The 288,358-nt window shown below is 37.5% G+C and overlaps 1 protein-coding gene across 7 annotated transcripts; it reads left to right on the forward strand.

The window, feature by feature from the left end:
- The first annotated feature begins 4,643 nt into the window (after positions 1 to 4,643).
- LOC131027394 (uncharacterized) lies at positions 4,644 to 191,438 on the forward strand. 7 transcript variants are annotated; one of them, XM_059220393.1, is made up of 12 exons: positions 5,129 to 5,151; positions 5,273 to 5,390; positions 6,326 to 6,409; positions 41,808 to 41,983; positions 127,634 to 127,765; positions 127,871 to 127,921; positions 128,560 to 128,656; positions 129,966 to 130,012; positions 130,834 to 131,050; positions 189,790 to 189,919; positions 190,031 to 190,073; positions 190,433 to 190,514. In XM_059220393.1, the coding sequence occupies exons 3-12, from the start codon at positions 6,391 to 6,393 to the stop codon at positions 190,460 to 190,462; spliced, it is 942 nt and encodes a 313-aa protein (XP_059076376.1). In that variant the 5' UTR covers positions 5,129 to 5,151; positions 5,273 to 5,390; positions 6,326 to 6,390; the 3' UTR covers positions 190,463 to 190,514. The 7 variants fall into 7 exon arrangements, with proteins under 7 accessions (XP_059076299.1, XP_059076351.1, XP_057813419.2 ...); XM_059220288.1 differs by lacking the exon at positions 190,433 to 190,514 and adding an exon at positions 190,961 to 191,438 and having other exon boundaries at positions 5,130 to 5,151; XM_059220316.1 differs by lacking the exons at positions 5,129 to 5,151; positions 6,326 to 6,409; positions 190,433 to 190,514 and adding exons at positions 4,644 to 4,811; positions 190,961 to 191,438.
- The last annotated feature ends 96,920 nt before the right edge of the window (positions 191,439 to 288,358 follow it).

Raw genomic sequence — 288,358 nt, forward strand, 5'->3', positions numbered from 1 at the left:
TGAGAATACCCCTTCACAACCAACCTTGCTTTATACTTCTCAACGTTGCATGTAAACCAAATTTCTTTTTGAATACCCATTTGCATCCAACAAGTTTACATCCTCCAGGTAAAGGTACCATATCCCATTCATTATTTTTCTTTAATATGATTATCTCTTCTTCCATTACCACTTTCCAAAAATCTGCATCTTTCATACCCTTAGTGTCCTTCATAGTTTGAGACTCATTATTGTTAGCAATCAAAGCAAAAATGTAGCTATAATCTTGTAATGAATAACCAAACCTTTTAGGTTTCCACCTAACATGTGTGGACCTCCTCATTGGTTGAGGTTGAGGTTCCTCTTTTTCTTTTTAATTTTTAGAGCTTCTCGAACTCTCCTCACTATTAGGTCCAAATAGTATTTTTGATTCCTCTTTGTTAGGGGTAAGAGGAAGATGCACCAAATCATTTCTATTATCTTCTTTATTTTGCTACAAAAAAATAGGAGAAGGCATCATTTCTTTGACAACAATACTCCTTCAATAGAAGAATTAATTTGCCACTTCGTCCCAAAGTTTGTACCCATTCACAACATTATCATAATGATTGAAGATACACTTCACTACCTTGTTCCCCAACTCTTGTTCTCTTTCTCCTGGCATATGTGCATATTCCTTACAACCAAATACTTGAAGATGTCTCAATGAGGGATTTTTTATTGACCACACCTTCATAGGTGTCTTCTCAGCAAGAGCTAATGAAGGAGATATGTTAACAAGATAGCCAAAAGTGGCAACAACTTCAACCTAAAACCTTTTCCTAGACTATCTCCACTTAGCATACTCCTAGCCCTCTCCACAAATGTTATGTTTATCCTCTTTGCAACTCCATTTTGAGGGCTATATGGATTTTTTTATACCTCTCAATCTAATGTTCTTAATATAACTTATCGAAATATGTGGCACAAAACTCACTACCATTGTCAATATTCAAACACTTAAATTTTTTATCAGTTTGAATTAAAAAAAAATCTTTAAACTCTTTATATTGACTAAATACTTCATATTTGTTCTCGAGGAAATAGACTCATGTCCTTCTATTATATTCATCAATGAATGATACAAACTAAATAGATTTAGAGATTCAAGGAACATTAACAAGATAAAAATATCAAAATGTACCAAGTTCAACTTCCCAAATCAAACTCAAAATTACAATCATCAAGCCCATTAATAAGGTATTTATTTTTCAAGGCTCTAATACCCGTTTCACCAATATGAACAAGTGTTTGGTAACACAATAGTGTCTTCTTAGCAGGAAGTTTCATTTACAAAGTATTGGCATCCTTAGGTACCAAAAAGAATGACCATCAGAAGATGATGCAACCAATGGCGAGGATGAATACTTGGTAGTAACAAAATAACTATTTCATCATATTGTGCATGCATACAACTTGAAAAAAGTTCCAATATGAAAATCATTCACCCATTCCATAACTCCTCTAGTCATCTCGCATCATCCAATCGAGAAAACAACCTACACACCGACATGATTAAATTTTCTTATAGATAAGAGATTTTGTGCGAAACCAAGGATATATAAAACACCATTGGTCCTCTTGACTAATCCTTTAGGGAATCAAATCAAGACTCTTCCACAAGCAATGATCCTAGGATGAGGATCATCACCCAAGTACACCTTCCCATTGTCAAACTCTTTATACTTTGCAAACCAACCCCTATGCGAGGTCATGTGAAAAGATGAATCCAAATCTATCAACCACACATCTTTGGATGCATGTGTTTCCTAGGCTACAATAAAATTTTCATCATCGTCCTAAAATAATTTTATTGAATATTAATTAATCTTAGCACCAACATGTAATGTAATATTCATTAATTTTACATTCATGCATACTAAACCATTGCAAAGTTGTATCCATAGAATTTTGAATAGATCTAGTGAACAAAATTTTACATTCATTCTAATATAACCAAATTATATTAACAACGAGATACCTAATTACAGAATACCCAACAAAGCATAAGAAAAAAAATAAAATCCTTAACAAGCTTTAAAACATTCAAATTGGTAGACCATAGTTATTAATCAATCAATTTAAAACCTAATTTTTTTTTATCGAAATAACTCAGAGCATTAATGTTGTTTACTTGTATTCGTGTGTTGTAAACATACAAACACTTTTTTTTTTTGGACTACAATCCAACACCTCGTAAAAAAAAACATGCTCAAGAAATATTTCAATAAAATAAATAATAACTAACAAATCCATAATAGAAAACTATTTAAAATTAAATGATAATAATAATTGTTACAAAAAAGTTGAGATGAAGGATCGTTTCGTTGAGCATGCCAAATATTAATACAAGAATTATAATAAAAATAAGAATTAAAAATAATATTAAAGTTATTATATTAATTTCTTGTAAACATTTGACAAAGCATAAAAGAATATGTTGTTTTCTTTTGATACTTGAATGTCTTTTGCTCATTCAGTTAGCATCTACTTGTTCAAATCAAGATAACAAGTTTTTTGGAATGAGGGATTTGATTTCTATTTATGGGATCAAATCAAGATAATGAGTTTTTTGAAATGAGGGTTTTGATTTCTATTTATGGAATCAAATCAAGATAATGAGTTTTTTGAAACGAGGGATTTGATTTCTATTTGTGGGATTTTGATGAGATAGATGGATCATTAGGATTTGATCTGATATCAAAAGTTTATCTATTAAATACGTAGTGGATGTGAAGGCGTGGCAATTATTATTAGTTACTTGACTCATTTATGTTAATTGATTTATTTAATTGTTTTGAGCAAAGATTTAATTGGTTGAGTTTGATTTGTTAAGTGATTTTTTTTTTCTTTTAGAGATTTTTTTTTTTTGCTCAGTAAAAGGCCGAAGCCATATTTTATTTGATAAATAAAATTACAATCTCCGCTCAGTGCGGGCATTGGTAGGAAAGAGCGAAGAGGAGAAAACCTCCGGCCTTGCCTAGGACCTTAGGTCCAATCAGTAGCTATTTTTCTCTTTCAAAGATTGACTTAATTATATAAAGATTATTTAATCAATATAATTTTGATAAAGTGGGTTAACTGATTCAAGATGAATTATTATAATAAATGAATGTTTGTTAGGTACGACGGTATATGAATGAGCATATGCAATATTTTAGGGTCTACAACTATTTTTGTCAAATTAATAAAGATTTGAAGCAAACATTTGTGTAGTAAGGGCCATGTCTTGCCTATCCACATGTGCAAAATGAGTATCATGGTAAAAATCTTCCTCAAAATTAGTAGCAATGTTTAGATCCTTAATTATAGCTTGCTCAATTTGATTTGACACCATTATAGGATTGGGTCTCAGATTTCTTTTTCTTAGTAGAATGTAGACTATAGGTCAATACTTTGACATACAATCACAAAGATAAAGCAATGAAAATACAATACAAGATAAGATAAGTTTTAAATCTAATAAGAAACATAATAAAATAAGAAAAATAGATCTAATGTAAAATTAGAACATAAAACCCTAATGAGAACTATGTTCAAGAGACTAGGTTTGCTAATTTATATAGAGGAAATAAAACACTTCATATATTAAATGTTTAGGCTAATATATTAATTAAGGAAGTCAATATTAAAATTAACATAGATAAAAGAGTCAAATCGAGACAAGTATTCAAAATATGTTAAAATTGGCAAAGAAAGATATTAATGCTCTTAACTTAGTGTATGATGAAGAATGATATATTGAAACACACACTTTGCCGTTTGATTCTATAATTTGATATCTATTTTGGTATGTTTTTGATTGGTCGAAACATGAATTGTCCTATATTTGGGGTCTAAATTGATTAGATTTCCTAATCTTCAAATTTGTGGCTTTAAATTTATGCATAACCTTGACCCTTTAATTCATGGCCATGAACTTTTTGTGTCCCTACACTTTGGAAATCTATTTGTTTATGTATATTTGACTTGTAAGACCTGCACTCAAGTGAGAGAATCTACAACATATCTTGATTGTACTCATACCCTATTCAACAAATCTTTGAACAAGAATGAAGACACACAATGTGTAATGTAAATACAAGTGCAATACAAATTTATAAACATTTTGCATATTTGAATGTTGATGCAATGATTGATCTAGATATTTAAAAATGATATACAACTAATGCTTACAAATATTTTTTTATCCAAATGTTTTATAAATTATAACTTTCTCCTTTTTATACACCACCTTTCCATTACATTTAAAAATTTTATACACAAATTAACAAATAATAATGAACTAAAATCTGATTAATATAAAATTATATCTAATTTTGAATTTAAAAACCACCCTAACAATTTGATCTAAAATTTAAGTTATCTCAACAAAAGCAAAGAATTGAAGACTAGATCTCAATTCAAATTAAAAAGGTCTCAAGAAAAAAACTTAACAAAACACTTCACTTTAAAAAACATCATAACCAATAAAAAACTTTTCAATTTGCAAGTAACGATCTAAGCTTTTGTCCTCTTGAAAGTCACAAGGTAAGGGTCGATAATAAAGAAGAAAATAATTTTGTCCTTTTTATATTTAAAAGATTTAGTCGGGAAGTAATTAAATTCAAGTTCATAACTTTTGTTACATTAATTATAAAGAAAGATACAAACTGACTGTAACGCATGTTCTGATCGCCTTTTTATCATGTTTCGCTTTGGTCGCAGTTCAAATCTCCAACTTATTAAATCTCTTTGAAACAATTCAATTCAATTTAGTTAACAGGAGACCAGTTGGGGAGCACAAGTGCCAGGCAATTCTAATCCTCTCTGTCAATTCTTTTCTTGCACTTCAATTTTTTCACAAATTTAATTCAAAAGATTTCCTGTAATCAAAAGATCCCCTGCTTTTTATTTTTAACCTTTTACTGCAAGCGTGAACTGCAAGATTTTAATTATGTTAACCTAATTCATACAAACACTTAATTGAATATGTTTTCCAAACGAAAGAAATAGTTGTACGCCCATGCTTAAGATGCCAGTATAAATAAACTAGGTTTTGTGCATAATAATTGGCTGCGCTGTAACGATTTTTTAATTCACCTTGGCCTTCTATGGCTACGTGTCTGGCTTTAAATATAGCTTTCCTTAGCTGTAACTTGTTTTGATTTAGTTCCGCAAGGGTTTTGTACATATCCATTTTAGATTTATTTTTATTTGTGCTGTTGTTTCGGTTTGAGTGATCTTATGCATGCACTAAAACTGTTTGACACAGAACCGAAGATCATTTACTCCTCTGTGCTCCTGTAGTGGTGCGTTTTGGTAGAAATTTACGGCCTAGATCATATGCGAATGTCTCACACTTCAAATTGGTGTCTCGCTTGACAGGCTAGGTGAGCACTTAAGAAACTATGTTTATTATAAGAGTTAATTTTGACTAGCCAGTAGAGTAGAAAATGGCCTTCGTAGCTTTACTTTTTATGATGGTACAACATACATGTGCTTGAGTTTCAAGGGCCATGCTTTTCTGATTTGTCATCATTAAGTATTTTAGCAAAGGCTACACTGAGACTTTCAAAGATATACCTGCACGAGTAGATTGGCACCTGCAAAGGTGATGTTAACATCACTATTTCGATCGTAATAATTGAACACATTTGTTTTGATATTTTGCTTATTTATATGAATCCAAACTTGAAATTCTCATTGTCAATGGCATTTTGTTTGCTCACATTAGTATTTAATACATTCTTCTTTGCCTAGGCTAATGATTACTTACTTAAAATAGATACTGATGATTCCCATGCCTTCAAGGCATAAATTGAAAGTAATTCGCATATCATGCATGCTTAATAAACAGAAACACGTGTATATTAAAATGAAAAAAATCCAGAAGTGGAATCTGCAAGGCATAGTCGTTTTGATGGAATTTGTCAGCAAGCCTATAAATTTAACAAATTTTGAGGACAGAGCGTCAATTAGTTGCATAGCTCTGCTTAGAAAATGAAAATACGAATTTAAGCTTTACGTCTGAAAAATTGTATGTCATGGTAAGAAGGGCACGGGCAATTTGCAACATCAAATTGATATCGCAAGACTTAGAGGGAGGCACAAGTGTGTGCTATGCAGAACAATACTGGAGACATGACATGAAATTAAGATCAAGCATATCAAGATTAGATATTTATCTGTATAAATTATTTCCAGGCATACCATGCTTTTCCTAGAAAGGTAGCCGCATCTCTTTTAAGTTTTAACTAGTCTTCTACATAAGTTGTATTGTGGAGGCTGTTGATAACTTGATAAGATGATATCAACATGTTTGCAGATGGATGTACACAGTTAATAAGTTCGTTTGCCTAAGAAGGCTGGCTTAATCTGTTCATTAGCGCCATGAACTTGATGATGCCTAGTGAGTTTCTCATGTTTTTCTTGATAACCAGGCTTATTAGATAAAGGCTACTATTCCTTATCTTTCATAATCTTAACTATTTTAGCATGTTTGATGTTGGAAGATGTAATTTTAATGTGAGATTTTGACCTAAATGACTTCAATGTAATGCACTTCCTATACTTGGTTGGACAGTTCGAGAGTTGGTCTCGATGGTTATTAACCTGTTTCTTCATGGTAATGATATGGGTTTTGTTGATTTTGACTAAATGGATATTTTTTCATTGCATAATTTTTTTTTATTGAAAGAGGGTTGAGGGGATGGCTTGCATCTAATGTATCCAAGGCTAATCTCGAAGCATATTGCAAGAAAGGATTCTATCTAAAATGTGAAATTTAGCTGCCAGAATCTTAGGTCCTAATATGATAGAGAGCATAATGTAAAAGGAGAGCAGTTGTACTGTTGACACCAATTTTGGTATGCCAAGGTCTTGAGAGAGCTTTGACCAATCCTATTTTAAAAGTTTAGTGATAATGATGTTAAGGGCTGATCCTTTGTCCACCATGGCTCTTTTTATTAGGAATTTCTCTTTGAAACTAGCTCCATAAGCAGCATGAGATCCTCTTGATCCAATAAGTCATGGTCTAAAGGCATATTGTTGACGTTCAAGAAGAAATTGGTATATTGAGAGGTTTGAGTCGCATGTTTTAGAGATTGATTAGGCTGAATGGGCCTAATAAAGGTGGTTTGGATGATGAGATCCACATAAACTATCATTTTGAGGTTCTCGTAAGGGTCACCTATAGGCTGGCTGATTTTGTGAAGTGCAAGACTAATATTGATTATTGAAGATGTACAATCATCTATTTGGGGTTTCCTCTATTTGTATTTATTTTAAATAGTGAGAATGGTATCTAACATAGCTTGTCTTGGGTTGTTAGGAAGGTAGGTGTCATGACTATAGTTTTGGTAGAAACAACATCATTTGTGTGCTTCTAACTACTGTCATGCGCTGATCTGATTTTTTACTCCAGTGACGAAATTGTCTTACAAGTTGTAAGACTTCACAATTTCAAAATCGAACAATTCGCACCAACCATGAAGAATGGAAGATGTTATAATGAATTGTTTCCACTTTGTAAAAGTATTGAAATTTATGTTCAAAAGTGGAATGTTAAGGATTTTGTCTTTCTTTTAATTCCTTAGACAATATTCAATGCTATTAATGTATGCTCTCTAGTTATTTCTGATTATGAACTGAAACTTCTTTGTTTGCAGGTGGCTGTAGATAATATTTTTGATTTCGATATTTCTCCAGCATTCTTCACAGCACATATATATAGGCATTGCCTTGTAAGATCAAGGCATGCCTTGACCGGACATGTCTCATGACATGTCCGATCAAGACATGTCTTGAACAAGGGTGGTGCGTCTTCATAATGCAAACCGATAACTATCGGTTAATATAAATGCCGATACATAACAAATGATAATCGATGCCAATCGGTTTGTGATTTAATGCGGTTTGATTATCATTGTAACCGATAATGAATCTGTTAGTTTCTAATGCAATTTTAGTTATCATTAACTGACCACTAATCGGTTTATTCTTAATGCTATTTCATGGTAATCGATGGTAAATGCAACCCGATTATGGATCGGTATAAGAGCAAAAATATGTTAATACGATAACTATTGTAGTTATCATATGACAACACTAATTAGTGTTGTCATATGACAACTAGAATAGATATGCAGAACCGATTACAATCACATCATATAAATGAAATCACTGCATAGCAAATACGATCGAGATTAGTGTTGTCATATGACAACTAGAATAGATATGCAAAACCGATTACAATCACATCATATAAATGAAATCACTGCATAGCAAATATGATCATATCTCGATCGATGATAGAAATGCTTATAAAGATGATTATGATGTCTACCATAGCATGTAGATTTATCGATAGGATAGATGATTGAATGAGAGACTTCATTTATCTCTCATTCAATCATTTATCTTACCGAAGCTATTGTTTCAACACTCCCTCTTAGCTAGGGAAGATAAATGGAGATCTGTGTAAACATTGAAATAATCATCTAATTATATAGCATCACATTTCTCATAATAGAATGTATTACATGACCTCGTAATACAAAAGATCAAGTCACATATGCGCGTGACATGATGTATCACATAACACGTGATACATAAATATATCACATCATCTCATGATATAGAGATATCACTTAGCACGTGATATTAGTATCGCATAACACGCGATACCTTGGATATAAAATAATTTGAGAATATTGAATTCTCTTATATCCAGGTTATGGTATGTGCACTGACATTACGTCACATAATGTCTACCATAACATATCATGGCACATCCATGAGTCAAGATGATATCAAGTCAACATGATATCAACATTACAAGATCGTCACTTTGTAATGTTCAGTACAAGTGTTCATTATCAAAAAAATCGTCACCTCTTAGAAATGGACACAGGGGGAGGAGCCCATAAAGTCATAACACGACAAAAGAAATTTACACATTAAACATCTTATATATTAGTACAGATTATAAAGCAAATTACAATTCAATCATAGCAAGTCCTTTCCTGAAGTGTTCAACTTTTACTCTGGATAGAGGCTTGGTCAGTATGTCTGTTGTCTGGTCTCCTGTACTGATATACTGCAACTGAATCACATTCCTATCCACCATATCTCACATAGTGGTAAGGAATCTCTTTGTGTTTGGATCTATCATGAAATATAGGGTTCACGGAGAGTTTTATACAACTCTGGTTATCACAATGAATTATAGTAGGCTTCAGTGGCTCATTGAATAATCCCACAAATAGTTTTCTAAGCCATACAACTTCTTGTGCAGCCATGGAAGCTGCGATATATTCGGCCTCTGTAGAACTCTGAGCTATTGAAGACTGTTTCCTGCTAATCCAAGATATCATGGCTGAACCCAAACTGAAGCAGCATCCTAAGGTTCTTTTCCTGTCAGTCACACTTCCAGCCCAATCTGAATCAGTGAACCCATGAAGATCCAAATCAAATTTCTCATACTTGAGTCCATAGTTAAGAGTACCTTGAAGGTATCTCATAATATGTTTCACAGCCATAAGATGTATCTCCTTAGGTTCACACATGAACTGGCTCAAGGCATTTACTAGATAACAGATATCAGGTCTAGTATTGACCAAGTACATTAACGATCATTCATAAGGGATCTGATTTGGAGAGGTCATTCATAAGGGCTACATAGCTAGAAAATCCATGTTTGATTTTGAACAACCACTTGGATGAAACAACAAATTTCCCTTTTTGGCTTAGGAACAATTTCCCACACATCATTGTTAAGTATGGATGTATATTCTTCAGACATTGCATCTTTCCAAACTTGATGTTTAAGAGCTTCTGGTACACTAGAGGGTTCTGATTTGGAGAGATCATTCATAAGGGCTACATAGCTAGAAAATCTTAGGGGCCTCTTACTTTCTCTAAATGTCCTCGAAGGAGCTGAAAAGTCCCTTGCATCCTCCATTGTTTTGTGAGCCCATAGAGGTATTTTCTTAGGGATTTCTTGAGGAGGAATCTATACTTCATTTTCTTCTGAACACTCCCTCTGAATCTCAGGAGTGGGATCCTCTTCTAGGTCTGAAGATGGAGCATAGATTTCAGACTCGATAGAGTATTTAGCCCTTTTGAAGGCTATGTCTTCTTCAAATATAACATCTCTACTAAGTTCAATATTGCTATGTCCAGGTACAAAAATTCTGTAAGCTTTAGAGGTTTCACTATATCCAACAAAGATTCCTTTTCTTCCAGAGGGTTCTAGTTTTGTCCTTTTCTCTTTAGGTATGTGAAAGTAAACAGGGCAGCCAAATATTCTAAAGTGGATGATATCTGGCTTTATCCCGGTGAAGACTTCTTCAGGGGTCTTGTCTTCAATGTGGGAATGAGGACATCTATTTTGTATGTAAACAATAGTGTTGGAGGCTTCTGCCCAAAGGTGAGTTTCTAAGTTCTGATCAAGTGTTGGTAAACAGATTTGTCCTTCTTAAATACCTTTTAAAAATGACTCCCAAATGCCCAAATTGAAAGACAAAACAAGAACCAACAATTGAGTCACTTGCAATGGTGCACTCTCTGAATTTTGATATGAAAGTACAACTCCCTTTGTTGGATAAAAATATATATTTTCTGAATATGCTTTTAACCAGAAAGCAATAAAGGGATACTAACATCTACCCATAACCATGAAAGTAGATGTGAATAACAGATTTATAATGAAGTGAATGAAGGTAAGTAAAACACAGTTTAATTATCCACACCCACAAAAATACCCTTTCCAATAGATCAAAATGCTCTGGATGCTGATCGAGTCTCTCTCATGTCTCAAAGGACAAGGGGGATCAGAATACCTAGACAAAGGGTTAACAACAGATTTCTTTCCAAATACAAATTATCTTTGAAATCAAAGTTTCAGAATCAAATGCATATACATAGTTTGATGTAACAGAAAAGGCAATGAAAGGAAATTACAAAAGAGACATAGCTCATTGTAATCAAAAGAAAATATTGACAAATACACAGATCAACAAAATCTTCTTCATTCTATCAATGCCAAAATGTGAGCTCACAGATTCAACCCTTCTGAAAAACAAAACTGTACAGTCCAAAAAACAATGCTGCCCCCTTCTTTTTACAGCATAAAGATCCAACCAAAAAAAGAACCCTTGCCCTTTTCTTTAATTACATATATATAGCCTCTGAGACTTTTAGTTATCAATAACTGATTCTTGAAAAGATTATTAATTAATCTTTTCCTTTATCTTTTATCTTCTTCCCGACAATTCTTCTTTTTTTTTGCTTCAAATCTTTTATCCTCGATTCCCTTTTGAAAAATGTTTGAAGATAATTTAAATTAAACACATCTAATTATGTGTTGACAGGTGGACATATTTTTTTATATCTCCAGGGTAAGTTTATTATCTGGATCTCCATTTCAAAACAAAGTCTCCACCGCGAGTTTCTCATAATAATATTTTTCTCAGAAATTTGTATAGACCCATACTCAGAGATTAATAACTTTTGAACGGAATAACATTTTTCCAATCGCTTCGGTGAGAATTTCGAAAACTAGGTTTTCTAAAACATATCAAAAGTTCAGCGCAATCCAACGGTTAAGTCAATAGTTATGCCCCCCACACCGAGACTGATTTTTTTGTCTCAGAAAATCCGTGGTTACAGGTTGCATTGAAAACTATAAACAATATACATGCCAAAACTTGAACATGGATCACGACTTTGAGCTGTCATTTGAAAGAATGAGCTTTATTTTATGACAAAGCTCTCTTTATAATAGAGGAGGATTGTAACTCTTTAGATTTTTATAATACTGTGTGCTGCTGAACCAATTCTTTGAAAATGTTATCAACTGCTATCCTTTGTTATCAACATATGAATTAATAATTAAATCCATCTTTCAAAAAGCTGAATCTTCCTTTGTAACATGAAAATTGGACTTTGTATGTGTTAGTGTGGCTATCTCAAAAGTCATCCAAACACTTTTACTCTCAGCTCAATGATCATTTTAAAAAAAAAATATCCACACTCTAAACCTACAAATTTTGAACTTGCGAACCTTGAACCTTGAACCTGCGAGGTTCAAGCAAATGGTTCAAAAACACAAACTGTACCCACAGTATAATTCATTGATTTTTTTTTTTCCATTCCATTTTCCTGCACGTTAACCTTGAACCTGAACCAAAGAAGGTTCAATAGTTCAAGTTCAATGACCAAAAATTACAAAGCCCGCTCTAGTTGAATTCGAACTTTGAACTTGAACCCAAACTTTGAACTTTGAAAAGGTTCAAGGTTCAAGGTTCAAGCTCAATGACAATTGTTCTTTTGGGCTGCCATAGAAAAACCTGCATAACTTTTTACTGAGAGCTCCGTTTCTTATGAAATTTTAACTGTAGAATAAATGGGCCTATTAGAGCATAACCCAGAAATCATTTTTGCATAGGAGACATAAGACTTGAGATTTAATTGTTTGGGTATATGGGTAAGCAAAAATAAAACAATTAAAATCTATCAGCCGACATGGAGTTTGGCCATAAAAACTTCAGCATTAAAACATTAACAATATCTTATTTTTAGTTGATTATGAGGCTTTAGGTACGAGCAAAAATATAGGGGTAACATCAAGGAGCATGGCTTTGGCCGCTTCTACAATGGTTCTATTTTTCCTTTCAGCAACCCCATTTTGTTGGGGGTTGTGAGAAACAATGAACTCCCTTTTAATCCTAGCTTGTTTACAAAATTCCCTAAAGATGTCTTGAGGTATATTCCCTCCCATTATCAGTTCTTAGGACTTCTATTTTCTTTCCGGAAGAGTTTTCAGAGAGGGATTTGAATTCCTTAAATCTCTTGAGAATCTCTTCAGATTCTTTACGTTTAAGGAAGTAGATCCAGGTCTTCCTGGAGAAGTCATCAATGAATATTAGATAATAAAGGAACCCTCCTAATGATGGTACAAACATTGGCCCACATAGGTCAGAATGAACTAGTTTCAAAACATTGCTCGTTTTCCTAGAACTATTCTGAAAGGAACTCTTAGTATTTTTGCCTAGGGCACACCCCTTGCATGTACCAGAATGGTATTGTTTTAACTTAGGCAAACCAAATACTAATTTTTCCATTGAACATAAAGCACAAAAGTTTAAATGACCTAATCTTGTATGCCAAATTTCATTAGAATCTGCAATCTCATGAAGTAGGTTTAGGTTAGATTCAGTACATACCTTGTACAAATAGCCTTTTCTATGTCCTAGGGTTATAGCCTTCTTGATGGAAGAGTTTTGTGGCCATACTAGAACTTTACCATTCATGAAGTTTATTCTGTACCCATAGTCTTCAAGTGCAGATATGTAGATTAAGTTCCTCTTGATGCCAGGAACGAATAGGACTCCAGTGAGTTGGAGAGACATGCCTGTCTTCAGCTTAATGGTGCAGGTACCGATGCCTTTCACTGGATGTGCAGAGTCATCACCAATGGTTACTTCTTCATCAGTTTCTTCTAACATGGAATCCAATAATTCTCTATACCCAGTGATGTGTCTTGAAGACCCACTGTCAATGATCCAGGTGTTAGATTTATTGGATACTTGGCTAGAGAGGGCGGAGTGGAATACATGCTTCTCGAAGTCATATTCTTCCCTTTTCACTTTTGCAAATGTAGCTTGTTGTTTGATTCTATCGGAACATCTTGCTGCATAGTGTTCATATTGATCACACCTAAAGCACTGAATGTGAGAGTTGTCTTTCTTAGATGACCTTTTCTCATGTCGGTTCTTTCTCTTCTTGAAATGTTTCTTCTTGTTAGAGTTGGTATTTAGAACATGGAGATCTTCATCTATGTTCTTTTGCTTGATCCCCTTCTTATTTAACCTTGACTCCTCTTGAAGACAATCTGCTCTTAGCCTATCAAATTTCGGATAATTAGCCCTTGCACTAATGCCTTGGACGAATGTTTCCCATGTACTAGGCAACCCATCTAGAGCAATGAGCTGCTCATTGCTCTAGATCTCATATCCAAGCGTTGCCAGTTCATCCCTTAGTGCTGATATCCGCATAAAGTATGCATTGATTGACTCTCCTTTGTTCATACTTATATGATTTATTTCCCTCTTTAGAGCCAGGGTTCTACTTGCGTTGTTTATCTCGAATGCACTTTCGAGTGCTTTGAACATATGGTAGGCAGTCTCATGCTTTGTTATTTTTGGCATAATGTGATTTCTCACTCCATCGACTATGATCTTCATGTCTTATTCATTTCCCTCGATCCATGCTGATTTGTCAGGTTCATTCTCAGGTTCTTTAGATTCAACTCTTACAAATGATTCAACTTTATTCTCTTTTAGAATCATCTTAATTCTGAATTTCCATGCTGAGAAATTGTCGCCTCCAAGTCTATCCTCAAATTTGATAGCGTTAGCCATGGAAATGTGATGTCTATATCCTCGATTTGAACTTCTCAAATTTGAATGCCTTAGGTTCGATCAACCTTGCTCTGATACCATGTAAAAGTGTTCAAATTTATGTTCAAAAGTGGAATGTTAAGGATTTTGTCTTTCGTTTAATTCCTTACAATATTCAATGCTATTAATGTATGCTCTCTAGTTATTTCTGATTATGAACTGAAACTTCTTTGTTTGCAGGTGGCTGTAGATAATATTTTTCATTTCGATATTTCTCCAGCATTCTTCACGGCACATATATATAGGCATTGCCTTGTAAGATCAAGGCATGCCTTGACCGGACATGTCTCATGACATGTCCGATCAAGACATGTCTTGATCAAGGGTGGTGCCTCTTCATAATGCAAACCGATAACTATCGGTTAATATAAATGCCGATACATAACAAATGATAATCAATGCCAATCGGTTTGTGATTTAATGCGGTTTGATTATCATTGTAACCGATAATGAATCGGTTAGTTTCTAACAAAGAAACGGGACTCGGACTCGGCTCGGACTCGACAAGGCCGACTCGAACTCGGACTCGGGACTCGGCGTCAGACTTGGCTCCAGACTCGGCTGGACTCGGGAAAGTGAAAAACTCAAGAAATTTAGAGATTTTTAATGATTTAAAACTTGTTTCAGGCACCCTTTATTGAATACACCTTAAAGACACAATAACATCATCAAACTCGGCTCATTTGATTACATACACAAGTATACATCAATCACATAAGCATAAACGCAAATTGTAGCTGAAGGAAATAACAAACATAGATATATAAATATTGTCAAATGTATACAATATTACAAAACTCATGGAATAAAAAATCCATGTCATCATATGATCATCATCAAATGTTTCATACAAATACCAAAGGTAAATACAACTACAAGCCTATGGCTCAGAGGAGCCTGCACCCTCCGGCCCCGGCCCCCTGCGAAGGCGTCTAAGGTAGGTCCTGGATGATTCGACAGCCATAGCTGCTCCCCGTGACACCATGCCATGCTCACCAACATTAGGAACATCTGTGTCACTATCTGCCTCTGAATCTCCTGTCTGTGCTCGTGCTCTTCGCTCCTCCTCTACCATGGCTATAGTCTCAGCCTCTATATCTACCTGGTCGATCCAATCAGTGTCAGACTCGGAGCTTAAATTTTCCCTACTTCTATCAACGCAGTTTCCCCCCATATTTTTCAACGGGGGTTTGGGGGCAGTGCCCCTTGCACGCTCCCCCTTATTATTTAATAAAGGTGTCGGGTGTTATTTTTCTATTGGCTGACATGTTGTAATCCTAATTTTTCTCATTCTCAGGGGAAGGTTGTAGTGAACAAAGACGATACCATTCATTTAAAAAAAACTTTTTAAAAATGTATTTTTTTTGTAATTTTACTAACCCAGCCAGTAGCCGAGTTTGGGGCTCGGGACTCACTGAGTTTGGCGAGTTTGAGCCAAACTCGCCAACTCGGCGAGTCTGGCGAGTTTGCTCACCAGACTCGGACTCGCCGAGTTTAGGCGAGTCCGGGCGAGTCCCGTTTCTATGGTTTCTAATGCAATTTTAGTTATCATTAAGCAATCACTAATCGGTTTATTCTTAATGCTATTTCATGGTAATCGATGGTAAATGCAACCCGATTATGGATTGGTATAAGAGCAAAAATATGTTAATACGATAACTATTGTAGTTATCAAATGACAACACTAATTAGTGTTGTCATATGATAACTAGAATAGATATGCAGAACCAATTACAATCACAGCATATAAATGAAATCACTGCATAGCAAATACGATCATATCTCGATTGATGATAGAAATGCTTATAAAGATGATTATGATGTCTACCATTAGCATGTAGATTTATCGGTAGGATAGATGATTGAATGAGAGACTTCATTTATCTCTCATTCAATCATTTATCTTACCGAAGCTACATTGTTTCAACACACTTTCCAAGGTCAGCAATTTCACACTTGGTGACCAGCGACTTGCTAAGTATAAGGAATATTATCAAAAGGTGGTTTGGTTAACTTATGATATATTGTTAGGGAATGATTCATTAAGATTAGACAATGCGATTAATTAACTATGGGAAAGGTAGTGATTGAAGAAGGAAAGGGCACCTCTCGCAAACAATGCAACCGCTGAAAGGGTCATGACTGCCCACAATCAATCAAAGGATATAAAGGACCATTCTTGCATTCCAGAATGGGGCATCAAACCATTGAATCTTATCCTACAAAACACTTCATTCTGCAGATCGGTCACTTACTACAGTTGGGTCGCAATCAAAGTTACAGATCATTACAAACACAAGGATATATTAACAAGGAAATCATACCAATATAAGAGTCAGAAGTTCTATTATATCATATCGTGATAATTGGAAAGAATTCACTGCTCAGTTAACCGGAACAGATTTGTCTATTTTCTAAGGGTCATATCAGGTCTACCATCAGATACCCACAGTTATATCAGACTTCATATAAGGAGAGTTATATTAATGATATTAACATGTTGATGATACACCCCAGAAGTCTTCAGTATTTCAAAATATAAACTTAAGTATTCATTACGGAAATGTGGCTTAATTATTATTGACATAATATCTTCTTCTTTATATATGTGATCAACAACCAAAACTATTGTTAAATTAGACTGATTCTTTGAGTAAATCGAAGGTGACATAATAAATCCAAAAGGTTTACTGGTTATGTGCCCTGGTTGATACCTTAATCTATCAGTTTGGAAACAAAAACTAAGTGGTTGAAGAACGGGACATTACAACCACATTAATGAGCCTTATTGTGCCAACTACATTGTTGGTTGTGATTTTAATTGGATGTACGAATTTCTAGGGATCACTTATGATATTGTTGTTATTGTCATTGTTAATAGAGCTAGAAAGTGTGGCTGTATTTGAAATTTGATCATTGTTCTTATTTGTGTTGCTCTTCTTAGGATTGTTTGTTTATGAGATTGGGATTTAGTTCTTTCTTAGCATATTTCTCTTGCCATTTTCTTTTCAATCTTGATTAGTTTAAAGGGTTGATGCCATGCATTCTCAAGAGAGTAACAAAGAGCTTCCTATAATCTTAATTTGTTCCACCCCTATGAAACTTTCATATGTTATGTTTGTCTAGTCGTCTTGTTGTCCTTTTTGATTCTTAGCAAGATCATGGAATGAGGCTCTTGAAGACATTGATCTTTGTGGAAGAAAGGAAGCAACTCCAAAATTTGGCTAAGTTGTGAAGACAAAGTATGGGTGCTTGTATGGGAACATCAAAACCTTGGTGTTAGATATGTTGACAATGTTTAGATGTGCACATAAGAGAAGACACACGCCTCATTGTAGAGCAAGAAATGTTAGAAAATTTGAAGCTAGTGTTCCGACATGAACCAATAGAAAGGTGCTCACTTTAGTCAAATTGTCCTTGAAGACTTAGGCGTACACCATGGGATCAAGATACACTTGGGCAAAGGATCCAATATTTTTCAATATTTAGTTGTGTCTAGGAGATCAAGTATGCATTGTTGTAAAGGAGGAGATATTTTTGAAAATCTCAAGTCTAGTGCATGCATGTGCTCACTTAAGTAGCATTTCACACCTTGTAAAGAAACATGTATTCTCATTTAGGTTGCCTCTTAGAGGATTGGCTAGTGCTAAGAAAAGAAAAAGGCGCCACAATAGATAAATAGAGTGCAAGACAACTACAAAGTGTGCTTTAGAGAAACGACGGTCTTGTTAGTTTATAGGTGCAAGAGGAACATTTTAAGAAGTTCAAGTATAGGTACACGAGGGAGTATCAAGCCACAAGAGTGCGCCTCGTAATAAAAAGGGTTTAAAAACAAACCAATATATATTCTTGTATAAGTGCATCTTGGGAATTAGGTGCATGCCTATATATAGAGGTTGTTTTATGTGTTTGAATAACTTACACTTCAGATTATACACATGCCTATACAAAGAGATTAATACATGAACCAATTTGAGGGCGTGCATACCGGTTTAGTGTGCGTGAAACAACTTACATGCATGTGGGAGTAGAAAAAAGATAGATTCTAGGCTCATTAAACTTGTGCCTAGGGGGAATGGTATGCCTCGATATAGCACAATTAATTGCCACTTTTTGAATCTACAGGTGCATTTGAAGGCATGGATGCACACCAATATGACAAAACTTCTTTTTTCTTAGACACATGTAGAACCTTTGGTCTGCACTAATGTAAGCAAATATTTGATGTTAAATTTTTTATTGCCTAGTACTCAAAGGTGTTTACAAATAATGACGTGTGTCTCAATATGGATGTTCTTCTGAAAAAAATGGTTTTTAGGTGTGAACTTCATGAGAAGTGCACCCCCCAATAAGACTATAATATATTTAAAAAAAAAAATTCAATCTTCTAAGGATACTGAAGGATTTTCATATTGTAAATATTCACCCAAATACCCAATGTTGGTGCAATCCAAATGAACATCCACAATCAAACTATTGCCAAAATGAGGTTCAAACTAACCATACACTACAATTTGCAATTCACAAACTACAAATGGTATGTGTTAGGGGTCAATAACACATGTTAGTTTATAGGGGGGTTGGGTGTTTATGTTTTGTTATGTTTGAGTCGCCGAAAGGTTCCCGTGGGGTAGTTGGTAGTTAGTGACGGTTGGCAACTTGGCCACCGTTGAGCCTATAGATAGTATGGATGGAACTTGGGCAAGGTGGTATTGTATTGGCATATTTGAGAATTCAATAAAGATATCATTATTCTGTCATAGCTGTTTTATCATTGTTATTTATGCTTTGATATATATTAATGTTCTGTTACATGAATTGTTGGTACGTGTGTGATATCTCTGTTTATCTGTGAGTTTACCAACCTCACCGTAAGGACTAAACATTTTGGCGCCGTTGCCTGTATGAACCTAGAGATAACTATGGCCGTAGGCGGAAGGAATTAATGGGCCGGCCATTCAACCAACAATTAACTGTCATAGACAGTGACACACACGAAGAAAGTACCACGGAAGAGGCACGAGAGGATCAGTTGACGACAGACTTGGTAGAGTTGTGGGACGTGTCAGTCATGCAGTACGTGCAGAGGGAGGCTTAGGAAAGAGTCGTCTCTGAAGGCACGGTACATGGTGAACTCACTGTCAACACTCCCGTCTTTGATTTGCTCGGAAGTATTCCGAGGTTGCTCACTAGAAATCTGATTGCACACCAAGACTGAAGAGAAGAAACTGCACGGGAACTTTGTCGGCAACAAGTACTCGAAAGGTATGAAGAGTGGAACCGGAGGAAAGGGAGACAAGTCGACATTGTACCCCTGACACTTAATGCCCCTACGGCCAAACAAAGACAAACATACCACTACCACCGAAGGAGTAGACAATGGAACTGTACGAAGATCCCTTCGCATAAAAGAACAGGCCGAGCGTAGACAACGGCTAAGGGAAGTTTCTGACTCAAAGAGCCCTGAGGAACATAGCAGAAGTCAGAGTTTGAGTCGGAGTCGTAGCCGAGAGAGACAAAGACCGTGTACGTGGAAGGAGTTGGAGGAGGTCGCTAGAAACCTGCCACTTCTAGATGTAGTGGAGGAAGATCTCGCCGACCAAGGCCCACACTCGACGTCAAGTGAAGAAGACTCTGGAGGCGAGTCGTAGAGCAGCCCGTCAGAGTATTCTGAACAAGGAGAGGAGGCGGTATGGGATCTGCACGAAGAGATCGGCAATATTTTTGAAACGATATTATCCGGCATCAAGAATTCATCCTTGTTAGAGGAAACTAAAATAGAAGGGTCAGACCCAAAAACCCCGGGAAGGAGGGACTATAGGAATGAGGTTGACCAAAGCCCTGCGGACAGGGGTCCAACCAGGTCAAATGCGTACGGTACCTTCCAGACACATAATACCTTCCAGGCATATAATAACGTCCAAGTGCTACATAAAACCCTCCAGACAAAAACAATGGCACACACTCCAAAGAAACAAAAGCTTTCGAAATTACTGGGCGATGGGTCAGAGGATCCCGTACAACATTGTAAGACATGCGTGACCATTTGGGAGGCAAATGGCCAAGACGACCAGGATTACTCGTTGAAGGCATTCTCGGCCACCCTGCGAGGAATAGCAATTGACTGGTATACGGACCTGGATGCCTATTATAAAACATCATGGAACAATCTGAAGAAGGCTTTCCAAGAGGAGTTTAAACTCCTACTGGATGACAATGAAATAGTGGCGGAAATTTACAATACCAAGAAGGGATAAGGTGAAAGTGTGCGGGCCTATAACAAAAGGCTGAGGGAACTGCTCAACAAAATGGAGAACCAGTCGACTGATGGCTTGAAGAAGAGATGGTTTGTGGAAGGACTGTACTGTCTCTCAGACGGAAGATGAAGGTGGTCCCTCCGCCCTTGTATGACGAAGCATAGAACCGCGCAATGGATATTGAGACTGAAAATAAGACATCCTGAGGGAAGTGTTGGGTGAGCGATGGTGATAGTTCAGATGAAGATAGCGACGAGGAATCCAAGATCGTACAAGCTCTCCGAAGGGATATGATGAGGATGATGAAAGAACTAAAGGCTGACAAAGAAAATGGCAAGAAAGGGAAGGAACTATGGTGCACTGACTGTAAGACAGAAGGGCACACTAAGGGGAGTTGCCCTCGAAAAGCCTTCTGTGACATCTACTAAGTAATGGGACATTCCATTAAGGAATGCCCGTACAACTTGAAAGCACGGAGCACACAAGTGCTCTACACCCAACCTGACCAAGTCACACCGCCAGCGACACCTTTGAAGCCGGTAGCAAACTCGGACGCCTCTCCTGGAGGGTACCGAAACAACCGATGGGGTAACAACAGGTCCAACAATAACACACCGAGGAGTAGAATCTAGTACGACGCAAAAGGACGACCCATGATCCAATGCCGAAAATGCAACGAATGGGGTCACTTTGCCTGGGAATGCCAAAATGGAGATGACGCAGGGAGTTTGCTGTGCAAATGGTGCGGTCCGAGGAATCACGAGGACACATAGTGCCCAAAGCAAAAAGGGGTGAATATGCTAGAGGTAGAAGAACCAGAGGAAGGTGTATTGGCAATCACAAGATTGCAAAAAAAGAAAGCCATGTATCTTGACCCTCGCACGGAGAAGGAAAGACTCCAGGAAGCCAAGGCAGACATTGAAGGTGCGATGGCAGAAGAATGGAGGGCCTCACATCTGGCTGCTAGTACCCCACTCCGGTCGGGACCGGAAAAAAACTATCATTAAGCAGATGTTACAGACCACTATACCCGTACGGGTATCTGACCTCCTACAGACCATGCCGCAGTTGAGGATGGCCCTGACAAATGCAACTAGTGACACCACCGTCGACCAGGAACACCGAACGACGACATGCCCACCTAGTACGGCTTCGGTGAAGGAACCTGGTACGGATGCCATAGACCCTATGTTGCTCACCGTAAGCATTGGACGAAAACCTGCCGTGGTGGAGATGGAGATAATGGGATAGAAGCTCACAAACACCATTGTGGATGGCGAGTGTGGAGTCAACGTGCTACCACAAGAAACTTGGAGAGGTCTTGGCAAGCCTACCCTTTGGCCACCAACATTCCACCTCGTCGGTGCGGATCAGCACAATATCAAACCCCTTGGGACTCATGGCACAAAAGGTGGTGATTGGGACACAACAATTCCTTCTGGACTTCTTAGTCATTCCATTGGAGGGAAAAGTGTACGACGCCCTCCTGGGAAGGGGATGGCTGATCATGGCTAGAGCCAATCATAATTGGAAGAAGAATACACTCTCAGTCAAGAGTGAAGGTCATAAGTATGTGATTGACTTGAGGAACCAGTCCGTTAGTGAAGAGCTTGCGTCGTCTGACTCTGACTCGGAGGACTCAAATAGATGGGAGTGGGGTTTCGAAGGAGACAGAGGAGGGAGGGAACCCAACGAGGAAGGAGTGCTGGAACTGGATGAATGCTCTGAAGATGGAACTAGTTCATTGGCCGAACTCTTCCATTGGTAGATGGAGGACTACGAGGTCTTCCACCCAGAGTGCCACATGCTGCAAATATGCGAGATTGGGGAATGAAGTGGCGGTACGGAAGAGCAGTCATTTCCCCTAGAGTACAATAGGTACCAGGAAGGGATGGCACGGGTGGATGACACACCAATCCACCGGTTTGAACGAGACAAACCCATCAAGTACGAGGAAAGGGATGTGAAAAAAGTCAATCTAGGCAAGGACGAGGACCCGCAGGTGATACTCGTAGGGGATGATTGGAACCCCGTATTGAAGGCAACGACCTTTAGGATATTCCTGGAATACAAGGAACTCTTTTCCTGGACCTACAAGGACTTGAAGGGGGTACCTCCGAAACTATGCGTACATCGCATATCCCTCGTACCAGGATCCCAACCCGTACGGAGGAGACCGTACAAAATGAACAAGAACTACGTGGCCAAGGTGAATGAGGAAATCAACAAAATGTTGGAGGTTGGGATCATATTTAAGGTGGGAACAAGTGACTGGGTCTCCCCAATAGTCATTTCTCTCAAGAAGGAGGCTAATCAGATAAGGATATGCGTGGACTTCAGGTACCTTAACGCAGTAACAATCAAAGATCCATTTCCAATCCCATTCACGGACAACATTCTGGAAGAAGTAGCTAGGCACAAGACATACACATTTCTGGATGGGTTCTCGGGATACAATCAGATAAGTATTGCGGAAGAAGATAAGCTAAAGAACACATACGTGGTGGAAGAGGGGGTGTATGCCTACAATCGCATGCCCTTCGGGTTATGTAATGCATCGGCAACCTTCCAGAGAATAATTTTACACATCTTTGACAAAATGTCCGTAGGTAACTTCAGGGCGTTCTTGGATGACTGGTCTATATTCAGTGATCAGGACACTCATCTAAATGCACTCGGAGAATGTATGGAGAGGTGTCGGAAAGCTAGGCTAGCTCTTAACCCGAAGAAGTGTAAGTTTATGGTACTGCAGGGAAAACTCCTTGGCCACATTGTTTGTAAAGAAGGTCTAAAGACAAACCCAGATAAGATAGGAGTGATCATCAACATGGAGAATCCGATGAATGTAATAGTGGTGAAGTCATTCTTAGGCCACGTTGGCTACTACTGGAGATTTATCAAAGGCTTTGCACAAGTCTCCTGGCCCCTAGACAAGCTGACAAGGAAGGGAGAGCCGTTCATATGGGGTACGGAGCAGGAAGGAGCCTTCAAGGAATTGAAGATCAGCTGGTGAGTGCACCGATACTGGTGTACTCGGATTGGAATAAAGAGTTTCACATACACGTCGATGCCTCCAACTTCGCCATTGGTGCTACCCTTGCACAAGTAGGGATGCAAGGACTGGATCACCCCGTTTTTTTCGCTAGCCGACTTTTGTCAAGGGCCGAATGAAACTACAACACAACGGAGAGGGAGGCACTCGGGATGGTGTGCGTGGTACAAAAGTTTTGCCACTACCTATTGGCTACTCCGTTCACGTTTTACGTGGACCATTAGGCACTAATGTACTTGGTAAATAAACCGATCATCCAAGGTCGGGTATGTAGATGGCTGCCGCTCTTGCAAGAATTCACCTTCACCATTATTGTGCGGCCAGGGAAGTCCCATGTGATAGCCGATCAACTGTCAAGGATCAGGTCAGGAGAGTCGACCGAAGGGGGTAACGAGGACTTTCCAGATGCACACTTGTTCCAGATTGCAGTACTACCATCGTGGTACGAGAAGATCGGTTAGTACCTCTCTACTTCCACATTTGCAAAGGAGATGCTTCCGTGGGAACGACGGAAGCTGGCATTGAAGAGTAAGACTTTCCAATTGATCAACGACCTGTTGTATAAAATGGGACCCGATCAAATCCTGAGAAGATGTGTTATGGAGGAGGAAATCCCTAGTGTCTTGAAGGAAGTACATGATAGGTTAGCAGGCAGACACATGGGACCAGATGCAACTGCGCAGAAAGTACTTCTGGCCGGTGTGTGGTGGCCAACTCTACACACTGACGCTCAGGAGTGGGTGATCGGGTGTGACACTTGCCAACGTGCAGGAAAACCACTCAAGCGGGACTTCATGCCCCTCTTTCCCTCTCAGCCACAGGAGCTATTTGAACGGTGGGGTTTGGACTTTGTGGGACCCTTGAAGCCGAGTAGCATGCACAGGTGCAAATATATTGTAGTGGCTACAAAATACCTCACTTAGTGGGCAGAAGCCAAAGCCTTACCAGATAACACGACTCTAAGTACGACACGGTTCTTGTATGAACAAATTGTCATTAGGTATTGGATACCCCTTCAAATCACAAGTGACCGGGGAGTGGACTTTGTCAACCAAGTAATCTGTGCCATGACCCTAGAGTTTAAAATCTTTCACAATCTCTCTAGTCCGTACTACCCCTGAGCTAACGGACAAGCAGAAGCAACCAACAAGGTATTGGTGTCAATAATTTATAAGTCGTGTGGGGTGGGGCAGGAGGATTGGGAGGAAAGGCTACCAGCCGTATTGTGGGCTTACCGCACAACCTACAAGGTCACTGGGCATACCCCGTTCCAGCTCATGTACGAACAAGAGGCAGTGGTACCTGCCGAGCACATCGTACCAAGCCTACGGGTGGCGGTGGATAATAGACTTGGTGATAAAGAGAGCTTGAGTGCAAGGCTTGACAGCCTAGTGAAACTGGACGAACGAAGGTTGATGGCACAATGGGCAATGGAGGTAGCTCAACGACGGTGGAAGTGCTGGCATGACAAGCACCTACGGCGGGTCAACTTCCTATCGAGGTAGTTGGTTTTGAAGTATAATGGCCGGAACGAACTCCGATCGGGGAAGTTTAAAGTTCGTTGTCTCAAACCTTATAAGATCAGAGAGGTTGGCAAGAACGAGGCGGTGAAGCTATCCACCTTGGATAACAATCCAATCAGGGACCTAGTGAATGGTTCGTTACTGAAAGTCTACAGAGAACGAAACAAACCTGTGATCGGGATCAACATGTTGGGATACGCTACAAAAGGGAACTGGACCATTGGCCAGAGCAGGGAAGTGGACAAAGACCCAGTGGTGAAAGCAGAGCCCTACCAGAGAGATGAAGATTGGGCGAAGCCTCTTACAGACATGGAAGATAGCTTGTGCCGAAGCGGGTGGAAGGTGTTGCAGTTCCCAGGATCCACAATCACCTGACAAACGCGTATTTTGGGGACCCAGCTGTGTGGGTACGGATTTCAGAACATTGGAAGAAGCGGGCCGCATATGAGGGTCTTCGAGAAGGGTACGTAGCATACGATATTGATGAAGAAGCCGAAGCTAGAAGGAAAGCCAAGAATGCAAATAAAGAGGAGGAACTTGTAGAGCTGGAGGAAGAACTGGACCTAGAAGAGTATGGGGCAACTCTAGGTCCTTGTTTAAAGATGGTGTTGAAAACGGAAGACTTATTTATCATCGCCTCGCAGCCAGGCGAATTGGAAGTCGGACCAAATTCATTATACCGGGTGATCCCTAACCCTGCAGGACTTTCGGAGGTTGATGGAGAAAAAGTAAAATGGTACCAACAGTACGGAGGCCACTACATTGACGGGCGGTATGATGGGGTGGAACCCGCTCCGTTAGTTGACAAGATATGGGACCTGTAGTACGTGCGGACGTGTTGTGCACAAGAATGCTACAGGAGGATGCCAGAGGTATGTATGTGGTTGCACGATTCGGAGATAAAGCTAAGGATTCGGGATGACCCCTCAGGAGTGAAGAGGAACATATAAGACGAGGACGTTGACCAAGGATCAAACAAAGGGTGGAAGGAAATCAGGACGAGTGGCAAGGGAAGAGCAAGGAAAAAATCAAGTACCCGAACAAAAAGGAGGAAACTAAGGGGGCGAAAAGATCATTCAACAGTGTTCGCAGAGGTAATAAGCTACCCTGTGGATCACCAAGGGCCATTTGAACGACGTAACCTAACCCCGGGATACCTTGGTAAATTGAAGGTACGAAGAGTTGCATTTGAAAAATGTTAAGTAAAAAGTTTAAAACAATTGATAAGAGGGGATATTAAAAGTTGAAAAAGAAAAGTATATGGAAGAGATAAAAAGTCCAGGGTTAGCGAGTATTAAAAAATTAAAGTGCAAGGCAAAAGTAATGGAAATAAGTAAGGGAAAAATACAATTGATAAGAAGGCAATTATTTTATAAAAAGTTAATAAAATACTTATGCCTAACCCTAACCTTGACAAAAGATTATAAAAACCCCCAAGAAGGCCATTTGTACACATCTCAGGAAAGAAGTCAGAGCAGGAGAAGTAGACTCGACAGCAGGACAAAATCGAGAGAGGGAAGGCAAAATCCTGTACAGCCACAGGAGAAGTCAAATCTGTACAGTGCATGTACGGGTGAAGAAGCAAAGACACCGTACAGTGTACGGATTACGCGTACGGTCGACACACAGGCGCAAAGCAAGCAAGCGAATCCGTACATAGCATGGATTGTCTATACGAAGGGGGAAGAAAGTGCAGGTAGGGTACACTGAAGCAATCCGTATGGTGTACGTATTGTTCGTACGGACGACGACATGGAGGCACAACCAACACTTAATTCGTACGACATACGGTTTGCACGTACGGACAAAGGAGGAGGGACACATAAGGTGAATCCGTATGGTGTATGGCCAGACCAAGCAGACATCGGACGACGTTCGAATTGAAGCAATAAAGGCGTGTACAAAATTACCGTACGTTGTGCAACACGCGGGGCAAGTAATTTGTACGGGGATCGTACCGTACGACACAGGAGAAGACACATCACGTCACAAGGTCAGTGAACCGTACGATCCCGTACGGATATCAACAACGGAAGGAACTAGATCGCCTGACGTTCGTACAAGTAGAGAAGAGTTGCATAAAAAAATTGAAGGTATCAGTGTAGAAATTCGTGCCACCCGTATAGCTCTGCGTGCAAAGTTTGCACGAGTTGAAGAGGCCGCATGGTCAGGGAAGGGAAGTGTATCGACCAATCCGTACAATGTCGAGGCAACAATTGGTACAATGGTTCGTACAACCGCTTTTAAAGGGCTTTCAACATTCAGTTGCAGGGCTACACAGCACGGGTTTCTTTCAAGCCGAAGACTTCAGGAGGGTATTTGGTATACCCGAGAAGGGAGCATCTGCAACGAAACTGGCCAAGAAGCTCACCAAAGAGAAAAAGAAGTGGTTGATGGACATGGTATGCAGAGATGACCTGACAGAAGAGCAATGGAAGAGCGCTTGGTCTGACAGTAGGGGATTGAAGTGTGCTTTTATCGCACCAGGAGAATGGAGGATGCTGATGGACTTGGTAAAAAGTCGACTCACAGGGGCCAGCCGTGCATCCGATATAGCCATCTGGATGATAGGGTTGATGAATGGCATTAAGTGTGGCAAAGTTTACAACTGGGGGCAGCTTTTAGCTGAGAGGATTTGTGATTTCCTTGAGTTGGAACACAAAACATTTTATATGTGCCACCACGCCATCAATCTATTCTTGGATGCCGTACGTTTGCAAGTACCTCCAGAAATGTAGGGTACTTTTGAACCACGCGGAAGGATGGAACTCAATAAACCGTCCATGTACTATTATGACCATTTGGACAGTCTTGGTGACACCACACAACCGGCAAAGAGGAGGAAGCTGGACGTGTCCATCGAGGTTGAAGATGTTAGAAATTAGGATCTTAGGATACTAATCATTATAAACAAGATTATAAAGTAAATGAAATATGAAACATACATGCAAAATGTACACATTACACAAGATATACATGGGGAAAACCCTTTCGGGTAAAAAACCCCATAAAGCATCATTTAATTAAAACACTTACAAATATAGTCTATCATAAAATAGACATGAATCTGGGGACGCTCCTCCAATACTTCCACATGGCCAATAATACCTCATATGCATAGTGATACAACTCACCATAAAGCTCCAAATTCACACACCTCTCAAATGAGAGAGAACCTCCTTAAATATAGGAGGAAGGGTGACTTCACTAGTCACACGTTTTCAATAACCCCCACTCATAAATAATTAATAATCTAATAGTTATTAGATTATAATTATTTCAAATGGGATATGCTTATAAAGCATATAATATATATAAGGTTTATAACCTTATATTAGAACATTATATATAAATTTATAATGATGTGATCCGTAATAACATTATGTTCTAACAGAAGAGGACAGCAACACGGAGGATTCCGAGGAGGCCGAAGAAATTGAGGAGCAGGAGAGTGGAGATGAAGGATTCCATATGGCACCACACACGGCAGGAGAGGAAGAAGGGGAAGCAAAATCACAACAACAGGAAGGGGAGGAGGAAGATTGGAGGACTGCGAGCACAGTGGAAAAGCACGCGGGTAAAATTTACACCCTCCAAATTGCCCCCTTCAGCGCACTTGGTACTGCAGGAAGCACTTACAGTGGCTAGTCTCGTAGGCGACGTAAGACCAGTAGGGGTGCTGTTCAGGACAACCATCGGCACAACGACGGGTGTCACTGCCGCATATCAATCTGGTTCTACTCGAGTCATAAGTTGTACCAGCAGCAGAGTGTACCAGTAGGCCAAACCGTACAGGTAGTGACCTAGGCGGTGGGGGAATGGAAGACCGTACTGTGGCAGAGGAGGCCGTACAACATAGTCCGGATGTAGCAGTACAGGAGACAACCGTACCAGAGGAAGCTACGAAGACAACAGTACAGGAAGCAGTCGTACATGAGATAGGTACTGGTACGACATGTACTAGTACTGTACCAGCAGGGGGAAATGAGTCTGGGGATGTACCGATGGCAGGAGGAGATGGTGTGGAGGAGTTGGCGGTACTGGACACACTGACGGACGAGGACATAGATGCATCTTTGGACGGGTGGTTGGGGCAGTTTGCACTCATACCTCACCCTCCTACCTCACCTTCACTACACGCTATGGCAGTTGGATGGAGCCAGACACAACATAGGACCACCCTTATCATAGATCAGGATGAGAGGATGTCTGCAGAGGAGCAGAACAAAGCAACTGAAGGTGGTGGACATGGCCCGAAGATCATCAATGTTGAGGAGAGCGGGTCCGGAGGACTACTGGCACGTCTTCACCTCACTCCGCCAGACCCTAGTGATCCAGCAGGCTCGCTCCAGCGGTTCGTTGGGGAGCTACAGGGGATTTTTGATATAGCATGCGGAATGGCACAGTTGACTGTACAGATGGATGCCGATAGCTCAATTGACGCTGAGAAGCTGTGCCACTTCATGACCATTGGAGCAGCAGGGGTGGCCAGAGTAGTACATCGGAGATGGTACAAGAGTGGACGCACATGCGACTGTTGGAGGGAGTGAGCACCATGGGCGCCACCTTGAGCAGTATGGAAGGATCTTTCCGGAATGTCTACCTACAGATGCGACAGAGTCAGATAGAGCAATAGACCCAGCGACTGTACGTAGCAAAATTGGAGAAGGAAGGGGAGAAGCGTGCAAAGTTTGCCACAGTAGAGAAGAACCCGAGGATTGAGCTAGAGACAAAGGTGACTACTTATGAGGCCCGTTGCAACATGCAGAAGGAGGTATAGGTGCTGGCAGCATAGGTGGCTGAGCTTACTCTACAGATGGAACAAAAGGACAAAAAACTATTGGAGGCCACACACATGGTCAAGGAGGCACGGGAGCGACAGTTGATTGTGGAGAACCTCAGACTCCACATAGGGCAACAACCTTCTTCTTCGACCACGACAGGGACCCCTCCTTCCCCTCCTCAGTCTTAGTCTTTTTTTTTGTTATTCTATCTCCTATTGTCTTGGTCGTCTGGAAGACGACTACTTTTTGGGGGGGCTGATGTTAGGGGTCAATAACACATGTTAGTTTATAGGGGGGTCGGGTGTTTAAGTTTTGTTATGTTTGAGTCGCCGAAAGGTTCCTGTGGGGTAGTTGGTAGTTAGTGACGGTTAGCAACTTGGCCAATCGTCGAGTCTATATATGGTATGGATGGAACCTGGGCAAGGTGGTATTGTATTGGCATATTTGAGAATTCAATAAAGATATCATTATTCTGTCATAGCTGTTCTATCATTGTTATTTATGCTTTGATATATATTAATGTTCTGTTACATGAATTGTTGGTACGTGTGGGATATCTCTGTTTATCCGTGAGTTTACCAACCTCACCATAAGGACTAAACAATATGAACCAAGGAATTCATTACATATCTTTAGATTTCTCCATTAAAATCAATGAACTTCAACTAAAACTTGAGAAGTAGAAACCATGCAAAATGTTGAAACAACACAAAGATCCATTGTATCTTCAATGAACATTATGTATTTATTCCAACATAGTCTTGGCAACAATTTCTGATCTCCTCCTCCTCCTACTACTTCTACTTGCTAAAGAACTAGAACTATTAACCTTTATAAATGAGAAGGGAAAACCCTTTATAGACCTTGAGTTACAAAATGAAGGGGCTAAATTGATTCTAAATCAACGGCCAAGATAATTCAATGAAACCCTAAGTGGAGTTGGTTATAACTATCACCTCATACATTTAATGTCAACCAATGAGGAAATTACACAACTTTGAATGCACGTCTTTTTAGAGAAAGGATCAATGAGAAAATGAGTTGTAACATTGCATTTAATGCCTTCTACACATCTAGCTGTTCTTTTTTAGATGAGTTAGGGTCAACGAATCCGGACAGGTTGACCTTGAATTTTTTGATCAGTGAAGATGAGTAGGCACCACCTCAGCTTGCAAATCTTGTAAACTTTCTCCTTTCTTCATCTAGCTCTTTGCTTCTTTGTTTCAACTTCACTTCTATATCATCATAAAGAAGTTTCTACATCTCTAGCAATATCTCTTGATACTCAACATCATCCGGTCCTTTGATTGATCATGATGATTCATATTCCCAAATTGCATCATCTTTATCATTCTTTGTATCTCCAACAGATTAGTCTCTAACTTGGAAACTCACGAAAATTGTTAGTTCTTTAACTTAGCAATAAATTTTTTGGTTGTCCATAAGACATTAACCCCTATTTACGAATTTTAATGTTGAACACAAATAGGATTGAATTGCACGATATAATTTAATGTGAGAATTCTAGCACATAAAATATTGATGCAGGAATTATCCTCGTTTGAAAGGAGTAGTGATACAGCTCAAGGTATGCTACCCCCAATAAAAACAAAAATACAAATTGCAAGACATTTTAGCATTGGCATGGCCTGCAATTTTCTGTGCGGTAGTGCGGCATGGCGCTTCTTTCACTTCACTCAAGTTTGAGAAGAGCTTCGCAATAAACACGGACACCCTTACCACCTAAATATACACAAGCGACAACCTCATCATCATCCACATCGTTAGCCCATGAAGACAATGCAGACTCGCAGCTACACAATGGAGAAGGTCAGGCGTTCGAATCTCGGAAGAAATCTTATTTTCTAAAAAAGAATGAGGTGGCGGAGTTGGTGTGTGAGAGCTTGGCATTTAAGGGGAAGGGCGTTTGCAAATTAGTAGAGTTAGGATTTGTTGTGATGTGCAACAAAGCTTTGCCCGAGGAAAGATTTATCGGCCATATCACAAGAATTAAGAAAGGCCTTTTTGCCGAGGTTTCTACTGTTCTTTGCTGTCTTTTAGAATTTGGAAAAATATTTTTCACTACCAATTATCTCTAGATATTGCATAAAATGATTTTATTCATGTCAATCAAAATGGTCTTAGGGAAAATCAGGAGCCTTTTACAATCAGGCGGTCTCATGGATTTTATTTTCAAGTAGTAGGTAATGTTGAAAAAATCAATTGATAATTTGAAGAAGTGACAATAAGTGAGAGAGGTGAAACCATACAATTTTTGAAAATAACCTATGTTACTTCGAGTTACCGGGATGGGTGGACGGGGAAACGGGTTTTCGGCTTTTTTTTTCCTGGAACAAGGGACGACTATATATATTTATAATCTAGATTCCATATGAAATTTCATATTCATATATATGAAATTTATATAACATTGTAAGACAGTAAACATTCATCATAGCAACATAATAACATTTATAAATCAGAATCTAGATTCTAAATCTAATATCATTGAATCAATGATCATTGATCGAATCATCATAGAACTAAGAACATAGCATCAAATGAATCAAATTGAATCATCATAGAATAAGATTAAGAACATAGGATAGCTTTAATATGATAGCGATATTGCTTTCATGATTAAAGTTTTAATTGCTTTCAACCTAAGTTACTGGTTCGGGTTCGGATTTGGGAAAAAAAAAAATCCTGGGTACGGGTTCGTCCGTACATATATATATATATACCCATATATTATATATATGTTCAATATATACAATCCATACAAAAATAAAATATACAATGTGACTTTCCATACATAAATGATAAATGATAAATGATAAATCCATAATTATTAATTGCCAATGCCAATAAATATTCATATATCGCAAATGTAATCAGTAAACTAATAACTAAGTCTAATATCATATTCATAATTTGCAAAAAAGATAATGTTCAAGTTTCAAGTTTTTTTTAAAAAGTCATAAAGGGGCGAATTAGAGTTCTATTATAAAAAAACTATTTTAAGGAGTCTTTTTTTATTGTTTTTTTGACCTGTGGCCTTGTTTTTTGGAAACCATGGGCTTGGGTTCACGCGGGTTCTCCTGGGTTCGACCTGGGTTCCACTTGGGTCCTTCCCAGATGGCCGGGTGCAGGACCCACAGGGAACCCGGCCACCTGGGAAGGACCCGGGAGGAACCCAAGGAGAACTCGGGGAGAACCAGGACCGGGCAAGAACCAGAACCCGAACCCAGACCAAAAGGGGAAGAACCGGTAACTTAGCTTTCAACCTTTCATTATATATTTAAAATAAAAAATTTGCATATATTTTATATTTATTATTAAATTTATGATCGCTTTCATTAAAATAAAAAATTTAATAATAAATAATAATATTGTTTCAATAATTTTTTTTTTTTTTTAAAATGCCCTTGCCCTCGGAAACGATCGATTGTCCTTGAGACGATCAACGGTTTGTGACGAAAATGTTGACCGTTTCCAAGTTTCTGGGACAGTTTCCGAAAATTTTATTAGATCAGGGATGGCTTGGAAACGTTTTCAGCCGTTCAACCGTCCTCAAAACTGTTTCCGTTTCCAAAACGTTTGCCTTTAGGGTGGAAACGCGTTTCTGGGTAACTTTGAAAATAACTTAAGTGAACACCAAAAGCCAATGTTTCACTATTATCATTTCAGAAACTTATTGAAACAATTTTATACAATCTCCCTCTCTTACAAATGAAGGGGTGAACCCCTTTTATAGGCCTCCAGGAGTAAAATGGACGACCTAGATTACAAACCAATCAATGGCTAAGATTGACATGCAAAACCCTAATTAGGGTGTGACAAATAAATTCCCAAATACATGACATTAAGTAGTGGGGAGAGTCATAAATGAAGAATCTCATCCACTTTACATTAATTATCCTTTGCTGAAAATGGTGCCCATGATGCATTAATTACCCACTACATCCAAACTCCCATCATGCAATAAATACACCATCATCTCCTCAAATATGATGGCTGCTATGCATTGAATCAACCGCCACTTGGTCAAATATTCCCTAGCAATAAATGTGCTACCATGCCGTCTTGCAGTCAAAAGATTCTCGTCAAAAAATGGACGACCATTATCTCATTCATTTATGGCGAATGCAACGAATCTGGCAATGACGGCCTCTAGCTCCCCAACGGAGACACTTGGCACAATTTCCATTTTGAATTCCATTAACGAAATATCCTCTTCATGCTTGGAGAAAATCTTCTGCATCTTAATGCCGCTTTGGAAGAATTTTAACAATTTTGTCCACTTCTGAAGAATTCTTGTACGTCTGGAATTCCAAGAGAGAAAATCTTTCTAGAGAGATTTTTGTCTTGAAGGAAAATCTCCATGTTCTCGTGCACACCGTGTCTTGTAGGGAGATTTTCAACCGACCACTTTTTCCATGCCTGGGGAATATTATCTTGATTTGAGTCCTGGAGAGAGAAAATTCTCACAGATCCAATTTTTCGTGTGCTTTGAAATTCTTCACCTTTTGGAAGGAATTTTTTGGTGAGGAAGAAAATTTCTCCTTGTCCTGTTTTCCACGGTTCTCTCCAACCTTGGGCATAATTTTGATGAAGTGAAGGAATTTTTGAAATTTTGAAATTTTCCCTCAACGTTGATTTCCATGCTCTATTCTATCCTTGGGCGTAGTTTGAGTAAAGGAGAGGAATTTTCTGAACTTTGAATTTTCCTCCTTGATGTCATTTTGGCGCCTATACTTGGCTTGGAGCGCATTTTCTCCACGGTGAAAGATTTTTTGATGTAGAGGAAAATTCCTCAACCTCATTTTGGCGCCCAACCTTGACCTTGATTTTACATTGCCTAGGAAGAAGGAATTTCTTCATGCCTTAGCCAAATTTCATGTTTTTTCTCTGTCCAATTTCTTCCTTGGCCATATTTTCATCTTTTAAAGAGGAATTCCTCCTTGATGCCATGCTAGCGCTATCCTTCTTGCCTGAGCGCTATCCTTCTTGCCTGGGCGCTATTTCACTATGAAGGAGGACTTTTTGAAAAACTTGGAAATTCTCCTTCCTAATCATGTTTTCCACGTCCTCTCTCTCTAACCTTGGGCATGTTTTTTGAATTGAAGAAGAAATTTTGATTGGAGGGAAAAATTCCTCCTTGAGCTTACTTTAGCACCATACCTGTGCCTTTGAGTGCATTTCTTGAGTTTTTCACTTTGCCGAGTCCAGCCGAGATTGAGCACGAGTCGAGTCGGCCTCGTCGAGTCCGAGTTCCGTTTCTATGGTTTAAACACAAAATTTAGCCAATCCGGGACATAGTGAAACTTACTAAAAAAAGACTTAACTAAAAATTGTAAGTGCTCAAAATTCGCTCAAATTTCACTGGTAGCTTCCTTGAAGGGTTTTGACTTCATTGCAGCGTTTTCCTAAACCCTAAGAAAATGACATTAAATCTAAGTTAGAAGGGAAAAAACCCTAAAATAGACAAAACAAGCTCCAAACTTTGTCAAATTCGCTCAAAACACCAGATTTGATCGGAATTTACCAAAACACTTGCAAACCTGGGGAGACCAAAGGGATTGGTGCGAAAAGACCCAAAGAACCACAACCAAAAGACCAAGAGGATCAAAAAAGCAAGGGGTCCCGATTTGCAATGGGGCGATGTGTGAAAATGTCACAATAGGTCCTTCTTAGGTTGTAAAAGGTGTTTCAATAATTTTGATTTATTTATCATTACATATCTGAATTAATGTATTTATTGGTTTTTGTTTAGACATTATTTCTTTTTTTTTCCATATTTTTGGATGCAAAATTACTCCATTTAGGTCCCATTGTAAACATTTGTAGTGATTGTGGCCTTTTGTTACAGTTATTTTTCTAAAGCATATCCTTTTGTTAGTAAGAATTAAAGACAAATAGATAATACACAAAGAGATGATGCTTTTGTGTTCCATGAACTTTACTTTGTTTAACCTAGAAACTTTTCAATAGTATGCATATTAGATTGTTCTATTATTTGAAGTATATATCTAACAAATGATAAATACTTGTTTCCTTAGTTTGTAATACAAAACATTTTATGCAATCTTTTTAATTTGGAATGTATGTGCTCACTTTATTCTTGTGAGGAATGGGGAAAAGGAAGAGAAATGACATAATTGCAGCGTCTCCATAGATTAAATAATTTTATACGACTCTTGAATGCTTCGCTAAGCTTCATTTGGTGCTAGAGGTTTTATAAGGTTTTAGAAGAGCGATATCTTACTTTGTTTTTCTCTTTTATTAATGCATTTATATATTAATGATGCACCTCTCTCTTGTTTGGATAATGTATGCGTATATCTAGGATATGGGCTTTGCGTTTGAACTTAGAATTTTGAATAAAAAAATGTTTTCTTTGATTAATTAGTGGGATGTTTATGGGGGACCAAAGAAAAAATGGTTTTATTTAAAAAATGACCTTAATAGTCAACAACGAAAATCAACCAAAAGAGACAAAAAACAAAAATGATTGGACTAAAAAAAATCAATGAAAACTTGTTAACAAAAGGCATAGAGTATGAACAAGGATGCCAAGTCACTCAAAACACAAACAGCTCATCACGCTAACCTCTAACAAACCATCAAAGCTTCAAATGCATATCTCCAACCTCCTACACTACTAGAGGGCATAACACCCTAGCCACCTAGTCTTCCACTGCTACTCCGATCTTTCCCTTTGCATTAGCATTACCATTGTGAGCAAAACTATAGCACAAAGACTCTAGGCTTGAAAATTTTGCACTGTGAAAGACTTTGGCCCTCTAATTTTCTCTAACCACCTTCACCTAACGCAGTACATACAAGGATAACAAACTTGACGCTCTAGGCACCACACTTAGATTTTCCAAAACTTAATTAGGGTTCAAGTAGGAATATTTAACATCTTTTCTTCCTTGTACACCACGATTATCATCTTTCTAGCTAGGTTAAGCACATTCATATATGCTACTGATTTCAAGCTCATAGCTAGTAGTGGATTCAGCCCTAGTCATTTTGTAGTCACCTCCATATCCAAGAACACCGGTAGGAACAAATGGAGGAGCCATTGTCTATGGCCCACTATAGCCATCTCTGCCTCTACTTGTTGAGAAAGTCTTTTTGGATGGATGCCTTTGCTTGAGGAGGTCATCCCCTACCATAGTAGCGTCATCCAACATAGTCTTGACAAAGATGTGGGTCACACAATCCTTATAGTTGAAAATTGCACACAAATGAAGTTTTGAGACTCCTATAAGATGGGGTTAGTCTTTGGTAGAGCTACAATACTTGGCGATGATTGCACATATGAATTGGCATGGAGAGCCTAGAGTAAACCACCCAACACCACCCAAAGAAGAACCAATATATACCTGCCTCCCACAACAAAGATACACGACATTAGTCGCTTGCAGCCTTCTTAAGCCAAGTTAGCACTGTTAAATGTAAAATATTGACCACATAGAAGGCTTGAAACGATCCAATATTGATGCCTAAGTGTATTAGTTGCATATCACTCGTATGCCTCTTGATCCACTATCTTATAGCCTAAGTGTGAAATCCACCAAGCCATGCATAACAATAACATAATTACCAAAATTAAAGCATACCTCACCCATGAGGCCGGGTAAACAATAAAAGACAAAGATCTAAGGAGGCTTAAAGACGAAATGGTCACTTAGACCAGTCCACGAGTTAGGATGGGACAATATAAGGCCATAAGCGGCGCTTTATCCATATCTAAGTTGGCTAAAAATTCAACTACCACAACAATGCAAAACACAACTTTGACAAAGGAGGAGCAAAGAGGCTTGGCCTTATCTAAAAAAATCTAAAGTTTTTAATGAGGACAATGACTTTTGTGGAGACCTTTAATAGCATTTAATAACATTTAGCGAATCTCCTTTAACTACAACCTTCTTTAAACCTAGAGTGGAGGCCAAATGAATTCCAGCAATCATTGCATCCATTTCAATTCATTTTTAGAACAGCTCAAGATACATAGAGCCTCTATATACAAAACACCTTTCATTATTTCTAAGCACAACACTGACACTGGCAAAACTTGGGTTACCCTCGAAGCCCCGTCAAAATTGATCTTAAAAAAATTGCTTGGGGGTCTCAACTGAATCGGATTTTTTTTGCACTGTTTATTTCTTACACTATTTACGGGGGTTGAGTAAAATAATGTTAATGCAGCATTTTCAAAAGCAATTCAATGCAGGTTTTCTAGAAACAATTTATAAGATACTTCCCTGTTCACCAGCTTTTTTATTCAATGCCATATTATTTAATAATGATGTGCAAACCTAGCATTCCATGTTGTTGTGTTCTGGATGTTATAATAGCCATTTACAATATATTCTTTACAAACAATAGCAAGAGGACAATAGTCATAAAATCGTGTAAGGAATTGCCTATAATGGCAGTACACATTCACAAAACCCTAGGCAATAAATTGTACTCCCACTGTAGACGATCGTGTCAAACTTATGATATTAAGACTATGATCGTGTGGCAAATACTCTAACAGCTTTCCAAAGGAAGTCATGGTAGAATAGAGTTGAATATAACCAAGATACTGAAAGAAACTTCGTTAGTGTAGAATCTTCAATTCATAAGTTATATTAGAGTAATGCAGCAGAAGCTGATTTCAAGGAGGAATTAAGGATCACAAAATCCAAAGGTTGATTTGATAAAATTAAAACCGACGTTGCTTGAGGACAAGCAATCTTGGGCGGGGTGGACTGTAATGCCCCCATTTTATAGGATATAATAATAATAATAATAATAATAATGGTCAAAAGGCTATGAAATAGAGATTTCTGAATTTGACATATTCAGATTTATCAGGGCTGCTGTGTGGAGTTGCTTTTGCCGATATAATATTGTATCCCATGAATATTCCATTATATCTTCTAATGATTTATTTTGAGAACATTATATCCTAAGACATCGCTGCAGTTTAACTATTAATGCAAATGATCAAATGAATGAGTGGTGTTTTATATTACCAGCCGTACACCTCTAAAAGGGAAAGAGGTGACAACTTCTGACAATATCTGACACAAACTTGTTTGTCTGATGTAATACCCCTACATGAATACTTATTCGAATTAATAGTGTTCTTATATTAATGATAAATTGTATTATATATGTAACCATCATATAATTAGTCATTTGCGTTAAAAATATGAAAGTAATCACTGCCGTCAAAATCATACAACTAAACATTACTATTAGAATACAACGGCACCGTTTTATGATGAAAAGGCATCGTTCCAACAGCAAATCGAATAATTATGTAAAGGCACTTAAACAATGATTAGTTCGAGTTATAAAGAAACATTATAATTGTGGTGTAAGGGTGTGACCCCCTCTGAAGGGATAGCCACATCTAAAGTATCATCTCTCCTCAAAAGGGACATCTAGGTATAAAATAGAGAAGAGAGATTACCAGGCAGGGGGAGTAGTTTTAAAAAGAGAGAATTTTCAGAACTGTTATTAAGTTTACAGACAGCAACATCCTTATCCTTGGTGGAATGCACGGAGATGCGTTCAATATGTATGTTTAATATATGAAGCCTGATGATATTCTTATACAGAATTTTAATAATTATATAAATATTAATAATAATATAATTATAATTATTATAATATTTTCTGGAAACTGCTCTGCAGTAATATATAATAAACCATATAATAGGTAATTAATAAATAGGTAACTAATAAGTATATAAATGATTTATAATATAATATAATTCATTTATTTGTTTATTTATATGTTCAAGAATAAGGATAATATATTTATAATTTTATATATATAATAATGATGTAATATCAATAAGATCACACACACACACACACTGTAATGTCTCCACTTTGAAATAGAATTTAATAATAAATGATAATAATAAAATTAAAACATTAAAAATTAAATTAAAATATAAATATAAAATAATATAATTAAATATGATTAATTAAAAATTAATTAAGTTAATGAAAAGTCATAAGACATGAAAGGAAAAGTTGTGACTCCCTCAACAATGAGATATAAAAGGGAGAAGAGAACCTCATTTGAGAGGGGGGATAATTAGGAAATGAGAAGTGCAGATCTGATTTAAATAATAAGTGCACATCTGATTATGAAAGGCTGTGTCCCTTTCAAAGGGTAGAAATAATGAAGAGTTGCACTCTTTCAAAGGGTGCTAATGGTGAAAGGGTATGTCTCTTGCCAAAGGGCATACATGATGAAGAGGTGTGACCTCTCCCTCAAATTGAGAGATATAAAGCGGAGGAAATCGCTGAGGAAAAATCACGTCTGGACTTCAGTCTGAATATACACTACTCTAATCACTAGCCATTGGTTGACATCCACTGCATACGATTTCCTTAGGCTGGGAATACGCATCTGGGATCAGTTTACAGGAATTCCGCTGCGATCCTGCCAAGGTACACATAATTTACACAGAAATATATATTTAATGCAAGTCATCCATAATACAACAAAATACAACATCAGTAATTTAATTCATGATTACTAGAATAAATCGTAAAGGGGATGTCAAATATATCACTGTTTTAATAAAATCGCAATAATTCAATAATTAATTTCTTATCTGTAACACATGTATGAATCCAAAACTATGTATTCTTTATCATACAAACTCTTATCCGTAACTAGCAAATGAACAAGTTAGAACAATTAAACAAGACATAAACAAATTGTTAATCCTTAATATGAATGTAGTTGGAAGGTTGTATGAATGAATAGGGAAAGGCTTGTGTAAAACCATCGGGCGTCTATCCCAAGATCGGTAGAGATCAGCGACCCATGTAAGACCTTGAGGGTGTCGTCCCAAAATTAGGCCTGGGCTTGGATCCAAAACCCTGAGGGATTCGTCACGCTAAGGTATCAAAGCGTCCTATTCAAGATCATAATCCTTTCCAAACTTACATTGGTAGTAAGGTTTTTAAGTTGAGCTCCATCGTGATGTTAATTTCTATTTCTATTTCTATTTGCTTTGAGAATGTTGGAATTATGATGTCTTAAGTGGTTAAACTTACTTGGGGACATTACACATACACACACATAGTAATTTGAATGAACAAGGAAGGCTGAGATTATAAATTAGATTGGATTATCTATTCAATATTAGAAAGAAGATTATGTTATCACTGATTGGATTTGTTTCAAGATAGTTTTGTCTCCTAATCAACTTAGTTTAAGTCATAAATATGTTGAGATGGATTAATTATGGTTAGAACAGGCCAAAAATTAGTAAGGGACATTGCACTGTTCTATGCCAGATTTAGAAATATTGTATCAACATCATCAATTTTTTTGATAGGTCTAATTTGCAGTTAGTCGTCTATTGCTACTTATTATTGGTGAGTTTTGTGCTTAGTTTGTTTCACATGTTTCTAGAGTAGTTGTGATACTTCTATCTTTATTGGGTAATTTAACATCATGTTTGTTTTATATGCTTCCTGTTTAATGTGTTATTTGGGGTTATCATATGCCATGCATATGTTTGTTCTGTTTGCATTTTTTATTATTTTGCTATCAAATGTGTTGATTTTAATGAGAGTACCATTATGTTCGATCTCGTATCTTCTCGTGCTGTTAAATTATTTAGGAAGATTATTTTACGCAGAACTTTTATTGGCACTTACCTAATGATAGATGACATGACTTGTAATCACAGAGCCTAATATGGGAGAATCGGAAGGTCATTTGGCACCTGTGCCTATATATATTGTCACTGAGGCATCACAACTTCCATGTTCGTTTCTCGAACCGTCACCTCTGAACGAATTGGTCATTGGTTTTGATTGTGAGGGTGTTGACCTAGCTCGATATGGACGTCTTTGCATCATGCAGGTGACATAAATCTTAAGATGATAACTATGAATGATTAAGAATCCTTATGTGTTCAGTGGGAAACAAATCCCATTGATAATTTCATAGCATATGGAACTGAATAAGGAATTTGAAGTTAATCGACCTTCTGGCTTGATTAGAGATAGCTTACAATCTAAAACATATTTGGGCTGATTTTTAAGTATTATTTTGTTGTTAATATGATTTTCAGGCTTACTTCATTCTTTTGTAGTGTTTATTGTCATCAACGTTTTTCAGACATGATGAAATCAAAACATTGTGAATTACAGATAAATGGCCTAATATCTTGGATGTTATTCCCATTAAATTTATTCTTACTTGACAATCTTAAATCGTTTACCTATATTTGTGTTGGTAAAACTAGAAACACATCATGGTTACAATTTGAGAACTATTAGATAGATAACTGTCCTTGAGGTTGAGGTTAAAAAAGAAATTGTTTTTCAAAATTTTAGATCTTGCAATACTATTTTTAACAAAAAAATCACCAGAAAGCATAACTGTTAGTAAATTATCATTTATTTAGTATTAACAGAATTGGCCTTTGGAAACTGGGCCATGTCGCTTACAGTATAAGTGAAAAAAAACTATCTTAAAGTGATTTGTATTTAGTGTGAATATTCCATCACATAATTCATCAACACCATCGACACAAATATAACAATTGGAATTGTATTATGATTGATTTAGTTGTTGATTCTTATGCAAAAGTGCAGAAAAAACAGTCCTTATGAGACTAAGTTCATGTTTTTTTAAGTGCAACATACCGAAAGGGAGAATAAATCTGAATTTCATTTTGTATAATTCTATGTTAAATAAATAAATTACATAAGCTTTCAGAATCTAGACTAGAATAAAAGAGCTGGGCAATGCAATAAATGTGCTAAACTAAATGCTTCAGAAATAAAATAATAAAATCAATCATTGTTTGACAGATGACAGAATACGATTCACTAACAATGCATGGATATTAATGATTGTCAGATGAATGCTTCAGAATCAATTAATGTTCTACCTATCGCCTTGGGGTATTTACATGACTACAGAATCAATCCAGTGAGTGCAGATTTGACATATATCATACAGATCTGATTTTTGACCGTGGATCCAATCTTGCAAACTTTTTTAATGCTGCTTTCTGTTTGCCTTGATGTCCCTAGTCTGCCTGCACATAAAAAATTCTTTTTTATGTTTTCTGGTTTGCACTCGCAAGGATAATTGCTTCCATTGTGCCAAATCCTGTTAAGGATACAAATTCAATGACTGGATAAAAGATTGAGGACAATTCTCTCAAACATGCACAATACCTTGTTTACTTCTGCAATGCAGATTCTTGAAAAATTAATTGCTGAAATAATCGAATGACTTTATTCATGAATATACAACGTATATATAGAGAATTACATGATGGTGCTCTAGAAAGAACAAACCGTTTAACTGAAGCTAAAAAGCAAAATACACTTAAAAAGCTACAAACTAAAAAGTTAACTATGCCTTCTAATAAAAGCAGTAGTTACACTAAACGAACTAAAAAAAAGACAACTAAGATGACCATTATAGAATAAATATAAAATTATTTTAATACCCTCCCTAATGGTCTTCATACTCAATACCCTATAGAAGACACCGCAGGTCTTTTGATCACAAATGCAAAGAAGGCTGTGAAGAACACACAGGCAATACTGAGAGGGGGGTGAGTCAATATTGCAGCTTATAATGATTTAAAACTTGTAAAAACATAAAACATGAAATGAGCAACCATCAAGACATATGCACCAGATTTCTCGTGGAAAACCCTTTCGGGTAAAAAACCACGACATCAAAAAGCTTTCATTTACAAAAAATGTGTACTAACCCAGATTACAAATGTGAGCACCAACCCATAGAGAGAATCAACTCGTAGAGAGCACCAACCCTCCATTCTGCTAAAGCACCCACTCCAAAACTTCTGGATTTCTAGTACAAGTGATATGAATGAGCAGTAGATAAAAAAACTTTTGATTTAGTAGTAACACAACCCCCAAAACAACCACCTTCAAAACCAAGTAACTTCACACATAAAAAATCTCAATCCATATACTCAAGATGCTGCAAACACAATTCTGTTAACACAATCATTGATATCATACCACAGCCACATAGAACACAAAACCATCATATTTCAACTATAGCTAACAAAAATTATAACCATTATCATTAACAACTCCTTGAAAACACAAAGCTTCATTTCTGCTTGAACTGCATATCATCTAACACCACTTGTCTCCAATTTTGATTGCTCTGCACTGAAAAAAATTCTCGGCATGGGAGTCATATGTTTCAAAATCATAGTTCACCTCATCTCTTAGCAAAGAAAACACGTCAAAATCCAGTCACATCCACTTTCCAGAAAATCAAAGATTAATATTTCATTGCATTAAAATGTCTCCCATCCACCTCTTTACAGGAGCACACTTCATACACAGAAAGAAAGATTTTTATTGAATTTGTTCAACTCCTTTTTACATTCAGAAAAAATGCTCCACACGTAAAAAATGTCTACAAAATTAAAACCACGATATCCTCTACACTTCACAAAAAACAAACCTCAAACAAACATCACTCAGAAAAACGTCTTCCTTTGATTCACATTTTTTCAACTATTCCCCAATGAAGCTTCAACATCCAATCTTATTTTTCTGAAAAGAAATCATACGAGCATCATATCATAAAAAACATTTTTTAATCCCTTCCATTCGATAAATATGCTTTCAAGAAAACGAGTTCTGACTCAACCTTTTCGAACCAAAAAAATAAAAATGCAGCATCTTCTATTTTCGGATACTCTTATTCAATTCCCCCAAAAAATCTTCACGGTGATATCTTCTGCCCGATAACTTCCAGATCATGACACCTTTTCAACGTAATGAACAGTTTTTTATAAAACGCCTTAAGAAAAACTTTAGAGTTGATACACAGAAAACGGTTAAAGAGAATCATATTCTCTGTCTGTAAAGGCTTAGACATTTCCACACATCTTTCAACAGCAAAACAAAAAAAATGTCTCAACTTTTAGAAGACGTGTAAAATTAAAAACGTTTTCTCAGCAGTTGTTTGAACAAAAATAAACACTCTCCACATATCTATTCAAAAACACAATTCTAATCTATCACTGTGCCATTCGAACTCTTAATGATAAAAGCAATATGCTACAAATAGCTGTCCTTTTATACTTTGAATATTTAATTCTGAAGCTGTCCATCTCATAACACTTTAATTTACTTGTCCTATTTAAAATCTATCGCAGCTTATATATAAAGAAGTTGACCCTTTGAATATCATAACTGAGGGTGTATCACAAAAATCTGATTTGGCAAACAAGTAAGCAAACATCCAGGACAGGTAGACACGGACACACAGGTAGCAGAAGTAGACACACATGCAGCAGAAGTAGACATCCACATAGGTCAAGCAGCCAAGCACCTCAAGCTCGTCAAGCACCTCAAACTCGTCAAACAACTCAATTCTCTGACACTTAAATGATCTTGACATAATGACAATATGCTCAACAAGCCAAAACATGGGCGTGAAAAATGCAAACTAGACCCTAAGTCATGCAAAGCCCATAAAACCAGAAAATTGCAGAAAAATTGTAGGGAATACCTTTGCATCGGCGTGAAAGAAACAAATCTGAAACCTTGCACGTGTTTGTAAACCCTAGGTTGGGTAAGAAACATCTGGGCCGTCACACAAACCCCAGCAAACCTACAATTTTCAGAAAATCATGAATATAAATCATGCAAACAGACAGTGTCGCAGTTATAGAAAATGCAAGAAACCCACAAAATCCGCAGAAAAAAAAACTGCCATCAGGAATTCGTGCCACCAAAAAGAATTCTTGCTCAGTCACAGATCGAGCCCCGAGAAAAACACGACGAACACAGTTGCATCCTAGAAAAAATAGCGTAAAAAAAAGATGCTCGAAAATTGTAGTGCTGTCGAACAAAAAAAACTAGCGCCTAGAAAATCGCAACCTGTGGGAAAATCGCAACCTGTGGGAAAATCGCTTAAGAAACCCATAGGTTAAAAAAATTTAGACACCAAAATCCGCCTTAGACCAAAACCTTCAAAAAATACAGAAGAAGGCTCCAACAATTTTACAAAACCTCCAATGATTTTTTTATAAAAAATCGAAAAACAAATTTTTGGAAAAATTCCATATCAGAAGAGGCTACAAATTTTTTTTATTAAAAAATTCGCCAAAGTCTGGAAAACCCCATCAACCCGCTCTGATACCATGAAAAATTAATTGCTCAAATAATCGAATAACTTTATTCATGAATATACAACTCATATATAGAGAATTACATGATGGTGTTCTAAAAAGAACAAACCGTTCAACTGAAGCTAAAAACTAAAAAGCTAACTATGCCTTCTAATAAAAGAAGCAGTAGTTACACTAAACTAACTAAAAAGAAGACAAATAAGTTGACAACTAAGATGACCATTATAGAATAAATATAATATTATTTTAATAATTCTCTAATAAGTGCTTCTTGATAATGTGTGTAAATAACAATTGATAGGTCCAAGGACGAAGTTTAATATGTAACAATCAGATATAGTTGATGATAATTTGAAGATCTAAAATGAATTAAGGTTATCCCTTGAAATAAATTGCCTCTATTTTTTTTTTTTTAATTTCTAAAGAAATTGAGCTAAATCAATACAGAATTGTTGACAACATTCACAACAGTAAACTTAGAAATGTGATATTTCATACCCAGATTCAAACCTTATACAAAAAACTCAATTTTGTAAGTATAAATTTCTCAAGAAATTGAGCTAAATCAATACAGAATTGTTGACAACATTCACAACACTAAACTTAGAAATGTGATATTCATAACTAGATTTGAACCTTATACAAAAAACTCAATTTTGTAATTTCAAGTATAAATTTCTCTTTTCAAGACACAGATTGATACAAATTCAGATCTTTTTCAAGAACCTGGTAGACAACTAGGCAGAGTCTATACTGGACAAGATGTTGACAAGGTTGATTATAGGTGCCTTAAAAGGAGCACCTCCATCAAGCTCGATATGGATCTTTCCCTGGTTATGAGGCCTATAACAATTACCAAATGGCTTCTGAATGGTCTCGCTGTATGATGCAATTGCTCCATCATATATTTGTTGCTCCCCATCTATCTATCTGGATGGTCTGCATTGAATATGCCCATATCGTATTACCTCGTTCGACTGGCATCGGTCTTCAGTTCTGGTGACCATGTTTAGTAGTTCATCCCAAGGTATGAGTAGGGATATAAACATCTACTCATGACAAGCAATGGTAGGACTAGCCTCACCATTCTTACTACACTTTCATCCAAAGATAGGGACAAACACATCTACCCATGGAACCAAGGATAGGGACTAACGCATTTACCTATGGTACTACAACTAGTTTGGATAGGGACAAACACATCTATCCAACATTAAGGTGAAGAACACGGACATACACTTTTGCTTACAACAATTATGAGTGGGGACACACTTCCAATCATAATTACAATCTCATTTGACTGGGGACAAACACTTCCAATCACTTACACCATCTTGTGAATGGGGACAAACACATCCATTCAGATTGTGATTGGGACAAACACATGCAATCACAAATACAAATTTTTGATCGGATTTAGAAAATATATTCCTTATGACTATTTTCCGTGTGGAGGGTCTTTAGTAGCCACTTTAAAAAAGACATCTTCATCATCATCTGCAACCAATGCCTTATCTGTATTTAGCTTTCCTTCAAGTAGATCCCTGGCACGTTGAATACAATTTATGATAATGTGCCCCTTTTCCTTGCAATAGTAGCACAAAATTCTATCCTTGAAAAACAATTTCCCTTTGATGTAGAAGAATTGTATTTGAAGTAATGGTTGGGCTTGTTTTTCCAAAACATTGAAGTTTCCTCTATAATTGAGTCCATTTTCTTAGCTCCATCAATTAAAGTAGGTATTGTATCTTCTATGCTAGCATCCACTTTGTTCAATGTCAATACAATATGATCATAACTAGAAGACATGCTATTTAATAAAATAGCTTTTGCATCATCAATATGGAACAAAACTTACTAATATTTTTGTGCTGCTGAAAAATTAGGGTTTCCACCATAAGAAGGATGAAAACCGCTAATTTTTACTTAGGGACACCAATACATCAGGGAAAAATAGGAATTTGATAGATCTAAACCTAATAGATCTAGATATTGATCACATTTTAGGGGTCTTGCATGAGCCTCTTCTTTCCTTTGAGTTGAATTGAATTATTGCAGATGCTGAAATTAGGGTAAATGGGTTGAAATTGAAGTAATTATGCGTGAACAGTGAACTATAGTTGTCGGATCGAGCCACGAACCTGGATCTGGAGATTATAAGAGTTGGACTTGTTCCTAGAAGGAGCTCCTGATTTGTTGGGACCATGGTGGTGGTCGCCCTGGTCCTCCACACTTTTCACACTCCAATGGGGGATTGATTTGTCACTGTAAATAAAGTCAATTTTGAAGATCACAGCTCTGTACCTGTTCCTGCACACACTAGAGAAGGGAAATAGGTTGGGAATAGGGGTTTGCCTAAGTCAAACAACGATTTAGGAATTAACCTTGAATGAAATATTGCAAATACTGAAATAAACAATGGAAAGATATATTTTAGATCTGCAATGACTGATAATGATGTTTAGCTTCTTGAATGTAATCACAAATGTTGTATGAAATGGCATGAACATGACAAAACCCTAATCATACACACATGCTTGCATATGAATGATGTTACTTGCTCCACAATGTTTGAATGAAGAAAATGCTACCTTGAAGATCTCTGGAAATGCTTGATGATGAACACTTCAATGTTTGAATGAAATTGCTAGGATGAAATTAGGTTGATCGCCTTTATATATGAGATCCTAGGTCAATTTACCGATTAGGCCGACCTCCAACGGTCACATAGAGTCCCCAATTTCATTTCTCGTCGAAATGATAGGTGACATCTTCCACTTGAAAAATAGGCCCCATTGAGAGGGACCGGGGCGTTAGTGCCTTGGTCCTCCTCAGTTAGGGGTCTCAACTTAGCCCCAAAGAGGACATAGCTCCAGAGGATCAATTGGTAGGTGTATATTGCATAAAAACTGGAGTTAAGATACTGAACGGACCCAGTTAGGAGATGAGGAGGAGACACGCTAAAGTAGGGGCACAAACATGAGGTGTGAATTGGCACAGTGACAATTTACGACGTTACATTTAGCCCCCACTTTAATAGGAGTATGAGCCTACTTAAATAGTCGCGGTAAAGTAACACAAAAGAGAGATGAAGGAGAGGAGGAAAGGAGCATAATCATAAGGAGTATAAGACATCACTAATTTGAGGAACTAAGCCTCCAATCTTAGTATCTTAACTCACTCAAACGCATGCAAGGGCACAAAAAACAAGACAAAAAACAAAAACACAAACAATGAAAACAAAAGACACAACACACAAAAGCTAGAAACAAAAACAACACCTCTAAGAGTCAACTAGCCGAAGAGACCTCGATATCAAATTGTCTCAACCACTAAAATCATTCTTGAAAAATGCCATCTCAAGAATACAAGTGATCACATAAAAGAGCAAAAGCACACATCATCCTTGAACTACTAATAGCAAAGCTATGAGCTCATGAGAAGAAAAAGAAAGAGAGCATGTATACACACTAGATGTGTTTTTCTAGGTGATCTATGAGAAGAATGATGAGAAAGGACATGGATATACACTCTAGATGTGTTTTTCTAGGTGATCCATGTTGGGGAGGAGCGTAGGAATAGTCTAGCTGTGTTTTGCTAGTTCCACTCGTTCTCGTGCATGTGTGCAAGTGATGTCTTGTTCAAGTATATAGCACCCCGTATAAGAGTTTGTTTCCTTTTGTTTCAAGCGTGCATTAACTTGTGTAAGACATATAATGCAAATGCAAATGCCAAGGGGCGAATGTATGGTTTCGGGAACATCTCGTATAAGAGTTTGTTTTCTCTGGTTTCAAGAATGTTTAACTTCGTTTAAGACAGATACATGCTTGGTTTTGAGGACATCCTATGTAAGAGTTTGTTTTCTCTTGTTTCGGTTATGTGCACCCCATCTAAGACATATATCAAATGCTGCGTCTGGTTTCGGGCGTGAAGCATCTTGTATAAGAGTTTGTTTTCTCTGTTTCCGTGTTTGAACACCCCGTTTAAGACATGCAAAGATATGGTACAATATGGTACAAAGAGAGCAATATGTATGCCCCACCTCCCCCTTAAGATGTCAACATAGCCCTATGTTGATGTCTTAAGGAAGCTAAGAACAAGGATACCCACCTTCAACACCAAGGAGATATCCTTTAGGCAACAATGCCATAAGTCCATGTTAAAGAGGGAATACTCTTACAAGCAAGGATAAGATAGTTGAAAAGAGAGGGAATACTCTTACAAGCAAGGATAAGATAGTTGAAAAAGAGATATGTTGCAAAACGTGTAAAGAGGATCGTTGGAGGAGAAGAGATCTTTGCTCAAAAGACATCTATCTCCAAGAGGAGTTTCTTGAACAAACATAGCATCTTCTACCAAAAGAAGGGAAGGAGAACAAGAATGCATACCTATCCCCTATTGCTAGGTGAAAGGGATTTGTTGATGAAGGATGACACACTTTTGACCCAATGTGAGGGGTAAGTTTATAATAGATATACATTGCCAAGTGAAGAAGAGGTTGTATCCAAGGACATACACCTCTTGCATAAGAGAGAATCCTTGAGCAAACAACAACTTCATACACGGAATGACATCAAATCATAAACAAACACCACTCAACAAAGGAAAAGTAGATACTTAGAATGATTAAAAGGGAGAGAAATCATTGCCCCCCAAGCGTAAGAAGAATGAGAAGATTCACACAACATAAGCAAATGCACGATGTACTCACATGAAGGAATTTTCAATGCAAGAAAAGACATTAGTATATGTAAAATCCAACTCTAAAGAAGAGGTAATTTTCAAAGAGAGAGAAAATTAGAATGAAGGATCACATACTCCCCGAAGGAGAGATTAATCATAAGAGACATACCATTCTATGCAAGAAAGGACATCATAACATGAAAAATGCAACCCCTAAAGGGAATAGTGAAAAGCTTAGAGAGAAGAAATACGATAAGAGGCAAAAATGAATTATGTTGCTGCCCCAAGTTTATTATTTTTGAAATGGCCTCACCTCTTATGACAAAGAGCCCCCAATTAAGTTAACTACAAGTGTCATAGGGTGAGGAGCAACATGGAGAGTGAGTGGAGTGCTAAGGCACTACTATCTCACTAAGAAAGAGAGCAATATCAATTGAAATATCTATGCAAGCCCTATCAAATTGTTCTTGAACAAATTCCTTGAATGCTTTACACTTTCCAAGAGCATGAGAACCACCATGATGAAAAAGACAATGCTCACTACCTTCTTTATGCTTTTTGCTAAACTTTACGAAAGGAAAAACAACCTTTTTATCATACTTTAACTTCTAAAAGATTCTAGTTGCTTATCTTTCCTGATCATCAATAAGATTAGGCCTTGTCTCTTGTGATGTAGGACAAGGGTTGTTAGAAGAACAAGGATTGTCATCTCTGATTTTAACTATACCTCTATCAATGAGTCTTTTGGTTCCTTCAATTGACTTCTCAGATTTACCTAAGAATTAGCCTTCTTCTATCATAAGAATCTGATATCATTGACCAATTAACTAGAATTACTAATAAGACAGGCAATTCTCCTACTCTTCGGGCTCTACAAGATCCAGGCGAGTAAACCTTAGCAATGCCGTTAAATTAAGAAATACTAATGATAGGTATTGCTTTATAACAGATGAATCTCATCGTAATTGCTTAAAATATACCCAGACTCTATTTAGAATAGGCTCTCTTCTGAGTTTGTATCATGATGTTCACTCTTGAGAGAAAAGTTTTCTTCTAAAAACTTATCTACTAAAAAAATTAAAATAAAGGAAAGCCGATATGATTTTTGAATTGGTTATTGCAAATGCATTAACATGACTATTGCATATTCCATTGAAACAGAGTCACATATCTGATAAACTTGACACTTGTTGTGCATATGTTCCTGGGTACACATGCCTTACAAATGCACCCTATTTGCCATTAACACGAATCATACTTACGAAATGACTTAATTCTCCCTAAGCCACTATTTTCACTCAGTGAATGTTTAATTTCTTCCTGTTAAGTTTAGGTGATCAGATTATGTAGACAATAATTTCACAATTGAGGATCTACGAACTGCTTAATATAGCTGATTCTCTGCGTGCTGTAGATAGTGTTCAATCTGCTATGGATGAATGCACACTGACTGCTGTAAAACCTCCTTACTGCTGAAGATGAAGGTCTACACACTTGCTATGAATCGATGAAGAAGATATACCAGTCTGCTGAGGATTCAAACTCCTTGTGTGATCAATTCGAATTGTTGAAGATGAACAAAGAACACGATCTGCCAGATAATGCACTATCTGCTGAAGTGAATGTATTCGATCTGCTTGATAGTTAGATGATTCAATTACGTTTGGAAGAGAGGAGAAATCGAATCATATACGTAGATGGAGGAAGCCAATCAACTCATCTCTTCCAAGATCGGTTCCTCATCAACAATCACGTCTCCTTAATAATAAAGTCTCCTCATTAAGTAATAGTTATATTTTTGATTAATATCCTTTGGTAACAATATTAAATAATAGGTCTTTATGACAAGGAGTGGCGGGTTTGCAATTACGTGTTGCAAGGTCAGTAATTAATCAATATCATTTATTGACTGTGAAAGGCCGATAGGCCACTCAAACGTTGAATGGTTAAGTTGATCCTGAAGAATCCGATCGAAGCTACACATCAACACTTCGTCTTAGCTAGGGACGGTCCTCTTAGATGTCTACAAGACACATCACCTCATCGTGATGGTGACCACAATGGTTACACTCATATGTGGAAGGGAAAGATATCACCTCTCTGTGATATCAACCATCATGGCTTATCCATAGATATCACCTCATGTGATATCCACCATTATGGCTTATATATAGATATCTCCTAGCGTGATATCCACCATTATGGCTTATCCATAGATATCACCTCACATGATATCCTCCATTATGGCTTATCCATAGATATCACCTCACAAGATATCAACCATTATTGTGAGATCGTCACCTCACAATGATGGTAAGATGCACAAGTGTTCATCATTGTGAGATCGTCACCTCACAATGATATTCACCATGGCTCATCCAGAGGGTTAACAAGAGTTTACACTTTAAACATCTTTTGAAGATAAGAATACATTAGTATATATATAAACAAATATAAACAAATCAATGAAGCTAAGACTCAATCTCAACTAGGGCTTCATTCTCCACCATACCAAGCTTACCTCGAAAGTACACAAACTTTACTCTGGAGAGAGGCTTGGTGAGAATATCTGTTGTTTGCTCATCAGTACTAATGTATCTTAATTGAATAGCATTCCTTTCCACCATGTCTCTAACATAGTGATACTTGATCTCCACATGCTTCGTTCTGTCATGAAATACAGGATTGACAGAAAGCTTTACACAACTTTGATTATCACAATGGATAATTGTAGGTTCTAAGGATTGTCCAAACAATCCTGCAAGAAGCTTCCGAAGCCATGCTGCTTCTCGTGCTCCCACACGTGCTGTAATATACTCCGCTTCTGTGGAGCTCAGTACTACTGAAGACTGTTTCCTGTTGCACCAAGAAATCATAGCTGAACCCAAACTGAAACAACAACCAGAGGTGCTCTTTCGATCAGTGACACATCCTGCCCAATTGGAATTAGTATATCCATGCAACTTCAAGTTCATATCAGAAGAATATCTTAAGCCATATCCAACTGTGCCTCGCAAGTATCTCAGAATATGTTTTGCTGCAACTAGATGTATTTGCTTTGGTTCACACATGAATTGGCTAAGTGTACTTACTGCATAGCAAATATCTGGTCTAGTATTGACTAGGTACATTAAAGACCCAATCATCTGTCTGTATAGTGTAGAATCCACCAGATCCGAAATAGCTGCAGCTTTTCTTAACTTATGCAAGTTGGTCTCCATAGGTGTGGCCATTGATTTACAATCCATCATAGAAAATCTCTTTAGAATGTCTATGGTGTACTTCCCTTGACTCAGAATGATCCCATCAGATTTCTGCCAAACTTCTAACCCAAGGAAGTAGTGCAATAAACCAAGATCCTTCATTTCAAATTCGGAAGCTAACTCCTTGCATTTGATAATAAGATGATCTTCTCTAGTGATAAGTAAGTGATCAACATAAAGAATTAGATTTAATGCTTCCCCATTAATTACCTTGAAGTACAAGTTTGAATTTGCATTATTCTTGGTTGAAACCCAAGTCCATCAGGTAATGATCAATCCTTTCGTACCAAGCACGTGGAGCTTGCTTTAGGCCATACAATGCCTTCTTCAACTTGCAGACATGAGATTCCTTCCCATGTACCACAAATCCTTCAGGTTGTTCAATATACACTTCTTCCTTGATTATACCATTTAGAAAATCCGTCTTTACTTCCGTTTGATGAATCTTCCATCTTTTAGATGCTGCAATTGCTATAATGGTTCTGACTGAAGTGTATCGGGCAACCGGAGTGAAGGTTTCCTCATAGTCAATTCCCTCCTTTTGAGAGAATCCTCTAGCTACAAACCTGGCCTTGTATTTTTCAATACTACCATCAGCAACATGTTTGATCTTAAAGAGCCATTTAGAAGAAACAACAAATTTTCCTTCTGGTCTAGGTACAATGTTCCAAACATCATTCTTTAGAATTGATTGATACTCTTCTGCCATAGCATCTTTCCAAACTTGTTGACTAGTGGCTTCCTCAACACTGGAAGGTTCTGATTCAATGATTTGACTCATCAATGCAACATAGCTAGAGAACTTATGAGGTCTCTTACTTTCTCTAAATTTTCCTCTTGGGGCTACAAAACCTTCAACCTCTTGCATCATTTTCCTTGCCGAAAGAGGTCTTTTCTTACCAATCACAATGTCAGTAGGCCCATTAGTAGGAGTCAAGGGCACATTTTGATCATCATCTTCTTCAGGTTCATGAGTCTCCCTCTGAATCTCAGGAGTATGTCTTCTTCCATAATTTGAGGAGGCTCTTGATCTTCACTGTCCATCTCGTGGATGCCCTTGGATTTTTTGAATGCAAATCCTCTTCAAATGTCACATCCCCAATCAATTTCTGCCCTGGAATGTAGATTCTGTAGGCTTTTGATGTTTCGCCATAGCCTACAAATATTCCCTTCTTGCCAGAAGGCTCCAACTTTGTCCTTTTATCTTTGGGTATATGTATGTACAGTGGACAACCAAAGATCCTGAAATGACTTACATTCGGCTTCACCCTTGTGAATGCTTCTTCGAGAGTCTTATTCTCCAAAATGCGGTGAGGATATCTATTTTGAACATAGATAGTAGTTCTAGAAGCCTCAACGCAAAAAGAGGTTTGAAGATTTTGATCATGGATCATGGCTTTGTCTGCTTCCACAATATTTCCATTTTTCCTTTCTGCCACACCATTCTGTTGAGGATTATAGGGAACACAAAACTCTCTCTTAATCCCAGCTTCAATGCAAAAATTATGGAAGTTATTGGAGGTATACTCTCCTCCATTATCGGATCTCAAGACTTTGATCCTCTTCCCTGATATGTTCTCTACTAGAGCTTTGAATTCCTTTAGATCTTAAAAGTACTTCATTAGATTCTTTACTTTTTAAAAAATAGATCCAAGTCTTCCTAGAGTAGTCATCAATAAAAATAACATAATACAAGAAACCACTCAAGGAAGTAACAGACATAGGACCACATAAATTTGAATGAATGAGCTCTAAAATACATTTGGATTTACTTTCACTACTACGAAATCTACCTTTAGTGTTCTTACCCAATGCGCAACCTTTGCAAGTTCCTTCATGCTCCTGGTTGAGTTTTGGAAGGCTAGTAACCATCTTTTCCATTGTAGGTAGTGTACGGAAGTGAAGGTGATCCAATCTTCTATGCCAAATCTCACAAGTGCTTGAAGAATCATGAAGTAAGGCTTGAGGAGGAAGAGTGCAAAGTCTATAAAGACACCCATGACGAACTCCAATGACTTGGGCTGTCTTGATATTTGATTTCTTTGGCCATGCAAGGACTTTGCCATCCATGAATGCGATTTGATATCCTTTGTCTTCCAAGGCTGATATGGAGACAAGATTTCGCTTAATTACTGGAACGAATAGTACATCATTCAATTTCAAGGAAATGCCTGAATTTAGGTGAAGAGAGGAGGTCCCAACTCCTTTCACGGAGTAACTAGTATCATCTCCAATGGTGACTTGTTCATTTGTAGTTTTCTCCACCAAATCATTTAGATGTTCTCTAAATTCGGTAATGTGGCGAGATGCACCACTGTCAATTATCCAAGTATTGTTATCAGTAGGCACATTACTTGAAAGGGCTGAATAAAATATAAATCCATCTGAATCCTTTTGTGTAAGAGTCTCACCAACATCCACAATGGAAGCTTGAGGCATAGTCCTAGTTGGACATTTCATTGCATAGTGACATATTTGTCACATCTAAAGCATTGGATTTTTGAAATATCCTTCCTTCTTTTGAATGTAGAACAATCATTGTATTCCTTATCTTTCTTCCATTTGAAATGTCCTTTCTTACCCTTCTTCTTTGAGGAGTGAGAGGCAAGAACATGAATATCTTCATTTGTAGAACTTTGACCATTGTCTTTTGTGACCAATCTTGACTGTTCTTGAATGCAGTCAATCTTCAATCGATCAAACTTAGGAAGTTTTGATCTTGCGCTTATCCCTTGAATAAATGACTCCCATGATGAAAGGAGGACATTGAGTGCCAACATGGTTAAGTCTTTGCCCTCTATAGTGTGTCCAATGGTAGAGAGTTGATCTCTCAATTCGGTAATCCTCATGAAGTATGAGGTGATGGATTCTCCTTTTGTCATTTTGATGTGGTGAAGTTGTTGCTTTAATGCAAGGGCTCGGCTTGTGTTGTTGATCTCATACATTTCCTCTAATGCTTTGAACATGTCATATGCCATTTCCAACTTGGAGATAATTGGCACAATGTGATCTTTCACAGAGTCAACCAACATCTTCATTGCTTTGTGGTTCTTTCTCTTCCATTGAAGCTTCTCATCCTCTTCGGTTGGTTCTGGTATGGCTTTCTTCATGAATTTGTCTATTTCGTTTTCACCCAAGGCAAGCATAATTCTAAACTTCCAAGATATGAAGTTTGGTGCTCCCTCAAGTCTGTCTTCAACTCTAATTCCATTCACCATCTTGATGTTTGATAGGAGTAGTCGAACTTGAAGACAATAGTGGAAGATAACCTTGCTTCTATAAATCTGATCTGATCTTTCCTTAAGCCTGCTCTGATACCATGTTAAGTTTAGGTGATCAGATTATGTAGACAATAATTTCAGAATTCAGGATCTACGAACTGCTTAATATAGTTGATTCTCCACCTGATGTAGATAGTCTTCTATCTGTTGTGGATGAATGCACACTGACTGCTGTAAAACCTCCTTACTGCTGAAGATGATGGTCTACACACTTGCTATGAATCGTTGAAGAAGATATACCAGTCTGTTGAGGATTCGAACTGCTTGTGTGATCAATTCGAATTGTTGAAGATGAACAAAGAACACGATCTGTCAATTAATGCACGATCTGTTGAAGTGAATGTATTCGATCTGCTTGATAGTTAGATGATTGGATTACCTTTGGAAGAGAGGAGAAATCGAATCATATACGTGGATGGAGGAAGCCAATCAACACGTCTTTTCCAAGATCGGTTCCTCATCAACAATCACGTCTCCTTAATAATTACGTTTTCTCATTAACTATTAGTTATATTTGATTAATATCCTTTGGTGCCAATATCAACAAATAGGTCTTTATGACAAGGAGTGGCGGGTTTGCAATTACGTGTTGCAAGGTCAGTAATTAATCAATATCATTTATTAACTGTGAAAGGCCGATAGGCCACTTAAACGTTGAATGGTTAAGTCTATCCTGAAGAATCCGACCGAAGATACACATAAATACTTCCTTGAAGAAAAGCTAATTGATGTATCACACATTTATGAGAAATTCATAAAGACAACCCCATTTATCCTTAAAAAATGAAATCATGTAGCTAAAAGAATACAGAATGTGAGACAATTTACTAGAAAAGAACTCTATCTGAATTCAATACATAAAGAACATTCTATATTATCAGTAAGTCTATGAACAACATATATCAATAGCAACCTTTTGCAGACGACCCTAAATTCCCTTTTATAGAAACAAGGGAGCAACAAAGCTTCAGGTCGACCTGCTACTTGTCAAAATTTGATCTCAACACAAAAGAATATGCCAAGGACATTACGCGAAACAAAAAGCATAGAAAATGAGAAATCACTTCATCCACAATTGATTATGATTGCAATGGAACCGCTTTCTCTAGTTGTTACACTTTTGCTGAGTCAGAAAAGAAGACAAAGGTGATGCTAAGATGGCGCTAATGAGTCACATGAGGTTGAGGTGTAAAACAAACAAAATAGCATTGAAGATTCACCTCATCCATAAATTATCTTTCCTTAAGAAATGATGACAAGCATCCAAGTGAGCACTATATGTCGGGCTTACTTGAAAGATGCCAACTGAGAATCCGATCCAGTGTGAAGTTTTTTGATTGCTTTCAAATCTTTGACAAGTGAATTGTTTTTTTGGTTTGAGGTGAATTTTGATGTTTTTTTAAGTTTTTGAGGTTTTGCTTGCTTATGCCAATGAAAATTTGTCAAAAGAATGCAATACATAAAAGAAACAATTGACTGAAATAAAATTTTAGAACTCAGATTTTATTGCAGCAAATTATAAATTCAAGAGAATGACTATTTAAGACAAGTAGAGCTAAAACTGGCCTACCAGGTGTCTAACGCCCTGCCTGGATGAGCTTATTTTGATGCTGGAGGTGGTGCACAAAGTAATACATGAGCCTCCAGGTGGTGCAAATTCTTTCAATGTGTTTTATTCTCCTTATATATAATTATCAAAAACAATTTAAGGAAGAAATAGCAGACAAGGTGCTTATTCCGAATTCTTGCTAGGAGAAACCTCCATAATTGACCCTTTTTCCCCAATAAAATGCTGATGTAGCCAAAATCTATGAAAATTTCCTTGAAAGAACCACTGATTTGTCTTTATTTGCTGCCAACAATGAATTTACACACAAATTTCTGAATCAAAACCCTCTAATTTATTTTATTGGCTTCACAGGAGAAGCAAAGAGGGTACAGCCAGCCTGGGAGTGGTATGGCGAGCATTAGAAGCACAATAACTGCTGGAAAATGTTCCCCAATCTGTTCCAATCTGCTCAAATGTGCTGTAGATGATCTATTCTTGCTGAAAGTATGAATTTTCCTTCAGGTATTGGCCCCAAATGACCTGAAAGAGGATTCCTTCAATGCAAAGGTGAATGGGTTTTCGTCCACACACTGAATAAGGGTCAGAGTTTTCGTTCTCAACCTGAAACTCCAATCAAGGTTGCTGCTGTAGAGCTCTCTAAGGAATAAATTGTCAAATATCCAATGAATAATGAATAAAATGCTGCCTCCATAAAACATGTTAAAATGTTTCTTTTTATTAAAAATTAATTTCCCCCAAGTGGTTTGACCCATTGAGGGTCTAATTCCTCATTAAAAGTGGCCATATTATTAAGTTATAACCTTTAAGTTATAACTTCTAGGGAAATGTGCCAAGGGGCCATTTTATAATTCATCATTAACTTTTATTAATCTCCTTTTTAATAAAGTTACTTTATGATTATTCTAATTATAGAAAAAGTAATTTTATAATTAATTATTATAAACTCTATGTAACTTAAGTTCACCAAGGCCAAAAAGTGACTTAGTATAGATTCCTCTTGGTAAAGCCAATCATCCCCTAGCCTTTGTAATTGCTTGCGGAGATGGCTAACTGGCAAAACTATGCAACTGAGTGATCATGGGAAAAATGGGGACATTACATTATTAAAGAAGCATTCCATCTATTCAAAATTCTGATAGTGAATTCCAGCCGGTATAAACCATCAGTTGCATCTGCAGATTTTCTTCTAACTTGTCTGCATCATCTGTGACCTTATCAATTATGTTGTGGAAAAGATATTTCCCAATCTCCATCCTCCACTCATGCTTTGTTTTGCATTCTCCATTGCCCTTTGTAAATAGAGGGGGAGGAGTACCCTACAATTGAGTGAACTTGCGTAGAGCTTGGGCGATCTGTCCATGAAACTTACATTGCCTACTTAGTAGTGCATCAGCTTCAGATATTGCAGGTTCCAATTTGCTCAATATATCAGCCCATGGACCCTTATCTTCATCATTAATAGATCCAGAAAACTTGTAAAGACAATAAACCAATTGTTGTTTCTTTGACAAATATTTCATTGTAAGCTTTAGATGGATTTCCATTACTCGTTCTCTTGGAATAACCTGAAGTATCTCTTGATGTGTGGTCCACATGACTTGCAAAAACAAATTCAAATCTGTATCTAATGAGATTTTGTGGCAGCATAAACTTATTCATTTTGAGCTCTCTTTTCAAGGATACAATTTCTTGTTTCAACTTGACCAATTGCCTATCTACTTCTTCTCTTTTATTCTTCTCAAATATAAGATCTGTTTGTAATTTTGAAGTTGTATTTTCTGCTTCCAACAAAAGACCTATTCCTGTAGACACTCCTAGTGCTTCTCTCAAGTCATTATTTGCCTTGATAAATTGTGTAATCATCTCATTTTGCTCCTCAACCTTTGCCTTGTTGAAAAGAGCTGTGTTTACATTTACTTCTGCTACCTCAGTAGCAGAAACATCTTTAAGTCTATAAACCATAAATTGGCCCAAAATCTGCTGTGGGTCAGTGATTGTTGCTGGCTTTTTGCCTTCTGGATACAGGCACCACGTTGATAAAGTTTGATTTGAAGGCTTGAACTCTGATCCAAAGCACAACTTATCAAGTCCTTCATCAGTGAGGGGACATTCTTAAATTGTCAAAGACAATGCAAGATGAAATATCCATTCCCGGTATTATCAAGCAACCAGCTTCCTTCACCAATTTTCTTCCCTTCTCAGGTGTCATTCTCAAATTCCTCTTTCACACCATCATTGAATTTTTTGTTGTATTCTTCATATTGGTCATTGGGGATGTCAAGTTGTTTACCAATCAAATTTTGTCCCTTCCATTTATATAAAAACAATTCGAATTCCCGGAAATATATAAATTGATCATCAGATAAAAAAGTTTCAGAAGCCTTCCTCCTTACATCTTCAGTCAAATTGTTACCGTTGATGTGTTTTTTATGCATATGTGAACACAGAATAAAATACCAAAAAGTATCTTATGCTCTCTTGAACAAAATCTCTCAAATGCTGAAGATTAGCTTAAGGATCACTTGAGAAGACTCCAAGGTTCATGAATGTAGGGTCACTACATGTGGATATGCTTTGTTGGTTTGATGTTATTATGCTGGAATCACAACGAGACTTACATTTGAATGCCTGAATGCTTGATTTGCTGGAACTTGATCATCTAATGTTGCTATATGGTGATGCTGTTTGTCCTAAACTAGCTTGAGTTTGAAAAAATCGCAAAAGGAAAGTGTTGAGAGAGTCTATTCTAAGACCTAGAATGTAACAAGATAGTTGAATGATTAGTCGGAATCCTACTCAGCAAGGTCTCACCATCAAACTGAACAATTTGACACGAGCTCAGTTCAATCTTCTAAAGACGTTTCAAAGATGTTCGAATCAATACCATCAAACATTGATCACCATTCAAGTTAATGCATAAGCAATGAGTGTAGAACGATTCGAAGTTAAGCTCATATCATTCCAGTTGACCACGTAGGGCACGCTTACAATCAACAAGAGGCTAGTGGTATGGACAAAACGAATTCCACGCAAATGCATTCAAGAAGTTCTTCCATTCAATCTAATCAACATGAACATAAATTGAGAAGTAGAACCATGAGGCTTGTTGAAATAACAAATTTCACCATAACTTCAATGAAAAGAGTATCTCATTTACAAGTCATACCAACAATTCTTCCCTCTCCTAATTGTTGTGACCATCTCACACATCACACCATCAAAATGGGGACCCCTCTCTCTTTTTTGGGTCTTGCTTTCTCTTTGCTCGGCTTTTTTCTGCTTGTTAGGTGTTTTGAAAGAGTTAGTGATGGCCTAGGTGAAGTTAATTGGGGTTTGTTTTGAAGAGCTTGCCTCATAATTGTCCCTAGGGTTCCTTTTAGGGCCGAGTCTGGCCTAAGAATGGGGAAGTCATAGTTCTATGCCTAGAATCCTGATGTAAGTTTTAGCAAGACCTTTCCTTGGAGAATCGAAGAATGTATATTTTGTAAAGGAAGTCTTGAGAGTTTGAATCTAAATGAATCAAGGATGTGGGTCAATTTGTAGTTTGCTAGGCCAGAGTATTGTCTTCTGTGGAGTTTGAGTTGGTATGATGAAGCAATAATAGAAGTGTAGGCATGAACGATGAAGGCTAGCAAGGGCAAGTTGATTGAAAGACTGTCAAAATCCCTCCTGATCCTTCCAAAGGTACAACAATTAATCTCTTCAGAAAGAGATGATTACCCTCATTTGGGATGGATTCTTGCACTTCAAGACCTTGTTTGGTGCTAATACACTTGCCTATCTTTTTGGAGGAGTGTAATTGTGAGAAATAGATTTGAAAATTTGAGAGAGAGTTAAGAATTTGGACTTTAATGTCAAATTCGCTCCTGACCCTTCCATAGGTACAGTAGAGAATTCTCCTAAAACACATATTTGTTCCTTGTTTAGGTCAAAGTCTTTGTTCGTATGGCATGGTTGAGAGAGGATTGATTTATACTTGCCTTGAGAAGTGAATTGAAGCATTGGAAATGATGAATTTGAGACTAAATGACAAAACTCGCTCCTGACCCTCTCAAGGGTACCAGAGCGAAGTTTCCTAAGACCCTCCCTTTTGCTTCAAATATGGACTAATTTCATGCCTTGGAACCTCAACTAGGACGTTATCATGCCTTGGAAACAATTGAAGTAAAGAAAAATGATGAGAAAGTGAAGGATTTGAGCTTAAAGGAGCAAATTTGTTCCTGACCCTCTCAAAGGTTCTAGAGCGAATTTCACCTAAGTTCCTGACCCTTCCAAAGGGTCGAGAGCGAAATACTTAGAAATGCCTAATTTCTTACCAAAAGCATTGAGTGGACATCGCTTTGAGGGCAAATGGACTTGATTGAGATGGAGGAAGGACCCAAAAGCTAAGTCTAAGATCAAAGTTGAAGGAAATGATGAGAGTTTGATGTGCAAATAGCTATTTCGCTCCCGACCCTTCCAAAGGGTCCAGAGTGAATTCTCTTGAAACCTCCTTTTGCTCCCAATTTACATCAAGCCTAGCATTGATTGAGGTTGATTGAACTTAGAGGCATCCTTAATAATGCGTTTGAGTGAGTTGTGGTCACAAAGTGTGAAGAATTTGTGCAATGCAAAATTTGCTACTGACCCTCTCAAAGGGTCCAAAGCGAATTTTCTTGGAGGGTCCTGACCCTTCCAAAGGATCCAAAGCGAAATTCCTAGGTCGTCTTGTACCTTGCCTAAGCCTTTGAGCGAAACCTAGTCCTAAGCATTTTTGAAGGCAAATGACTTGTTTTTGATAAGAAAAGGATGAGAAATGGATTTTTATAAAGGAAAATTGAGCATGAAAGCCAATTTCGCTCCTAACCCTCTCAAAGGGTCCAGAGCGAATTTCACCTAAGCTCTTGACCCTTGGGTCCAGAGCGAAATCCTTAGAAGGACTCCCTATTTCGCCTAATGCACTAAGAGGATCTTGTTTTAAGATAAATTGAGGGCGAATTGACTTGATGGTGATAGAAGGAGGTTGGAAAAGACAAGTCCTAGGCAAGTTGAGTATGAATGGCATCAAAAGGAAGAATTTTGCTACTGAGCCTTCCAAACGTACAGGAGCGAACTTCTTGAAAGGACATAATACTCCACCTAAGACATTGAATGGATCCCGCTTGGAGTAGATTTTGAGGGCAAAATAACATGATCTTGATGGGAAAAGATTTCAAAGGTCAAGTCTAGGACGAAATCATGAGAAATGGAAGAAGAATCAGGCAAAAGGCTAAATTCACTCAGGACCCTTCCCAAGGTACCAAAGCGAAATGCATTGAAGAAGGGAATTTTGCTCATGTCCCTCTCTAAGGTACACAAGTGATGTTGTTTTTAGACACATATACCTCTTAAGGAAAAAGGGGAAAAGCGTATGGTAAAGACTAAATGGATAAGAGGCTAGATGCAAGTCGGCCTAGGAGCAAACAAATTGCCTAAGGAACATTGATGCATTGATAAACCAATTTCACCTTTTTGGCACCAAAACAAGTTTGAAATTCTAATTAGAAATTCGGCCAAGTTAAAGGAAATGCGATGAGTTTTATTCATGTCGACTTTCATCTAGAAAGCACATCTCCCCATGAAGGCGCCTATAAAGGAGGATTGATCATTGACCATTTATCATTCATTCAAACAAATTTTCTTTAAGGCGAATTTAAGAGTAGATTGAGGGGGTGATACTCAGCAGTTGGAAGGAGAATTCCAGACTTGACAAGTGCAAAGGCCGAATTTTATATATTGATGAAAGCGAATTCCAAAGTCATGATAGCGATCTTTTCTTAGCCTATACCTGGTGTAATAAAAGCAGATTAATGAGAGGAATCTTTCAACAGTAAAGAAGCAAATTCCAGACCTATCAGCAGTCTTCATATTTTTTTTTATTCACCAAGGCATCTTCTTAAAGACAGATTTAGTAGCTAAATTGGTGAGTGGAGAGGTAAGCTTCAGATTTGAGAGGGTAAGTTTAGAGAATACCGACCGTTATAAAGAGACTCTGATATATTTAAGGTGCAGGTCTGAATTGTTTAAGGAAGCTATCTTGTGAAAGCATCACTTGGAAGGAAGGTGAATTCAACAGCAACTTACCATTTACCCATCTTTTTCAGGTCAATATCTTTGAAATCAAGATTAAGGTATGTGCGATCTGATTTATTTGAGGGAGTTTTAATGAAGATCTGATTCAGTTCAATATCAATTATTTTTGAGAAGTTAAGTCTTTATGATATAGCTTGATTCATATGTGATGTCGATTTGAAAATTCATAATTTTAAAGCTTATTATTTTAATTTTCAAATTGAAGTTCATAGTATAGGCATAGCTGCTATTTTTAGGTCTTGAATTAATCATCTTTGTGACCTATCCTTTTAAAACCCTAACTTAAGGTATCTATATAGGTGATAAATGGTAAACCCCAAGGCAAGCGGATCCTCTACTCGGCAAGCCCTCATTAAGGAAGATCAAAGGAGTGACGACTTGGAGACGAGGATCACGTCCAAGTGGAGCAATGTCAGAGACACCAACTTAGGAAACTTCAATGTGAAGAATTTTTCGAGAAGCACCTTACATCGGCAAGCCATCACCCATAGCCAAGAAGATAATTGAGAGTGGAATCATCAAGGCGGTAGGTTTCCCTCTCGCAGTCAGGTGTCATGAGCTAATGATCAAATGTGCCAGGCACTATGATTCGCATTCAAGGACAATATTGGGCAAGGATGGGACTGTCCTCGCCTATCTCTCATAGGGAGCTATAAGTGAAGCTTTTCATCTTCCAGAGCAAAGGGATATGATCTACAAGAGCCTAGAAGGAGCCAAGTCTATCTACGAAGATGATCCTGATATTTGTTTGGATTTCGTCAATAAGAATTGGCTGCTCAAATGTAGGCCTCGCCTAAATAAGATACCCAATACACCTCAAAGAATTGATTGCCAAGAAGAATTCAGAGACTTGATAACCATGCTTAATCGAGTTGTAGGTGCCTCTGAAGCATTCTTTTTCGACAAGTAAATGTTCTTCTTTATAAAAGTGATCGTTCAAGGGAAGGGGATGTTCAATTGGGCCAAGATTATTAGTAATAACCTAGACGTGCAGTTGAGAAGGTTAGCCCCTACCAAATCATTCCACATGAGCTCATATGTTATATATTCTCTAGCAAGATGTTATGAGTATGCGGGACTACCACACAAAGGCATTGTTGGAAGAGGGCTCAGAGAGATAAGAGTATGTGATTCCTATGCCCAATTATATCATCCACCTAAGAAGTTCTACAAGCTAGTCAACGATACTTTCACAATGCATATCACCAGGACGCTACAAGGAGAAATTCATCAACGACTGTCTCTAGAAGCACAAGAGCTCATGAAGAAACATGGTGTGTGGTTCATTCAATTTCCTTAATTCACCTACATCATAATTCATGGATGTCCCTCACCTCCTTATATGTTGCCAAGTTATCCTACAGACAGGGTAATACTACTTGAAGTGACTAGACAGTTGGCAGCGTGTGCTAAGGCATCAAGACATAAGCATGGGAATGGTATTCCTATACCTATTTCACCTGCAAATTCAATTGAACTTTGTTCTAACTTTCAAGCAGCTGAAGATGCTGAAAAGGAACTCTCTCTCTATTCATTCGCATCTTTTGCTTCGAGAGATAATTTTGATCCTCATGGTCATGTGGAAGAAACTGCAGGGAAGAAGTACAAGCATGTATTTCAAGTAGAAGACTTTTGGATGAATGTTCAGGATGATGTAGAGGTAAAGAGAAAGATGCACTTTCGATTATCCCTTGATCTCATTAGGAAATGTAAGATTTATAGAGTAGCCGATCAAGCACAGGATAGTGGCAGATATCTTCAATCTTCCTATGAGAAAGAAGACAAAGAAGTGATGATCGATTGGGATGAACAAGAGGTCGCGGACTTGAGAGCATTGATGGATCTAGTTTTGAGTTGCACTCGCAGATGGGTGGATGTCTAGCATCAAAAGTTGAAGGAACAAAACATAGCTATGACAATCAACTTGGAAACAAGAACGGAAGAAGGAGAGGCGAGTGCAAATGAGAACACTTCTCATGCTAAGGGGTCGAAGAGAAAGGAGGGATTTGAAAAGAGAGAATTGTAATGGGCACCCCCTGTTCGGCACTAAATCTATGTCCTTTTTACTTAGTGTAATTTTGTCAAACAGTTGGCTTGCAAGCTGACTACTGGATTTTTGGTTCTTGATTTGCAATAGGATAAATTGGATAAACTGTTATTTTTTGTAAAGCTTTCAAAGTTTATTCAATATAATAACAACCAGACATATCAAATACCAAAAACAAGAAGAATAATGCTGATGGTATTTATTTAATTCCAACTCCAAGCATACAAATCAGATTTGAAGAATATTACAGACCATATGATAATAAACAAATTCAAACCTGAACTCCACAAGTATAGACCTGCTGAAAACACTGTCCACACACTGTAGCTGCACTATTCACGGCACTGTAGCATTTTACTATTCACGTGGCGCTGTAGCAAAACACTATTCACATGGTACTGTAGCAAAACACTATTCATGTGGTACTGTAGCAAAAACACTATTCACGCAGTACTGTAGCAAATCACTATTCACGCGGTACTGTAGCAAAAACACTATTCACGCGGTACTGTAGCAAAAACACTATTTTCAAATCTGCACTTTCAAACCCCTGTAAAAACTTCATGCGAGAGCACCAGATGAAGCCCAATGTGTTTCCTGAATGAAAACACCATTAATCCTCCTGATTGTGTCTTTCAACAGCGAAGAGAATGCTAGCAAAGAGGGATTCCGTCCTCCAAGCCCAATAATCAGATCTCTACGAAATCCAACAGCATAACATTAATCTCATCCCAGCCTACCCCAAAAGAGAGCTCTCAACCTCCATTTATATCTTCTTCCTGGATGCAAAACACTTCATTTCCTAAATGTGGGATAATACATTTTAGAATAAAATATTATTTCCCACAATGTACACATTAAAGGGAACTTTTAATATTTTAAACATTACTTTATATTCCCAACCTTATAATATAACGATAAAGTTAAATATTTAATTTAACTTTACACTTTATCGTTAAATATTAAAACATTGTTGATAATCTCTTTAAATCATTGTCGCCTTCAAACATTTTTACTGATAATTATGCCAACCAGGGAAACACTAAAAATTTCAAGTCACTGCTTGGGGACTAACTTACTATAAATAGTAAGTGTCTAGAAACCCTGTCAGAGCAACACCGATTGGCCTGAAACTGAAAACACCTAGGCCAAAACACCTTAGGATCCCACCAATGTCCTTGTTAGCCTTCGGGACCATGTCAGAATAGGCTAACGACACCCCATATCATGTTGCGCTAAAAAGGGGACATTACAAGAATCGTCCAAGAAGAAACAAAAAGTGAATCCTGATCATCCCTCTAGTGCTTCTTTTAGACATGAAAAGGAGATAGGTCAAGATGAGGATCGAAGGGAGAAAGAATATGAGATAGATGAATCTATGGAGTCCACAGTACAAAATGATAAGCAAGACAAAGGAAGGACACTTCAACAATCATCAAGTCTGTCTCTTCCTCTCCAAGTTTGTGATAATGATCAGCAAGAAGAAAGAAATGATGATGAAGGGACATCTCCTTTTAGTGGTGAGCGGCCATTGCCTGAGGAAATGCAAGTAAACGAAGAAAAATCTTCCATTCTAGATTGGTTCAGAGAAAGACTTACAAGAGAGGTTGTAGTTGAAGAAGAGGAGCAAGTATTTGATTTGGAGAGTCTTCTAAGCAAGTCTCAAGAAGGGATTGAAAAGAGGAAAGCTACAAAGATGTCCAAGGTGATAAGAGATGATACAGGCTCCCGGAAGATACAGATAGTGACACCAGCGGTTGACAAGTATGATGATGAGATCGTGGCAGAAGAATATGATTCGGAGACATTTGATGTTGGTCCACTTACCTTTGAGCAAGCCATGGAAGATGCGACTGATTCAAGAGGGCAGTCAATGATAAGCTAAAGGAAGAGATAGAAAAGAATAAAAGGCTGGAAAAGGAGATTAATGCTTGGAGGAATTATTTTAGCCCGCTTAATGAGCCATTGGGGCGACAGGATCTTGTAGTCTCACCCTTGCAGGCACTCCCTCTTGAGTCAATAAATCAGGTAGAAAAGATGAAGAACTTAGCCCAACTCATGGAGACATGGATTGATAGATCCTACATGGTAGCCAAGGAATTTGTCGGAAGAATGATGAAAACAATCCATAGGGCCATCCAAGTCCTTGAGATCATTCATAATCTAGTGGTAACTGTCGATGCATTCACTCGCACTAGAGATATTACCATCCCAATGTTGCAAATAGTAAGAAAGACATCAAGATAGGTTTTAGCACAAGAAAGGATAGTTGATGGTGGAACTCATAATCTCCTACAATGGTCAACTTTGCTCCAAATGAAGGAGGTTCTATTCAAGGACATCAATAGTAGGTGCAGCCAAGTTGAGGACACTATCCATTCTATTCAGGATAAAGTGTTTGATGTACTATGTGTGATCCTTGATAGAAGGATAAAGATTGAAACAGATGTGGATATCCAAGAGTTGGAGGACAGGATCAAGGTCATCTTTTGTAGAGAAGACAACATGATTACAGAAAAGCAGCAAGATCAGATGTATACTACTATGTTCCTGATTGAGAGAACAAAAGAGCTGGAGCATGGATGGGAGATGACTCTTCTTGTGCCCTTTGATGAGGTCCTTCACTTGGAGGAACGAATGAACAACCTGCTTGAGATTCCCATTGCAGAGATTGAAGGGATTACGTCCAGATTCATTGAATATGCCAGAAAGGAACAAGGAAAAGGGAACAAAATTCTAGATGAAAAGTTGTTATGAAATGATGTGGCAATTCAATCCCTATTGGAGGATGCTTCCTTGTTATTCGTGCCAATTTTTGTTGGCTGTGTTATGATAATGCTTATCTAAATAGGGTTATTTGTGTAACAAACTCTAATTAGGGTTTAGGTGTCAAAATCTCAGCCCTTGATCGTCTTTAAATTTGGGCCATTCATTGTATTTGAGAATGCTATATAAGCTCTCACTCATTTCATTTGTAAGGTTAATAAGGTTATTAGCAGAAGAGAAGTAGTAGTTATTCATAGAGAGTACAAATTTGGTGAAGAGAGAAAGTTGAGCAATTGTTGTTACATTTTGCTATGAGATTAATGAAACATTGAAGTTATGGTGTTTTATTGCAATGTTTGTGGCTTCTTACATGGTTGTTTATCTTCTTGAATCACTTTTATTGAAGATAGTATTTAGATGTAGAGTTAGATTGAGTGATAAATGCTGTGCTTGATCTTTTAGTGAAGCTCATAGTACAAACCACTAGCCTCTTACTGATTGTAAGTGCGCCTTGTGTGGTCAACTGGAGATATTGAAATTGTTTGAAGTTCAATCACTACATGAGTGTTGATATGCACCCTATTGATGGTATCTATGTTCATGAATGATTTGAAAATCTTTGAATTCCCTTCGAAGATCGCACTGATTCCAATAGAGTTGTTGTTCTATTGCAATACTGAGATTGGTAGAGTTTCACTAAGATTGCCCTCCATTACTCATTCATAGGCTTAGTTTAGCATAGTCCTCTCTAATCCCTTATCTTTTGTCCTTTTTTGAAACATCGGTTAGTTTTAGGAAAATCTTGTTCTGCATTGGTCAAGTAGTTGCAAGAACTAGCTGTCATAGAAAGTACGTAAGGCCCCTTGGTGAAACAGCAAACACAACGAACACTGGTGCTTATCCACACGTAGAGAACCTACATACCAGAACCTTGGAGTTGCCTCGATTGATTTTTAAGCGAAATCTTCAGCATTTGAGGAAACTTTGTTCAAGAGAGGATAAGGTACCTTTGGGTATTTTATTCTATGTTTGATTTTTTATAAAAGACACATCAACACTAATCTACTTCAATTCTATCCTCTATTCTATTCTTATAAAACTATCCATTGACTATTCACTACTGCTATTAACCTTTACAAATGAAGTGTTTGAGCTTTATATAGAGAACTCATTTACAATGAATGGCCAGGATTGAATTTTCATCAATGGCCAAGATTTTACAATGAAACTGTAATGTCCCTACTAGTTAGGGATCACTGTCCTACTAAAACAAATTGTTAGAATACAACATATACATCAATTTGTCACTAAATTATCTTGCAATTTAATTCTAAGATTACTTAATTAACATTAATCACAATTCTTATGTATAAAAAGGATACGATGCCATACAAGTATGTCCTTAGGCGGCTGTGAGGCTCGCCTTCTTGGAACCACTTTTGGTCCCAAGCCATCCAGGAAAACGAAGGTGAATTCGATTCCTGTCTTGGATGTAATTTCTTACATCCAAGCCATCCAGGAACCAAGGTTTTAATTTGATTCCTGTCTTGGGTGTAATTTCTTACACCCAAGACATCCAGGAAATCGAAGGTTAATTCGATCCCTGTCTTGAGTGTAATTTCTTACTCCCAAGCCATCCAAGGCAGACCATAAGTCAATTCCTTGCCTTGGGTGATGTACCTCATCACCCAAGTCCATTAGAGGGGACTGGCCAGATCCGTCTCTTCTTGGATGAACTTGTCAACCAAGCCATTCATATATGCATATAGATCATCAATATATATATATATATTTATATACTGCCAACCAGGGATTCGCGTATCCCTCCATTAGGCTTAAGGGAGTCCCCCCCCTATGGCCTTCATTATTTAGTCATATTTATATTGCATTTGACAATTTTATTATTATTTCCATTTCTTAATTCACATTATTAACACATATTCTTAACTATTTCTTAATACGTACTTGTTAACATATATTTAAAATATGCCTAATTATCACATATTGTTATTAATTTCATTAATAAAACATGTTCATTCCCTAATGTGTTAATCTGTATATTGTATTCATTAATGAAGTAAATAACATTAACATGCTAATTACCTACGTTTTTTGATATTAACATATTACTTATATTCATTATTAAAATAAAACAAATTGTAATAGCATGCTGACCCTTATATTCCATTTACATATATTAATATATTATTAATGTTATATACTTACGTTCTTTGATATTAACATATTACTTATATTCATTATTAAAATAAAACAAATTGTAATAGCATGCTGACCCTTATATTCCATTTACATTTAACATATTATTAACATTGCGTGAAAACACATTACACGTACCTGTTTGTACGCAGCCAATGTCTCTTTCTTTCCAACGCTGGTTGCTCCCCTCCTTGCCTTCTCCTTTCTCCATATTTATTTGCATCCCGTGAGGGGTTGTACCCCTTCACGGTGCCCTTCTGCATGGAGGGGTGTGGCGGTGATCACAGCCTAGGCTGTGATTACCGTCACACCTCTTGTGCGGAGGTAATTGGGGGGGGGGGGGGCGGGGGCATTAAGTGCTTAACTTACTTGTTTTATTTATTATTTGCTTTGCTTATTCGGTTTATTTTTTGTAAAAGATTTATTAAATATTAAATAATTCACTTTTGTCATATTTAAATGTATTAAATATTTGATTGACATTTATTATGTATTAAATATATTTTATTAATTTAATCATTTATTTATTTGGAACTTATTTAATTAATCTATAAATATATTGACATTATGTAAATACTTTTACATTATGTGATACCTTAGGGGTTATCACAGAAACCCTAATTAGGGTTTGTTACAACAAACTCTCCTTAGCCAATGAGAAAATTACATTCAACGAGTGTGGACCAATAAATATCAAGGGTAGGTTGTCATGTCCCCTCCTTGATCGTTATATGTCATGTCCCCTTTGTCATACCCCATCCTTGTTCATCATGATTTTTTCTAATCAAGGGATATAACCTAAATATAGCAATTAAAATTGTTTATTTATTAATTTAATATTTAATTTATTTATTATGTACAAATGAAATAAATGTAGCGACTACTACTAATTAATTAATATTTTATTATTACTAATTAAATAATATTTAGTAAAGTTTCCGATGTCCCCATATTATCAAATAATAGTGATTTATATCTATATATGCTTATACATCAATTATTTATTTACGAGTTTATTGTTCGTTCAAATGAAAGATATGAATGAACCTCTTTAGTATTAAATAATCAAATCCATCAATAAACAGATTACTAATATACCTTAATATTAGTATTATGTACAAGGCAACGGGACTCGGACTCGGCTTCGGCTCAGACTCGGTGTCAGACTCGGCTCCAGACTCGGCTAGACTCGGGAAAGTGAAAAACTCAAGAAATTTAGAGATTTTTAAGGATTTAAAACTTGTTTTAGGCACCCTTTATTGAATACACCTTAAAGACACAATAACATCATCAAACTCGGCTCATTTGATTACATATACATCAATCACATAAGCATAAATGCAAATTGTAGCTGAAGGAAATAACAAACATAGATATATAAATATTGTCAAATGTACACAATATTACGACACTCATGGAATAAAAAATCCATGTCATCATATGATCATCTTCAAATGTTTCATACAAATACCAAAGGTAAATACAACTACAAGCCTATGTCTCAGAGGAGCTTGCACGACAGCACCCTCCGGCCCCGGCCCCCTGCGAAGGCATCTAAGGTAGGTCCTGGATGATTCGACAGCCATAGCCGCTCCCCGTGACACCATGCCATGCTCACCAACATCAGGAACATCCGTGTCACTATTTGCCTCTGAATCTTCTGTCTGTGCTCGTGCTCTCCACTCCTACTCTGCCATGGCTACAGTCTCAGCCTCTATATCTACTTGGTCAATCCAATCAGTGTCAGACTTGGAGGTTAAATTTTCCCTACTTCTATCGACGCAGTTTCCCCCCATATTTTTTGCTGGGGGTTTGGGGGCAATGCCCCCAAGGTGGGGTCAAGGGGCAGTGCCCCTTGTGCGCTCCCTATCGCGATACAGGGCGGGGTTGAGGGGCAGCGCCCCGCGAGGCCAAAAAAACTTATTATTTAATAAAGGCGTCGGGTGTTATTTTTCTATTGGCTGACATGTTGTAACCCTAATTTTTCTCATTCTCAGGCAGAGGTTGTAGTGAACAAAGACGAGACCATTCATTTAAAAAAACTTTTTAAAATGTTTTTTTTTGTCATTTTACTTGACCCAGGCACTCGCCGAGTTTGGGGCTCGGGACTCGCCGAGTTTGGCGAGTTTGAGCCAAACTCGCCAACTCGGCGAGTCTGGCTAGTTTGCTCGCCAAATTCGGACGAGTCCAAGTCCGAGTCCCAGAGACTCGACGAGCATGACTCGGACTCGGACTCGCCGAGTTTAGGCGATTCATGGCGATGCCTGTTTCTTTGATTATGTATCACATATTAATCATCTTATTAATATCAAATATTCACTAATAATTTTATTAAATAATTACATGAAGCAATAATGATTAAGACAACAATTTTACTGTTATTAACAGCAGGCACGAAGTTAATATATTAAATAGTGATTATGACAATATCAAGAACAATAAAGATCCTTATAGATTGCAGCAAAACAAAGATCCTAAAGATCTTGATCGCGGCTTTCACTCATCGGTTATATAGCGGACAGTAATGAAGTAACTTTTTGGTAATACGGGCTAATCAATAGTTAATACGGTGGCAACAATTTAATTGGCAAAACATTGTTTTAATAATAAACCACCTTGCAAATGACACGATACCCCTAACTAGTGTGATTCCTCATATATGAATAGAAACGATAATTATTAAGGTTCTTATGAATTATTATACTAGTGGAATCGATCCTTTGTGAAAAAATAAAGGATATAATTAGTAAATGGGATATGTCTCTTCAAATGAGACATCCGCTCAAAGGGTATGACTCTTGAAAAGTGAAAATATAAATAAGAAATAAAAATGAATTTAAGGGGGGACAGGGGACTCACACGTAGAGCAAGGGAATACAACAAGATAAAGTCAGTAGTCATACTGACTGTTAGAAACAACACAGTATAGTCATTGGGACAGTGATAAGTATATAGGGCACTGCATTATTAATTTAGTATAAGTATTAATAACACAACTAACAATAATAATAAAGATGGATTTATTAATATTTAATAATGTTATGATAATTAAATATGGTTAGTAAGATAAATATAATATGGTACTGTTAAAAAAGCAATAAGATAAATGTAATAAGATGTCGTTAATAATAAAAATAATATAATATAATACTATTAATAGAATATAAATGTAATATGATATAGTATAATGTTGTTAATATAATGACCTTAATATAATATAATGCTGACAATACAAAGACACACACATATATATTAATGCATAATTTACGAATATATATATTACTGAATGTTTACTTATATAGGTATCCATGCATAATATTTATGTATATCTAGGATCAATAAAGAGGATTAAAAAGTATGTAAATGTAGACGTAAATTATAAAATGGAAAATGATAATGAAATATACAAATTAATATGAATAATGTGACTTTATGATGGAGGCTATAGGGAGGAAACTCCCTTTGCCTAATGGAGGGATTATGATAATCCCTTGTAGGTAGTATATACTGAATATCTATATGCATATATGTATGGCTTGGTTGACAAAGTTCATCCAAGAAGAGACGGATCTGGCCGGTCCTCTCTGGTAGACTTGGATGATGAGATGCATCATCCAAGGCAAGGATTTGATCATATTTGATGGTCTTCCTTGGTATGTCTTGGGTGTAAGAAATTACACCCAAGACAGGAATTGAATTAACCTTCGATTTCCTGGATGGCTTGGGTGTAAGAAATTACATCCAAGACAGGAATCGAATTAACCTTCGATTTCCTGGATGGCTTGGGAGTAAGAAATTACATCCAAGACAGGAATCGAATTAACCTTCGATTTCTTGATATGGCTTGGAACCAAGATGGGTTCCAAGAAGGCGACCTTCACAGTCGCCTAAGGACATGTCCCAGTGCTGCACTCGTATCCTTTTTAAGAGTTGAGATTAGTGTTAATTAAGTAATTGAACTTTAAAAGCAATTTAGATTAGTTATGTATATATTTTTTGTTATGTTCTAACAATTTGTTTTGCAGGACAATGATCTCTAACTAGTAAGGACATTACATAGGTACATCGGAGTTTGTGCATCCATGGGTGAGTATGGTACATTGAATCAAGACTTGCTGAGGTAGACCTTCCCTGATTGGTGAATGGTGACTGGGATGATGACTAGGACGCCACCTTTAACTTGCACCTTTGTAGACTGGATAGATTCATCATCATGAAGAGATATCAAGAGATATCTCTTGATACTCAACATTATCTAGCTTGCTTAAAGTAGTGGTGATGGGAATTATTGATATAGCTAAGTCCTTCTTCCATCCTTCCTTGCTTGCCTTGGAGTGATTGTATGATCTATCCTTTGGCATCTTGTGATCTCTCCATGTCAATATGATAGAATGAGAACCTTGAAGATATCCCGCTCTACTGCTTGCTGTTGCTGAATATTTGAAGTTTTTCAACCTAGTAGCACTTTGAGTTTGCACTTTTAATGTCTAAGTTCGTCTTTGTGCTCAAGCAATTCGCTTATATTTTGGTGAAATTTGCTCATGAATAGATGAAATTTGCTTCCTTGCTGGAGAAGTTCACTTAGCCTGCTCTCAAATTCACACTTGTAAAGAAGAAAATGCTTGAATTGATGGTTAAAATGAATATCTTGATCCTTCTTTTATAGGCGCTTAGGGTAAAAGAGGCGTCTTTTGGGTATAAGGCCGACTTGATTAAAACAATAAATCACCTTTCCCATGTTGGCTGACTTCACCTATTGCCAAAATGCTTGACTTTGAGGAATTTGCTCAAAACAAGGGGCAAGATACATGATTTCAAAAAATTCGCTCCATTTCCTTTGGAAGGACAAAACTTATAATGAAAATTCGCTCTTCGTCCTTAGGAAGGACAGGACCTATAATGAAAATTCGCTCTTCGTCCTTAGAAAGGTTAGGACCTATAATGAAAATTCGCTCTTTGTCCTTAATAAGAATTTCGCTCCAAGAGCTTGGTAAGGACAGGATGGAATTCGCTTTCTGACCTTGGCACAGACAAGACTCAAAATGTAATTCGCTCCCTGTCCTGCAAGGATAGGACCTAAAAATAGAATTCACTCACTGTCCTTTGGAAAGACAAGGTCAAGGTAAAGATTCATTTTAAGACTCCTCCAAGGTACACATATCCAAGTTCGCTCTGGATCCTTAGTAAGGTCAAGGCATGAAGTTCGCCTTAGGACCTTCGGAAGGACATCAATTCAACATTTGCCTTAGGACTTACCCAAGGAATTTCGCTCAATGTCCTTAGGAAGGACAAGGCATGAAATTCGCTCCACGACCTTTGGAAGGACAGGGTCAAGTTCAGTCTACGTCCTTTGGAAGGACAAGGCTTTTGATAAGGAATTTCGCTCTCTGACCTTGGCAAGGACGGGGTCTAAATGAGAATTTCGTTCCATGTCTTCTAGAAGAAAAGGGTCTTGATAAAAATTCTCTCTCTACGCTCTTTCCAGGGACATGAATTGAAGCATAATTCGCTTTGAGACTTCTAAGGTACACATTTTCAAACTCACTCTAAGGTCTATGTGAGGTACATACTTGGCAAAAATTCGCTCAATGACCTTGGCAAGAACAAGAAACAAGTTCGCTCTGGATCCTCTCCAAGGATATCAATTCAAAATTCGCTTTGGATCCCTGACGAGGACATTCGCCCTAGGACCTTAGCAAAGTACATGACAATTTTGCTTTGGATCCTTCGGAAGGTACGGGAGTCTATGTCCTTAGCAAGGTACGGGGTCAAGGTACTTGGGCAAATTTTGGTCCAGAGAGGGAGCAAGGTACGCATCCTTAGGAAAGACTCTTGATTTAGTCCTTTCACCCGACTTTGCTCAGTTTGTTCAATCCTCAAGTCTTTTACCCATAAATGATTCTTGCAACATACTTGATGACTTACTTCACTCCACTCAGGAGACCAACCTGACATGATGACCGTCCAGATACTTGAGAAACTCTATTCCTTCAATGCAAAGACTAATAGCAAAGACTCTAAGACAACCTAGAAAGCAAAAAGTGGGGGTCCCCATTTGCAATGGGGTGATGTGTGAATACCTCACAACAGTTACTAATCTCAACAATGTCATCATTTTTCTCATTGAGCGGGATGTACGACTATAATCTTATTTCTTGCTCCACTTCTTCTTCTTCTTCTTCTACCCTTTCATCAATCCCTTGTGACATTGCAACATTGGAGGATGGGGCCGAGGACATTTGTGCTAATGGTGGGGCAACCACCGGTCCTCCTACTGCAAATGTTGATGGGCTTGGGGATGGAGGTGGAGGGGTGGACAAGCTGGCCAAAATAGCAAGGGCATTTTGAATGAGCAACTCCATTCTCTTGACTCTATCAAGCGCTTTTGTAAATATGTTCTGGTAAGATGGATCTTCTTACCTTATGCTTTCAATTTTTGCACTTTGAAATAAGTTGACCTTCTTGCTTGCACCTCTTCATAAGATTGGCAATTCCTCATCAGCGCCTCCTTCAACAAAAACTGGTGCTCACATTTTTCTAATGTGGTAGCTTTCTTGGTAGAAGAATAACCCCTCTGGGTCAAACAGTCTTTTTGTTAATTCTACCGGCAGGTGGAAATATTTTAACGGTTCCATAGCCTGCTCATATCCTTTCACCGTGTTTATCATGTAGTCATCAATTTCCAAATACACAAGCAAGGAAGACCCCGTAGATTGTTCACTAAAGGGAGCAAAAGCTTCAAACATTTGCCAAACAATTTCCAAAGCTGCTAACCTATTCGACACAATAAAAGGCAACACATGAGGCTTCCCACTGAGTCCATAGACTCTGATATATGTACAATCCTTAGCCATATACCAATCTGCCCAATTGTGGTCAATATTGGCCTTGAGCTCCCACTCTTTTCCTTTTGGCCTTAGGAAGTTCGTCACTTGCTTTGTCAATCTCGGGATCTCCACACCACGTGCCACATAAATTCTGTTAACAAAGTGTTGCTCAAATATGAGGGCTTGAGAATATTCATATCCACTATCCCAAATTGCAGTCCATAATTGAACAAGCTTCTTAATATTGTTAGAATCAGAGACCTTCACATGAAGCTCAGACACCCACACGTCGTGCTTTTGTCCTTGAAATAACATGTGCATTAGTAGAGAATACCACTTAAAGGTTATAGTGGCACCACCTTGCTGAATTTTTATTAACGAATCATGGATAGTATCTGCAACAAATTGGGGGTAATCATATGTTCTGTATTTAGTTTCACTTTGAACATCACAAGTAAGTAGCATTATCCCCTTTGGCATCATAGGATTTCCATCATACCCCAGTACTTGACATACTGCATAGTATGTCATCTCAAAGTACCTATAAAACAAGTACACCTTATAAGGAGGCTTTTGCATTCTGGCAAACTACTGTAGGTTACCTTGGTTTATGAATAGGCAACGATTTCCTTCTGTAAAAACCCTTAGTGGCTTCATATTCAGCTTTTAATTTTGCCAGATCAATCCTTGTTGTATAATCCCTACAATCTTGCATGTCAAAAACTTCAAATATCTTATCCTTGTTGATTTCTTGCAAACTTCTGTTTACAGACCTAATAAATCTACTGGTGAGATTATAGCAATTGGCCAAGGTTTTAATTAGGTCTAAGTTAACAAACACATTTTGGACAACCAACCTTGCAAGCCCTAACTTCCAAGGGTTACATTCTGAAATAGCAGATTCATATTTCAAGAAGAAAAATTTGAAAATATGGTTGCCTCTAACCTTAAAGTAACTTTCTCCACAATTGTAATGTCCCTCTTGCTAGATGGCTCTTATTCTGTCCTAAGTCACAATTCCTTAATTATCAAGAAGGGTTAGAGGAAAGGGATCTTATCTTCTTGAAATAAATAACCTGCAATACAGTTAGAAGATAGATTTCTAATTACAACATATAAATGATTACTAGTCACGAGAGATAAGTAAAAGAGAAAAGAAAAGAAATTAATTATGATTGACGAATCAGAGAATTGCAACTAAAGAATTACTATAATAGAATTAGTCAATCATGGAAAATAGAAAATTTTGGACTATAATTAGAGGAAATCTAATTGCCTTGATAGGGTGTCTTAACATACGGTTCTCCTAGATCAAGACTTGCATTGAGGGTGTCTTAGCGATGTTTCTCCCTCAAGAAATACAGTGAGGGTGTCTTAATGACAGCTCTCCCTCAATCTTAAAGAGGGTGCCTTAACCAACGGTTCTCCCTCTACAAACTATGTTCAACAAGTGTCAAAGATTAGACATCCAAGCATAGATTAATCGGAAAGAATTATCAGTGTTGATTCATAAATGCAATGTATTGACATTAGAAATATGCAGGTATTATCACCTAAAGAATTGTATCTATGCAAGTCATAGGGTCTCTTACTGATTACTAGGTAAATATTATTAGAATTATGAATTGATTATGTTAGAATAATATTCTTTATTATTAATTAATGGCCAATTATGTAAATATATTGTAATATTAGATTCTTTCTATTTTACGATTGTTTCTTATTTATAAACATCATCTTTGTAACTCTATAAGATCTTTTTGATCTTTGTAAATAATTCATTAAGTTTTTTACCAATTACTTGTTCGTAATATGTAAATATATTGTAATATTAGATTCTTTCTATTTTACGATTGTTTCTTATTTAGAAACATCGTCTTTGTAACTCTATAAGATCTTTTTGATCTTTGTAAATAATTCATTAAGTTTTTTACCAATTACTTGTTTGTAATATGGTATCAGAGTGGGAAAGAATAAAAACTTGTTTTTTCTAAAATTTCGAAAGAAATTTGTTAGGTGTTTTTGAAAAACGAATCTTTTTTTTGTGGGCAAATTTCTGTGTTTTCTTTTTTCGCCCCATCTCTGCAACTTTAGTCGACTCTCATCCCGCAATTTTCTTTTTGTGCGATTTTTAAAATCGCGTCATGCAATTCTATCTTCCTTCCCGTGAGTGACTAGTCTCTCTATGCGCGATATATTTCGTGCGAAGCATTTTTTGCGTCGCCGCCTCTTCGGGTCTCTACACATTTCCGCCCAACGCGATGCAGATTTTTATTGGTGCTCGGCGCGTTTTTTTTTTCTGGTCGCGTTTGTTTTGTTTGGCCGTGATCTTTTGCGATGGGATTTTCTCTGCTTGAGCGACCTACCGCGATCTTCATGTTTTGCACCCTTTTGTTTGTATTGACGCGATTTAAAATCGCGAGGCTCTCTGGTCGCGTTTTCGCGTTTTATCCTTCTGCAAACCCATGATGACACGCAATTTTTTCTGCACGTTTTAAAATTGCGTCGTGCTTCCCGACGTCGACGATTGTAGACCTTTTTTTCATGGCCTGCGATGGGTTTTCTGTGGATTTTGGCTTCTTGGTTCAAAAACTTTTCTGGGTGTTAGTTCTTTTCACCAACCTAGGGTTTTGACTCTCAGCCAACTAGGGTTTTATCGAAATCATCTGATTTTTTGGTTGGATCTAGATTTAACCTATATATTCTTTGTGGGCTTTCTGAGAAGTTTTCTGGGTCGTCAGAATTTTTTTGGGTTTGCCGAGAATTTTACCTCAGGTTTCGTGCCAGCCGTACTTCGACTTTTTCAAAGTTTGTACCTGATTCTGCCTCTGTTTCAAGTTCATGTCTTTTCAGATTTCTTTTTTTTTGTGTGCATTGGGGAGCATGCAAGATGGCATCATTAACCAACTTAATGTTGGAAGGCAGTCAGAGATTCAACGGTAGGAATTATAACACCTAGAAGCAGCGCATGTTGACAATCTTCGAATATCCCCTCCTTGATCTTGTTTTGGGAAGAGAGTCTCGTCCTACCACAACTGGACTAGATGAAGACAAGTTTGATGATTGGAATCGCGAAGCTGTCATGCTCCTTAAGCTCTCTGTCACAGATGACCAGTTGCCTCAAATTCCCTCTAGAAAGTTGGCATCAAAAATCTAGAAGCATCTATTGATCAAAAAAAAAATCTAGAAGCATCTGAAGGAATTGCATGAGACGTCCGACAAAAGCCGAGCATTATTTCTGAAGAACCAGTTGTTCTCCATCATGATGGATGAACCTATGTCTTTATAGGAGCATCTCACAAAGATTAAGGACATTCGAGATCAGCTTGAAGCTATTGGTCGGAAAATGGAGGAAGAGGATATCGTAGTCATTACCTTGAATAGTCTACGTAAATCCTATGAGCACTTAATAAAAACTCTCAACATTACTTCAACGAATGTTGATCTAAAATTTCCAAAGTTGTGCACCAAATTTCTGCAGCAGGATCGTTCGAAACAACAGTTTGGTAGCAATGCCACTTTGTCGTCCTTAGAGCAACCCTTTGCAGCCAAATCTTTCACAAGGATAAAGGAAAATCTCAGTCATCTCAGTTATCTCAACAGAAGGGCTCCAGTCAGTCTCAGGATGGTTTGAAGAAGAAGAAGGTTCAATGAAACTACTGTCATAAATATGGCCACATGATCAAGGATTGTCGCAATCGGAGAGCTTTTGAACAACGAAAGTAGGGAGGGTCTCAGCCTAAAGTCAATGTTGCTGAGCATACAGAGCAAAAAGAGTCTGCCTTTTATACCTTGTTGTCTAAAAGACCTGCAGACCATGTGAAGTCTTCTGCCTGGTATATAGATTCTGGTGCTTCTCGGCATTTCATTTGCAGGTGTGATTGGTTCACAGATTTCTCTCCCTATACTGATTCAGTTATTTTTGGAGGAGGTGAAGAGTATACCGTTGTCGGCAAGGGCAACATTCAAATACAGTCTGGTGGGAGGAATCTCATATTCCTCAATGTATACTACGTTCCTGGCATGGAACTAAACCTACTCTTAGTGAGTCAGATTATGTGGCATTCTCCTCAACTTGATGTGATCTTGAGTTCCCACAAGTGTTCGATTGTTGATCGTGCGACACACACTACTGTAGCTGTTGGCTTTGAGGATCATGGTCTATACAGACTTGTGGATAAAAATGATTCTCTTGAGCATGCTTTTGCAGCTAAATCCTCCTGTATCACCAGTCTATGGCATCAACAATATGGTCACTTGAACATTCACTACCTTGCTTAGCTTGTTCGGGAAGATTTAGTACATGGCCTACCTGAAATTCAAACTCAGAATCAACGAGTTTGTGGAGCTTGTCGGGATGGGAAGCAACACAAGACCTCTAAAGTACTATAGTTTGTCCATGCTGATGTATGTGGTCCAATCAATACACCTTCTGTTACTGGGTGCTCTTATTTCTTGCTTTTTGTTGATGATTTCAGTTGTAAAATGTGGGTGTACTTTCTTAGACAGGAATCAGATTTGTTTCTTGTATTTCTGAAATTTAAGGCTTTAGTAGAAAAAGAGTCTGGTTGTTCTATTATTACTCTTAGGTCTGATAATGGGGCGAGTTTTGTTCTACTGCTTTCTCCACTTTCTGTGATACACATGGCATAAAATGGCATTGTAGAACGTCGCAAGTGCACGATTACAGAAATGGCTAGGTCAATGTTGGAACACAGGAATGTTGCTAAGAAGTATTGTGTAGAAGCAGTGTATACTGCAGTCTATCTCCTTAATCGGTCTCCCACACATACTGTTAAGGGGAAGACTCTTGAGGAAGCCTGGACTAGTCGCAAACCTGGGATCAATCATTTGAAAGTTTTTGGCTCTTTAGCGTATGTATGGATTCCAGATGAAAAGCATTCCAAGTTGGATTCCAAGAGTCAGAAGCTTATGTTCACAAAGTACAATGACAACCACAAGGCTTACCGGTTGATTCATGTAGACACTAATCGTCTTATCTTCAGTCGCGATGTTGCCTTTGATGAAGAACGAGGACCATTTCTGCTTTTCTTGTCTCAGTAGAATTCTGAGGATTAGCCTTTGAAGGCTTCTAATTTAGGTGTCTGTCTTCCATGAAAGAACCAAGCATGTGGAAACTCATTGTCATTTTATTCGGAAACTTGTTGAAGACGACTCAGTTCAGTTGCAATATGTTCCAACTGCAGATCAGACTGTCGACATTCTCACCAAGTTTCTCAGCCCAGATAAGTTTGCTAAATTTAGGGGGCAGCTTGGTGTTGTTGATAGATTGACTATTAAGGGAGGGTGTTAGTATAATATTGTTTATTATTAATTAATGGTCAATTATGTAAATATATTTCAATATTAGATTCATTCTATTTTACAATTGTTTCATATTTAGAAACATCGTCTTTGTAACTCTATAAGATCTTTTTGATTTTTGTAAATAATTCATTAAGTTTTCTACCAATTACTTGTTCATAATAGATTATATGTAATTACTGAATCAACTGTCACATATATTTATATATAAAAATTACCGAATGAATTTATTAAAATCATATAATTGTGACTTTCCAGAGTGAATTGATTGCATAGTTGTACAAAGAATCTATATTATTTTGCTGTGTGTACACAGATTCACGGAAGCAAAGTATATGTATATGAAGAATGGTACACTGGTTATAGAGTTACTGACTGCGATATGAATCTTATTCAGATTGCATTGTTTATCAGAAAATAATATGGTTATTGCAGCATACGAAATTCATGTTACTATACAGAGTGAATTATGAAGGTAATATATATATGTATGAAACAACACAACAATTGCATTGTAGAGAGAGTGTATATATAAACTTCATTAAGATCTCATCAATCCATGGTACGTGTTCATACGTGAGAAGAATTGATTGTCTGGGCGTGGTGTTGGGGCGTAATTCTTTATTCTCAAATTTGTGTCTCGTTCATCCCCCCGAGCTTCTTATTTATCCTCCCCTCCATGTTTGTAGTGGGGAGTCACGCCTGTTGGAAGGGGTTTGGAAAAGGCGGCGACTCCTTGAAAAGTCACCACTTCCCAAACATTCGTTGCCAAACAAAGAAGCGCTAGCTTATAACATTTAATAATTGGTATAAATTAATAATTATTAAATGCTATTTTACTAATATTCTTGTTTTAAAGAAACTTGATAATCAATGCAATCATTGAATAATATGTTATTATTATTTGTAAATTAATAATCAGTAAATATTATTCTATTATTATTTATAATAATCAGTGAATATTATTTTATTATTATTTCTTTTGAGGATACATTAATATATACATATATAGTCAAAAAATAGAGGGAACATGACAACAATTGCTTTGTTTGTCAGAAAATTTAGGGACACGGGCACTAGGTTTCGGCCTCCATGAAGACCTAGGCAACAAGGTAATTAAATCATCATGAAGGTTCTTTTCTGTCTTTGGCTTTTTTGCCTTTGGTTCGCCTGATTGCGAGACCTTTGAAGAGGTAGACATCTTGTAGATCTCTTAGTGAATATTTCCGTCAAATTGTTGTAGATATCCTAGGCTAGGGTTCTAACTGAGTAGCTTACTTTTTCTTCAGAAAGAACTCGAAATAACTTCAGGGAATGCAAAAATTAACTCACTGGCTTTTGGTGAATTGGCTGAAAATTATGGAAGCAATCGAATCTCCTGGCAGGAACTTGTTGGTGTACGTTTTATCATATATCGAACACTTAGAAGAAAATACCACAAGGATACTCTATCCTCTCCTGAACAAAATCACTACTTGTGCCAAGATTGTGAGAAAGACCACAAGATGACTCCAAGGTCTATATTTGCGAACGAGCGACTTTAGTGGGATAGCTGCTTGGGTAGTGTGTCCTGAAAATCTCAAGGGGGGCTTACACTTATCGACTGGTATCATTCACAAGTTGAACTTAGGCAGATTTTACAATTTATGCTCTATGTGTTTGGATTTTCTGTTTTAGGACAAAAGATTAAAAAAGATGAGGGTTTAGGGATTTTATGCCACTTCTAAGCTATTCCTATGAACTCAAGACACAGTAAAGATTGGGTGAAACCGGTAACAACGCTTTATTTCGCCACACTCGGACAACTACGTAAAGCGAGTGCAATCATCTAGGGTTTTGCTTAAGATTTCCACACTCAGAAAGAATACCAACAATTGAACAATATCATTCCAAGTAGAAGTTAAACATCCATATTAAAAGCTCAGGCTAACTTTACACATTGAAAGGAAATCATCCATCCAACAAAAGTATGAGCAAGATTTCACCAACCAATACTTATTAGATCTATCATTCATGTAACAACTTGAAAGCAAATTACTTAAGCAAATCTAATCTAAATGTTGAAGGGAAATATGCAACCATGCAACCATTTAGCAATAAAAAGTATTTCAAAACAATACTGATAATGAATATTTTATTACTCAAATAACTCTGTGCAACAATTTCATAAATCTCTCCACAACAATGAAATGAGAGAATGAAAGTTTATATATAGTTTTTGAAAGCAAAATAGATGACCGAGATCAATCTAAGATCGATGGCTGAGATCTAGACAACCTAAGCCTAAATAAAGTTTCCAAAATAAAATCCAAGATCAACTTCAAACAAGACAAGTGGCCGAAGATGCTATTTTTTAGGATCGTATCCATTTTTTCTGAAATTGAATGAATTTGGACACAATTTGGTCCACTTCCTCCATGGTGACATGTGGCAACATGTTGATCTTGAACTGTAATCCATCCCAGTCATCGGCGCATAAAGCAAAGGTGATTTCCCAATCCAATTTCTGTTTGTGAAAGACATCTTTAATGGACATGAGGCTTGACGCCTTAGCCAAACTATCCTTCGAGACTGGTCTTGTGGTGGCAAAGAAGATTTCCTGAATTCTGACTTTCAAATTCCCCAACTACTTATCACTCTCTCGGAGGGTATCCTTCCCAATCATTTCTATAACTACAAGGAAGATCTTGTTTTGAATCGCCTTTATCTGTCCTTCTATTCTATCAGCATCATCTTTCACCTTCTCCAAGACCTCATTCTCTGCAACTAGTGTCCAGTGCCAACTGTTGAAATCATAAGCAGCCCCTTCTTCAATTATCTTTTGATCAACCAACTCTTGAGATGAGATTCCTTTCAGCTTTCTAAGGGATGAAATGATTCTATCTTGAACATCTTGGAAGTCAACCCATATTTCTGCCATATTCTCAATCCTGGAAAGCAAAGAATAAGTTTGATCATATGCTGATGCAATTCCTTCTATGAACTTGGGAGAACCTCTGGATTTGTTTGATTAAGTTGCTTAGTAGTCAGTTGCCGAATATACTCTTTCAAGCGCTCTACTTCTCTCTTATGCTCATTTTTCTTTTCTGTCTCCTCATCTAGTTTTGCCTTCATGGAAGCAATGAATTATTTAAGTCATCTTTTATTTGGGCCTAAGTCAAAAGTGGCGATCTCAAAGTCATGAGGAGCAATGTCTCCCTTTGCATTGTTCACCTTAGGCACAACTATCTGCACTGTGCGGCTAGCTGCCTCATCTCTCTGAATGGTAGAAAATCTATTGGCTGGCTTCTTCACAGCAGTTTGGTCTAATCTGGCCAAGAAATCTGCCATGTCATCCTCTTCTTGTTCTTCTACTACTGGTGTGTTCATCTTCAATCTCTCCCTCTGCCATTCAGGAACAGTGGGTAGCTCAATGCCTTCTACCTCATGGTCATCCTTTGTTTCAATGTCACGTGCAATACCCCGGAGAGCAGAAATCATCCCTCCTTGAAACTCTTCCTCTTCAATATCTGTGTCATGCTCTGATTCCAGAATTTCTGTGTAAGTAGGAGATGGTGGCTGTTCATCTTCATGATGGACTGATTATGCATTTTCTTCATGAACTGAAGAAGGAATTTCTATTTCAGCCAATGATTCATCAAGATTTAATATGCATTTCTCATTCCTTGATGTGGTGGAACGAGATTGTTCTATCCTCTGCTTCTTCTGAGCAGTTTCCTCATTCTCAACTGCCTTCCCCTTCCTTTTAGCACTCTCTCTTGGTCTAATATGTTGTGTTGCTTCTTCATTTGAAGAAAATCCTTCTGCTACTCCCATCAAATTATAAGTCAAAGTTATATTCTTCTGCTTCAGCCTATGACACTGCTAATTAACCCACCACCCGGTATATTTCATGGCTGGTTACATTAGGGTGGTTAAGTTTGCATGATCTAACTCTGACCACCTGATAGGAGAAAGGGGTGCATGCTCATCAAAACGAGGTTGAGTATGCTCTCCATTATCGTCTAACTGATCTGGTACGAGAAAATGTTGAGTTTCTCTGATGAAATTTATAGATAGCCTGGAATATAACCTTTTCTTGATTTCATATGCATCAAAAGCATTTGCCTAGAAATCTTCTATATCTACTCTATGTCTAAACCTTTCCTCCTTCGCTGTTCTGATGTTATTGTGAGGATCATAATTGGTTCTGGATTGGTAGAAGGTAAAAGGATAACACTGCATTTCAAACCTGGCACTCTCAGCTGCCTACGCAATTGAACAAGATTCTTCCATATTTTCAATGAAGAATGGAAAAGATATGGCTGCCTTCTGTTTTATGCTTTTGAAACTTTGATATGTTTCCAACTGTCTAAGAACTTCCAACAGGACCATCGTATTGGTTAGGTAGATTGGCAATCGATAAGGACGACCTGTAAAACCTTGGATTCTGATATAAGTAAACTTTAGAAACTGGATAAACCAAGATCCGTACCTGCTGATTAGACTTTTCGATTCATGAGAAAGTCTGTTATGGGTACTGTTAGATTTTAATGATCAGATTAACAATTAATGAGCAGAAAACAAAAATGCATAGTAAGGACACACAACACAACTATACCCTGGGAAAACCTTCCTCTTGGAGGAAAAACCCAGCAACTAATGTCTTAGATCTGCCTTAGATTAATCACAAAAATAGGTTACAACTTTGCCCAGCTAGGTCACAAACACAATTGACAAGACACAACTTATCTGATCCTGGGACTTGAGATCAGACTTGAAGAAGTCTCCAAAATGCAGGTACTACTGCCTGTAGCAAGTTCAGCAGCCTCAGAACAGCCTAGGGTGATGTTCGCTCAGCTGGTAATGAAGTTCGCCTAGCTAGGAAGAGATTCGCTAGGGCTCAGACTGAGATCACAAACCTTCAAAGTATGTTTGCTGACCTTCGGAGCAGAACAAATCCTATTAAGGCAGATGATATTCGCTTGAGTTATATCACTTGTGACCTCAAGTCACTTGCTTTATATACATGCCCTTAACCCTTATGCCTAGGTCGGCTTCGGCGCCAAATTACAAATTCACAAGTTACATTCGCCATTATAGGGTCAGACCCATTTATAACCACAAGTTACATTCGCCATTATAGGGTCAGACCAATATCACAAGTTACATCGGTTAGGACTTGACCAATAACACTTTACAAGTTACATATTAATAGGTCCTGACCAAGCTATATTTTATATAATGTTTACATGCTACATGAATTCCTTTACATGTTATAGTTATAGGGCTGACCTATAACCCGCTCAAATAGGGCCTAATACAAAGGCAAATTGCTAAGGCCGAAGGCCCATTAGCAATTCGGTTGACTAGGTCAGCCCACCAAAGGGATCCGACCTAGCTATACATCAACAGGTACCTCCTTGTAGTGTTCTTGTTATGTACATCAGGAATGCGTCATGGGCTCGAAAACTTTTCTCCTTAAGCTGCATCTGAGGATAACAATCATATGATCGGAATTCATTCTCACCACTTCCTACTATACCTTTGCAAATCAGTCCTGAATATTTGTAAGTGCCAGCCAATAGATAAATTATGTAAGAACTCATGTGGAATGTCTTTGTCCTTTCCAAGTTCATCAAGTGTTCATGAAGGATATCACTGATTATGCGTTGAATAACTTGGTTCCTGAGGTGATTTCATCCATGAAATAATACATCCATGTCTTGAATAACTGACCCTTAGAGCTGCCCATTACTCTATTCAATAATAGCATGATATCACCATACTCTTCCTTGAAGATGGGACACAACAAATATTTTGACACTTTTCCTTGAGGTCTTTTCTTCTGAAGCCAAGAATTGTTTACATGCGCAACACAAAGTTCAGATTGACTATCATAGACTCTCAGGGCCTCCTCCTTAGTCTTATAGGTGGTTTTACTGTGCTTTGGTATATCAAATGTCTTCTGGATGGACAATTTTGAAAGACTTGCCAGGACTCTCCCATCTGGTGCAATGATTTCTCTTGATTGTGCTTTATAGTGCAAAGCACATTTGACTATCAACTCAACACAGTCTTTGGCTGGTTGGAGTCCAGCTGCTTGAACAATTCCATTGTGCATCATTTTCTGGGTAACAGGTGTAGTAATGTTTCCATCACGTCTATACATTCTTTTCTTGAATTCCTCCATATCAACATGTCCAAGGTTTGTGTCAGTGATATTCTTCCATTTGGATTTGATTTTGGACTTTAGCTATACTCCTTCGCTGGTGAACTTCATTGCTACCTGTAAAAACACATGAAAATTCCATGTTATTTTCAGAATTCAATTGTGATTTTAAATTCTTTTTCTGAAAATATTATTTTCAGCCTATTAAAAGGTTAAGTCTTTGAAGGGTTTGGTCAAGAAATCGATGAAAATTGAGTAAATAAGACAGAAAGGTGAAAAAATTCAGTCAAATTGAGTTTTGGAATCCTCTTTATGACTGAAATTTACCTTTGATTCTGAAAATCTGCCTTAAAATCAAAGAAAAGTGCTTAATTTCTAGACCTTTAACAGTTGGAAGAATCTTCTTTTGGACAATTCTTCTTCAAAAATCCAAAGTTCATAAAATTTGAGAGAAAACTTCTCTTCAATGCTCCCCAAGATTTTCAACTTGAATAATGAATTGTGAAAGTGAATTGGTTGAAAATATATAGAGGTAGGGTTCTTAAATTTAGAAGTTTTTTGATTTGCTTTATTGTTTTTTTTAATTTTTAAATAATTTTTTATTGTTTTTTTTGTTATTTTTTTAAAATTTTAATCTTTCGAAAATGGAAAGTTCTATTTCTTCTCTCAAAAATTTGATTTTATCTAGGAATCTTCTAGAACTTCCTAGAAATTTTGAATTTTGACGAAATTTTCGAAGTGTTGAGAATTATTTTGGGTTTTGGAAAATAATAAAAAATATTTCATGTGACAAGTTTATTTCCCATCATGTTGGTCTGATTTTATGTGAAATATGATCAAAACTTCATCTTTCTGGCATGGCAAATTTGTTCTCAATTTTAAGTCTTTGACTTGGTATCTTCACATATTCCATTTATGCCTGGACAATTTCTTCATGCCTTTGGGTTTGTGATTTTGGAAGGAATTTATTTCAATTTGCACATCCTATGTCTTGGCATGTTTCATGTCTATTGGACAGTCATCTTTAAATGTATTTTGACTTTATTTTCCGTTTGGCGAACTTGAATCTTGTTTGTCTTGCCATTTCATGTTTCGGATTATCTTGGATCGGTTTTTGGAAGAATTTTTGGACGGTTATATTTGAGTGAATCTTCATCCATCATGTCTTGGTGATTTTGAAAAGAATTTGGATAGTCATATGTCCTTTTGTCATGAGCAGATTTAGGAATCAGACCATCTGATCTTATTGGGACAAAATTTGAACCATTCTTCTTGTGTCATATTGGATTGTCCACCCTTAGGTGAACTTAGGTGAGGTTATGTCAAATTTTTATGGAAAAGTTTTCATGTTTGAATGTCTTCCTCTTGACAAGGCGAAGTTCTCAATTTATTGGACAAATTTTGTGCTTGGTTTCTTTGGATAAAATCCTTGCCAGGGCAGCATTGGAGGAAGTTTAAACACTTTTGTTTTTAATCTATTTCCTCAGCAAATTTTGAGAATTTTCTTCCTTGAACATGGGCGGACATTCCACATCCTTGGACAAGTTTTTTGCTTGGACACAATCTTAAGTTTGTTCATACTTTTCTTTATGGCAACCATGTGTATTCCTTTGTGTCCAGCGAACCTCCAATCTTCTAACTTTCTTTGATTGCTGCTTTGGATAGCATTTTCAACAATTTTGCTTGGTTTCCAGGCCCTGGGAATGCTTTATTTCTCATCTCCATGGCGAATTTTATAGGCTTTGGACAGGTTTGTATCATACTTGAAAGATCATCACATGTGAATCAAACTTGAACAATCTTTCTCTTCTAAGGTGGGTTTAGAGGTGATTATGAACTTAGGATACTTAGCAAACCCTTAGTCTGTTATCTTCAACCTTACTGATCATGATTGCAGCAGTTTGACAATTTCGTTTGGCTTCCAAATACTTGGATATGCGAGTTTAGATTACTTTCTTTTTGGTAGGGCAGGGTTTACACAAGTTTGCTAGCAAACCTTCAATTTGCTGTGTATGATGATCTTGGATGAGTCTTGGATATGTATCTTCCTCCAAATTTGTCTTGCTTTCTTAAAGTAAGATGAAGTGCAGGTTTGAAGGATTATTAAGACTCTGCAAATTTGGATTCTTTCTCCCAAGGCAGATTCAAGGATGATTAATGGTGAACTCAGAATTTTATCAGCAAACCTTGTTAATGCCGAACTTGAACTTTTTGATTGTCCCTTTCAAACCCTTGGACCTGTTTTATTCCTCTTTCTGGAGATGATCAAGGTAGAATTTACACCTTCAAACTGCTATCAATGGCGAATTTGAGGAAAATATCGAACTTATTTCCTTCGAACCCTTGAATTTGCTTTACTTCTGCAAGGCTAATCTGATAATATGATCAGATTTTGGCATGAACCTGATAATCTTCTATGTTTTTGAGCTGCTTACCTTGACCACTCTTAGCGATTTTGGAAATAGACTTATGCTTCTTGAATTTGGCAAAGAGAAGTGATGGTAAACCTTGTCTTTATAGCTTCTTGGACTGCTTCTAGAAGCTTTATTGTTTTACTCTATCTTTAGGAAATTCGAACTCTTTGCCTTCTTCTAGAAGGAAGCTTGGAAGATTCTCAAAAATTAGAAAGTTTTATTGGTTTATCGTCCCTCTAAGAAGTGATGGGAATATTGTCATTGATGCCAAAATAGTGATACTTAGAAATATATGTATACAATAAATAGTCAACAGTGATCAAATTATCTACAGGACTACGATACATATACAACAATATACAGTGGTACACAACAAAGCAACGATATAATGAAGCATATTTTTAAAGTATCAATATAATATAATATCGGCAAAAACAAAAAGACATATATATTTCAGCAGAGATTATATTAGCAGAATAATACCATTGCCCGATATATACCAAGGAGCGGCTATATGCATATGGTCCGATATATTATTGATAAAGACGATGCAAGGTGGTGGCAAATAAACATATTCCAAAGTCAGATTCAAAAAAACATATTTCTATCAAAGCGGTGGTAAATAAAAATCAAAAACCTTGGCGGTGAATACATCTGATACCATTAATGCTAAAGCAAAAGCAATATAGTTTATCGCATGGAGCGGAAAAAAAATATATTAAAAATATATCGACGGTATCATATTTTTAAAAAATACTTCAAAGTATATTATAGTGCATATTTTATAAAGCATTGAATATCGGCGGAAAGAAAAGACTCTTATTATCGTGGAAGAGATATATAAGCATAAACATCACCATTATTTTATATCAACGATATATTATATCCGATAAGATAAAACAAGGCAATCCAAATTATTAAAGACCGTGGTCAAAGATAAAAAGCGGCGGACATAATATATTATCTCAAAATTCGATGGATACAAACATTAATATATTTGCAAATAAAGCCTTAACTAAATAACACTCTTGTTAAATACGATTCAATGAAAAGTCGTGATTAAAAAGTTGAAGAGTCGTGAAAGAAAGAGATGCAATAGTCCATGTGAAAAATCGTGATGCTTGGATAATATATATAAGATAAAAAACAAACACAAATGTGTGTGGGCTAAGACTACCGTAATGTGTGGTGTGCAGATTGGTATATTACTGTGTGTATGCTGTTGGTGAGATCAGAACAAATACAACATAGAGAAAGTGAGTGTGCAAAACAAAAACATATGGTGAATTACTTCAAGCACAAGGGATAATCATACCGTATGAAGAGATATATTGTACAGTGAAACATATAATCAGCAACCTGTCCAAAGTGATCTTTTTCAGATCTTCAGTGTGTTGTATGTGAACAAGAAAGATATGCTGCTTGATTCTAAACTTAGTTAGAACTTATTTCAGAATTTTTTTTTTTTTCAGATTGACTGTGCTGATATTAAAAGACATTATGAAGAGAATATGTGAAGATTGAATATACATGTGAAGGAAAGAATAGTTTATGGGGCATACGTGTGGACCTACTGAAATTGTTGCATCAGTTCAGGGACAAACTTATTGATGATTCTGATATACAGTTTGAGGACAGCTTGGTGACTGATTTTGAAATCAAGTTACAACAAAGATTTATGTAGAAGTTGGGTGGAGTGGGTGCTTCATTTCTTTATAGTTGGTGCTTCATATTCAGAGGGTTGGTGCCTTGATTTTCAGATTGGGGAGTTGGTGCTTCCAGTGGGTTGGTGCTCACAAAGTTCAGATTTGGGAGTTGGTGTTTCCAGTGGGTTGGTGCTCACAAAACAGAATTAGGAGGTTGGTGCTTCCAGTGGGTTGGTGCTCACAAACATTGTAAAAGAAATATAAATATACAATATTCATTTTAGTGGTTTTCTCCCTCATTGGGTTTCCACTCAAATTCTTGTGTTATTGTATTTATGTGCATAATTGTTTTGGATAACTTAATTCTATCATATTAAATTGAAAAGTTTCATTATACTGATTCACCCCCCCCTCTCAGTATAATCGTGTGCTCTTCAAGAAGTTCGAATTTTATCCTTAGAAGGTTCCATCATGTTTTAGAAAGTTTTATTTGCTTTATTCTAGAAGTTTATTTACCTTTTAAAATATGATCTTGACATGTCACATTTTTTTTATTGACTTTAATTGTTTTAAATGCGAAGTCATCATACTTGCCATGTCATCATACTTGCCAACTTGGCAATTCATATCATCTTCATTTTATGCTACCTTCAATGGGCCCTACATCGCCTTAGACATTCTTGCTCAAACTTTAGCGAACTTTGTTCATATTTCTTGTGCTATGGTCAACCTTGTCTGGGCGTGCTTTGAAGGCATGATGGACAAGGCGGGCTTTGAAAGTTCCTTGACATGTTTGTTTTGCCTTGGATGAGTCTTTGTCATCTTTATTTCATGCCAAAGTTGGGCGGACTTAGAAGTTATTGTGCCAAGGCGGAGTTTGAAAATTCTTTGACACGTCAAATTTCTTGCTTGTGGCACACACTTCTTACTTCTTTCTCCCTAGGCGGATTTTGAAAATTCTTCCATCTTTGCTTTGGCGTGTTTGGAGTATGCATAGCCAAGGTGAACTTGATACTTGCTTTGCTATCTCTTCCTTGGTTCAAGCTTAACCATATGTAGGAGTTTGTTTGACCTTCGTCATGAGTTAGTTGACCCTTGGTAGGAGTTTGCCATCTGTCAGACAATTTGAGCTTGGACATGGGGTGCACTTAGAAGATTGCCTGACATTTTTGTGTATGAATAAGATTAACCAGGAGTTTGAATAACTCTTACCATGGATTAGTTAACCCTTGGTAGGAGTTTAATTTTTGTTGGACAATTTTACTTGGACAATTCTTCTATTCCTTGGCAGACATTGATTCTGCTAAAACATCTTCCAAGCTTCACATCCTTGGAGGATTTTGACTGATCATTTGCCATATTCTCAATCCTAACCTTGAGCCTTGTCAAAATTATCTGCCATTTTTACTTCAACTTGGGCAAAATTTTCAATGTGCTATTTCCAATCCCTTACTCTAGACTTGATCAACAGTATACCTGCCATGTTCATACCTTGCTGGTTCATCTGGAACAAAAGCCCTAATCTGGATTTCCATTTTGCTTTTTGCACTTGGAGACCTTATTTTCGAAATCTGAGAACATGGGTACTGATAAAATGGCTGATCTTCTGGAACAAAACCCTAATTAGGGTTTGTATTTTGCTTTTTACCTTTAAAGACATAATTTTCAAAATGTGAGAACATGGGAAGGAATAATTTGGCATGAGGGTTGAAACCCTAATCTCGGAAAAAGCAAAAATTTTCAAACCCTCGCTTTTTATACATAGAAGCAAAATTTTCCGAATCTGAAGACATGGGTACGACTAGAATGACCTAAAGCACAAAACCCTAATCTCAGAAAAAATAATTTTTTTTGAAGCTCTGCTTTTCATACCTAGAGGCGAGATTTTCAAATTCCAACAAAATGGGTAGTAATAGAATGATTCGAGGAACAAAACCCATATGCCACTTTCAAAAAAGTAAAAATTTCTAAAAATAGCAGGTTGTCAGAAATGACTCAAAGCAATTGAGATCCTCATCCTTTGGACCTCCTGAGCACTTTGGCAGCAATCAAATTCAATTCTGAGCAAGATTTCTTAATTTGGATCGGGATGACTTTAAAAGCTTAACTCTTAAACTCTCTTAAAATGAAGATTTATGAAAATGTAGAGCTAAGACAAGACCCTTAAAAGCGAAAGCAGGGGGTCTCCATCTATGATGGGGTGATGTGTGAATTAGGTCACAACAAAACCTTAGCTCTTTTCTCGTCTCTGCTTTAAAATCTGCTCCAGGCTTAAAAAATGAATCAATATTACGAATAGATATTTTTACTCTCCAGTCTTTTCATCCATTAATGCTATTCGTGTGAATTTTGATGGCGCAAACAGGCATGACACAAGTTTGAATCTGAACTGTTGATCTTAAACCATCGACAACCACCGGCGAATTTTAAATCTCCTTACTCGAGGGGACTATTTTTGACCTTTCAACTTTGCTTATCACCAACTTTATTATTATCCCTTGGATGCTCACTAAAATCCCTTAGGTTACCTTAGCGCATCCCAAACTGACATGCTGGATCCTACTCACCTGGTGACAAAAGACCTTGTCCTCGCTTACTTGGAAACTTGCTTAGAAGAAAGATAGCAACTCAACGAGTGCCGAGTTGCCTTTATATATCACTTTGCAACCATCTTCCTCGGACACTCGCTCAATTACAAACAAAAGGTTCGCTGAGCTTCAAGTACATTGTTGTTTGCACTTTGTGGTAAGACTCAGAACTCTACCAAAGCTACAAAATAACTCATCGAGCATCCAAGTTGAAAATTCTTTGAAATCCTGCAAAAATAAAACCCCTCGGGACTCGATAGAAAAGGAGGTAAGGTCTCACTGAGACCCGAGTTCCCTTTTTGAACACCGCGCAGCTGCCACATCAGGTGACACTTGGAAGCTCGGTAAGGCAAGTAAAACATTTCAATGTGTATTGAGGGCCTACATAAAAAACAACTTAGATCACGTACCTTAAATAATATCCCTAGAAAGTCATGCAGAGGAAACCCAAAACCTAAGGCTCATTAAAACAAGGGGAAAAGCATACTCAAGACCTTAGATTTACCGTCGAAAAGAAAACATTAGGACACAGGGCTGGTCTTTGAACGACAAAAACCCTTCATGAGTGAACATAAGGAGAGGATAACCGGGAGAACAAGTCATTGCTCAAAAAGAACTACTCGCCAATATGATTCAAACAAAAGCATTCTGGGGCCAGAGCAAAACACAAACCCAACCTTAGGAGATTTCAAGAACAGTCCTAACAGAGTCCTTGCATTCCATTTTGAAAATAAGGACAATCATTGGTAGTGTAATCATTAGTTTGGTGATATGAGCAGTATGGAGTTTTCGAAGAAGAAGCACTTTTAGATGAACAAGATGATCTTTGAAGTCTTGAATCCTAAGGAGTTCATCCATAGGAGAATCATTTATGTCCTAGGTCTTCTGTGCTAGCTTGTGTAGGAGGGTTTATAGGGACTCTAATTCCTTGTTCAAATTTTCCAAGTCCTTGTCCTCTAAAAACTTGTTTTGTTATTATGTTAAAGCCACTCCTATAAGAATTTCTTAATTGAAAAGGAGGAGGAACATTATAATGAACTTCCTTGAAATTTGTAGTGTAAGTATGTTTAGAAGGAACAAAGGGACAAGTAGATGAAGAAGGAATATCTTGTGGAGGAGGATTTTCCTTTCTATCATCATATATATCCTCTTTGGTAGATTGGGAAAGAAGATCCTTATCATCTAAGGCCTCATCTTTGCTTAATGTTATGTTGGGGGGATAGATCATGAATAAAATGTATAACATCATCGTCGTTACAAATGTTTTGATGACTAAGATAGACTCTTGGAGAATAAGGAGGATCTAGAGAGATAGAAACACCAATATTTTGATCTTGCTCCCCTTGCACTAGGGTATGTGTACGAGAAGAAGATGGTACCACGTTGCTCTTCAATGCTTGCTCTCCATTACAGAGATAATTAATAGGAGTATTAGCTTATTCTTCATTCACATTAGATACCCAAGAAGAGGTACAACTATTAGGTTTTCCATTAACATCTCTAGGATTGGGATCTACAAAAGTTTTAATGTGATCTATATATGCAATGCATTTTCCTAAAAATATCACAATTAAACAACATGCACTATCAGTGAAAGCTTTGAGATCTAATTGATTGAAAGGAAGCAATTTGGAGATTCTAAAAATGCAATATGCCAAAGTGCTATGACTGAAAAGAAGCAATCTGAAGTGAAAGAAGCCATTATCCAACAACAAGATTATGATAAATATAGGTGAAAAACAAAGTAATCATATGTGAAATAGCAAATAAATCAGATCTATTAAGTGCCATTATTAATTTTTAAAATCAGATCTGAAAATTAAAGTGATGAATTATGCAACCCACTAATCCACTTAACTAAAATAAATTAGTGTTTTAATGAATGAAACCTCTAAATTTATGTAATTTGATTAAAACAAGATCAATGAATGTTAATTTGAAATTTAAAATGTTTCCAAATTAGATCTGAAACAATTAATGCAAACTAGACAACCCACAAGCTCAATTTTAGAATTTAAAAATTAGGGTTTTTGTGAGATTAACCTTTAAATTTTTGAAATTCAATTGAAAATTAAACTTGTAAATGTAAAGTTGAATTTTAAATTGCATGAACACTCAGATCTGAGAACACAAATCAGAATTACAAGTGTAAGGAGTTGGGTTCACCAAAATGTGTTGGTTAAAAATTAGGGTTTCCACCATAAGAAGGATGAAAACCGCGAATTTTTAATTAGGGACCAATACATAGGAAAATATAGGAATTTGATAGATCTAAACCTAATAGATCTAGATGCTAATCAAATTTCGGGGGTCTTGGATGAGCCTCTTCTTTCCCTTGAGTTTAATTGAATTATTGAAGATGCTGAGATTAGGGTAAATTGGCTGAAATTGAAGTAATTATCTGTGAACAGTGAACTACAATCGTCGGATTGAGCCACGAACCTGAATTTGGGGATTATAAGAGTTTTCAGCCCTGTTCCTAGAAGGAGCTTTTGACTTGTCGGGATCGTGGTGGTGGTCACCCTGGTCCTCCGCACTTTTCGCACTCCAATGGGGGATCGATTTGTCACTATAAATAAAGTTAATTTTGAAGATCACAATTTTGTTTGTTCTTGCACACACTAAGGAAGGGAAATAGGCTGGGAATAGGGGTTTTCTTAAGTCAAACCTCGGTTTAGGAATTAACCTTGAATGAAATATTGAAAATAGTGAAATAAACAATGGAAAGATATACCTTAGATCTGGAATGACTGCTAATGATGTTTTGCTTCTTGAATGTAATCACAAATGTTGTATGAAATGGCATGAACATGACAAAACCCTAATCACACACATGCTTGCATATGAATGATGTAACTTGCTCTACAATGTTGAATGAAGAAAATGCAGCCTTGAAGATCTTTGGAAATGCTTGATGATGAACACTTCAATGCTTGAATAAAATTGCTAGAATGAAATTAGGTTGATCAAATGCCTTTATATATAAGATCCTAGGTCAATTTACCGATTAGGTCGACCTCCAACAGTCGCATAGAGCCAACAGTTTCATTTCCCGCCAGAGTGATAGGTCACATCCCCCACTTGAAAAATGGGCCCCATTGAGGGGGACCAGGGTGCTGGGCGCTCTGGCCCTAGTGCCCTGGTCCTCCTCAATTAGGGACTTCAACTTAGCCCCAAGGAGAAGGACATAGGTCCGAAGGATCAATTGGTTGGTGTATATGGCATAAAAATTGGAGTTAAGGCACTGAATGGACCCAGATAGGAGATGAGGAGGAGACGCGCTAAAGTAGGGGCACAAACATGGGGTGTAAATTGGCCCGATGACAATTTACGATGCTACAATGTTGAATAATATTATCACCTTCCATCATTTTTAGCCCAAACAGTTTTTGCTTTGAACCCATTTTTGCGTTCGATTTTTTTGACCTAAATGAAACATTCAAATCATCTCACACTTCCTTTGAGGTCTTTAATAATTTGATATAGTGGAGGTATGAATTTGAAAGTCCAAGACCAGTCAAAGCTATTTGTAATTTCATCTTTTGGGGTTATACATGATTTTTATTCAAAATAACAATTCCAACAGTACAATTTATTTACAAATAGTATTCTATAAATAAATTACATAATTGCAGCTAAACTTAGAGAGAATTGTAATTAATTAACACCTAACATTATGATCATAGAGTTCCATTTGTTGAATGCCTCATTACTTGGAACTGAACTATTGCAACCAAAGGAAGTTTTGTTACAGAGTTCCATTTGTTGTAGTTCTTTTGGTTGAGGAATCTAGTAGGCCAACTACTATTGAGAGGTGGGGGTGAATTAGTAGTAAATAAAACTTAAATTCTTATTCAATTAAATCTTTTTTTTTTACCAAGTTATCGAAAGCTTTTAAACTGAATTCTTAAATGAAAGTATCAAACTGAAATTTGGAAAGATGCACCGCACAATAAAACCAATCCACAAGAAGGTACGTGAAAACCGAAGATGGGAAATCCACGGTGAGAAATGGTGCTAGGATCTACTATCCTAATCCAGTCTCATAGTTTAAAAAATTTAGAAACTTTTTAGGTCACCAACCCAAGGAATCACCAAACACCTTATCAAATCACCAACATGTTAAAATCTTAGTTCAGTTATATGATCACCAACTCTATGAACAACCCAATTAGAACAATAATATTGATTCAATTACAGTTATCACTTGTGTCATTGCATTCGTCGAATTTCTGGTTTCAAGTTTGGAATTCGGCGAATCTCTGAAAAAGTAATTAAATTCGGAAAAATTCGTCGAAAATTCGTCGGCGCGGTTTGTTTTGTGTTCGTGTGCTATGTCTGCCATTGAATTTTGTTGTGCCTAGCAACGAGTATGCCCCACGACTTTTCCTTTTCCCTCGCAATGCCTTGCCGCCATCGGTCACTGGTCACCCGAGTAAGCCCTCCAACTTTTGTTTTTCGTAATGTTCTTTTAATATTACTTTTATCTATTAGGATTTTTCTTTTCTTGCATTAAGATTAATGTTCTTTTAAATATACTTTGAGTTATTAATATTAAATAGATTTAGACTTATTGTTTTATAATTTTAATTTATATTAAATTTTCATTAAAAATTTGGTATTTAGTTATTTAATTTATTATTATTTTAATTTATTTAGATATATTTATTGTTTTGTAACTTTAATTTATATTAAATTTATATTTTTTTGTATTAAGTATCATATAGCAAGCTTTACAATATTCAAGAGTCTTGGCTGGAAAACACACAGCCATCTAACAGATAGCACTTAATAGTATCAGTAAAATCCACAGGTCATATCATGTGACCATTACATACAGGATGCGGATGATGAATAGGAATAATACAGCCATATCCCAAAATTTACAAAATTACAGTTTTGGAGGACCCATATACGCAGTATATCATAAAGGAAACAACTTATCAACTAGCTAAAGAAGAGGGAGGAATCAGGATCAGTATTATCTCCCAATGGGGGGAGCCATGTAGTCCAACCCAATTCGCCCTCACACCACACCTGTACATGCCCCTCGATGAACTGGTCTCTATAAGGGTGTGCAGGCAGACCTTCTAGTTCCATTTGAATGAAGTCTTCTCTCTGCTGTCTTGCCTCCATTTCCTTCATGAATTTCATTAAAGCTTGTTCAAAGTGTGTCTTATTACTTCCTATTCGGTCCCAGGTGAAGCCATGTGACAGTTCCCTGATGAAGACATATGTTGAGCCATCATTCAACCACTTGTCAAATTTGCCCTCATCAAGGCGGAGAACCACTGTGACCTGCATGGCAACAAGGTAAAGAATGAGTCTCCTAAGAGACTCAGTGAGGTATCTACCCTTGCCAATAAACACATCATCATTTCTAGATTTCCAAATGATCCAAATAATTTCCAAGGAGAGAATAGACCAAAAGAGATTAGCACATTTCTTGCCACCTTTAATATAACCAAGTACCACCTCATTAGTAGTAAGACATTTAGTATCAATTGAAAGACCAAACAATTTCCACACCTCTTTGGCGAAATGACATTCAAGAAAGATATGTAGGATAGATTCGGGAAGACGACGCAATTTACACAATAGGGGGTTGCCATTATTGTTTTTAAGAGGGAGCTTGTGGAGCAGAAGTTTCTAGGCAAAGAATTTCTTTTCTGGTTCAGATGGAGCATACTAGAATCTCAAGAGAGCAGAATACCACTTTTTAGAATCCGAAGTGAGGTTCCAAAGATTATTGAGATGAGTTAGGATATCTTCGGAGTTAGCAAGGGAGGAGTAGACAAGTTTGGCTTTCATTAGAGGGAGGGGAGAGCCGTCAACCCAACAGAGGGAAGCAATTGGGGAGAGCGCAGGAGGGGGCGATGAGGAGAGGATGGGGCCGAGTGCATTTTTGAGGACATTGTAGGTTCTGGCTTGGGAGGTAGGGACGTTGAAGATCGAACTAAGAGCATCCCAAGAAATCAGAGAACCGTCTTTCAAGATGTGTTCAAAAGTTACAAGTCCTAAGTTGTGCCATTTCAAGGCAGAGCACCCTTGAAGGTTGGCCAGATGTTTCCCATTGTGCAGAGTACTCCACCATATAGATCTGTCCAAGTTAAGAGCACCCTTATTATCAACAATACCCCTGTTACTGATGAATTGTTTGACATGATTCCAAGCCCTCCATATGGACTTAAAGACCTCTGAGCCCACAGGAGAGATCTCAAAATTGCCAGCAATCAAGTCCCACATGGGCAAGTTCCTCCATTTCTTTGCCTTTTTAGGGAGGGAACACTGTATATTGTGTCTGATCAGAATTTTCCAAGGTTCATTGGCATCAAGGGCTTTAAAAATCCATTTGGCAGCCAAGGCAATGCCCTGAATTTTGAGGTCTTTCAGGCCCATTCCCCCTACAACTTAGATCTAACACACCAATCCCATTTTACTGCATGCTGTTTCCTGTTCCCCATCCCATCCGACCATAGGAATTTCCCGATTTGTTTTTGAAGATAATTGAACTGGTAATTACTGAATAGCCAGGCTGAGGAGAAATAGATGTTGTATGAGGACAAGATTTTTTGACAGACCTGAAATCGACCTGCCAGGGAGAGGAAGTTTTTGTTCCATTTGTTCAGTTTTTTATCCACCTTATTCTTGAACCACTCCCACATTTCTTTCAGATTCGGGGAGACAGAGAAAGGGATACCCAGATATCTAGTGATTAGGTTCCGTTCCCCCCAATTCTAGGTCAAATTTAGACAGCTAGCTAGGAGGGGAGTCAGTCCATCCTAGCAAGGTTGATTTATGGAGAGCAATTTTGCTGCCTGAAGCCTTGCAAAAGATTTCAATGTTGTGCAGCAGGGAGGATAGGTTCTCCTCTTCCAAGACAAGCAGGATAGTTGTATCATCAACAAACTGAACATTGATAATTTCCTCTTTATTAGGGAGAGAGATGCCTTTGACCCTGGGGGTCTGTTGTGCGAATCGCACACCCATCCCCGTCTTGGACAGGGACGCCCCGGTTTGTGCCTTTCTGTCTTTGCGGAAGAGGAGGGGGATATGAAGGGTCAAGTGCCGCTAAAACCAAATTCAGCCTCTAGGGCCATATTGCGAACTTAAACTCCCCAATTCTTGCAAAATCGCCTAAATGTGAAGAAAGAGTTAAAGCCTGCAATGATGTTGAAATGCCGATTTTCGCCAAGGGATACAAAGGAGATAAAGAATGCAAAGTGCCAAGGTTGACAAACTCGCCCAAGAGCCAAAACTCGCACGTTTTGGGAGAAAAGCTTAAAAATTGCCAAAATGCCTCAAAGGGCCAAATTTGGACCTTTTAGCCAAAATGTGAAAAGTGAAAAGTTGGCAAAAGTGCCCAAAGGGCCGAATTTGGAACTTTAAGTGAAAATCTAAAAAGTGAAAGGTTGGCAAAAATGCCCCAAATGGCCAAATTCGGACCTTTTAGCCAAAATGTTAAAAAGTGAAAGTTGACAAAAGTGCCCAAAGGGCCAAATTTGGACCTTTAAGTGAAAATCTGAAAAAGTGAAAAGTTGGCAAAAATGCCCCAAATGGCCAAATTTGGACCTTTTAGCCAAAATGTTAAAAAGTGAAAGTTGGCAAAAGTGCCCAAAGGGCCAAATTTGGACCTTTAAGCCAAAATGTGAAAAGTTGGCAAAAGTGCCCAAAATCCTGAAATTCACCATTAAGGGGTGAAAATGTCAAAGTTTTTAAAACTTTTCGAATGCCCCTCTTGCCCGAAATTGCCAGGAACAACTAAATTCGCGGAAGGAGTAAAGCATTAAAACTTGGGAAATTTTCAAATGACCCTCCAGGCGTTAAATTTTAATATTTGTTAAATTAAATTAATTAGTTTTTCAAATTGATTTATTGAAATGAAATTGATCATTCGCAGGTCGCAGGATGTCATTAGAGAACCAGGAGAAAGATCTAAAATGCAAATCGAAGAAGGATTGCAATCAAGGCCAGGTGTTGAAGACTGGAAAAGAAAAAAGATGTGGGAACGCGTTATAGGAGCGCGAGAGCAACCAAACATTGGGAACCATGCCGCTAAACAAAGATGAAGTCCACCACCAGGACCAAAGACCAAAGAACACTCTGAATGCTGCAAGTTTATGCCTTCTCGAAAAAAAGCACACAGCTGGATTTAATTCCAGGAATTCAATTTCTAAAAAGCTGAAATTGTTTTATTGTAAAACTGCTTGTAGGTCCCAGTCAGATATTTTGAAAGAAAGGGGAAACATGTCAGTTGTGGATAGTTATGTCCAACTACCGGATAGACTCAAATTGAAGCCAAATAGTGGCAGGTAGTTGAATTGTGGTTGAATGGATGAGTGAGAATTTAATGGGCATGGGTTAAGGCTGCTAGTTTCTGGAAGGCATATCAGGGCCCTTGGATGCAGTTAATCCTAGCCTTTGGTTCGTATTGTAAAAACTATATAAGGCAGAGGCCTTTCTTTTCTAAAGGGTTAGATAGTTAGAGATTGTTGGATAGTTAGACTCTGTTGAGAGAGTTAGATTTTAGAGTTAGAATAGGTTAGATTTTAAGCAGTAGCATAGAGATGCTGCAGAATTTGTTTTTATAGGCAGTTGAAATCAATATATAAACATTGATTTGGTGTTTATTGTCTTGTTTTCATCCTGTTTGCATGGTTTCTCTCAGCATTTTAGATAGATCTTTCTGTTTTGGGTGTGCAGGTATTTGATAGATTCAGGCTCATACCATTGAGGATATACTGATTGTGTATCCTTTTGTATGGTTAACCTGAGCCTTCAATTGTGCTTAGTTTTATTGCAGGTGTCCGTCTGAGCTGCGCCAGAATTGGGTGCTTAGCCGTGCGTCTCCAGTCTGAAAATCTTCCAAGTCCCTTTGAAGATTGCACCGTTCCTGCAAGGTTGTGAGCTATTCTGGCCAAGTAGGAATTGGTTATGTTGAATCCGTCTACCCGCATACCCGTGTTGTTAGTTCAGATCTCCTAACCCTTTCCTTTTGCTCTTTATTACGTAATTCGAGAATCGTAGCAGACCAACTTGTTGCAAATCGTAAGTCCTCTTGTGCTCCCAGCAAATCACATCGACCACTGAGTAATCCCGCAGTCAAGACCTGACAATCAAAACCTTGAGGTCGTCCCCTTTGATCAAACAAAAAACAGCATTAGGGATTTCCTTATCTCAAGAGAGGATAGGATACTCAACGAGTACATTCTATTCTGCGTTGGCCGGATGAAGTCGCAAGTTCAACGATTTTAGCCACGTCAACAGGGTCATATTACGATCCTTAAGTATATAGTACATAGCATCAACAGCCAACAAAATAAGGCCGGGCCAAGTGGGCAACCCTGTCTTATTGACCTGGAAAGAACAATATTATCAGATCTGGTTCCATTTACATCAACAACAACATTGGCTTCACAGAGTAGAGTTCGAACTATCCTACAGAACGCCTCCGGGAACCCCAGACTCACTAGCATCTGAATTATGAAAGTCCATTCTATCCTATCATATGCCTTTTCAAAGTCAATCAGCAGGATGGCCCCGTTCTACCCTTACTCTTTAGCCCACTCGAGTGATTCCCAACAGGTGATCAAATTTTCCAGGATATATCTGCCTTTAACAAATCCAGTTTGGGTAGGACTGATTATCTTTGGAAGGATTTTAATTAACCTATTAGCCAACACTTTGGCCAAGATCTTATAGGAGACATTTAATAGCGTGATTGGCCTCCAGTTCTTTAGCAATGTTTTGTCCCCCTCCTTAGGGATGAGCTTGATCACCCCTTGATTGATTTCTTTGCCCAGAGTTCCTTTATTAATAACTTCCAGATATAGGCTATGTAGGTCGTTAACAATCCATCTGATATTCTTCTTGTAAAATTCTATTGGCAATCCATTCGGTCCAGGGGATCTGTCATTGCCCATTGAGGAGATAGCCATTTCAATTTCCTCTTTTGAGATGGGTCTCCCTACAAACTCAATGTCCTCCTCATGAAGCTTAGATGGGATCAATTCCTTAATGAGCACTCTAGCAGCCCTATGTTCATCGTTTACATCTGCTGGAAAAGATAAGTTTTGGTAGAACAGAGTGAAGCACTTGAGGATCTCCTCTGTGTCAGTAATGTGGGTATTGTTCTCCCGAATAGCATTGATATTCTCTTTTGCCTCTTTGATTTTAAGCATTTGAAAGAAGAATTTTGAGCCCTTGTCCCCTGAGTCCAACCAGTTCATTTTGGCCCTGGTTTTCTGTGATAACTCTACCTCACCACATGATGTAAGCCTTTTAAACACAAATAATGATATAATCAATTATTAAATGATGTAATATATCAAATAGTGTTAATATATTAGAAAGGAAATAATACTAACAAATTACTAGAAAAGGGTTAATTAAATATATTTATATTTAATTAATTTAATGTAATTAATGTGTTTAAATTATGCTAAATGGGAAATAAGAATCACTTTATATTTAATAGTTAATGTGTTTGTATTAAATTAAATAAATTTATATTTAATTAATTTAATAAGTTTAATATAGTAAGATTAGGCTTTATGTGTTTCACGTGGACCACCCCCCCCCTGCGGGAAGCCGCAGCCCAGGCTGCGACTACCGTCACACACCTCCCCTCGGAAGGGAAGTGGTGTGACGGTAGTCGCAGCCTAGGCTGCAATCCGTCACATCCCTTCCCACGGAAGGGTCCTCGTGGAGGGACACGATCACTCCCCTCCATGGGTATTAAACCCAAGCAATCCACAAGGTCAAGGGAAAAAGGAAGGGAGATAGCGTGGGGTATAAAGGAAACTGCGGACAACAAAGGCACTGCAGACTGGAAGCCACGATTGCGGGTGCAGACAGGTAAGAGATGTCATAGAATGTATGTGTAAATAAATATAATATAATGAATATTTTAATATATATATTAATGAATATAATGAATAGTTTAATATATATATTAATGAATATAAATAATGAACATCTGAATACATATGTTAATGAAAGGCTCTTAGATGTTAATGAATATGTATGAACATAAGTAATAAATACATATCAATGAATAGTAGGAATATATGTTAAGAAATAAATGTGAATATTGGATAATGAACATTTTTATGAATATATGTTAGGGAATACATGTTAAATAAGGAATATATAAATGTGGATTATGGAATGGAAAATAGTAAAAAAATGCAAAAATGTATTATAAATGTGATTACATGATGGAGGCTATAGGGAGGAAACTCCCTTAGTCTAAGGGAGGGATTATGATAATCCCTGGTAGGCAGTATATATATGGCTTGGTTGACTAAGTTCATCCAAGAAGAGACGGATCTGGCCGGTCCCCTCTGAGGACTTGGATGATGAGATGCATCATCCAAGGCAAGGAATTGACATATGGTCTTCCTTGGATGGCTTGGGTGTAAGAAATTACGCCCAAGATAAGAATCGAATTAACCTTCGATTTCTTGGATGGCTTGGGTGTAAGAAGTTACATCCAAGACAGGAATCAAATTAACCTTTGATTTCCTGGATGGCTTGGTTGTAAGAAATTACATCCAAGACAGGAATCGAATTCACCTTCGATTTCTTGGATGGCTTGGAACCAAGATGGGTTCCAAGAAGGCGAGCTTCACAGCCGCCTAAGGACATATCTCCGTATGGCATTCGTATCCTTTTTTATTAGATAAGAATTGTGATTGTGTTAATTAAGTATTTTAAAGTTAAATTGCAAGTTAGATTAGTTATATATATATATTTGTTGTATTCTAACAATCTGTTTTGTTGGACAGTGATCTCTAACTAGTAGGGACATTACATTTTCAACCCTCTAACCTTCTCATTCTGAATTTTCCTAAGGTGGTTCTTGATTGACACCAAGGTGTTAGTAATACTTTCATTGTTAGGTGAGTCTTGAAGATCCATCTCTGCATTACACAACTCATCCTGAAGAAGCCTCTCAAGTCTCCTGGCATCCTTGGCTTTCTTTTTCCCTACTGTTTGGCAGAGGGTGGTCCAACTTTTAATGTTCAAATTCCATTTGTCAATATTAGAAACTCGGTGCTGCTCTTTCATGTTAAACAATCTGATGAAGGCCAGGGCAAAACAGAGATCCTCATCCTCCAAGAGTCTAGTGTTTAAAGTGAAGGAAGCAGGTCTTGAAGAGGGAGGGTGACAAGAGGAGGAGAGATCAATACCCATTATTATGGGATGATGGTCAGATAGTGTGTATGGGGAAACAGAGTATTGATCCCCATTAGTTCCTTTGCTAATGTCAAAGAGATTTTTATTGAAGTAGAGTCTGTTTAGCCTGCAGTAGATTCTCTTATTCATCTGCTGGTAGTTACACCAAGTTTACCACATAGTGTTCAGATGGCCTTTCCTTCCAGCAATAGGGTCAGCAAGATGTAGTCTATTAATCATTCTGTCCCATTGTAGCCTTTCCATACCTTTCCATTCAAACTTGTTGCCTCCTTTTTTGTCATTTGTATGTTCAATCATATTGAAATCACTCCCCACAATCCAAGGGATGTCCTCCAAACCTGCTATCCAGTTCCAGAGCTCCCCCCTCCCTATAGTCATTAGGGGCATAAATAGAACAAATTCCAAACTTTTGGTCATCCAGCTGGATAGAAATCTAGATAGCCCTAGCATAGGGGGATTGACCCCAGTTAATCACTTTATTAGCCCATCTAGGGCTAGGTAGTAGGGCTGTACCACCTTTACCCTTGGAGTGATTGGTGCAAAAGGATGTAGCCTCCCTCCAAATACATTTGAGGCCGATTTGCAGAGTGAAGCCAACAACCTTTAGCTCTTGAAGAAGGAGACAGTCCATGTCATTATGTCCATTAAGGAATCTCTTAATGATATATTTCCTATCAGGAGCCTCAAGGCCCCTGATATTCCAAGAGATTGTTTTCAGCATGGCTAACTTTATTGGGAGGGGTCCATTTGGGATTTAAATCCCTTAAAGCATTTAGGCCATTCCTCTTTATTTGTGATATTACTAGCATCAAATGCAATGGAGGAACAAGGTCTACCTCTCTTTTTCCTTGCCTCACATATCTGTTCAGGGCCAAGGGATTCCTTCCTAGAGGAGCTATCTTTGCTATTTTTAGGGGATGTCTTCCTTCTGGATTTCTTGAATTTGACCATAGTGAACCCCTCTGGTGTTTCTACCGAGCCTTGCTCAAAATTGGTGCACCTAGGAGTAAGGGGATCCATGTTGATCTCATTGTTTCATGTCATAGTCTTCTTTGCATTTAGGGCTTCAATAGGGGTGTGTTGTGACCATTTCACACATCGCCCCATTAGAATGGGGAACCCCCCTTTTTGCCTTAGGTTTTGCTTTCTCTTTGCTGGTTTTTTCTCTCTGCTTTTAGGGTTTTGAGTGAGTGAGTGGTCTGCCTGGGCTGGCTAGATTAGGGCTAAACCTTGGAAGCTCGTTTTAGGGTTTCTTTCAAGCTAAGTCTAGTCTTGTTTAGGGAAGTTGTTAGTCGTCTGCCTGAAGCCTCAAGATTGCCAGAATGAAGCATGCTTTTCAAGAGAGTCAAGTTGGTTAGATCAAGGAACAGGGAGAATAGGTCTAGATAGAAAGAGAGTTTTTCTTGTCAGGGTCTTGTTTGTTTCCCTGTCCAAGTCAGTTGAGCAGAGCCAGTGAAGAAAAGGAGGTGGTTTGACTAAGTTTGATGGAAAATGAAGCAAATCAAGGTAACATATAGCCTGGAAATGTCAAATTCGCTCCTGACCCTTCCAGAGGGTCCAGGGCGAAAATCCTTGTAGACCTCCTTTTCTCCTCATTTTTGACTAAGTGGTGCTTTCTAGGGCACGTTTGGAGGTGAATTGATGTGTTCTTGCCTGGAGAAGGATTTGATTGATTTTTGAAAAGCAAGATGATGCCTGAAAGAGGAATTTCGCTCCTGACCCTTCCAAAGGGTCCAGAGCGAATTTCATCCTAAACACTATTTCTTGCCTTGGATAAACTTGCAATTTTGTTCCTAGCTTAGAAAAAGACCTAACTTTGCCTTATGAGGTGGTTTAAAACTTGAAAACTGAGCAATTTGGCCTGGAATGGAGATTTCGCTCCTGACCCTTCGAGAGGGTCCAGAGTGAAAATCTTGTTAGAGCTTATTTCTTCCTAACTTTGGCTAAGTTCTCATGTGCAGGGTCTCTTGGAATGAAGATTGGACATCATTTGGTACCTTTGAAGATTTGGAAGCTTGCAAAATGAAAGATTTTTGGACAAGAAGGGAAATTTCGCTCCTGACCCTTCCAAAGGGTCCAGGGCAAAATTCCCAAAAGGCTCTTATTTTGCAATGAAGAAGGTCAAGTTTTTGACATGAATGGAAGAAGAATAGCTTGTTTTTGCCTTCTGAAGAAGTTTCAAATTGAAGAAATGAAGGATTTTGCCCAAAAGGAGAATTTTCGCTCCTGACCATTCTAGAGGGTCCAGGGTGAAAATTCCTCAATCACCTATTTTCTTGCAAAGTCAAGTCAAATTTTGGTTTTTATGGCATGGATGAGAGAGGAATAGTGTTTTCTTGCTTTGAGAGGTGAATTCAACTTGAAAGGATGATGGAATAAGCGTAAAACCTAAAAATCAATCCTGACCCTTCCAGAGGGTCCAGGGCGAAAAACTCTATAGGAGGCATTTCTTGCTCAGTTTGGTCAAATTGAAGTGTCAAAGGCATGGTGAAAGGAAGAATGAACATGATGAAAACCTTGGGCATGTTTAGAAATGAAGAAAATGAAGGATTCTGGCCATGAAAGGCAATTTCGCTCCTGACCCTTCCAAAGGGTCCAGAGCGAAATTCCTTATAAACACATTTTTTAGCCTTCCTTGGGTATGAAACCTTAATCCTAACATGATGAAACATGAAATCCCACTTGGCAAAGAAGTTTTAAGGTGAAAAAATGAAGATTTTTGGTCATGATTGCAAATTTCGCTCCTGACTCTTCCAGAGGGTCTAGAGCGAATTTCCTCAAAATCACCTTTTGATATCAAATATTGCCAAGCCAAGTATGGGATAAGGTCAAACATAGGAAGAATTACCCCTGGGAGTGAATTGAGATTACAGGAAATCATCAAAAAAAGTGAAGGAATTGAGCCAAATGGTGAAGTTCGCTCCTGACCCTTCGGAAGGGTCCAGAGCGAAATTCCTAAAAACACCTATTTCCTTGCAAGGTCAGAGCAACTTTTTAGGTTTTATGCCTTGAATGGGTTGTGAAGAAGAGTGTTTTGCATTTTGAAGATAATTGAAATTGTCAAGAAGAAGCAATCAAGCCTAGAACATGATTTTCGCTCCTGACCCTTCCAGAGGGTCCAGGGCGAAAATCCTAAAACCTATCTTTTCTTCCAAAGATTGGACTAGACCAAGCTTAGACATGGGTTTGAGAGGACTTTTGAATTGCCTTGAAGTGGAATTGGATTGCTAAGAATGAAAATTTTGAAGCCAAGAGGGAAATTCGCTCCTGACCCTTCCAAAGGGTCCAGAGCGAAATTTCCAAATTCTCCCTTTTTCTTGCAAATTTAAGACAAGATTTTGCTATTCATGACTTGGATGGGAGTGAGGCGTGATGTTCCATGCCTTGGAAATGATTTGAAGATGAAAGGATGAAGGAATTGCCCTAAAACCTAAAAATCGCTCATGACCCTTCCAAAGGGTCTAGAGCGAAAAATCCGAAACTAGTCCATTCCTTTCAAGTTTGTGCTAAGACAAGGCTAAACCAAGCTGGAAATTGCCCTTGAGACCACCTTTGAGTGGATGTTTGTTCCAAAAAATGATGATTCTAGGTCAGAGAAGGATTTTCGCTCCTGACCCTTCCAAAGGGTCCAGGGCGAAAATCTCAGAATTCCCTATTTTGCCTTGCAGGAACAAACCAAGCCTGGATGGAGTGAATGAAGAAGACCATTGCCTAGCCTTGAGGGGTGGATTCAAGACAAAATGATGAAGGAGTAAGCCTAAACAAGAAAAATCGCTCTTGACCCTTCCAGAGGGTCCAGGGCGAAAAACCCTAAAATCACCCTTTTCTTCCAGATTTGAGTGAGACTAAGCCTAGACTACAATGGAAGAACCTATTTGGAATGCCTTGAAGAGGTTTTGGACCTTCAAAAATGAGAATTTTGAGCTCCGGAGAGAATTTCACTCCTGACGCTTCCAAAGGGTCTAGGGCGAAATTCCCAAAAATGCAATATTTCCTTCAAAGTTTTGATGAGCTAACCCAGTAATGGAGATAAATGAACCTTGGAGATTGCCTTGGAGGAGGTCAACGATCAAATTAAGGTGAATTTTGACCTAGTAAGCAAAAATCGCTCCTGACCCTTCCAAAGGGTCCAGGGCAAAATTTACATTTTCACCTAATTTCCTCATGTGAAATGATAAAAGTTTGAAATGCAAGACCTTGATTAGGTCAAAACAAACATAAGCTCGCCCTCCGGGAGATTTTGGAGTCGAAAACAAGGTATTCAGGACCTAATTTGAAAAATCGCTCCTGACTCTTCCAAAGGGTCCAGGGCAAAATTCTTGAAAAAAACTATTATTCACCTTGTTTAGGCTAAGTTGAAGGCAAAATGCAAAATTGTGATGGCAAACCTAGGTTGTGAAGATTTTGATTCATGAAGCAAACTAGCCTAGATGAGAATTCAAACAAGTCTTGAAATAATTTAGGCCTTCATCACTTTGGATATTTCAGTGCCTAAGAAGCAAAGAGCCTTCATTAAGCCTTGATCAAACCTTGATGTTCCTCAATTTTCACTAAATTAGCCAAATTCAAGACATTTGGGGTAGTCTAAATTAAATTCGCATGAATTAAGGCCATTACAATTGAATTAATTAATTTTTAAAGCCTTAATATAAATATAAAATCTACCTTGGAGGCCTTAAAATCAATTTTAAAATTTAAAAAATATAGGTGAGCGCTCAAAATGCGTTTACTTGCTTTTACAAGCAAGTCGGCCTCTTCCTAAAGGGAATTTTATTTGATTTATTGCTAAAAAACTAGGTCGGCCTCATAGTTAATTAGGGTGAGGGCCCTATATAAGAGAGGAGTATTGTTTCAAAATGCAAATCATTCATTCATTCCTTCTTATGCGAATTTAGAGGAGCAGATTGGAGGAGCAAAATCTAGCAAATTGGAGGCGAATTTCTTACCAAGTTGGAGGCTAAATTTCCAAAATTTGCTAAGTAGTTGGAGGTTAGTGGAAGGCGAACTTCTTTTGAAGGTTAATCAAGACATAATTCATCTAAAGGGAGACCAAAATCCAATCCTTATCCAGCAAGATATGATCTTTTTCCTTCCATTTCCAAGGTTGATAGTTAAGCATTCAAGAAGAGGTATGAAGAATCAAATTGTTTGAAGTTCTTATTCAAGACTTGTTTTGATTTTCATAGCATTTTTTTAAAAGTCTAAGTCTTGAAAATCCAATTTTCATTCATAATTAATTTGAAAATTTAGAATTTCTGGATTTATCATGTCATGTTCAAATTAATGTTTTGGAATCATTCCCTTTGGAAGGTCTTAAATTCTATACTTTAAGGTATGATGCTTAAAGACTAATTTTAAATTTTTTGTGTAGCCATCAAATGACGACCCCCAAAGCCGGAGGATCTACTAGTCGACAGGCCCTCATCAAGGAAGATCAGAGGATTGACGAATTGGAGACCAGGATCGTGTCCAAGTGGAATAATATCGGAGACACCAACTTAGGTAACTTCAATGTGAAGAAGTTTCGAGAGGTCCCCTACATTGGCAAGCCATCACCTGTTGCAAGGAGGATAATCGAGAGTTGCATCATCAAGGCGGTAGGTTTCCCTCCTGCAGTCAAGTGCCATGAGTTGATGATCGAGTGTGCCCGCCACTATGACTCACAATCAAGGACGATCGTAACCAAAGATGGGAACATCTTAGCCTACCTTTCAGAGGAAGCTATAAGCGAAGCTCTTCATCTTCCGGACCATAAAGACATGATCTACAAAAGCTTAGAAGGAGCAAGGTCGATCTATGAAGATGATCCTGAGTCTTGTTTGAACTTCATCAATAAGAATTGGTTGCTCAAAAGTCGGCCTCGCTTGAACAAGATTCCCAATACACCACATAGGATTGACTTCTAGGAGGAATACAGAGACTTGATAACTTTGCTCAATCGAGTTACAGGTGCTTCTCAGGCTTTCTTCTTCGACAAGTGGATGTTCTTCTTCATACAAGTGATAGTCCAACGAAAAGGAATGCTTCATTGGGCCAGAATCATTAGCAATTGTCTGGACGTGCAGTTGAGAAGGCTAAGACCCACCAAATCATTCCACATGAGCTCATATGTTATATATGCCTTGATCAGGAGTTTCGAGTATGCAGGGCTACCTCACAGAGGAGTGATTAGAAGAGGACCCGGAGAAATAAGAGTTTGTGATTCTTATGTTCATTTGCATTATCCGCCTAGAAGTGACTACAAGTTAGTCAATGACACCTTCATGATGAACATCACCAGGATATTGCAAGGTGGGATTCACAATCGATTGTCTCTGGATGCACAAGAGCTTGTGAAGAAGTATGGCTCATGGTTCATCCAGTTTCAAAAGTTCACATACATCAGAGTTCATGGGTGTCCTTCACCTCCCTACATGTTCCCAAGATATCCAACAGACAGGATAGTGCTACTTGAGGTGACTAGACAGTTGGCAGCTTATGCGAAGGCATCCAAACACAAGCATGGAAATGGAATTCCCGTGCCCATCATACTAGGGAATTCAGTTGAAGTGTGTCCTAATACTCAAGCCGCGGAAGATGCAGAGAAGGAATTATCTTTATACTCATTCACATCCTTTGGCTCGCGGGAGAATTTTGATCCCCATGGTTATATGGAGGAGACAGTCGGTAGGAAGTACAAGCATGAGTTTCAGGTGGAGGACTTTTGGATGAATCTCCCAGGTGATTTAGGTTAAAAGAAAGATGCATTCCAGGCTACCCTTAGATCTCATCAGGAAATACAAAGTTTATAGAGTAGCCGATCAAGCCCAGGATAATGGTAGATACCTCCAGTCGTCCTATGAGAAAGAAGACAAAGAAGTGAAGATAGATTGGAATGAGCTCGAGGTTTTAGACTTGAGAGCTTTGATGGCTCCCGTTTTATCCTGCACTCGCAGATGGGTGGATGTACAACATCAAAAGTTGAAGGAGCAGAATGTATCAATGACATTCACTTTGGAGGCAAGACCAGAAGAAGGAGAAGCAAGTGTGAGTGAGAATACTTCTCATTCCAAAGGCTCAAAGAGGAAAGAAGGACCTGAGAAGAGAGAACCTTCCAAGAAGAAGCAGAAAACAAATCCTGATCACCCACCAAGCACGTCTTCTAGGCATGAAAAGGAAGCAAGTCAAGGAGAAGATCAGAGGCAGATAGTATATAAGTTGATGAGTCTATGGAATCCATGGTACAGAATGATAAACAAGAGAAAGGACAGACACGTCAGCATTCATCAAGTCAATCTGCCCAAGTTGATGCTAATGAGCAACACGAAGAAAAGAATGATGAAGCAACATCTCCTTTCCGGGAAGATAGGCCACTACCTAAAGAAATAGAAGTGAGGGAAACAAGATCTGCCATTCCTGATTGGCTAAAAGAGAGACTGACAAGGGTAGTTGTGGTTGAAGAGGAAGAAGATGTGTTTGACTTGGAAAGCCTTATAGGAAATTCTCATGAGGTAATGGAGAAGAAGAAGGCCACAAAGATGTCTAAAGTAATTAGAGATGAGACAGGATCCAGGAAAGTGCAGGTAGCTACACCAGTGGTGGACAAATATGAGGACGAGATTCTTGCAAAAGAGTATGGCTTAGAAACAGTTGAGCTTGGTCCACTTACCTCCGAGCAAGCGATGGAAGAAGCAACTGATTCATTTGAAGCACTTAAAGACAAACTCAAAGAAGAAATGGAAAAGAATAAGAAGCTTGAAAGGGAGGTCAGTGCTTGGAGGAACTATTTTAGTCACCTTAATCAGCCCTTGAGACGTCAGGATCCAACAGTATCTCCTTTACAAGCACTCCGTCTTGAATCAGTAGGTGATGCAGAAAGGGTGAAGGGCTTGGTTCAACTTATGAGTTCTTGGATTGATAAATCCCACACGGTAGCCGTTGAATTTGCAACAAGAATGATGAAGACAGTTCATCGAGCTATCCAGGTCCTTGATATTATCCATAATCTAATGATAACTGTAGCTGCATTCACTCACACTAGAGATGTTATCATTCCTGTCTTACAAGTGATAAGACAAACATCAAGACGGATTTTGGCACAAGAAAAGATAATGGATGGAGGAACCCATAACCTCCTACAGTGGTCAGCTCTACTCGAGATGAAAGAGGTCCTTTTTGAAGACATCAACACCAGATGCAGTCGAGTTGAAGGTATCATTCATCCAATTCAAGATAAGGTGTTTGAGGTGTTGTGTACCATTCTTGATAGGCGGATCGAGATCGAGACAGATGTAGACATCCAAGAGTTGGATGATAGAATCAAGGTCATCTTTTGCAAAGAGGAGAACATCATCACAGATAAGCAACGAGATCAAATGTACACTACTATGTTCCTGATTGAGAAGACCAAAGAACTTGAACCTGGATGGGAGACAACTCTTCTCACTGCTTTTGATCAAGTCCTTCACTTGGAAGAACGAATGGAGAATCTTCTTGAGATTCCCATTGCTGAGATTGAAGGAATTGTGTCCAGATTCATTGAATATGCTAAGAAAGAGCATAGGAAAGGGAACAAAATTCTAGATGAAAAGTTGTTATAGGATGATGTGGCAACTTAATTCCTATTGGTCTATGTCTCTTCAGTATTTGTGCCAATTCTTTATTGGCTATGGATTAGTGATGTTTATCTAAATGGGGACTTTTTTGTAACAAACCCTAATTAGGGTTTAGGTGTCAAAATCTCAGCCGTTGATCTTCTTTTGATCCGGGCCATTCATTGTATTTGAGGATGCTATATATACCCTCACTCATTTCATTTTAAAGATTTAGAAAAGTTAGAGAAGAGATAGAGAGCTTAGAAAGAAGAAAGTTAGAAAGTTATTGTTGTAGCAAGATTGAGTAGTGAAGAAATATTTTTGAACAATTGTTGTCCATTTGGCTATGAAATCAATAAAATATTGAAGTTATGGTGTCTTATTGCAATACTTGTGGCTATCTTCATGATTGTTTATCTTCTTGAATCACTCTCAGTTGAAATAGCATTTAAATTTTAAGTTTGAAAGACGAAGTGTTGTGCTTGACCTTTGATAAGATTCATATTCCAAACCACTAGCTTCTTACTAATTGTAAGGACGCCTTGTGTGGTCAACTGGAAACCTTGAGATTGATTAGGAATTCAATCATTCTTGGAAGTATTGATATGTATCTCTATGATAGTATCTATATCCTTGATGATTTGAAAAACTATTGAATCCCCTTATAAGATCGCATCAATTCCAGTAGAGTTGTAATTTCTTGGCGAAACTGAAATTGGTAGAATCTTATCTAGTCTATTTTTCATTGAGTCATTCTTAGGATCAGTTCAAGTATTCCTTCTTTAAAACCCTTATCTTTTGACATTTTTTGAAAATCTGTTAGTGTTCGGAAAATCCTGTTCCTGCATTTGGAAAGAAAGTAACGTGGACAAGCTTTCTCTGAAAGTACGTAAGGCCCCTTGAAGAAACAACATATACAATGACCACTGGTGCTTGTCCACACGTAGAGATCCTACAACAAAGAACCTTGAAGTCATCCCAATTGATCCTTTTCGCGACATCTTCAGCATTCGGAGACTTTAATCAAGAGATGATAAGGTACCTTTAGGTATTTTATTCTGTGTTTGGTCGTGTACAAAATACACATCAACAGGGTGTCAGAGGTATAATAGGTACTGCTAACAGGGTCTTGCACAAAGGCCTTTGACCCATTGGATGCACCTAGGGGATCTACCGAGGTTTCACCCACAGTGGGATTGCATTCACAATCCTTCAAATCTAGGGTAGGAGGATTGACCTCTTCTATTTTAGTTTCTTCAGCAGGTCCCCTACATGCAGCCAATTCAAGGCCCTGTCCAGAGGCACTGCTGGCGGTACCTATTATAGGTGATGCACCCCTTTCCAAGCTCTCAAGGCTAGGCATCTGCCATGAGGAGGCTTCAATTTCCAATTTTTGCTTGTGAAGGTTTTGCTCAAGAATCTTCCTAGCTTCAACAACTCTTCTCAATTTTTCCCACACAAGTTGTTGTGCATTCTGGGATCTCGGGCCCGAGTGAAATCCAGGGTTAATTGTAGGCACATAGGGTTCAAAGTGGGGGGATTGAGCAACGGATAGGGCATTTTAATAGCATTACTGTAGTTCAAGATAGAAGTAGCCATCGAGGGAGCCGAGGAGGAAGGGGGGGGATCGGGAGGGTGGGGGATAGCCGGAGATGGGGGAAGATGTCTGATGGGGGAGGAGTGGGGGAATGAGAGAGAGCAGAGGCAGTCGGAGGGGGTTCGAAGGGAGCAGTTGGGGGCACGACCGGCGGAGGACTGGAGGAGGGGTTTTTGGCCCTGATATTTTTCTTAGTCAGTAATGGGCATTTGCTTCTGAAGTGACCATTCACTTTACAATAATGACATGCATCTATACCACCCATGTACTGAATTGGACAACAAAAGGTTTTATTATTAAAGTAAATATCATTTTCATCGGGGTATACGAGAGTCGGTTTTAAGGCTATGAGTAACCTAGCATCGAGGTGAGGAAGAACCTAGGGGGAGGAATCGATTTTTACAATTTTGCCCAAGGGTTCGGCTATCCTATCTATACAAGACTAGAGAAAAGGGGGAATATTTTTGATAGTTATCCATTTTGGACTAGAGAGGACCAGAATTTCATCATTACAAGACTCAGGGTCCCAACGAATTGCCCTGAAAGTCGAATTCCCCACCGATCAATACTGTTTATTAACAATTTTGCTATGGCTTTCCTTATTATCAAAAACAATTAAGTACAACCCCTTTTGAATCATTCTACAAAATGAAAAATGAAACCCTAGTTTATTGACCCAAACATCTTGTAGCCATTTGTTCAATACTGACGAGATGGTACCTTATTTACATCAAATGCGGCAAAAAAAATAGCCGAGTCCCTAAGCCTAGAAATCTCAGAAGAAATAGCAAAAAGCATTGAACCATTAGGTTTAATGATGATGCGATTGGAGGGGAAAACCTCAGCTTCTTCTCGCTCGATATGGGTTGCATCTTCATTTTGAGACGCGTCCTCAAATCTTGCATCAATTGGGAAAAGAAGCCGTTTGCCCTCCACCGCTTGGCTGAAAGTCTTCCGTTTCGAGCGCTCGTTCTTGGCGGCATGAAGAGTGTGCGGTGCATCATTGCCTTGGGTTCCTATATTCGCCTCCATTAAATGTGATAGGCCTTCAATTAATGTTCGAGGGCTGCCCAGTGAAGCCAGGGAGCCCTCGCACGCGGTGGCGGCCTGCAACCAACGGCACCCTCGGAAGATATGCCCTAGTTGCAGAGCGTTCCCTCTCCTTCCAATCTACCTTTTCCAATTAACCTCTTAATTTAAAAATTTAAATTTGAAATTGTCCGCCATTAAATTTTTATTAAAAATGTAGTATTTAGTATATTTAATTTAGTATTATTTTAACTTATTTTTAATCTGTTTATAATGATTTGAAATCTATTTTACAATCTGAAACTATTTTGATAATTTATTAGATATATTGCTTATATTTTAATTTTTTTTTATATAAGACGAATTAATGTCGATTTCTTTTTTTCAATTTTTTTGCCTTTGCCGAATTTCATCCGAATTTTGTGGTTGCCGAACTCGAATTTGAATTCGAACGTGGTGACTTAGGTTATTACCACATTAACAAAGATATCAACATAGAATGGACTTTTACAGCTTGATCTGCTTCCTTGAAATAAACATGTTATACTATTTCACTTCTCAAACACATTGACCTGCATAATTGCTCCAGTACGGTGAACCCTGCAAACTGATCTGAAACTGTCTGTAAACAATGAAAATGTTGGAGTAGTAGCACGTATGTAAGTTTTAAAATGAATATGCCGTCATAATAATGGTACATTAGACTGAAAATCAGATTGGACTTGATCTGAAACTTATTTTTAATGTGAAACAGTAATCTAGGTCTTCGAACTATGTGTATGATCTGACACACACAATTTTTATCAGCCTTTCACTCACCTGAAACACACTGAACTGATTTGCAAAATAATTCAATGACAATTAATAAATTGGTTATACCTGATCTTCACCACTCCTAAGATAATCAGTCACAACACTGACAGATTTTTCTATTATAACACCCACTCTCAAGCACAAGTATTCTTCATTGGATTCTTTTCTTCACAATTTATAAGACTGCTGCATTTCTTTCCATATGCATATCAAAGTCTAATTTAGAGAACAATATTGAAAATTCCATCAAAAAGCGTCTCTTGTCAACATTTCTAGCACTGTATTTATAATAATCTTCTTCTCATTGATATGCAACTTCCTCAACAAACTAACTCCTTCTTGGTTAGGAAGTTCCAACTACCTCCAACTGACATGGGAGTTAGAAGTTGGTTAGGGAGTTTCCAAACTTCCCTCTACCTACCTCGCACCAAGAGAGAAGTTGTATATTATTAATACCAATACCAACAACAAAGAAGTGTATTTGTCTTTGATAAGAGAATAAGAACAAAGCCTATGGTAATTAAACTTGCAAATACAAGCTCTTCTTACTGTTCCGATCAAACACAAAGATTATTAGTCCTGCAGCAAATATAATGGGTTCATTCTGAGAAACAGAATGATAGCATTAACTGATGGTGATAATGAAACTTATCTTATTTCTCCCCCTTCTTATTATTGTTTTGCCTATCTCTTATATGCTATTAATGACACATGCCATTTTTTAGATATTGGGTGATAGGAATGACTGTTAATTTGTGACTGAGATCAACATACAGATATGTACAGGTATGAGTCTCTGAATGTGAAATCAATGACAACACTTCAAAGTAGTCTAACGATCTCCCCCTTTAACATTGATGTCAACAACACGGATATGTACAGGTATGAGTCTTTGAATGTGACATCAATGACAAAACTTCAAAGTAGTCTAACAATATCCCCCTTTAACATTGATTCAAACAACACGGATTTTCAATCACCTGTTCAATTAAAATCTGCACACTGTCACATCTAAAAAAAAACAAAACAAATCTGCAATAAACAAGTCAAAAACCCTGTACCAAATCTGTAGGAAACAAGCCAAAACCCTTGTAATAACATCAAACGCTCAAAGCATCTGCACACAACGATCTGAATACAATCTGAATTAGCCAACTGCATCTGCACTTTCTCCCCCTTTTGACATCAATGATAAAGGGTCAGGGACAACGAAGTTGAATAGTGAAGCACTCCCCCTAAGCAGATGCTGAAGTATAACCAGAGCTCAGTTGGAAGTGTTACAACCCCAAACTGATGACGAAGAGTTTCAACCGTTTCTTTAGGAAGAGGTTTTGTAAATATAGCTGCCAATTGATGCGTAGCAGGAACATGTTCAAGGTGAACTTCATGATTTGCAACCCTTTCCCTCAAGAAATGATATTTAATAATATATGCTTAGTGCGTGAATGAAGGACAGGGTTCTTAGAAACATTAATCACACTAGCATTATCACAAAAGATAGAAATTTGTTTATCATAAATCACCTTCAAATCCTCGAGAGTTTGTTTCATACACAAAACCTGAATACAACATGCAACTGCAGCAACATACTCAGTCTCAGCAGTAGACAAAGTCATTGACTCTTGTTTCTTGCTTAACCAAGAAACCAACCTATCTCCCAGAAAGAAAGCACCACCACTAGTGCTTTGTTGATCATCGGCGCATCCTGCCCAATCTGCACTTGTATAAGCTGACAGAGTGAAGTCATTAGTCCATGGATACCATAAACCATAGTTCACTGTGCCCTTTAGATACCTAAATATTCTTGTATAAGCTGACAGAGTGAAGTCATTAGTCCATGGATACCATAAACCATAGTTCACTGTGCCCTTGAGATACCTAAATATTCTTTTTACGGCATTGACATGAGAAACTTTAGGAGCATACTGAAAACGAGCAACCATACACATAACTTGCATAATGTTAGGTCTTGATGCAATAAGATACAATAAACTGCCAATCATAGACCTATACACTGTTTGATTCGTATCTGGTGAGTCATCATGCTTACTCAAATTACAACCAATAATCATTGGTGTACATACAGGTTTGCAATCCTCCATTTGAAATTTCTTAAGCATCTCTTTGGTATATTTAGTTGGAGATGAGAATATACATGCATCCAATTGAGACACTTGCAACCCAAGAAAAAATGAAAGCTCTCCAATTATAGACATCTCAAATTCTGTTTGCATTTGAGTAGCAAAATCCTTGTAGATATTGTCATTACCACCAAAAACAATGTCATCAACATAAACAACTACCACAAACACATAATCATCAACTGACTTGAAGTATATGCACTACCTCTGCTAAACCGTTGCTGAAGAAGATGGTGATCAAGTCTGGAGTACCAAGCCCTATAGCCTATTTTAGACCATACAAGGCTTTCATCAACCTGAAAACATAACCTTGCTTTCCTAGACACTAAAAACCTTCTGGCTGCTCCATATACACTTCTCTAAATGAAGATTTAACATCTATATGCCAAACTTTAAAAATTTTATGAACTGAAAATGGCAAATATGAAGCTTGGACTACTGCAATATGAAAATCTGAAATTTATATGCATATTTGAAATTAAGTTAACCTTAATGTGGAATTACCATATCCATTTTCTTTATGATGGTAAAACTCAACCAACATAACATGCTTAACAACACCACCTTATGTTACCTTATAACAACAATAAATAAAAGAGAACACCACCATAAGATAGCAGTAAAGATGCACAAATCAGCAACATAAAAGCATCACAGGACACAAGATTTATGTGGAGAAACCCTTGTGGGAAAAAAATCCACCAATAAGAGAGGCCAAGTATGCATTATCTTCAAAACAAGATCACAATTTGTCACACTTCCAGAAAAAAATCGAGCAAGAAGAGAGGCCAAGTATGCATATCTTTAAAACAAGATCACAATTTGTCACACTTCCATTCTCCTTTTTGCCTCCAATATGGCAGCGCTTCTGTATTTGTGAACAACCTTTTTATGCTCCAATCTATTCCTTCCTAGGTTCTTGTATCTGCAATATAACTCTACTTTTCAATTGTTCCACCTTTTTGCACATCTGAGGAGCTGAATTTATAGAGTTTCTAAAGAGGTTTTATGCACAAAACTTGGCCCCCAAAGATGACTCTTCATTCCAAATATCCCATCCTTTGATTTTCCTCCTAGAAATGTGTAAGGACACAATTTTTGGCTTTAAAAACTTTCCAGCCAACTTAGGTGCCCAAACTTGAAAATTTAACATCAAATGAAATGTCATGTCCCCATTTTTGACATCACACCACTAATATTTCACATGATTCTACAATTTTGTGTAGTGTCTAAAAGAGACAAAATTGCAGAAGTAACATGTTTGTTTTAAGTAGGAAGACCACCTTCACAAAAGAAGAACTGGATCAAGTAATACAGATGCAAAAGCATATGGATTTCAAAGAATCGATGTTGTTCAATTAATCGAGGAGACAAAGCTCCTTTAAATAGAGTTACAAAGACGATCTTTCTAAAAGAAACAATCGTTAACTAGAGGCGAAATTAGAAACAACTTAAATGACCATTAATAACACAAAGAGAAAGATATTATTCTAATACTCTCCCTTAATGGTCATTGTTCTAACTACCAAGAGAAATAATAGAGAAGGTTGCCCCCTTCTTCTCAGAACACGCTGCAACAGAAGACAAGAGCCTGCCACTAACTCTGCCACTTGAGATGAGTCTGCCACCGACCCTCCCAGAAACTGCAGAACTTCTGGAGATACCCAAAACAACACCAAATGTCCAACCTGATGTTGGAGAACTGTCCCTCCCTGTAACTAGAGACGCACCTAGAACAATTGTCACGATTTTGAGGAAAAAATCGGCAAACCCTCCAAACTATTACAGATGAGCAAGATGCCCAAAAATAGACTGAAAATAAGAGACTAGTGCAGATGTTCGCACAACAATTCTAGGTGCGACGAAAAACAGACTGCAACAAAGTACAATTTTTGAGGAAAAAATCATAAACCTTCCCATGATTTTTTTTTACATGGACAAAAAATATTTAAAAACCCATAGACTTTTTTAAGGGAAAAATATTAAAACCCATCAGAATTTTTTTCAGGTAAAAAAATATTAAAAACCGAAACAAACATCGATGCCCATAAGCCATCTTCATGCTTGTTTATAAGAGAACTGGCTAAGCATCGATTAATATTAATGATAAGTGAGCAACTTTAAGCAATAGCTATTGAGATAGAGGATGATCGATAGAGCCTCCTTGGCTAAGGATAATCGATGTTATTGACAGAAATAAGATTTAGTAAACAACTACTTGTATGAGGCAAAGCGATAGCAAGGAAGATGATGTTAGCAAGACTATAAGAATCATTAAACGGCAATATAGTTAAACAGAGACGAAGCGGATGACATCCCTTAACCAATCATATCGATTTAACTAATTAATGTTTAGTAGCAACATAAGAATAATCGATATTGTTTATAATAATCTATATCATTACAGATGGAATTAATATTAATGAAGAGGCACGATATTATGTCCTGGTTAAGTTGTGAGGAGGCATTAGAGATTAAAAGTGTGGATTATAGTGAAAGAATGCAAAGTCTAATCGATGACCAAAATAATAATGACCAATTTAAGAATGCAGATATAATAAGACATTCCCATCATTCATTCAAGGCATCGAAGATTGTTTGTTTATTACTTGTGTCCATATTTGGATCTACTCCAGTCGAGCATCTGCCTTTGGCACACTCAAGTTGCACAGATTAGAGGTAACAATTAGGCACGGCACCATTATTTGCATACTTCAAAGGAATGGTCAGACACAGCATTTAATTATCATCACTATAGGTGACAAAGAGAAGACCGACAGCATAAGTATACAGTCATATTAGAAACGGGAGAAGGTATTTCATAGTATACACTATACAGTCATTGCATAATTCCTACCATAATATCAAACATAGCAATGATATTACATCATATCAATTTGATAAGGATTATATATATTACAAATTCTGAACATCATATCCATTGTACCAAATAAAAGTCGCAGAATATATATATTGTTTCAGATGTCAATTACATCAAGATAGAGAAATAGAAATATTCATATAGCAGATTATGACTTATAATTCTTATTATAAGTGGTATTTACTATTTATCTATTTCAAGGTTGGTGTTAATTACTTAGAAAGTAGTCACCTGTGATTAAAGTGTTAGTTAATTGTCCCCACTTTCCAAGTAATTAAATAGGGGACATCACATGAAATGCCACAAATGAAGGAATATAAAGAGATGTCTGTTGCCTCATTTCAAATGCCCACTTGAAGAAACCCAACAGTCACCTTTTTGTCCTCTTCACTTGTCTTTTACCATCCCATTCTAGGTGTCCCCATTTGGGATAAAATCAATTAAATATTTATGTGCACAAGTCAGTTTTACGGTTACCAATGTTAGTGGAACTCATCATCCCTTATGAATGTATTACAAACAATGGTGAGAATAAAATATTACAAATTATCTTTCCAATACACTTTAAGTGCCTAGGGTCACTTTCTAAGGATGTTGGAACATGCAACATGACATAGGATTTACAAGCTAGATGTCACCTTAATCCTAACAACTTCGAGGATGCAACTGTATTCATTTTGGCATGAACTATATGGAGGACAGTAGGCTGATGCTTATTTGTGGTTAGCAATTTCATTATGCATGGATGTCTGTTTTTTTGACATGGCTTTTGTTATCCATATGGTGTGCTATGCTTTATTATCGACTTTTGCATCACCTGTCATGGCTTTATGATTGCAATGCTTGTTTTATTAGGGGCCATAAATGGTAGTCTAAACATAATGTTTATGTTTTACCTAGTTTCATATAAAATTACCTATTTAAACTTTTTGAAGGGTTATTGAAATCAGGTTTGCTTTTTCAGAGACCATTTTGGTTTCAATTGTGGCAATGGCACTAGAAGATTTGATGTTGAAGTACAGTTTATTTTGGATGGACATTTGTAGTAGGCAGAGAAAGCTTCTTTAAAATCAGAAAATACTAATGCTATTTTTTTTATCAGTATTGCATTTCATTGGCAATTAATATATCCTGGTTGTTAGATACATGTAATTCTAGAATGATTATTCTAATTTCCATTTTTATAAAAAGAATGCAAGATTCTTCTGAAGTATTTAGGTCAATTTTAAGTTCTTTTGCAGCTTGCATTTGAGGACGCAATTTATCTAGTTGATGCAGTTGAGGGTGGAGACCCACTTATGCAGGCCTGCAAGCCTGCTCTGGAATCCGTTCATGTTACGAAAGTTGTTCATGACTGCAAACGTGACAGTGAGGTATGCAATTATGATGTTTTTCTCATCATTTCGCTGAAGTTATTTGGCAGTATAGGTCATGTTTTCCTTTTATTTCATCTTGACAAATCTGGATATTTTGTACAGGCATTGTATTTCCAGTATGGGATCAAATTAGATAATGTAGTTGATACTCAGGTGAGTTTCAATTATGTGATACACTCCCTTTGACTGTGAAGAAGTCGGATTTAACAAATTGGCACAAGTGAGATGCTAAGTGTAGCTTTCACACATTTGAATTTTTGATCCAATATTGCCTTATTAGCTTTCCATAGACCCTTCCAACTACACACAAATCAACACATTGTGTTTGATTTCCAATATGATGAGGCATGCCTGCCTTTTAAAAAATTGATAAACTTTGTTTTCGATGCAAAAGCTGAAGAGTGTCAATTTATTTTTGAAATGACTAATTGCTACAGTCTATTCCCTCGATTTGATGATGATGACTATAAGTAGAGAGAGAACATTGTGTGAATTTGCATTTTAGAACTATTTAATTTTGCACTTTTTTTTTAATCATTCATTAAAATATATACAGAAATACTATTCACCATAAATTTTAATTTTGACCTGCACTGAAGATATATTTCAATGTTTATTCACATGTTTTCTGTCCTGTTGATGTCTCTTGAGTCCTGGACAGACTCAATTCGGCCAAGAGCTGATTTCTACTTGGATGAAGTAAACTTATTTATTGCTTGAGTACAAAAGAAATGTTTTATTTATTAACTCTTAAAGAAAATCTGACTGTTTCAGTTATTTTTGTGAATTAGATTGCATATTCACTGATTGAGGAACAAGGGGGAAGAAAGTGGGCTCCTGATGACCACATATCATTTGTTGGCCTTCTAGCAGATCCACAGTATTGTGGTATTCATTCTCATTTCAAATATTATTTATTTGATTGACAATTTGTTCGTGTTATCACCTAGGATATTGTGTTATCTTGAGAATTACTGTTGCTGTAATGTACTTAGTTATTTATAATCTAAGGTACAAGAAAATTCTTATGGTTTCCATTTTGTAACCAATATTTGATGCAACCTCATTTATCCTCAAGAATATGTCTTGGCAAATATAGCTATTTCCCCTACTTTTTTGATGGCTTATTTCTACCCACCTAGCATTATACCTACCCTAGAAAACTAGGTAAAAATTCCATGATTATTATAATATGGTATCCCCATCATTTCAGATTTAAATTAAACTTTCTCATATCTGTGATTATAACATAATTTAATTCAGAAAATTGATTGCATATGCATATTCGAAATCCTTGTGTCTCAGTACTCCTGGAAATTTCATAATGGTTGTACAATTCACGTATCACTGTCTTTCCACAAGCAGCTTCACTCTGTTAACTTTGCCACTCTCTCTATATTAATCAAATTGATCTGGACACAAAACTAGCCTTGATCTGGATACAAAGCTAGCCTTTCTTTCGTATGTAACTTCAACCCATGATTTAACAAGAGGTACCTGGAAAGAGATTAGAAGATGTACTGCTTGAGGAGAACAATAGATATACTGAGTCAAGATTTGATGTTTACCGAAGAATTTTATTGCACTGTATATAACTTAATTTTCAGCCATATATAATATGAAGACAAATGGAGAATATATCTCGTCGTATTATCGATGCCTTGATTACTATTAAGTAGTTAATGTTCAATTACTTTAACCTTGGAAAAGAATTTTGTCTAATACACACTAGTAGTATTAGACTCAGGGGATTGGACATAATGAAGGCAAAATCAAACTCCTAAAATATATAAATATTTAAAATTTCAAGGACTCCTTCCAGACCTTTCTTGAATGGTGTTTTACATGCCTATGGATGTGTTTTTGAAGTTGTCTTAGACCTATGTTGTATATAATGTAACCAAACCAGTGCCATTGATCTAGCAGATTTAAAAAGTTTATATGATTCTCTGCCTTTAGAAATAATCATAAAAGGCTTCTTTTGTTAAGATTGCATTACTTGTTTACTTGGTTTCACAAGATCCACTTAGTACTTAGTATCTAGTTTCACAAACTGATAAGCACATTAGTGATATGGATATTTATATCCTCCTTAGTCTCATGGTATGTAAGACGTAAAAATCACGAAGATTTATAAGCCTTTTTTTATATCTAAATTGCTTTGTACATTTATAAAGCTGACTACAAAATCTTACAGGTGTGTCATATGCTGAAAAGGAGGAAGTCCGGATTCTACTTAGAAAGGTAGGTTAATTACCATCTATATCCAACCTGTATGTGGCACTCCTTTATATGATTTTCTGTAATCTTTCATGTGCATCACATCAAACTGGAAACAATTATTTTTCATTCTTGAGAGGAGATGCTACGACTATGAGCATTAGATATATTGAAAATAGCAGCCGGTCCTTAAAATTAAGACTTTTTTATTGGTCAAATTTTAGAATGACTGAAGCTGTATCTACTATCAACCAATTGCAAAAAGAAACTATAATAAATTGTTATCTAGTGTATTAATTAGATTTTAAATTCTGTTCATTGAATTCTTTTTATCACTACTTGTAGCAAGTAGTTACTTCTTTCTTACATGTCGGATCACATATATAGTCCCTCGATAGTTCTTTTTAACTCTTTCAAGGACTTTAATATTTTTTGCTGTCTACAATGGTTGACAACTCTTTCAAATATGGTTCATTCTTCTATGTGGTCTTGGAATTGTTTAGAATGAATTGAATAGAATTCTCAGAAAATAGGACATTGAATGATAATGTTGAAAATCATAGAAGATCATGCCGCAAAGTTTAATATTGTGCACAAATTATTGTAAGAGTATTGCAAATTGTATTTATTATTAATTTAATATTTTACTTATAGAGTAATATCAATCTTTAAAGTTTCTGGACCCTGGTCTTACATGTGATGTATCTAATAGCTGATTACAGCAATAGGAACCATATAAAATTGTTTTCTTTTTAAGAGCAGATTATTTGCACTTTGAAGGTTACCCATTTTCTAAAGTATCAACATTTATTAGAAAATTTTCTGAATTCCTCCAAAATTTTCAGGATCCACAATTTTGGGCAAGCAGACCCTTGACAGAAATGATGAAAAGAGCAGCTGCAGATGATGTACGCTTTCTTCTTCAGATTTATCATAAAATGATGGGAAAATTAGATCAACGTTCTCTATGGCAACTTGCTGTGAGAGGATCTCTTTATTCTCGTTGTTTCTGTGTGAATGATAATGACTTCAAAGATTGGCCACCTCTTCCGTCTTTACCAGGTTAGTTGTGCATGATTGAATCTTATTTATTCATTGGGACAAAGTAATTCTGAAAAAATCAGCTACAAACTTTTAGATTCATCTTTTGATTTATTGATGCTAGGTGTGTCTTGTTCTTTTTTTTAAGAACTCTGATAGATGCTCCTATTTGGGTTAAATTTGAACCTTTTTTGTTAGATCCTAGTTTTGATAGATTACATGCTGCCTTCATTGTACAATGCTTATATTCTGAAAAGAAAATTCATTCATAATAGAACACCCACCCTTATGTATTGTGATGTACTTGGTATGCATTGATTAATTTTAAGCAATAAAGGTTGTTATCAACTCAACTACTGTGGTTTACATTCAAATCTACCACTTCTATGTTCTGTGTATGTGTTGTATAGAGTTGTTTTCGTTTCTCAACTGAAATGTGCTGGACCAAATTCTTACACCAATTTTTTGCATTTTTCTTCAGTTTTGCTTGATAGGCATTTTGTAAAACAATTTGTATGCACTTTCTCTGATGAGTTTCTGATTGCAATGTTTGCTTCATGTTAATTTGTCTAATGGTTTCTTTTAATATATTTGCATTAGAGTAACACCCATAAAGACAAAGCAAGGTTACCAGGAGACGGGGGTACTTGGGTACTTCGGAGACGGGTACTGGTACCAGTATGACAAATTTTCAAAAAAAAGAGACGGGGGTATTTGGAGACGGCAAATTACTTTTTTAATATAAATTTATAATTTTCAGTAAATATCATAACATAGAATTTTGAAAACAAGGATAGTGGAAAAGTTTAACAAATCAATATTAACTTTCAAGTTTAAATACACATATGTCAAATGTCATTGTGTCAAAAAGACTGAAAAGTTCAAAACTCACACTACATATTTGATATTTCATATTAGTTAGCAGCATCATTACAAATTGAAATTCAAAAACATTGATAGTTTGATGCTGATACACAAACGAAAAACAAAAACCAGAAATCTATCATCTACTCTGCTATGTCTAGATCATCCATATGAAGGTCCTCAGCTAGCATGGTCTACAGATACTCATCACTCTCCAACTCTGGTTCCTCTGATGGTAGTAGAACCGGGGGCAATTCAATAAGGCCATCTGGTTCAACCGCTTCATCCGCCATGGCTGCAACTCCTCCATCATCAGGTGCAATTTGGTCCCATTTTGTTGAAGGGCCCTCCATGTAACCATGATCAACACGAGAGAGAAGACGAAGTGAGCTATGAATGTAGACCAAGTTCTTTGCTTTCTTTGACCCCAATCGGTTCCTCTTTTGTGAATGAATAAAACTATAAGTGCTCCAATTCCTCTCACAAGATGAAGAGCTAGCTACTTGTGAGAGCAATTTGATTTCAAATGATTGCAATTCAGGGGATTCACCTCCATGGTTCCACCACCACTCTAAGGGATCTTTCTTTGCTTGCATATCATATAAAGCTTCCACTGAAGAGAAATCACCTTGCCCACGTGAAAACTTATTCCATTGAGTCCTTATGATTGAGGCATCCTCATGTTGACCATAAATCTTTTTTACTGCAGCCCAAAATCCTTTCATTACCTCTCTATCCTCATGTGGAGGCCTCTTTTTGGTCTCTTCTGTATTATGCCATTTAGGATTTAAGGCATGGGCAGCACAATGAAGGGGTGTGTTGAGTTTGTTCCATCTTCCATGCAACTTTTCTTCTATCAAAGGATATAAAGAAGAATCTTTTGCATCAGTTAGTTTTTTGACTCTTTCACACATGGAATCTATTTCTTCATAAACTTTCCCCAAACATGGCTTGTCTGAGTCTGTAATTTTAATCACCTCACATATGGGCCTAATAAAATCCACAACAAATCTCACATCAGCCCAAAAACGGCCATCAAGGACCAAACCTCTCACCTCAACTGCAGTATCTGATGCAGATTGCCTCCAAGATGCCCATGCATCACTAACAACTGTGGAACACAAAGCTCCTTTGACTTCACAAAGGCGGTCAAGAAGAATAAAATAGGAAGCGAACCGTGTATCAGCTGGTTTGAGAAGTTCCACCTTGGCAAACGTACGATAAATGGCTTGTGTGTGATGATGGTTACATATGAACATCTATATTTTTCTGCCCTTTTCTATGAGGTCTGAAACCCATTGGAACTTGCCAATATCTTTGAGTGCATTGTTCAACGAATGCACACAACAAGGTGTCCAAAATATATGCTTGTACTTGTTTTGCACCATCATACCTGCTGCTTTACAAACAGGGGCAGCATCGGTAATAACTTGGACTACATGTGATGCCCCCACCTCCTCAATGCTGTCACATAGCTGGTTATGAAGAAAATTTCCATTCTTTTCTTGCCCTGAACAGTCCATTGCCTTCAAAAAATAAGGCCTTTTGCTGCATGTCACCATGACATTAAGTAGTGGACGATTTCTAGCATCTGTCCACCCATCCATCACTATACTGCAACCTTTTGTAGACCACACTCTCTTCATTGGTGCAGTTTGTTGCTCTAATCGAATTTTTTCTTTTTCAATTAGAGTTGTGCCGAGCTTTTCGAAATCCAGGTGGTTTATACCCAGCTGGTCCATTATTGATAGCTTGTACCATCTCTACATAGAAAGGTGAGCGAGCAGCATTAAACGGTATTCCATTTGCATAAAAGAAGCATGCAATTGCTGCATCAATTGCTTCTCGACCTTGCACATCAAATAGCCTTCCAATGGGGTTTGAGATGCTAGTATGTGGTCTCTTGTGAGACTCAGACTATGCTCCTACAACACTAGAAGACACATCTACCTCTGGCTCCCTAGTTGCCCCTGTGGTTGAAGCATGAGAGGAGCTCACATTGTAAACTTTCCCATCAGCCCTTTCTTGCTCCCTCACAGCATCATATCGTTCTGACTCATTTGTACAAACTTCAACACCGTGTCTTGGTTGGTGAAGGAAATGAGCCTTCACCCGCGTGTAGGCACCTTTCCATCCCAATGGACAAAGTTTACATTTAATGGTGGCTGTCCCCCCTGTTCCTTTTGGCCCTGGAACATGGTCAACATACTTCCACAAGGGGTACAAGCCTTGTTTCCCCCCCCCTGACATTCTGCAATCTGCAAAACGAAATGAAAATTCAAAAACTATTACCAGTTTTATGTTTTTTTGCACATTGGTTTTGGAATTCCGAATTAGATTATTTTGAGTTTTTTGCAAAATGCCACAAATGTATGCCTTCTTATTTTATGAGACTGTATATCACTGTTAAATTTGCAAATTTAACAGTGATATACAGTCTGCAGTGATTATATCAGTGTTAAATTTGCAAATTTAACAGCGATATACAACAAACTGTATATTACTGTTAAATTTGCAAATTTAACATTGATATACAGTTTGATATCAATGTTAAATTTGCATCATTGTATATAGAGTTAACTGTTAAATTTACAAATTTAACACTAATATTAAATATACAGTTTTTTTATGCATCAAAAAATTTTAAAAACTATATTATTATTTTTATTATTTCAATTTGTTTAGTATAATAAAACTGTTTAAATTTGCAAACTATAATTATTAATAATTAAGAAGACTGTTTAAATTTTTTGAATTTGTTTAGTATTACCATTAAATATAAAAACCACAAACACAAAGATATTATATAGTTAATAGTGCTAATTTATTAACTATTAAATTAATCAATTAATAAAATTATTAATAGTGCTTAGTAGTTATTACTTATTAACAACAACAAAAAAATAAAATTGAAGTTACAAAGAATGGAAAATAAAAAATGAAAATAAAAAAACTGAAGTAAACTTACCTGAATCGCGTCCACCTGTTCGGCGTTGCACCTGCACCTGTTTCGTGTTGCACCTGCTGGTCGCGAAAGTCAATTTTTTTCGGTTTTCGTCGAGTTTGTTTGTGGTGGCCGCAACACTAGGTTTTCGTCGCATTTGAATGATGTTAAAAAAAAATTGCAGGACATTTTAAGCGAATGAAAAATCGTCGGGCGTTTAGGGTTTTCATTGGACGGTTTAAACTTTTCAGTCAACGCGTCGCGTCAGGGTTTTTTATGCCGCGTCGGGGTTTTTTTTTTAAAATGACTTTATTAATTGTTTTCAATGACGGGAGATGCCACATTTCTTTACGGGAGATGTTGGAGACGTCTCTCCAAAGCACCCACATCTGAGAGGCGCTTCCAAAGACGTCTGGGAGAGGGGAGACATGTCCTAGTCTTCGAGACGCGTCCCAGGAGTTTGGAGACGCGTCTCCCGGTAACGCTGAGACAAAGTAATATACGAGACAATTGTCAGTCATTCCACAGGACTGAAATAACAAAGGGGGATTTTACACTTGCTGTTCATAATGACAGAGATTAAGTTCATTGCTTCTGACCTGAAACAAAAGATTCAAACATTCCACAATTTTTTGTTCATGAAGCTCTCAATAATTGATTGTCTGGTAACTGCCTTTAGACCCAACATGGAAGTCACAGGCCCATGTCACACCATGAAATGCAGTGGGTTGTTGTTTATGAAGAAAATGGCCAACAATGCAAGACTAGCAACACAACCTTTCATTTCCAGCAATGCAAGACCCTTGCGCCTAGCAACTAAGAACCTCATGCCTGTCACAGGATGTGCTAGCAGCCAGTATAATGTTCTTCAATTCCCACGATCTTACCAAAGATTGCCACGATTTTCTGTTGATGACAATAGCGACTCATATAGGATTGCACCAGCTTGTTTGACCAGTCATAGTTCCTACTAGGCATGTCATGTCCACACCTTGAGTTCCCTTTATGAGGCACAATTTCCCCTTTGCATTTTTGGCATTTCAAAATAAACTATACAGCGATTCTTGTTTGACCTTTCTTTGGCTTAAGCTGTCAAATCATGAGTGGCGGGGAGTAATTTAAAGGCTCACAGACCTCCAAAGCTCATTTTTGACTCTTTTGATAATGCAAATGAATATGTACAACAGCTTGATTTCTTAAAAAATCCTCTAGCATTCCACGTACAACTGATTTTTCTTAAACAAAAGGTATCACTCCCTAAAAAGGGTCCCACACAGGCAGTTTGGGACCAAGAAATTCCCCAATTCAAGCTTACAACTTCTTTCTAACTTATTTTGAAACTTGTTCAACTTTCATAGTAGGATTGGAATAATATAGCATTTATTATCCTTTATTCCTTTTTTGAATGCACATGCTGTAGTTATATTCCCTAAATTTTTCACATATATTGAGAAGGACAAATTTATTATTTGCTTTCAAATTTTGATAAATTTGAACTTGGAAATTCGCAACTTGTAGCTGTGTTGACGTGTATTTTGTACACTATCATACACAGAATAAAATACCAATAGGCATCTTATCCTCTCTTGAGAAAAAGTCTCTAACTGCTGAAGATTCGCATAAAGGATCAGTTAGGATGACTCCAAGGTTCTTTTGGTAGGGTCTCTATGTGTGGATAAGCTCTTCGTGGTGTGATGTGATTTGCTGGAATCACAAGGGGACTTACATTTGATGATTGAACTTCCGATCTGCTTTGCTGGAACACAGGCTCTGACCAACTTAGATTTGAAAAAATGGAAAAAGGATGAGGGCGAAGAGAAGATCTAATCCTAATACTAAGAATGTAGGAGCAATGATTTGATTTTTGATGAAACTCTAACTAGGTCTTGTTTTGACATCAATGGAACATCTACACAAGGCTAGTGCGATCTTCTAAGGGAAGCTTTATGATGTTCAAATCATCACCGCAGGCATAGATACCATCCAAGTTGATGCATATCAATGAAGAGGCGACAAATTGAAATTGAGCTTAAGCTGAACGATTCCAGTTGACTACACAAGGCAAGTCTGCAATCAACAAACTGCTAGTAGTATGGATATACGAATTCCACCATCAATTAATCACATTTCCTCCATTCATCTAATCATCTACCATCTAGGATTGAAGACTCAACAAGAAACCATGCAAATTGCAAGAAAACGACATATTTCACCATTACTTCAATGAAAATGGAGTTTGTTTACAATCAATGGCAACAATTTCTTGCCTTGTCCTCCTATTCTACTCTAATTGCTATTCTATCAATTTCTAACTACTCTCTATCTACTAACTGCTTTCTATTATTTACAACTCTCTCTAATAATTTCTAATTAGCCTTTACAAATGAAATGCCTGGGCTTATATAGTGCCCACAATACAATTTGATGGCTTAGATCAATCCAAGATCAATGGCCAAGATTCAACAATGAAAACCCTAATTAGGGTTTGTTACAATCATTACATAACATTTAATGCTCGACCAATGATAAAATTGTATTGCTTGGACACATGTCCTCTCTAGAAGAATCGACCAATGGATAGCCAGGGTAGGTACATCAGAGTTTGTGCCACCTTCCATGAGTTAAGTACATTGAATCTGGACATGCTGAGGTGGACCTCACTGATTGGAGAAATGATGACTAGGACGCCACCTCATTTGACACTTGTACCTTGGTAGATATTCAATTTGATGTCGTTGAGAGGCTATCTTTAATTAACTCTTGTTCTAACTCCTTTTGTCCTTGATGTGCAAGATGATGATGTACCTCGCCTTGGAACGCTGGATTGAAAGAGGTCGCCCCTGTCCTGGCTTGATCGTCCCGGCGAAGATCGTCCTTGATTCGGCTTGATTTTCCTTGATGAGATCTCCATTTGATGCCTACACAACATTTCAAAATTAGAAACATGATTTTGCAATATATAACATAGATTAGATTAATTTTTAGGAAACTTCATAATAAATCCTTGAGTTATTATTTCCTAAATAACGATTGAGCTATTACAATTCAAAATTCAAAATTCAAAATTTGAAGGCTATGACGATCAACAATCAAAATCAAAACAATAAATCCATATCGCCATACCTCTCTTGAGAGCTAACACTAGAATGCAAAATGGATAAAATCGCCTAGGCAAAATTGATATTTCAACGTGATCTTCAAATAAATGTCCTTATCAATATCGCCACCTTTGATATGTTCTTTGACGTAGTCTTCCAATGCTTGACAAGTTTGCACAATGAAAATAAGGTTCGCACCCCCTTTGACAATGCTTGCGCCTTCCTTTGAATATAAACTCGCACCTCCTAGCTTGAAATGAAATTCGCACTTCTCCCTTTGTCTTCCTTAAATCGCACTTGAGATGATAAAATGATAATGTGAAAATAATGATCTTCACCTCCCCCTTTATAAGCGCTTCTCACCACAATTACCTTAAGGCCGACTTGTGTAAAAATAAGGTAATTTAAACGATTTTTAAATAAATAATAAAGCCGACTCTCATAAACCAAGCGCAATATTTAAATGCCATTTTAATTGGATTTTCAAACTTTATCGAATTTTAGCATTTAAATAAATTAAAAAAATGTTTTTGAGTGCCAAAATTTGAAAATGAAATATACAAACCTCATCGCCCTGGTCCCTGACTGAGGGACAGGAGCGATCCATCAATTGGGTCATGATCCTTGCATTTTTGACGTCCAAAGTCTTGATCCTTACGTTCAAATCGGCATTTTAGTTGGGTCCTTCGAGCTTGATTGCCTTGCTTTGTGCGAACTAGTGCCTTTGGATGTAATATCGCCCTGGTCCCTTGGAGAGGGACAGGAGCGATCTTCATGTTTTCTCCATTTCAAACTCGAATTAATAACATTTTAACGTTCATCACCTTTGTACTGCCTTCCAAATGATGTTTTAAATTTTGTGCAACTTTGTTTAGACGTGATCTTGGAAGGATAACGAGTGTTCTAACCAATATCGCCCTGGTCCCTTGGAGAGGGACAGGAGCGATCCTCATAATTTCTCCTTGACCTTTATAACTTCGAGCCTCAATCATCTTTGTGAAGGACAAACAATGCTATTCTTTCATTCCACGCTCATTTCGCTTGAATTCCACAAGACATTTAATCGTTGGAAGGATCATCGCCCTTGTCCCTTGGAGAGGGACAAGAGCGATCCATGTATCTTGGCTCAAATTACTTCGTTCTTGACCTTAACTCCACGTTCATCACCTTCCAAATAGCATCTTTGACGTTGCCTATCCTTGCCTTGTCATGATTTTGACGGGACATGAGTGTTTTGATGAAAATCGCTTTGGTCCTTGTCCAAAGGACAGGAGCGATATAGCTCCCTTAGCTCATTTGATAGACTTTTGACGTTCAAAACTCTTGCATATCATCTTCAAATGACACCTTAGACCTTGTATGACCTTGCAAATCATTGACTTAACGTGATTTTTGCATGAATTGGCCAATATAATCAATATCGCTCTGGTCCCTTCCTGAGGGACAGGAGCGAACTTCAAGTTTTTTGGGTTTATGCTTGCGTTCTCCAACTTGTCATTGCTTTCAACGCGTAAAATGAAGTCCCTCGATCGTCCTTGAACACTTGATACATGACAAACTTTCAAAATTTATGCCTTTATGCAAATTTCGCTCTGGTCCCTTCCTGAGGGACAGGAGCGAACTTCAAGTTTTTAAGTGCAAATCTTTCAATGTGGTGACCTTTGATGCTTTGTGCTTGATAGAGATGCCTTAAGACTTCCTTGCCACCTTGTTCTTCATCTTGAAGTGGTTTGAACTTGGAGGAATAGCAATATAATCATTATATCGCCCTGGTCCCTTGGAGAGGGACAGGAGCGAACTTGTTCTTGTGGGCTTTATTTCACTTCATCACCTTCAAAAACTATCTTCAACGGATTCGTAATGTTCCATTCCATTCACCCATGCCTTGGGGTCCATTCAAATTGAGCAAGAAAATCATCTAAAGTAAAAATCGCTCTGGTCCCTTCCTGAGGGACAGGAGCGAACTTAGGTATTTAGGTCCCTTGTTGATGTTTGATAATCTTCAATTTGTCTTCAATGGGTTCATTTCACCTCCTTCCTTGCCTTCAAACATAAAACTTACTTGATTTTTGCCTGAATTTTGCCTTATGAAGAACTTCGCTCTAGTCCTTCAGTGAGGGACAGGAGCGAATTTGACCCTCTAGGCAAAAACTTCATCATTTCATTGTTTTTGATCAAGTTTGGATGCTCTATCATGCTCATTTCGTCCTTCACCATGCCTTTGATGTCTCAATTCGTCCAAACACGGTCAGGAATAGCTCAAATAAGTATTATCGCCTTGGTCCCTTGGTGAGGGACAGGAGCGAAATTCGCTCTGGATCCTCAGTGAAGGACATGAGCGAAATTTGACCTTTCGAACTCTCTATCAGGATAACTTTTATGGAATATAACATTTAAGTATAAGAAAGAAGAAACATAGAAGGAATACTTTAAGTTATATTCCATATATACTTTCAGGATGTTTGAGAGTGGTTTCAGACCTCCAGGAGTTATATTGCAAAATCTAGTTTTTGGAGGTTTTTTTTAGTTTCCAGACTTAGTCAAATTTCAGGGTCAGGACATTCCAGACTTAGCCAAATTTCAGGATCAGGACCTCACTCAAGCCGGACTTGCTACCCATGTGATCCCCGGGCGACATTCAAAATGCAAAGGCTAACTAACAAAACCCTAAAAGACCTAAAAAGACAAACCCTAAAAAAGCAAAAAGCAAGGGTCCCCATTTGCAATGGGGCGATGTGTGAAAACGTCACAACAAGCTGACAACCATTTCTCCATTTTCCAAATAAATTGTGACCTTGAGTGAATCACACTTATCGGCTAGGGTGGAATTTTACTCCACCAAAACCAATCTTTGCCTGAGGGTTTTCATCTTGCGGTGGAAGAAATTTGTTCAACTCCACTACTAGAGTTTCAACCAAATATCAAATGCTCAACTCCACAATTGGGATTTCAATCACAGAGCCCAACAAGGAGTAAAGGTAGAAGTGTTAGCCGAAGCCGTAGTCAAGAGAGACAACTGTTCGGCGAAGGAGACAAACACCTTGTACGTTAAGTGAGTGGGAGGAAGTTGCTAGGAACCTACCACTCCCCGACGAAGTAGAGGAAAACCTTGCTGACTAAGTAAACAACCGGTCCATACAATTAGTGTCGGACAAAGACTCTAGGAGTGAGTCCATAGGGAGTAGCTCGTCTGTACAGTCGGTACATGATGAAGAAGATGAAGGATGAAATCTTGGGGATGAGGTCTAAATATTTGAAAACAATTTGCACCGTATTGAGAACCTATCTATAAAAGAGGAACTGAGAGAAGGGGCTTGAGCCAAAGATGTAGGGGAGGAAGGAGTTGAGAACTGAGGTGCAAAGGACACGAACGTTGGATGTGTAGAGGGCTTGTACGTGGCTGAGAGTGCAAGTGAAGCATTGGAATGTCCAGAGCAAAATTGTCCAATTTGGTCCTTGGCATACTGTACACACTGATCGAGGAGGATGGTGATCGCCCCGGCGAGTCCAAGTGTGGATAGATAGGAACTTCCCAAGTTCATTGGGAAGGATTGGAGAATCTTGCAAGGCATTGTAATACATGTGAGACCATATGGTTGGCAAGCAGTTAGATTGATAAGGACTATTTGTTAAGGTCATTCTCGCAATGTTGTGGGGAGTGGCCATTGACTGGTTCTTAGACTTGGCAGATGAACACACGACATCATGGGATAACCTAAAGAAGGCTTTCCCGTTGGAATTTAAACTCCTCAAGGATGATAATGAGATTGTTGCTGAAGTTTATAACACCAAACAAGGCATGAAAATCTACAAGCTTACAACCATAGGCTCAAGGAATTGTTGGGTAATATGGAGAACCATCCAGCCGACGGGTTGAAGAAAAGGTGGTTCTTTGAGGGACTGATTTCCTCTTTGAGGGAGAAAATGGAGGTACTACCTCTGTCCTCGTACATCAATGCTTACAATTGGGTGATGGACATTGAAAGTGAAAACAAAACATCATGAGGGAAGAAGAAAGCGTGCGGCGACGAGAGTATGGAGGACAGGAGTGTCATGCCCCATCTTAGACCCAAAAACCAGTTGCTTCAAATTTAAACCCTGGCTGCAAAAGTATACAATTAGTAGGGGCGATTGCAGAAGATTAAGGCTGATCGCAGACAGTCGTAAATAATAAACCTGGACAATTAAATTAATAAAAGACAAGGCTGACTCAAATGGAATGAATTGTTGAAGAGGGCCGACCCAAGATAAATATTGACCATAATTAGCTAAGATAGGCCGACCAGATTAAAAAGGATAAGCGGACACTTAAGAAATAATTATATTTTTAGAAGGCCGCCAACTTAATAAGAGTTAGTAAGACAATACTCAAAGGGAGGTGCCTCTTGAAAAGGGAAGGGTTGCAGTGAAAAGGTATGCCCCCCACCAAATAAGAGGTATAAAAGAAACAAAATTAGGAGACTAAGGGGGAGGAAGGGAAGAGAAATTGAATGAGATTGAGCTAACCATCCAAAATGCAATGATTTCATTTGCTCCCTGATTGGAGCGAAAAACACTTCCTTTGCTCCTCATTAGGAGCAAAATTGTCTTCCTTTGCCTGAGTCTAGGAGCGAAATTGCTTATAGAGCCTTCTCCAAGGTTGAATTGACTCCTCCATGTGCATAGTTAGTAAATTACTCAAACATGAAGTGATGAGGAGCGAATTTCAAGTCATTTCCATTGCCTTCTCCTTGGAGCGAGATTTTGGCTAAGTATGGAATAATTTCCATTGCTCCTTAGGTCAAGTGAAAAATACTTCCTTTGCCTCATAATGAGAGCGAAAAACCTTTCCAAAGCATTTTGATGATTATTTGAAGCACACCACATAAGAAAAGTGATAAACTTGAGGCCTAAGAAGGTGAAATTGATAAAATTTGGCTAAGTGAGTTGTCTCTTACCATTTCCATTGCCTAGATTTTGAAGTGAAATTGCCTTCCTTTGCTTGTGTTTGAGAGTGGATTTCCATTGGCTTGAGGATGGAGCGAATTCTTGTGCCATTGCTCCCTTCTGGGAGCGAAAATTCCTTCCTTTGCTCCCTTTTAGGAGTGAATTGCTCAATGACAACGGCTAAGTAGTTCAACTTCAAACACATTTTGATGCCAAAAGTATAATTCATAATTCAAAAGGGAAATGTTTTAATGAGTGGTGAGTTGGCCCTATAAGCAATAAATGTTTTTTTTAATCTTTCTAAACCAGGTCAGCCTTACCCTTAAGAGACATGTCTCTACCCTAGAGCACCTATATAAGGAGACTACAAGCAATCATTTAGTCATCAATTCAAAACAAATTCTTCCTTTCTAATAAGCGAATTTCACCAGCTGAGCAGCGATTTCAATCAGCATTGGCAGCGAAATTTATCAAATTCAATTAGGAGAGCAGCAAAATTCATCAAGAAGACAGTGAATCTATTCAGCAAAGAAACATATTCAAGCATATCATCAGCGAATTTCCTCTCTAACAGCGAATTTCAAAGAACAAATAAGTGATTACAATCAGCGTCATTGGCGAATTTGTCTTAAGGTGCAGCGAATTTATCACAAGAAGGGTGAATTTGTTCACTCACATTAAGCACCAGCGGGCTTGCTGAGTATTCTCAGTCACGTCTTTTGATCAAGAAGCATCTATATCAGGTTAAATCATCAGAAACCAGAGGTAAGTGTTGCATTTTGACTGATAGAAGGTTAGATGCAGGTATGATTGGAGTCAAATATTGATCTTTTTATTGAATTAGATCTCTTCTATTGCTGCTAATCCATTAGAAAGTGCAGATAGGCATATTAAGATAAAGGAATCAGTCTTATTGAGCATTTAATTTTATATTTATTTGAGTTTAAGAGTGATTTGAATCAATATTATAAGCTATCTACTATCATTCCTAAGGTCTAATAGGCTTAAAATTAACATATTACATACTCTTCACCATATCCCTAATTTACACAACCCTTATAGGTGAAGAATGGCAACGCCTAAGCCTAGTGGAGTTGGAATTCGTCAAGCACTCATCAAGGAAGATTCAAAGAGCGATGCATTGGAGAGCAAGATCACATCTCATTGGAGCAATATAGGAGACACAAACCTTGGGAAATTTGATCTCAAGACGTTCAGGAGCTCGTTGTACACAAGAAAACCTACTTCTATGGCAAGGAAGATGATAGATAGTGGAATAGTGAAAGCAGCTGGCTTCGATGATTGAATGTGCCAGACATTACAATTCTCACACGAGGACAATAGTGAAAGATGGAAGAGTGATTGCCTATCTTTCAGAAACTGCCATCAGCGAAGCCTTCGACTTGCCTGAGCCGAGAGACATGATCTACAAGAGCATAGAAGGAGCTAATTCGGTTTATGATGATGATCCTGAAGTATGTTCGGAGATTATCAACAAATATTGGCTATTGAAGAGTAGACCTGGCAAAAGCAGGATGCCTAGTAGGCCACATAGAGTTGATTTCAAGGAGGAATTTGGGGATTTCATCACTCTACTCAATCGACTTGTAGGTGCACCACAAGCATTCTACTTCGAGAATTGGATGTTCTTCTTCATAGAGACACTCACCAATGGTAAAGATACAATCAATTGGGCGAGACTCATCAACAATAACTTGGATGTTCAATTGAGAAGACTCACCTGCACTAGGACATTCAAGATGAGTTCCTATGTCATATACTCTCTTGCGAGGAATTATGAATATGCTCGGCTGATGTATAGGGGTGTAGTTGGAAGAGGACCTGGAGAGATAAGAGCATGTGAAGCATATCCACAGCTACACCATCCGACAAAGCATCGCTATAGGAGGGTCAATGATGCCTTCACTATGCATATCACGAGGACCCTTTAAGATGGAACCGATCAAAGGCAGTCTCCAGGAGCGCAAACGTTGATTCAATAATATTGTGCATGGTTCATTCGATTTCTGAAGTTCACATACATTAGGATTCAAGGATGTCCTTCTCCTCCTTACATGTTGCCATTCTATCCGACAGACAAAATAGTGCTACTTGAGGTAGCGAGACAATTAGCAGCATATGTTAAGGCATATCGGCACAAACATGGATCTAGTATTTCTTTTCCTATTTCACTTGGTGATTCGATTGAAGTTTGTCCTTCCCTACAAGAAGCTGAGAGCGTCGAAGAGGAGTTATCTCTTTACTCACTCACGCCATTCACTCCTAGAGATAACTTCGATCCCTATGACAATGTAAGGGGAATTGGAGGGAAGAAGTATAAGCACAAATGGCAGTTAGAAGACTATTGGATGAATGTTCAAGATGATTTAGAAGTGAAGAAAAAGATGCATTCCAGGCTACCTCTAGTTTTCATCCGGAAGTGCTAGATATTTAGTGTTGCTGATCAAGCACGGGATAGTGGCAAATATCTCCAACCCGCCTATGGGAAAGAAAGCAAGGAGATCAAGATTAGTTGGGTTGAAATGGAAGTTGTAGATTTGAAGGAGTTGATGAAACAAGTCTTGGACTACACTTGCAGATGGATAGACATCTAGCACCTGAAGTTGAAAAAGAAAAATATGACTATGACATTCAACCTATAGGCAAGAGTAGATGATGAAGAAGATGCAAGTGCGTGTGGTAGTGCTTCTCAATCAACTCATTCCAAAGGTTCGAAGAGAAAGGATGATCATAGAGAGAAAGAAGCACCAAGAAAGAAAGATAAGTCAAATTTCGGTCATCCTTCCAGCACTTCCTCCAGGCATGAAGAAGAGATGCATCAAATTGAAAGACATGAAGAACAAAGGATTGATAAGGAATTGAGTCATGGAGTGGACGACTCAATGGAGTCTACAGTTTAGAATGACAAAGGCAAGGAAAAGATATCACAAGATCAAGAAGATCTTGCTCCTCACATTCAAGTGAATCATGAAGATGGGGAAAAGGATGATGAGGCAACTTCCCCTCCTAGAGATGAGCTGTTGAACGAAAAGACACAAGTGGGAGAAGGAAGATCATCTATCCCTGCCTGGCTTAAGGAGCGGCTTGCTAGAGAGGTGATAGCGGTTGATGAAGAACCAATATGTGACTTGGACAACCTCCTAAGTCGCGCTCAATAAATCACCGAAAAGAAGAAAGCCACGAAGATCTCTAAGGTGATAAGAGATGATCCAGGTTCCCGAAAGATACAAATAGCTACTCTGATGGTCGACAAATGTGAAGTTGAAATCACTGCGGAAGAGTATGATATGGAGACCATTGATCTAGGCCCAATTAATCGAGAGCAAGCCATAGGTGATGTGAATGATTTAGTGGAGACACTCAATGATATGCTTAGAATGGAAGTGGAGAAGAATGAGAAGTTAGAAAAAGAGATAAGTGCATGGAGAAACTACTTCTAACAGTTCAAGGAACCATTGAGGTAGCATGATCCAACAATTGCACCATCGCCTTTGCTTCCTGCCGAATCAGTGGATCATATGGAAAAGATAAGGAATTCCGTACAATTGATGGATACATGGATAGAAAGATCTTTCACAAAGGTTAGTATGTTTATAAGAGATGTGATGAAGACACTTGATACAGTTATAAAAGTTCTTGGGAGAACTCATGCTCTCATAGAAGCTTTTGAGGCATTTATCATACTAGAGATGTTACTATCCCAGTATTGCAAGTAATAAGGAAGACATCTAGGGAAGTCTTGGCGAGAGAGAAAATAAGAAGGGAAGGATCAACACCTAGTTTTCTACATTGGAGTAGCGTACTTCACATGAAGAAGGTTGTTTTTGAAGACATTAGCAATGGGTGCAGTCAAGTTCAAGATGCCATGCACCTCATTCATGATAAGATAGTGGAAGTAGCGCAAATCATCTTGGAGAGGAAGATTGATCCTGGAATGATTATAGACATCAATGAGCTAGAAGAGAGAATAAAAGTTCTCTTCCATGGGGCTGATGGAATGATCACCGAAAAGCAATTGGAGGATTTGCATGCACTCATGGTACTTGCTAGCAAGACAGGAGATCTTGAGCCTGAATGGGAAATTGCCATCGTCTCAGCCTTTGAGGAAGTCATTCACTTGGAAGAACAATTGAAGAATCTACCACAAGTTCCAATAACTGAGATAGAAGGCATGACGACGAGATTCATTGAATATGCCACGAAGGAGAAGGAGAAAGTGAACAAAGTTCTAGATGACAGTTTGTTATGATCCTATGTGGCAGCTCACTTTCCTATTGGACGATGCTTCGTCGATTTTTGTGTCAACTCATGTCATTTTCTCATTGGTTGATATCATGATAGGCTTTTATTTGTATCAAACCCTAATTAGGGTTTAGGTGGCAAAATCTTGGCCCTTTATCTTCATTTGATCTCAGCTCTTTATTGCATTTGGGAGTACTATATAAACCATGGAAGCAAACGTCACCAAAAAATCGCGATTATATGCGATTAATCAAGAGTCGGGGAGATGCCCGATTTCCCCCCCCAAAACTTGGGAAAATTGGTCAACTCTAGTCAATGATTTTTTCGTTTAAATCGCCAAAAAATCGCAATTAAAACCTCGATTTTAACAGAAAAAAACGCGAAAAATCGCGACGCAAACGACAACCCTAAACAGCATGAAAAAGACGATATTTTGGCCTGTGTTTTCTTTAAAGCCCACAGAAGTCTTCTGAGAAATCTGCAAGTCGACGGCATTCAAGTTTGCAAGTCGACGACAGGGGTATTCATCTCACGGCTGCCACCGCTTTCACATCTACTATGGGCCTGTTTACAAGTAGGAGACTTCTTTTTTAACCGTTTATGATAAACGTTTATAAGCTACCTATGTTTTTGCAGAATTTAGTGGGTCAAAACTACACCTTGTCAACTTTGGCTTTGTATGAGCTTGATCCCTCGCCAAACAAAGATATGAAAAATAAATAAAATAATGATAAATGTGATAAGATATATAATGACATTTCTGAAATGTACCCACCTTCCTAGTCATCTTAGAGAAATGAATTAAATTGTAGGCAATACATTTATTTATTGTAAGATACAAGGTCAAGGTTTATGAATGTATGTATTAAATTTTAACAAAATAATTGTAGTAGATTTATTTATTTATCTATTTGATGAATGATTTTTTAATTATTTGTTAAAATTTTAAAAAATAATATTATATTATTCAATAAATTAGTGGGTGGTAAAATGGAGTATTTTGAGTTTATGAAATTTTATTTACAGTTTAGTTTCTGTTTACTCAAAACTAAATATATGAAAAACTATATGAAATTTTATTCCGTTTAGTTTACGTTAAATTGGAATTGTATGAATTTTTAATTTTTAATTTTATTTAGTGTATGAAAACTTGTAGATGGTGCAACACTTGGAAATGGAAAGTAGTTGCATAAAATGAAAGTAAGGATGTAGGACTCCATTGCATATAAAATAGTGATCTACATGGGCAAAATCAAGAACTATTGAGCAAGACGAGCCAATTGACCTCGATGAGATAGATCTAGAGTTTGAGTTGATTGCTGTTGTTGTTGTTGTTGATGATGATGATGATATTCCGCTTGAGCCTGAAGATTTTGATCTGATGAGGGAAGCCAACTGGCATCGTGAATGGATTGAACGAGCTAAGAGAGGCTCTCACTCGAGAGCTTCATCAACAGAGCCTCCTATCCTCTAGCATGTCATTGTCTGCAGTTGATTTTTTGGAATTTTGTACTTAGTTTACAAGTTGACTTTCTACAAAGTCAATGACTATATTGTAATCGACATTTTGACATCTATCACCATCTAGATATTATTTATGTTGTATGTTTTTGTGCAATGTAATCAATGATATGAATATAAACAACGAAAAATCTATTTTCTACAATTCATGTGTTGAAGTGTCTATTTTATTTGCCTACAATATCTATATGCTATGGAAATGCCCTTAAATTTAAAAAAAAGTAGTTTTTGATTGTTTTTATGCAATTGTTTTACATTTTTTTGTAAATCCGATTTTTCCTGATTTTTTCAAAAAATCTTATACTTTTGTTTGGCCGATTAATTCCCCAAACGATTAATGCTTCTTTGATATAAACCCCCACTCATTTCCTTTGTACAAAATAATAAGAGATATTAGCTATAAGAGATAGATAATTAGATGTAAGAGAGATAAGAGAAGGACTTGAAGAATTGTTGCTACTTTGCTATTGGGTTAATAAAACATTGAAGTTATGGTGTTTCTATTTAATCCTTGAAGCTTCTTGCATGGTTTTTCATCCTCTCAAGTCAATCTTTAATATTGATTTAAGTATTTAGAGTGAATGATGGAAAGTTGCATATGATTTATTGTGAAACTCATAATCCATACCACTAGTCTCTTGCTGATTGTAAGTGTGTCATGCGTGGTCAACTGGAAATATTGAAAGTGCTTAAGTTCAATTGTTTCTTAATCATGGATATGCATTCAATTGATGGTGTCTATGCTTAGTAGCGATTTGAAAATCTTTGAATGTCCTTAGAAGGTTGCACTAGTTTTGGTGGAGTTGTTCTTACATGGCAATACAAAGACTAGTAGAGTTTCACTTGAATTGTCTTTCATCCATCCATTCTTAGAAATAGTTATGCATCTCTCAACCCTCATCTTTTGCAATTTTTTGATAAACATCTAGTAGTAGTAGGAAAGAGCTTCATTGAATATCATTCGAAGAAACCATTCCTTGAAAATTAAGCATACATATTCTAAAAAGTTGCGTAAGGCCCCTTGGAGGAACAACAATCACAACGACCAACTGTGCTTATCCACATGTCATGACCCGACATTTATGAACCTTGGAGTTGTCTCAAGTGATCCTTAAGCCAATCTTCAGCATTTGAGTAACTTTGTTCAAGAGAGGATAAGATACTTTAGGGTATTTTATTATGTGTTAGACTGTGCATAAAAAACACATCAACAGGAAGGACAAGCTTGCAATCGGGCTTTAGAGACCCTATTGCAAGTGAAGAATCACTTGCAATATGAAAGGAGGACTTGCAATCAGGTTTAGAGACCCGATTGCAAGTAATGACAACTTGCAAAAAGAAAGACAAAACACCCACATACTTGCAATTTAGACTTAAAACGCAACTTGACATTGACAAAAACACACCACCAAAAAGACTTTAGTTGCAGTCGGGTCTTAAAGACCCGATTGCAAGTGTTATAATGCAACTTGTAATGATGCTTTAGAGACCTGACTTTGCAAGTAACTTGACAATTAAAACAATGAACTAACTTGTAATCGGGTCTCAGAGGCCCGATTAAAAGTGAGTGCATTTACTTGTAATGTCATCCAGAAGTTCCTACCACTTGTAGTGAGGTCAAAAAGTTCCTACTTGCAGTGACTTTACTTGCAATGACAACAAAAAGTTCCTACTTGCAGTGACTGACCTGAAACCCGAAATTGAACAAAAAGCTAGGAAAATGAAGGCAAAAATCAACCAAAACTTGGACAATGATGGCAAAATCACCCATGCAGATTAGACACCAACCAATACAAGTTTTTACCTTGTAAAACGTGCTTAGCGAAACAAGAGTATGAATTTCAAGGAAAAATTCTTAGGGGTTTCCTAATTTTTGAGAGTTTAAAAATGAGGACAACAGGGTGAACTTGTTTTGTTTATGTGAGTGGAACGATAGTGAATATTGTGCATGATGATTTGCATATTGAAGGCAAAGAGGAGTCAGGAAAATTGTGTTGTTGAAATGACAGGAGGGATAAGTATATGTGAGAGAGTATGGGAACATGCAAAATAGGGAATATTGGAACATTAAATGCCATTCACATTTACAAACCCTACTTTTTCTTCCTTATGGTTTGCTTTTAGATTTGGTCTCGAGTGTTGTTGAAATGACAACAGGGATAAATATATGTGAGAGAGTATGGGAATAGGCAAAATTGGGAATATTTGAATTTTTTTTTTTTTTGAATCTTACTTTTTCTTCCTTATGGCCTGCTTTTATATTTTGTTGGGGTTTGCAGGGTCCCTTACATCCTTTATGTGTGTGTAAGAGCAGAAAGGAAATGCATGTGTTCCAAGAATTAACACTTGGGAAGCTTCAGTCTGCATTCAGCATGAGTTGGAGATTTTAACTGAACAATGGAATTGATCAGGAATTGGGTCTGTGTGGATCCTTACACCCTTTGCACAAATGAAAGGTGGATAAATGATGCTGAACAACCTGACCAACTACTAAGAATTTTTTTTTCTTCTGTTTTTGTATCAAATAGTTAGAATATAGTTGCATGCAATTATTTGTGTTGGAAAAGATTGTGATAGAATATGAGTTGGTGGATTTTCACGCCCTTCACATATATGTGAGAGGTGTAACATGGTCTGCTTGGCTTGATTAGTTTCATTGTGACAGAAAACCCTTTGAAATGATTAAGAATTTAAGACAGTTGGAACTCATTTGCACCTTTACACAAATTTATGAGTTGTAAAGAGGTCCAGTAGATCTGGTTACTTAAACCTGAAAATTTTTTCTTGTAAAGAGTAAGGAATAATTACTTTTTGGCATGCATACATGAGGTGTAAAGAGGGCAAAAGGGTCCAATACTCCAATTAATTGAATTAAGTGAAAATGCTTGGATATTAAAAATTTTGATTCCTTCTTTCATGGTTGTAAGAAGGGAAAAAAATTCTGATTTCCTGGACCAAAGACACAAGGCAATTGTTTGAAAGAGGAAGAAAAATGTGCCAAGGAACACTTTGGCTGTTGTGAACCAAATAAATTATAATCAAAGAAATGGCAGTTGGTAGTACTTCATTCATGCAGATGGAAAACATTTGGTAGCAATCTCCTGGGGATAACACCACCCTAACTCAAACTTTCTCATGACTAGTGTCATTTGTTTTAGTTGAAAGATTAGTCAATGCTTATCAGGAAGAATGTGACTTTCCTTTTTAAGATACGAGTCTAAGCATTATGAATCAGTTGAACCAATGATTTGGTCGATCCCATTGCTCAAAGCCAACCGTAGGCTGTGTTTGATCCCTGTTGCTTCTTCCAGGTTGTTGGTCTTCTATTACCCAAAAGCTTGGGTCTTCCTCATGGTCCTAACAAATACTACAGTCCTCGGCTGCTGCAGGGTTCCCAGTCCTCTAAGCATTCCACAATGTCATGGAGGGGACAATCCCATAATTTGGGGAACTTTAGTGACCATGACATTTAGTGACTTACAAAATAAACAATGCAATAATTATTTAGCCACCATCTCAAAGATGGCAGGGCTCACTACTCTTTTCATAAATGTAAATTTCATGGTGTGCATGTTTGTTAAAGGTAGTGGATGTTGGCAGATTAAGTGTAAATTACAATCCATATTTGAGTACTAGAGTCAGTATCCTTCCGTTTACGTGGCATTTGTTTTGTTTTGATATTTCATAATGTGCATTGCTCTTGCTGCTCAACCTTCCATTTTAATTTGATAGTAATTAGTTTCAATAAATTTTGCCACAGAACTTGCAAAGACAGAAATCATAAGTAGGTTCTCAACTCAAAATGCAAATGTGGTGATTATTTTTCCTGTAAGTACTTTTTATTCTATTTGTAAATGTCAATACATTTCAAATATAGACTTGCAGCATTAGGACAATTTGTTTTCTTCCCTACAGAGCTTTTGACTGCAGAGAAAAAATAGATTCTAGAAAATCCCTAATTTTACAAGTCAGTATGTTTTTTATAGAAAAAATAACTGTAAATCTTTTTGTTTCTGCAACTAGTTCCATGGTTTGATGGTTGAACACCAATTTACAAAAGAACAGCTTGCATTGCACCAGATTTGAATCACCATGAAAAGTCCTGGCTTGTAATGGTTTCTATAGTAGAGCTTTATTCCTTGCCATCAATTTGAGTTTTAGGATTTGATAAAACCATTTCTGGCTGCTTCACATGTCTTTTTTATACTTTTTGGTGGTCCAAGGCTCTGGCTGTGCAAAATGACCTATTGTTGCTTTCTTTTAAATCCCCCGATCCTGGTTGAAATTTATGAATTTTTTAGTCTATGAGGCAAGCAGATTGACCTATAATCTGGTGGGATCACTCAGTTCTTGACATTATATGTGGATCACATACTTCTGATGGGGCTCTGATCATGTTTTTTTTCTGATCTTTGAATTCCTTGACTTTCAAGCTTGTATTTGAGTCACACGAAATGATGCTTGTAGAGTTTCAAAGGCATCTTGTACTTTTAAGTAATTTGGCATTTTAAAATTCCCATGACACCATCCTGTGTCATGGTGCTTCACAAATTCCTGGATTGAAAATAGTTAAATATCTTGGATGCTCAAACTCTCAAATGGCATAATAAACACTCAGATTTATTAAACTCTGTTCCTAAGTTCCAGCCTTTTGAGGTAGATCAGAGCATATATTGTGCACTCTTGCCTTCAAGGTCTGAGACTTTCAGAGTATGTTTTATATGGGAATTTAAAGACGTTACAAACTTGCGAGTTAGTTGCTTAAGGTTCCAGAATATAGATTATGTTTTATATGGGAATTTAAAGACATCACGAACTTATGAACTAGTTGCTTATTTTATACATAGAAGTAGAAGTCTGCAAAAAATTGCGAGTAATTACATTTTTTATACAACCAGTCCTGGCGACGAATTTTTGCAAATTGTGGAACCTGTAAAAAATCATTGATTGTTGGTCGATGATTTTTTGGCGTTCAAATCACGTTTTAATCGTGTCAGAAATCATGTTTAAAACTGGCAAAAATCATGTCAACTTTTCATGAACCTCAAACTTGCGAAACCCTAAAAATGCACAAAAAATTAATAAAGTGCTAGTTGCATGACATTTTCTGGCAACGACCGCTTTGACTGGGAAGTTAAAATATGTTGAAGAGAAGCTCAGACTTGCAGGGAGTCCTCGGGAGGTAGTGCTTCAGGTGGTGAGTTTTTCTTCTTTTGCTTCAGTGTTTATGAAAATATCACTTGTTCTTATTTCCATTGCTACATTCCACAGGGACAATAGACTTTTAGCACATTTTTTTTAGCTTCAATGTGGGACTATTTTTGAAACGTTTGAGTTTACAACATACAGTGCATGTATCGTGTTTCTCCAATGTATTATCTATTCTTGCCATGGATAGGATAACTGATAAGTTCATTTCTTATTAATCCTCAATTAATCAGATCTATATTAGGAATTTACAGTTATCTACTCTTTAGCATTCTTAAAAGTTAAATTTTTTTAGGATATATTTGTTTTGCTTTGATTTTACATATATATGCCATATTTTTATAGTAATTAAATCCTTGAAAAATTCACAAATTCGCACCATTGTTTTGCTATTTTGCAAATCCGTGTATTATTCTGATTGAGAAACATTGCGAGATGGGTTCATTTAGTCTTTCAAATGGTATTGACACATGGCTTCTCATTTAATAGAAGGGAGAAGAAAAATCATCAGTGCCCTGTTTTCTACTATTCTTGCCATATAACATGTGATTACAAGTTGAGCATAACTGGAACTGTCACCGATATGTGATGCATAGCTGCCTTCAAAATCACATCATTTTCTGATGTTATATTCTTTTACCTGCAACTGGGGGTTAAATTTGACTGTTGATCCTGCCTGTTATGTAAAATTTTCATGATGCTTATCTATGCAACACTCTCCTCATATGTAATAAAATCTTAATATAGATGCCAACATACAAGAGGTCTGGCTATTGTGATTGACCCAGTTGATAAGCATGTAACTTGCGATTATTATAAATAATATTGCTATGCCTGAATGGTCTCCTTCTAATCAAGCGAGTGAACATCAATGGTTCGGATCTGAAAGAATTATAGTTTCTGATCTTGATCATATTTCCTGTTATATCACATTGAAAGCATGCAATCTTTGATGCTGTTTCTGCAAATTTCTCTCTTGATTCCTGCATCTTTCACCTTGTAATGGGATGGTTCGGATCTGAAAGAATTATAGTTTCTGATCTTGATCATATTTCCTGTTATATCACATTGAAAGCATGCAATCTTTGATGCTGTTTCTGCAAATTTCTCTCTTGATTCCTGCATCTTTCACCTTGTAATGGGATGGGTTTGTTAGATACGATTTGTCATTGATGTCGGCACACAGAAAGAGCAGTATCATAATATCTTTAAAATAAATTTATACACTGTTACCTTCAATCATGTATGCATGTCATTAGATATACTCAGTCTTCCCGTTTCCGCATATGAATATATGTCTTTCTTTTCCTGGCATAGGCTTATAAACTTGAAGACTTGTATTCACATGAAGATTTGTATTTGTTTCATAAAGACACCTGTCTTTATCGGGCTAGCAAGGAGGCAGGATACTCAACATGCATTATCGGGCTGGCAAGGAGGCAGGACGCTCAGCATACGTATTAAAAAGCATATGTTCTTGTATCGGGCTGACAAGGAGACAGCTTTCTTAATAAAGTTTTTATTGATTTATTATATATATTGAATATGTATGATAGTTTCAATATCAGTTCTGAACGGAATATAACTGCTCTTACAAACAGTTTCAAAGTTTAATAATTGGAAGCCTAAAACGGCCAACGGTGCTTCTAAACATAATAAGAATGAAGAGTAAAAATGCAAACTAATAACGTATTCTAGTTATTAGTTAAGACTACTGAACTTAGAACTGAAAAAACTGAAAGTTATATCATTTAATGTATACTTGGAAATCAGATGTTTGGGAGTGATTTTTTTTTGAGGATGAAGTGTTAATCATTATCGAATAGCAAAGATATATATAAGAGTTATCTGTTACAAAAGGCACTGTGACATTGATGTAAGGTTGAAACGATTATACTTCTGTACGTGGTTATCTGGTATTTTGAAGATCAAGATAATGGGCCAGCAAACAGGGTTTCAGAACTTTGTTGATATATGTGGCTGTGAAGGTATAAGTTCTGTAATTTATTGTTGGCATTGGATTTGATAACTTATTACGTTTCATCCATTGAGCTTTTGAAAAGAAAATAATTGATGTTCTACAGTTAGTTTTGAATTCTGGGAAAATTTGACAGTGTACTTTTGGATGAAGACTTTCAGATTCAATGTTTTGATTATTGATATTCAGATTCAGAACATATTGTCATCAAATCTTCTCAGCAAAGTGTTTGTTTCAGACAGGCTTAAGTTTTTGTGACATTCGGTATTGAGAAAGATTTTGTTCTTTCTGTCATTGATATTGTATTTGTTTCAGATTTAAATGGAGTTTCAGTCTGTCAAGAGTGTATATATTTACACAAAGTTATGCTCAGTTCTGTTAATGTACAGAAAGTTGTTATTCAGATTGTTGAGTTGGTGCTCAGATAAGAGTTTAGAGTTGGTGCTCAATTTGTAAGAGTTGGTGCTCTTAACAGAAAGGATTTGGTGATTCCTTGGGTTGGTGCCCTAAAATATTTGTAAAGGATTTTCAACTGTGGGGCCAGATTAGGACAGTAAATCCTAGTGGCATTTCTCACCGTGGTTTTCCCACATTGGGTTTCCATGTAAAATTTTTGTGTTTAGTGTTTTTGTGGTTGCATCTCTTAAAAGTTTTGAATTAATGATTTTAAAGATCTAAGTCTACTACTGGTTCACTGCGCCCCCCCTTCCCCCCCCCTCCCCCCCGCTCTTATTAGTAGGTAAGTACAGGGTTGATGCCCCCTCTTACATGGCTGTCTAAGGCTCTTCTTGAGCTCTATCAAATCTGGAATGGATGTCAGTAAAAACCAAAACTCAATGCCTTTTAGAGAACCCACGATCCTCTCCTTATACCCCTCGAAAGGTCATGGTGTGAGGAGTTGCATCTCCTACAACCATGTATTTTACAACTCAATTAATTATACCTTAATCTGATTTAGCCTTAACCAATCCACTTTGTGATTGATCTGATTGCTCTCTCTTAACAATCTGGTTAAGGAATTAGTCTTCCTTCAATCGAACTGTTTACTCCCCTCTTAGTCAGCGATAATGTATGAGGTAATGACTTGTCTTGGTCGATTTGTAGTACCTTTCCTTTGACAGTGATTATGTGTGTGGCGTTCCATGCCTTGGAATGACCTGTTACCTCCATTTCATTGACAGCGATCCATGCCTTACTAACCGATTAAGGTGATCATGTCCTTGCCCTGCCACGCCTTTGGACCATATGATGTCCTTTGACTTGTTTTGTTTCAGTATTTGGACAGGGACATCACAGTTTCCCTCCTTGGAATTGCTTTCCCAGAAGCAACCTTAAACCTTCATGTTGATACCGGGTCCCAAATAAGCCTGTAGAGTACTCCAAAATATATTAGTTGCTTCATGCTGTAGTCATTGGATTTGCAAGGTTTGTCAAACTCTATAATACTATGAAACATTTTATATAATTTACCCATCATATGAATTCCCAGGTCCCAAAGTTTATAGCACCATCTGCTCATAACGAAGTTAGGTTGAATACCCGTAACAGTGATCTTTTGATGACCACTAGTAAGATGAGTAATCCAATGTTGCACAAACTCCCTAGAAGATGGTTCTTCGAGAAGCTCAAACGTTAACACAGTAGGATTAGGTTTCTGAAAATCATCATAAGTTAATTCATTTCCAACAATTGTTGAATCCCAAATGTCAAAAAACTTGATTAAGCATGGCAACAGAAGATATAAATATATAAATAGAAAATATATTTTCTTAAATAAAAGAGTTATCTCCTCCTATGTGTTTGTGGTCTTGTTTTATTTTTCCAACAACTTGAAATGGTGGAAATGTGACCCTATAGAAGGGAAACTATGTTCCTTTGAGAGTCAATTTCACAACATACATTCAAATATCTCCAACTAGTTAAATTGGTGAAGATATCTAATTATAGATACTTAAAATTAAGTATTTGACTATTGGAATGGAAAATGTAGACAATAGAGAGTCTTTGGTCTAAATTTGAGCGTCTTAGACTCTCGGCCAAGGATGATAGTGTGGTGCGTAGATGTTTGCATGGCGTGCTAGAGTCTCATATGGACCATGACAAAAAAGACTCATGAAGTGGCAAAAACCCAACTCTGTGCTTAGACTAACCTGCAAAACCCAGAAGTTAGTAATGTAACTGTTGTCATTTTATGACACCTTTGGTCCATCAGTAATAACCGATCAGAGATGTGTTCCATGGACCAGCACTGCCCCAGTTGATCAAGGATAAAAGCAGTGGAATAATGGTTTGAAGTGTTGCCTTGTCGGAAGTTCCTAGGCCCTCTTTTTCTCTTCCCCCAGATTTCTCCGGAACCTCGAGGTTCCGAAGTTCTTTGCCTTAGCCACTTTCTTTCCTGCTCTGGAACTTTGGAAACTCGAGGTTTCGAAGTTCCCTTCCTTCCCTTAGCTTTTCTCCAATTTTTCCGGAACTCCGGAACCTCGAGGTTTCGAAGTTCTTCTCCCTTCCCCTTCCCTTCTTCCGAACTCCGGAACCCCGAGGTTCTAAAGTTTCCTTCCCTTGCCTTCCCCGAAACCCCAGAACCCTGAGGTTCCGAGGTTCCCTCCTAGCCCTTCTTCCTTCTTTTCTTTGGAACTCCGGATCCCCGAGGTTCCCAAGTCCTCTTCCTTGCTTCCCCTTCTTCCCTCTGGAACTCCGGAACCTCGAGGTTTCGAAGTTCCTTCCCCTTTTGCCTTCTCTCTCTAGTTCTCCGGAACTCCGGAACCCCGAGGTTCCGAAGTCCTTCCGTTGTCTTCCACACTTCGGAAGTCCGAGCTTCCGAAGTCTCCGGACTTCCTTCCGACTGGCGACACTTCCGGATGGCGTGATCAACACTCAAGGCTTTTAATGCTCCTACAGTTTTGTTGACTTGTGCACTTTCTTTTGTGGAGCCACAAGGGTGTATTAAATGTTTTTGGTAGGATTTCCATCAAGGGAGGTACGGGGCCATGCTTGGTGACTTATGTCATGTTTGACTTTGGAAGGTTAGTCAATCCATCTTCTCAGGATTGCCCTTTGGTGGTATGGTTAGGTTGCTTGCAGGTACAAGTCAAGTGCATGCACTTCCTTGCACTTCCAGATTGACATGTAGGGGTCATGATCACCCTTGTAACCATTTTTTCTATATAAAGGCTGTTAAGCCTCATTGTAAAGGGTTCTCTCCCTGCTGGCTTGACTATCCCATGCTCTCCCACTTCTCTTGTATTTATCTTGCATTTGTGCAACTGTAAGTTTGGTCATTGACGTTATAATAAATTTGAAAATCACCATTCTTGCCTTCTTTCAACCTATGCATGTTGTGTATGTTTTCTTACCTTCATCATAGATGTATGTCTTGTGGCTTTTCTCTCCATATATGCTGTGTTAACTTGTTTTCTGAGTGTTGACTTGTGGGAATCCTTCTCCCCTCTTGACACTCAACGAATTCTAACCTCCATACATGCATTGGAGTCACTCATGCAACTGAAGTTTGTGCATCCGTTGGGTGTTTCAGTTAATTCTTTGTGTCATCTCGGTGAGGAGAGGAACAATCTCTTCTTGGTGCATCACCTCCTTCTATTTTTAGCATTCTCTCTTCCCTTTACCTCTGCAAGCTGTTAAGATAGGCTTAGGAATTAGTTTTAAAGTGTTGAGTTGGTTCAACACCTGCACCTGGATTGAAGAAGGAAGTTGGCCTCCTCCGGAGATTCAACCCCTTGGGCAAGGTCCCACACTTCGGGGTTGTTTCCATGTTTCACAAGGTTGCTGAGTTGATAGCTTAGCAAGGGTGCAAGCTTTTGTGATAATAGATTTTGGCACTCCCGGTGGGACCTTATTCGAATTATATACTAAGGATTTAGTGCTATTCTTAGTATCTTAGCCTTTAGAGGCAGTCATCTTCAAGCACTTGGGGACTCTGTTTACTTGCTGGACCTTGGAACTGCGAGCTTTCCGTTACTAGTCGCTGAAAACCGGAATTTCGGATCCCCGAGTTCCTGAGTTCTCTCAACCTTGCAACTTCGGAACCCTTAGGTTTTGAACTCCCGAACTTCCTCACCTCGGAACCCCGAGGTTCCGAGGTGCCGAAGTGGTCATACTCCGCAACTCCGGACCTCCGAACTTCCGAGGTCGGTTGCGGGTTTCATGCCCATAATTCATACAAGGGCATCTTCTAGAGGCAGTTTCCAATTCGTAGAACTCCCGTCTGCAGGCTCTAGAAGGTGGAGAGGTAGAGCTTCATTGTCACTAGTTAGGGGTGTCAAGGTTGTAAACACTCCATCTCCCAGGTCTCGTTCTACTCCTCCATTTACAAGACCATTACTATCAAGGGCTCGCACCACTCATATCAATAGACCAATGTTTCACATGGCATGAAATCAGGTTTTTCCTACCTTCAATGGAGGGAGTCCCCTTATTTTGACTCAATGGAGTGACATACCAGTGGTTGTGTTGAAGAGTATACCATACTTCACTGGTGAAACAACTACCACCCCCATTGAGAACATTCAAGACATTGCAAACATCTGCTCCGTCCATAATATCACTTAGGATAATGTTGCTGTTAGACTCTTAGCCACATCTTTGAAAGGCAAAGCTTTGCAGTGGTATAGAGGGTTGCCATCTAGCTCCATTCACAATTGGGACGAATTGGGGGAGAGGTTGTGCAACCATTTCGAAGACAAAAGTGACCACCTATCACTTGTGGAGCAGTTGACTACAATCAAGAGGGCACCTCACGAGTTCATGGGAGATTTCAATTTCAGATTCCATAAGACATGGAATATAATTCCTTCTCTAGTGAAGCCATCTCCAAATCATGCCTTCTTGTATTATCTTAGAGCTCTCAACAGCGATATAACTGTCATGGTACAATCAATGGGTGGAACCTCTCTACCGGGTGCATATGACATAGCTATAAGAGCAGAAAATTGTTTGATTCAAGCTGGGAAGATAGCTCCAAGGCCTCCAATGCCTCTCTCCCTAGAAGCTCCTACTCAACAACCCACCTTGGCTCCTATCCCCATGGCTCCCGTAGGACAATCATCTACACCCTCTACATCCTCCAATGAGCTCCATGAGGTCAAGGCTCTACTGCAAAACTTTGGCAATGAATTGGTGGCACTAAAAAGGCAACAAACTCAGTATAGCAGACCTTACCAAGCACAAAATCAAAACTATTAGCAGAATAGGCCACCCTTTTAAGGGCAAAACCAATGGAGCAATGTCAGGTCGTTGAATAGTGTGAACCCCACAACCGCAAGCAACTCAAAGGCGATAGTTCCATTGCAAAATAAGCTCTCCCAAGAGCAAGATTGGTGTCAACCATGCAATCAGCCACACAACCAAAGTGCATGCCAAAATGGAGGGTTTGTACAAACTTTAGTAGTGCAAGATGAGCCGACCACTTCGGGATAGCAATATGACCCAAATCAGCCTAGTGTCACTCAGGCTCACTTACAAGGCGACTCTACCTTCGTCAATTGGTAGGAGGCAAAATTTTGTGGTTTGAACCAAACAAATGGTGAGTCCATGCTGTAGTATGCAAGGTCAAAGAAGAGAGCCATGGAGGCTGCCTCACCTTCAACATCAGCCCAAGCTCCAACACCCAATGTAGCCGTCCATGATACAAGCCAAAGTACCATGCACGGGAACAAGAGGCAGGAGGAGACCCAAGTCGTCCAAAGAGCAAATGCAAACCTTGTAGCCTCAAAGGGGCCTCTAAAGTCAGCTGGTGTTCCTTTCAACATAGTTGATCAAATGAAGAAGCCCAACCTCAACGTCACTATGTGGGAGGCCCTTTCAATCCCATCTCAAAGGGATTTGCTTAAGGAGGCACTGAAGGATGTCAATCAGTCAGGTGATGAGGTAGCAGTCAGAGAAAAAACAGTCTCCACCAGTTTGGTGCAACCCAAGGAGGAGGAAAATTCAAGCAAGATCAGCAAGCCTCCCCCTTTCTATCTCTCCTTAATCATAGGAGCTAACTTGGTTCACAACTGTATGATAGATTCAGGAGCTAGTAGCTCAGTCATGCCTAAGAAGGTAGCTGATCTTCTTGGCATAGAATACGAACCTGTGACCAAAGGGGTGGTCCAATTAGATGGCACTTCTATTAAGACAATAGGGGTGGTGAAAAACTTGAAGTTAACCTTGCATGCATGCCCTGGTTGCACTGTCTTGCAAGATGTATCCATCATCAACCTCCCTGCCTTCTTTGCCATCTACCTGTCTAGAGACTTCACCACCAAGATAGGTGGGTACCTGTCTTCTGACTGGTCCCATATGCTATTTCAAACAAGGCATGGTACCAAGGTCACCATAAGGGCAGGGCCCATTGCAGCAAAACCATATTGAGCCCTACACCCCTAGCCCTATAAACATGAATTGCACTTTGCATGAAGAGGGGGAGGAGTGTGCTGTCCGTGAGCTTGCTACTCTTTTGCAGGAGGTCCCTGATTGCTTGCTGGACAAATGGGCCAATGCTTTTCAGTTTGATCCGTTAGTTGAGACTGAAGAGGCTGGGCTTGACACCTATTGTATCCATGAAGAGGATACTCCTATCCCTAACCTCATCAAGACACAAGGAGATTCAAAGGGGTTATGGAACATATTTTTTGATGGTTCAAGAAACAAGAATGGTGCAGGTGCCGGGGTGATGATTATTTCTCTCGAGCAGGAGAAATATTTCTTCTCTTTTAGGCTTCAACTTGGTTGCACTAACAACGTCGCTGAGTATGAAGCCTTGATCCAGGGTCTCCAACTTGCACAAAGCAGAAAGATCAGATCTCTGCAAGTATTTGGAGACAGTGAGTTGGTTGTTAATCACATCCGAGCCCAAAGTGTAGCGAAGAACAACCTACTCAAATCATACAAATAGAGGGGTTTGGGATTTGGTTGAAGGATTTGAGGCCTTCAATATCCAGAGCATTCCTAGGGGTCAGAACAAGCATGCTGATAGGCTTGCAGCGGTTGGTGCTCAGTTCGACACACCAGTGCATGTTGCAAGAGAGAAGGAGCAACACATCAGACTTGTTGTGAGGCCTACTGTCCCAGACAATCAAGTAAATTGGCAAGTATTCGAAAGCGATTAGCAGATCGTCAACTTGCAAAATGAAGCATAATTTTCTGCTAAAATCAGTCTAAGCTGCAAGTCCAGTATGTAGATCAAATCATGTAGCTCAACTCCAACAAGTTGCCTAAAGGTCTAGTTACCTTGGAAGGCATTTTCAACTCAGATGATCAGTTGAAGAAGAGGATGAACTTGGCTGCAAAGAGGGGTGGTTACAAGCTAGTTGTTGTTGCTGAGGGTAGGTCCTTAAACTTGGGCAAGGTGTGTTACTCAACCGAATAAGAGGCCTTTGTTGAGCTTTACCAACAATATGATGACATAGTTGCTTGGACCTATGAAGGCCTGAAGGGTTTTGACCCTAGCTTAGTCCAGCATACTATAGAGCTAAACCTGGATGCAAAGCCAATTAGACAAAAACAAAGGCCAATAAACCCCAAGATTGAGCCACTAATGAGGAAGGAGTTGACCAAGCTCATAGAAGCCAATATCATCTTCCCTATCAAGTACTCAACCTGGGTGGCCAACCTTGTCCATGTAAGAAAGAAGAATGGGGAAATCAGGCTATGTGTAGACTTTAGGGAACTCAATAGAGCCTCCCTCAAGGATCACTATCCCCTTCCCTCTATGGAGCAAATTCTCCAAAAGGTCAGTGGCTTAGAAAGATTTTCATTCTTGGATGGGTATTCAGGCTACAATCAGATCTTGGTCCAAGAATCAGACCAATACAAGACTGCATTTACTACTAAGTGGGGCACCTATGCTTATTGTAAAATGCCCTTTGGGCTAACCAATGCAGGTGCCACGTTCCAAAGAGCAATGGGCATGGCTTTCAAGGGTGTTTTAGCAAAGTTTGTGCTTTTATACCTTGATGACATAACGGTTCATTCGAAGCATGCGGCTGACCATCCTAGTCATCTTGAGTAGGTGTTCATGAAATGCAAGGAGTATGGTGTGTCCTTGAACCCTAGCAAGTGTGTATTTGCTACTGATCAAGGAAGATTGCTAGGACACATCGTATCGAAGGAGGGTTTGACCATTGATCCAGAGCGAGTGGAGGCTATTCTTTCTCTTGTACTCCCCAGTCACAAGAAAGGATTGCAAAGTTTCCTTGGTAGGATCAACTTTGTGAGGAGGTTCATTCCCAACCTTGCCACCATGGTAAAACCCCACTTCCATGTTGAAGAAAAACTTGGCTTTCAGTTGGACCAAGGAGGGAAGGGCTGGTTTCGAAGAGATCAAAAAAGCAATTGCTTAGGCCCCTACCCTTGTCAATCCTAATTATGAAAGGGATTTTATCCTCTATACCTTCGAAGGAGAATCTAGCATTTCAGCTGTCCTAACACAGCTGAACGACGACAAGTTGGAGCAACCTATTGCTTTCTTTAGTGAGGAGCTAAAGGACTATGAGCTTAGGTCTAGCTATGTAGAAAAGAAGGTCCTCACTGTTGTAAGGGCATTAAAAGAGTTCAGACACATGTTGTCCAACAACAGGATCCAACTCTTAGTTCTGCATGCAAGTGTTAAAGATTTCCTTCTAAACAAGGATATCAGTGAGAAGAGGGTTGGGTGGATAACCAAGGTCATGGAGTATGACATCAACATCAAGACCACCAAGCTTGTAAGGGGCAGGGGCCTATGTGAACAACTTGTCTCATCTTCTGAGACTACTTCAGAGGTCGCCCTTGTGTTACAAGAGGATCAACCAACTGGCAACAACACTAAATTCAGTTGGGTAGGTGACATGATGACCTTCTTAATGGAAGGTAGATACCCCCAAGGTCTGGACCGTACCAAAAGAAGACAATTCGGGTTGCAGTCCATTCCCTATGTCTTAGTGAATGACACTCTTTTTTGAAAAGACTCTAATGGAGTCTTACTAAGATGCATCGAGCAAAACCAAGTCAGCATACTGTCAGAGGAATTTCATGATGGCTCTTCAGGGGGCCACTTCTCTGCAAGGACTACGACTATCAAAATAATGAGGGCTGGTTATTACTGGCCATCCTTATTCAGTGACTCACATAGATGGGTGAAGAATTGCAAGAAATGTGTTCTCTTCTCTGGTAAGCAAAGACTAGCTGCCCTACCTCTTCATCTCATCCAAGCAGATCAACCGTTCGCCCAATGGGGTTTAGACTTCATTGGCATGATAAACCCACCTTCTAGTGCTGGCCATAAGTGGATCTTGGCCACAACAGATTACTTCACTAGGTGGACAAAGGCAGTTGCATTGGGGGATGCCACTGGGGCCTCAGTATTGGAATTCCTTGAGGGAATTGTGACAAGATTCGGTGTTCCCTCCACCATCACATCAGACAATGCCAGGGCATTTGTTGGAACCCAAATCAGTTCTTGGGCAGTTAAGCATGGTGTATATTTGAAGACATCATCCAACTATTACCCTCAAGGTAACAACTTAGCCGAATCTTCCAACAAGATCCTCATCAGGATAGTTAAAACGACTGTTGAAGACAATTAGAGGGCATGGCATATTAAGTTGAAGACAACCTTATGGGTTGACAGGATCACACCTAAGAGGGCGATTGGTAACTCCTCTTTCATGCTGGTATATGGGAAGGAAGCAAGGCTCCCAACTTCCCTGGAGTTACCCTCTCTTGAACTAGCACATCAGTTGGAATTAACAGAGAATGATGCCATGACAGTAAGGCTAGCGGAGCTGATGGAGCTAGAGGAGGTTAGAAGTCAGGCTATGCATACACTTGAGACTCCTCAAGAGCAGGTGAAGAAAGTTTTTGACAAAAACGCGACTATTAGGGTCTTCAAAGAGGGAGATCTAGTTCTCAAGTGGGATGCAGACAAAGCCAAAGCTGGGCGACACTCCAAATTTGATGCTATTTGGAGTGGTCCGTATGTCATCACTAGTTGCAAGGAGGCCAATGCATTTCATCTCTCGAGGCTTGATGGCGAAGTTCTTCCAATCCCAGTGAATTGGATTCATCTCACGCCCTGCTTCTGAAGAGGGTTTTGATGACTATGTAAATATTAGACTAGAAGTTGTTTTGCTTTCATAAGTGCTTATACACATGCCACGTTCTCCTTAAGAGGGTGTGCGCTCTAGTTCTAGTTTTCCTCCAAGTGATGGCACACACATGTTTTGGGTCTTTTCAAATGACTCAGTGCCCAATGGATGCTCAAAGCTTCTAGACATCATGCTTAGTACGCAAGCATCCCGCAGAAATCCCCAAAAATGTTGTCATTTTATGACACCTTTGGTCCATCAGTAAGAATCGATTAGAGATATGTTCCATGGACTAGCGCTGCCCTAGTTGATCAAGGATAAAAGCAGTGAAATCATGGTTTGAAGTGTTTCCTTGTCGGAAGTTCCTAGGCCCTCTTTTTCTCTTCCCCCAGATTTCTCCGGAACCTTGAGGTTCCAAAGTTCTTTGCCTTAGCCGCTTTCTTTCTTGCTCCGGAACCCCGAGGTTCCGAAGTTCCCTTCCTTCCCTTAGCTTTTCTTCAATTTCTCTGGAACTCCGGAACCTCGAGGTTCCGAAGTTCTTATCCCTTCTCCTTCCCTTGCCTTCCCCGGAACCCTGAGGTTCCGAGGTTCCCTCTTAGCCCTTCTTCCTTCTTTTCTTCGGAACTCTGGAACCTCGAGGTTTCGAAGTCCTCTTCCTCGCTTCCCCTTCTCTCCGGAACTTCGAAACCCCGAAGTTCCGAAGTTCCTTCCCCTTTTGCCTTCTCTCTCTAGTTCTCCGGAACTCCGCAACCCCGAGGTTCCAAAGTTCCTTTCCTGCTCTCCTTTCTCCTATCTCGGAACTCCGGAACCCCGAGGTTCCAAAGCCCTTCCCTTGTCATCCTCACTTTGGAAGTCCGAGCTTTTGAAGTCTCCGGACTTCCTTCTGATTGGTGACACTTCTGGATGGCGTGATCAACACTCGAGGCTTTTAATGCTCCGACAGTTTTGGTGACTTGTGCACTATCTTTTGTGGAGCCACAAGGGTGTATTAAATGTTTTTGGTAGTATTTCCATCAAGGGAGGTACGGAGCCATGCTTGGTGACTTATGTCATGTCTGACTTTGGAAGCTTAGTCAATCCATCTTCTCAGGATTGCCCTTTGGTGGTATGGCTAGGTTGCTTGCATGTACAAGTCAAGTGCATGCACTTCCCTGCATTTCCAGACTGACATGCAGGGGTCATGATCACCCTTGTAACCATTTTTTCTATATAAGGGCTGTTAAGCCTCATTGTAAAGGGTTCTTTCCTTGCTGCCTTGAGCTATCCCATGCTCTCCCACTTCTCTTGTTATCTTGCATTTATGCAACTGTAAGTTTGGTCACTGGCCTTATAATTAATTGAAAATCACCATTATTGCCTTCTTTTAACCTATGCATGTTGTGTATGTTTTCTTATCTTCATCATAGATGTATGCCTTGTGGCTTTTCTCTCCATATATGCTGTGTTAACTTGTTTTCTGAGTGTTGACTTGTGGGAATCCTTCTCCCCTCTTGACACTCAACGAATTCTAACCTCCATACATGCATTGGAGCCACTCATGCAACTGAAGTTTGTGCATCCCCTGGGTGTTTCAGTTAATTCTTTGTGTCACCTCGGTGAGGAGAGGAACAATCTCTTCTTGGTGCATCACCTCCATCTATTTTTAGCTTTCTCTCTTCCCTTTACCTCTGCAAGTTGTTAGGATAGGCTTAGGAATTAGTTTTAAAATGTTGAGTTGGTTCAACACCTGCACCTGGATTGAAGAAGGAAGCCGGCCTCCTCCGGAAATTCAACCCCTCGCGCAAGGTCCCTCACTTCGGGGTTGTTTCCATGTTTCACAAGGTTGCTGAGTTGATAGTTTAGCAAGGGTGCAAACTTTTGTGATAACAGTAACAACAAATAATATATAGTAGAGATGAGTAGAAATGAGATAAATAGATACAAGCTCATTTCAAAAGACAAATAGATAGAATAATAAATGATTTAATAGACAAGGGATGTGATGAATCCCAGAATGTTCAAAGACATAAGAGAAATGGAAAGAATTATTATAAAAGTTGGAGGAAGCCAAGAGAGCTATGGATATTGATGTGAGACATTGTTGTAGAAAATTGTAGAGAGTTGTGCAAGCGAGACACAAAGAGAGAGTTATGAGAGCCAAGAGAATGCAAGATATTTTTAAAGAGATTGCTAGATAGATTGTGTGGAGTGAAAGAATGGTTTTAAAAGTGAGGGGGAAAGAAAAGGCTGTCGAGCCATTACAAGCCATTTTGGGTAGATTCCACTGACCCGGGTAGGTGACATGTGGCAAAATGCTAAAAAATGTTTTGTGAACGTTTAAAATGTGACGGGATGCTAGCACCGTGCATGAACATCCACACAACATGCTAGTGTCCAGATAAATAATGCTAAAAAACTACAAGAGATGAGTGAAACACATGATAAGAACAAAATTGACGGAAGAAGGTGGCTACTGAAAAGGACCTTGAGCATGCTGAGAGGGGAAAAGGTTAATGCAAGGGCTGAAATGAGCCAACTCAAGTGCTAGGGGAATGGACACTAAAGTGGCTACAAAAGTGTAGTTGAAATTGCAAAGGGAATGCAATTTTTTACTCTATACAACTAGTTCTGTGGACATGACTGCAATGCAAGACTAGGAAATATTTCCATATATTTCCATAGTACTTTTTGATGGGTTAGTGTGACGCTCCATGCTTCAGTGGTATTCTCTATTTGCTTAAGTGGTATTCTTTGTTCATATTTTCTTGCACTATTTGTTTCTAGATTAGCATATTTAGAGACTATAATTTTGATTAATTTTTTCATGTTTTAAGCCACCTAGTTTTAGGATTAAATTTACTAGAGTACATAAGTTTATCATGGTTTGAAAATTAACAGTTATTTGTTTATTGGCCATAATCAAGTTAATTACTAGCAATTTGTCACCATCGGTGCTACCTAGTCATTAGTTTTATCATTAAAAAAAGGGCTATAAATTTTAAATATCTGAATGAAAGCCATTATGTCATCTTTTTATTTGAAGTGTAGCCTATCACCACAGATCATTTCTATGCCTAAACAAGCTTTATCAAATTATTGCCCCCTTTTTGAAGATTTTTAAAATTGATCTCATAGAAGTCTTAATGTGTCAAGTTTCTATATGTTTGGACTTCCTGTTTGACTCGTTAAATTTACCTTTATGCTTTATACAATTGCATGGATACAGATACAGATCTGGTATCAGATTTTTCAGGACCCCTAATATGGATACGACAAGATACGACATTCATAAAAAAAAAACATATCCATATATATAACACAATTTTCTAAATTATTAGAAGAAATTTTAATTACTTAAAAATAAAATTTTCATATTTCTTCTCTATTTATTTACAACAGTCTATAAATAAAATTTTATTTTATTCACTAACCATTTTATATTATATTTTTATTATTTAAAAAAAAAATGTATTATCTTCTTTCATGTTAGATTATTTTAATTATATATATCTATTTATTATTTTTTATTTTATTTAAGGTTTCTTATACATTTAAAATAAATAAATATATATTAAACCTAGATCTTGACCTTGTCTTTAAAACTGCAAATAAAGCTTTTAAGGGTTGCGACTAGTCATTCAAATCTAAAGAGAAATTATTAATTTACTTTTTGTCACATGTAATTGAGTGTTGTCACTCCCTTGCTATACATAATCAGTATTGCTGATTTAATAACCCTATAAGTTAATAGGACACACGAAAAATTGCCCAGGCATAGGGAAAGTGGCCAAGAAAAAAGTTGTAGGGAAACCTTGATTGATAAAAAAACAAAGGGAAAATCGCACAAGGTAAACCCAACTTGAAAACATGCAAGGAAAACTTGGCTGGAAAAAAAAACACAAGAAAAATTGTGAAGAAAAATCTACCTAAAAAGATAATTTTTTGGAAACGCGAGGGCACATTATTGGTGCCATATTTGTATCCGTTTTTGGTACGACGGTACGCGTATCATGGGATGGGGGATGGAGTGTCCTGGAGCATTGGTTTTACATGTTCAAAGTGGGGAATTATGACTAGTTCTATCTTCATTAATTAAATTTGCCATGGGCCTAGCATTTACAATATATGTATGAAGATTGAAATGAATTATATCACACTAGACCAGCCTTATTTTGATGATTTCCGCAGGGAACAGCTCACTTAGATAACACAAACCTTTCTCCCCTTTTGACTAAGCGCAGCTGGTTATCAGTTTTCAGCTTCCAAACTTGACACATAATGCTTTCATGTGGTCTTGGTTAGGGATTAGAGAAAAAATCTTATTTTGGGGCTTGTAAAGGTGTGAACAAAATTTTTCACATATTTAGAGAATTAAACTGAAATTTGAAATTTTTACCGAATTTAGTATTCATGCTCTAAAACTTTCATCTGGCCTTTGATGTCAAACTACACTATAAAATGATTTTGATGATGTAGCTCCGACCATGAAAGATTGAATTAAGATGCTTTTGTAGGCTGGATCATAATGCCACATCAAAAAGACTTTGTGTGGACACATTGCACATTAGTCTTGGGTGAAATTAAGGTTAAAATCAATTGGTGTTTGAATGATATCAATGGTGGCATTTATCGCTTTAAATGGCATTTGGCAAGGAGGCAGAAAATAGTAACATTGCTTGTCCAAAATACCTTGTAGATGTCAAATATTAGGTAAAACAAACTCATTAAGTGATTTTTGAGGGTAAAGAAAAAAAGCAAGAATTGAGATTGAAATAGCTTCTAACTCTATAGATCCTTAGAGGAATTGCTTGGATGAGAAAGATGATGCACATGATTTTTTTAGGAAATTTGGGTCAACACCTACAACACGTGGTTCAAACATAGGTGGAGGAAACATTAATTCTTTCCTCACATCTCTTACTACACTAGGATCACGAACAACTTTGGAGAGTACATGATGGAGGAAGAATGTCCATGAACAAATAAAGAAGGTGATTGTATTTTTTTGCTCCTATTCTAGCTTGCCTTTTCATGTTGCTAGCTCTCCATATGGGCAAGGTATGGTCGATGCTATTGCAATTGTAGGCCTTGGGCTTCAAGCCCCATCTTACGAGACAATGGGGGTTGGAATGCTCAATGATGCAATATAGGATATTAATGAGCATCGACTAGAGTGGGTTAAGATTGGTTGCACAATAATGTTGGATGGACAAATACAAAGAAATTGAACCTTTATCAACTTCATAGTCTCTCGTGATATTGGCACAATATTTATGAATTTTGTGGATGCATTAGATACAATCAGATTTGCAGCTGCATTGTTTGAGATGTCATAGGGACAAAAAAATGTTGTTTAGTTTATTACAGACAATGCTACTACTTGTGTTGCTGTGGGGAGACTCTTGACGGACAAATAGCCCTCTATATGTTTTGCCCATGTGCAACACATTGCCTTGATCTAATCCTAGAGGACATTGGAAAACTTGAATGCGTTATGGAGGTATTTTAAATGGTTTGCATATTACCAATTTCATCTATAATCACACAAGGGTTTTTTTTATGATGTGCTCTTTCATAGAGGACAAGGAGTTAGTTTGACTAGGGTTGACAAGATTTGCAACACACTTGCACTGCAAACTCTTTGCCAACAAAAATGAATTTGAAATGAATGTTTGTTTCAAATGAGTGGATGGAGTCTAACTTCACAAATCAAGCAAATGGCATAACAATGGCAACGGAAGTTTATTCTACTAGTATTTGGAATGCAGTTGAGCAAGTTGTAGAATTTTCAAAGCCTCTAGTAAAAGTCTTGAGACTAGTGGATGGGGATGAACCCCCCATGGGATATTTGTATGAGACCATGGATAGGGCCAAGGAGGTGAGGAGGGGTAGAATAGAAAATTAAAGGGATAGGTATATGCCATTGTGGGACATAATTGATAGAAGATGGGATTGGCAAATATACTCTCCTCTCCATGTTGCAAGATACTATCTCAATTCAACGATGTTCTTTAACTCTTCATTCATTGATAATGATGTTGAGGTTACACAAGGCTTGTTCATTTGCATGGAGAAAATGTTTCCTAACTCAGAATATTGTAGGTAGTTCTGGTAGAGTTACCAACGTACAAGCAAGCAAGGGGTTTTCTCTCGTTTAATGCTATCGTGGAAGGTAGGAAGAGCTTCAAACTAGGTAGAGTTTATAAATTTTTGATGATCTCTATTTTGTGTACATCTGCATCAGTAAAGATATTCTTACATGATATCATCTCCAAATAATGTGTTTTTCAGCACGATGGGATTTTTTGGGTCATGAAACCAAAAATCTTAGATGGATGACGAAATGCAGTTTGAAACAGTCATGTAGTTCATCTGCTTGTGAGCATGCTTGGAGTCTTTTTGAACAAATACATTCCAAGAAACACACCCGTTTAACACAACAACAAATGAATGACTTGGTGTTTGTTCATCACAACCTCCTCTTGAAGTTAAAGAAAGCTCAAGGTTAGGCTTTTAATGTACTTGCAATTATAGTTGTAATTGAATTCATTATGTTTTTCACTTGTAAGGCGAAGACTAATTTCTACATAGATAAAATCAGATACTATTGAGGATGACCATCCTATTGACCTTGATGAGATTGATCTAGAGTCTGAGTGGAATGCTACTGAAGATGACTTTCTTGAGCTTGAGGATTTTGAGATCCTAACAGAGGCTAACTTGTATACTCATGAGATTGAATGACTTAGAAGAAGTTTTGACCCAAGAGCTTCATCATTAGGTACTGCAAACCTTTAGCATAGTTCTATTTGTAGTAGCAAGAGTCATTGACTATGCTTTTTTTTGAAACTTTGTACTTATTTTATAGGTTGACTTTGTACAAACTATATTGTAATTTAAATTTTGTCGGCTTTTAGAATTTAGTTATTATTTATTCACACTAAATTATGCTTTGTGCAATGCAATGTAATCAATAATATGAATATAAAAAACAAAAAATTATTTTCTACATTTCATGGGCCAAACTCTTTATATCTCTATGTTGTGGAAATGCCTTTAAATTTCAGAAACAAGTAGTTTTTGTGTATTTTTTTACAAATTTTTATTTTTTTAATAAAATACGATATTTTAAAAAAATCTAATATTTTTGGTTTGCTGATTCCCCCCCAAATTTTTTTTTTTTCGACTATGATTTTACATGTGTTCTTTTAGGGTTTTGAATGATGCGGAGACAACTTAAAGTTGTCGAAAATGTTGGAGTAATTAGGGCAATTATCTAATTATTTATTAATGAGGTTCTTTAATTACTTTTCCACTTAAGCTAAACTAAACTTAGGTCTTGTTTGTTAGCTAGAGTTTGTTTTGCTAGTTTTAGTTCAAGCTGTAGTTGAGCTTAATTTAGCTCCTCATGCTTTATCTTTAGTTCTCCTAATTTTTGGATTAGGGCATCTCTTGCTCTCTATAAAAGCAAGTCATTCATTGTAACTATCCAATTTCATTACAGGTTAATCTAATTATCAAATTTCTCTTTGGATCAATTCTCTCTCAATGTTGGCTAGCATCAATTATGGCTTCTTCTTTTTTGTGTGATAGGTGCTTTGCTTGTAGATGATTCTTGGCTCTTATGGTTGTATCATCAACTTGTGCATGGTATCAGAGCGCAATCTTTGCTTCTACATGGTATCAAAGCTTCAAATCTATTAAGTTCTTGTCCATATTCTTGAGGAATCCAACCTTGAGTGATTTTTTTGTGCATACAGGGCTCAAATAGAGGTTGCTTTCCCTTTTTGAAAAGTTTCCATTTTCAAAAACTTTCCATTTTTGAAAAGTTTCTATTTTCAATTTTTATTTTATTTTTGGAAACTTTCTATTTTTAAAAACTTTCTATTTTTAATAAGTTTCTACTTTCAAAAAGTTTCTATTTTCAGAATCCCTTCAAGTCTTCTAAGCCTTAATTGACATTCAGTTGGTTTTTTGGCCATAACTTGGTCATAAAGAGTCAGAATTGGGCAAACGAGATATCATTGGAAAGTTGGTTCCGATGTCGATATGAATCTACAAGTGGTTTTGTCGGATCCTGTACCACTTTTCTGTATCGGGCCTTCAAAGTCGGCCTTCATTTTTGTGCTTCTTGTTGGTTGAAAATTTTGTATACTTGGGAAGGTTCCCCCTTTGCTTTCTACTTCAACAATTCATAAATAAAGTCAGCTCTAAATCTATTCTAAATCTGGGTGAAACTCTGTTTTGTTCTCTTTTTTCGGAAAAGACACTTATTCTTTTCTCTTCGTTTAGAAAAGAATCACAGCTGAAAGCACAAATGATTAATGAAGTAACTAAAGAAAGAAGCAAAGTTTCCATAAAGGTACAAAGTCCTCTGTTGCTTCTCTGGGATGGGAAAACAGAAAGAAAGCTCAAAGTATTCAACTATCTACTCTCCTATCAACCTTTTTAGATGATTTTCTAGTAACTAAGCACTGTATGTAGCAACAAGCAGCACAAAGTCTGCAAGTTACCTTCTTACTTGAGCTTTCTACACTGACTTCAAACGTGACAAGCAGCTCAAAATCTGTAGTATCACATCTTAAAACCAATCTAAAACTCCAAACACAATAAGAAGCTCAAAGTCTACAAGATTGAGTTTGAATCCCTCTTGTATAACACTTCAAAACTCACAGTCAATCTCCAGAAAATGTTGTCACATAACACCTTGAATCAACACAAAGTTTGAAAGCAATTTATCTCTTTTAATTGACTGCAATCTGATTTATAGCTAAGCTCAAAATCTTAGAGTGTACATACAAATTGGCAGAGTCTTGTTGCATTGCCAAAAGATATCCAATACAATAGACCCTCTCTAGTATATATAGGAGAGGAGCCCTGAGAAAAAGATGGGAGGATCCTAACTAACTTCAGAAATTCTCTCAACCACCATGACTTATTCCAACTACAGTCCTAATCTAACTCAACTTGTAGTTGCCTTACATGTAATTACATTTTACAAGAATGCGAGTGAAAGTGACACTTGCAATTACAAAACTTGTTTTTACATGTAATTTGTCAAAATGAAACTACAAATGCATAATTAATCTAAGGGTCCAAGACACTACTCTATCTACATCATCCTTTGTTTGTGATGATCTTCATGCTGCTTCAGAATGCTAGAACTTGAAGTATTCAAGATTGGTGAATACATCTTGAACCAGAATGAGAATTTGCATCCTCAATGATCTTTGTGTCCTTGGCCAACGAACTTCAATCTTATCTTCTTGCTTGGTGTAGTACTGGCTTTTCAGGAGGGAAGTTCTTTGCAAGGCTGAAATAAGAAGTCTATCTCTATCTTGAAAGCATTCTATGCTCTCAATCATTCATATCACTTATCCATTTCCTTGTATGACTCCGTCATGTTGTTGTTCTTTCTTTGTATCATCCTCCAATCTTGGAATCTGCTTGCAAAATAAGGCCCATGACATAATTTATTGATTTTGTAGGCTGTGTGTGCAAACAGGATTGACATGGATGAGACAAAGGGATTGCAAAAGTGGGGCCAAAGCTCAATTTCGGGTTTTGGAAGGTTGACTGCAAGTGCAAGTATAGGGAAAAACTTATACACAACCACTTGTAATCGGGTCTTGAAGACCTGATTGCAAGTGTGTATTGCTTGCAAATGAGTGAAAAATCTTCATAGTTTGCTCTTGAAATCAAAACTTAACGGAAAGGTATAGGATAAGTGGTGCAGGAGCACCTAGGTCCTAGCTTTATTATTTTGCAAATTTTGTCTTGTACTGACCCTAGCCAAGTCAGTGGTGAATAAGGACTCCAGGAGGGTCCAAGAGTGAGTATTTAGTGTCAATGTAGGCCTAGGTTGAGTTCATTTTACTTAGGTTTGCATTTTTGTGTAAATAGTGTGTTTGAGTAGGTTTTTGGCCTTTTTGTTGGTCAAAGGTGTCAAAAGTTGGTAAAAGCATTTGAGAGGGCTAAATAGGTTTTAGGCATGTTTGAAATGCCATATGTGATGATTTAGAACAGGTCTCATGAGTTGGAGAGGCCAAAAGTGGAAAAAACACAAAGTTGCAAAAAGTTGTCATGATAACTTTTGTTGTCATGACAATTTTTGTCTTGAAATTGGTCCCACATTGAAGCTAGGGCTTTCTCAAAGCCATGGAAGGACTCCACACGTGGGAAGGCTATAAAAACCCTCTCTTACACGTTTACCAAGGTTGGTGTACTTGGATTTTGGAAGCAATAATCAAAACACAAGATTTTGGACTGCACTTTTCGTTGTTTTTGTCAATTTTTGCATTCTTTGAAGGTTTAATGGATTGAATCCATGAATCCAATGATGGATTGAGGTTTAGAAGTGTGTTGCAGGGTAGGCTGTTCATTTTCAAGCTTTTTATTTAGCTTTTACTACTGTTTAGGTGATTTGATTCACAAGTAGCCAGTTTTGGCTTGTAATTAGCAGTTTTTGCTAAAATGGGTGCTCCATAAAATCCCACCGTGTGTTCATCACGGCCTTTTGGGACATGGTAGGCAACCCATTGTACAGTGTACATATGAAAGGAGAAGGTTTGAAAGTGTCACTTGATATTTTTAACATCTTGCCCTAGGCGAGCCCAGGAGCAACTCGGCTAGAGTTGGCAAGATGAAAAGTTAGTACAAATTGCAGAGGTGAATGTAAATGAAAGTGCCAAGCTTTTGGGAAGTTGTAATAGATTAGTACAAGTCTGCTTGTGCAGGAGGAAGCCTCAAGAGTTCCATTTGAAGGTCCAAAGACAAGATTTACTTGCTGCTGCCAGTCAAGTGCCTAGAAGCCCTTGAAATTCTCATTTTGGGGTTTTTGTATGCAAAGAAGGGTTGGAAGCTTAAAACCATTGAAATCCTTTGGGGTTGAGTGAATTTTTGAAGAAAATCCATTTTAGTTTGGGGGTCCTTTGGATCGTTTTAGGCCAAGACCTCAAAAACCGGTTCTAGGAGGCCTAATTGGGCTCTTTCCCTTTTAGCCTTTTCTAGACCAATTTTTGAAATCGGTAAGAGACCTTTGGACAGCAAACCACAAATGGACCTTGAAACCATCTAAAAACATGAGAGAATAACCCTCTACACCTCTGCAACATCTCAAGACCATTGGAGGGCATTTTGATGAATTTGAGCCAAGAAGCCATCTTTGAGCATATGGGAAACATAGCAAATTGGTAGGGTTCCTAGCAAGGACACTTGAAGCAAACACCTTGGAGTGAGTAAGAGCAAGCCCTAGAAGAGATTGAGAAGGACTTGTAGGTCTAGAAAGCAACTAGGCCTGGTGAGTTGGTGAAATTGAGCAACATCAACTTAGTGAAGTGTTGAGCAAGCTGGGTGAACCCTATCAATAAGTAAGAAGCAAGTACCTCAATACGGATTGAAGCAAAAAATGCTATGGGTGGAGATATGGAATATAGCATTGGGTCTCGGCTTTGGGTTTTGGGGTGTCGATCGGGTACTGAGGATCTAGGGTTGTGGTACTAATGTAAAAAGCGTTGGGCTGCTGTTGAAGGGGTCTCTGCGGCTGGTCTATTGATTAACCAATGGAGATGCCTTAACCTCGGGATTTGATGGCAAGAAGGCAAGGTTTACACATTTAGGAACTACTTGCAATCAGGTTTTTTGGTTTAGACTGCATATGACACTTTTAAAGGTAAGATAGGGATTTTGACTACACATGACAAGTTTTTTGAAAATCCCCTACATGCAATTAGATTCAGAAAGACACTATTTACACTTGCAATGTACTTGGAAAAACTCGATTTTGGCCAAGATGGAAGATTTTGAAATGGTAAAATCAATTTTTGGGCATGGGTATGGCACATTTTCAGATTGGAAATCTTTTCAACCAGTAGGAAGTAAAATGAAGGCACAAACATGACGTACCAAGACTACATTGTGCTTCACATATTCACATTCACCTGAATCGAACTTGATAGAACCTAGAATGCAATGCTTTCAAAACCAAAACCATGACTTGACCTTATGGAAATGTCTACCGCAGGTCGAGCAAATGCAAGTTGAAGGAATATGTATGTAGGTCTATAAGAAGGAGCAAATGTAAGCTGAAGGAATATGTATCCTTAATGGACACAAATTCTTGCGGCTTTAAGAGAACAAAATAAAGAGATTTTTCAGTATCAAATGACCCGTGGAAATGAAAGAGGGGTCGTGGCAAGCACTAAACCTGAGTATCCTCCAATTGTGGGGGTTTTCTTGGCATTCAAAACCGATACTAATGTCATGTATGATTGGGTTTTATATCTACTGCAACACATACATAGCGGGTTTTAAGATGGGGTCGGCTTTTAGGTGTCCCACAACATATACGCATTCATGTGAGGACGGGTTTATGTTATATGTGGCACAAACCCAAACAAGTGTGATTAAATTTCAAAACACTCAAAACACAAATCGGTTTTTAGACAACCTATTACATAAACTGGGTTTTATACATGTCATTACATGTAATAAAGTATTGCCTTATGAAAATATGTAATGATATCATAGAAACTTGAACTTGACTTGGAGACCCAAACATAAGGAAAAAGACTCCAATACTTATACTTGCAATTGAGGCTGGGAGACCTGATTACATGTAGAGATAACTTGCAATGAAAACATATACCTTTGCACTTCCAATGATGGACATAAAACCCCCAGTTGACTTGTAACTTGACATTTTAAACAATGAACCCACTTGTAATCGGGTCTCAAAAGCCCGATTACAAGTAAATGCTTTTACTTGCAATGTGTTGATGTGTATTTTGTACACGACCAAACACAGAATAAAATACCCCGAGGTATCTTATCCTCTCTTGAGTAAAGTCTCTGAATGCTGAAGATAGCGCAAAAAAGGATCAATCGGAAGGACTTCAAGGTTCTGCTTTGTAGGATCTCTACTTGCGGATAAGCACCAGTGGTTGTTGTGTTTGCTCTTTCTTCAAGGGGCCTTATGTACTTTCAAAGAAAGCTTGTTCGTGCTACTATCTTTCCAAATGAGGAAACATGATTTTTCTAATACTAACAGATTTTCAAAAAAGATCAAAAGATAAGGGTTTCGAGGAAGAGATACTTAAACTAATCCTAAGAATGACTTAATGAAGACTGGTCTTGATAAGATTCTACCAATTTCAGTATCGCCAAAGGATTACAACTCCACTGGAATTGGTGCGATCTTCTAAGGGTATTCAACGATTTTCAAATCACCAAGGAGATAGATACTATCAGGGAGATACATATCAATACTTCTAATGATGATTGAACTCTTAACCAATCTTAATGTTTCCAGTTGACCACACAAGGCGTTCTTACAATCAGTAAGAAGCTATTGGTTTGGAATGTGAGTCTTATCGAAGATCAGGCACAACATTCGTCCTTCAAACTTAAAATTTAAATGCTATCTCTACTAAGAGTGATTCAAGAAGATAAACAACCATGAAAGTGGCCACAAGGATTGCAACAAAACACCATAACTTCAATATTTCATTGATCTCATAGCCAAATAAACAACAATTGTTCAACTTTCTCTCCTCACTACTCAATTTTGCTACTAACAAAATTAAACTTATTTCTCTCCAACTTTCTAACTTTTCTAACCTTTTTTAATATGAAATGAGTGAGGGCTTATATAGCACTCTCAAATACAATGAACGGCCCGGATCAAAAGAAGATCGATGGCTGAGATTTTGACACCTAAACCCTAATTAGGGTTTGTTACAAAAAAGTCCCCATTTAGATAAACATTATTAATCCATAGCCAATAAAAATTGGCACAAATAACGAGGAGACATAGACCAATAGGGATTAAGCTGCCACATCATCTTATAACAACTTTTCATCTAGAACTTTGTTCCCTTTCCTATGCTCTTTTCTAGCATATTCAATGAATCTGGACACAATTCCCTCAATCTCAGCAATGGGAATCTCAGGAAGATTCTTGATTCGTTCTTCCAAGTGAAGGACTTGATCAAAAGCAGTGAGAAGAGTCGTCTCCCACCTAGGCTCAAGTTCTTTGGTCTTCTCAATAAGGAACATAGTAGCATACATTTGATCTCGCTGCCTTTCTGTAACGATGTTCTCTTCCTTGCAAAAGATGACCTTGATTCTGTCTTCCAACTCCTGGATGTCCACATCTGTCTCGATCTCAATCCGCCTGTCAAGGATGGTACACAACACCTCAAACACCTTGTCTTGAACTGGATGGATGGTGCCTTCAACTCGGCTGCATTTGGTGTTGACATCTTCAAAAAGAACTTCCTTCATCTGGAGCAGAGCTGACCATTGCAGGAGGCTATGGGTTCCTCCATCCATTATATTTTCTTGTGTTAGAATCCGTCTTGGTGTCTCTCTTATCACTTGCAAGACTGGGATGATAACATCCCTAGTGTGAGTGAATGCAGCTATAGTTATCATTAGATTATGGATAATCTCAAGGACCTGGATAGCTCGATGAACTGTCTTCATCATTCTTGTTGCAAATTCAATGGCTACCTTGTAAGATTCATCAATCCAAGAACTCATGAGTTGGACTAGGCTCTTCACCCTCTCTGCCTCACTTATTGATTCAAGAGGAAGTGCATGTAAAGGAGATATTGCTGGATCCTGTCGTCTCAAAGGCTGGTTAAGATGGCTAAAATAATTCCTCCAAGCACTGACCTCTCTTTCGAGCTTCTTATTCCTTTCCACTTCTTCTTTGAGTTTGTCTTTGAGTGCTTTCAGTGAATTAGTTGCTTCTTCCATAGCCTGCTCAATGGTAAGTGGACCAAGATCAAATGTTTCTAGATCATATTCTTCTGCTAGAATCTCATCCTCATACTTGTCCACCACTGGTGTAGCTATCTGCACTTTTCTGGATCCTGTCTCATCTCTAATTACCTTTGACATCTTTGTGGCCTTCTTCTTTTCTATTACTTCATGAGAATTTCCTATAAGGCTTTCCAAGTCAAATACATGTTCTTCCTCTTCAACCACAACTACCCTTGTCAACCTCTCTTTTAGCCAATCCAGAATGGTAGATCTCCTTTCCCTTACTTGTATTTCTTTAGGCAGAGGTCTATCTTCCTGGAAAGGAGATGTTGCTTCATCATCATTCTTTTCTTCTTGTTGCTCATTAGCACCAACTTGGGGAGATTGACTTGATGAATGCTGAGGCGTCTGTCCTTTTCCTTGTTTATCATTTTGTACCATGGATTCCATAGACTCATCAATTTCATACACTATCTGCCTCTGATCTTCTCCTTGACTTGCTTCCTTTTCATGCCTAGAAGATGTGCTTGGTGGGCAATCAGGATTTATTTTCTGCTTCTTCTTGGAAGGTTCTCTCTTCTCAGGTCCTTCTTTCCTCTTTGAACCTTTGGAATGAGAAGTATTCTCACTCACACTTGCCTCTCCTTCTTCTGGTCTTGTTTCCAAGGTGAATGTCATAGATACATTCTGCTCCTTAACTTTTGATGTTGTACGTCCACCCATCTGCAAGTGCAAGATAAAACGGGAGCCATCAAAGCTCTTAGGTCTAAAACCTCGGGCTCATTCCAATCTACCTTTACTTCTTTATCTTCCTTCTCATAGGATGATTGGAGGTATCTACCACTATCTTGGGCTTGATCAGCTACTCTATAAATTTTGCATTTCCTGATGAGATCCAAGGGTAACTTGGAATGCATCTTTCTTTTGGCCTCTACATCATCCTGGACGTTTATCCAAAAGTCTTCCACTTGAAACTCATGTTTGTACTTCTTCCCGACTGTCTCTTCTATATAACCATGAGGATCAAAATTCTCCCTCGAGGCAAAGGATGTGAATGAATATAGAGATAGTTCCTTCTCCGCATCTTCCGCGGCCTGAGTATTAGGACACACTTCAACTGAGTTCCCTAGTAGGATGGGTACGGGAATTCCATTTCCATGCTTGTGTCTTGATGCCTTGGCACAAGCTGCCAACTGTCTAGTCACCTCAAGTAGTATTATCCTGTCTGTAGGATATCTCGGCAACATGTAGGGAGGCGAAGGACATCCATGAACTCTGATGTATGTGAATTTTGGAAACCGAATGAACCATGCACCATGCTTCTTCACGAGCTCCTGTGCATCCAGAGACAGTCGATTGTGAATCCCTCCTTGCAATGTCCTGGTGATATACATCGTGAAGGTGTCATTGACTAGCTTGTAGTCACTCCTTGGCGGATGATGCAGTTGAACATAAGAATCACAAACTCTTATTTCTCTGGGTCCTCTTCCAACAACTCCTCTGTGAGGTAGTCCTACATACTCAAAGCCTCTGATCAAGGCATATATAACATATGAACTCATGTGAAATGACTTGGTAGGCCTTAGTCTTCTCAACTGCACGTCCAGGCTGTTGCTAATGATTCTAGCCCAATTGAGCATTCCTTTTCCTTGGAGGATCAGTTGTATGAAGAAGAACATCCACTTGTCAAAGAAGAAAGCTTGAGAGGCACCTGTGACCCGATTGAGCAAGGTTATCAAATCCTTGAATTCTTCTTGGAAGTCGATTCTGTGCGGTGTATTGGGAATCTTATTCAGGCAAGGTCTGCTCTTGAGTAGCCAATTCTTGTTAATGAAATTCAAGCAGGAATCAGGATCATCCTCATAGATAGACCTAGCTCCTTCTAGACTTTTGTAGATCATGTCTCTATGTTCTGGGAGATGAAAGGCTTCACTTATAGCTTCCTCCGAAAGATAGGCTAAGATAGTTCCATCCTCGGCTACGATCGTCCTTGAGTGTGAATCATAGTGCCGGGCACACTTGATCATCAACTCATGACACTTGACTGCGGGAGGGAAACCTGCAGCCTTGATGATGCCACTCTCAATTATCTTCTTTGCAACAGGTGACGGCTTGCTGATGTAGGGCGCTTCTCGAAACTTCTTCACATTGAAGTTTCCTAGATTGGTGTCTCTAATATTGCTCCACTTGGACACAATCCTGGTTTCCAATTCGTCATTCCTCTGATCCTCCTTGATGAGAGCCTGTCGAGTAGTGGATCCTCCAGCCTTAGGGGTCGTCATTTGATACCTACACAAAAGCTTAAAGTTAGGGTTTGAGCATAATATCTTAAGGTATAGGATTTAAGACCTTTCAAGGAAATAACTAAATATTAATTTGAAAACGATATGATAAATCCTAGAATTACGAATTTTCAAATTAATATTAATTATGAATGGAAATCAGATTGCATAAGACTTAAATTTTCAAAGGATTGCTATGGAAATCAAACTAAAATCTTGAACAAACTTTCAAAATTCAGATTATTCATACCTCTTCCTTGAATTTTAGCTATCAACCTTGAAAATTGAAAGAAGGAAGATGAGGATTTGCTGGACAAGGATGTTTGATTTGAATTTCTGGTCCTCTCTTTGATGGCTTCAATCTTCAATTAACCTTCAAGCTTCCTCCAAAATCTGGAAATTAACCTTCGACCAGCTCTTCAATCAAAAATTCGCTTTCAATCAACCTTCAAGATCTGGAAATTTTTCTTGAATCTGCTCAATTTCGCACCACTAGGTCTGCTCCTCAAATTGGCACAAGGGAAAATGAATGAATGATTTAAAATTTCAAAACACACCTCTCTTTATATAGGGCGCTCACCTTGATTTCCCTTAAGGCTGACTTGGCAAATAGGAAATAAAATAAAATAAAGTTCCTCTTAAAGGATGGCCGACTTGCTTGTAAAGGCACAATAATGATTTTTGAGCGCTCAAGCATAATTTTTTATTTTTTAATTTAATTCCAAAGCTTAAAGGTGGATTTTTCATGTATTTCAAGGCTTAGAAATTAATTAATTAAATTATAAATGTCCTTATTCATGCGAATTCGTCTTAGTCTCCCAAATGTGTTGTAATAGGCAAATTTAGTGAAAGACTATAGGCTAGCTTAGGGAATGTTAAAGCTTGATTAAGGCTTGATGAATCTTCATTCCTTAGGCATTAAAATATTCAAAGTTTAGGTCTCTCCAAGGAGTCTTGCTTGAGTTTTTTATCTAGGCTTGTTTGCTTCATTAATCATCATCCTTACAACCTAGATTTGCCATCTCCCATGCTCTTGCCATCACAATTTCGCAACTTGCCTTCAACTTAGCCCAAACAAGGTGAATAATAGGTGTTCTCAAGAATTTCGCCTTGGACCCTTTAGAAGGGTCAGGAGCGAAATTTCCTTTCCTGGCTAAAATTCACCTTTGCTTGATCATCAACCTTTTCTAAGGCATTCTCCAAGGTCCATTCATTTCAACCACTGACTTGGCTCAACAATATTTTGAAGGAAACACTGCATTTTGGGAATTTCGCCCTGGACCCTTTGGAAGGGTCAGGAGCGAAATTCACCTTTCAGGCCAAATTTCCAATCTCCTTCACTTCAATTCATCAAAATTCCTTCAGTTTGAATCCACTTCTGAACTTGCTAGCATTGGTTTGATCCTCATAAGGCGAAAAAGGTCAATTTTGCTTAACAACCTAGCCAGGTACAAGACCTATCCAGAATTTCGCTCTGGACCCTTTGGAAGGGTCAGGAGTGAAATTTCCTTTTTGGTCCAAAATCCTTCATTTTCAATGCTTTCAAACCTTTCAAAGGCAACAAGAATGTCCCACCTTCTTTCCAAGATACCCTGCAAATCAAAATTTAGTCAAACTTAAGAGGAAATGAGCTTCAAGAAGATTTTCGCTCTGGACCCTTTGGAAGGGTCAGGAGGAAAAATCTCATTCCAGGCTAAATTGCTCACTTTTCAAACTTCAAACCACCTCATAAGGCAAAATTAGATCATCTTCCATATTAGGAACAAGGTTTCTAGTCCATTCAAGGTAACAAACAAGGTTCATGATGAATTTCGCTCTGGACCCTTTCGAAGGGTCAGGAGCGAAATTCTCCTTTAGGCCAAAATCTTGTTCTCCAAAATCAATCAACTCCATCTCCAGGCAAAAACATATCAATTCATCCTCAAACATGCCTCAGAAACCAACACTTAGCCAAAATTGGGAGGGCAATGTGAGTTACAAAGATTTTCGCTCTAGACCCTTTGGAAGGGTCAGGAGCGAAAATCACTTTTTGAGCTTGATTCTTGACCTTTTGAACTCCAATTTTCTTTGAGAGGCAAACAAAGACCATTCTTCACGCATCCCCATCAAGATCCTGCCTTTAGCCAAGTAAAAATGAGAGCTTTCAAGAATTTCACTCTAGACCCTTTGGAAGGGTCAGGAGCGAAATTCATCCTCTTGGCTAGTTCCTTACCTTGGTTCATTTCATTTTCCATCAAACTTGATCAAATCAACTTCCTTCTTTTACTATCAAGACAATTCTCCATCCAATTTGGTCTAGGCAAGGTCCAACTGGGTTTTCAGGGCCTAAGGGAGGCAAGAAAGGGAGATTTCGCTCTAGACCCTTTGGAAGGGTCAGGAGCGAAAATCTCATCCTAGACTGGCTTTCATCATTCCAAAGCCTAAAAGCTCTTCTTCAAGGCGAAAAATGTATCAACTTCCTCAATTACGGCTCAAAAGTCAACAATATTGATCATTTCCTTCTAAAACTCCTTAATTCATCATTCAGTGCATTCATTCATCAATTTCTGAAATCACCACTTTCATCCCTCTCTGACCACTGACTCTGCTCAATCGACTCAGACCTGGAAGAAAACAGGACTCTAACAAGAAAACCATCAAACTAGACCTACCCTACCTTAGACCTATTCACCCTCTTCTTCAATCTCACCATCCTGATTCTCCTGAAAGGAAATACTTCATTAAGGCAAACTTAAGGTTCTAGGCAGACAACTAATGACCTCCCAAAACTAGGCTAGACTCAGCTTGAAAGAAACCCTAAAACGAGCTTTCAGAGGTTAACCCTAATCTAGCTAGCCCAGGCAACCACTCACTCACTCAAAACCTAGCAAGCAGAGAGAGAAACTAACTAAGGGAAAGCAAAACCCTAAGAAAAAGAGGGGGTCCCCATTCTGATGGGGCGATGTGTGAAATGGTCACAACACAATGACATCTAAAAGTTCCCCAACTTGTAGTGATTGCTTTGAAACCCGAAATTGCACAGAAAGTGACCAAAATGAAGGCAAAAACTAACCAAAACTTTCACAGAGACGGAAGATAAGCTCGTGATTGATTTACCATCAAGAAATGTAGACTTTCCACCTTGGGAAGTGTTCCCTATAGCCTTAAAATCAGAAATTTTGTATTAAAATCTCCTACTTGCAGTGACTGCTCTGAAACTCAAAATTGAAGAAAATGCTAGGAAAATGAAGGCCAAAACTCACCAAAACTTGGACAACAATGGCAAACACACCTCCTAATGATTTGATACCAAAGAAACGGGACTAGGACTCGGCTCGGACTCGGCAAGGCCGACCTGGACTCGGACGCGAGACTCGTAGTCAAACTCAGCTGGACTCGGGAAAGTGAAAAACTCAAGAAATTTAGAGATTTTTAAAGATTTAAAATTTGTTTCATGCACCCTTTATTGAATACACCTTAAAGACACAAGAACATCATCAAACTCGGCTCATTTGATTACATACAAAAGTATACATCAATCACATAAGCATAAACGCAAATTGTAGGTGAAGGAAATAACAAACATAGATTTATAAATATTGTCAAATGTATACAATATTACAAAACTCATGGAATAAAAAATCTATGTTATCATATGATCATCATCAAATGTTCCATACAAAAACCAAAGGTAAATACAACTACAAGCCTATGGCTCAGAGGAGCCTGCACCCTCCGGCCTCGGCCCCCTGCAAAGGCATCTAAGGTAGGTCCTGGATGATTTGACAACCATAGCCGCTCCCCGTGACACCATGCGATGCTCACCAACATCAGGAACATCTGTGTCACTATCTACCTCTGAATCTCCTGTCTCTGCTCGTTCTCTCCACTCCTCTGCCATGGCTACAGTCTCAGCCTCTATATCTACCTGGTCGATCCAATCGGTGTCAGACTCGGAGGTTAAATTTTCCCTACTTCTATTGACGCAGTGTCAGACTTGTAGTGAACAAAGATGAGATTATTCATTTTTAAAAAACTTTAAAAATGCATTTTTTTTGGCCTTTTTTGGGCCTTGCTGCCGGTTGAGTCCCAGGCACAGGACTTGCTGAGTTTGGCGAGTTCGCCCCTTGGACTCGGACGAGTCCGAGTTCGAGCTCGCCAGACTCGGGGGGCATGAATCGTACTCGGACTCATCGAGTTTGGCGAGTCCTTGGCGATTTTCCGATCTTTGTTTGATACTAACAAATGCGAGTTTTGCACCTCGTAAAACGTGATTTAGAGACAAAAATGACACATTTGAGCAAAAATTCAAAGGGGTTGTCTCATTTTGAGGACAACACTTCTAGGGCCATATCTTGCACATCTTGACTCCGTTTTTTGAAAACCAGATATCTTTGGAGAGCTCTCAGCGTTCTATATCTAGATCTACTGGTATTTTTTTTTGATTGTGCCTCTGGTATATTTTATTTAGATTTTTGTGTTTTTCACTATCTGGTCAATTCCTTGGATGCTTTGGCACTTGGGATGGATCTATTTGTTGGAGAGGGTTGCATGTAATGTGCTTTACATGTGCTGAATTTTCTGGGGCCTGATTATTTCATTTGAGGAGTTATGATGGGTTTTTTGGTTCATCCTTATGTTATCCGCCTGGCAAAGGGCAAATTATGAGTCTCGACGACAAGGCATCCTGATACATCTCAAGTGGCTAGATATGCTGCCTTATTTGTTTGGACTTGTACCTAAATCAGTCACATGAAGTGGTAGATCAGCTTGGGGTAATATCACAGACCATGTTGTAGGTGTGTTTTGTTCTTGTGTTGATTATGATACTGCGTGTGCTATATAGGACCATGAGTGTCACACACTTTGGACTCAACTTTGGGAAATGCATGGAGATCCTCATATCTCTCCATTCCTAGAGGATCTTGCAACAAATTGTCTTCTTCCCCTTGCACATGCAGATTTCATACTCTTTGATGATGATACTTTAGAGGAGTTTGAGTATATTAGAGGTCTTGCATGTTCCAATGGATTAGATGCCTATCTTCATGTTCCTACTCACATTGAGATCCCATCTCAATCATCTTCATCTTTTGTTGTTTCTAATCAGATTGGTATTGGCTGATGCATAGCCGCTATTGATTCAGTGTAGCAGGACATTGTTTTTCCAGACACAACTACTTGAGATTCGTATCTTACAGACACATAATCCTTGTTTGTGGAGTCTCATATTGTAGATTTGGAGGATTATTTTGATGACATTCATCTCCTCTTTGTTGACAACCTCATTGGTGTTGTCAACTCATCTTCATCGCCCAAGGAGCTTGTTCTTCATCAGTTTTTGTAGAGTCCTAATTTGTCACCTCCTACATTGATTGGGCTTGTACTTGATTGGTTTGTGGCATCATCTTTCATGGACATAGCAGCATTTGAGCAGTTTCTAAAGGTACACAGTATTTGGATTCCTACATCTTCCTGTTTATGGGAGTGGCTTTTCATATCTCTAGTGGATTGGTTTCTTCAAAAGGGGAGAAATGTTGTTTGTAGGCAGTGGATTGTGTTCTATCGTTAGTTTTTCATCATTGGCATAGGAGCTACATCTTCGTTGGAGGGATTCCTTTCCTCTTTTGTTTTTTATGGGGAGGACATTCATTGTACTATTGTGACAGAAGTAGTTCTTGGGGGGGCACATTGAGTCCTCCTTTCCTTCTTTCTCTAGTACATTTATTGTATTTTTCTCTCTTTTGGAGAGGAGTTTTTTCCCACTGGCTTTTCTTCTTTTCTCCAACTACGAGAGTCGCATTGCTTTGCATTGGTTTGTACATGAGTACTTCATTAGGCCTAGTTGTCGAGACTAATTCATGCATGCATTTTGCATTCATATTAACTCTTTAGCTTATCCCTTAGTTAATCTTAAGGGGGGGTCATTAAAAACCCCTCAAATCTTGGATTACCAGATGGACTTAAATGTTCTGAACTTAAGGTTTCTTAGAAGTTCTTTCTACGAGCTTTCTCCTCAAAATAATCAGCAAACTTTGATTGGAATGTGTAATAAAACGGTAGGATGTTTTGGAGTGGGAGCCATGGAGAAGCAAGCAATGGACTGCTCGAAGAACTAGAACCATAAAAAAGAGAGGCATGGGATGAAATCTCACTTGTTGGTGATAGAATGGTAAGTGGCCAGTGTACATAGAGGATATACTTATGAATTAATCCATTTGATTTTATGTTCAGATGAATGTAGATTCTTCCACGTGATGGATCACAAAAGCTGTTTCATAGGAGTGCTCCCTAGTTTCCGAACCAGTACAATTCTTAATAAGTGTTAGGATGTTCATAATAATTAAAACCACATGTCAGACTTTGATATCCATTGTAAGTGTTTGGGTTCTTAATAGATACTAATTAGACATGCAAAAGGCATTGAAGTAATCAAATCAGTGGAAACATTCTACAAGTATTGTATAAAGTTATAAACCATAACCATCAGCATCCTTGACCTATTTCCACTCATTCTTGAAGCAGTAGAAACATTCTACATGTACAGTATCAACTTTTTAAATTATAACAATTAACATCATTGACATGTGAATTGTAATTTTTTCTCCAATAACCTGGCCCATATTTGTTTTCCTTCCTTTACTAATGACGAATAAAGGTTATTAGTTTTATGATTCCTAATTTGTTAACATTATGTCGAGAGAATTGTCGGATGGCTGTCTTAAACAGATGAAATAAACAATTTGTAATAATTCATATATTAATGAGTGGGACTTTCCTTTGCATACTTGCATCCTGTGTTATTTATTTATAAGCTTGTTAAGGTCTTATGCATGTAATTATATGTACTTTTTTATAATACTGTAAATTTGGTACATTTTGGTTCAGATAATCTGATCGCAGAAGGAGAAATCCTTGAAGAAGAAGTTCTTTCTGTCATACATGTTCCAAATGGGAAAATGGGAAGAGTAATTGGAAAAAAAGGTGCATCAATTTTGGCGGTTAAAGAATGCTGCAAGTATGAGTTCTGGTCTATCTGATTTGAGGTTCCTTTGAATTTTCCGTTTATTGGTTTCATGTCTGATATTTAATGAAAATTCTAAATCATGACATTCTGTTATGATTTCAGGGCTGAAATTTTTATTGGAGGTGCTAAAGGCCCACCAGACAAGGTAAGCCAAGCAAAAAGTAGAATTCATTTAGAGAGGTTTTCATTTTTCTTGCTTGTAGTAGATTGCACAAAAATCAAAATTAGAATTTTCTCTGGAGGTGGTTAGATTGCTAGATACTCATTACAACTAGCCTTTCTAAATAAACTGTTTTTGTAATGTGAAGATTATTTTGCAAATATAAATTTGCCCTTAATAGATTTCTATTTAAGAGTCTACTGGCACTGATCAGATGCTTTTAAATATTTTAAAATTTCAAAGCTTCAAACACAATCTAAGGGGTTGTATCCCAACTCATGTTCCATTAATTTAAATTTCAGATATGATGGGCATCTATTAGCTTAATAATTTTCTTCTTGAAGCATGTACTGGTACCGATCAAATGCTTTTAAATTTCAAAGCTTAAAGAGACATCCCAAGGAGCTGCATCCCAAAGCATGAAGTTTCTTTAATTTAAAGGTCAGGTAGGATGAATATCTATTTATCCAAAGTTGCCTGAGTCCTTTACCCAAATTCATATCCTTTTTTGTGCTCATGCCTCTTGGCAGAGAAGCTCATAATTGGAATAGAATCTTGGTGGACTTACCTCATGAATCAGCTAAGGTCTTCATGGAATGCACAAGTTTTATTATTAAAACCCTGTTGACAGTTGAAGAAGTGTGGTTCTGTTCTGTTTTGTCAAAATATTCCCTTAACATTTATCTTTGACTTAATTGATATGGTTAATTCCTGAGGAATAATTATCCTTTGTTTACTTCAATTGTTAGTTACAAACTATTCCTTCCCTAGGCAAAATTAGAGGTTTTTGAATCTTTTTGTATTTTGGTACTTGAATTGCAGAATGCTGAAAGGATATGAGTAAAATATCTGACATATTGGATTTGGTGTAGGTATTTGTTGTTGGAGCCATGAAGGAGGTCCGCAAAGCAGAAGCAATCATCCGGGGAAAGATGCTTTGATATTACATTATTAAGAGGATGTAAATTGTATCATTGCTTTTCAAGGATAATTATGCAACAGAGAAGCATTAAATAAACTCTAAATGAGTGTGTGTGGGAGCTCCTCCATGAATGTTTGGGTAGGGTAGCTACTTGTTTACAGTTCCTCGGACAGCTACTTGTCTGTTATATCAAGATGTCCTTCCTGGCATTCTTTTTAGGTTAGTTTGTACATGAAAAAATCATAAGAACCTTGTTCTTTCAGTTCTTGTCTGCATCTATCTGAAATAAGTTTATTTGCTTTTTTATCTTCTTTGAAAGGGAGAGTCTTCTTGGTCAAAGAACTTTCATTCCATGTATTTGACAATGGCTCTTCTGCTGTAGAACTAATGATCAAATGCAAAGCTATGCCTGTGACTATATTATATTATGATAGGAATATGAGTTCTTATCTGGTTTATATTTGGAAACTGAGTAGACTATGGACATATAAATACTGTCTGACTATGGACTCATAAATGCTATCCTTGTCCCCTTTGTATGTGCTTCTTATGTCTGCTTAGAAGCCTATTTTTCTTACTTACTACGAAGAATTTGTCGCAAGGGCCCTTGAAATCATTGGCCCTCTCCAAACTAGAAGAGCAGAGTATGCAAATGTCGGAATTTTTAGAATATGCACATCCTTTACTTGACACTGCAATGCGAATACTGAATAGAATTTGTGTACATTGTTGTTTATCATGAGTCCCATGAATCGACTGTCATAAATAGAGTTGCAGAGTGGAATAACGTTGTGGTGGCTGTGTTTTGTAGTGGCCCATTCTCAAGCATAATCAGTTTGAGAACACAGCCTATTTTTTGACTTTTTCCATAGGCTATTTGGTGAGCAAGGGAGAGCTCTTACCTTTTTTGGAGAGCACTGGATTGATCAAGAAATGGTTTTGTTCATAGTAGTGAGTTCAATGGTCTTGGTAGGCCTCGCAATTCTTTCAAAATGTGATTTCGTCCTTTTGGGAGCTCTTCAAACTTCACAGTCAAAAAATCATATTCATCTCATTTTGATGCTTTCTGCAACTTGAGTGATTTATTAATTTATAAGTTTTCCTTAGGAGGACAATAAATTAAAAAGTTATTAAAAAAGCACTTTAAGTTGTGCCTTCAGAGTGGACGCCTATGCACAAGGGGGACTTTTCTCACACAATGAATTATCATCTAATTTTTAAAGGAGCTTTTGGAGGAAAAAAGGGAAATTATTATTTTATTTTCTCTAGAATGTTATAAAAGCAGGCGGTGAGCTCATTGTTGAGGGTAAACATGTTATGAGATTTGCTTCTACATTTGAGAGATCCTTTTTGTCTTTGATTTTCTTGAGGACAAAAACCCTCTTGAAAGTACTGGTTGGGGACGAACACCCCCGTAGTTGATATTGGTGATTTCATACAGGAGCCACAACTGTGCCTACAAGTGAAGTTTCAGTTTTATTGCTTCAAGAATGGAGGTATTTGATGTCTTTTAAGTATTCATTTTGGTTTGCTAAGGCTGTTGTATGAGTATTCTGTTTGGAAGTGTTTGAGGACGTTGGGCTGGCTGTACACTTGCATGTGTTATTTGGTCATTATAAAGTGTTGAAACTTGCTATTATCCATTGCCAAAATATCTGTTTGCAGGCTGTACAAGTTGGTGAAGGGGGTGTGTGAGTTGGTGAACGAAGCGCTGTCTTTAGGGGGGGTTTTCAAGCTGTTTGATGCTGCCTAGACTCTTGAGTTAGTCCAATTTACTTTTACGTGGACTTGTGTGGCTTTCTTGAGATTTTGTGACTTTACTGTTCATGTTGTATCAGCAGCAAATAAAACATTTTCAGACTTGCAACAGATCTGCCATCACTCTGAGTCTGGTAACAATTATTTTGGTGTGTTTTGGGTATGGCTTGAAGTAGTTTGGAGTGTTTAATCCTTTTTGATTTCTCAGTATTGGGTGTGTTTCCTTCATTTTTAGAGTGTTGCATCAGCGTACATTAGTGTTGACAGTTTGTTTCAGTTTGCATTAGACATTTTTGACAGAATGCCAGTGGTTGCAAAGTGATCAATTTTATGTCAGCTTCTTGTGACATCTATATGAGGTATACTTTTTGCTGGGCACTTTAATGCACTGATTATCTATGATTATTTGAGTTACTGTGGATTATTACAGTAGTTTAATGCCATTATGTAATGCAATTGGTATCTTGTAGTACCCTGGTTGGTAGTACTGCCAGTGGTTTCATTTTTACATTTTGATGTAATTGCACACTCTATTTAATAACCGTAGATAAGGATGGCTTTCTGCCTTGTGTGTCTGTCTTACCTGTAATCACTCTGCTGAATAATCAAGAATTGTCTTTGTTGTAATTGCACACTTTGTTGAATAAGGAAGTGGTTGTGCCTGTTTTATTTGTTTCAATTGAACACTGGAATAAGTGTAGAAGTTTTCCTTTCAGTTCTTGCATCAAGCTCACTCCACTGAAGAAGTGTAAACTTGGTTGACTCTGCCACCTTGTGTGCCTGGTTAGATCACTTCATGTTGCTACATTTCAGATAATTAGTGTGGTCCTGTGCACTGTATGCTCTCACTTTGCCCATCTTGGGAACTAGGTAATCAAAAAGTGATAAGGACATTGCACTGTAACTTTGATTCAGTTGAAAATTTCAATTTTTTTTTGGAGTGGTTATTACATGTTTCTTTTTTTGTCGATTCTTGAATCCTATGAATGAATTAGATGAAGTTGCAAAAGTTCATCATTTTAGAGATCCAATAGAATCTACGGAGAATATAATGAATATTTGGTAACTAGCACTTTGGTCAGTTTTGGCAACATCAATCAGTGCACAATGCACTTATATCTGTAACCAATAACCGGGGAGATTTTTCTTGTTGTGTAGAAACAATCCTGCAAGCATAAGACAAATTTGATAAGTCTGCAGTACCTTTACCTAAATTTAAAAGGAGTTTTATCGATTACTTACTATTCTATGCAGATAATTCAATAAATTTTCTGTAGTTGAATCCTGTTTAACAATTTGGTTAAATAATGCAGATAATTATATTCCTTGGTTAAAATTTTAATATTTAATATAAATTTTCTCTTTTTAGATTACAATTATTTTCTATAAACCTTTTTTGAAAACAAAGCTGTTAAATTCTATGTTAACATTAGATCTTGGTCGGTCAGTATTTATATTTCTTTACTTTGTGTTGTTTCAATTCCTGGATATTATAATATTGTAGACTTCGGGATATTATGGGTTTTCAAAAAACAATTTACTAGATTTGTCTTTTTTAAATAATGTAGTCTAGGTAGGGGGTCTCGCTAAAGACTACCTAAACCTAGCAACCTACACTCTGTGACAATCACACAAATCGATTGAAGCATTGAAACTATTTAATTTGCTTTAATCTAGAAAAATCAATCTTTATCTGATTAAAAAACATGTTGAAATGATAAAGTAAACACTAAGAACTAAGCCAAATAATAGATTATGGCTGGGATGAATGAACTATATATTGAACATTATCTATTGTTTTATATTCTGCGTTTTTTCTTTGTTCCTTCTCCATTCTCTATCCTTCTCAGCTTTATGCTCTTGTTTTTCTTTTTATTATTTATTGTTATGGTTATTTATGTAGATACATTGTTGTTGGCGGTGGATTGATTCTTAGATTGTAGGTGGTGGCTTATCTTCTTGATTTGAAGATCATGGTTCTATTTTGCCCTTTAGATTTATTGGTTTTATATTTGAGTATTTTGATTGTGTGAGGAACATGGGTGATATTTAGTAAGGAGATGATCATTATGATGCCATGTGTAGCTCAGTATCATAGTTCAATGAGAGCTTTAGAAATCGAAAATCTTTTATAGTGTTTTTTGGTGTCATATGTAGATCTTGGATTCTCTCTTGGAGAGAGCTTTTACTAGCATCTTTAGTTCGATTGACATGAAATTCTCATCTTCATGTGATTTGGATATGTTGACATAATGTTACCTTTGATGAATCTTGGATTCTTTAGGTGCTGTTTATGTTTTCTTAGTTTGATAGGTGAATCTTGGTTTAGAGGATGGATTTTATTGCATCATCATAGATTTTGAGTACTAGTTAGAGTTTGGACATGATATAGGTCCCTTTGGAGAAAATATATTCATTAGAGGCACATTTTGGAAGAAATGGATGAACTCACATGAGACAAGAATCTAAATACCTTTGAAAAGAGAGACGAAGAAGAAAGAATTGTTGATAGAAAATAATGAATACAATTATGAAACAAAGATGACCTTGCTATAAACGTAATGATAGAAACCTAGATGCAACTCTATGATAAGTTGTTGGAGAAATGGAGGAACTCGCATGAGACAAGAATCTAATTAGCAAGACTAAATACCTTTCAAAAGAGAGATGAAAAAGAAAAAAATGATGTATTACTAGAAAATAATGAAATATAGAATCATATAATGATTAAAAATCAGTAAGATGACCTCACTATAAAGATAAAGATAAAAACCTAGATGCAATTCTAGTGTAAATTAATAACATGACAAGTTGTTCGTAAACAGATTTGTCACTGCGGTCGTTTATCTGAAACTGACCCTGTTTTCCTGATGAGTAGTGACAAACGTTCCAACAGTTGAAGAGATTGAAGTGAAACAAAAATCTCCCTCTGCGTTTGAGAGGGGCAACTCCCTCGTACGATAGGGGCATTTAGGATTTTTGCGTACTTTTAACCTGAAAGTACATAAAGGAGAAAACATAAAACTAAAAAGAAATAAAGATAGAAACCCCAACAATAGACATACGACCATCAATTGAGATTTCTCAACATTAGCAACAAATTACAAGGGGAGTTTATAAGGTAATATGCTTAGCCATGAGATGACAATAAAGAAGAATGACAAATCTCAACATACAAAGAGATATGATACTTCGACACATTCAATATGAGATGCTTGTGCATCATCACATCAATTGTACAAATCACATATGCAGAAAAAGACTACCAATTTGACATACGAGAAATCAACAATGATAACACATGAATACATTTAGAACACACGAACTAAGACGTATTCTTCATTATCCTTTTGGAAATATACAAGTCCAAAATCCTTTCTATACATAGTACAAATCAAAATGTCATTACAAGTTTCTCCTAAAATTCCAGCAGAGTTTTCCCCCCTGTAAAAAGTCCCCCCCATACATAACAAAAAGCCTTGTATTTATAGGCTTGTAGGATAACTACCTTTTAACCAACTTCAATCCTGGGTTAATAACTAACTCTTTTTTGCGTAAATTTCAATGAGTTAGTAATTTACACTTTTATGCGTAGAAGAAGTGAACTTTCTAACCTTTGGTTACAATAAGCGACATAAGTCACTTTTTACAAAAATAATATCAAACCTATTACATTGAAGAAATAATTCGTTTGTCGATTTTGTCGAGGTGGCCTCCATCTTCATTTGCTTCATTTGATCTCATAATCACTTCACCATTTATTCCATATGTTGGTATCTTGATCATTGAAACAAGGTATTCACCTACCAATATCTTTTGTTCGAGGACACACTCATTGTGATCACATCAACTAGAATCCTTTACTACCATCTTGCAATGTTTGTTAATTATCTGTGAAAAATCTTTGCTGTCATAAACTAACCACATGTCATCCTTTACAAAAATGCAAATTCAAACTTGTAATATCGATGAAGAACCAAGTCATAAGCTATGTTGAGGCACTTCTCCATCTTTGTCCACTTCATTTGAAGTTGTCATCATCTCACCATTTGAAATTACATGATGTTCATATGTTAGTGCATTGATCATCGACATAAAGTAGTCATCCGTCCTCCAAAGACATACATTCCAACTGCATTAGCTAGATATCCTTCATGGTCAGCTTGCATATTTGTGGATTCTCTTTGAGAAATTTGGCCATCATATCACATCCTCCATGTCACTCACACTTCCTTGGAGTTATAGAACCTTGCTCATTCTGCAATCATTTCATTTAATTCTACAAGATGTCTCTTGGAGGCATTTAGTCAAATAGTTAACGTACTCTTACATTTTGCATGCAATCATGTTAACTGTATTTTCCATTCACAAGCTCTTCAATGAATCCATCGTGCAAGCCTTGCAATCATACATGCCTAAAGACTCTCATTTCTTTGGAGCATCTTGTCAAACAAATTGAATGTTGTATTTTGGCCTCCACATTGCTTATGCATGTCGGCCAGAGCGCTGCAAGTATGATATCTGACATAAATAATTTTGTTTCAAAATTCCCATATTGGCATGTGCTTGGAGGATATTGACAAATGTCGCAGGGTTTTACTTTACTCTTATAAATTGCATTTGTTTGAAAGTTTTTAAAAAAATTCTTTATGCTTATGCGATGATCATTGTGTCCCTTGAGGTGATGTCGATGAAGCATTCTCCAATCCAATTGTGTGATCCAGCAATCATTGGGTTCTATGAGATAATTGCTTTGAGACGCCAGTAACAAACAGTTCATAATGCCTCATTCATCCTGTATCGGCCATGACTTGCATTATTGAGGAAAATTGTCAAACCTTTCACTTGCCTTGTGTCTAAGATTCAACATTATAATTTGGATTATACGCATGTTAGTCCACCCATAATTTTTTCCTTTTTAATACTCCAATTCGCGAGTTGCCTTTTGTGCCTTTGCTTCCGTCGAGTCATTTGTTCTCCTCACACTTGAACTCTTTTGTCAAGCGGTTCATATGGTTCAAGGTTCAAATCGCGATTTAAAAAGAAAAGTTGTTTCGGTCTTTGTCACCGTGTGAACAAGCGCGTTTTTTGTTTGTTTTTTGTTTTGGTCATTGAAGTTTTGAACCCGTTGAACCAAATTTCAAGAGGTTTAAGGTTCAAGGTTCGAAATGCCCTTTTAGTAAGTTGCGGCAATGTATTGTTATATGACGAGTGTGTCTTTTTACGTTGAGTTGATATGCGGTCTTGAACCTTGAACCAAATTTCAAGCGGTTCAAAAGGTTCAAGGTTCACTTTAAATTGTCCTATTCTTTTGCCGCTCGTTCTCGGTGTTGTTTATGTGCTGCCTATTACTGTTATATTTCTTAAGTGAATTTGAACCGTTGAACCTTTTGTTCAAGTGGTTCAAGGTTCATAGGTTCATTTCAAAACTAACTCGAAAGCTTTTTGGTGGAAATAAAAGCGGCAAGAAGGAATATTCCCTTATTCGGCTTTTTGAAATTCTAAATGTGGAAAGTAATCATGCAAACATCAAATTGCCTGTGCGGAAGTGATGGATAATTAAGGTGGTGTCAGGTTTGTCATTTCACCGTTACTTCGCATGCTTGGGTAAATCATGATGAAGCGTCTGTGGCCCTATAGATTTACCTGTCTGATTAAAGGAAAAATGTATGAGTTTATTTCCATATTTAGGAAGGTCGCAGTTGCCATACTTCAATAAATTGAAGGCGCCGAAGGTAAATCCAGCTCTGTTCTCTGGAAGAATTTCCAGTTTTCATGGTGTTATTGGGTAAGTTCAGTTGTTTTCTCCTAAGTTGCGTTTCTTTGTGTATTGAAGTTTTATCAATGTAGAAAAGGGGGAAATCTGAAAATTGTTGGGTAGCATACTGTATTATTGTTAAAATTTCTTGGTTAAGGGAATAGATAGTTAAAATGAGGCTAGTGCTGCCAAAGCTTGGTCAAACCTCATGTTTAGTGAGTATCTTGCCGGAAATGAAAGACACCTCCTTAGTTCATGTAGATTTGGGGGATTTCCTTCAAAGGACTAAGAACCCTTAGGCTGGTTCATTAATGGAGAAGATAGTTGAGAGTGGTCTTGTCAAAGCTGCCGCATTCCTGCTCGTCGCGCCGTGTCAGGATTTAGTGTTGGCCTACATGAACAGATATGACTTTGAGAACAGGTGTATCAGAACCAGTGATGGCGAGGTGCTAGTCAATATTAATACGGAAACAGTGATGGCGACAATGGGTATTCCGCATAAAGAGGAGTATGAGGATCGGACCATTGGAAATTCATACACCTATTTCTCTGAGAAGAAGAGCAAGTACAAAAGTGTAATTGCAAGAAATTGGCTCTTGAGAGTTCAGAACGGAGGATCACGATTACCCAAACCCCTAACCAGAGAATACCTCATCACAGAGGTGCGGGACATTGTTGTGCTTTTGAACAGAGTAAAGGGGAATTCACATTCCTTCTACGGGGAGGACTGGATGTACTTTTTCATCCAAGTGGTTTTATCCGGTGACAGATTTCTGGATTGGTCTCAGGTAATTGCGGAGAGACTTCACGAAGGACTAAGCAATTTTGTGGGGATGACTGGGTTTTACATGTCTTCTTACCTGTTTTATATTTTAGCTTGCACAAGAGATTGGCTTGGATTACCCAATGAACCTTGGATTGATGGAATGAGGGTTTACAATTATTACCCTTTGTTGCAACAACAAAGACATGTTGAACAAATTGACAGATGAAATGGAGTCTTTGCGGGAAGACCGACCTTTGAATTTTAGGGTGATGTAAACAAGAGAATGTCCATTGAGGCTATGGAATTTGTGAGTATATATGGGTATCCAATTTCCACGGTTTACGGGTAGGTGGTTTTGAAGGCCAACCATTCAAATTACCCAGGTACATATTTGATAGCTACGTGCTTACAAAAGTGAGCAGGCAGTTGGCTTATATAGATAAAAGATTAGGGGCAAAAGGTGAATCCAGGGTGGTATTTCCCGTTGAACTTGGATATTAAAGTTGCAAATTAGTATCAGATGCCTTGAATCTGGAACTGGAGTTCAAAAGGATGAACCTGCAGCCATATGTGGCTAGGCGAAGATTTGACAGTAAAGGTTATGCAAGGGAGAGCCTTAATATAGACAGTCATTTCTACCATGAACCTCAGATAGAGGATTATTGGGAAAACTGCAAGGATGAGCATGAAGTGAGAAAGAGGTTGTGGTCAAGATTCACTTTACGACAGATAGCTATCTTGAGGCTCCCAATTAATACATCAGGTGTATTGGAAGATACAAAGGAAGACATCTTGGATCCAGAGTTTGGAACTGAGATTGAAGGGAAACCGATTCAAGAAATTGACTGGAACAAAAAAGAAGATGATAGCATCCAAACAAGGACCTTCAATGTTGTCAGGAGAACAAAGAGATGGCTAAGGAAACTGAAATTCAAGGAGGGTCCTCACATGTCCTCACACGAATCAAGATGACTAGAAGCCACCATTGGAAGGAAGAGGAGCATGGTGTCAGTCACCATTCCACTAGAGGACATGGTTAGTAAATGCTTGGGAAAAGCATTAAAGCCTAAAAAGCTCAAAACACAAGCAATGCTTGATGTGGATGACATGACAGGACACTGGACGGCTGAAGTGGCCAAGCCCATTCCTGGGAGAGACACAGAAAAGGCCACAGAGGAAGATTTTACTGCGGAGAAGATAGATTTGGGGGTTGCATCAAGGGCCATGGATGTAAAACATCTGGAATCCTCTACAAAGAGGATAATTTCAAGGACTTGGAAAGATGAAAAAGACAAGAGAGAAATGAAGCAAATGGTCGCACATATGGCAGAATACATCAACGCTATTCATAATCCAGATCCTTAACTATTGTCGCAGATACCAGTGTCATTTGACCCTAAGTCTCCAGCAAACCAGAAGATGCTTGATCAAGTTCAAAGGAACAGGGTAGTGATGAAGATGTTTAACAAATGGTTGGACCTGATAATTCGACAAGGATCAAAATATATTATTAATCTAGTTAAGGTTTATAAGGATGCATAAATTGTGAGTAAAGAGCTCGAGCTGGAGACGATCGCCTGGGAAAAGGAAAGGATTAAGTGGGTAGCGGTTCGGTTCTCGCACAAATGAATGATGTCCAAAAGTATGGAGTGATGAAGTTCCTAGCTGAGAAACCGGTGGAGAACCTAGATGATAATGTGCTATACGTGTCAAAGAAAAATGTGGAATGACGCAATTCAATCATCGGGCAGGGCCATGAAGAGTCCACCAAGCTGCTCAGAGGATTGACTGACTTGATTGACACTATACAGAAAGACCTTAAATGTATTGATATCCAACTCATGAAGGAGGGAGCCAAGGTGATTGAGGAAGTTGCAGACATGACTAAAGTCTTTCAAGAAAGAGTCCATTCCATTCAGACCACAAAATCCTTGACTATCGATGACTTTTCTAAGGTAGCAAGGATTGAATCAATGCTCATTGTTTGTACGAATCACTTAGAGGTTCATAAAGCGAAGGTCACGTAGGTGAATATGGACAAAGAAGTGTGGATGCAGAGGATCATACACATTGACTTGCCCTATTTCCAAGTCATCCTGAAATTTTCGGCAGCACACCTAGAATGGCGTGGATCCACGACAAAGCAGGACAAGCCCGTAACTTCCTTAGTTGCGGTGGATGTTTAGTTGTTCTAAAATGAAATGTCGGCCTTTCAGTGGCTATTAGTTTAGTTCTCTTTTATGTTATTTTAATGGTTTCTTTCACCGAAGTGAAAGTAATGTTATTTTGTTAATCATGTAAAAACTATGCCCTGGTGGCTATTTAAGCCAAAAAGCTTGCCTTTGAATGGGTTCTGAAACTGTGATTTTGGAAGCAATAGAAAGGTTTTGTGGGGAATGATACAATGGCTGATTGTTAATGGAATGTTGTGTTATCTTTGAATCTGTGCATTCTGAGATTTGTAATCTTTCTTAAGTTGTTATGTGGGCATGATATAATCTGTTAATCAGTCATCTTTACATTTCTTCTCAATTCATATTTACTATAAGTTGTTGGACAACTCACATGGAGTTGATCTGCTTGATCCCCCTGCCCTGTGAGGCATGAGAGAGTCTCGATCAAGCTATTAGTTTCCCTTGCTGAGTCCCTATTTTGTTTTGAATGTATGCAACAAATATGTCATAAATCAGAGTCCGTGAACTCCCTTTTAACATTCTTTCAGAAAAATTTGGGCGTTTATTTGTGTTGATGGATAAACGCTAAAGCCTTTTTAATACTTTCTGGTTAAAAGTGTTAGCATATTAATTGTACAATTAATGCATTGCAAATCATACGAGGAGCTGCCCTCAAATGCAGAGGTTTAATTTTCATTAATTCTTCCAACTGTTGGTAAATTTGTTTCTTTCAAAAGGGAAAAACAGAGTCACATTTTGCTTTAAGGAGATCATAGTTAGAAGTTTAAGAAGGAGACAAATTTGTTAACCACAAATTTTTGGCGACTCTTCTGGGGACTCGATTTATAAGACTGGTTGCCTAGTTGAAAGACTGGAGTCAAGAAGATATATTAGGTCCCAAAGAAGGGAAGAGGTTTTTGATTCTATCTTTCAGGAGTTACAGAACCTAAATTTTCAACCCACTTTCTCACCTCAAAGAAGGGCAAGAAGTAGGCCTCCTTCCCCATCGCCATTACCACCCATGTCGTTAGTTTGTCAAGCTCTGACCTTGCACGGTGTTGCTCTACCTAATATAATCAACCTGACTCCCCTCAATATCATACTTCCAATGGCAACAAATAATCCTTGGGGGGCAGTTGTAGGCCCATTGAACTTAGGTTTGAATCTTAACCCCTTACCAAAAGGTGCTAGAGATCGTTTGTCCAAATTTAGTGGCGATGGAAAAATCACTGTTGATGAACACCTGAATGCCTTTAATGTAGCCTGTGGGATAATAGCGGTTCAACATGAGGATGTTGCTGTGAGGTTGTTCGTCACTAACCGGGATAGCAGCCGATTGGTTTTATCACTTACCAAATAGTGTGATAACAACTTGGCAAGATCTAAAAATGAGATTTGAGGCAAGATTTAAAGTAGCAGAGGACGAACATTCCCTCTTAGCTCAATTAGCTCAGTTAAAGAAGGAAATTCCTGAATCTATGAGGGATTTTGTAGCAAAATTTGATAAGATCTTGCACAAGATTCCAGCTAATCAAAAGCCCTCAGATGACAATCTTAAGTGTTTCTTTATTAATTCTATGCCTTCTGAAATAGGTTTCCTGATCCACAGGCAAAGAGTTGCAGATTTAAATGCTGCTAAAACCCTTGCAGTTGAATTAGAAGATGATTTAATCACAATAGGTAAATGGAAAAGGGAAGTACAAACACCTAATGCTCAGCCTTCAACTTCTTCTTCTGATCCTGTCATCCAGCGGTTAATGAATGATGTGATTACCCTTAAAAGACAGTATCCCATAGCCAGTACCTCATATCCACCTCCCTACCAAGATATACCTAGAAGGAATGCGAACCAGTCTTTGGGCTATGGGAATAAGACCATGCAATTACCCCCTTCTCAACAAAGATTAGCAATTGAAGCACCTCTTGCTAAAGGGAATATGTGTGTATTTCACCTTACTGATGAACATGATGGCAGTTCCTGTCCTAAGATGGTACATTATGCACAATTGATGAATTTCAAAGATACCTCAAATGAGTGGGGTGAAGAAGAATCTTCAAAGCAACTTGGCGACTCTGAAATCCATTTTCTTGAGTACGAGTCAGATTTGGAAAGAGGCGGTGATATTTTGGTTACTTTAGAGGATCCTTCATGTGCTGTGCTTACAAGAAATCAACAAAATGTGAAACCCCATATGTCTTCTTTATCATCTGCGATGGCCTTCAAAGGTAAAGGGATTGATTCAAAATTACATAATAATGATAAAAAATTGCAAGAACCCTTATTTTTAAAGCTTGTTGAAAAAGAAAGTTCATTTGATATTATAGAATTTTGCAAATCTTCTCAAATTCAAATCACACCTGCTGAGTATCTAAAGCTAAATCCTAAAGAACTAGACAAACTTGTACAATTTGTGAAAGGAAATAATGCACAACAAACTAATGGAATGCAACGGTCAGTAAATGCCATATTGCCCTCACATAGCAATGAGTTGGTTCATCCCTCAATTTGTGAAAAGATACCTGAAATAACTGCTCTTCAAACAGATGATTCCATACCCCTTCTTGAGTCGAAACCAGAGCCCTTTTATATATCATTATTCATAAATGGTCATAGGTTGAATAATTGTATTATAGATTCAGGTGCATCCGATAATATAATGCCCTCTGTTGTAGCCAAAGCATTAGGGTTATCCTTGACCAAAACCTTTGGCAGATGCTATTCTATGGATTCAAAACAAATTCCTCTGCTAGGCCAAATTAAGGATGCTCAAGTAGTTCTTGCCTCCCACTCAGATAAAAGGATCAAGTTGACGATTATGATAGCTGATACCCTAGCTAGTTATGGTATGCTATTAAGTCGTACTTTCTGTAGGGACTTAGGTGGCGAAATCAAAATGGATTGGTCCCAATCCACAATTCCTATTGGGAAGCAGCGAGTCATCCTGCAGCTCGAACCAAAGTCCAAATTCATTGTTTTCCCATCTGATGACCCTAGAGCCTAGATTTTGTATCACGATTGTCAATTTGGGAACTACATGATTTTGTCTGATAGTGAGGTGGAGGGGGATTCATCTCAAAATGAGGGAAAAGAAAGCCTGTGGCTAATGGAGTTCGATGGCAGTTGTGCAACGTCAGGTTCTGGTGTAGGGGTAGTGTTAAGACCACCTTCTGGAAACCCTATTCCTTTTTCCTTCAAGCTAGAGTTCAAAAATACCAACAATACGGCTTAGTATGAGGCCTTGTTGTTAGGCTTAGCCGAAGATAAGAGATTGGGAGTGAAGCTCTTGCGGGTTAAAGGAGATGCTGAACTTATTGTAAAATAGGTTAGGGGGTTGTTTAGTGTTAAAAATGAAAGGTTGAAGCACTATCGAAACAAAGTTTGGGACGAAATTGAAGATTTCGATGCATTCTCCATTGAGGCAATACCCAGGGAATTGAACTCAAAATCAGATTCATTAGCAGTCTCAGCTCCATTGCTTGTCCCACATCCGGAATTTGTTGAAGAAGTTTATAGGGTAGAGTTGGTTCATCGGCCCAGTGTCCCAGATAACTCAGACTCGTGGTAGTTATTTGAGAGTGATAAACAAATAAATAATTTTATGCAAGGTTTAGATATGTTTTCTGCCATGAATTTTGAAGGTTCTGTTGCAGAGTGCAAAGAATTTTCGCCAGAGCGAGCCAATGAGTTGCCTGATGGAATCATGCAGTTGAAAGGAAACAAGATTCCTAAAGGACTGGTTTCTTTGGAGCATCTGTTTGACCATAATGAGGCCTACAAAAATAACAAAGATGACAAGTCCCGAGAGGCCCAGGATAGTGGAGGTTATGAAAAGGTCAACATTGGTACCGAGAATGAACCTAAATATATCAATCTGGGAAAGTGTTGTACATCGGCATAAAAGGAGAGGTTCATTAGCCTCCTAGTGGAGTTCAAGGATGTGTTTGCCTGGTGTTATGACGATCTTAAGAATTTTAGAGAAGGGAAATTTCAGCACCAGATTCCTTTGAAGCCCGGAGCAAGCCCTTTCCAGGAAAAGCTTAGAAACTTCAATTCAAAAGTAGCACAAGCTATATTCCAAGAAGTGGATAAGATGTTAAAAGCTAGGATTATATATCCTATCCATCATTCTACATGGATAGAAAATATAGTACCTGTCAGAAAGAAAAACGGGGAAATAAGGATTTGCGTAGACTTTAGAAATCTTAACCAATCCAGCTTAAAAGACAATTTCCCTTGCCGGCCATGGACCACATTCTGCAAACTGTCTCAGGGTCGGAGATGATGTCCATGCTTGATGGATTTTTGGGATATAATCAGATCAACATTCAGGAAGTTGATCAACACAAAACTACCTTTATTACTCCCCTAGGGTACATTTGCATATAACCGGATGCCCTTCGGTTTGATTAATGCAGGAGCAACATTTCAGCGGGCTATGGACTTGTCTTTTGGCCACTTAAAGGATAAGATCATTGTTGTATATATGGATGATTTGACAGTGTTCTCAAAAAGAAGAAAACACCACCTTCGGGACCTGAGGCAAGTGTTGTAGAGGTGTTGCGAGCATGGGGTATCCTTGAACCCCAAGAAATCAGTGTTTGGAGTCACAGAGGGTAAGTTGCTCGGTCATATTGTTTCTAAAGAAGGGGTGAAAATAGATCCTAAAAGGGTAAGAGCAATTCAACAACTAACTTTGCCATCAAGTAGGAATTCCGTTAGATCTTTCTTCGGGCAGGTGAATTTTTTTCGGAGGTTTATCCCAGACTTTGCTGAGACTACTAGATATATTGTGAATTTGATGAGTGAGAAACAATCTTGCAAATGGAGTGAGGAAGGGAAGAAAGCGTTCGCCTCAATAAAAGATGCTATTGGTCAGGCACCTGTCTTGGTTAATCCTGATTTAAATTTAGATTTTGTCATCTACTGATATGCCTCAGAGCACACTATGTCAGGGATCTTGTTACATAAGAATGAAGATAATGATGAGGTCCCTATATCATTCATGAGCGTACCTCTGAAAAAGCATGAACTTAAATATTCAATAATGGAAAAGCAAGCATATGCGGTCGTGAAGGCTATGAAACAATTCAGGTATTATATTCTCTATTCTCATGTTGTGGTTTATGTGCCTCATTCGACAGTCAAGAGCATTCTAACACAACAAGACATAGGGATGAATGAAAGAGCTTCTTGGGTGCCAAGAATTCAGGAGTTCGATTTAGACATTAGACCCACAAAATTGGTAAGGGGGCAAGGTTTGTGCAAGCTGATTGCTGAAAGTAAGAAGGAAGTAACAGAGGAATTGCCTTTAGTTCTATTTGTTGCTCTACAAGATTCCTGGTTTGTAGATGTAGCATATTACTTGACATATGGAGATTGCCTAGAACACCTTTTTGCGAAGGAGGAGAGGAACCTGAGACTGAAAGCTGCTAAGTACGTCATGTTTAATGATGTACTATATAAGAGGGGATTAGATGGAACCTTCTTAAGATGTGTCGATAAATCACTCCAGGAGTCTCTTTTGAAAACATTCCACGATGAAGCCTGTGGGGGTCATTTCTCTTCAACAGTAACTGCTTACAAGATCTTGAGGAACTTCTATTATTGGCCAGGAATGTTCAGGGACGCATATGCATGGGTGGCCAGGTGTGAAAAATGTAAGTTGTTCGTTGGTAAACCTCAGCTCGCAGCATTACCACTCCGACCCGTGGTTGTGGATGAACCTTTCAAGCAGTGGGGTCTGAATTTTATTGGTCCCTTGACACCAACCTCTACTGCCAGTCACACTCATATTTTAACAGCCACAGAATATTTTACTAAATGGGTTGAGGCCATTCCAGTACGAAAGACAACCTCGGATATTGTTTGTAATTTTCTGAAGGAGAACATCTTAGTTCGATTTGGAGTCCCATTAAAAATTGTAGCAGGCAACACTACCAATTTCTCCTCTACTGAAATTTCTTTGTTTTGCTATGATCATGGAATATCTCTTGCTCACTCATTTGATTATTATCCTCAGGGAAACGATCAGGCTGAATCCAATAACAAAAACCTCATTAATATCATAAAAAAATTAGTGAGTGAGAATTTTAAGGTTGGCATAAGAAACTGTATGAAGCTCTTTGGGCCGACCGTACATCGCCAAAGAGGGCAATTGGGATGTCTCTGTTTGAACTGGTCTATGGTGTTGGTGCTCAGGTAGCACTTCCTTTAGAGTTGGCAGCCACCAAACTACAAACAGTTATTGAAGATGCTTACTTCTAGAGTTCTTTAGAAAATCGAATCATGCACCTGACAAAGATTGATGAAGAAAGGGATAAACTGGTGGACCGGATAACAGAACATCAAATGAGGGTAAAAAGAACATTCGACAAGCGAGCAAGGCCTTGAAAGTTCATGTTGGGTGATTAGGAACTACTCTAGGACAGAAGAAGAGAGCCTAAGGGAGCACATGCTAAGTTTGAGTCGCTCTGGAAGGGACCATTCCTGATTCATGAGGTAAAAGGACCGAATTATTTTAAACTTGCATATCCGGATGGTACTGTTCTTCCTTTGACCTACAATGGTCAAGATTTGAAATTATATCAACTGTAAACGAGAGTCCCTCGTAGATTTTGTACATAGTGTTTAGTTATTTTGTGTCTGTGTGTCTTTTTGGTTTAGTATGTTTGTGTCTTTGAATAAAGTTTGGCATGCGAAACCAGAGATTCTGGAGTTCATTTCTAGTTCCTTCACAATTCTAGTCCCTAGTTAGAGCCGATGTTAGTGCACCCATAATTTTTTCCTTTTTAATATTCCAATTCGTGGGTTGCCTTTTGTGCCTTTGCTTCCATCGGGTCATTTGTTCTCCTCATACTTGAACCGTTGAACTCTTTTGTCAAGCGGTTCATATGGTTCAAGGTTCAAAGCACGATTTAAAAAGAAATTGGCTCTTCAGGGTTCAGAAAGGAGGATCACGATTACCCAAACCCCTAACCAGAGAACACCTCATCACAGAGGTGCGAGACATTGTTGTGCTTTTGAACAGAGTAAAGGGGAATTCACATTCCTTCTACTGGGAGGATTGGATGTACTTTTTCATCCAAGTGGTTCTATCCGGTGACAAATTTCTGGATTGGTCTCAGGTAATTGTGGAGAGACTTCACAAAGGACTAAGCAATTTTATGGGGATGACTGGGTTTTACATGTCTTCTTACCTGTTTTATATTTTAGCTTGCAAAAGAGATTGGCCTGGATTACCCAATGAACCTTGGATTGATGGAATGAGGGTTTACAATTATTACCCTTTGTTGCAACAATAGAGACATGTTGAACAAATTGACAGATGGAATGGAGTCTTTGCGGGAAGACTGGCCTTTGAACTTTAGGGTGATTTAAACAAGAGAATGTCCATTGAGGCTATGGAATTTGTGAGTATATATGGGAGTTTCTTTATCCAATTTCCACGATTTACTTACATACGGGTAGGTGGTTTTGAAGGCCAACCATTCAAATTACTTAGGTACGCCTTTGATAGCTATGTGCTTACAGAAGTGAGCAGGCAGTTGGCTTATATAGATAAAACATTAGGGGCAAAAGGTGAATCCGGGGTGGTATTTCCTATTGAACTTGGGTATTACAGTTGCAAATCAGTATAAGATACCTTGAATATGGAACTGGAGTTCAAAAGGATGAACCTGCAGCCATATGTGGCTAGGAAAAGATTTGATAGTAAAGGTTATGCAAGGGAGAACCTTAATATAGACATTCATTTCTGGCGTGAACCTCAGATAGAGGATTATTGGGAAAACTGCAAGGATGAGCATGAAGTGAGAAAGAGGTTGTGGTCAAGATTCACTTTACGACAGATAGCTATCTTGAGGCTCCCAATTAATACATCAGGTGTATTGGAAGATACAAAGGAAGACGTCTTGGATCTAGAGTTTGGTACTGAGATTGAAGGGAAACTGATTCCAGAAATTTACTTGAACAAAAAAGAAGATGATAGCATCCAAACAAGGACCTTCAATGTTGTCAGGAGAACAGAGAGATGGTTAAGAAAACTGAAATTCAAGGAGGGTCCTCACATGTCCTCACACGAATCAAGAAGTGATTCACACATCATGGTTCAATCTCCTGTTTCTGCCACTAATGAAATTGTTGATGTTGTAGGTGTTTCAAAGCCTGCTATAGAGAAAATACTGCCAAGAAGGTCAGGAATGTCGTTATCCGGTTTTACAGGTGCCTGAGTGACTCAGTCAAGAAGCAAAAAGAAGGGTAGGGAGCCTATCCTCCAATAGGTCGTGGTGGACTTAGACCCCAGCGAAGAGCCTGAACAAACAATAAACTCACAGAATCAAAGCAAGCCCGAGATGCAAGAAATGGATACAAATGAAGAAGTGGAAATTCAACACAATCCCATGAATACCCTGGCGATCGTTACCTCCCCAGATGCACAGATCACCCTGCCACCTAAAGAACCTACCAATGCACCAAGATGGTTGGAAGCTGCCATTGGAAGGAAGAGGAGCGTGGTATCGGTTACCATTCCACTGGAGGACATGGTTAGTAAATGCTTGGGAAAAGCATTAAAGCCCAAAAATCTCAAAACACAAGCAATGCTTGATGTGGATGACATGACAGGACACTGGACAATTGAAGTGGCCAAGCCCATTCCTGGGAGAGACACTGATAAGGCCACAAAGGAAGATTTTACTATGGAGAAGATAGATTTGGGGGTTGCATCAAGGGTCGTGGATGTAAAACATCTGGAATCCGCTACAAAGAGGATAATCTCAAGGACTTGGAAAGATGAAAAAGACAAGAGAGAAATGAAGCAAATGGTCACATAGATGGCAGAATAGATCAACGCTATTCAGAACCCAAATCCTCGATCATTATCGCAGATACCAGTGTCATTTGACCCTAAGTCTCCAGCAAACCAGAAGATGCTTGATCAAGTTCAAAGGAACAGGGTAGTGACGAAGATGTTTAACAAATGGCTGGACCTAATAATTTAACAAGGATCAGAATATATTATTAATCTAGTTAATGTTTATAAGGATGTAGAAACCATGAGTAAAGAGCTCGTGCTGGAGACGGTCGCCTGGGAAAAGGAAAGGATTAAGTGGGTAGTGGTTCTCGCACAAATGAATGATGTCCAAAAGTATGGAGTGATGAAGTTCCTAGCTGAGAAACCGGTGGAGAACCTAGATGATAATGTGCTATACGTGTCAAAGAAAAATGTGGAATGGCGCAATTCAATCATCGGGTAGGGCCATGAAGAGTCGACCAAGCTGCTCAGAGGACTGACTGACTTGATTGACACTATACAAAAAGACCTTAAATGTATTGATATCCAACTCATGAAGGAGGGAGCGAAGGTGATTGAGGAAGTTGCAGACATGACTAAAGTCTTTCAAGAAAGAGTCCATTCCATTCAGACCACAAAATCCTTGACTACCGATGACTTTTCTAAGGTAGCAAGGATTGAATCAATGCTCATTGTCTGTTCGGATCACTTAGAGGTTCATAAAGTGAAGGTCACATAGGTGAATATGGACAAAGAAGTGTGGATGTAGAGGATCATACACATTGGCTTGCCCTATTTCCAAGTCATCCTGAACTTTTCGGCAACACACCTAGAATGGCGTAGATCCACGACAAAGCAGGACAAGCCCGTAACTTCCTCAGCTGCGGTGGATGTTTAGTTTTTCTAAAATGAAATGTTGGCCTTTCAGTGGCTTTTAGTTTAGTTCTCTTTTATGTTATTTTAACACTTTCTTTCACCGAAGTGAAAGTAAATGTTATTTTGTTAATCATGTAAAAACTATGACCTGGTGGCTATTTAAGCCAAAAAGCTTGCCTTTGAATGGGTTCTGAAATTGTGATTTTGGAAGCAATAGAAAAGTTTTGTGGGGAATGATACAATGATTGATTGTTAATGGAATGTTGTGTTATCTTTGAATCTGTGCATTCTGAGATTCATAATCTTTCTTAAGTTCTTATGTGGGCATGATATAATCAGTTAATTAGTCATCCTTACATTTCTTCTCAGTTCGTATTTACTATAAGTTGTTGGACGACTCACATGGAGTTGATCTGCTTGATCCCCCCTACCGTGTGAGGCATGAGAGAGTCTCGATCAAGCTATTAGTTTCCCTTGCTGAGTCCCTATTTTGTTTTGAATGTATGCAACAAATATGTCATAAATCAGAGTCTGTGAACTCCCCTTTTAACATTCTTTCAAAAAAATTTGGGCATTTATTTGTGCTAATGGATAAATGCTGAAGCCTTTTTAATACTTGTTGGTTAAAGTGTTAGCATATTAACTGTACAATTAATTCTTTGCAAATCATACGAGGAGCTGCCCTCAAATGCAAAGGTTGAATTTTCATTAATTTGTCCAACTGTTGGTAAATTTGTTTCTTTCAAAAGGGAAAAATGAAGTCATATTTTGCTTTAAGGAGATCATAGTTAGAAGTTTAAGAAGGAGAAAAATCTGTTAACCAACAACCCCAACATTTCACGTGCAATGTCTATACTTCCATGATTTGCATTTTATAAACACGACATTCTATCAAAGGGTATACCGTACTGGCTATACTTCCACATTCTGCAACATTTTATATACCTCTACCACGATCTTCATTTCACGTGGCATTCTGTCAAAAACTCCACGTGCATTGCCTGCTTGAGCATTCTGTCAAACACATTGCGTGCACTGTGAATGTTTCCACATTTTGCATACATGTCTATCAATGCATTTGCAACTACAATATTCGATACAAGTCCACTTTCAATTATGCTTTGATGAATGCGCATTCCCTGTTCTATAGCTCCCATTTTAGCACAAGCTGGCATAATGCTGATAAAGGTTGCAGAGTTTGAATTTAAACCCGCACATTGCATTTGCTTGAAGTTTCTAATATCCTGAGATCATCGCATTCCATGAGACCACATTTCTATGAGGCATTCAGTCAAGCAATTCACATGTCGTGTTTATGCTTCATGATTTGCATTCACCGTGTGACATATTTCCTTGAGGCGGTTTGTCAAACAGTTAAACGCCTTGTCTATGCTTCCACTATTGCGTTTCATGTTATATTTTGCCAAACACTCCATGTGCATTGTCTATGCCTCCACATTCGCAACGGTTAATGTGCATTGTCTATGCCTCTACATTCTGCCTTCATAACTACCAGAGCGGCTGCGACTACAACATTTGATGCAATCCCTCTATCTTTTGGCGCAAGAAAGAAAGAGCAAGGAGAGGTTGTGGTGGTTGACTTTACACCTGCCAAATGCATTTGCATCAAATGTATACAATGCATATTGTGCAGTCCTGGCATTATATGAGATGACACCAATTTGAGGTATTTATCAACTGGTTCACATGACGTGTCTAAGCTTCAACTTTCTGCATTATACGTGGTGTTCTGTCAAACAATCACGACATTGACTAAGCTTCCAGGATTTTCTTTCATGTCTACCAGAGCCGCTGCACCTTGACAAAGCAATTAACGGCTTAATAATGCGTTCTATGGTTTGTATTCATGTCGCCAGATAATTTGCAGCATTGATTTGTAGTTAATGAGACCACGTTTCTTTAAGGCATTCTATCAATCAACTCGCAACATTCCTTGTTCTCCTAATCTACGCCTCCCACATTTTGCACACATATCCGCATTTCACGACATGTCTTTGTGTATTGGTGATGTCCCACGATTTGCATTCTACAACATTTTGTCAAACACTTCACATGTAGTGTCTGTGCTTTCATGACGTGCATTCATGTCGATCAGAGTAGTTGCAACAACATTATCTTTGTACACACAAAAACTCTTTTGGAAAGGTTAAGAATGCTCCAAAACGGAGCATTTCTAACCTTCTTGACAAGGCGGGCCCACAAGGTTAGGAAATGAGGTTAGAGATGCTCCATTTTGGAGCATTCCTAACCTTTTTTTTTCCTTTTTTTCCTTTTTGTGAGAGGTTAGAAATATGGGTTAAGAATGCTCCAAAATGGAGCATTTCTAACCATTTTTTGCAAAGGTTATGATTATGGGTTAAAAATGCTCGAAAATGGAGCATTCTTAACCATCTCTTTCAAAGATTATAACCTTGACCTCCAAAAGCCATCAACCATGAAGGAGAATAAATGTAAATGATGATGATGCTTCAAATGACCACAATATTAAAATAATCTAAAATATTAAATTATTTATTTGAAAAATAATTTAAATATTTTAAATTTAACGCTCAGGCTTGAGAAAAATGACCATATCTTCCAAACGCTAGGGAGTTAAGTCCTGGAATTCGAAACACGCGTTGATGGTAGGAAAATGAGAAAAGACCATATTTTATTCCTCATGACGATACCTAGGATGAGAGATTTTTATCATTTTTGGGCGAGGGACACCAAAATTTGAAAGTTTAAAATATGACAAATTATGAACTGGGTTCAGGGGAAAATTGGCCACATGACACAAAATGATGCTTAGATCCCGACTGTCAACTGTTTTCCCTCAGTTCTTGGTAATTTTCAAAATTCATCCACTTTTCATATTTTGACTAGCAACGACCTTGGATCACGTGCTCATTGCTTATGCATAAACACCTATTGGATCTTCATTCAACATTGAGACCAATTTGAAGTTTCAAATTTTAGGTATGACAAATATGGGGCAACACAAGTGTATTAATTATTTGAACATTAGTAGGTGATTCTTGGTTTAGAGGATGGATTCTATGTTACTATCATTGACTTTTGAGTACTAGTAGAGTTTTGACATGATATTAGTGCTCTTGGGAGAAAATATGTTAAATATGTTCATTAGAGCCATGTTGGAGAAATGAACTCACATGAGACAAGGATCTAACTAAAGACTAAATACCTTTCAAAAGAGAGATGAAAAAGAAAGATTTGATATATTGCTAGAAAATAATGAATACCAAATCATAAAATGATTACAAAACAATATGATCTTGTTATAAAGGCGAGGATAAGAACCTAGATGCAACTCTAGGATAAATTGACATCATGATAATTGTATTAATTTCTAAAAGATTAGAAATAAAAAGTAAATGACTCAAGTAAAGATTAAGTAACAAGGTGTTAATAGTTTCTAAAGTGAAACTAGTCAGACGATATGCCATACGATCTTATTTTGAGGATATGTACAACATATTGTCACAACATTGTAATTGGAGTTTAGTTGGCATGAGATGATCAATTGTATACCTAAATAAAATTTGGGTGAGGTTAGAGATCTCTTGTTTCTTGGAGATTATTTGTTGAGATGGTTACTCTTTGATGAGGTTTTAGTAGTGAGACTGAGGAGCCTACGCCTAGAGTTATATGTAAGTTTAGCATGGAATTGATGAGGAGATTATTTGTGGAGGCAGTCATCGTGGATTGGTGTATTTGATGAAGAAAAACCTCATTCCACACTTGTGGTTCTCTCGATGATCAATAATTTGATAGTTATTAACAACCTTATTTTCAGATGCATTCTTTCCTTGTATTTTCTTATGTTTGATTCAATATTGAGCTATGTCAGTTATAAGGTCTTTTTTGAGGAGTATATCCATGGTTATTGTTTGTTGTTTTGAGATCAATACATTTTTTAAGAGAATAAGAGATGGTTAGTGAATTTGAGCATATTCGCTTGTTGAGGGAATGAATGTTTTGTTTGATCTTTCTTTAGTGTTAGAGGCTTACAACTTGGCTAGTTTCTTGATATGTTATTTGTTGACCTTGAGGTTGAATGATTGGAAGTTGTGGAAGATATTTTATTTGGGGTTTGTAAAAGAGATCTTACTTATCACAAATTTCATCATATTAGTGTTGGTAGGACATGATGAAAGAGATCTTACTTATCACAATTACAACATATATGTTTTGTTACAAGGGCATGGTTTCTTCTTCCTATAGGTACATTTTTTCATGACATTGGAGTTGTAGTTTGTATGGAGCTACTATGGTCACTATGCTTGTCATCATTTACTATTACTAAGTATTAGTTTTTAGTAATAGTAGAGAGGTTCTTTAATCTATTTATTTTATGACATGGAGAACTTGGGAGAGCTATGGAGATTAGTGAGGCAAAGGTGATGTTGCAACAATTTAGATTGTTCAAATGTAGATCAATTTATGGTTCTTTGACACTGATAAAGTGTTTAGCCACATCCTCTATGATAGTTCTATTGGTGCAATTTTGGATGTTTTTTGATGATTTTTTTAATTTGAACTTATCCATGGAGGGGGAGTTTTACGATGTATTTATGTTCTTTGTTAAATATTCACATTAAATTACATTGTTGAAGGTCACAAGGTTTCTCATCACATGTCTATGTGATTTTTTTTTATCTTGGAATATTTCTTTGTGCATGATAGTGAATATATAGATTGTGGACTAAATTAGACATGTTGATGGTAGGTGGTCTACCTATGATGATGATTATACCTTATCTTTGAGGAATAGTGAATTATTGGAAGCTGGAATATTTCTCTGTGCATGATAGCGAATATATAGATTGTGGACTAGATTAGACATGTTGATTGTAGGTGATATACCTATGATGATGATTATACCTTGTCTTTGAGGTATAGTTAATTATTGGAAGCTACTCAAGCTTATTTGTTACCATTTGCTTTGGCATTTGTATTCGGATACCAATTTGATTCGGGTTTTAATGAAGTTTCTAAATGACAATTAATGTGGGATCACCTTTTGATAGGATCTTTGAAGAGCGCATGATTATATTGAGAAGGGGGAGGGGGTGAATCTGTATATATAATTCTTTTCTTTTTAAAACAATGCCATAAGCATGTCAATTGCACAATATCATACACATAAAATGCAACAATTACACAACACAAGTAGCACACACGATTTACGTGCAAACCCTTATAGGAAAACACTTGACATAATATTGCTTATATAAATACTTTTTCTTACAATTTTGTAAGAACCAACCCATGGGAGACACCAACTTACTAGAGACACTAACCCCCATTGCTAAGCACCGACTTAGCGAGAGACACCAATATCTCCTTTAGGATGCACCAACTTTCAAAGTCTTTGATGAATGATATAGTTTTACTTCGTCACTCAAATCTGATCACAAATTTTTATTTTGAGTAATATAAGTTTTTCCTTTGTAAATCAAATCCACACACATACACCTTCCTTCACAAATATGATTCAAACATAGATTTGATTTAAATATTTCTATGTATTCACTCACAATTTTTATCACAAATCTACTCCAAAAGATCTCACAAATCTTCTCCAAAATGTCTCATAAATCTTTTCCATTTCTCTCTTAAAGGTCTTCTCTTCAATTTCCAATAATTCCTTTAAGTTATACTCAGGAATATCTATCAAGTTCGCTCTAATATATCTCAAAAGTTTGCCTCAACAATTTGCTATAGTATTACTTTTTAACTTTCCACAAAAAACTCTTATAAAATTGCTCAAGACTGTTGTCCCCTTATTTTATGTCTTAGAAAATAGGGACATTTATCTTGCATGAATCAATTTCAAGAGATTTCTTTCCTTAAAAATCTCAAATAATGCTTAAATTAATGATAATAGAAGTTACTTAATTGCAAAATAATAGTTTATAATATCTCTTTATAAATGATTGTTTTTATGAAATATAATTAATAAGACATATTAAAATATTATATGATATATGCAAACAAACATCACTGCTATCTTTGATCGGGCACTTAAATATATGCAAGATGAACTTGATACATAGACACACACACATAGACATATGTGTGTGTGTGTGTGTGTGCACACATATTTGCATACATACATATATATGTGTATATACATATATATGTATGTGTTTGTGTGTGTGTGCACACACACACATATTTGCATACATACATATATATGTGTATATGTGTGTGTGTGTGTGTGTGTGTGTACATATACATATACACACACACATATACACACACACACATATACATATACATAGATATATGTGTGTGTGTGTGTATACATACATACATATATACATGTATATATGTGTTTGTGTATGTATATGTATATATGTATACATACACACACACAAATATATATATATATATATATATATATATATATATATATATATATATATATATATATATATATATATATATATATATATATATATATATATATATATATATATATATATATATATATATACATACATACATATACATATACATACATATGTATGCATGTATACATTGTTGGCAATTTGGAGGAACTGATTATGTGTTGCATTGATGTTTTTTCATTGATGGCAACACCGACTATTTTGGTTGTTTACTGGTTTCCGATTGGTTCCGATAGAGTGGTTGGTTTGTGATGTTGATCTGGAGATCTTCTTCGGTATGTTCCGATTTGTGGAATTGGTTTGGATTGGTTATTCATGTGTTCTGATGTGTATCTCATTCAGTTGGTTCGGGATTTGATGATCTGAATGCTATCATTTGTTCTAGTAAGCCTTTTGGTTACCGATAAGGGTTTTCCAACAGAGCTTTGTTGAAGATATTTTGATGCATGTGATAAGTGATGTTGGTGCGACTTCTAGATGGCTTTCGAGATGCTGTGGGTTATCTTGTTCGTGTTCCTATTGATCGGTGGTGTTGGATTTGGTTTATGGCGACCTATTTTGGGTCCGATGTTATCTAGGTTATGGACCGGTTTATGTAATGTGTTGGTGGATAATCCCAATGCGTTACTTGTGGGATTTAATGATTGGTTTACATTGGTTTTGGCCTAAGCCGACTTGGTTGATCATTGGATTGTGGGTTTATGTTATGAATTTATTGTATTATCTTTTAGGTGGCTGGCCTAATTGTTTAGGTTCTGGGTTGGTATAAATATGATGTAAGATCTCTTTGTAAATCATGGGCAAATGAGATTATGGATTATGGGCAAATGAGATTATGGATTATGGGAAATGCGATATAGGATTATCTGTGTATGAATATTGTTATAATCATATACAGAGGTTTTGGTCGATCATAGGTGATCGAATTGGGTTTTGTGGAAGAGGTTTTAGGCCTCCGGTATTGAGCTTAACCAGAACTGTACTCGGGCATAGGAGATGCTACACTTGTAGTTCAATCTTCATTCCGGATTGTAGTCCGATGTTTTCTGTAGTCAATGAGACTCCTTTTGTGATGAGAAGTGTGCTCTAGGTTTTTGGTCTTCCTGCATGTGCAGACCTCTTATTGTAATATTTATTCATCTGATCGGTGGATAGATATTGTGGGTCTCCAATCCCACCGTGGTTTTTCCTCTTTGAGATTTTCTATGTATAAATTTGTGGTGTTATGGTGTTCATCTTTGTGGTTGCATTATTGCTTATTGTTATATGCTTTAATGTTTACCGGTTGCTAAGTTGTTGTATTAATAAGGTTAAATTTCTCCATTCTAATAGAACATTGATTCACCCCCCTCCCCCTCTTAGTATTCTTGGATTCCAACAATTGGTATCAGAGCCTGGTGCCTCAGAGTAAGTCTAACAGCTTGAGGAAGATCTCGAATTCGGAATCCATGGAGATAAGTTTGAGGATGGAACTTCAAGTAGCACTTGAAGACTATGATGCTGAAAGGTTGAGGAACATGAATTTGCGCATTTATATGAGTTTGTGAAATTGCAGTTGTGTTATTTTTAATTATTTGTTGATCAAATAATCTATTAAAGATAGGAGGTTAATAATCAGTAACTGCAATAGATTTTTCACATGGTATCAGAGCTAAGTTAAGGATAGAAGAGATTTACCCTAGGCGAAGGAAACTGAGGGTTTATAAAACCCAGTTTAACCTCTTTAGAATTTTTATTTGATTTAACCTTTGAGATGGCCTCAGTTGGTTTAAGAGATCAGGACAGATTGGATGGAGCCTCTAATTTTGGTGTCTGGAAAGCCAAAATTTCTTTATTGCTAGAAGAGAATGGTATCAAGGAATATGTTACCATTGTTGTGACTGTACCTTCAGATGCAACACAACTTGCAGCATACAAGAAGGAGGATTCCAAGGCAAGGAGGCTAATCCTTGATGGTGTCAAGGACCATATAGTTCCACATATTGCAGAGTTAGATACTACAAAGAAGATGTGGGATGTCATTCTGAATCCATACCAGAATGCTACCACTAATCGGAAGCTGATTCTCAAAGAAAAGTTGAGGAATACCCGAATGAATAAGGGAGAAGACATGACGAGTTATCTCACTAGACTCAGACTTGTCAAGGATGAGTTAGCGGCTATTGGAGATAAACCAAGTGATGATGAGCTGGTACGGATAGCCCTAAATGGGTTTTCTAAGAAATGGGATGTCTTTGTTCAAGTTGTTAATGGACGAGACACCTTACCAAGTTGGGATCGACTTTGGAGTGACTTCACTCAGGAGGATCTTAGACTAATCCTTGTCAATGGAGCCAACAATAAGAGTCAGAAAAGTGAGGTAGAATAGGAGAACGTTGCCCTAGCGGGTAAAGGAAAAGCAAAGAAGGGGTCCAGCAAAGGATTTAATCCACAAGGTGAGAAGAAGAAGAAAGACTTGTTGAAGATCAAGTGCTACGACTATCACGAGTTTGGCCACTATGTCAGCGATTGCCCAGAAAGGAAGAAGAATAACAAGAAGGGAAAGAAGCAAGTTGCAGCTTCAACAAGTGCAGATGAGCTCTCGAATAGAAAGGAAGATGAGTTTGCACTCATAGCGTGTATGGTTAGCTCAACCTCACAGAGTGTTTGGTACATAGATAGTGGGGCATCATTTCATATGACAAGATTTAGAGAATACTTCTCTAGTTATAAGGAGGAGAGCACCAAAATCCAAATCTCTATGGGAAACATGTCCAAACTCAACTCCGTTGGGAAAGGGACTGTTTAGTTTTAGAGGGAGAATGGTAAGATGATTCCTCTTCATGATGTGTTGCATTTTCCAAGCTCAGGGATGAATTTTATTTCTGTATCTGTCCTTCAGGACAAAGGGTACAATGTACTTTTTAGAGGGGCAAATGTATTGATTAAGCATAAGGATTGGAAATCACCCATAGCTATTGGAGTTAGGAGTGGTCGACTTTATAGGCTGTAGTTTGATACTCCTAAGGTACTCATGAGCAGCAGTAATCCTAGAGATATTGGAGAGCTATGGCATAGGAGAATGGGCCATATACATCATGGAGCACTTAAATTGCTTCGTGATACTGTGACAGGTGTTCCAGAGGTGAGCACAGAGCATGATGATATATGTAAGGGATGTGTGTTGGGGAAGTTTGCGAAAGCATCTTTTCCAAGAAGTGACACAAGATCTGAGGGTGTTCTTGATCTAGTACATTCAAATGAATGTGAACCAATGTCGATGAAATATCTCAGAGGGTATGAGTACTTTAGTACTTTTATTGATGATTTCTCTAGGAAGACCTGGATATACTTCTTGAAGACCAAGGATGAGGTTTTTAGTTGCTGCCAAGAGTTCAAGGCTCTTGCGGAGAACTCGATAGGAAGGAAGATAAAGGTTCTTCGGTCAAACAATGGAGGTGAGTACAAAGGGAATGAATTCCTAGAGTTTTGTACCAGGGAAGGAATCAAGAGAGAGTGGACTGTTCCTTACAACCCACAACAAAATGGGGTTGCTGAGAGGAAGAATCGGTCCATATCGGAGGTAGCAAGGGCTATGCTACATGATCAGGACCTTCCCCGTTACTTATGGGTAGAAGAATGTAGTATGACAGTATACATACAGAACAAGGTTCCACATAAGGTGCTAGGGAAGATGACACTAGAGGAAGCATTCACTGGGAAGAAGCCAGATGTTAGTCACTTCAGGATCTTTGGGAGTTTGGCATATTGTCACATTCCAAAGGATACATGTACCAAGTTAGATCAGACTACAGAAAGAGGGTACTTTGTGGGGTATAGTGAAACCTCAAAGGCATATCGGATATTTATTCCAGGGACCAGGAGGATTATAGTCAGGTGTGATGTCAAGTTCATGGAGGACAAGGCATTTAGAAGGTCCAGAGATTTGCCAGCAAATGATCAGAGTGAGCAACCGATAGAAGCTCCAAGGATAGTTCAATCGAGTCAAGGGCAACAAAGCTCAAGTACAGTTACTAGTACAAGCATAGGCTCAGGTAGTGAGAGTTCGCAGAGTATGGAGCAACTGGTGTAGCAGGAGATGCATCAAGAACACATGGAGGTTGTTGTTTCATCCTCTACAGTTGGCAGTAGGAATCATGAGGTTCAGCCGACACAAAAGAATACTCAGGAGTTAGTGGGTACTCCTAGGAGGAGTAGTAGACAACGAAAACAACCAGCCAGGTATGATGACTATGTAGCATTAGTTAGTCAGTTGGTAGATAGTGAACCTTCTAGCTATCAGGAGGCTGCACAACATCAGGTGTGGCAAGATTCTATGGTTGAGGAGTATACTTCAATTATGCAAAATGATGTTTGGGAGGTAGTGCCTAGACCAACAGATAGAGCTGTGGTTGGATCACGTTGGATCTATAAGATCAAGCACGGTGTAGATGGTAGCATTGAGAAATACAAGGCAAGGTTTGTGGCAAAAGGGTTCTCTCAAAAGGAGGGAATAGACTATGAGGAGACATTTGCTCCAGTTGCCAGGTATACTTCTATACGAGCTGTAATATCAGTTTCAACACAGATGGGATGGTAGATCCATCAAATGGATGTCAAGACAACGTTCCTCAATGGTGAGTTGAAAGAGGAGGTATACATAGAACAACTAGAAGGCTTTGTAGCACACAACAAAGAGACCCATGTGTGTAGATTAAAGAAAGCTTTGTATGGACTCAAGTAGGCTCCTAGAGCGTGGTATGAACACATTGATAGTTACTTGTAGGAAATGGGCTTTGTGTAGAGTGAGGCGGATGCTAATCTCTACTACTTGGTTGTTGGGGGTGAAATTCTCATTCTTGTTCTATATGTGGATGACTTGTTTCTAACAGGTTCACTAGGGCTCATAGAAGAGTGCGAGAGGGACCTTGCAGCAGAGTTCGAGATGAAGGATTTGGGACTTATGCACTACTTTCTAGGCATGGAGGTATGGCAGACAGATGGAGAGATTTTCCTTGGACAAGGGAAATATTGCATTGAAATCTTGAAAAGGTTCAGGATGGAAGATTGCAAAGCCATGTCTACACCTATGATCATGAATTGGAGGAAGTAGATGCATCCAGGGAGAAGGATGTAGATCCCACATTATTCAGGTAGTTGATTGGTTCTCTCATGTATTTGGTCAACACCAGGCCAGATATAGCTTTTGCAGTTAACTCTCTTAGTCAGTTCATGGTTGAACCAAAGGGAGTGCATTGGACAATGACAAAGCATCATGTGCTGTGTTATTTGCGAGGTACAATCGAGTATGGGATTAGATATGCTTGAGGTGAAGGAATCAGTTTGATGGGCTATACTGACGCAGATTGGGCAGACAGTACAACAGACAAGAGGAGCACTTCAGGGTGTTGTTTTAGTTTGGGATCAGGAGTTGTCTCTTGGTTCAGTAGGAAGCAGAAGTCTGTGGCTCTGAGGTCTACAGAGTCGGAATACATAGCAGCTAGCATGGCGACATGTGAAGCTATATGGCTTTGGAAGTTGCTAGTAGCCTTGTTTGGTCAGAAGGTGGAGACTACAGTGATACACTGCGACAATCAGAGTTGCATTAAGTTGACTGAGAATCCGGTGTTTGATGATAGGTAGAAACATATAGACATCAGGTATCACTTCATCAGAGATTGTGTACAACGTGGAGTTGTTCAGCTATAGTTTATACCTATAGATCAATAGGTAGCAGACATTTTGACAAAGGCATTGGGGAAAGCAAAATTCATCTTCTTCAGAGAGAAGTTGGGTGTCATGCAGAACAACTTCCTCGCTAAGAGGGAGTGTTAGTTTGTTAGTTTGTTAGCTTGGACAGCTGTTTGTCCATTTGCTAAATAATTAATAAATAATTGTTTGCTAACAAATGTAGTTAGAGTTCAAACAATTCTTATTAATTATTTGACTCTTTTTAGAAACTTCTAGCAACCAATTTGGTTAGGGTTGTTTAGTTGTTTTTAATCTCAGCCGTTGATTGAGAATTAATCTTGGCCGTTGGTTTTCCAACGAGAGTAGTATATAAGGGGGTCAGGGGGCATTTGGAAAATGATGAATGAATGAATGGTGTGAAGAACTTGTAGTGTTAGCAAGTAGTCTTGCAGTGTTAGCAAGGGCGCAGTGATAGCGCTGGGATAGTAGCGGGGTGGAATCTCAGCAGGAGGATTAGGAGATCGTCGAAGCTCTCCTAGTAACAGGCAAGCAGTATTTGTATCTCTTAATTTGTTGAAGTTTTAATATAGTTCTCATCCGCAGTACTGGTTTTCCCTTAGGGGTTTTTCCAGGGACAATTGTCCAGAAATATTGTGTTCATTGTGTTGCACATTTATATGAGTTTGTGAAATTGCAGTTGTGTTATTTTCCAATATTTGTTGATCAAATAATCTATTAAAGATAGGAGGTTAATAATTAGTAACTGCAATAGATTTTTCACACTTTAGTGCTGTTCAAATCCTTGCCGCTATCCTCCTCCCACATTCTGTCAGCCAACTATTTTAGCTTCTTCCTTTGGTGGTTTAGCGTAAAAATATTTGTGCTCTTTACTTTAACATCATCTCCATAGGATAATGATTTCTTGGTGCATTGTAAGGGAAAGATAGCCATTCCCACTCATTACTACCTTTTTTTTGCCTTTTTGATGGTGTAATAACTTTGGTTAAATTCATTTGCTATAACTACATTTAGATAAGTTTTTTACTACTCCTTTTTAATTTTATCCGCTACAGTATTATGAAAAAATATAATATAGTAGAAGGATTACTAATATTGTTTCTTTTAAAATTGTATGCACAACATACATGGGTGGCAAGTTGTATAGGAGCTCTTTCCACAAGGTCAAGCATGGAGGGCACATCATAAGTTGCACCTTGTACATAGTGATCTTTTGGGACTCATGAAAAATAACTCCATCCAAGGATCAACGTAGATCTTGTTTTTGTTGAGAAAAAAATGATAAAAGGATAATCATAGATTAGAGAGAAAGTCTGAAATCTAGGAAGATTTCACATCTTGAGAGAGAATGAGTGGGGGAATTAAAAAAACATTTTAATTTTTAGTGGAGGAAAAGGGAATCAAATTAAATAAATAAGAAGATTTATTTAATTTAATAGGTGGATTAGGACTAGGTTTAGGATGCAAGTGGGGGTGGAGGAAGTAAATTTCTCAATTAAATTTAATTCAAAAAGGGATGAAAGAGAGATATAAATTTAATTAAATAAATATGGGGTTTTATTTAAGTAAATTGGACCAAGGATAAAATAGATGAATTAATTAAATTAATTCACCTAGGACTATAAAAGAAATGAACCTTAATTAAATAATTAAATTATTTAATTAGTAGCTAGACCATAGAGGAAAGGGGATTATGACACCTAATTTGATCAAATGATAATGATAAAATTTAGGTTTCTAAATTTTTCCCCTCTTCGAAGTGGTGTTAAAATAATGTTATTTCGAAGAAAACTAAAACATTGATGATGCAAAGAAAAGTAGGCAGAAACATGCTCGAGATAACAGGAATTGTAGTCGAGCTAGTGGGGATGGATGATGCCCCCTTGAGAGGTCGAACATGAAAGAAGAGGGGCCCAACCAATGTCTTGATAAGAAAGAAAGTGAAGGATAGGTAGGAAAATAGAGTGATGTAGTAGAAAGCCAAGAAGAATCGATGAATGCAAAAAAGACTGAGAAAAAATGGAGAGCATATGAGAAAACAAAGCAAAAAATAGAGCCCAAATGAGGAAATGGGAGGTATATTAGGATTTTGGGGGACCCTATATAAGAAAAAATTCAAAAATTACCCCTCATTTGCATCCATAGAGTTAAAAATTAGAGTGAATTTGAGCATAATAGAGTGCGAGTGAAAATGACTGCTAGTGAAGCATCAAGATACTAAGTGGATGTGATGAGGAGGGTACATCGAATGGGACAACTAGAACCAGAGGTACGTACCATCAAACCTAGATTGTACCTTCATATGATGTGTATTTAATGCTTTTTTACAAAAAAATTAGTGATTCTACTGGATTGTATTCGGCAGATGCGTGCACAAAATGATGAATGAATGAATGAAGGAATTTTAATGACGTCCACGAGACCAACAGTCTAAGAGACCCAACACCAAACTTATGTCATCTTCATCTTCTTCTCTATATCTTATCTTCGGTTATGGATCTTTATAAAGAAACCAACATTTTTGTGTAACCTTTCCTCTTCAAAAAGTAGGTCTAGATGACCCTCTTTCAATCTATTCTCATATTGTCTACGAATATCTTGATAATAAGCACACTTAAAACTAAAGTGCCATTTAGTTTCAACAACTCCTTTACTGCAGAAAACACATGTTCTTTCTTCCCAAGTCTCTTTGGGAACCATCCATCTACCAGTTTCGCACGTCAGATGATGAGACTCAGTTTTGAGTTGCACCACTAACAATCTAGCCTTACTCTTAATTGCCACTCGTAAGTAGTCTTTCTCATCATGCTCCCAAGTGGGGTTGAACTCTTTTACATAATGGGCTTTTTCCTGCCCCATTTGTTTTATCCACATGGAAGTCCTGAATTTTTTTAACATGTCTTTTTATCTCTTCCTTAGTAGTGGGACATGTTTGCAAGTTGATGTCCCATTTACTCAACCATTCCTTGTCTTGATTCTTCCATGTCTACTTTCTATGAACAAGTCTCTCCTCAACAACCAGTTTGGGTCAGTGATGTTTATCCATATTCTCCACTTTCTTTAAATAGCTTAACAATCGGATAACTGTTGAGGCTTCCATTGGAAACATACTTGTTTCATTCAAGAGAATTTCATAGGGAACCGTTGGTTTGACTTTAAGGTTGCTAGTGATAAGATGTTTTTTGCAGTATTCTTTCAATTTTTTTCCACTTGAGGTTTGATAGGCTGCCCCCCAAACCTCACAACCATAGAGGACAACAGGTGTAACCAACAAACCAAAAGAGTCTTCTTTGTTTTCCAATCCCATAATTTTGCTTGTCTACACCTTTTTGCAGCAAGAAAGAAGCACATCAACCCCCTTGAATTCGTTTAGTTCTACAAGTCTCCTAGCTCAACGTATTATGAAAATCAATTCCCAAGTGCTTGTACTTATCCACAATTTCTAGAAAATTTCCATCAAAGATAAAGTTAATATGCCGCTTCTTCCTTTTTAGAGAGAAAATCATGATCTTAATCTTGCTAGTGTTCAGGTCTGCATCCCAACTTCCTGACAAAAACACTCTAAAGATTTCAAGTTCTCTCTCAAATCATTAGCTATTTGTGCAACTAAAATGTGATGCAGGAGCATCCTTGGTTCATTCACAATCTTGCATCAACCCAAAATATTTGCTTTCAGTTTTGTTTCTTGTTTAGTTGTATGTTTCAGCTTCTGTGTTTCACTCCCAACTCCTCCAAGTTGCTCATTTTTTGTTCGGAGCTGGATTTGTCCTATATACATGTTATTGAACGCTGGTCTTGGATTTTAGTTCGTGTGGATCTTTTTCCGATAGGATTTCACTTCCGGATTGTCTGGTAGTTCACAATTTCCAGACCAGTTCCTTAGCAGCTAGAAGGTGTTTCCTAATCTTGCCGAGCATTTGCTTGACTTGGGAAGTCGATTGGCACTTCGTACGATGTTCCCATATGCTTGGCCAACCTTCCTTTTGGTCCACATTTCATTTCAGTTATTTTCTGGAGGATTTTCTTCATGTCTGAGGCCGACCTATTTGCACATTACGCTTTCCCACCTTTGGGATTGAAATCTTTCGTGGCCGACCCAGATGTGTTCCTGATGCTATATATTGATGTATTAGATCCTAGATGAGTAGTTAGAGGCAATAGATGATGATTAGGTATATATAGATTGAATCTGATTATCTCTTTGGTTCCGGAGGGAATGTGTATTCTGTAATCAAGCCTGTTAGCCTATTTGTAGCCTGGATGTTGCTGGCCAGTTGTATTTGAATTCATGATATAGTTAAAGCCCGATCTGGCATTCTCTCTATTTTGTGTTGTTGTTTTTCATGCATTAATCTTGCTGCACGGTCTAGACAGTTCTCCTTGAGGACCCTCTAGCCGTGGCTGTGTCAGTTGGTATTAGAGAAAAGGTTCTTCGTCTGGGAAGATTGTGTCCTATTGAAACTTGTTGTAGGGTGGCAGATTGTGGATCTGACCTGCAGTTGCAGAGGACTTGTCTAAATGGTGCAAAGAGGAAATGTTAGAGGTGGAGCACATAGAGATGCATATCCAACGATGATGGATATGTTGACACAGATTGTGACATGATTAGAAGCTGATGAAATGGCCTAGAGAAGAGGTCTACATATTGATTATGTGAGTGATGATGAACAAGAACATAATGTTGAGCTAGAAGATGGAGGTCAACCGAAATTCAAGCAAGGAGATGAAAGGTTGCTGAGAGCCCTAACTCATGTGAGTAACAAACCACATTTTAATGAACTAGAATATAATGGTAAGTTGTATTCAGATGAATTAATAGATTGGATCGTGGAGATGGAGAAATATTTTGATTTTGAAAAAACCAGTGAAGATAAGAAGGTGAAGTATGCTTGCACAAAGTTGAAAGGACATTCATCGTTGTGGTGAAAATATTTGTAGATGGATAGACAAAGAAGAGGCAAGGAGAAAATTAAATCTTGGGATAGGATGGTGAGTAAGTTGAAAGCAAAGTTCTTACCTATAGATTATCAAGTGAATTTGTTCCAGAAGTTGCAAAACTTGAGGCAAAAGGAGTCTAGTGTGAGAGAGTATACCGAAGATTTCTACAAGTTGAACATCAGATCTAGACATACCGAGGATGAGGTTGAACATATTGTGAGATATATCAATGGATTGCAGATGCCTATACATGAGGAGATTAGTTTAATCAGGTTGCAGAGTGTGGAAGAGTCTTATCAATATGCCCTAAACACTGAGGAAAAGTTGAACAAAAGACATGAGCAGAGATAGAGAGGAAGAGGAGGAAGATTTCAAAGAGGAAGAACATTTATTGGAAGTGGGAGATCTTTTGCAGAGCAGAACAAAGGTAATGAAGAAGGAAAAGATGATAATTCACACTTGAGAGATGATAGGAACTTTTACCAGAATGGTGGACAAAGTGGCTACTGGAAGGAGGGTTATAAGAAAGATGAAAATAGGAAGTTTGGAGGAAATTGCTTTAAGTGTGGAGAAGAATGACGCTAAGCCTTTGAATGTAAACAAGGTAATTTAAATAGAAGGACATAGAACAGTGGGAGAGTTGCTTTTGTTGAGGAAGAGCCTATTGGATCCTTGAATAAACCTGAAGATGGAGAAGCCTTGGTGATAAGGAGAACCATATGTCAAAATGAAATAGACCAGAAATCATTATAGAGGAAGAATTTGTTCCAAACTAGGTGCAAGGTTGAAGGTAAGTGTTGCAAAGTCATAATTGATAGTGTTAGTTCAGATAATTTAGCCTTAGAGGAGTTGGTGGACAAGTTGAAGTTGCAGAGGATAAGACACCCTAAACCCTACTAGATAGCATGGATTTAGGATGATCATAAGGTACTGGTGAGTGAACAATGGTTGGTAAAATTGAAGATTGGATCCTACCATGATGAAGTTCTATGTGATATTATGCCTATGGACATATGTCAGATCCTATTAGGAAGACCATGGCAGTATGATAGACAAGCATTCAATGATGGGAGAAAGAACATAAATACTATTATTGCAAATAGGATGAAACAAACTATGTTGCCTTTGGAAGAGACTCATAAGAGTGAGATTTGTACAAATGCTAGAATTTGTTTGGTTGATGGATGAAATTTTTTGGATGGTTTGAGGAATGAAAATATGTGTTATGCCTTAATCCCTAAGAAGTCTGATTTGAAACCAAAAGAGGGACAACCGGAGGAGATAAAGGAGTTGTTGATAGAATATGGAGATATAATTTTAGACAACGTACTTGATGGATTGCCACCTATGAGGAGTTTCATTGTATGGATTTGATTCCTGGAGCTAGTTTGCCTAATAAAACTGCACATTGGATGACACCGATGGAGAATGAAGAATTGAATAGATAAGTACATAATTTGTTGAGGAAAGGTTTGATCAGAGAAAGATTGAACCCTTGTACGGTCCCTATTTTGTTAGCACCTACAAAGGATGGAGAGTGGAGAACGTGTACTGACTCTAGAGCCATAAACCAGATCACAGTGAAGTACATGTTTCCTTTGCCTAGGATGGATGACATAATGGACTATTTGAGTGGAGCCAGATATTTTACAAAGATAGATTTGAAGAGTGGATATTATCTAAACAAGAGAAAAAGAAGGTGATGAGTGGAAAACTGCATTCAAGACAAATGAAGGACTATATGAGTAGTTGGTGATGCCTTTTGGACTGACTAATGCACCAAGTAATTTCATGAGGTTGATGAACAAGGTATAGAAGAAGTTCTTGGGTAAGTTTGTGATTGTATATTTGGATGACATTTTGATTTTCAGTAAGACAAAAGAGGAGGATTTGTTGCATTTGAGACAAGTTTTATAGAGGTTGAGAGAAGAGAAATTGTTGATAAACCTTAAGAAGTTTAGTTTCATGAAGGAAGAACTAGTATATCTGGGATTTGTGATATCTGCGGATGGATTAAAAATGGACCCACAGAAAGTAAGAGTAATTGTTGAATGGCCTACACCAGAAAGTATAGGAGAGGTAAGATCATTTCATGGATTGACTAGTTTCTACTGGAAGTTCATTAGGAATTTTAGTTCAGTTTCCAACCCTATGATTGAGACCATGAAAGGAGACCGAAAGGATTTCATATGGACATCTGGAGCAAATAGAATTTTTGAGTTGTTGAAGCAGAATGTGACAAAGAAGCCTGTGCTGAATTTATCAAATTTTAGCAAAGTATTTCAAGTGGACTGTAATGCAAGTGGGAATGCAATTAGAGCAGTGTTGAGTCAAGAGGGAAGACCAAGAGCTTACTTCAATGAAAATTTGAATGATGCAAGGAGAAGATATTCAGTGTATGATCAGAATTTCTATGCCATAATTCAAGCCTTGAATAAGTGGAGACATTATTTGCTGCCTAAGGAGTTTGTGTTGCATACAAATCATCAAGCATTGCAGTATTTGAATAGTCAAGGTAAGTTGAACCAGAGACACATGAGATGGGTATAGTTCATACAAAGTTACACTTTTGTTTTGAAACATAGGAGTGGAAAGTCAAACAGAGTTGTTGATGCCTTGAGTAGGAGAAGAAATTTGCTAACCGAAATGAGAATTGAAGTGTTGGGGTTTGATGAGTTGAAGACATTGTATGAGGAAGACCTTGATTTTGTTGAACCTTAGAAATATTGTAAAGATCCTGTTGTGATGGATCAGAGAAAATGGTTGGATTATTTCATTCAAAATGAGATGCAGTTGAGAGAAAATCCATTGTGTGTACCCCAGAGTTCCATGAGAGACATTTTGATAAAAGGAGGAGCATAGTGGAGGACTAGCAGGACATTTTTGGCATTAACAAGAGAATGGATTTGGTAAGTTGAAATTACTTTTGGCCTCAGATTCATAAGGATGTAAGGAAATTCGTTCAGAGTTGTAGAATTTGTCAAGTTAGAAAAGGTGGAAATCAGAATGTAGGATTGTATAAACCTTTGACACATAAGCATGGATTTCATACTTGGATTACCTAAGACATGAAGAGGGAGTGATTCTATATTTGGGATAGTAGATAGATTCTCAAAGATGACACATTTCATACCATGTAAGAAGACAACATATGCAGTGCATGTAGAAGACCTATTTTTCAAGTAAATTGTGAGGTTGCACGAGTTAGCTAGAAGTATTGTTTCAAACTGGGATACTAAGATTGAATTGAAGTTAAGCTCTACATTTCACCCACAGATGGATGGGAAGACAGAGGTAGTGAATAGGAGTTTAGAAAATTTGTTGAGATGTTTGGTTGGAGATAAACCCAGAGGTTGGGATTCGATTCTTGCACAATCAAAATTTGCATACAACAATTCAGTGAACCAGAGTACTATAAAAACACCATTTGAGATTGTCACCTGAATGAATCCTAAAGGTATATCAAAGTTGAGAGGCCTTAGCCATGAGGATAAAAGAAGTGTTGAAGCAGAGGAGTTTGCAGACCACATGAAATCATTACATAATTAGGTAAAACAACATTTATAAGATATGAACCAAAAGTATAAGGAGAAGGCAGATGAGAAGAGGAGATATAAGGAATTTGAAGTTGGAGATGAGGTAATGGTCTATCTGAGAAAGGGAAGATTTACAGTTGGAACATACAACAAGTTGAAGATGAGAAAATTTGGACCTTGTAGGATCTTGAAGAAGTTTGATTTGGGAAATGTGTATGAAGTTGAGTTACCAGGTACCTTGGGTATATCACCTATATTCAACATTGCAGATCTCTATCAGTATCATGAGGCAAAATTCAGTGATGACAGTGGACCAGATTTAGAGAGGCAGTTTTCTGAGAAGAAACCAGATGAGGTTGAAGATATTTTGGATAGCAGAGTTGGTAAGAGCACACAAAGAAGACAATACAAAGAATATCTTATGAAGTGGAAGGACAAACCAGTAGAAGACTCTTCTTGGACTTCTTAGGTTGAGGTAGACTGTCTTAGTTTTCCTCTAGCCCCATCAAAGTGAGGGACTCACTTTTCAAATAACCTCAGATGTCTTATGCAGGAGCATCCTTGGTTCATTCACAATCTTGCATCAACCAAAAATATTTGCTTTCAGTTTTGTTTCTTGTTCGAATCTGTATTTCACTCCGGACTCCTCCGAGTTGCTCATTTTTTGTGCGGAGCTATATTTGGCTTGTAGACATGTTCTTGAACGTTGGTCTTAGATTTTAGTTTGTGTGGATCTTTTTCCAACAGGATTTTACTTCCGGATTGTCTGGCAGTTCACAGTTTCCAAATCAGTTCCTTAGCGGCTAGAAGGTGTTTCCTTATCTTGCGGAGCTGATTGACACTTCGTACGATGTTCCCATACGCTTGGACGACCTTCCTTTTGGTCCACAATTCATTTCAATTCTTTTTTGGAGGATTTTCTTCATGCCTAAGGCCGACCTATTTGCACGTTACGCTTTCCCACCTTGGGGATTGAAATCTTTCTTGGTCGACCCGAATATGTTCCTAATGCTACACATTGATGTATTAGATCCTAGATGAGTAGTTAGAGGCAATAGATGATGATTAGGTAGATATAGATCGAATCTGAACATCTCTTTGGTTCCAGAGGGAATATGTATTCTGTAATCAATCCTATTAGCCTATTTGTAGCCTGGATGTTGTTGGTCAAATGTATTTGAATTCATGATATAGTTAAATCCCGATTTGGAATTCTCTCTATTATGTGTTGTCGTTTTTGTTGTGTTAATCTTGATGAATGATACGAACAGTTCTCCTTGAGGACCCTCTAGCTGTGGCTGCGTCAAAATGAGATCATCCACATAGACGAGTAGCTTCACCACATACTCAACAAGATGGACACCCTCTCCCGTAGACTTGTTTAGCCATTCTTCAAGTTTATCAATGTATAAGACAAATAGAGTGGGCAGGAGAGGGAACCCTTGTTTTACCCCAATATCGTTGCCAAAGTATTCCAACATACCTTCTTTAGTTATGATTTTAGCTCTAACTTGCTCATATAGTCTATGCATTGCCACTCTGAGCTCATTCGGAACCTTAAGTTCCTCCATTCTTTTCCATAGCTTGTCTCTAGGCACAATGTCAAAGGCTTTTTTGAAATCTATGAAACAACAAAAGGCCTCTCTACCTTGTAATTCCCAAACTTTCTCAATAAGGCGCCTTAGAGTGATGCAGTGATCAATGGTAGAGTGTCTCAGTCTAAAACCAACCTTTCCTTTAGCTCTTATTTCTTCCTTTTCTACCCAGCTGTTGATTATGCACTCTACCATGCTCCCAAAAAGCTTACCTAGGAGTGGTTTGACCATAATAGTATGGTAGTTAGAAGGATTATTAAGATCACCACTCTTGTGTAGGGGTATAATCACGCTCATAGTCCATTCTATTGGAAATCCACTTTGGGTTACTCTATTAATTTTTTTTCGGATATGAGGGGCAAGCAACCCTATTCCCACCTTTAAGAATTCAGCCTATAACCCATCAATGTCTTTTTCTTTATTACTTGTTAATCTCTTTATACCTTGTTTGACATCTTCGACTGAGAAGAGTTCGATTGAAGTGTTGATTATGGGAGGATTGATTTTATCCCTAGTTCATTCATAAAGGAGCTTTGCGTACTCTAGCCGCTGAGCATCTATTATATTGTTTTCTATTTGATTTCTCTTTTGCTGAAGTTCTCTCCAAAATCCTTTGGGGTTGTGTTTACCCAAAGAAATTAACTCTTTTCTTCTTGAGATAACATAGCCTTCCTTTTTAGATTTTATCAATTTCTCATAAATCCTTTTGTTTTCCTTGTCTGATTTGTTCTCTTTGACTATTCTTTTTGCAGCCTTGCAATCTTCATCATACCATGGATTAGACGGGAAAGTGTTGTTAACTCCTTTCTTAGGTTGAGATCTTTTGCATATTTTTAGAGCTTTATGAATTAATGGAACGCATAAGCTACTGCAGATGTGGTCTTTCTTTTCCCCAATTTCTTTGCATGAAAAAGTATCTTTTGCTACTTGAAGATGTTGGTCCAAAACAACAATAAATAAGTTATGAGTTTCCTGGTTCATGATGATTTTTCCTTGTGGTTGACTATTCCTAAGTGAGAGACCACTCTCTAATTTTTGAGAATTATTCTTGTGAACTCCAAATTTCACAAAAAATGGCATGTGATTAGATTTCAGGTCAAAAGGACATACCCCAATAGCAAAGTCCAACAATCTCAAAGTAGATTCTTGAGAGCACAAAACATAATCAATGACACTTTGCCCATTGTATGTTTTACAAGTAACGCCTCTTGATCATGGCCACCTTTTCATTCCATTACAAATAACAAAACCATACAAGCTATAAACACCTAACAACTCTGCTCCAAAATGAGACACGATCCCCTATCCATCTTGTGAAGCCCTTTCCCAAACATGTTCTCTATTTTCCTCTAACCATAAAGGATTGTCGTCTCCCCCACAGTCGCTACCCAATTGAATAGACTGATTGTTTGTTGTCCTGGCATTAAAGTCTCCCACCAAAACTATCTCTCCCAACTTGCTAGAAATAGATGTCTCTTTTTAATGCTGCATAAGGATCTTCACTGTCAAGATTCTTCTTTTTGTAGACTTGTGAATTTTTTGGGGTGAAATAATATGCAACCAACCAAATCGTGACATCCTTATCTGTTATTTTCAGCCAATTAAGTTTCTTATTAGGGTCCTCTTTTTCAACTTTTATGTTACTTCACCATATTTCTTTGATAAAGAATGCAATCCCCCCATTGTCCATTTCTTGTTTCTAACCCTTCATTCCAAACCGAGACTTTATTATAACCTTCAAAAATTGGAACTTTGTAACCATCATGCTCATGTGTTTTGGTAAGAATAATAATGTCTTTCCCCTCTGCTATGGGCCCTAACCCTGGTCCTCTCCTCCACGAGAATCCTGTACAATTCCAGCTTACCATATGAAGGTACTCCTGTGGGGCCCCACATCCCTATTTCTCGTGTGAAGGTCTATTGCTAATTTGAGCTTTACCATTTTTTAGCCAAGCCCATTTTCCTTCTTCTCTTGCTATTTTTGCTTTCTCCCATTCTTTCCTTTGTGCTTCTTGTTGTGCAAACATTACATCCTCTTCAAAGTAAAACTGAGTGCCTCTAAGCATTCCGTCCTCCTTAAGATTGTATTCTTGTCTTCCACACACTTTAGCATGACCCTTACATGTCTATTTCTATTGTCTTTTGTTTTCTTTTCAATCCTATTTGTCAGTTGAATACTGCCTGCCCACTTCACTTAATCTCTAAGAAAATCTCTTACTAAAATATCAGTTCTTTCTTTTTCCCCAAAGTCCTTGAAACCTTTGATTATGATATTTGTAGCCTTATCTTGTTTTTCCCTTTCTTCTCTTAATTGCCTTCTAATTCATTTTTCTATAATTTTTGTTTTCTTATTCGATGCACCATTCACAATATGTGCCTAGGATTTGATTGCTTCTATTTGTTCTCTTATACTGCTTTATTTTATCTTAATGTTCTCCATGACTGATTGAATATATTCCATGTGTTTTGTGCCACTTATTTCAGTTATCTTTGAGCTCTCCTTTTCTGTTGTTCTTGTTTTGTGTAACTCTTTTTTTATAGCAGTCAACTCCTCTTTTCCTCTTTCCATGTTGATTTGTAGTTTTAGAACTTCCTCTTTGAGCATCTTATTTACTTTTTCGAGATTCTTAATAACTTCTGTGATTTCATTCAGCTTTGATTCCCCTATTTGTTCCTTTATTTCTATAAATTACATCCTCTCTTTCAACAACATGACTTCATTTACATATAATTCAGAAGACCACAAAAGTGGAGAGGTAGTGAGACTATATATGCCTTTGTGGTCCCAATATTTATCCACCATTTCCTCCTTGTCTGTATTGAACATATTAGGCTTGACTTGTTCTGTTTTGTTCTCTCCTTGAATCAGGAGAACCACTTTCTTTTTCCCTTCCTCATACTGCTTTGGTTGGTCCTCTACAATAAAAGACACCTTGGAAGGTGCACTAGTTCTACTTTTTGTTGTTTTTGGGAGGATCATAAACAATTTATTTTTTGGTTGCTTCATCTTGCAAATCTTCTTACATCTTAAAATCCCTCTATAATGTTTTGCATTTATGAAGATTAGCCTCTCACTCCCCTCATCAGTATTAACTTCATTAAGCCTTTCCCAAAAAGAGGTCCAAGGCCCAAGTGTATTCCTTGTTTGCAGATTAGGGTAAGATTCTAGGAGTCCACATGTGAAGGTGTGACTCTCAAGTATCGTTTCACCTTCCTGACAAAACCACTTCAACCAGGCCTTGGAAGGTTGCATGCAAGGACCATCTAAAACTGACCCAAAGCTTATTAGATGTGTGTTATCTATTAACACCTATGTTTTTCCTGTTTGTAGAAGTGATTTTCTTGTTGATAAATACAAAATTGCCTAAACCCGAAGGGTTGAGATGGTTTCTTGTTTGAATAATTTGAGTATGTGAAGAGCAGTTTAAGGGGATAGAGATGAAAGTGCATATAAAAAAAAAACCAGGAGATAGTCAAAGAAAGAAGGCGGACTTGTTCCTATTTTTTTTAATAGGTTCCACACCCTTTCTAACAAAGCTCTTTAAATAGACTAGTTCTTGCCCCACACCTTTCTCCTGTCTCTATTCCAATTTTTATTTGTCCCCATTTGTATCTGCTATCGAGCTTTATGTCTAACTCCAGCCTCTGTGCCTATTTGGTGCCCCCATTCCAACCTCCTTGTGTTTTGAGCCTTTGTGCCCTTGTGCTTTATGTCTCTATGCCCTTACACCCTGAGCCTCACATTTTCTATGTGTTGCATTGATCTTCCACATGAATTCTGTGGCCGTTTAGAGGCCAATAGAATCAATACGAGTTTTGTTTTGTATTTGGTGACATAATTCTCCTTCTCCAACATGATATAAGTGCAAATCCATTTCTCTCACAAAAGAGAGAGGGGGAAGACTGGAAAATTCATCCTTGAATGAGCGGGTTCACTAGGGGATCAACAAAATTGTTGTTCTTGTTCGTTGGGAAAGGTTCAACAAAACCAACCCATAATGGGCGAGACTGCCTAAAGATGGGTAGAATCAAAGATTTCGTTGATTAGGACAAGTTTAACACTAGTGGATCTGCAAATCTGCTAGTGAGGCTTGGCGGGTGTGAAGAAGCACTTATGGGTAAGGGTATTCACCAAAATGCACCAAGAAAAGGGTTGTCAAATTGGTGGAATCACTATGTAAAAGAATGGAACTTCTTGTGAAATAGTGGAAGCACTATGAAAGAGTGGAAGCAAGGAAAAGATGCAGGAAAGCAAGGTTCCTCTAGAGAGGGGAAGAGAATAAAAAAGCAAATGGATAGATGGGGAAGGGGGAAACAAGACTAGTAAGTGGGTTTCAGATGAAGAATAACTAATTATTGTGTTGGTGCATATGAAATTTATCATAGATGTGTTGATAGTGTGGGAGAGGAGATTTGCACTACTATGACTAACAGATAGGTTTAGAGTAATAGAGTGGCAGGTGATAGTCTAACTCAAATTGGGGTATCTAGCACACATGTCCTAGATAAGGACACACAACGCTATTGACAACACTAGAAGAGCGGTGGAGGTTAGACATAGTGACCTTCCATCTTCTGATATGGGAGATGACTATCACTATTGAGGATGTATATAGGATCTTTTGTCTCCTCATTAGAGGGCCACGAGTGGTGATGCAAGACATCAAACATGCAATCGCGTTACATATGTTGTTAGGGAGGAAAAACATACACGTGGAGAGGGGTATATTGGAAATGGGAAAAAGGGAAAGGGGCTTTTATAGTCCACGATGCCAACCATCTGTGTATGGGTCTACAAATGGGTTAGAGTAGTATGGGACTACCTCATACTCCTTGCGGGAGGTACCTAACTGCACTATAAATGAGGCGTGCATACCTTACCCCCTTGTGGGATTTGAACTTGGTATTAGTGGTGGCCTAGGAGGTAGGAACCCTAGACAAATACCTGTATCTCTATGTTTGTGCCCTAGTGAGTGGAAACCTGACTCCAAAAAGAGGAGGACGTTCCATTTCACTTGGGATGGTACAAATTATTATGGATGCATTGGATCGATAGAGACCATGTGCATGGGGGACTTTAGTGTTGGAAAATCTCTATAGAGAGATCCACATGATTTATTATTACAGACATTGGAGCTTAGGCTTCTTGACACTGCTATTAGTATGGGATTGGGAGCATATCCTAATAGCCCGATTGATTGGGTAGAGATTAAAGAGGGTTGATAGAGAGTGAGTGGTATACATCTAGTGAGGAGCATTACATTACATGGGGACCATGGTGGATTACTAGAGGGTATTGTTGGACCAAGTAGATGATATATGCTTTGTATGGAGGCCATACAGAGACATAGCGGGATGGTTGGAGGACCCAAAGCACATCCTATTTATGATGACACAAACATATATTAAAAAGAGGTAGACTTTTATGATAGAGAGATATAGGCCAGATAAAATCAAGTGATAGTTTGGTCTAAGATAAGATCTCTCAGGACAACCCCACAAGATAACACAAATCACCTAGGAGGGAAGAGCATGGGGGACACCCATTGACATAGAAGTTGCCTAGTTATAATGGGTAGACTTAGAGGTAGATCCATGGGATCTAGTAGGAGAGGTAGACGATGCAAGGTATCACTAAGATATTAGAGATGGTGGGAGGATAGGAGACCGACATGAGTGGAGCTTGTAGGTTTACAACCATTAATAGTTTAGAGGAGGTAGGCATGGAGAGGGTGAGGGAAAAGGAGGGGAGGAGGGAGATTGTTGGTGATAGTTGCTAGGAGGAGAGGAGAGAGGATAGTAGGGTGGAGGAGGTAGAGGTGGAGATGAGAGATGATGAGGAGAGAGAGGGCATTAGTGTAGGAGGAGGCAAAGGCCTTGGAGGTAGATGAGGCTACAAAGGAGGAGAGGCCTAGGAGGTGAAGGAGAGAAATGGTAGTAGTGCCATTGAGGTAGAGAAGGAGGAGGTCGAGGGTGATGGAGGGTGATAATGCTGAGAAACATGCCAGGGACATTGAGCATCAACAACGTTAGATTGAGGAGTTGACATATCAGCTAGACAAGGCCCATAGACAAAGGGAAAGCTCTAGACAAAGAGCAAGTTAGAGTAGATAGGAGGCAAATCTAGATGCATCACTCAGAGGTTGGAGGGTTTGTATGATGGGATTTTTGTGTAGAGAGATCTACTGGTAGAGGAGAGAGATAGACTCCTAAGAGATCTGATAATAGTGATAGGGGAGAGGGAAAGCCTCAAGTCGTAGGTGGACACAACAGTAGCAAATAACGATGGCCTCAAGATAGAGAGATACATACTACAAATAGTAGGGGATGCATAGGTCACCCAATAGAGTGGATCAGATGAGATTAGCTTGTTGAGGAGGGGGAGAGATGAGGCTTATCGAGAGAGGGATGAGGCAAGGACGGGTGGAGGGGGAGTAGGGGAGGGTTCCCTAACAGCCTTGGTACAAAAATAGGCACTATAGATTCAACAACAATAACAACATATGCTAGGATTGATAGAGTAGGTCTCATTCTATAGGATGGCCGATGAGGTTGTAGTACTCATCGAGATCTACCTCACAGAGTGAATCCTTCAATCACAACAAGGGATCATCTACGAGTGGTTCATCATCTTGCCATAGCAAGAGGGGGTCCTCTAGGCATAGAAGTCACAACAAACACATCGAGCACAATAGACACTTAGAGAGGAGTAGCTCCTCATAGGCTAGTGTAGATTCACTAATGAGGCTCTCGTAGGAATCGACAAAGATGAGGCTAGGACTGAATGGATAGGGACTGATAGGGACAAAGAGGATCTTAACATGGGATGGGGACAAAGAGATAGGTGTAGAGGAAAGACACTTTGGGGGAGATAGGTCACAAGTACAAGCACACGACACCTTGATGACACAGGAACTAACACAACCAATGAGGGGTCTGGAGGAGCTCTAGAGAGTACCTAGACATAGACCATTTTTGAGTGAATTTTTTATCTCATGATGTATATGCAGATGATTTGATGTACATGATTATTCATTAGACAAATGATTCTTTTAACACGATGAACATTGTATTTTTTTTGGACATTTATATATGACAAACTTTGATGGTGACCTATGTGATATGTCATGTTTATATGATCATTATGGATTCTTATATATGCATGTGATTATGTGATGGACATGTCGACTCTTTGTGATGTGAGATGCATTGATATATGATGCATTATGCATATGATTTTATATTATTGATGTGACTGACGTGTGTGATGCAGGATGTGAAGATATCATGACCTATTATGATGCATCATGATGTTTTATGTGTATGCAATGATGGTATTAATCTATTTACAATGTATGACATGATGTTTATGATGATATGTGGATGTTATGATGCAATGGACATGTTATGGATGATCTATGTGGATAATTATGTATGCATGATTTATGATGCTTATGTATAATGATTATATGATATCATGTTATGATAGTGCACTAGAATGTAGTTCCATAAGATTAATAAAAGCTAATGAAAAAATGATAAAAATGAACTTAATAAAGATAGATTAATAAATATATACTATATGCCCTAAATGAATGAAGTTAATGCAACCTTTGTGGTCAAAATGAACATACATTAAATGCAAAAGTAATACTGACATGGAATGAACCTAACAAAAACACATTAAATGAAGTGAATGATAATGAATGCATACTAAACGAATATGAAATGAACCTACCTAGTACATATTAAATGAAGTGAATGATAATGAATGTATATTAAATGCAAGAATAAATGAATATGAAATGAACCTAATAAAGGCACACTAAATGAAATGAACGATAATGAATGCATACTAAATGCAAGCATAAATGAATATGAAATGAAGTGAACTTGAAAAGTCACTCACAATATGACCCTGTCTAGGATAGACAAAATACTTAGGCACATGTGCACACTCCTAGCCACATTTGAGGAAGATGATGCATAATGGGAATAGGAAGGTGGGGATGATGGGAAAATGATGGTGGAGCGAAGCTTGAGCAGGAGCAGCTTCAAAAGGAGCTACCATGTAGTGAGAACTTATTTTGATTTAGAACTGATTATGATGCCCTAAGGTTATTATAATATTAAAAATCACACCTTGTACAATTCAGCGCAACAAATGAGGTCTCCCTCCACATCATCGGAGGTTGTGTATCACCACTTTTCTCTTTTTTCCCACCTAGATCGCTTCGTCAACTTCGGACTAGAATCTTACCAACTTTGTCGAATTGTCATCCTCAGGACACTAGCGCGGCATGAAGACGTCCGCGTGACGTGCTTGAATCTCGCGAATCTGACAGTTTGCAGGTGGTCGTTTGAGTATTATGCCTTCGCCTAAAAGGAACCGTAACGCCCCTGCATGTGCCCATCAATGTCGAGATTTGTTTGGGAGGCTATATCTTTCATGTTTCTATCCTTTCTTGGGACTTCTGGATCATTTTTGAGATACTTCAAGCTCTGAGCATCCATTTTTCTCTTATCTTGCATAGGTTTTCTAGCATCTTGAGGACCACCATTGTTGTAGTCTCTCAAACATCTCACAATGTTGTCTTAATAAGTATTGGAAGGGGAGCTCACTTAATTTTGTTGGTTTGTTTGCATACTCATAATCTTTTATTTCAATCTATCTATTATCTTAATCGTGTTTCTTTCATCTTTATCATTCCATTTCACTGTTGCTATTATTCATGTTGTCCGTGGAGGTGGAAACACCAAAATGAGGGTCTGATTGAGGAAGACTCCAAAACACAACCCTCGACATTTCCCTTATTTCTAATGTAGGTTCATAATTGTGGGAAGGCAGTTGTCTTGTGGGAAGCTTCAATCATGGACCGGTTGTGAGCTTTCCTGATTCCTTTTTCTCATTTCACTTTAGTATTTCATATTTTGTTTTGTTAGCTTAGTTTGTCATTTTTTGTGTTTATTTAGTAATATAGTCTCATCTGTTATTTTCGTACAACCTCTATACCTTGTTCATGTAGGACGACAGTGCGCCACACTGGTGTCCTAGTTCTGCACGCTCGTCCTCGGGACAAAGGCTTAGCAGAATCGTTTAGGAACTCTTCTTGTTAGTAATTTATCTTTTCTATACTTAGTTTTGCATTTTCATCCCCTATTTCACTCGTAATGCCAATTTAAGTGAGGTACTGGAGGACCAATTTGTTCTCTAGGATCCATCATCCTTGAGGTAACAAACTTCCTCCACCACAGTTATAAAGAACCAAGATGCTCTTCACAAGCAGTGCATGGATTAACTCAACATATATAAAAGGTTATTCTCACCTCTCACAAGATTACAAAGAATCCCGAAGGGAATGAAATATGAAAAACCACAAGAAATAGATATGCCCCAGTATAACATGAGACAATCGAGGTCTCATGAGGGAACAACATGGGCCAACTCACAAACACAGACAAGTAGAAATAAAAAAATAAAACCATGCACCTAGTGTTACCCATTATTCCACACCATGATACAAAGTATATTGGTGATGATAATGATAGACTTATAAAGCACTGAGAGGGGGGAGGGGGGGTGAATCAATGACAACAAAAAAAATACCACTTTAAAAACTAACCGATTGAGATACTTAACAAGTTTACTAAACACTATGCATGCAATCCAAAATGGTATTAAAGCATCCACAATAAGTAAAACATCCACCATAACACAAGTGTTTATACGTGGAAAACCCAAATGGGAAAAACCACGGTGAGATGGGACTCTAAAGTTAACTATCTGCAGTAATAGGTAATTGACTGGTTAAGGTCTACAAAAGTGCTATGCTAGGAGCGAATCCTGTTAAAGATCCCAAAACTCTGTTAGGAGCTATACCCTGTTAAAGGTAGTACCCTATTAGGAGTAACCTCGGTAGAGGATTTCTGAATCCAAACTAATGGTTCATGTTGTTAGAGGATTTGTACAATGAATCTTGTTACAGCTTACCCGGTTAGGTGATTTGATTGTTGTAGTGACTAGAAAACAATAGATGGTGTGATCTAGAAGTAGCACAACTTGGTTCAATAGATCCTCTTCTGCTTGCTCAAAACTGCATCACCAATTTCATCACCAACATATTCTGCAATGCATTTAACTTTTATCTTACATCATATCATATCATAAAATTAGTTCATTGTAATGTCATTATATAGACATTAGATTTCATGTCGGTTTCAGAATCATGTCACAATTTCCTAGGTGCAATGTATCTGGACAATCAAACATAACTCATCACAAATTGTCACCAAATTTGTCGGTTAGGGATAACTCATCATGATCGGTGATAACTCATCACACAATCAATGAATATCGGTTGGAACACTGATACCAGTTAAGAGTTAGCCAGTATCAACATGTAAACCAATTGTCCTTCATTTGATTCTTTGATGGTTTCCGTTGAATCTCCAAGTTGGTGTCAAGCAGTTTTTGCATATGTCGATTGTCTACATATACCGGTTAGACACCCTTTGAAACCATCTTTAACTAAACATCAATACTGGTTGCAATATAAGTAACTTTAGAAGTAATATCGATTTGTCTTAACAAAGATGAAAATGACAATGTGAAAATATGTGTGTGTATACATGTTCCATCAATGACAACACATGAAGTCATCCATTACAATCATCATCAAGCCAACAATCTCCCCCTTTGGCATTGATGACAACACTTAGAAAATTTGCAACTTTACCACTAAGTGTGCTTACAAAAGAAAGTTTACACTAAACATATTTCAACTCCCCCTTAATTATACATACAAAATTTTCATGACACACATACATATTTCTACTCCCACTTTGACAACAATACCAAAATGAAAAGTAAAAAATATATATATACATATACATAGCAAAATTTGCATCAAAAGTTTACATATACAAAAACTTAAAAGTCCGTATTAAGGAGTGTTCACTACAATTCTCAAGAAAATGTTACTGAAAGTAAGCTTCATTTCAGAAAAATCATTTTCCCATGTTTCCAGTAAGGTTCCAGTGATCTCGATGGCGGTCATGACCTGTGCAAAAAATTCTTCCATTGCATCAATTGTACTCATCTCTGGAGTAGCCAAAACCACTTCTGCATTCTTATAAGCTCGTTGCAAGATGTCCACTTTAGGTCTCAATAAGTTCTTTAACTCCTTCAAGGACCGGAGTCTGTTTGCCTGTTCAAAATCATACATATCTAATCTATTTTGCGAATCATCAATGGATTTGCCAAAAGCTAAGACTGAATCCTATAAAGGTATGTAGGCATTACATATGTTTTCTAGTTCTATTTTTGTCTCAGTTCGCTTCTTAATCAAATCAGTATAGAAAAATAAAACATTAGATGTACAGGCTAGAATTTTGCCCCCTGTCTCAATAGATTTTCTCAAAAGATCTTTGTTCAGGGATAAAGCAATCTTCCCTATATCAATATCTTTCATTATATGTTCACCTCTTTACATCCTGTAATTTTTCTTAGCAAAAGTTTGAGTTGCTTCCTCAAGGGACTTGAGTTGGTCAGAGGCATCAGCAACCAACTGGCCAAGATTGCCAATAGGAGTTGACAAGTTTCCTATAGCAGTCTCTGGTAGAAGACTGGACAAAATCTCCACAACAGTTTGGATAGTTTCTGCTTCCTTCCTTTGTTCCTTAAGTCTCTTTGTCTGAGCCCTGGATTGCATCACAGTTGCAATATCTATAAGTTCTAATACACTCATATTCTCTACATCTATAGGCCTATTGATTCCTAATGAGTCATCATCATCATCATCATTTTGCTGCTTGAATAATGCCTTTTCAACTTTAGCAGATTTCTTCTCCTCAATTTTCTCTTGCTCTTGTTTCTTTTCTAGTTCAGAGGGCTTCTCTTCAACTTTTTCTGCAAGTTCCTCCTGAGTATCCTATGAAGCATGTGGTAGTTGAGTTTTCATTTGTTGATCTTTTACTAGTGGGGGTGGAATATGCACACTTTGTTGAGTTGTCGGTATTTCCACTTCTTTAACCTGTGAAGTAGTAATAATCGGTGCCTGCTTATCTGGTTCAATAATATTCCCAGATAGATCAATAGTATCATGTATGTCATCAACAAAGATCATCAGTTGGGAAGTAGTGTCATCCTTTTTCTTGATAGGATAGATAATATCATCTTGCACTATTTCTTCCTCATCCATCTCTGGTCATTCCACAGTCTCTTGTTCATTAGTCCATTGAGACTCTATTTGTTTATGCATCCTTTGAATATTCCTTGCTATCTGCTGAGTTTCAACATCAACAGATTGTACCTTTCCACTTATTAACTTTAATCTTCTTGACTTAAAAAGAAATTGCCCTTTGTAATTATTAATCAATGTGATAATAGCATCTCTAGACAAATCAAGAAAATATTGAATAAATACATTATCAATAATTTCTTGATCTTTCTCCACATCCTCTTCCCACTTATTCAAAAAAATATAATAGAAAGTATCAGAAATTTCATCCTTAAGATCATGAGGTAGTCGATTATATTGAAACAAATGGTTAATTACTTGTTGAACAATGTGTTCCTTCTGATCTTCATCAAATGAATCAAAACACTCTTTAACATTATCAAACCTATTCCTCCCTAATGTTTTTATCGTTCTTTCAAAATTAGACATAGGTTTGAAATACAAAGCTTTAATGGGAATATCCTGCTGAGAGGTATCTTCAACTAGTTTGGCTTTCTTACCAGTTGCCTTCAATTTCTTTGGCTCCTCCTCAGTGTCGGTATCATCAGATTCTGCTTGAAGAATCAGTTGTCGACCTCTCTTCTTTGTTGTAGTCTGCATCTTTATATATACCTTAGGTGTCTGTTCCTTTTTAACTTGGACACTTCATGTCACTCTTATTCTTGTTGACACTGGAGGTTCTTGCTCAACCTTCTTCTTCTTTCCTTTATCACTACTGGGTTGAGCACTGTTGGTTTCAGCTTCTGCAGTTTGCTCCTCAAAAGTACCCAGTATTTTCTTCTTCTTGTCCACTGGAGATGCCAACATGTTATTTTCATAACCAATGAATAAGTCATAATTGACTTCATAGCTCATGTCTTCCATTTCATCCTCTTTGGGTTCGCTAGCTTCCATGAGACAAAAATTAGTGGTGATTGTGAAAATGAAAATGATGTCTTTAGCAAAGTTTTTCACCACGTCTTCAGGTAGCCTTACCCTCATACTCAATTTCTTTTGAAATTCATTGAAGTACCTGTTCATTGCAGCAGAGAAAGTGTTCTTAATAGCCTTAATGTTTTTCTTGATCTAGGCAGTTACCGGTAGGTCTTTTGACCATTCAATGTCACCAATTCCCAGTAGGAAATTTTGAAAGTAAAAGAATAAACCAATCAATAACTAACCAAATTTGAACTTTTGACTATTGTCCTTAATTGATTGCAGATTTAACATCAATTGACTTCTTATGGCCTCACATAGGTCATAATCTGCGTTCTCAGCAATCATTTTATAGGTTGTATGCACTGCTGCAGATGGCACATTGTTCATTCTACGAATAGAATATCCTGTAGCCTATAACCATGGTAGCCAATCTAACCTTTGGGTCCTTAATTTTATTAACAGAAAATGCACATCGATAAGAGGTAGACTGAGTTAAAGTTGTTACAGTCTCTTTAGAAATTTGCCTTCACTTGGGAACTTCATCGGTTTTCCAAAAACCAGCCACAACATGGATAGTTTCCTTAGTTATAGTATGTGATCTTTCTAGATACATATTCTCACCATGAACTCGACTAAGAATGATTCTGATATGTTCCTCTTCAAAATCATCAAGAAAATAATCTAAATTGTGAAAACCCTTCTCATAAACCCTAATATATTTGGGTTTGATCTTTCCGCTCTTATCACACAAGGATTTCAATTGAGAGTATATTGAAAATGATCGTAAATCTTCGATTTTACAATCAATATAACTAGATAAATCACTTTTATGATAACACCGTCGGGAACTTGAGATAAAGTATTGCAAGACACTATTTGTTCAGATTCCATAACCTCCATAGGTTCTGATGTGATCATAAGTCTCTCTACTTGCTTAGATGATGAAGCCATTCTGATAAACTCGATTTGAAAGGGATTTACAAAGAAATACCTTGATTCTCCCGCACTGCCTCGATTTCTGGTTGATTACACAAATGCACACCAATTCCACCATCTCCGATCTTCGTATCAACTTCAATCACACAATTCACAACACAAATTTTTCCACAACCAGTTAGCAATTCACTTTTCGCTCTGCAAGTGCTCAAGAATTCTCTTTCAAATGCATTTAGGGTTAAAATAACATAGTAAAATTCTCTTTTATCATCTTTAGCTACTGCATTAATTGCTCGACAGATAGGGTTACAAACCCTAATACATCACTTAGCGATACAATCAATATTAATAGGTGTAAAACCAGTTGATAATCTTTCAAAAAATCGATAGACAAAGATATCAAGATTTCTCACAGAATAACTAAAAAATTCAAATCTTCTTACCATGCATCTTTCAAGATGTCCAAAAATAGATTTACTACTATGCTCCCCTTAGCCTTGTTGAAAGGCTTAATTCACTGGTGCAGGATTCTCCACACTGGGTGAAGGATTGGGTTCTTCTGCAAGCATATCATCACTCTTCTTTTTCCAGATTTGGTTCATCTCTTCTATGGTTTCCTCAATATTTACCTTTTGCTTACCTTTTTGGTCTACAACATGATTAACCGGTTTGTTCTTTCTAGTTCTACAAAACTTCGCCATGTGTCCTGGTTTGTGACAATGATAGCAGGCCATTCCAGATGATCTCCAAGGTCCTGCATTGCCTCTTCCAGTTCTCCTTTTGTAGTTCATAGCCACATGACCATAATTGTTACAAATGGTTCAAATGACATTAGTTACCTTTTCCATTTTAAATGGACTAAACCAGTTGACATAGGGTTTCTGCCAATTCATGTTACCCCGGTTGTGATAGATTCTCCTTCTGTTACCATTAGGTTTGGATTCATCTGATGTACTCGATTATTAGCTCCATATCTGCATTCAATTGATCTATGTCCATACATGTTGTATGTAAAACAATGAACTTTAAATCTCCTAGATACATACCTAGTATTTGCATTGTAGCCTGTATTCTCATTGGGTTTGTTTCTACACACATTTGTAGTATGTCCATATTTATGATAGACAAAGCAAACAGGTTTAAAAACTTTCTTACCAGTAGGCTTATTAAGCTTAGGAGTAGTTTTACCTTTGTGTATGTTGCTCTTTCTATTGGAAGACTCTCCTTTCTCAGATGTATTAAAGCCTAGTCCAAATGTATCACCTTTGATCCTCTGAGACTGGATCTGCTCATCCAGCATAGAAGAACTCTTATTGAACTTTTCTAGCTTTCTATTAGCCTCGGTGAGTTCTCTGGTAAGATCTTCATTGTCTTTTGTAAGATTCTCTCTTAGGGATGATGCCATTTCAAGATATAGCTACAAAGCCTCTTTTTCTTCTTTTGGGTAAGTGCAAGAACATGAGTCCCACTTAGGGGGAAGTTTGTGCGTTGGGAAACACACTGCCAAGAATGGGGGACCATTTTTTTTAAAACGGGGACCCAAGGCAAAAAATAACGGGGCCTCGTTCCCTTTCAAAATGGGGGCCTGCTATGTAAAAGAAACGGGCCCCCATTTTTAAAAACACTTTTCCCCTTTTTTTCGCCTGATTTTCCTTATTTTTTTTGAACAGTTGCAGTGAAGAGGCAAGAAGAATGGGCCCTCATTTACAAAACGGTCCCCCATTTTGTGAAAGTTGACCCCATAGCCCGCCTTCTGCCTTGGGTTTAGGTTCGGGATAGGAATGGAATGCCTAGACCTTAGAATTGGACCTACAAATTCAAACTTGGATCAATGAAAGCCCAAATACAAACTTCTGCAATATTTTACATGCATGTTATTAGAGAATGATTTCACAAAATTAAAACCCATTTCACATTATATTGTGTAGATTCTGAATATGTAATTTTTTAAAATTTTTGATTATTTTCTCTATTTTTCATTTAATTTATACTGAATCTGGTCCATAAACTTGAAATATCAACTAATTTTGTTTAATTTATATGTCATCAATCTACACAAGATTATTTTCTATTCAAAAAAAATTCAAAAAATGATAAGTTTAGGTCAAATTTTGTGGGTCGTACACGTCAAGTTTGTAAAATGATAATTAGGGCCAATAAAAAATTAATAAAAAAAAAAATATTAAAAAAAAAAATACAAAAAAATATGCTCATGAATCTTGAGTGTGTTACAAATCATTTCTCAAGATGGTTTGGAAAAAAAAAATATTTGTGTCAAAAAGTGCGGGTCGTACACATGCATGGTATGGTCCTGAAACATGCATTTTTAAAAAGTGGTTTTTAGAAATACATTTTGAAAGTCAATTTATATTATGTGGGTATTAAAATAAATTACATATTTGGAAAGTAGACTCAGAGGGATATATTTTTCATCACTTACTTTTTCCAAGATTCAATCTCTAAGTGCTTCAAAATTTTCAGCTCAAATGTGGCAAAATAAAAAAATTAGGGAAAACACTTCCACTTTTTGGCCAAAAAGTGGACTTAGCTTCTTGCACTGACCCTTTTTATGCATGCCAATGCTCAGGAAAAGTTGCATTATCTTGTTTGATCTTAGAAATCTCATGATCTCTTTCTTTGACAAGGTCTTCAACTGCCCTCCTAGCTTCCAGTTCTTGATTCATGCAGATAGTTAGGGCTTCTAACTCTCTTCTCAGATTTAGCTTCTCACTGTTCAGTTTTTCAACTTCTTTAGCTAACGCATCAATGTTAGCTTCATCTGAAGAACTATTATCATATATCTCCAATAGTTGTTCAGTCATCTCTCTCCTTTTGACGTGTGAAGCTTTAAATCTGACCCTTAGGGTTTCAAGCTCTTCCTTGGTAGCTTCAAGCATTCTAGCCATCTCAAAGTAGCTCATATACCCCATGGTTGTTTTAGGGTTTCCTTCCAAGCGATTAATCCTTAAGTAAGTTAGGCTCTGATACCAATTGATAGACTTATAAAGCACTGAGAGGGGGGTGAATCAATGACAACAAAAAAAATACCACTTTAATAACCGGTTGAGATCACTAATACATTTGGCCTCAAATTTCGATAGAGGTTTCCGACAGACAAGGCTTTTTGTGATCAAATGTGATTTTTTTTCAAAAAAATGCTCGATAAAGTTGAGATGTCGATGATGTATTCCGACGACGCCCGTGTTAATCAAACTTTCGACGACTAGAGTCATTATTAAAAAAAAAGCACGGGTTCATTTGAAAACCACGTGCGACGGATTGAATTAACTCTCGATTTCCTCTACCTCTGCCAATTCCTTTGTTTCTTTTGCTTCTTCCTCTTCCTCTTCCTTTGCCTCTACAAATTGGGTTCGATGTTTCCTTTGTCTCTTTTTCCTCTGCCTGTGCCTCTACAAATTGGGTTGTCTAGCAGGTGAAAACGAAGGATTGAATTAACTCGTTTGGAGGGTATCGAACTATTGGAGATGGCAAAATTCTTGTAGATTTTTGCATGTCGTTAAATTCCTATGGAGTTGTTGGTTGTGTGTTTGAATCATGTAAAGTTGGTTGCAGACAAGTTCATTTCAGAGTGTGTGTCTCATAAATTTGAGCTTGTCATCCTACCAGTATGTTCTCATTTATCTGTTTTTCTTTACTTTCCTAATGATGTAGTTCCTAGCAACTCCTAGTTATTGAAAAGTCTTCCAATTATCGATTATGTTAGATAAAGGCTAAAAGTATTGTATAAAAATTAAAAAATAAGTAAACCCTATTTACTATACCATAATCAATCTGCTTGCTTGCTTGCTTGTAAATGAATGGTTTCCATCCCTAGTTATTGAAAAGTCTTCCAATTATCGATTATGTTAGATAAAGGCTAAAAGTATTGTATAAAAAATAAAAAATAAAAAATAAGTAAACCCTATTTACTATACCAGAATCAATCTGCTTGCTTGTAAATGAATGTTTATAAAGTAGTGATTGTATGAATTAGAAATATGATTCCTTAATGAAACTTGCCTTGGAAATACTTGATTCAAATATATAAAATCAATAAAATACCAGTGCCTTGATTCCTTACTGGTTTCATATCATTTCAAATGAAAAATCCTACGTTTAACCTTAGAGACAATTTTAATAACTTGTTAATGTAACAAGACCATCATCTCAAAGACTTCCATATGAATTGCAATTAAAATGTGACATCCAGTTAGTCTTACTGAATTTAACTTTATTTTGAAAGACCAATAAGATAATTCAAAGTTTTCCAACCAATCCTTCAAATTGATATTCAAACTTGAAATCAATCTTAATTACAACAACATAAGATTGCACAATGAAACAATCTATGTAAATAGATTTATCCAAGGAATTGATCAATCCACTGAAAAGATAGATACCATCATGAATGAGAAACACTTGAATCTTTATATTGAAAATAAAATACTTAAACCAGTTGATTTCAGTGCATATCCTCCATCAACTTGGTACTTCCAGACAACGAGTTCATAAGAAAATGCATAGAGACTGTCTTGATTAAAAAAACTATAAACTTGTGATATATGTCTCTCCTAAAAAATCCTCCACATATAGATGAGGATTCAGTTTGAAAAATAAAAGGGCATACGCTTTCATTAAACTAAAATTAACAAAATCTAACTAGAAACTAACTACCTAAAAACTGCTCTAACAAACTAAAACTATAAAATACAAAATCACATCTTTACACGTCTTTTGATAGCTATGGCTAGTCTCCAAGAATCTGATCGCACTTCTAAATGTGCTTCAAATATCCCTCTGATTTGTAGGTATCTGCATCATAGATAATATCTCTGACCACAATCTCCAGAGTGATGAAGTTTTCCATCTACTCGATTGTGTCTGTCATACCAAGTACATCAGACCAGGCAATGTTAAGGGAAGCACTGAGAAGACTTTGGCGCTCCACAATCCATTTATCCTCATCCTTAAACTATCCATTTTGATCTTCAATTTATGGAAAACCATGTTGTACTATTTTCTTACATTCATTAAATTCTTTTTACAATTTTGTGTCAAAGTCTTCATGCTTTTTCAATAGCTTTTGTCTTCCTTTAATGACTTCAGCATCTGTATTGGCCATTCTCTTATCATGCAACAGAGTTCCTAGTCTATTATAAATCCAGTTGTGAGATATTGCATTATCCATATTCTTTTGATAAACAACCCAAAAATCTTCAAGGAAACCCTGCAATTTTTCAAATCTCTTAGTCAATAAAATAGAGGTTGTGTCAACCCTCACACTCTGCATTTTCCTTTTCAACTTTTTATTTTCTAGTTGCACTTCCTCGCATTTCTTTTTCCGCTGAGACCATCATGGATTTGTGGCACATGTTGTCCTCCTCTTTTTAGCAATTCTTCATATAATCCCTTGTACTAATCTCTTTCTTTGATCACTTTGACCAATTGTGCTTTATTAAATTTTGAAATATCAATACCCATATCAGAAGTAACAATGGGATCTACTTCACCAAATTTCAATTTCATCATGTGACCAAAGGCTTTATCCACATCAATGATTTTTGGCCTCTTATTTGGAGGGTAAAGAGCCCATTAAAGAAAAGCCTCTTCATTCTCGTTAGATCTAGAGCCGACATACACATCATTTACCCCCTGAATATCCAATTTAAAATCCTTATTCTCATAATGTAACATGATATCAAAAATAAATGATGCACTCATGTCCCATCCTAGAAAGATGATGATGCCTGATTCACTAAGAAGTTGTCTTCCCCTTTGAGGGGTTATAGTGGTCAATTCTAAACTGATTTCTTCCTTTAGTTTTCCCAACAATTCTGATTCTTTTTTAGGGGTTACATTTGGGATAGAGTCTCTCGGTTTTTTCCCTTTGAAATTATATAAAAAGGATTTAAATTCTTTTGACTTAATAAAAACATCATCAGACACAAAGGCAGAATACTCATCGTACCTTGCATCACTATGGATGTCCATCCTGGCAACAATTTTCTCTTTCAAGTCTGGCTCTTCTGTTGTGTCTGGTGCTTGATGTCTAGATACCACCTCAACTTCTTCGGACTCGCCTTCACTCTCTTCTTCTTCAGTTTCCATTTCTTGCAATCTCTTTTTCTTTTCTTCCAATTTCTTGTTTAATTCATCAATGACCGTCTGGTCCTCTTCCTCCTCCATGTTTCTAAACATGTCCTCTGCTTCAAAGTAAACATGAATATAATCTCCTAGATTTTGACTTTTCTTGCAATTGTGAATATATCCCTCAGGGTCATAATTGACACTAGCAGCATATTTGAACAAATTGTATTCTTCAATCAGTTTCCTATCAATGGCTTCATAATCCTTTTGTTGATACAATGGTAAAATCCCCAAACCTAAGAGTCCCAAGCAGGAAAGTCTGCTTATGCATACCTCCAAAATGTTTGGCATTCGAAATACTTAACTATCTCACAATCTCCAGATAAGAAATTATGTTTGGTACAAGTTTTGGCAACAGATATGGGGTTCCTTCGGAACCATAAATCCTGAAGCAAGTAAAATCCTTGTGAACAAACCAATCGCCCTAGTTGTGATTGACAATAGCTCTTTCATCGAAAATAATAGGTCTAAGAAATCTTTTAACTTCAGTGGAAATAGATCCTTCACATGGGACACCATACATATGGTATAATGGCTTTACTATTAGCTCTTCAAACTTGATGTAGCTTGATTTTACATATCGTGAATCCCAAACTGAAGTCCACATCTGTACTGGTTATTCTTTACCTGCTCTGTTCATTGTGTTCAATTTTAAATTCATTGGCCACATACCCCTAAATCTTCTATAAAATCAAATCAAATGCATTAACAATGAGTAAAACTTGAAAGTGGGCTCCCTATTATCTCTGAGGTTCAAGAAACCTTCATGTAACTTTTCTACAACATAAGTAGCATAATCAAAGGGTCTTGGCTCAAACATCTGTACATTTGTTGCTAACACTAGCGGACCAATATTAGCTACATTAGGGACCTTTATACCTCCAACCTGTCTGCATGACATATAGTTGTACTGTAAGTAGTGTCTGAAAATGTCCATGTTGAATGGGGGACCATCCTCTTCGGTTAGAATGCCCTTCTGAACCCTGTGGAAAGCTAAGTTCCACCCTTTATAAGTAGTATCCATTTTAACAAATTCCTCCTCTAGTTCTTCAAACGACAAGGGTACATCAGGGTTAGGTGCTAAGCTAAAAACTTCATCTATGGTGCCACGACTAAATTTGATAAACACTTCGCCATTTGGAAATTGAATGCATCTCTTCACAGAATTATCATTTTTGACAAAGACTTCCATGAATCTGATATTTACGAAAAAGATTTGGAACAACTAGTTTACCTAAGTTGGTTATCCACGGGTTACAAATTCACACTTCTCTGTCCTTTCTCAGAAAATGAAACAGGAAGAGTTCATATCCTCTCAACTTTGTCCACACATCTCCAACCCCTTTAAACATGTCCTCAAGCTGGTCTTTTCTGGGAAAATTTTATTTCGACCTCCTTGATTTTGGGCCTGGGGACTGCAATTGATCAATGATATCTTGATTCAGTTTTCATGCAGGAGGGACTTCCGTTGTTTTGGATTTTTTAGACGTGGATTCGGAGCCCTTAGCACTCCTCTTTCTTCTTGATGAACCTACAGCCTCCATGATGTGTGATGAATTGTGAGCAATAATTCTCACCTTGTGTGTTTTTTACTAAGACGCAACCTGCATTTGGATCTTAATTTTCCTCATGTGAGCCATCAATCTACTCAATAGAACGCATTAAATACAGGCTGGTTTGGTTTCAGTTTTGAATTGTATCTATAATGGCTCATCGGTATATGATTTCCCGATGAATTACTCCCTTGGCACCATCGACAATATTTCATTCCTTAAATCGCTTTGTTTTTTATCAGTGTGTGTCTTCCCGAGCCCTCCATTGGGTATCGACATAACCTTGAACAATCTCTGTCGATAGTTACTTTTTTCCCGATGAATCTCCTGCTCTATTGTTTCCATCGGATGTCGAGATAGCTTGAAATGTTACACCTCAATCTCTTTAAGTTGTACTGATGACTAAGGCTTCTCTCCCTATTGGTGTAAGTCTTACTGATAGCTTTATCGGCTATCAACAAGACAACAATTCAAATGTTCCGATAGCTAAAGTCACATCGATGATACTTTAGTAATGACTCGATCGGTGTATATCCTCCTAATGTGTCTATTGGGTATCGGGATAACTCCTATCCCCTTTTAGTGATAGTTAATCACTTCTCGATGACCTTTGGCTTTGCTAGGATGCTTTCTTCGGGGTAGGCTACACCGATGGTTTGATTTGCAGACTTGTGGATTTCTAATGGACTTCTTCCATTTCTCTTCCACTTCTAGACATCCATACTTAAAGACATCCATACTATCTTGTTTCTTAAATAAAATGGAGAACTAAATGGTACTAATATTAAGAAGCTACATACTCATCATGAGTAATGAGAAATAAACAAGCTTGTCAAGCTTGAAATCAATGTGTAAGGCTAACTGTGCCATTTTGTCAAAAGTTGTCAAATAGTCCTATTTAGGTCCTGATTGTTCAAATAATGTAAATGTACCCATGGAAGGGTAATAAAGGTTTAATATGTTGTTTTGATTCCATTGTAATGTGTTCAAATTATCTAAGTAATGTTTACTAGTCATTCATGTCAAAAGGCAAAAGTTGTCAAGGTGTCACTAAAAAGTTGTAATGCAACAATGCATAAAATGTTGTCAAATTGTACATTTCGGTCTTAGGGGCAGTTGGAATAGTTATAGAACCATGAGAGGATATAAAATCCATCATTTATTCGGATTAAGTGTGTGTGATAGAGTTGGAGGAAAATCTTGTAAGGCTAGATCAAACAAAGCCTCTGACTATCACTTAATTCTATAGGGTTGTGACAGTTACAGGGTTGTATATCAGTTTGAAAGTAAAGCGTCCATGTAATTGTTTGTTGGATAAATAGGAAGGAAGTGTATTTCTATAAAGTATGTATTGAAATTTTTTTTTGATGAAGATTCAATGAGAAAATTGATATTTTGTTCAATACTTTTAATTGTTGTTTTTGACAGTCATGATTATTTGTTGCTTTAGATGTTTTTCCTAATAAGATTTAGATTGAATCCAACCCCTAATAGCCTATTTGAGGTTGTATAATGAAGATTTATCTTTAATTAAAGATATGTTTGAAGGTAATCCATGGATTATAAAGAAAGTTCTAATGGTTTTTGTCAGAACTGTCATAAAACCCTTGTTGATAGGGTTGCAACAAAAGAATTAATTATAACTCTTAATGTAATCGCTCAAGTTTCTTCATATTTTGGATTCTAATAGTCAATTCAATTCTCTTTCATATGAAGTTGGTTTCATGTTGACTTCTTCATAAATTCATCATTCCTAACTTGATTCTATTATATGACACAATAAAAAGGTTTCTCATTTTTTAAAACTCAAATATTTTTCATCAAATTGCCAAAATCAAGCCTCTTTTTAAGCCAAGAAAACTATCTAAATAAAATAGTCTTCATAATTGAAGAGAGTCTAAGTTTAAGTAAAATTTCAACTTCTATATAACTATTTCTAAGAAGACTTTCGTACTTGCGATATCGTTTTACGTACTTTGTGAAGGTTATGCACCAAAGTTTCGATAGCCCAACTTTTTTGTGTGTGAAGAAAAACCATGTCAGAAAATATCGGTGAAGAACAAAATAAGGAGACAATTTCTAGATTGTGGTCTAACTTGAAAAGAAAAGGTGATGGAAAATGTTATTGTCCCTGCAAAATTTGTAAGGGCTTAAAGACTAGAAGACTTCTAATAAAAACAACTAAGAAACATTGTAGGCAACATGGTCACATTGAAGGGGGACATGATTATCATCCATTGGTAAGTTGTTCATTATATCATTTTAACAATTTATATACATAAGAAATCACTTCATGATGAGATCATGATCATGGTTTATTTATGTTAATCATTTTTATATAGGATGAGCTCCCCAAGGCACATGATATAGACCAACACAACCTGAAGAATATGTTTTTCAAAGTGGAGGAACATGGAGGTGTGAATATTGAAGCTGAAGATAATGATCCCATGGAAGATGATGATCATGCACTAGAAAACACAATTGAAGATGATGGTACAAATACATTGATCCATGACACATTTAGTACTAGCGCAACCAATCATGATGATCAAGATGACTTTGATGTTGTTCATGATTTACCTGTACTTGAGAAGGCATACGAGCTCCTTTATGAAGGCTCCCAAACAACTCTTCTCTTTGTTGTATTGTTATTGGTGAACTTCAAGGTTATGAATGGTTTATCCAACATAACAATCTCATGTATGTTAAGGTATGTCGTATATGTCATTATAGTTAATAAAGGGTGAATCGTGTACCATTAATATTATTTATATTAACAAATTAATATTTTGTAGATTGATAGGCGAGTTTTTGTTACCACCATAAAATATTCTACCTCGCTCATACCGAGAATTATCTTCCATTTTAAAAGATATTGGAATGAAGTATCAAGCAGTAGATGCTTGTCCCAATGATCATATTATATATCATAAAAAACATGAATTTGCAACAAAATGCCCTGAATGTCATATTACTAGATATCAAATATATCAAATAACAAAAAAGGTGCCTTGCAAGGTTCTTCGTTATATTCCCATTATTCCACGTATGCAACGATTATTCAGGTGCACTAGCTTGGCACAATTTATGGATTACCATGCATGCAATAAAAGTCAAGATGACATTATTCAAATTCCTGCGGATGGTTCAACATTTATGGACACAGAGGAAAAGTGGCCACACTTTAAAGAAGAACCTTGTAATCTCAAGCTTTCATTGGTAGCGGACGGTGTCAATCCATTTGGAGAGATGAGATCTGTTTACTCGGTGTGGCCAGTTTTTGTTATCAACAATAACATTCCTCCATGGATGTCAATAAAGAGGGAGCACATAAGTATTTTATCATTTAATAGTCATCTACATTTAATTATAAATATTGCAGTAAAGTGGTCATAATAATTATGTAATGTTTTTGTTTATTCAACTAGGTAAGTACCAAGTTAAAGATATGAATGTGTATATTGAGCCTCTTATCGATGATTTGATGGAGTTATGGAATGGTGTCACTATGTATGACATCTCTAGACCAATAGGACAAAGACAATTTCAATTCCATGCAATGCTTGTATGGACAATACATGATGCCCCAAGGCTAACACATTTTTGTGGTATGTTATAGTGTTCAAGTTGTGCATTATGATTATAATTATAAAAATTTACACATTTAATCCAATTATACATTATCTTGTAGGTCTTCAAACAAAGGGAAAATTTGCATGTCCAGTTTGTGGTCCAAAGATGAAATCCCATCATTCAAAAAGTTTAGGAAAGCAGGTGTTTGATGAGTATAGGCACTTCCTCCACATAAATCATAAGTATCGAAATACTGAAAAACATCTTTTCAATGGGAAAGAAGAGACTACATCAAAGCCACAAAGAATGATACCTTGCCTATGGAAGTTGGAATCTAATAGAATTAATCGTCAAGGTAATGTCATTCCATCTAATGTTTTATGTTTGGAATTTGTATTTTTCTATTGTGTTTTGTTTACTGATGATGTAATTGATGATCGTGAAGGTCATCAAGGCATTAATGACCACCTTCCAAAGGGACTAAAAAGTAATCTGAGACAATTTAGTAGGTTGACCTACTACGAGCAACTACAAATTATGCATTTGTTTGATACTATGCATATTGGAAAGAATATAACAGAGACATTATGGAAAATATTGGAGGGAAGGCATGACAAAGAAAAAATTGTCAAAATTTGTAGTGACATTCAGGAATCCAACCATGTAATGAAAACTGTCATTCAATCAAATAACAATGGAGACCAAATTAATATAAGTGCCCTTCCTTGGTTATTAACGGACCAGCAAAGCAATGCTATAAAAGAAGTCATACAAAAAAATTGATTTCCCACAGGATTTGTAGCGAACATAAACAATCTCATATCAAAGAAAAGTGAATTTGGGCCAGGGATGAAAACACATGATTGGCATACCTTCATTAAGGTAATTCATGTTCTTGTGTATTTACTAAATATTTGTATACTACGCATTTACTTTTCATTGTACTATGTTAGAAAACACTAAAAAGATCATTTGATAATTATTGCAGTACGTTCTACCTCTATCTCTCCCAAACAACTTTGACAAGAATGTCAAGCAAGTCATATATGATCTTGGAAAATACATGAGGTTAGTGATCTTTGTTCAATTTATTGTATAGATAATATTTTTGCGATTTGTTTTACTTGTTATGTAATATATTGTATATTATTTTGTAAAGTCTCGTTTGTATATTTTTGCGTCTTGAATCTCTTCTAGGTGGTTGTCATCTAAATAAGTCCATAAAGAAGATATAAAATATTGAAAGAGACAAATTCCTCATTTAATGTGTGAAATGCAAAAGTGTCTACCTTCCAACTTTTTTCAATGCACAAGAACACTACCTCATACACCAAGTTGAGGAGATTGAATTGTGTGGACCTATACACACTAGGTCAATGTGGATGGTTGAGAGGCACTTGAGATTTTTGAAGGCTTTGGCTCAAAAAAGAGCACATCCTGAGGGTTCTATGGTGGAGGGATATATGGTATACCAGACTATGGTGTACATTTCTGAATATCTTCCTAAGTTTGCAACAAACATCCACATAGATCGCATTTGGGATCCCAACCCCATTAACAAATTTGAAGGGGAGTACTTGATGGGGAAAGGTAGATTGAGGAAAGTGAGAGGTAACTATAAGATGTTATTGTAGTTAATTAACTCTTAATCTTCTAAATAAATCGGTTCTAAGTCATCTATTGATTATTTGTACATTTGGTCGGGAGTGGGATGCGCTACATTTGTATATTGAAAACAATCTTGATTGGATGATAGTGTGGATTGAACGATGTCAACATTCTAGTTGCACATTAACATGGGAGGGTGTGGCTTCATTGGTTAAAGAAGCTCGTCGTAATGGAGATTCCAATGTTACGCAAAGGGAAATTGATTTAGCATGTGGTTTAAGAGATAAACATGTACATATAATTTTATTAATCACCCATATGTTTATCAACTCATGATGCAATAATTTTAACATGTTAGACATATTATAGGTCAAACACCACAAGGCTATTGGCTACAATGGTCATAAATTTTGCATCAAAAATTTGGATGCCACGAAGAAAACTTGTGATTCTGGGATAACTGCAGTCTTTGAGGTGACCATTCTTTGAGGTGACCAATATTTCATCTAGAAATGACATACATCCTCAAGTGTCTAAAAATTGATACTATGGCATTTTGGATGATATACTTGAGTGTGACTTTAATTCCTTCAAATTAGTTTTGTTCATCATCAAATGGTATAGGCTACAACTGAATAAAAATGATCCTGATGGAACTGTTATTGAACATGATAATGGATTTACAATGGTTAATACAAGGTTGTTTAAGCCAGTTGGGGATGAGCCCTATGTTCTTCTAAGCCAATGTGAGCAGGTATTTTACTCAGAGGTTCCGCATAAACCGGGTTGGTCATTTCTTGTTAGACGTGATCCAAGAGGAAGGCTGATAAAGTATAATGAGATGGAAGAAGAAGATACCAAAGAAGTAGAAGAAGAAGATGATGATGATGATGATGATGATGGTGATGGTGATGGTGATGATGGTGATGATGATGACGATGACGATGATGATGATGATGATGATGATGATGATGATGATGACGACGATGACGACGATGATGACGATGACGACGATGATGATGATGATGATGATGACGACGACGACGACGATGACGACGACGACGACGATGATGATGATGATGATGATGATGATGATGATGATGATGATGATGATGACGACGATGATGATGATGATGATGATGATGATGATGATGATGATGATGATGATGATGGTGATGGTGATGGTGATGGTGATGGTGATGGTGATGATGACGATGATGATGACGATGACGATGATGATGATGATGATGACGATGATGATGACGATGATGATGATGATGACGATGACGACGACGATGATGATGACGACGACGACGACGACGACGATGATGATGATGATGATGATGATGATGATGATGATGATGATGATGATGATGATGATGATGATGATGATGATGATGATGATGATGATGATGATGATGATGATGGTGATGGTGATGATGATGATGATGCTGATGATGATCATGATGATGAGTTGGATGAAGAAGAAGATCAATGACATGAATGAAATGTATGACATTTTTTGAACTTTGTGTTTATTTATGGAATTTGGACTGTTTATTAGCTATGTGATGGATGGTGATTTAAAATACATGTGTGATGGATTAGATGTTTATGATGATACATTTGATTTTTTTTGAACTTTGTGTTTATTTATGGAATGTGGACTGTCTATTAGCTATGTGATGGATGGTGATTTATGATACATATGTGATAGATTACATGTTTATGATGATACATATGTGATGTCTATGATGCTCAATTACATATATGGTGATACACATGTGATGCTTATGATGCTCATGATACATATGTATTTATTGTTTATCAAATTACAAATGTAATGCTTATGATGTTCAATTGTTGGTGTTGATTTCAAGTATATATTTTGTGTGATGTTGCCACCCTTGGTCTAAATAGGTAATTGACTATAGACATCATCAACCCTTTAGTTGAGGATCCTACACAGTCTACATAAAGTAAAGGTAAGGAATACAAAAATATACAATGATTATGATGATTGCATATTGTTCATGTTGTGTACTATGTAATTTTTACTATACGTATCATGTAATTTTTGGCTAACATAAGATAATTGAATTGCATATGCAGGAACCTGAACCCCTTTGACAAGGATCCTGATGAGTCTCATGGATCGAGAGGTATAAGTCAATACACCCTATAGAAATAGTTTATTTTTTAAAAAATACTAGGAAAACAAAGTTCCTCAGTTCTTCAAACCTTGACATTAGTAGCAAATCTAATACAGTTATCAACACTTGAGGCCCCAGTTGGACTTATTCAATTTTTAATCTCAACGTCAACTTTAGGGCCGACTTCTTCATCAACATTACCCTCATTTGAAAAATATCTCTCTCATTACCAACTAACTCTCTCATTTGATGGAGTGCAGATACCACCAAATAGGTATTTGTCAGATGTGTCTTCCTCAAGTGATGGAAACGTAGGAATAGTCGACGAAAGTGAGACATGTAGTAGGTCTAAAATAGGGAGATCAACTAGAGGTCAAAAGATTAGAAGAAAATTCAGTAAACGAGTGGAATTTTTCCTTGCTCAAGGGGGGACATGTTCTTATGATGCTGAGACCAAAGACGACATCGAGGTGCCCTTGAGGTACAAACATATAGAGAAACAATGGGTACCCAAGGAACTTCCTCCAATAAACACCGATTTTTGTGTTAACGAGAGGATATATCGCATAGCACCTTCGTCGTTACATGGTTTGGGTCTATTTTCCATGGACGACATAAAGGTTTGTTACAACAAAGTTGTTGAATTGATGGAGTATGTCAGACCTTGTTACAATTACAAAAATTGGATGCAGATTGTTCGATATAAAAAAAGTATGTGTAAGTATGCACTATCAACAAATTATATACAACAGAAAGATAATGATCAAAGTAAATGAGTGGTTGTATATACTGATGGAAGGCCAAAAGCAACAGGGAATATTGTAGGTTTTATAAATAGTACATGACTTGGGTCAACTAATAAGCAACCAATTGCATATTTGAGGCGCGTGAGGGCAATCATGTATTCATATGTGCGATAAAATCAATAAGTGCAAGGGAAGAGTTGCTAATTGATTATAATTTGAATCGTATAGATACAAATAAAGTTACTAACATGGGGGTGGTGTGTAATATATACCATTTAAACCAACCTCCAATTAATGACTCCAATATATCATTTAAACCAACCTCCAATTAAGGACTCCAATATACCATCTTATTATTAATGTTTTTTGCTAAGTCTATTGGTTTCATTTCGCTAATGTGTTTATATTTTTTCTTTGTCACAGGGCGACCTGGATCCGTCACATAGCATAGACATGGATGTAGGTCCTGACACTTCTACGGAGTAGGTAAACTTCATTATAATTGTACAAATTAGATAGAAGCAAACTGTAACATTATTATGTTATTTTCTTGAGTATTTTGGAGTAATTTTGATAGTGTTAATAATATTCTTGTCATAGACGGATGTTCAGAGAAAAGGAAAGGGACCTCCCTTACATTAGCACCTTAGCACAATATTAAGCGATTGTTGCTTTGGTATGAACGACCCCTCAGACTGATGAGATAAAAGATAAGGTGAATCAATTGATGCAAGCAGTAGAAAACATGTGAGTAAGCAGTAATGAAAGGTTTAATTATAACAAAAGTTCAATAATGGTTTATATTTTATACTCTTTTATATCACTAACTAAAATATGTACATGTTGTTTTTACAGAATTTCAAGTGTGATCATCAAATTGGTGGACATGATCAGGGTATTGCAGGTAGTGCGGGTGAGGATCATGTTCTATACATTAAAACTACTCCTTTGGACTTGTGAACTTTCTTTTTTAATGCTAGTGTTATTTACACAGGTCTTTCCCTGTCTATACTATTGCTCTCTCTTTAGAATGAATAATAATAAGTTTTGTGTGTATATATGATTGTAATAATAGTTTATATAACTGTTAATAAAGTATTTAGTTGCACAATTATAAGTTCTCATTTGATCTGATCTGATCACTTGTATTTTAATTTACTATTATTAAATTATATTTCAAAGTAGGGACATTACAAAGACCAATAAGACAACGTGAAGTTTGACAAGATGAGATAGCACATTGAATTCCATGGACTATCTTTTGTAATGACTATACTAGTTTATGACTTACACTGCCCTCTTGTCACAAATTTACATACATTTGTCCTACATCAAAACCTACCTTCCTTATTCTCCTTCATATTGTTGTATCATTAAGACTAGTATCAAACACTTAATAAAGGTTCATATTTCATAAAGGTTCATCCTTGTTTACAATTCTTGCAGTTTTCATATATTTTATGTATTATTCTTCAGGTGTTGCCAATGTTCCTGTGGAAAGGTCACCTCATTCAAGGTTATTATTGACTGCAATATCAGCAACAGGCAGCATGTAGACGTCCTCTATTGCTCGTCATGTTGATCTGCCTACTGTTGGTAGATCCCTCTTTTGCTCTCGCTTTTGTTATGTGTTTATTTTCCTTGAAGTGTTCTTTCTTGGGGGAAATTCATAGTGGATTCATTTTTTGTAGCAAGAGATGTACATGAGGATGCGCCAGAGGCGAATACTAGTGATACCATACCATCATTTCCTAGATCTTCTTGTATTTCTAGTACGGGAACAATGCAGACCACATTGATGGTGAGCGATGAAGAATTGATTCCCTTGAAGATACAGAAGGTTCCAGGTACTTTAAAATTATTATTATATATAGTGTAATTATAATTTACTTACTGATCACTCGTTTTGGACTAATTATCCCATGATTTTTTTTTTGTAGGAAATGATATTTTTTATAAAAATCTTAATGACATTGCATTGTAGATGTTTGGGCCCACCATACGTAAAAGGTGGAACATCATATGTGAACTAACCCTAATCCACTATTTTTATTTCACATCATTTCTAGAATAGTTCTCCTTTGATCCATTTCTTGAAATATATTAAAGGTAGCTTCAGTTCATTTCTGAATCTAATAGGTTTGTTTTTGCTTAAAAGGTGGAATGACTAAGAAAACAGGTTAAAAGATGAACTCACAAACCGTATGGTTGAGTTGTTCAAAAATGACACATTCGGCAAAACCAAGCTCCTTGAAAAAGCTGGCACATATCTAAAGTATGTGAGGGACCAGTACAAGACACATTTAGAGAAGAACATAAAGTACGAGTGTCCCCCCATCATTCTAGAGAGGGAGTGGAAGGACCTAATTTTGGATGTAAAGGAGAGAGTTGAAAGGAATCCACCACTAGACGCCAGAAGAAGGTAAGTGATACTATTAAGAATGTAATTATGTACTAATTACTCTTTATATTTATATAATCTAACATATTTCAAACATTTCATAGATTGAGTGACACGTTAAAGGCAACCAAGGCAAGACAAGAAAAACACGGGCAACACAAACTCGACTCTGGTGGCTATATGAAACTCACCGCATGAATTGTAAGAATCAGTAAATGAAATATCGCATGAAAATATTTATAAATTGTAAACAATTTTTTTTTTAGCAAACAATACAAACAAAATTCACGATACTAAGCAAAAATGCATGGCTCTGAATTCAATAGAGCACCCACAGAAGATGACAAGAGAATTGCCTACTGGCAAGGCTATACAATCGTGGTTGAATGACTACGAGAATTGAGTGGGCAAACACGAGATTCTGGTGCATCCGTCACACAGGTAAATAAGCTATATGAAAATAATTTCAAATTGAATACCTTACCAATAATCTATTTGATGTTAAGTTCCAGCATAAAGTTAATTTATTTTTTTTAATTAAGCAATCAATAATAACAATGTGCATGACATTGGAATGTAGCCTGATAATCGTGGAACACAGCCTCCACATGAAGGTCCGGATGTGCATCCCAATAGTGGAGGTATTAATTTGCTATTCAATGTTTTTAATGTAATTATTAATACAAATAAACATCTTAAATTTTAATTGGTTCAGAAATTAATGTAACCTTTTTTGTTAATATTTTAGAGCATGTAGTCAGTGGTGACCAAGTGGAGCATGATCCGGGTAGACAACATCAGGAACGTGATGTTCCCCAGCCAGGTGAAGAGGACCACTGTTATTCATTTAAACATGTTTAATTGCAATTGGTGTATTGATTAATGTAACCTTTCGTATTTCAACTCCAGAGGATCTAGAGGGTGTTCAACATGTTGAGGTTGAGGCTAGACAAAATGATTTCGAAGATGATGTGGCCCCATCAGGTAAAGAGCGTGTCACAATTATGTTCTTTAAATTAATGAAATACTTGTAACAAAAATAAAAAATGATTTGAATTTAACCCATTTCTTTGTTATTGTGGAGGACCCCCCTTTGCATCAGTGTCCTCTTCCTCAGAAGAGGACTAGGCATACATCGAGATCACGAGCAGAGGGCAGAACAATTGAAGAGGGGGGAAGTGATGAAGAAAATGATGGTCCACTTAGACTTTTCATAGCTTCAAAAAAAATTTAAAAAATAAATGATTGTAATCTACATTATTTGATAATGACTGATTTTTATGTGTTAATGAATGTAATTATGTGCTAATGAATGTTCATGAATGATATGTGTTAATTAATATTGATGAATGTTGTGTGTTAATGAGTGTTAATGAATGTTATGTGTTATTGAATGTTATGCGATAATGAATGAATGTTATATTTTATTAATGGATGAAACAATGAATGAATGTTAGATGTTAACAAGGAATTTAGAGTGATGTTAGGGAAGGGGAGGGGCCAAATGAGCTTCCACCTTCACGTGGTTGGCCTTGTTAAGTAGAGAATATTAAACTATTCTTGAAACCAAGCGAAGCTCAATAAGATAACACACTTTTCAATATTTCATTATGTTGCACAATTAATCTTATTGAATAATGTATATTGAATCTTAATTGCAGGGTCCAATAGAGCCAACACGAACAACAACACCACAAGTAAGTGGTTTGCTTTTTAAGTTTTTTTTTCATGATAATCTAGGAAGGTTCATCTGTAGTGTTATGTGTAACTATGAAGGTGAGAAATTTATATTTTTTGTGATTCTGACATTTATTTTTTGTTCCAGGTGGATGACTTGGAAGAGGTCAGTGATTACTATCAAAATAGGGATCACTTTGATGAACTCATATCCGTGTTTGTGATGAGTAACAAAACTGGAAGGAACTTACATATTTATATATTCAAGATGATGAATATGATAATTCTACCACTACTATCATGAACCATTCTCTAGATGCATGGGATCATATGCAATTCAAAGATGTTGTAGTTAAAGTGGCCAAGGTTGAATTGTACTACAAAGTTGTACACTTTTATTTGCAAGAACACCCAGATCTTATTAATGACCTCTTGAATGTCCTTTCCCTTAGGATGCGTAAGGTATGGCTCTAAACTCTTTTTTTCTATTATTGTTTTTAGGATTACCTAGATGTCTTTCAATTAGGTATTAAGTTTTTCTAGATGTTCTCTTTAGCAGTTATTTGGTTTGGAAAAATTTCATGACTAACTTTTGTTCTGTTGTATTTGTTATCCACGTTGGACATCTCCGTCTTGTGAAGTCGTACATGGTTGCAGTACAAAGCAACAATTTCGCTGTTGTTAATGAGGCTTTGAATGAAATTTATGTAGAAGAGGAAGATTATGATAGGCTTCAAGAATCTATAGATATGCACGATAACTTTGATCGGATAGGGCTTGCTTAGAGGGTGAGAGGAAATTCTCTATTGGTTCTTTCATTTAAGTTAAAGTGGGATGTAATTTAGCATTTGAATAGTTTTCTAATGATCTTCAATTTCAATTAGTTTGAGAAACATGAACTTCTTGAATTCCGGTTAAAGAATTTTCTATAGCAAATTTTCAAGGAGGCAAATGATTCTTGAACTCTGTCTGGTTATATTTATTGCTTGCTGAAAATTATGAAATGTGTACTTTTAAATGTTTATGAAATTGTGCCTATATAAATTAAAAGTATGAGTCCTTGATGAAGATTGCTTTTGAAAATACCTGATTTAATTATATCAGATCAACGAAAGACCAATGCCTTCATCCCTTACTGATTTCATACTATTTCAAATTGAAAGATCCTATGTATAACCATGGAGACAGTTTTAATAACTTGTTTTCAAAACAAGACCATCACATCAAAAGTATCTATATGGATTGTAACTGAAATATAAAATGTAGTTAGTCTTATTGAATTTTAACTCTGCTCTGAAAGACCAATAAGACATTTTGAAACTTTCCAACCAACCTTTCAAACTGATGCTCAAACTAGAAATTAGTCTCAATCACAATAGCATAAGATAGCACATTGACACAATCTAATAAAATATATTTATTACATGGAACTAATCAATCAATTTAAAAACATATACCATTCAGAATGAAGAACACTTGAAATTTATATTGAAAATAGATAATCAAACCAGTTGATTTCAATATGTATTATCCATCAACTTTGATATTTCCAGAAAACAAACTGCATAAGTGTTGTATAAAATTATCTTGATAAGATCATAAAACTTGAGGTTTCTCCCCCACTTGTTCTAAAAGATCCTCCATTTATAGATGGTGATTCATACCCTTTCATTAAAACTAAAACTAACAAAAACTAACTAAAAACTAACTTCCTAAAAATTGTCTTTACAATATGAACATATTATAAAAACATAGAAAAATATAACTCTGGGCTCCAACTTAGACATCAGGTCTGGTCTCCTAGCATCTTGCTGCAGTTTTGGATATTCTCCAAGTACTTCTTTGACTTATATGTGTTTGCATCATGGATGATATCCCTGACAATGACTTCCAATGTGACAAAGTTTTCCATCTGTTTCATAGTCTCTTTCAATTCAATTCCATCAATTTTGGCAATATCAAGGGCGACATTAAGAAGACTACAACATTCTAAGATCCATACATCTTTATCCTTTATCTCGCCCTTCTGATCAGTTAACTGTAGGAAACCATGTTGAGTAGTGTCTTTGCATTCATCATATTCAAATTGTAATTGTTCATCAAATTTATTGTGTTTAGACAACAACCTCTTTAGTTTTTCAATTTCTTTTGTTTCCCCTTTGGCCATTGTTTTATCATGCAACCTTGTTCCCAATCTATTTGAAATTTTGTTGTGTGAAACTGCATTGTCCATGTTCTTTTGAAACACTGTCCAGAATTCTTTCAGAAAGCCTTGTAAAACCTCAAAGCTTTTAGTTAGCAATACACCAACAATATTTGCCCTCACACTTTGCATATGTTTTAATATCCTTTTATTTTCTTACTGCAACTCCTCGCATGTTTTCTTCCATTGAGAGCTATCTGGAGTAAGAACCATTGGCACCTATTGCCCACTTCTCCTTAGCATGTCTTAATACAATGCCTTGTACTGGTTCCTCTCCCTCACTACTCTGACCATCTGTGCTTTATTGAATTTTGAAATATCCACTCTGATATCAGCAGAAACAATTGGATCAATTTCACCAACTTTTAGTTTCATCATATGGCCAAAGGCCTTGTCAACATCAATGATCTTTGGTCTCTTGTGGGGAGGGTATAGATCCCATAACCTCAAAGATTCCTCATCTTGATCAAATCTTGAACCAATAAATACATCATTTACACCTTGTATATCCAATTTGAATTCCTTGTTTTCTGAATGCAATAAACTGTCAAAGATAAAAGAAGCACTGAGGTCCCATCCGGGAAACAAAATCACCCCAACCTCTGTAAGAAGTTGCCTCCCCTTTTGAGGGGTCATTGTGGTTATCTCTGCATCAATTTCCTCTTTTAATTTCTTTAACAACTTAGCCTCATTATCAGGCGTTATGTTGGGAATAGAGTCCTTCAATTTCTTCCCTTTAAAATTGTACAAGAATGTTTTACATTCTTTGGAATGAATAAAAATATCATTAGCAACAAAAGCAAAAAAATCCTCTAACCGAGAGTCAGCATGAAATTCTAATTTTGTCTCTATTTGGCCTTGCATGTCTGGCTCTTCTTCCTTCTCTGGCACTTTCCATCTAGAGACAACTGCATTCTTATCAGATTCACTTTCTGCCTCCTCCTCCTCGGTTTCAATTTCATCGAGTCTCCATCTCTTTTATGCCAGTTCATTATTCGGTTGATCAATTACCTCTTTGGCCTTTTCATCCTCCATGTTCCTGAAGATATCTTCAACCTCAATACTGACATGCAAATAACCTCCCAAGTTCTAGCTCTTCTTGCAAGACTGAATGTATCCTTCAGGATTCATAGTTTTTCCTGGCATAATGCTCATAAAAACTGTATTCTTCTATCAGCTTCTTATCAATTATTTTATAAGCTTTGGTTGACACTATGGTGAAATCACCAAAACTCAATGTCCCGGGCAGGAAGGCTTGCTTACGCATATCTACAAAATTTTTACCATTGGACACACTCAATTGCCTCACAATCTCTAGATAAGCTATTTTGTCTAGTACTAGTTTTGGTAGCATGCAAGGGCTCCCCTCAAATCCATATACTCTAAAACATGTAAAATCCTTACTCACAAACCAGTCCCCCTAGTTATGATCAACAATGTGTCTTTCATCATAATCCCTGGGTCTTAGGAACCTCTTGATCTCGTCAGAGATAGACCCTTCACATGAAATCTCATACATTCGATACAATGGCATCACGATAAGTTCTTCAAACTTAATATAGTTGGATGTCATTTATCAAGCATTCCAAAGAGATGTCCACAATTGGACAGGCTACTCCTCACCTTCCCTGTTCTTGGTATTTAATTTTAGGCCCTCAGGCCAAAAACCCTTTACATATCCATAAAATAACACTAGATGCATCAATAGTGAATAAAATTTCAAATTGGGATGAGTATCATCCCTAAGGTTTAAAAGACCTTCATGCAACCTCTCCACCAGATATGTTGCATAGTCAAAAGGTCTAGGTTCATACATTTGTATATCAGAGGCTAACACCATCGGCCCAGTGCTTGCTAGATCAGGCACCTCCACCCCTCCTACACGCCCACACGACATATATGTGTACTGCAAGTAGTGTCTAAACAAATTAATATTGAAAGGTGGCCCGTCTTCCTCTATTAATTTTCTTGCCTGCCTCTTGTGAATCGCAAATTTCCAGCTAGTATATGTAGTATCCATTCTGAGGTATTCTTCCTCCAACTCCCCAAAGGACAAGGGCTTATCAGGACTGGGGTCTAAATTGAAAACCTAGTTTATGGTACCCACATAAAATCTAATAAATTCTTCCCCATTTGGGAGCTGAATGTACCTCTTCACCGAATTATAATTCCTCACCAAAACCTCTAGCAATCTTATGTTTACAAAAACATTGGGGATTGTTAGCTTACCTAAATTTTTCATCCAAAGATTGCAGAGCGACATCTCCTTGCTCCTTCTCAAATAGTGGAACATAAACAGTTCATGTCCCCTTACCTTGGTCCAGACATCTCTGACCTCTCTGTACTTGTCTTCTAATTGGTCTCTCCCCAGTAGGTGTTGCTTCGACCTTCTCGATTTTGGGCTAGGTTCCTGCATTTCGTCTATCATGTCTTGGTTTAACTTCTTGATTGGAGGCACCTCTTCAGTTTTTCCTTTCTTCACCTTAGAGTCGGGGCTCTTGGCCAACCTCTTCTTTCCTATTGAACTCGAAACTTCCATTTCTGCAATTACAATCTTCTGCTATGTTTTTCAAATGTGCAATGTGTTCTATCTGTGTATTCTTCTTTCACCAACACAGTATTTAGACAAGGCAATTTCTAGTTTCGCTGTATTCTTTTGCAATAATGAACTTCTCATAAAATTTACCTCGTGCAAACTATAGATGCATATCTACTACAAGTATTAAATAGAATACTTTTAAAAATTTTGGTTTTGAATTCTGATATGACAACGGCTCGTTGGCATATGTCTCCCCAATGAATATTTCCCTTTTGGTGCTCTCTGAACAACCCTTTATCTACTTTAACATCTTACTTTCTCTTATCGGGATACCCTAAGTTGATGAATCCTTTTCCTCCTCATCGATATATCTCAAACCGATATTCTCATCGAGCGTCGGGTGAGCTCATTTAGCGTTATCGCGATAGGCATTATTTCCCCGATGGGCTTCACCATCGGCATAGATCTTCTTGATGCAACCGGATTTATCGCCATGAGTCTTCCCAATAGTGTCTTCTCTCCGCTCAATCAGTTTGCTCCTTCATTGAGTATCGGGGTAATCTGAAATGAAACATACCGATAAGAAAAGTCTTCCTGATATAGTATGTTCCATCGGTATATGTTTCACTGATGATTTATTCGGGCATCAGGGTGGCTCAAAGTAACATATACCGATCGTTTTGTCTATACCGATGCAACCAAATTCATCGCCATGAGTCTTCCTGATAGTGTCTTCGCTTCTCTCAATCAGTCCGCTCCTTCATTAGGTATCAGGGTAATCCGAAATGAAACATACTGATAAGCAAAGTCTTCCCGATAGAGTATGTTCCATCGGTATATGTTTCACCGATTATTTCTTCAGGCGTTGGGGTGGCTCAAAGTAACATATACCGATCACTTTGGCTATACCGATGCAATCAACTTCATCACCATGAGTCTTCCCGATAGTGTCTTCACTCCACTCAATCAATCTGCTCCTTCATCGGGTATCGGGGTAATCCGAAATGAAACATACCGATAACTGCAAAGTTTTCCCAATAGAGTATGTTCCATCGGTATATGTTTCACCGATGATTTCTTCGAGCATCGGGGTGGCTCAAAGTAACACATACCGGTCGCTTTGGCTATACTGATGCAACCGGCTTCATCACCATGAGTCTTCCCGATAGTGTCTTTGCTCCGCTCAATCAGTCTGCTCCTTCATTGGGTATCAGGGTAATCCGAAATGAAACATACTGATAAGCAAAGTCTTCCCAATAAAGTATGTTCCATCGATATATGTTTCACTGATCATTTCTTCAAGCATTGGGGTGGCTCAAAGTAACACATACCGATCGCTTTGGCTATACCTATGGACTCTTCTTTTCCCCACTCTTATCAGTATAAGTCTTATCGATACCCTCATCGGCTATCGATAAGACAATTCTCTACTGTTGTCGCTAGTGCTTACTATGTCGATGGCTCATATCGGTATATTTTTTGTCGATGCATCAAATCTCCTTAGCTTTGCTCCTTGATCGATATAACTTTTGCCGATGAGTACAACTTCGGCTTGCTATGCTCTCTCATCAATATATGGTATCTTGATGCCTCCTCACCTCAATCGGGTGATCATGAACTTGTAGAGGAATTGGTGGTGTATTTTGTGGAATAGGTATACAATTGGTAAAACATATAGTTGGTTGTTCTCTCTCACAAGGTAAAGTATATTTTGAATTTTCATTTTGGATTGGGGCATTGAAATGGGGCTTACTTTTGCAATTTTGAACTACAGGGCAAGAAAGAATGCTTTGCTTCATGCTTGTTCATATGCTATGACTTGATTAGACCATATGTGGCTTTGGAACTTGCTTGGATGAATAATATGATTGACTTTGTGTTTCCATACCTACTTGAGGTTCTTGATATACTCTGATGATTCTACCAATATTTTAAGTTTCTCTTTAATAAACATTTTAAATCTTCTACACAATTAAATAGCTAATATTCAAAGAATTTATTTTTCAAATTTCATTCGAGAATACATGATAAATTTTGATGAGCTTGTTAAGGACAAGTTAGAGGTTGTCCAAGAAGAGAAATCCAAGGAGAAAGAAGAGAAAGATCTTGTTGCTCAACAGGTATGCATTTTGCTTAATTGAGCCTCAAGGAGCACTTGTTCTACTCTACTGCCGGTTTTTAAAAATTCACATAAATATGTGCCTATTTTGTTTACAGAATATAGCCTTTTAAGAGCATAATTAAGGAAATTATAGAAAAATAGCATTTTTAAGGAAATTATAGAAAAATTATGTGCTAACATATTGCACTATCTAAAAAGGATAATCTTTACAAGGATGCAATGGAAACTAGTTCTCAATCGGGTGATCGTGAACTTGAAAAGGAATTGTTGGTGTGTTACAGGTATTTTGTGGAATGAGTTAGAGGTTGTCCAAGTACAGAAATCCAAGGAGAAAGAAGAGAAAGATCTTGTTGCTCAACAGGTATGCATTTTGCTTAATTGAGCCTCAAGGAGCACTTGTTCTACTCTACTGACGGTTTTTTAAAATTCAAATAAATATTTGCCTATTTTGTTTACATAATATAGCATTTTAAGAGCATAATTAAGGAAATTATAGAAAATAGCATGCACATTTTTAAGAGCATAATTAAGGAAATTATAGAAAAATAGCATTTTTAAGGAAATTATAGAAAAATTATGTGCTAACATATTGCACTGTCTAAAAAGGGTAATCTTTACAAGGATGCAATGGAAATTAGTTCTCAATTGGGTGATCATGAACTTGCAGAGGAATTGCTGGTGTATTTTGTGGAACGAGTTAGAGGTTGTCCAAGGAGAAAGAAGAGAAAGATCTTGTTGCTCAACAGGTCTGCATTTTGCTTAATTGAGCCTCAAGGAGCACTTGTTCTACTCTACTGACGGTTTTTAAAAAACCAAATAAATATGTTCCTATTTTGTTTACAAAATATAGCATTTTAAGAGCATAATTAAGGAAATTATAGAAAATAGCATGCACATTTTTAAGAGCATAATTAAGGAAATTATAGAAAAATAGCAATTTTAAGGAAATTATAGAAAAATTATGTGCTAACATATTGCACTGTCTAAAAAGGATAATCTTTACAAGGATGCAATGGAAACTAGTTCTCAATCATGTGATCGTGAACTTGCAGAAGAATTGCTGGTATATTTTGTGGAATGAGTTAGAGGTTGTCCAAGAAAAGAAATCCAAGGAGAAAGAAGAGAAAGATCTTGTTGCTCAACAGGTATGCATTTTGCTTAATTGAGCCTCAAGGAGCACTTGTTCTACTCTACTAGCGGTTTTTAAAAAATAAAATAAATATGTGCCTATTTTGTTTACAAAATATAGCATTTTAAGAGCATAATTAAGGAAATTATAGAAAAATAGCATTTTTAAGGAAATTATAGAAAAATTATGTGCTAACATATTGCATTGTCTAAAAAGGATAATCTTTACAAGGATGCAATGGAAACTAGTTCTCAATTGGGTGATCATAGGAAATCGGAAATCATCACACTTAGCATATTGTAGCATAGGAAATCGGAAATCATCACAAGCAATTCAATATTAGTCATAGCTCAATCACAAAAGCTCAAATGCAATGATCAATCCTAATTACATCCAATAGAGACATGAAAGCAAAACATTCAAGATTAAAAACTAAGCAAACCAAATGCAGATCTGAATATCTCCTTCATGTGGCTCCATTGTCCTTCTTTCTTCTTCAAATAGCTTTGCTGTGGATCTCACCTACTAGTGCATACACATGAGATGAAAGCAAGTAGACAAGATAGTAGTGCAAGAATACTCGAAGCGTGATTGATTCGACAAAGTGATTAGTTGGGATTGAAGAAAATCATCCAATTTATAGACAAATTGGAGAAAAGATCAAATTAGCATGAAGAGATTCAAATGGAAATTGTAAATCGAAAATGTCAATTATGACAAATTAAGACAAATTTGCACTTTCTATGCAAAATTGATTGATTGATAATTCATGACAAAAATTATGACAACTTTCTATGTCAAAATTGATTGATTGTCAATTATGACAAATTATGACAAATTGAAATGTCATTCCCATGAAATTAGGAGAAAAATAGGAGGAAATTGAATTAGAAATTAGGAAAATTAGAAAATTGGGAATTAGGAAATTAGAAAATTAGAAAATGAGGAAATTAGGAATTTAGTGAATTAATTAATAATTTTTCATTTATTAATCAATTCACAAAGAGGGAATTTAGAAATTGATGAAAAATTAGGAAATTAGGAATTAGGAGAAATTAATGTAAATCAATTAATAATTTGTCATTTATTAATTAATTCACAAAAAGAGGAATAATTAGTTAGCCAATTAAATTAAACATTTAATTGTGACACGAAGACCTAGGATAAATAAATAAATTATTTAACCTAGAGGGAGAAATGACAAACAGGGTTAAATGAATAAAATCATGAAACCCTAAAAGATGAATTAGAAATGCAAGGATGACAACTAGGTCTTGACAAAGGATAATTGATATCGATTCAATTTGATCATGATTCTAACTTGATAAAAGACCAATGCTGATAAATGATGTGATTGATAAATGCGCCAATTGACGAGGGACAATGACTAATTGATCCAAATTGAGAAAGACGACGATCGATGACAAATCGATCGCAAAATGACAAAATTGACAAGAGGACAAGGATTGATGACAAAATAGATCACAAGACGACAAGATTGATGACAAATTGATCAAAAGACAAGAATCGATGACAAATCGATCGCATGATGACAAGATTGATAAGAGGACAAAACCCTAATTAGGATTGACGATGTCCAAAATGATGACAAATGAATACGCACATAGATGCGACAGGATAAGATTGACCAAAATCATGACTGATATTGTTATCGACAAGACCAAATTCGAAAGTGAGATAAATGAAGAATGCAGAAGAAAGACTTGATGCTCGCAAATGATAAAGACCAAGTGCGAATCATAGGAGAAATGTTAATGCGACGCAAAAACCCTAAAATAAGGCAATGCGCAAATGTTAAAGTATGATTCCGCAAGCATTGACCATTTTTAGATGTCTACATTTTGCCCCTCTTTGAGACAATGCGATTTCAAGCGTTGTTTCAAAGAACAATAATGAAAATGCCCCAGACAATAATAATGACATATGCATGCCCCCTCGAGGAATTGGCCGGAAACATTGAGGAAAGAGGCCAATTGATCGATAAAAATGATAGGATCGAACGGACCGACAATCGGAGACCGGATGCACGAAGGACAAGCAATTGAAGGTGCAAAAGACCGTGACCAACATGAGATGGAGAGAGTGCACATCCATCTATGCACTAACAAAGATCTATAAATGAGACAAAGAGAGTGAAAATTGCTCATTTGCACTAGTCAAAGAGGAGGATTTGTTGCTCTAGAAAAGGACACTTGCAGAGAGATGGCGAACATTCCAATGGCAGATCACCTCAGAGAACGTGTACGCACATACAGACGATCGGACGATGCAGGAGCAGCGGTATGTATCTCAAAAACCCATGTTTTCAATTTTATGAATTTGACTTACTTGCGGGACATTGCGAGGCCCACAAGGAATGCAGAAAGTGACTCCTGCACTTGTGTAGGGCGAATCTTGCGCTTGTGTAATGTCTTATGCGCTTGTGTAAGGGGACACAGGCGCAGGTTATGTGACACAGGCGCAGGACTTGTCACACAGGCGCAATTGTGCATTGTAAACCCTAATTTTGGTCAAAACAGCATGCAAATGATCCAGAAATGGGGGATAAGGGTAGGATAGGTCAGAATAGCTTAGAAACACCCTGATTTGGACATGAAACAAGGAAATGCAACCCGTAGGAGCAAACCCTAAAACTGACAAAATGTGCCCCAATTGTGATGCAGAGTCGACAGTATCCATTGATCATGCGGGAGAATCGACCAGACTGCTTCATGTTACGACATAGACTCAGAAGCACAGACAGAGATACATTAGCAGGACTTGGGATATACTATATCACATTCATGCCCGAGATTAGGGCAAACACAGGACTGCTTACCGCATTGGTAGAGCGATGGCATTCAAAGACCTCCTCTTTCCATCTGGCGACTGGAGAGGCGACTGTGACACTAGAGGACGTATGGCGTATCCTCCACATTCCGATTCATGGAGAGATGGTAGAGTACGACCTAGTGACAAGGAGAGATGCGTTGTGCAGATTATATCAGTGCGATGCAGATGATCTGGACATCGTAGAGAGGGAGATTGGCTGGGAGACCATGGCATCAGAGTATGATAGACGATATGTGGTGATAGCAGTGGTGATAGCATGCCTACTAGCAGGAGACAAACGAGGACATGGATTCCCTATTGGATGGGGAAGAGTGCTGGAGTGGATGGTGACAGAGGGGACAGTGTACGCATGGGGACCATGTGTGCTTGCTATGCTATATTTTCAGTTGCATCAGATAGCATATCAGGGAGTGCAGACTTTGAGCTGTGGAGTCACATTGTTACAGGTATGGGCATTCGAGCACATAGCCATATGTCGACTGATTGTAGAGAGACAAGTATTACCACATCGACCATATGTGTACTGCTATGGGGGAGCATTGAGACAGGTTCCGTTTGGATACATATTGTATTGGCGACATGAGCTAGACAGATTGAGAGAGTTCACATGGAGGCCATATCGTGATTGTCAGGGATGGTCAGATGATAGTGATGAGCTACCGTATTGCAGACAGGAGAGGTACCTAATTGGGCGACCAATGAATCGCCAGAGAGTGATTGAGATGTACCTACTGGAGAGAGTCAGACGACAATTTGGAGAGAGGCAGGATGTACCTAGGAGGATTGCACACTTTGCCCGATCTCACAGAGAGACGAGTCAGTGGGGGAGTATGATTCAGCCACACATAGCATATGCTGACTTCACACAGGTACAACAGAGACAGTGGGATTGGAGATCAGATGTGGAGGACGCCAGGATGACAGAGGAGTATGAGAGATGGTTTGCATGATGGCAACCAGTGCCATTGACAGATCCGGACATTCCAGTACCTAGGAGACAGGAGGACTTCCCACTCGCCGGAGAGGAGGAGGGAGATGATGAGGACGAGGAGGATGAGGGCGGGGATGAGGATGAGTGGGATGACAAGGATGGAGATGAGGAGGGGGATGACAAGGATGAGCCAGATTTAGGCGAGCATGAGGCATTGCAGGATATACCCATAGCGCCGGAGACAGCTAGGATAGAGGAGATGGAGAAGTGCAGGGCTACCATAGCGAGTCAGCATGATCATATTGCGACTTTAGAGAGACAGAACGCCATCTTGAGGACAGAGCAGGATCAGTTCAGAGCAGAGATAGCCAGACTTACAGCGGCTCGAGATGCAGCAATAGCTCAGGCACAGCGAGAAGAACAGAGAGTCACTGAGTATATTGGGTCAATTAGGGATGCCAGTGCACGGGAGATGGCACAGATGTTGGTAGAGGCTGGAGAGGAGATACGCCATTGAAGGACACTATATGAGAGTGCAGTCCCACCAGAGCAGAGAGCAGCTTCATATCAGGCACGATCGAGGACAGAGAGAAAGGCACGCTCTCGGAGGTCATTGAGCAGCATGGGGGTGAGTGGACCTATGAGACCACCACAGCAAGGACCAGGAGGGACATCATCTGTGAGACATGGTAGGGATGAGGAGGATAGAGGAAGCACCCAGTGATAGAGGCACGTGCTCCTTAGGACAGAGACAGATGTAGTTTGACATTATGTAGTCAGCCTGCGGGCCATACTTAGGACAGACAGTCCAATTTTGTACTCTGATATTATTTTGATATATGATATGATATGCATCGATATGATGGGATGCAATGTGTGATGACTTATGTTATTTGCCATGTATGGATGACTTATGCACTGTTGATGGACCATTGTGGAACATGTATGGATATATTTTTTATGTGTTTTTGATGCATTTATAATATGAAATGGATAAAATGCTGGATGTGATGCTTGATATAGTGCAAATGTACTAACCAAATGGATGCAGGATGCAGCATATGTGTGTTGGGGGAAATCGGAGCACTAGACCGAACTGACTATCCAAACTGATAGAAGAAATGTTAGTAAGAAGAATAGAGGACAGTTAGAGGCGAAGAAAAACTTGCTTTCAGTAATGCACTTTGTAGGTGAGAACCTTTATTTTAATGTAGCAAAATGGATGCGTAGCATCATGGCATTGAAGGCCGGAGTTGAAATGCAACCCTTTTTTGCAAAAGACAGACACATCACAGACAAACAACAATCACAACAAAAAAAAGAAAAGGACCATGAACCATCCCAGTCACTCTAAATCACTCAGTGACATCATCAAGCAACATAGGAACATGACCGAAGCCAAAGATAAATCAGTAAAAAGATAAGATGCACAAATTCCAACAAGTCAAACAAACATCTTGATCTTCATTGTCAAAAGTTGAAAGTGCTGATAGGGCGATCATGTTGTTTGGTTTCAGGACATGCAGTACCCCGTCTAAGATAGGACACAGTCCGGTTTCGAGTATACCACACCCTGTATAAGACCCATGACAGTAGAGACAAGGACAAATGATTTTGAGGTTGATTGATATGACAATTTTGATCAGTTTGAATGTCTGGTTTGATTGAAAAGTTCATCTGTTTAAGCGTGATTTCATTAAAGCACAGTGTTGGATTGAAAGTCATTGGATGTATGCTCAGTGATCTGTCTATGCACAAAGGGATCATTTATTGCAAAATGCTTGTTTTGCTTTTTCGAGTTTTTACAATTTTTTTATTTTTTTTTGTTCATTTTTTTAAGGACATTATTTGACTTTTTAGGGATTTTTTCAGGATGGTATTTGATTTTTAGAGATTTTTTTCAGGACATGATTTGATTTTTAGGGATTTTTTTCAGGACATTTTTCAATTTTTATGATTTATTTCAGGACATTTTTCAATTTTTATGATTTATTTCAGGACATTTTTCAATTTTTATGATTGAATTATTTCAGGACATTTTTCAATTTTTTTATTGAATTATTTCAGGACATTTTTCAATTTTAAAGTTCCAGTAATTGATCATGACAAGGGGAACACACCCAATGCACATCGGAAAGACATATAAAGCGACCAGGACCAAAACATATGCACAAGAAATGGAGTATGTAAGACAATGATGTTGACCAATCATAGGCCTGGAATAGAACATTGGGTCAAGACAAAGATAGACGTGATAAACCGGCCGAGAGAAAGCATAGCTAGAGGTCATGACAGATGACAGAGCAATGATCTCATTACACATGGCGCCTGATTGCCAGGTTTTCACCATGGTACTTGCCCAAAGCGCCTGGTTACTAGGTTTTCACTAGAGGGCGAATCAGTTTTCTTTACTTTTTTGCTCTTTTTCTCTTTTGCTTTTTCACTTTTTTTTGTATTTTTTTGCTTTTTGATTTTTTTTTGTTTTTTTTTTTGCTTTTTGATTTTTTTTTGTATTTTTTTTTTGGCTTTTTGATTTTTTTTTGTATTTTTTTTGCTTTTTGATTTTTTTTTTGTATTTTTTTTTTTGCTTTTTGATTTTTTTTTGTATTTTTTTTGCTTTTTGATTTTTTTTTGTATTTTTTCAGGATCATACTTGAAGAAGTGCTGATAGAAAATTATGCCCAGTACTTGCGAAGGTGCATGCTATTGACAGGATCAGACAAAGGTTCACCTTCTGGAGTGGCAAGCTGATATGCCCCTGAGCCATAGGCTGCAATCACTATGAAAGGCCCAACCCAATTAGGTTCAAACTTACCTTTGATGATGTCAGTAGACTGTGCATTCTTAGGGTTTGCCTTTAAAACCAGATCTCCCACTTCGAAGTGTCGCCCTTTGACCTTCTTATTATAAGAGCGACGGAGACGGTTTTGTTATGCTTGCAAATGTGTCAGGGCTGTCTGACATTTCTCATCTAACATCTCAAGCTGATGCAACCAAGAGACTCTATGCATCTTGTAGTCACATAAATCTGTCCACTTAATTAAATGAATACTTAGTATTTATTTGATTATTTAACCATCAATTAATGAATTAATTAAATTAATATTTAATTAATTCATCTTAACCCTCTTCTCCTATTAATTAAATAAATTATTCAATTTATTTGATTTAATTCACTTAACCAAATTCATACCATTAATTAAATAAATAAATCATATTTGTTTAATTAAATCTTCTCTCACATTTAAATAAATTAATATTTATTTAAATCCCCCAAAATCCCACCTCTCACATTTAAATAAATAAATCATTTATTTAAATCACCTTTATCCTCCACCCACTTGTATTTTCCTACAAAAGCAAGTTGCACAACTATTTTAAATAAATTATTTATTTAAAATCCTATTTATCCTCACCCACTTGAAACCTTTAATGGTTTCCCTTAAAGTAGTCAAACTTGATGGCTTTAAAGTCTTCAAACTTGATGGCTTCCTTCTATAGTCTTCTTAAAGACTTTAATGGTTTTCCTTAAAGTCTTCAAGCCTTTAATGGTTTCCCTCAAAGTCTTCAAGCATTTTAAATGCTTTATCTTCATTTTTCTCATTTAAATAAATTAATATTTATTTGAATATTTATCCAAATGCAAATTACACCATTTAATTGAAATAAATGATTTTATTTTAATTGAAAATACCAAAATTTCTCCCACTTGCATTTTCCTACAAAATCCACTTGCATGCCTAAACCCCTTCTAAATTCTTCTAAACCCTTCCTAATTAGCCTAATCCATCCCCTAAATATTGTCACATTCCTAAGCAAATTGGAGTCACTTCTCAAAGACTCCAAAGTCTTTGAAAAGCAATTAATGCTTTGTGTGTTCAACAAATTAACCCTCAAAGTCTTGGATAACCTTTGAAAGCTTCCAACCTTCAACCACTAAATGGCTCAAAGTCTTGGATAACCTTTGAAAGCTTTCAACCTTCAACCACTTAATCCCCAAAGTCTCCAATAACCATTAATGGTTAATTCAACCCTCCCACATGGTTAAAACATTTGTTTTGACTCAACCTCTACCCAACCCAAAGGTCTCATCAGGCCATTAATGCTTTGACCATGATTATCTCTTAAAACATTTGCACAAAGGTTTATCCTTGGATTAACTCTTAATCCAATGGGTAATCTTAATTTAGACTTGACCCTTACCTTCTAGATAACCATGAGGTCTTCTCAGGCCTTTAATGCCTCCAACCTCTTCTCTCAACCCAATCCTATGTTGACACTTGTCACCATTTTATTGGTGCCAATTGTGCACATGGATCCCCAACTTTCAAACTTGGCCCTTGATTAAACCATTCAATCTTAACCCTTCATTTCCCCATTTCTTCTATAAATAGAACCCTTCTCCTCAAGCAAAAAGAGAATCATTTTAGAGTATTGTTGTTATACTGGCATTAGCATAGAGCTTTTTCATAGCATCACTATCTACTCTTGCATAGTATTTGCTTATCATATTCAACCATCTTGAATCTCCATATGGCATCCATGGCTAGTGCTAAAAGCTGAGAGCTACACTCATTTGGGACTTGGAGAGGAGAGGAACAAGGGAGGAGCAACTATGAGCATCTTGATTAGCTATTTCATTCTATGTTTATATGCTTTCTATTTCATGCTTAATATCTCTCTTGATATGCCTGTTTAGGATAATCTTTTGTTGCTAACACTAACGTTTGTTTCTTGTGCTCTTGTGTGTGTTGCCATCAAACAGATTTTCTAATCCTTTTTGCAGAGCATCATTTGGTGAACCCGACGTGAATCCAAACACCAAAAAGATCATTTTTTTTTTTTAACCAATAACATGTTTGAATGTTGAAAATGTCACACAGGTTGCGATTTTGACACTGTTTTGGTGCGTTTGGCATTATTTTGGCGCTATTCCCCCTGTTTCAGTGCTTTTCCCTTCTCTGTCTTTCCCTTTCTTTTAATACGTTTGTGTTAAATAGTGCCTCTGTTCAAACGCAGACTAGCGCTATTGTAACAAAACGTTGTACAAATCACCTTGTAACCAAAAAAAAAATAAAAAAATTTAGGCTTGTAGAAGCCCACCAAATAGGCAGATTTTACTAACTATTTTTCTCTTTTGTGCAGATTTAAATTAGATTAAAGAGTAGATTTATATTTTTTACTAACTTGTTTTTGAAGTTGGTTTTAAAAATGAATTCACTTTTTATTTTGGTTTAAAATTAACTTCACATTTCAAATTTGGGCTTTTGAAAAAGAATCACACATTTGTTTGGGGCTCTTAAAAAGAATTTCATTGTTCAAAGGTAAAAAGAACCACAAACTTATACAAAAACAACTTTATTTTTTTTTTTTTTTGCAAGTTAGGAAACAAACTTCGTTTTGGTGCTTAAAATCAACAAGGCAAATTTTATTTCTTGCATCAAGATAAAACTCACAATCCACACTTCCATTTTTGGTGCAAATAAAATTCACAATCAACTTGTCTCATTTTTAAAGCAATCTTACTTCATGCAAACGTGTTTTTCATTAAGTTGACCAGGATTTTCAAATTCTAGTTTACTCAAACAATTGCCTTTGAAAATTAAAAAGAACACCATGATTGTTGGAGCAACATCTCCAAATAGATAGAAAATCATTGCGATGACAAATTAAAAGGAACAAGTGAATTTTGTGTTTGGCACACTTGTGCAAAAGAGTTGGTCGAGTGGTCCTACCTCTAACACACACTATCCTCTCCCTTGGCTCTCGTGGTCCTAGGTGCAAGAGAAAAGTGTTAGTAACGCTCAAATTTTATCTTTTTAAGAGAGGCCTGCCAAGGGATCGATACTCTTGGGAACGACCTCGAGCGGTAAATCCTTCGAGCCGCTATAGAAATCAGGTGAGAGCGAAAGCTGTAGCCTTGGGTATAGCTGTTCCTACAGTGTAACTGGCCGAAAGGACAAATGGGCCCCACCACCAGTTACAAGGCTCTTAAGTGAGTCACTGCAGAATGAACTTATGTCCAAAGCCATCGAACATGACTAAACACCTTTAAGTAGTAGCCCACCTGTTCTATTGATTGAGGATATTTGAGGTATAATTTAGTGCAAGAGCATAGATGGTTTTGCTCCCAAGATACTCACCATACATATTTCCTTGAGTAGAAACATAGCTTTTTGAAAAGTCACTTGTGGCTTGATAAAAGTGGTGACTCCCCCATCATAGGGATCATCTATTTGTTATGCTCGTGCAAGACTTAGTATATCACATCCTTACCTGCCATGGCGGGATTCATAAGGTATGTAGTACCAAAGTCGAAGAAATATCAAGATGTGGGCTAAATTTATCACAACTGGCCATTTGACCTTAGGGATAAAAAGTGTTTGAAGTGTGTTCGTTTTACAGACCTAGTGCGAATTGAGCCGACTTCAGGCTTTGGAAATACACCTTAAAATACATCTAAAGGAAGGGTCAAAAACAAGTCCAAGAATTGGGTTGATCTAGACCCATACTCATTTGTGCCTTTGAGGCTACAATCTTGTGTTTGTGTGCTTGCTTTGTTTTCTTGTCAAAGAAAAATCAGAAAATCAATCCCAAAAACAAAGTATTCATCCAACATCTGTCAACACAACCAAAAATACCAAAAACAAAGTGCAAATAAACAAAGAATCAAAAATTTATGACCATTCTTCACATCTTGCGAAAGAAGAAGTGTCATCAGAGTATCACCTTGAAAAGGAGACCACTAAGCTCAAAGGCTTTAATCAAAAGGAGGAAATTCTTCTATCTCAATAGACAAATCTTTGTCTCACATAGAGTCTTTCTACATCGCATGCGTCTCTATCTTCAAGGTAAAACAAATGAGTTTGATTCCGAATCATTGAACCGCAGAGCTTTTATGCAATATAGAGCTCTGAGTTATCACAAAAATCAAGGAGGAAAGATTAATCCCAATTTCTTCCCAAACATCTATATCACCTACAACACAGCTCGAGAAGTGCCACCAACATCTGAAAGGGAAGAAGAAGAGTTTGTCCCATTTGTGACACAAAGTTTTTATTGAAAGTTGAAAACATTTTCATCCATCATCCCACTCATACATCATCACTTCATCATCAATCCATCCCAACTCTCAAAACATTAAGAGGTTCTTGTCCCACGATTCCTTTTTAGATATTGCTTGAAATCAAACACATCACATCACTTTTAGATTGTTTCTACATCTAGGATAAGCTCATCCTAAGAGACACATCTACGCAGGTTAAAACTAGTTCATGAGTGAATCCTCTCATTACTAGGTAGTCAAAATCTGTAACACATCTCAGATTTCTCTACACCTTATCACATCCAAACTCATCAAAACAAACAAGCAATTCAAAGAAAGAATTCTGGTTACATTTACCTTTAGAGTGCTAGAGATCTACAATCCACTAATCATCCATCTTTCATTGAACAACTCATCATCATCTTCAATCAACTTCAACACAAACTTGCAAACAAAATGGCTCAAACTCGATCGCGATCAAGGCAACGAGAAATAGAAATTGAGGAAGAAGAGGACAACCTCAATGAATTTCAAGAAGCACTTGGAGGAAATGTAAATGATGAAAACCCAAGTAGTTCCACTCCTTCAACAATCGAAAGGGTTCAGCATAACCCTCACTTTAATAGATTATTTGATGAAATTCTCAGGAGCAATGCGGATGCTCACTTCTTAAGACTTGCTCAAGAAGGAGCCAAACTCCCCTCAGACTTTGATCTTGCCCAATTAAGACAAGCATCAGAAAGACAAAGTCACCATGAGGAGGAAAGGCGTAGAGATCCCATCAGATATAACATCCCTCGAGGTAACCCACCACCTCCTCCTCCAAATGAAATGGAGATGTTGCGGCAACAAGTCGCGAATCTCGCCCAACAACTTCATAGTGGTGTTAAGACCAATCAATTTTCACTTAACGACATCTGTCCCTATCCGTTTGATAGGAATCTTTATATGCCACCCTTTCCACGCGGGTTTGAAACACCCAAATTTGAAAAATATAGAGGAAAGGGGGATCCCCGTGATCATGTCCGAGAATTTCATTCTGCTTGTCTTGAAGTAGCTTATGAGGACACATACCTAATGCGCCTTTTTCCCCAAAGCTTGGGAGGAACAACCACATCATGGTTTTCCCGACTTCCAAGTGGCATTAGAACATTTGAGGAACTCATCCAGAAGTTCCTATCTCATTACTCTTATAATATTGAACGCGACATCACCATGGCTGATCTATGCAACACCAAACAAAAACCAGGTGAATTATTCTCAGTATTCCTGCAACGATGGCGCCAAATGTCTAGCAGACGTTCTCTTCAGTTACCTGAACAAGAACTAGTGGAAATTTTCATTTCCAACTTAAACGAAGAAATGGAATTTCACCTGGATGTCAAAGACACAGACTCTTTTAACGATATGATCACCAAGGGTATAAAATGTGAAAGGGCACTCATCAAAAAAGGACTCATCAAAATCTTTAATGAACCAAAAGATGCTCCTCGCCCGCGCTTCAATAGCGATAAACCGAACTTCTGGAACAAGAATAAGAATATCGTCAATGATGGAGTTGTGGATGCCAGGACTGTCCAAAATGCACAACCTATGGTTCGGTTTGCAGGACAAAATCCTCCACCTCAAAATAATACACATGGTCCTCCTAATCAAGGTCGCATCACATCTCAAGATGAACCAAGACCTCGTCCACAAAAACAAAAACGCACTTACACTCCCTTAGGGGAACCCATTGAAACAGTGTTGCGACAACTCCTCTCTCAAAATTTGGTCACTCTACCTAAGCTATCCAACTATGAGCCTCAAGTCAAACCAGCATGGTGGAAAGATACTGAACACTGTGAGTTCCATCAAGGAAGAGGACACAAGACAAGTAATTGTCACCGATTGAAAGATCTCATTCAAGATCTTATTGATCGAGGAGAAATTGAGATTGAAGGACATGATCCAAAAACGACAAATAATGATCACCTGATGTTCAAGAATCCACTTCCATCACAAGATCAAAGGGGTCCTTCCACTTCCAGGCGAGGCACCGATACCACTGACTATACGCAGGCTGCGTATAACTACACTGTAAATCACCTATATGATGCCAGTGAACAAATTGCAACTATAACCTTCAAAAATCCCACCTCAAATTGCAATGTTGTTACACGTCGCGGCAAAGTTACCATAAAGGCAGCTCCACAGGGCACCACCTCTGTCCCGAAGCAATACAATCTTGTAGAACAATTAGACAAAACCCCTG

The sequence above is a fragment of the Cryptomeria japonica genome, chromosome 1 (assembly GCF_030272615.1).
Source record: "Cryptomeria japonica chromosome 1, Sugi_1.0, whole genome shotgun sequence".
Classification (NCBI taxonomy): domain Eukaryota; kingdom Viridiplantae; phylum Streptophyta; class Pinopsida; order Cupressales; family Cupressaceae; genus Cryptomeria; species Cryptomeria japonica.

What these genes read in the sequence shown, in the direction of transcription:
- LOC131027394 (XM_059220288.1), top strand. An exon ending in GACGTCTTTGCATCATGCAG is followed by an intron (nt 41,984 to 127,633) that starts GTGACATAAATC and finishes GTTCTTTTGCAG; the next exon opens with CTTGCATTTGAGGACGCAAT. An exon ending in ATAATGTAGTTGATACTCAG is followed by an intron (nt 127,922 to 128,559) that starts GTGAGTTTCAAT and finishes TTTGTGAATTAG; the next exon opens with ATTGCATATTCACTGATTGA.